Source organism: Pristis pectinata, chromosome 3 (genome assembly GCF_009764475.1).
Source record: "Pristis pectinata isolate sPriPec2 chromosome 3, sPriPec2.1.pri, whole genome shotgun sequence".
NCBI lineage: Eukaryota > Metazoa > Chordata > Chondrichthyes > Rhinopristiformes > Pristidae > Pristis > Pristis pectinata.
In genome coordinates this window covers 90,576,616-90,782,340 of record NC_067407.1, presented here as the reverse complement: position 1 = coordinate 90,782,340, position 205,725 = coordinate 90,576,616, and the positions used below count along the sequence as shown (strand labels likewise).

General features: G+C 40.4%; 2 protein-coding genes across 2 annotated transcripts; both read right to left on the bottom strand.

Annotated features, from left to right (window-relative positions):
- Positions 1 to 4,736: 4,736 nt before the first annotated feature.
- Positions 4,737 to 170,475, bottom strand: LOC127567989 (uncharacterized). Its single transcript, XM_052011233.1, has 11 exons — positions 170,376 to 170,475; positions 164,878 to 165,079; positions 154,508 to 154,609; positions 136,056 to 136,118; positions 115,537 to 115,634; positions 88,277 to 88,514; positions 62,343 to 62,422; positions 55,918 to 56,102; positions 49,508 to 49,608; positions 39,628 to 39,697; positions 4,737 to 5,122 (listed from the first exon to the last, which is right to left on the bottom strand). Exons 2-11 carry the CDS (start codon positions 164,959 to 164,961, stop codon positions 4,737 to 4,739), a joined length of 1,407 nt encoding a protein of 468 aa, XP_051867193.1. The 5' UTR covers positions 164,962 to 165,079; positions 170,376 to 170,475.
- Positions 170,476 to 180,597: 10,122 nt separating this feature from the next.
- Positions 180,598 to 185,909, bottom strand: LOC127568639 (otoraplin-like). Its single transcript, XM_052012618.1, has 4 exons — positions 185,720 to 185,909; positions 183,990 to 184,129; positions 183,778 to 183,891; positions 180,598 to 180,724 (listed from the first exon to the last, which is right to left on the bottom strand). Exons 1-4 carry the CDS (start codon positions 185,838 to 185,840, stop codon positions 180,701 to 180,703), a joined length of 399 nt encoding a protein of 132 aa, XP_051868578.1. The 5' UTR covers positions 185,841 to 185,909; the 3' UTR covers positions 180,598 to 180,700.
- Between the last annotated feature and the right edge of the window lie 19,816 nt (positions 185,910 to 205,725).

The window sequence follows — 205,725 nt, the reverse complement described above, 5'->3', positions numbered from 1 at the left end:
ATACTGGCCATCTGCCCTCTTTCTTTCCAGTCCCAATGAAGGGTCTGGATCTGAAACGTGGACTTTCTATTTCCCTCAGTTGGTGCTGCCTGACCCGCTGAGTTCCTCCAGCATTTTGTGTGTTGCTCCAGATTTCCAGCATCTGCAGTCTCTCTTGTGTCTCCATTTGTTGGATTAAATTGTGCATATTGAGGAGAATATGGTAGTTTAGTGGTTAAATTACCAGATGAATATCCCAACACATGAGTATGAACCTTCCAGTGGTAGCTGGGGAATTTAAATTCAAATGATTAAATCTGGTGAGACTTCTTCTGCATTTTGAAATATATCTACCTGAGTAACCAGAGAGAAACATGGTCTTCTCCTCATTGTAATTGTCAATGTCAATTCCTCAACCAACATTACCAAGATATATTATTTGCTCCACTTTGCTTTCTGTGGAGGGCTTACTGTGCACAATTTAGCTGCCAAGTTTCCCACATTATAATATCAACTTTATTCTTCATTAACTTTGGCTATTTGATTTATCGCATAATCCACAAATTATCATCTCAAACAATACAGCACCCTCTGAGCAACACACTAGAATGTCAAACTTAAGTTTTTTTGGTGCATAAGTCTTGAAAAATAACCTTCTGATGGTAGAGGCAAGAATGCTACCACATGACTCTTGGCTGATAGCACATTTCAAGGAAAGAGGGGGTGGTGGAGCTAGAATGGGGATCACTGAGGCAATAAGGAATCCTTAAACTGATTGGCTGAAGAGATCAGTTATCATTTGCTCTGTTAATACAGGTTCCAAATCATGCATCGAGCATGATGCTTTGTTTTGCCTTCCTAATTACTGCAAGTTCCATATAAAAGCTACCAAAACTCTGTCGATAACAAAAAACTTAATGGATGGTTAACACAATTCATTTGCGATTGACTGTAAAATATGGGCTAGTGGAACAAATATTGAAGACATATTGCAAATTCACTCATAAGTTAAATTAATAAATAGAAGACTAATCAAAGATAAAAATATGTAGAACTTTGATTTCAATACAATTGCTTGTTTTCAAAACAGAAATCAGTGTAATGCCAAACTTCAGGGAAATGTAACGTTCGTTAAATTTTTTGTGACCTCATAACGAAAGCAATTAACAGAAAGTTTCAATCAAACTAGTAGTTCAATGTCCTCAAAAAATTGGCTGGTTCCCCAACTTTAGTGTGTTACTTTCAACTTAAAAGCAGTGAGTATCATTTTTATTCTTTATGGAAATTCAGGTGGATCTGTACTCGAGAGGAGCATTTTAATGAAGCACATTCAATATGCATAAATTATAATTTGGCATCTATGCTTTGGCCATGGTCACAGTTTGTATGCCCATAGAAAATAAATCCAACAATATAAGTAACAAAGAATTTTGCATCTTATTTATTGTTAGCATTATTTTCAGATGAACTGTAGTTAAAAAGTGACTTTTTGCAAAGCAAAAGAAGTTGTACTTGGCTGGAAACATGCATTAGAAATTTGACCTTTAGCGAGAGAAATCTGAATTGCCACAGTCGTGATGCAAATATTAATAGTACACACATTGTGCATAACATATTTTTATTTTCACATGATATTAACTGCCATCAGTTGCACTATTTAAAGAGATTGTTGTCACTCTTTTAGAGGAAATGATTTTTAAAATGCATTTTCATCATCTTTTTTCTACAAACCCATTATAGCAATTCAAAAGTGTTAGAATAAACCTTTATGATAATCTTTGTGAATTTTAAATTCTACATTTATCAAAGGAATGCTGTCAATGATTGCATGACATAGATCATGAGTGCAGATTCATTAACATTTTCTCATCTCCTAATAACCACATGTCACAATGAGTTAGTTCCTGTGATCCAGACTCAGAGTCAATGGTGTTGCAGGGAAATTGTACAAATTCAATCTTCCAGATCTGAGTCTCGCCTCCTTAGATCTGCATTTAGAACCATAAATACACAGAACAATGCACCACAGCCCATCCAATCTTACTGTCTCCACCAACAAACTATATATATTGAGGGCCGTTTTCCAACTCACACATTTCTTCCCTAATTATTCAGCCCACATCTCTGTTGCCTCAGTTCCCAGCTCTGTTACCTGGGAAATAACCTGAGCCATTTTGATCATTATTGCAACATTTATCTATTAAGATAGTTGACCCTAGGTGTAAGTAAATATGTTTGCAAAATGAGAAATTAGTTTTACTTAATAAAGTAAATTACAATTTTTTGACAATCCCTTCAGAGAAATTGAAGTTACTGTTCCCAAAAATTCAGCATATTCAGTTGATGGAATTGGTTTTGTCAAATGTTAATTTTTTTTAACATAATGAAGAAACAACAAAATTTTGCTTTGTCATGTTTCTCAAATTTTCTTGAGAACAACATATATTTTCATTCTCGCATATGCTTTTAGAATGAGAACCAACGTGATAGGCTCCCGATTATTATTCAGTTAATGTTTCTCCTGTCCATCTGTACTAAGAATAACATTTTTTAATAAACAGCGGAGATTATGTTCAAAAATAACAGAATTAATGCAAACTGATATGCACATTAGAAAAAGCATTGGTTTTCTATTGATAATCCTACCATGAAAATTGATTTTGGAAAAATAGAACAAAGAAAAGCTTTTATATCTAATTAAGACCATGGTAAACCATCAAATCAGATTAAAGACCATAAGCAACTAATCCACACAAAATTACCTTACCTGATATGGAGAAAGGTGAAAAACTGAAATGATAAAACAGTAAGTATACTGTGGAATTACAAAACATATATTTATATCCTCAAAGCAGCATTAAATGGTTACAGTCATCTTAGTTAAAAAGACTGGAATTGACCTAACACAAACTATTTACAAAGTAATCATTTTTTTTCAAAAATAGGGCACCTTTAAACTTAGTGTAAGTCTCTAGATGTGGGTATGACAACCCAATGTTACAGACAGTGAAGAAAAAGATAAAAAGCACCTACTAACTTTCATAATAACATTTCTGATATAAATTCTTCAAGATTTAATTGTGTGGCAATATCTGAAACAATTTGAAATGAACTAAAATTGAAATACACTAAAGAGTAATCCTTAAATACACAGTGAGATGGTGTTATCAATTGATATGTAATCTAATTAAACATATAGCATGCAGTCGACCCTCTAACAATCTCCTTGCTGCTTTTCCATCTCGATAAATATAATGACATCAGTAACTCTGCTGCTCATATCTTAACAAGTACAAAGGCTCCTGTTCACCTCTGTGGTCATGATTTTTCCCACCTCTTGGCCTGGCAACTGCTCAGTTTTAAAACTCTGAAACTTGTTTTCAAATTCATCCATGCTCTTCTCCTGCCATATCACTGTAATGTCCTCCAGCTTTATATTCCTACTAGATATTTTTGTTCCTCTGTTTCTGACCTCCTGTGCATGCTTGATTTACCCATCATTAGCAGTCTGGTTTGAGCTACCTAAACTGTGGAATTTATTTCCTAAACCCCTCTAACCTCTCTGGGATTCTGCTTATCCTCTGGATTCCGCTTAATGTCTTTGACAAATCTTTGGTTAAATATTGTGATATCTTTTTATGTGGCTTGATGTCAAATTTTATCAGCTAATCTGTGAAGTGCCATGGGACATTTTACTATATTAAAGATGTTACGTAAATGCAAGTTGGTGTTCTTCATCAGACAATAAACGGTTCTTAACAGAAGTATGTTTCTTTAGTGACTATTCTCCAGACAAATCAAAGGACTTCACCACATAGATGCTATGGCCAAGAAAGCACACCACCACCTCTACTTCCTCAGAAGGCTAAGGAAATTCAGCATATTCCCAATTTTTATAGATGCTCCATAGAAAGCATCCTAACCAGATGCATCACAGCTTGGTATGGCAACTGCTTCACCTAAAACAGCAAGGAATTGCAGAGAGTTGTGGACACAGCTCAATCCATCACAAAAACCAACCTCCCCTCCTGTAACTCTGCCTACATTTCCCGCTGCCTTCGGAAAGCAGATAACATAATCAAATACCCCTCTCACCCTGGTCATTCTCTCTTCTCCTCTCTTCCATTAGGCAGATACAAAAGCTTGAAAACACACACCACCACACTCAAGGACAGCTTCTATCCTGCTGTTTTAAGACTTGAACAGTTCTCTTGTATGATAAAGATGATCTTTTGATCTCTCAATCCACCTCATTGTGGCCCTTGCACCTTTTTTGTCTACCTGCACTGCACTTTCGCTGTAATGGTAACTGTAACACGATATTATGCATTCTGTTACTGCCTTTCCCTTTGTACTACCTCGATGTACTTATGTTTTGGAATGATCTGTATGGATGGCATGCAAAACAACGTTTTTCACTGTATCTCTATACATGTGACAATAATAAATCAATTACCAATTATCAATTACATGTTATCATAGGTTTCTTTCCTGCATTGGCACAATAACATAATCAAATTGAGATTACTGATCATTTGTTTTCAGCAGTTGGCACCCAGATCTACACTAAGGTCAAAAGTTATTTATTTCTGGCACCGACATGCCGTGTATTCACACCTCAAGCTTAAAAACATGTCAAATATTGATCAAAATGCTTTTACATTTCTTGTTGAGGAGAATACTAAGCAGGAAATAAGTTTGATTTTGTAACTCATAGCTCAGCATTTATAATAAAATATTCTGTAAATTCCATGTGCTCAATCAAGAGCTTCATCTGAATTTATTTGCAGGTCTTTCTCACTGCAACATTCAATGCTTTCTTCCACCTTTGGTTTCAAGTTAATGATCACCTCAATTTGTTTCGCGAGTTGTACAGTACTGTCCGTTGCTAGTGATTCTTCATCGTCTTTTTCATCATCAGTATTGGGTATTTCTGAATCCTCCAACTTTGTCAACTCACTCCCTTCTACCTCCAAGTGTTCTGAGTGGTCTTCTTCAAAACTTTCTGGAATGTTGCATTTAGATGAATCAGTCTGTTCATCTTTCATCCTGCCTGGACAATCTCCGTTTCTTTCTGAATGGGGTGAAGTCCTTGCTCCAGAGTTGAAGATAGAACATACTTTTATTGAGTGTGAAGATTTGCCTGACAGACACATCAATGTTGCATTAGTTGTCTTACAGTTAATATAGCAGAAGTTTTGAATAGATTTCAGTGTTAATTCTGTGACCCCTTATTCCTTGTGGGTAACTGGACTCTAAACAGGAGAAATATGCCAATAGGTTGCAGTTCTGTCTTTGCCCATGCATTCCCAACAAGTACAGCTGGGAAGGTGGCACCATTTTCATTTTGGGCGTGACACAGTAACGCAGACAATGAGGCAACAGATTGTCTGAGGTCTTTGTGCTTTTCAGGGACTAGAGTCAGCCATTTCCTCAGGATGGACCTTTAGCCAGTTACAAAGGTGAGACAAAAGGTGTGAATTTATTACTGTGTTCTGATCAAAAGTTCAGAAGATTCGTTGAGATGAACAAGATCAGTCAGCCCATTAAATTTCATCCTGCATGACAATGAACTTATTGTTCATTTACTTTGCCCACCATAACGTTTAGCTGGCTGCTCATGAAAATGAATTCACAGTGCTAAGTGATGATGCTTACACATCAGAAGACAAAGAAATAATGGAAAAGTACATTTATTTTGAACACTGGATTTTTAAAAAATTATTGGAATGCAAATTACAAGGAATGCACGTTGAGTTAGCTGGAACCAGTGGTCTGAGTGGTCACAGGCCCTCTAGTGGTTCAGAGAGGAAGCCCTGCCCCCCAAAATTGTCCTGAAAGCTTTGACAACTGACTGCCAGCAGTAACAGTGAGGGATTTTTAGCATATTTGAAGTATCTCTGATATTTAAAAAGACATTTAAAAACTGTTAGGATTGAAGGTAATTTTACAAACATTATTTTGTTAAAACATAAATAATTAAAAACTAAAGAGATAATTATTAAAAACATAACTTACCTTCCCCTTGAGTCCTAATCTGCAGCCATTGGAATAAATTGGTGTTGCAAATTCTGTGTAAAGTCCTTTGGGTGTCCAGCAGTAAGGTGGGCTGATGGATTCAGCCTTCAGAATATTTGAGTACATCTGAGACTTCCATTTCTAATGTCACCAGCTGGAAGTCCCTGACTCACTGACTGCTGTTTAAATGGTTAAATGCCAATGGTGCCACTGGGAAGCATCAACATCAGCCACCAAATTTGTCCCAAAGGAAATTCTGACAGCTGGCAAGTGAGAATTGAGTAGTTTGGTAAACTGTGCAGACTTATTTTGGTTGACCGTGATGAGAAGAGAAATTATTAATGTGGAGAAAGACCTGAATGGTATTACTGAACAATGAAACTAATCATGCAGAGGAAAAAAAAACTCTTATCCAGTGAGAAGGAAAATCATTTTTTGGGAGCTAATTGGTCACAATGTAGACAGCTGACAAGGTATTTAACTGTAAAAGTGATTCTTGAAATGGATGGCTACTGTTTCCCAGGAATAGTAATAATGAACTCATGGGTTGGAGATTTTCTTTCTGCACTGTCTAATAAAATCATATTCCTATTCTTCTAAACAGGTTTATAATTTTTTTATCCATGACTCACTGTGGAAATCTAGGCTGATGGTTGCCTTGCTGATTGCAAATGAAGAAAATCAGTAAGCTTGACATACATATCTTGAAGTTATTATCAATCAGTCAATCCACATGTAATCAGTTACCACCCACTGCATTCTGATTTGTTGCTATTATTATTTCATAACCAGTTAAATACATGCTGGCTATTCATGTGTGCTATGTTATGTCTTATTATGATTAGTTAGCATGAACAAATTAGTTGCTGCTGCAAGGATCAATTCCCCAGCTAAAACAAGTGGGACCAAATTTATTTTAAGAAAATTAATAGTAAAATGAAAGAATATGTTGCCAGGATAAGCCAGAAGCATTAAGGGATATGGAGCCAAAGAGGGTGGACAGCTTAAAACAAAGATCACCAATGATCTCACTGAATTATGGATCATGCTTGAGGGCTGAATGGTGTATTCTTGATGCAATGTTCCTGTCATAGAATCAGAAGAAGTCCAATCAGCTCATTGTGCTGTGCTTGCTCGTAATAAACAATTCAAGAAGTGTGAAGGGTGAAACTTCCACCCATTGCTTTCATGATCCCATTTGAAATCCTAGATTACTGTTTAAAAAGTCATGCTAGGCACTGTGTATTACACCATTGAAAGTGCAGGTGCCCATCCTGTGGAATCGGAGGTTCATGAAATACTGGCCCTATTGCTCTTGGGTGAGGGGAGGGTCTGCAGTCAAAGCTGAACTTAAGAATATGGTAACTGTGTGGTATTTTGTTAAAATCTTTCCCTCAGTAATTGCATATCAATTCTTTGAGACATCTCTCAACCTCTGTAACTTTCCAGAGCTCCACAATCTTCCAAGATACCTATGCTCCTTCAATCCAGCTCTCTTGGTCATCTCCAAATTTAATTGTTCCACCATAAGCAATCACGCCTTCAGCTAGCAAGGCCATAAACTGAATTTCCTTGCTTAAACTACCCTACCTTTCTATTAAGACATTTCATAAAACTTATTTTACTCTGCAAGGTTCTGGTCACCTGTCCCAATATATCTTTATGTGGCTAATTGTCAAATTTTATTGACTAACAATCCTTAGGAGTGTATTGGGACATTTTGCTATGTTAACATTTCTGAAGGAATAGGAGTTTTTGCTGGTAATGTTCCCTCTGTGAGGAACATGCTGAAAGTTTGGTTGATTATGTTTTACAGAAGTAAGGCTGTTTGCTTTTTTGTGTCCTACAGGATATTGAGTAGGTGTGATGAATGAAGATAAGCGATTATATTCCAACACAAGAAAACAGCATCAATTGTTCATTATTTTGTAATTTCACTGTATGATGAACACAAACACATCTTTTATTCAATAAAAGACTCTGTGGAAACTATGGAAAATAACTAGTAGATTTATGCTTCATGGGCAGCATGGTGGCGTAGCAGTTAGCATAACCCTATTACAGTGCCAGCGATCGGGGTTCAATTCCCGCCATTGTCTGTAAGGTGTTTGTACGTTCTCCCCGTGACTGCGTGGGTTTCCTCTGGGTGCTCTGGTTTCCTCCCACATTCCAAAGACGTGCGGGTTAGTAGGTTAACATGGGTGTAATTGGGTGGTGAGGGCTTGTTGGGCTCAAAGGGCCTGTAACTGCTGTATTAATAAAGTTTTAAAATTTTACAAAAAGCACTTCCCCATTATATATTTTAAAGTTCTAGTTCTTGGTGATGGATTTCTCTAATCATTCCATGAGGGGCTCCTTGGACATTCAAGTTTGAATGCATTTATGTCTGTGAGCCTCTGAGTTGTTTCAAATTCAAATGGGTAGTAAGATCCTCAGTACAATGGGTAACCTCAGCAGGTCTTCTTGCAAGCATAAACACAGAATTTGGAAGAAGCTGGCAAAGCACATGATGAGGAATTGGAAAATCTTGGGCTGATCTATAATGAGGTTGGAATTGCAATACAACTATACAAAGCCCTGATTAGTTTAAATCTGAAGTGTACTGCAAGCAATTCTGGGCACCATACCTCAGAGTAAGATATACTGGCCTTGGAGAATGATATGGATTTACTAGGCTACAAAGATTAAATTAAAAGTCAAGGCTGAACAAGCAATGATTGCATGCCTTGAATTTAGAAGGTTGAGGATGATTTAAGTGAAGTTTTCAAGATATTAGTGGGAATTTATTGGACGGAGAGAAAGAATCTATTTCTACTGGTTGTGTCATCTTGGACTAGGTCCTTTGAGCCTTTCCAGGAGTGGCTTGCAAATAGCTCTCTGTTCAAAGGGTGAGAAAAATTTGGAACTCTCTTCTGCAAATGGTAATTAATGCTAGGTGTGATCAGTACGTTTGAGATGGGGGAAGCAGATGGCAAGTGTTAAATATTAGGAAAATACCAGAACTCATTTGCAGAGTAATGGGGAAGTTAAGTCCAGCTGGCTTTACACAGACCAGCACCTCAACTTTAGGAGTATTTCATATGGTTGCTCAATGAATGAATAAAGGGTCTTCTGCAAAGTTCATTGAGGGACTAAATTCTGTTAATTAAGATTCTTTTGTAGCAGTAATGAGAACTGTTTATGTTTTTATCAAGCCTTATGAAAACTCGTAAACCTTCCACTTTGGAATTTGGAATTCATTACTTAGCCTGTTAGAACACAGCTGCCCAATTCCATGTACCCACGGAAATCCACTTTAACCACTAGCTCCAATCCAAAATGAGCAATGCTTGGTCCTTTTTCCAGAGCTGCTCCCTGTCATTTCTCATAAAGAACTGAGCAGGATCTTGAGCTGGCATTCTAGTATTTAATTGTTCTTCCCATCACTTTATTCACATTGTGCAAGGAGAGCTTGACCTGAATTTCTTGCATCTGTAGCCCTGCAGTTCCACCAAAATTATGGACGACCTGGGGCATATTCAGGAGTCAGTGTGAAAAGAAAGGGGGCTTGGGGTGCTGAGAGCAGTGGCAAGGAGAGGAGGGGGGTGGAAGTCTTGCTGAGCCTGAGTGAGATGCACTAGTCTGACTGACTGACAGTGGAAACCAACATTCTAATTCCAACACCATTATCTGCCGTTGAATAATTTAAAAACTGTCAATAACTTCCAGGTGGATTTATTGTTTTAATTTTAGCAACTATTTCAGTGTTATAAAGGCAAACATTTAATAAACTTCACTTTAAAACATCCACAGGAAAGAAATTACAATTCCAAAAATTGTTTGATATTTTGTACCGCAATAATCACAGGCGGTTTTAACCAACATATAGATTAAATAATTCAAAACTGGTAAATGTAATCTTGAGTTCATAGCATTTGGGACACTTACTTAAAAGAATATATTTAGTCCCAGCCAGGGAACTATGTTAGATCAGGTTATGTATAATAAAATAGATTTAAAAAATGTTGTAGTGAAGGATCTTCTGGTGAAGAGTGAACATAACAGAATTTCATATTCCATCTGAGAGTGACAAACTTGGGTTTGAAACTAAAGTCTTAAACTTAGGTAATATCAATTAAAAACATATGAAGGCAGTGTTGGCTGAAGTGGATTAGGAAAATAGATTGAAAGGTAAGGCAGTAGATAAGCAGAGGCAGAAATAAAAGGAAATAGTTCATAATCCTCAACAAATATATTTTCCACTGAGAAATAAAATACTGGTAAAGATAATCTATCCATGGCTAATTAAAGAATTTAAGGACAGTACCAAATGGAAAGAAAAGACATATAATGTGAAAAACACAGAAAATAAGAAAAAGCACGACTAGGCCACTTAGCCCCATATACCTGCTCATCATTACGTACATTAGATCATGGCTGATATTTTACCACATTGCAACTTTCAATTAACTCCATATTCCTTTTGTTACTTTCTTTAATTGATTTCTTTTAAACATTACTGGTAGACAAGAAGACTACAAGCCAGCAATAACTAAAAAGATAAAGATGGAAAAAAGATATCAAAGGTAAACTCACTGGATCTATATATAAAAAAACAAATATTAAGAGCTTCTGTAATTACTTGGGAAGGAAGAAAGTAGATATAGCAACTGTTGGTCCCCATTGGAGGATGACACTAGGATTTAATAAAGAGAAATAAGGAAATGGCAGAGACTTTGAACAAATATTTTATATTTGGCTTCTTGCCAAAGAAACCACAAACATGCCATAAGAGTAGGAACTAAGAGGGTAAATGGGTGGGAGAAACTTAATACTTGCAATATCACTAATGGAAAAGTACTAGGTAAACTAAAGGAGCCAAAGGCTGACACGTCCCCTAGACCTAATGGTCTGCACCTTAAAATCTGAAAGGAGGTTTACGGCATAGTGAAGTATTGGTTGTGAGCATCCAAAGTTTCCTTGATAATGGAAAATTCACACTTGTTCGGAAAACTGCAAATGGAAGCACACATTCACCATAAGAAGGAGGCAGGGAGTAGAAAAGCAGACCAATTAGCCTAATATCTAAATTGGGAAACGCCTGGGAACCAAAACATATATACCTTTTGCCAATAGTTTAGCTGTGGATTCCTGACAGTTACGTAAGCCTGCATACTGCTGCATCAAAGTTTGGAACACAATGGAGGCCGGATGCCAACACCTCTAACATCCTGCTCCACCACCAGGCTCATCACTGAATAAAGAGGGAAACATAAGTATATTGAGCTAAGAGACTGGATGCACTTTATAGCTCATTCCTCAGCTTTACGCCAGCCATGGCCGGCAATATATAAATATCACAGCTTCATTTATTAGAATGTATTCACTGACCTGTATGGATAGGTACGTAAACGTAAATGGTTTGTTCTTTTTCTTTATTGCAATTAGCATTAATGTCTTTCACTAATTTATATTTGTTAAATGGCTTTTAAATAAATGTATTGTTTAATTTTCAATTATTTTTATTTTTGTATTACTTAAAGTTGTTTCTACATGTCTGACTAGAAGCAGCTGAAAAGCACAAGCTGTCAAATGGTAATCAGAGCATTTGGGAGTGAGGCCTCAGGATCTGCCACCTAAAATCATGACACCACCTGGGCCAACTTTGCTTTGTAGGATGGTAGTGGCAACAAGGCCTCGAGTTCAATCAGACGTGTGGGACTGCATAAGGTTAGTGAAAGAAAAATCATATTGACATTTTTTATTAGAGTCCTTTGAGTAAGGAACTAGCAGGGTGGATGCAAGAGAACCTGTCATGCAGTTTGATTTCTAAAAGGTATTCAATAACATAAAATACATTAAAAGTCATTTTAGCTTTGGGGGGGTTATATGTTAGCATGAGTAGGGAATTAGTTAACTTGCAGAAAAAAATTGGGACAAATGGTTCATTTTTAGGATGGCAAGCTGTAACTGGTGGATTGCCAGAGGGATTAGTACTGGGGCCTCATTTACTTACAATCTACATTAATGGCTCGCATGGAGGGTGAAATGTATTACAGCCACACTTTGTTATGATTGGTGAGAAAGCAAGTTCTGAGAAGAATACGGAGTCTGCAAAAGGATATAGGTGGGTTAAGGGAGGGCAAAAAATTGGCAGATTGAATGTGTGGGATTGGGAGGTTATGCACTTTGGTAAAAAAAATTGAAACACAGAATATTGCTTAAATGGAGAAGGGCCACAGAATGATCCTCCGCATAGAAACGTGGTGTTCCATACATAAAATACAAAAAATTAGTGCTTGTGTGCTGCAAGTAATGAAGAAGAAAATGGAGTGTGGGCCTTTATTGCACAGTGGATGGAGTATAATAGGGAAGTCTTGTGACAACTGTACAGTGTATTGGTAAGACCACACATGGTGTATTGCATCTTGTTTAAGGAGGGATATACTTGCATTCGAGGTAGTTCAGAAAAGGTCCAACCTGGGATGAGGTGATTATCTAATGAGGAAAGGTTGAGTAGATTATAGTAATTGGAGTCTGAAAAGAATGAAAGGAGATTTTATTGAAATGTGAGAGAGTTCAGAGCAAGAGGATGTTTCTCCTCATGTAGGAACTCACTAAGTATGGACCTATTTTCAGAATCAGTGGTTGGCCATTTAAGACAGAGGTGAGGAGGAATTTATTCGCAGAGAGTCATGAACCTTCGAACTTCTCAGTCCTGACAACTGTCTTTGAACTGTTCATGGGCCGGGATGGACTTTTGGACTATCAGAGAGTCAAAGATTATGAAGATGAGGCAGAAAGTAAAGTTTAGGCCAAGATATGATCAGCCATGATCTTATGACTTGACAGAGTTGGTTCAAGGGGTATGTGGCTTAATATTGCTTCTATTTTTTATGCCCTTATGTTCTTAATGTGCAATCATAAAATCAGGCTACCAATAAGATGCAAATGGTTGGTGTTATATATTGTCAACAGTATTATACCAATTAAAAATTGAAGTTTGAGTCCTGAAGTAAATAGTGATGGAGTTCTGGTGCAACAGGCTTATGATACCTGGATAGCATTGACAATGAACTAAAGGCTACTGAACTTGAACAGAAAAAAAGACTAGCATAGATAACAATAAAATGAAATTCTGCAATTACTCTGAAAAAAGTTGATGATAACAGATTAAACAAAACTGAAAGATAAAACCATGGCTGGCTGATGTGTTGAGGCGGGTAAGTACATTAGAGGCTGAGACTATCAGCTTGTGCAGCTGCCGTACAGCATTCTGTGCTCAACAGCTTCCAATGTAGAGAGGGGACATAAAAAACATGACATCGTGAAGAAACTCTAAAAACTTATTCTTACATAGATGGTGCCAAGTACTCTTTTAACTAATGAAAGTTAAGAAGAAATAATAAATATGAATGCATTTAACGAGGAGGATGCGGCAATGCAGCAAGGGTGAGCCAAGATTTTGAAGCTTAAAAGCCTGAAATAGGAAACTCAATTTGACACAAAAGCACAGTTGTTCATGCCAGTTTAGATTAAAATAATGGTCCTGATCGATGCCTGAATCAAGATATTTATGTTCAGAATTCTCAATATGAGAAACAAGGACCATAGTCAATGATACTTGAGGTAAGATAAGGTATCTTTATTAGTCACATGTACATCGAAACACACAGTGAAATGCATCTTTTGCGTAGCGTTCTGGGGGCAGCCCGCAAGTGTCGCCACGCTTGCAGCGCCAACACAGCATGTCCAGAACTTCCTAACCTGTACGTCTCTGGAATGTGGGAGGAAACCAGAGCACCCGGAGGAAACCCACACAGACACGGGGAGAACGTACAAACTCCTTACAGACAGTGGCCGGATTTGAACCCGGGTCGCTGGCGCTGCAAAGCGTTATGCTAACCGCTTCACTACCGTGCCTGCCCACACACTACCGTGCCTGGAGTTCATGAGTTTGGGAGGTGCTGTCAAATAAACATTGGCAAGTTGCTGAAGTAATTGCATTTTGTAGGTGGTACACACACTGTCACCATGGTGCATTAATGACGGAAGGAGTAAATGATTAGGGTTTTAGATGGAGTACAGAACAAATATGCTGCTTTCCTACTTAGGAATCCTGAACTCCTACCTACTTACCCCCTAAAGATAGCAAATGTACAAGTCATTTTCACGTGGCATTCTAGTTAACAGGCACATTCTATGCCCATCTCTTTCTTTTGAGATCTTACAATATGGAAAACATACGGGCACAATTTTTTCATTGATCCTTGTTCTACTTCAATAGCATAGCGGTTAGCGCCAGCGACCCGGGTTCAATTCCCGCCACTGTCTGTAAGGAGGTTGTACGTTCTTCCTGTGTCTGCATGGGTTTCCTCCAGGTGCTTCGGTTTCTTCCCACATTCCAAAGACATACAGGTTAGGAAGTTGTGGGCATGCTATGTTGGTGCCGGAAGCATGGCAACACTTGCGGGCTGCCCCAGAACACTCTACGCAAAAGGTGCATTTCACTGCGTGTTTCAATGTACATGTGACTAATAAAGAGATCTGATCTTATCATATATTTTATTTCAGTTCTCCATCCTCAGCTGCTGACTTCACCTATATTCATTCAATAAATTAGCTGCACATCCAATTAGATTGTAATGCCCATGACAAGAAACTGCTGGGATGGAAGCTCAGATCTGAATGGATTATCCCCTTCAAGAAGCTGGCCATGAAATGAATGGGTCAGGGTCACATGCTGACTTGATGATGGCCCATCAGTAAGTTGCTGTGGCATCCCACTGCAAGCTTCTACCTTGTTCAATAGCTTTGCAGCCCCAAGGGGGTAAATACTCAAACATTCTGAGGTCCTAGCCTCTTCTTCAGGAAAATAAAAAGGGGATAGAGGAGCAGAAGATGGGAATGGATGACGACAGCCACGTAGATGTCTTCTAGCTGAAAAATGATGATGAAGAGGGTAAGATAGGGAATCACTTGTCTCCCATTGAACTCAGCTCCTGCCTAATTGCATTATCAGTTCTTTTCTGTCCTATTTATTGCACTATGAGGAATATAGTTAGAGTTTGTGATGATGCATCACTGGTACATGGAGCACAAGAAGCTGGAATATTAGCTAAAGATGTGCCATCACCTTCCTCTCAAAGGCTAGCATGGCTTCACAGTTGCTGTACTTGTGCTTTGTGAATGTCATACCCACATGAAGGCCTTTCTTGTCATACAGTGAGAAGGTATGACTATCAGTGGGTTTAACAGTTCTTGTTTATGACAACAGGGAACTTCCTTCATCAATACAAATCTCATTGCAGCATGTAGCAGCTTTGCTGGGATCTACAACAAATGATAAACTAAGAAACTGCCTTGCAACCACACATAATGCATTCTGCACCCATATAGAACTTGAAAATGTCATTACCTTTGCTACCACTTTCCACTCTGTTCTCCCCTTCACATCACAAGAGTCCCAGATCTTAAACATTAACTGTTTGTCTTTCCACAGATGATGCCAACACTTGCTGAGTGTTTCCCACGTTTTCAGTTTTTATTTCAGACTTCCAGCATCTGCATTGTTGATTCTCACCTTCATAGACCATTTTTGACTCTTCCCATCTCTTTCTATATCTCACCAGGTGTAGTGTAAAAGGTCATGGCTGTCATGTGACCATGACAACACTGATCCCTCTGGCTGAGATGACACCATTGAGCACGTGGTGTGACAACACTGACCCCTCTGGCTGCGATGACACCATTGAGCACATGGCCGAAAGCGACACCACTGTCAATCAAGGTTTGGCTCCACCCCACTAGGTAAACACCTTTGTCCTTGCTCGACCACTCGGATTGGTCTGTGCGAGCACCTTTGTCCTGGGCACACCTACCATCGGTCCATTTAAACACCTTTGTCCTTGCTGGACCACCCAGCTCCCCAGCAGTATAAAGATGCTGCATGTTTGGTTCTCTTTCTCTCTCACTCTCCGAGGATGTTGAGGTAAGCTGTGCACTACTTCAGGGCAGTTAGTTAAGGACTCCCGAGACCAAAGAGCCAATGTTTGTCCAGAATCAGGGTGTCCAAACATTGTATTGTTTATTCCTTGATCATTTGTACCCAGTTATTGTGTATGTGTGTGTGCACCTCACCCCCTGTTGCGATTTCCCTCCACGTTCACGATGTGTGCATCTGTTCCCATTCATTCTGCCCCCGTGTTTGTCTTTGTTAATAAACCATTTTTAAATTACAAAGACTGTGTCCAGACCTTTATCTTTAAGATACCAAAAGAACCTTTCTCACAACACCAGGTCCTTATCATTACAGGCCTACAGACTCCCAAATCTTGACTCTACTTCCTCCAATCTGCCTCCAGTAAGAACACCATTCTATGCTCCCAGTTCCTCTGTCTCTATCATATTTGCCCTGATGATGAGCCATTCAACAGAGGTGCCTCTAAACTATTTTCCTTCTTCTTAAACGGTGGTTTCTGCTCTACATAGGTGGATAGAACCTTTGACCACCTCGTCTATTTCCTGAACTTCTGCTTTTGCCCCTTTCTTCCAAGACAGAGCAAGAACAGAATTTCCTTCCTTCCCCCAAATCAACTGACTCATTCAATGGATCAATCTTCACAATTTCCTCCAGCTTCACCAAGATTGGATAATACTGATGGAGAAGAAGACTGTGTGAGTTCTGGAAAAGCATCCAATGTCCATAAGCCTTGTTCTCAATGGTATTGCTGAATACCCTGAATCAAGCGCAGATCGAGTCGAATGCTTTGAGAAAAATGTGGAGCAAGTTCACAAGCTCTGAAGATCCCAATGAGAGATATTGCGTCAAGTTTTTACCTACTAGCGTCAGGGCAAATTGTGCGGCAAGTATCGCAAGACAGACTGAAAACAATCATTGCAGAGTTCAAAACTGGGAGACAATCCAGAAGGGGAAGGTCAGAAAAGGTAGCTATGATTCAAAAGGGACAGCAGCAAAGAAGAAAGGTCCAGTATCCACATGGAGTCAGAGATCAGCATAACCCCCAACACACCATCACTGGCACAAACACAAATGGCCAACTGGCCTAGTCCTGTTCTCCATCAACCCGTGATTCCATGTACCTCCTTAAACTGACAGTTATTCCTGCCCCTGCAGAGATGTTCAGGCTTTGTTATATTAGGAAGTGACTTAGGGTGCAGTTGGCTCCAACAACAGGTCATTACAGAGTTCCTCCAGCCCTGAGCACAGCAAGTGGAAGCGCTTTGTTATGGCCAAGGGATAATTCTCAAATGGCAATTATTGATGAGGGTCCACATCTCCTTTTAGTATTCTGCTGCTGTTGTTGATTTGGCAATATTCAAGAAATTAAAAGGTCAGCTTTGTCATCCACAACCCATCTGCTGATATGGCTTTCTTCTCTGAAGAAGTCAAAGTGTGCTGAGATGTAGATGGCAACCTTGCGTTGATGTGTATGAATCTTCACACATTGTCGTAATCTCTATTTTCAGTGAAGGGAAAGCCTTCCTGCAAAGAATACTGGAGGGAGGGGGATTTCTGTCAAAGGCTGCAAAGTTTCCTGGTCATCCTCCACACTGATGGGCCCATGTGTTATTCAAGGAAAGTTTTCCTTAGATAAGCGTAACTGTGTGACTCTTTATGCAGGGGCAGAACAAATGTCCACAGTTAGATCTTGAAGCCACATCAATGTCTGCAGATCTTGAGGGGCCCGAGGCAAAATGCTCGTTTAAAACCATATTTTGCTGTTTAACTTGGTGGCCTGCAATATGTAACAAAAAAAATTATTCCTGAAACCAATCAGAGCCAGGAAATTGAGCATTGTGCTGTGCAAATAGAAATTTTGAAATAGGTAATGGACAGAACTCTTGAATGAGCCTTATTAATGGGATGAAAGGGCAGGTCTATGGGTATATTAAACACTGAACAGTACAGCACAGTATGGGCCCTTTGGCCCACGACGTTGTGCCAACCTATAGAAACCTTATCCCCATTCAAACTATCCCCCCTCCACCTCCCGTAACCCTCTATTTTTCTTTCGTCCATCTGCCTATCTAATAGTCTCTTAAATTACCCTATTGTATCAGCCCCTACCTACGACTACCCCTGGTAGCGCATTCCAGGCATCCACCACTCTGTGTGAAAAACCAACCTCTAACATCTCCCCTGAACTTTCCTTCATGCACCTTAAATGGGTGACCTCTAGTTTAGGGACCACTTCTTCCTCCTTCCTCTTGACTAAACCTTTCACCTCTCATTAACCATGGTTCCTTCACCCTACCATCCTTTCCCCTACCATCCTTTCCTTGTCTCAGTGGGATAAACCTATCTAGAACCCCATGTAAGTGGTCCCTAAACAACCTGGAGGGTAGCCATAGCCACCCTGGGGAAAAGATGCTGGCTGTCCACTCTCTCTATGCCTCTCATAATCTTATATACCTCTATCAAGTCTCCTCTCACCATCCGTCGCTCCAAAGAGAAAAGCCCTAACTCGCTCAACCTCTCCTCATAAGGCATACTCTCCAACCCAGGTAGCATCCTTGTAAATCTTCTCTGCACCCTCTCCAAAGCTTACACATCCTTTCTATAATGTGGTGACCAGAACTGAACACAATATTCCAAGTGTAGTCTAACCAGAGTCTTATAGTGCTGCAACATTACCTCTCGGCACTTGAACTCAATCCCCTGGCTAATGAAGGCCAGCACACCATACGCCTTCTTAACCACCCTATCAACTTGTGCGGCAGCTTTGAGGGATCTATGTACTTGGACCCCAAGATCTCTCTGTTCCTCCAGACTGTTAAGAATCCTGCCATTTACAACATACACTGCTTTTAAGTTTGTTCTTCCAAAGTGTATCACTTCACACTTCTCCAGATTAAACTGCATCTGTCAGTTCTCTGCCCAGCTCTGCATCCTGTCTAAATCCCATTGCAACCTACAACAACCTTCTTCACTATCTACTTCACCACCAACCTTCCTGCCATCTGCAAAATTACCAACCCATCCTTCCACTTCCTCATCCAAGACAGTCATAAAAATCACAAAGAGTAGGGGTCCCAGAACAGATCCCTGCGGAACACCACTAGTCACCGACCTCCAGGTCGAATACTCCTCTTCTACAACCATCCCCTGCCTTCAATGGGCAAGCCAATTTCGAATCCACACAGCCAATTTTACATGGATCCCATACCCCATGACTTTCTGAATGAGTCTACCAAGGGGAATCTTGTCAAACACCTTGCTAAAATCTATATATACCACATCCACCACACTACCTTCATCAATTTGTCTTGTCACTGCCTCAAAAAACTCTATTAGGCTCGTGAGGCATAACTTGCCCCTCAGAAAGCCATGTTGACTATCTATAATAGGACTATGCTTCTCCAAATGCTCATAAATCCTGTCCCTAAGAATCCTCTCCAATAGTTTGCTCACCACTGATGTAAGACTCACTGATATATAATTCCCAGGATTATGCCTTTTACCTTATTTGAACAGTGAACAATGTTTGCCATCCTCCGGTACCACTCCTGTGGTCAGGGAGGACTCAAAGATCATCATTAACACTCCAGCAATCTCTTTCCTCACTTCCCATTGTCACCTGGGGTATATCCTGCTGACCCCGGGACTTATCTATCCTAATGCTTTTTAGTAGCTCCAACACTGCCTCTTTCTTAACCTCGGCATGCTCCAACACATTTGCCTGTTCTACACTAACCTCACATTTGTCCAAGTCCCTCTCCTTGGCAAACATGGAAGCAAAATATTCATTTAGGACCTCCCTTACTTCCTTTGCCTCCAGATACATTTTCCCTCCTTCTGTGCGGTCCTACCCTCACCCTCGTCATCCTCTTGTTCCTCACATACATGTAGAACGCCTTAGGGTTTTCCTTAACCCCACTCACCAAGGCCTTCTCATGTCCCCTTTTAGCTCACCTAAGTCCCTTCTTAAGCTCCTTCCTGGCTACCTTAAAACTCTCAAGAGCCCTGTCTGATTTTTGCTTCCTAAATCTTAAATATGCTTCCTTCTTCCTCTTGACAAAACATTCCACCTCTTGTTAACCATGGTTCCTTCACCCTACCATCCTTTCCTTGTCTCAGCAGGACAAACCTATTTAGAACCCTATGTAAGCGGTCCCTAAACAACCACCACATTTCTGTGGTGCATTTACCAGAGAACATATGTTCCCAGCTTATGCTCTTAAATTCTTGCTTAATACCATCGTAATTTGCCCTCACCCAATTAAATACCTTCCCATAATATCTGCTCCTATCTATGTCCATGGTTATGCTAAAGGTCAGTGAGTTGTGGTCACTATCCCTGAAATGCTCGCCCACCAAGAGATCTTTCACCCGACCAGGTTCATTGCCAAATACCAGATCCAGCATGGCCTCTCCTCTAGTCGGCCTGTCTACATACTGTGTCAGGAATCCTTCCTGTACACACTTAACAAATTCTGCCCTATCTAAACCTTTTGCACTAAGGAGGTGCCAATCAATATTAGGGAAGTTGAGGTCACCCATGACAACAACCCTGTTATTTTTGCACCTTTCCAAAATCTGCCTACTTACTTGTTCCTTAGTGTCCCAACGGTTATTTGGGGGGGCTATAGAATACTCCCAATAGAGTGATCGCTCCCTTCATGTTTCTGACTTCCACTCACACTGACTCAATAGACGATCCTTCTATGATGTCCTCCCTTCCTACAGCTGTGATACTATCCCTGATTAGTAATGCCACCCCCCCACCCCTTCTACCCCCTTTCCTAACCCTTTTGAAATGCCTATACCCTGGAACCTCAAACAGTCACTCCTGCCCTTACAACAGCCAAGTCTCTGTTATGGCGACAACATTGTAATTCCCTGTACTGATCCATGCTCTAAGTTCATCACCCTTATTCTTAATGCTTCTCACATTAAGGTAACCACATTTCAATCAATGTAACTGATTGCATTTATGCCCTATCCCCTGCCTATCCCTCCTCACCTTCTCTGTACACATCGCATCTACTTCTACACCAACTGATCCAGCTTCTAAACTAACACTCCAGTTCCCATCCCCCTGCCAACCTAGTTTAATCCCTCCCAACAGCTCTAACAAACCTGCCCGCAAGGACCTTAGTCCCTGCATGGACATTGGTCCCAAATTCTAGGCATGATATGAAAAAATTGTAATTAATGAGCAGGTGGAAGACTCATACAGATCGAATTGCTCCTTCAATGTTTCATCTCTTAGCTTCAGAGAGTGAATTCACATACTCTAGAACCTCTACGTACACAAAACTCATTACTTTCCCATAGCTGGCAAGCTTCATGACTATTCTACTTTACTTCATATTACCCCAAGGATGTTACCAGTAAAGGGGAGATGTCAGACTTTGTAATCATTTTTCAATATTTTGGTTAAAATTGTTCTCCTTTGACAGCCCTAAACACATTCCAAGTTCATCTCCAGCGTGTGGGATTTATTCTTCTAAGACCGATGCTTCAGGAAATACTTCCAATGTTTAGTAAGTAAGTTTCCAATAAGCCTGGTGAAGATTGTTGGTGATACTGCAACCAAATACGAAATAAAGCTGGGACACTGAAGATGCATAGGGACCAGCAGAGGTCGATAAGCCTACCAACAAAAATAACCTTGTCAATAAAGAAAATTAAAAATAATTAAGCAAGCCTTTTAGTAATCCAAGGAAGCTTTCCTGCTTTCTGGTCTTAATTTAACTATACAAAAGATGAGGCTAGGGGATGCTGGAAATGTAAGGGAGAAGTACATGGCTCTCCACCTCCCCTTTATTTCTATGGAGATCAATTTTTCACATCATCTGCCTTGTTGCATCAGCATTTCTCATCCTTGCTGTGTGCCAGCGTGCGAAGTGTGTTAAGTCCATAAATAATATGTAATTTCAATAATTGAAGCTTGTAAAATCCATGAATTTGGTTGACAACTGCATCTTTTAAATAATGTACGCATTTCTGATTAGTGTTTCAACTCAATATTATAGCTATTGAAGAGATGACATACTATCTGCGTATAATTCACAATGACCTTTCATCGTGTATGGGCTTCAACCAGTCACTATCGGTGTAACCTGGGCTTGCAGGTGTGCTCTCGGTGGTACTATTGTTGCAGAGATGACTCATCTGAATACACATTACAGTAAATTAAATGGCAATAGTCTCCAGCTGTTCCTCTCGGAAAGTGCACTTAAAATGTTAATAAGACAGGTGCCTACCCTTTATTTCTGGGTGGGTGTTCAAGAATGATTAGAAATTGAATGATTTGAGACCTGTGTGAAGCCTATTGCTGGATAAACAGCTAAGAAATATTGCAGTCAGCAGCACTCTCTATTCAACTGAAAAGGAATCCATAAACATTTCTAACTACCATAAATAACAACGTTCCCAAGTAAAATTACTCCACCTGTTTAATCCATTTTCAGTTTGGCTACTCAAATAAATGATGTTGCTTATCCTCAAAGTTCACCCAAGCAGAAAGAAACATCAGACTGATAAAAGACAGAAGCCAGGAACACCCCTTTCAATAATCTTCCACTATTGCTGGATCTAAGGATTTGTATTTTACAACAGATGCATGCAGAGATCTTACTAATAAGCAAAGCTATCTGTACACAATGCGGAGAGCACCATGCAAATAAGTAATAGGAAGGGAGCACAAGACAGGAGTCCTGTGTACCACTCTGGAGGTTGCTATGCAGAGGCAGAATTAGTAGCCACTACCAGACATTCTATGGCTGTGCTTGAGGGAGATGGATATGGAGCCTGGTGGTAGAGTTGCCAGCAATGTATTTCAAAAATAAAGGGCTAAGCTATTGCTACTACTATCTTCCCTACTTCCTTCTCCTCCCATATCCTCCCATTCTCTTCCCCTTTTCCCTTCCTTCCTCATCAACCCCCCTTCTCCCCCTCCCCTCTGGTGACACCTAAATTATTCACTGGGCTTGAATACTTTCAAGAAAATAGGTGCAGGGTGAGGCCATTCAGCTCCTGCAGCCCAGAAGACCTTGATGAAAGGTCTGTAATGTCCAGGGTGAGAAACAGTCCTACTCTTCCTAGCCCATGCTCATTTAAAGTAGGATCCTCCAATCATCCTGTTCTTCTGCTCAAAGGAGAAGATTAGTATGGGGAAGTGGCAGGAAGGAAATAAGATTGGTGAAGGCAAGAAGCAAGTGATCAAATGACTCCTGCTATTTTTACTCCCAGAACCCCCAGTCCTGTTTCCGTCAGGGTCTGGCAGTAAAAAAGTCATTGATCTTATGCCCAAAGAATCAGATAGCCGTTTGTTAGATTCAATAAGGCATGGGCAGAATGGAGTGCGTTATTGATCAGTTTGCAAAGAACAAATTGCACAGTCAGATTTAGCTGGACAATTGTGGAATCCTGTTACTTAAATACCCCCACCTACAGAACACCAAATTGCTCAGTAATTTTAGAATTCTAGCTGAAAGTATTGTATGTGCATGTGTTCCCTGACTTCAGCTTTTTTTTGAGGTAGTGCCCTGATATTAAATCTATACATGTATTTTTTTAATGCTAACACAACAGTGGAATCCTATGAGAATAAATAAATGTAACCTTTACTTAGTTGTTAGGATACTGGTGTAAACTAAGCAACAGCAGAATGAATGCCTGGAATTTACAGATGATCATTTAACTCTTCAAAGAAGTTCTTGTTGCAGTGATTTACTTCCAAAAAATGTACCAAAATATATTACTGTGTCTAAGAAAAAGAAATCTACAAAGATATACATACCACTGAAAACAATTTTCTATATTACTTTAAATTCTTTTGATATACTACAACAATATCCTTTCAATTAGTAAAATCTCAAAGCAAGACTGCTTAATTCTATAAAAGCAAAAGATTTTTTTAATCCATATAGCATCCTCCACAACCTCAGCACACCTCAAATTGCCAATGAAGTATTTCTGAACTGCAGTACCAGGTGTAATATAGGAAGTGTATCAGCCAATTTGCAGACAGCAAACTCCCTCAACCAATAATCTGAAAGTGAGCAGTCATACATTATCCAAGATACCTGTGAGGTCTATGTCATGTTTCTTCAAAACAGTGCCATAGTATCATTTGCATCCATGTGAGAGAACAGAATGTCAGTTTATCATCTCATTTAAAAGACAGCACCTTCAATAGTAATAGACTAGAATAACTGCTTAGATCCTATGCTCCAGTCTCTGGAATTGCGCTTCAGCCAACAACTGTCTGATTCTGATCTGTTGATGTAAATCAAGAATTTGCCCTTCACCAAACGCAGGGTCAATTGGACAGCTGATTGGACAATTGAAAGACCTGATGGGGAAAAGTTGCTGCTTCTCTTGAATCTGTGTCAACCACCCTGATGCACAAATTCTTGTTTTTGAATTGCTTTCTAGGTCACTCGATACTGAGCCAGCCAAGACATAGTAGAATACCTGTTCACCATGTACAACTCATTGGCAGCATTATACTGAAGACTAATTTTCAAACTGAATGTGGAAATCCATCAACAGGATTGGGCAGGCTGGCTGACCAAGTATTAGACTCTACTTTCAGAGCAGGCAAGATCAGGGAGAGTTTGTGCATTTATGTCAAAGTAAAGAGTCCTCTTTAATGGGTTAATTTACATCTTTATATATGTGATTGTGCATGAAAGGTTATACTGATTATATTGAATGACTTTATATCTTAATCAGCCAACACCGGACTAAGTTAGCAGCTGAATCAAAACCCAAGAGTATCTATTGATAGACACTGAAAAAGTAAATGTGCATAAGACCAACACAAGAAGTTTGGTTGGCTCCCCTCTGTGTCCTGTGACCACACTAGTTGGCAGTGGAGGTCAGTAACCATGCAAAGGCATGTGAGGGATGTGATCTTAGATCAGGGTGCAGAGCACACTCACTTGAAAGGGAATTGTAGAAAGCTAATTTTTTTGATTATGTGGGTTTAGTTTAATATTTTTAATTAATTTAACTTAATTGAAGTTTACTTAGCTGATATTTTATTTGAAAGCATTTTAATTGTTCATTTCATTTTTAATAGTTTTTCCAATACTTGCATTGAAAAAATCAGCTTTGACAGATGGCAAAGCTGGAGTGGGGCTTTGCCATCTGTCGAATAGATCTAATGGAGTTTCATGAGCAGGGCTTCCTCTAGTCTACTCATGCCACTGAACAAGTCTCTGTTGCTGCTCACAAACTCACTGCACAGCTCCACAACCATCTGGGCCAGCAGCATTGGCCGACCAGTTCTGGAAAGGATGCGTTCTGGGGTATGGGAAATGCAGGCTCAATTGAAGGCAACAGGCCACACTCAGGAAAATCTCCACATTATGTCCATGAATAGCCTTTGCTCTCTATTCACTTCCTTCTTGTACACTCAGTTTCATAGGGCATCATCCTCCATTCTTATCAGGTGGCAATCAACTTCCTTTGTTGTTTCTTGAAGTAATTCAGGTTTGTCTGAATCCCTGTAGTCTGTTTAATGACAGTGTTTTTTTTTAATCTGGTCTTTTATTGCAATTCCTAGTGCTTTCCCTAGAGTTCTTATTTCAATTGCAACTAGTTTGCTTTTACATTCTGAGGTTAAGGCCCAGGTCTGACATTGGTCGCAAAGTGTAGACTGTTTGCCCAAGGTTCTCCTCGGTGCTAATAGCTTGGTGACATTTAGAGTGTTATCTGGTTTTAATTTTGTGCATCTGATTTGCTGGGCCACCACTGCTTTTCTTCAAAGTGATGCCATGGGATCATATACACCCACCTGAGAAGGCAGATGTGGCCTTCATTTAAAATCTCATCCAAACATCAATACCTCCTATAGTACAGCATGATCTCAGCACTACAATGGAGCAACAGCCAAGGTTATTATGCTTAAATCTCTTCAATATGACTTGAACCTACAACATTCCATTTCAAATGCAAAAGTGCTACAAACTGAGTCACAATCACAAAGGAATGTGCAGGGGAAAAGGGATTCATGGGGAGAATTCCAGACCAGCAAGTGGTGGAGCAGGAGAATAAAGCCTGGATTGTCATGGCTGCCATCAATGATGCCCTGTCATTTGCTCTAATGCAAGGATATTGAGCAGTCATATCATACTGCTGTTCAGTTAGATAAGGGAAAAATGTCTTGATCCAGCAAATCAATGCTCATTTGAAATATCTGCCAGTAAACACATTGACTAAAATTGAAGGTGATTCCATGATAATGTACAAGAATTATTACTGCATTTAGTGCTAGCTAAATCTATGCCTTTATTACCCTTGGACTTAATATTCTGCTGCAAGCCAGCTCCTATTTTTTACCCCCTGTGGTTTCTGGTTTCTTAATTATCTCTGAATTTAATCGCATTGGCAGCTTTGTCTTCAAGGCCCCAACCACTGGGAGTTCCTTGCCATCTCTCCATCTCTCTGCTTCTCCTCCCCCCTTTAAGATGCTCCTCAGTATCAAGTTACTGGTGATTTCTCTTTGCAGCTCCATTCCAAATAATGTTTCAAACTATTTCAGTGAATTGCCTTGGGATGTTTTGAATTATTAAGGGCCCGATATAAAAAATGTTGTTTGATGAAGTTATGCATTCAATTTCTCATTTCCTTAGGCACGGTTTCCATGGATACTCAGTCATGGAGTATATTCAAAACAGAAATTGACAGATCTTTGGATTATTAAGGGAATCAAGGGAAAGATGATCAGTGCAGGAAAGTGGTGCTGAGGTAAAAGATCAGTCATGACTTGACTGAATGGCATAACATGCACAAGGAGCCGAATAGCCTCCTTAGGTTTTTATGGAAGCTCCTGCATAAACAGTAGACTGCATTTTTGTCTCTATTTTGTAGCCTATGTAAGAGTTGAAAGGCATTTATCTTATACCTATAGCAACACAGGAGGCCATTCAGCCCATTGGGTCCATGCCAATTCCCAGTGGAGCAAAATCATTGGTTCCATTCCCTTTCTCCTTTTTTCCCTGTACTCCTGTAAATTATTCTCTCTCTACCGTGCAAACCATTTCTCTTTTGATCTTTTATGCTATTATCCTACATGGGTAATTAACAGTCACTGATGAATGTACCAGCACATCTTAGGGATGTGGGATGAAACTGGAATGTCCAGGGGAAACCTAAGCAGTCACGGGAGAATGCGCAAGCCCCACACCAATACCATCCGAGGTCAGGATTGAACTTGGGTCCCCGGAGCTAAGTGCTGGGCCAAGTCCCAGTCATTTAGACAGAGTTCAGTTTGGGGAATTCCTTCCTGGGATGGAGATGCCTTTTCTCTCATCCTCATGTCTGATTAAGCGCTTTTATCAATTTCAACAGCGAATATCCTTGGTTGACTTTGATCACATTTGTGCCCTACGCAGGAAATAATATAAACTTATCATTGCAACCAAATTACCAAACCCAAGATAGTCTCTTTGCTAATGTCTCTATAAGATGCTTTATTGATCTTGCACTGCTTCAACTTAAGTATTTCTGAAATAACATTTAATATTGTGTTATCCAGTCATTGAGACAAAAGCAATGTGGCTCTTGGAAACAATAAACCATGTCATAATTGGGGCTGTAAGAAATGATATTTGTTTACCCAGGGCATTTAATGTAATAGAGCAGAGAGGAAATTAGCATGATACTATTTCATGAAGGCAGATTACAAATGAAATGAGTAATTGCTGATTGTACAGTTTACTAAATGAAGCATTGTTGTTCCTTCTGTTTACTTTTTAAAAGCATCAACTATTGGTTGTGAGCTTGTACCCACAGTCAGTATATTGGAGGCTGTTGTCCTCACTCTCCACACTGGCACATCTAGTGCAGCACAAATGGAGTGTTGTGCTGCCAGAGGCACTTTCTTTCAGATGGGACATGAAACCGAGGCCACATCTATACTCAGGCAGATGTAAAATATTCCATTACATATTTTTAAAGAAGAGCAGGTGTTATCTCTAGTACTTTGCCAATATTTATCCTTCAATCATTGCCACAAAAACATATTACCTGGTCATTCTTATTTTGTTCTGCATGGGATCTTGCTCTGCATAAAGTGGTTACTATGTTTTCTATGTTTTGTGTTACAATAATGTCCAAGTGTCTAAAGTATGTAAAGTATGTTGGGATGCCCTGATGCTGTGAAAGATGTATATATGCAAGTCTCTTTTTCTGTTTTTACTGACAGGTGATTCACAATGCCATCCTTAGTGGGGATGCTGCACTTCTTCATGGACGCTTTGAGCACATGATTGAATCTTTTCCTCCATCCCTTTGGTAATCTCTACCACAACAGAGCTCAGGAATTTCTTCTCGCAGAGAGTGGTGAATCTCTGGAATTCTCTGTCCCTGAGAGTTGTGGAGGCTAACTCATTAGAAGTATTTCAGGTGGAGAAATTTTTGGAAGATCAGGGAAATGAGGGCTATGGTGATCTGGCACAAAAAGTGTTGAGGCCTGGGGTGGATCATATTAAATGGTGGGGCAGGCTTGAAGGGCTGAATGGCCTACTCCTGCTCCTAATTTCTTGTGTTCTTGTGAATAGGCTGTCTGTTTCTGGAATCATGTGTTAGACAAACAAATGAAATCTTACTTAAAGCAGATGGAGTGTGCAAAGAAGGCAAGACTGACTGTCCATCTTACAGTTCCTCGCCCTACACATCATATTTCCCAACTGATATTGCACTCTACTGAGCCAATAAAAGTGAAAGAGAAGCAAGGTACGTAAGGTATGATCAAATAATGAATAGTCCATTTTGGTAATTTGCCAAATTATATTTTCAGGAATGGGAACTCTCACAATTGGAATTGATGTTCGATGTGGTTTAAGACCACACCCTCTGGTGCTAAGCTCCTGAAACAATAAAAATAGTTTCTAGCTACCCAGCAATTTACAATATTAATTCCACTGCTCATATCCTCCAGCATCGCCACTCACGTATCTTCTATTTGAACCTTTACATTATACTAAGATCTCTCCTTCTGCCCAAAATTTCACCTAACCTGCTTCTGGCTGTGCTCAGGGTCAAGGAGGGCTAGATTCCAATTCAATTGTGGATTCTGGAATGAGTGATGAGCCAATGCAGGGACCACAGACCCTTACATAGCTGGGGTAGGAGGTGCCTGATGGGATGCATGGGTGGGCAGTTTGTGCAATCCTTCCACCACTTGCACAGGGCTTCAATGTGCTCCCAATCTAAGGACTCCTGGTCTTCAATACCATCCTGAACACTCCTAAACTTGGAGTGGTTATGGGCCAGAGATTTGGAGGAATCAGTAGGTATTTTGCACTTCTTCAAGGGAGGACTTGAGCACATCCTTTAATCTTTTCCTCACTCCAACTGGTAGTTTTATCCTGTGACAGAGCTCAGAATACTGTGTTTATTTCAGGACCCTGGCATCAGGCATGCAGTCACCTGGCCTGCTCAATGTAGCTGACTGAGTGTCACTGGGGTCTCAATGCTGTGGATGTTGGTCTGGGAAAGGACACGGACATTGGCTTGATACCCTTACCTGCATTTGGAGGATTTTGTGGAGATGTCATTGGTGGTATCTTTCCAGTGCATTGAGGTGGCTGTGTAGCCATTCCAGAAGAGTATAAGACAGGAATCACTGGTCCTACCCAGTCAACTACAAGTTTTGTGCAGGTCTGAGATCTTGATCCTCAAACAGGCTTTGCCTCAACTGAGCAAAGGCTGACCTGGTGCATTGAAGATGATGGTGATCATTAGTGTCTGCCTCCGCCAAGAGATGACTCACAAGTGTTGTGCAGCAAGAGCAGAAACTAGACTTTTATTTATACATCAATGGACAAAGTTTCAGTTTTGGCCTAAACGGGAAACCAGGATCAAAATTTGCACTGATTTTCCAAAGGATTCAAGTTTCTGCTCAAATTCATTTACCATAGAACCATAGAACAATGCAGCACAATACAGGCCCTTTGGCCCACCATGTTGTGCCAGCCTTTAAACCACACCTAAGACTATCTAACCCCTTCCTCCCACATATCCACCTATTTTAAATTCCTCCATATGCTTATCTAACAATCTCTTGAACTTTACCAACGTACCTGCCTCCACCACCACCCCAGGCAGTGCATTCTATGCACCAACCACTCTCTGGGTAAAAAACCTCCCTCGGATATCTCCCTTGAACTTCCCACCCATTACCTTAAAGCCATGCCCTCTTGTATTCAGCATTGGTGCCCTGGGAAAGAGGTGCTGGCTGTCTATCTATTCCTCTCAATATTTGGTATCCCTCTATCATGTCTCCCCTCATCCTCCTTCTCTCCAAAGAGCAAAGCCCTAGTTCCCTTAGTCTCTCCTCATAATGCATACTCTCTAAACCAGGCAGTATCCTTGTAAATCTCCTCTGCACCCTTTCCAACGCTTCCACATCCTTCCTATAATGAGGCGACCAGAACTGGACACAGTACTCTAAGTGTGGCCTAACCAGAGTTTTGTAGAGCTGCATCATTACCTCGTGGCTCTTAAACTTGATCCCACGACTTATGAAAGCTAACATCCCATAAGCTTCTTAACTACCCTATTCACCTGTGAGGCAACTTTCAGTGATCTATGGATATGAACCCCCAGATCCCTCTGCTCCTCCACACTACCAAGAATCCTGCCATTAACCTTGTACTCCGCCTTGGAGTTTGTCCTTCCAAAGTGTACCACCTCACACTTCTCCAGATTGAACTCCATCTGCCACTTCTCAGCCCAGCTCTGCATCCTATCAATATCCCTCTGCAATCTTAGACAGTCCTTCACACTATCCACAACACCACCGACCTTTGAGTTGTCTGTAAACTTGCTAACCCACCCTTCTACTGCCTCATCCAAGTCATTAATAAGTATTACAAGAAGTAGAGGTCCCAGAACTGATCCTTGTGGGACACCGCTCGTCACAGCCCTCCAATCTGAATGTACTCCCTGCACCACAACCCTCTGCTTTCTACAGGCAAGCCAATTCTGAATCCACACAGCCAAGCCTCCCTGGATTCCATACCCTCTGACCTTCTGAAGAAGCCTACCATGTGGAACCTTGTCAAATGCCTTACTAAAATCCATGTAGACCACATCTACTGCACTACCCTCGTCAATCTGCCTGGTCACCTCCTCGAAGAATCCTATCAGGCTTGTGAGACATGATCTTCCCTTCACAAAGCCATGCTGGCTGTCCCTAATCAGTCCATGATTCTCTAAATACTCATAGATCCTATCTCTAAGAATCCTTTCCAACAGCTTGCCCACCACAGACATAAGGTTCACTGGTTTGTAATTCCCTGGTCTTTCCCTACTATCTTTTTTGAATAAGGGGACAACATTTGCCACCCTCCAATCCTCCAGTACAATTCCCGTGGACAACGAGGACTCAAAAATCCTAGCCAACGGTTCAGCAATCTCCTCTCTTGCCTTGCGGAGCAGCCTGGGGAATATTCCGTCAGGCCCCAGGGACTTATCTGTCCTGATATTTTCTAACAACTCCAGCACATCCTCTCTCTTGATATCTACATGCTCAAGAACACTAACCTTACCAACACTGTCCTCAGCGTCATCAAGGCCCCTCTCCTTGGTGAATACTTAGGAGAAGTATTCATTGAGAACCTCACCCACTTCCACAGCTTCCAGGCACATCTTCCCACCTTTGTCTCTAATCGGCCCTACCTTTACTCTCGTCATCCTTCTGCTCTTCACATAATTGAAAAAAGCCTTGGGATTTTCCTTAACCCTACTCACCAAGGCCTTTTCATGTCCCCTTCTTACTCTCCTCAGCCCCTTCTTAAGTTCCTTCCTTGCTACCCTATATTCCTCATGAGCCCTATCTGATCCTTGCTGCCTACACCTTATGTATGCTGCCTTCTTCCTCCTAACTAGTTGTTCCACCTCTCTTGTCACCCATGGTTCCTTCACCCTGCCATTCTTTCTCTGCCTCACCGGGACAAATTTATCCCTAACGTCCTGCAAGAGATCCCTGAACAACGACCACATCCCCATAGTACATTCCTCTTCAAAAATGTCATCCCAATTTACTCTCGCAAGTTCTAGCCTTATAGCTTCATAATTTGCCCTTCCCCAATTAAATATCTTCCTGTCATCTCTGCTCCTATCCTTGTCCATGACAATGCTAAAGGTTAGGGAGCGGTGGTCACTGTCCCCCAAATGCTCACCCACCAAGAGATCTGTCACCTGACCCGGTTCATCACCTAATACTAGATCTAATATGGCATTCCCTCTAGTCGGCCTGTCAACATACTGTGACAGGAATCTGTCCTGGACACACTTAACAAACTCTGCCCCATCTAAACCTTTGGTACTACGCAGGTGCCAATCAATATTAGGGAAGTTGAAGTCTCCCATGATAACAACCCTGTTATTCTTGCACCTTTCCAAAATCTGCCTCCAAATCTGCTCCTCAGTATCCTTGCTGCTACCTGGGGGCCTACAGAATACTCCCAGTAGAGTAACTGCTCCTTTCTTCTTCCTAACTTCCACCCATACTGACTCTAGAGAGGATCCTTCTACATTATCCACCCTTTCTGCAGCTGTAATAGTGTCCCTGACCAGTAACACCACCCTTCCTCCTCTTCTTCCCCCCCCCCCATCCCTTTTAAAACACTGAAATCCAGGAATATTCAATATCCATTCCTGTCCTGGTGACAGCCACGTCTCTGCAAGAGCCACAATATCATAGTCCCATGTACTTATCCAAGCTCTCAGTTCATCACCCTTATTCCTGATACTTCTTGCATTTAAGTAAATGCACTTTAGCCCATCCACCTTTCTACTTTTATACCCTATACTCTGCTTCTCCTTCCTCAAAGCCTCTCTACAGGTTAGATCTGACTTTTCCCCATTCACTTCTTCCTCTGGCCTACCCCTCTGGTTCCCATCCCCCTCGCAAACTAGGTTAAACCCTCCCGCAACACCCTAGCAAACCTGCCTGCGAGGATATTGGTCCCCCTCGGGTTCAGGTGTTACCCGTCCTCTCTGGACAGGTCCCACCTTCCCCAGAAGTGATCCCAATGATCCAAAAATCTAAAACCTTCCCTCTTGCACCAACTCCTCAGCCACTCATTCATCTGCCATCTCCTCCTATTCTTACCTACACTATCACGTGGCACTGGCAGCAATCCTGAGATTGCTACCCTTGAGGTCCTGTTCTTCAGCCTTCTGCCTAGCTCCCTAAACTCCCTTCTTAGGACCTCATCCCTTTTCCTACCTATGTTGTTGGTACCAACATGTACCATGACTTCTGGCTGTTCTCCCTCCCACTCAAGAATGCTGTGAATCCGATCAGAAACATCCCGGACTCTGGCACCTGGGAGGCAACATACCATCCGGGATTCATGCTCACTTCCACAGAACCTGCTATCTGTTTCCCTGACTATCGAGTCCCCTATCACTATTGCCCTCCTCTTCTCCTCCCTTCCCTTCTGAGCAGCAGGACCAGTCCCAGTGCCAGAGACCTGGCTACTGCTGCTTGATCCCTGTATGTCATCCCCCTCAACAGCATCCAAAGCGGAAAACTTGTTACTGAGGGGAACAGCATCCAAAGCGGAAAACTTGTTACTGAGGGGAACAGCCTCCGGGGTCCTCTGCACTATCTGCCTGTTCCCTTTTTCTTTTTCTCTCCCCTAACAGTCACCCTTCTATCTGCCTCCTGGACCCTAGAAGTACCTGCTTTAAGGGGGGGGTGACTGTCTCCCAATGCACAGCATCTACATAACTCTCTCCCTCCCTGATTCTTCGCAGTATTTGAAGCTGTGACTCCAGCTCATCAATTCTGAGCCGAAGTTCCTCCAGCCTCCAGCACTTACTGCAGAAGTAGTCACTGTGCACCCCAGCAGGGTCCACTAGCTCCCACATCAGGCAGCTGCAGCACATCACCATGTCTTCCATCTGAACCATTCCTTCCCTACCTAGTTTTATTCTACTTAAAATTTATAACAATAACAGTTAAACCTTACCTTTACTTACCAGCTGCTCACCCACCTTGCCCCTAAGCCCGTTGAGCCAAAGTCCAATCACTCTGCTCCCTCTCACTCCGCTGCCCTCTGGATATGGCAGTCTTCTTTTTAAACTGTTCGCGCTCTCCCGACTGACATCACACGCCTGTGCAGTCTCTCCCCGCTATCCCCGAACCGTTAGAAAAAAAACTTATCTCTTCATAAGTCCTCAGCTGATTCCACTCGCTTACCTCTCGCTCCCGATCGAAAACGCTGAAGTGATCACAAATCTAAAATCTTCCACCACCTAGTGCAACTAGACCCAATGTTTTAGAATGTGCTTCACATTTTTCCTTGTGTTAAATTAGGTTCTATTATTTAAGGGTGATCAAAAATTAGCATTTGTAGCGTGATGTCTCTTTCACTACTAATGAGAAAACTCATGTTAGCTCACTGACACTGACTAGATAGACCATGCAAAACCATTTACCAGTTTGATTACTGTACAGTATTCAGTTTCCTAGCAAATTAAACATATAAAAATACCTACTAATGCCTCTGTGGTTAATTTTTTAGAATGTTTTGAAGTCCAACAAATGAACACAATTACCAGAAATTTGCCATGGTGATTAATTCTGTCAGTAATATTGTTCTGTCCAGTCTCCACTTTGTATCAAAATGGTGCAAAAGATCACAGAAACTCGATTTCCATCCAAAATAATATGCACTTGAAGTTCCTTTTTTTTGTCCCTTGGGGTACATTGCAGTGGCACAAAGTATAGAAATTCAGACCTTCTAAGTTTCACCCACCATCATGAAGTGCTTTGAGAGGTTGGTCATGGCACACATCAACTCTAGCCTACCAGACAACCCGGACCCATTGTAAGTCGCCTATTGCCGAAACAGGTCTACAGCGGATGCCATCTCCCTGGCCCAACACTCAGCTCTGGAGCATCTGGACAGTAAAGACACCTACATTAAACTATTGATTATCGACTACAGCTCTGCCTTCAATACAATAATCCCAAGTAAGCTTGTCACCAAACTCTGAGACCTAGGACTTAACACCTCCCTCTGTAACTGGATCCTTGACTTTCTAACAAACAGATCGCAATCAGTGAGGATAGGCAGCAATACCTCCGGCACGATTATTCTCAACACTGGTGCCCCACAAGGCTGCATCCTCAGCCCTCTATTCTACTCCCTATATACTCATGACTGCGTGGTCAGATTCTGCTCTAACTCCATCTATAAATTTGCAGATGATACCACCGTTGTAGGCCGTATCTCAAACAGCGATGAGTCGGAGTACAGGAAGGAGATTGAAAGCTTAGTGGAATGGTGTCATGATAATGACCTTTCCCTCAATGTCAACAAAACAAAAGAGCTGGTCATTGACTTCAGGAAAGGGGGTGGTGTACATGCACCTGTCTACATCAATGGAGCTGAGGTCGAGAGGGTTGAGAGCTTCAAGTTCCTGGGAGTGAACATCACCAACAGCCTGTCCTAGTCAAATCACGTAGAAGCCATGGCCAAGAAAGCTCACCAGCGCCTCTACTTCCTCAGGAGGCTAAAGAAATTTGGTTTGTCCCCTTTGACTCTCACCAACTTTTACAGATGCACCACAGAAAGCATCCTATCTGCATGTATCACGGCTTGGCACGGCAACTGCTCTGCCCAGGACCACAAGAAACTGCAGAGAGTTGTGGACACAGCCCAGCGCATTATGGATACCAGCCTCCCCTCCTTGGACTCTGTCTTTACCTCTCATTGTCTTGGTGAAGCAGCCAGCATAATCAAAGACCCCACCCACCCGGTACATTCTCTCTTCTCTCCTCTTCCATCGGGTAGAAGATACAGGAGCCTGAAGGCACGTACCACCAGACTTAAGGACAGCTTCTACCCCACTGTGATAAGACTATTGAACAGTTCCCTTATACAATGAGATGGACTATGACCTCACGATCTACCTTGTTGTGACCTTGCACTTTATTGCACTGCACTTTCTCTGTAGCTGTGACACTTTACTCTGTACTGTTATTGTTTTTACCTGTACTACATCAATGTACTCTGTACTAACTCAATGTAACTGCACTGTGTAATGAATTGACTTGTACGATCGGTTTGTAAGACAAGCTTTTCACTGTACCTCGGTACAAGTGACAATAATAAACTAATACCAAGGTTTGACTATGTTGTGAAATTACAGTTTTTGTTCATTGATGCTGTTCAATTTGAAAATATGGTGCATTTTGTTGACTTGTTAGTATAATTGCATGCAAGTGTTAAAGAAATTCTGGAGTGGGAAAGAGTTCTGCTGACATGTCAGGTCATGATATAGCCTGGCAATAACAAAATCAGCAATACTATGATTGAGAACAGAATAGGGAAAGAAGTGCTCATTATTCTTGTTGCTGAGGTTACTAACTACTGGCAAAAAAGCTCTTTCAGCCCATTTGCCAAAGGTAAGACAGCGAGACGGGGATAATAACTGGTGGCTCCTGAATTTGATTTTCTACTAATTATGTGAACGTGAGCTGCCTAGAAATGAAAGTGAATGCAGCTGTGGATGAATGTTAAAGTATGATAATGTGAGGTATACAATAATTCAATCATACAAATAAATTGGAGCAAAGCTGCATGACCCCAGCAATAAATATTCTTAATAATATTAATAGAACTTTAAAAACTTGATTTTACTGTTACATAATGGACAAATTGAGTGGTCCTGGTAGATTGGGAAAGGATCAGTAAATTGCTTTTTTCTTTGGGATTGACCTTGGATGCATTATTGGGAAATTCATCTACTTACACCAAAGTACTACTCACAGTTTGCTGAGGAATTCCATTGACACTAGAAATCAATGTCCAACATAGCCCCATGTGCATATAAAATAATTGGGGCGCACACTCAGAAATAAACTTTACAATTGCTATAAACCAGAAGTAGCTGATAACTATCACCACAGTCAATGTAACAGTAATAGGAAGCATTGTTAAATAATGCTTTTATCAGACACATTACACTTGATGCAAGTATAAAATATTACCTGCATGGATCATACCACTATCACCGAAATGTTATTTGAAAATCTGTTCTTTTTTTCAATTTGCTTCTGATTTTCACTTTCACTTACCCTACCAACGCCATCCCCCAATATTGTGCAAGAGAGCACACATGCTGTTCTGACTAATATTGCTTATTGAAACCAAACTTTAAATTATAACAGATAATCCAGTACTCTGTGGAATTTTAACCAAAGACACTAGCTTCCTTCACTTTGAGTGAGCTAGGGCTTTTCTCTTTGGAGAAGAGGAGGATGAGAGGTGACTTGATAGAGGTGCACAAGATAAGAGGCATAGATCGAGTGGACAGTCAGAGACTTTTTCCCAGGGCAACAATGGCTAACACAAGGGGACATCATTTTAAGGTGACTGGAGGAAGATATAAGGGGGATGGCAGGGGTAAATTTTTTTTTACACAGAGAGTGGTGGGTGCGTGGAAAGCACTGCTGGCAGAGGTTGTGGGAGCAGATATATTAGGGACATTTAAGAGGACCTTAGATAGACACATGAATGATAGAGAAATGGGGGGGCTATGTGGTACGGAAGGGTTAGATAGATCTTAGAGCAGGATAAAATGTCGGCACAACATCGTGGGCCGAAGGGCCTGTACTGTGCTGTAATGTTCTATGTTCTGTGAATATATTTCATATGAAGTTGGCTGAGAATTTGCCACATCTACATTCCTTAAATGTTATTCAGTGCTGATTTACCAAATTACTCAAAGGCACTTTGTTATTCAAAGGATGTGAACTTCATCAGGCAGATCAGCATTTATTGTCTGTCTCTAATTACCCCTAATAGGAGACAATTATGAGTCAATCACTTTGACTAGATTGGGTAAATATGGCAGGTTTCCTTCCCTGAAGTTAGTCAGTGAACTGGATGGGTTTTTACGACGGTCTAGTAGTTTCATGGTTACCTTTACTTATTTATAGGAATTTAAATTCCCCAGTCGTTATGGTCAGATTCAAACTCATATCTCTGGTGCAGATCTCCAGCTCCTAGTCCAGTAATAACATTTTCAATATGGGGGCAAAGTACAGTATATACCTTGCCAGTACTAATTCATTACTCTTCACCGTGTTTTTTGCTGCCATATTCAGCGTATTCATATAATAGAGAATCTTACATGCTTTAGTGAAATCATCGCTCGTTCTAAACTCCAGAGGATAGGTTTAACCAGCTCAACCTCACTTCATAAAATAATCCCTTCAACCTGTAGGCCCGCATCCCTCTATACATTTCCGATCCAAGAACCTGTCCACATGCTTTTTAACATTGTAATTATATCTGCCTCAACCACCTCCTTTGGCAACTTGTTCCAGATATTCACCATAAGCTGTGTGAAAAACTCACCCCTCAGATCTCCTTTAAGTTCCTCCCCTCTCAATTTAAACCTGTGTCCTGTAGTTTTAGACTTCCCTGCCCCGGGAAAAAGATTCTAATCCTACCTATGCCCATTACAATTTTATAAACCTCTACAAGGTCACCCCTCAGCCTTCAACATTCCAAGAGGAATAAACCCAGCCTATCCAATTTCTCCTTATAAATACAACCTTGCATTCCAGGCAACATCCTGGTGAATCCCCTCTGCACTCTCTCTATTGCTACCACATCCTTCCTGTTGTGTGGCAACCAGAACTGTAAGTATATTCTATGTGCAGTCTAACCAATATTTTGTCCAGCTGCAACATGACATCCCCATTCTTGTATTCAATACCTCGGTCTATGAAGGCAAGCATACCAAATGCCTTTTTCACTACCCTATCCACCTGTGTCACCACTTTCAGGAAGCTGTGGACTTGCACCCCAAGGTCTCTCTGTAGATCAACACTCCTAAGGTCTCTGCTATTTACTCTTATATATTCCAACAGAACTTGACTTCCCAATGTGCATTACCTTAATCTTTTCTGGATTAAGTTCTGCTCTACTTCACACAACTTTCCAGCTGATCTATGTCCCACTGTATCCTTAGACAACCTTCTTTGCTATGTATGACCCTACCAATTTTCATGTCATTCGCAAACTCACTAATCAGACCACCTACATTCTCATTTATTTATATATTTATAATGGGCCCAGAACAGATCCCTGAAGTACACCACTTGTTACAGACTTCAAGTCATAAAAACACCCATTCGCCATTACCCTCTGCCTCCTATCACCAAGCCAATTTTAGATCCAGTCTGATCCAATCTGCCAACATCCCTCGGATCACTTGTGCCTTAACCTTCTGGACCAGCCTACAATATGGGTCCTTGTCAAAAGCCTTACTGAAGTTCATGTAAACCATGTCTACTGCTCTGACTTCATCAATTTTCTTGGTCACTTCATCAAAAAACTCAATCAGATTTGTGAGATATGATCTCCACTGCACAAAGCCACATTGATTCCTCCTACTCAGTCTCCAGCACTGATATTGTCTGAAACAAAAACAGAAAATGCTAGAACTACTCAGGTCTGAGAATTTCCAGCATTTTCCATTTTTGTTTTAAATTTCCAGCATCTGTATATTTAGTTAATTTTCACTGATATTACCTACCCTAGTGAAAATGATTCACAGAAGGTTCTGCAATTTCTCAAAAAACAATGTAAGCCAAAAAATATATACAGGAGTATGTTACAAATATGTCTTACTTTTGGTTTCATCCAGCCTTCCCAATCCATTTGTTACACGATTGCCATTCACAGGAGTTGCCATGGTAATCTTTAAAACAAAAGACATCAGAATATGCTTGATTTTTATTTGACTTACTGTTTTGCTTCATTAGTTATTGTCATAGAGACACTCATATCCAAAAGAATAAGTTTACAACATAATCAACTTATGGTTGTGAACACTTGTGGGAAACTCATCATGCCTAGTATCAGCCTACAGTTTAATTCAAAGCTGACATTTAGTTACACGATGGAGCAGAATGTGCACAAGTGAATACAATCAATGGCCAATTCTCCGGCACAAATTTAGCTCCAGCAAAGTGAATGTTGGTCATTAAAGGACCAACTCAGAATCAAATACTAATTCAGAAAGTCCCAAAGGATATGTCCAAAATATAAACAACTAAATCTGTTCATATTCTCATTCTGTTGATGAAAGAATGTGCTCAGACTTTCTGAAAAGGATTAAGACCACCCATAGCTCTCTTGAACTCCAATGTTGCTCTCAGGGGAAGTTTGATAGTGGGCTAGAAGTTCTTTAACACAGCACAATGTTTTGTGCATTATCCCAAGTAATTTAATTGGTAATTGGTTTATTATTGGCACATGTACCGAGATACAGCGAAAAGTTTTTGTTTGCATGCTGTCCAGACAGATCATTCCAAGCATAAGTACATGAGGGAGTACAAAAGGGAAAGAAGAACAGAATGCAAAATACAGTGTTACAGTTACAGAGAAAATGCAGTGCAAGTAGACAAATAAAGTGCAAATAAAGGGCCATAACGAGGTAGATGAAGAGATCAAGAGTTCATCTTTATCATATAAGAGGTCCGAACAAGAGTCTCATAACAGCGGGATAGAGGCTGGTGGTACGTGTTCTCAAGCTTTTGTGTCTTCTGCCAGATGGAAGAGGGGAGAAGAGAGAATGACCTGATCATTAAGTGTAATCACATCCATAGTGTGGAACTGATCCAATTTCACAAATCTGATCTGGTCTTCTGTGGTTGCATTATGTATATGCAAAGAGAAATCTGGGCACGTGTAATGACATCAAACAGCACCTATCCCATGCCTCATTTGCACAAAAAAAATCATCTGAACATTTGAAGAACTCACATGGTAATAGACATTTACACTGAAGCAGGCCATAACTCAAAAGGCGAGGTCTCTTTTTGTGTCCATTAACAGGGACCATGTGCAAATGTCTGTTGCTGGAGAGTATGAGGTATAGATTTTCTGGCAGAGGGTTTCTGTAACCCCAACCCCTACCATTCAATGTTTATGTTATCAGGGCCCATGATCAAATGTCTGACACACTTCCAGATCCTCAGCCTATCACATGCCTGTCATTCTACACCAACTGATTGTGAATTCAATACCAACCATTCAAATGCAATCAAATGTGTCACGTCTTTTCTTCTGGAATCTCTTCCTACAATCTCCCTTCTCTCAATGCTGAGCCTGCCCTTTCCCCTGATACCCCTAAATACCCACCCCCAACACCACTACCAACCGCATGCATTCAGGTCTAACCCTCCCCAGCCTCCTCTGGTTCTCCGTATAGTGTTTTGGGCCTCATGCGCAAGACAAAACTGGTGCCAAGAATCTTGCACTGGCATGGGCCACCCATGCACTGCCTTTTTGACATATCTACTGAGGCAACAAAGAATTTCCAGGACAATCTTCTTTTAACAATACGATACTTGAATAACTTTTAATTTCACATTCCATCCACAGTTATATATTAATACACAATTTAATGTATATATTGTTTAATAAAACAAAAATAGCTTACATTTATATAACACTTCTAACATTGTAAAACATTCAAGTCACTTCTTAGTAGCATTATCAAATGAATTAGATGTACATTTGACCAAAGGTCTGACCAAAAGAAGCAGATTTTAAGGAGATTCTTCAAGGAGGAAAGAAATAGAGAGGTTAACAAAGGAATTCCTGAGTTTTGGCATTGGCACCTGGATGCACAATTGCATTGCTGGAATGCGTAAGTTTGGTGCTAATTAGGAGGTCAGAATTGAGGAACGGCAGTTCTACCGGAGAGTTGTAGAACTAAAGATTGAGAGTTCTAAATCAAGGTTTAATTTAAGAGGGAGCTAATGTGGGTCAGGGAGCACAAATATGGGGCTTAGTGAGTTAGGGTATGGGCAGCAGAGTTCGGGATGGTCTCACTTTCTAAATGGTAAAATAATAAGGGAAATCATTCATAAAAACAGCAGCATCTGGCATATTCTTCATACTTATAACGCAGTAGGAAGTACTTCGATGGTCTATATCTGCTGGGAGTTAGCAAGTTTAAATGCTATTGTAATAATCATATTGTGACCAATCTTAGCTACTCAATATGGGCTATCACTATCAAAGGGAAAGGTTAGCAAGAAGGAATTCAGTACTGCTGATTCTTACTATGGAACACCTTCCCTGGAACTACTACATGCATGACAAATATCTCAACATTGGTTGTGCCCTTGCACATCTTCCATCCTCTGTAACAATGAATAGTCATTGAATAGTTTCTACACTGAAATTGATTGATAAGGTCCCAGGGGAATGTTTCAGGAATTAATCAGCAGCATTACTGATAGCATTTTCAAAATTAATCCATAATATAGCTCCCAAAAATTGATCTGGCATCAACTGTGGAAGAAACTGTTTGCTGTGGCAGAAATGTTGAAACCAAGGGACAGAGATATAACATAATTGATAAAAGAACCAAATGAAACGTGAGAAATGTTGTTTTATGTATCTGGTTGTGATTTGGAATACACTTTTTTAAAAGGACAACAGGAGTAGATTCAAAGGTAAATTTTGAAGGAGAATTTTTATCAGCGTTCTGGGGAAAGCATAGTGGAGTAAGACAAATTGGACAAAGAAGCAAATGCAGGTATGATGGGCTGAATGACCTTCTCTGTGCTGTAACATGCTGCGATTTCTATGATCTTAACTCTTTAGTAAAATTATATCACAACCTTGGAGATTTTGTTTATCACAATACATCACAAGTCTACCCTGCCTGTGTCCTTCAATTACAAACATTATTTTTAAAAGCAGTAATTTCTTCAGCCTGAGGAAAACAAATGCACAGGTTAACAAGCATGAATTCTGCAGGTGGCAATGATCATTTATTCACATTTGACAATTGACAGTAATTTCTATGCAACTGTAGGTTGCATCAACCCAAGGGAACAATTAAAGCAGTTGCACAGATTTCACACTGACAACTGTGGTCTGAAGAAAAATGCCTTAATGTCTCTTCCTATTATTACAACAATGACTTCCACAGCACCTCATTGACTATAAAGCCTCTATAGATATGCCAGTCTTTTTTTCTTTTCTGAATCTCATGCCAGACGACATTGTCAGTGGTAGCTCTCCTCTGCATTGTTCCTGTCCATTTTAATGTCTCCACCAATACTCTTCTCCAAAAACTCATCCTACACACCCTTTGTCCTTGCAAACTAAGTCCCCAACTTTCTTTTGGTCTTCAGATATTTGGGGCAATTTTTTTTGACCAACAGCAGTTAAATAAACTATTTTTTTTAAAGAAACATAACTATTTTGTGTAATTACATGGCAGTGATACTAACATTTATGTTGGTGAAAATTTTACAGACTTTAGTTAATGCTGGAATTACCATTGGATCCAGAGAAAGTCATTAGAAGAAACCAGCAAAAGAGGCCGCTGCACTTGGCTGCATTCATAGAATCCCAAGAGGTACAGACAATGTTAGCTGGGAGGGAGTCACGACTTGCCTATCATGATCTCTAGGCCTTACAGTCTCTATGTCATAAGTTAACGTGGTAATAAAAGGAAGGACATTTGGGTATTATCCTTCAGTTCTTCAATGTCAGTATGAAATTTATATGTAACTGTTTTCTTGGGAAGATGTAGGAATTGCAGAAGACATGCTATGTATAGAATTTTGAAAAGCTTTTGCTCATGTACTACAGGGGAGAATAGTAGAGGTGATTAAATGGCAGGGAATTAGAGAGACTCTGCTAAATGGGATTAAAAATTAGATGGTAGAGAAAGGAGATCATGAGTTCAAGGCAACTTTGAACAACTGGGCAGAGTTGATGGAGTCTCACAGGATTCAGTTCTGGGGATAGATGCCCACAGTTTGATCAGTAATTTGGGTAGAGTGATGCATTTTGATGATAATACCTAAATAGGAGGAATTTTATTTTAAGACCATAGGATGCCACAAAGAGATATTGAGAAGATTGGGAAATGGGTGAAAAAGTAATAAATGAAATTCATTATCAGTATGTTGTGAGGTTTAATATTTTGTTAGTAAAAATAATCACAATAATTGAAACCTGAATGGAAGTAGGCTTGGTGCCACTGACAGAGCAGAAATATTTTGGGGAATGGGTTTAGAATACTAAAACCCCCAGTTAACAAAGTGCATTAAATATAATTGAATTTTCAGCTTTAACTGAAGAACTACTGGGCTAAAATATCACTACATTCTTCTGCCCCACTGCAATCTTCTCTTCCCACTGCATCCTTCTGACCAACTTCAGCATTTGACTCGACTCTACTTCAGCCTTCAGAACCACTGCAACCTTCGCCACCCCATCCTCTGTAGGCTTCTCCCCAACCATATTCTTCTGCCCTATTACATTCTTCAGTCTACTTCACTCTACTTCAGTCTTCAGCTGCACTGCATTCCTCTGACCCACCATGGCCTTTTGCTCCACTACATTCTTCTGCTCAACTACATTTTTCAGCTCCTGCTGCATTCCACTGACTCACTTCAGTCTTCATCCCCATTTGCCACTGTGCTCTTCTGCCTCACTGAAGCCTTGTCCCCACTGTATTCTTCGGTCCCTACTTTGGCCTGCTATGCCCAATGTGGTTTTTGCCCTACTGCTTTTTTCTGTCCCACTGTGGACCCGTGATGCAGTGTGATCTTCTACCACACTGCAGCCCCCAGCCTCACTAACTCTCGTTGACTCCCATTTGTCTTCTTCTCTGACCTTGACCTTTGCACCAGCTTGGCTTCTGGCCTTGTCTCAGTCCCAGCTTGCTCAATGAGTTATGCCTCGGCTTTCTGCCACTCCCTTCTCATCGTCCTCTTCTAGCACAATCACACTGGTTTGTGCTCTGTAGGATTAAGGATGGGAAACTGATGCCAGTTTTGGATTCTGTACGTAAGTGACTGCACCTTCCACGGTGTTACTTTCACACTATAGGAGAACACATACAGAGACGTTTCAACGCAGAGTATTGCCTGCCTGTGATTTCAGGAAGGAGAATTCACTATCATCATGTCTAGTTTCTGCTATTTACCCCTTCATTGCTGGTGGAGATTGCTTGCAGAGTTCATATTCTTCTCTACCCTACTCCTCTCGCCTCCACCTGGCTCCTCCTCAACAATGGTTCAGTAACCACTCTACCCCCTAACCTTGCTTGAGGAGAATGGAATGCCTCATCCTGTTTTGCTCTGTGCTGCACCACAGCTCCATAATTTGTTAAAACTGCTGAAAATGCCAGGTCTAAGCATGTGTAATTTGCATATTTGAAAGAGGGTAGAGCATATTACATGATGGGATTTTAGGCCAATTTAGGTCATTCAGCTATTTTCTTTTTCTGTAGCCTTCACAGATGTTTCATAAGGACCCTCATTAGGTTAGAATATGTCGATGAAGATTTCTGTTTCATTATATATATGTCAATCAAGTATTTTGATTTTTAATTAATATCTAGGACAACAAATAGGATGGTTAATGTGGGCATTTTATTTCTTGAGATATTTATGGAGACTGATATTTCAATGACCTTTGTTTCATCTTTTTATCAGCCTATTTTTGGGATTAAAGCTGTTGGAAGCACACAGCACACTGAGATCATCTAATTTATTAAAAACAGACAGGGTGTGCAGAAACAATCTCCCACACTGTTGCAAACCAGGAGTTAAGACTACGCACTTTCAGGTGACGGGGACTGGAAATCCAGGCATAATTCTGTCTCCATTTTAACATTGTACTTTCTATCCTTATATATAAATAATGTTTTGTTTCATTTAAATCTAATTAAATGGCACAACTTTTGGCAGTGATGTTGAATTGGAGCAGATCCTTTGTAGCACAAAGGAGTTGAGAGCTAGAGTGCCAAGAATGATACAGCGCCAGCAATGACAGGATGGTGTAATTACACATTTACTGTGATGCTTTTGATGATAAACGTGTTAACACCAGAATTTCTAAGGGGAAAAATGTGATACAAGAGAATAACAAAAATGCAAAACCCATACCAATGATGCAGGGTTTCAGGTATGTGAACAGACTGGAGAATCTGGAATTGTTTTTATAGAACATAGATGAGGAGGGTGATGTTGACAGAGGTTTTTAAAATTTTGATGGGTTTTTATAATGCATTAGAAACAGAAGCAGATATACAGTATAAACCTTTGAGTACTTTGTGAGTAAGTGGGGAAAAACTGCTTTGATGACCAAAGTTCACAGATTGAGAGGAAACCAGATGGGAAGGTGAGGAGGATTTTTCTTTAAACATGATTTGTTACGATCTGGAACACGCAGCCTGAAAAGTTGATGGATCAGGCTCAATAATAACTTTCAAAAGAGAATTGGAAAAATATTTGTAAGGAAAAAAAAATACAGGACTATGGGTAAAAGTTAAGGGAGTAGAAATAATTGAATAGACAGGATAGGCACGATGGGTTGATTGGTCTGCTTTGAGTTTTTTATTCTATGGTTCTGTGGACAGTCTCCAGATTTTGTAGATTGGAAAGTATGATTAAAAAAATCTAAGCTATAATATCTTTCTTTAAAATGTAATAAAACAACACATAATGGTGTATTGTTTTATACAACATACAACATAATGGTGTATGAAATATTGACAGTTTAATACAATTAAGCAGGATTTAATTACGGTAACCTACTGTCGATATTCAATGTTCTATGCACTCAAAATACCACAGTAATATCAAAACTTATGCATTGTTTTATATAAACAATCTCTTTGGGCTATTAATGAATTCTATTTACATTTGGAAGCACTTAATGTATGATAATATGTCATTAAGAACCGAAGTCTAGAATATTGCTGAAAATTCATGAACTAATACTTGCCAATAACCTTTTTTGTATTTTGTCAGCTTTCTGCTTGTTGCTATTAAATGAACTAATGTCCCTGTTAAAATAGTGACTGGAATGCTATGCAGACAAATGAAGTATTTGGACATTAACACCATTAACAATATATTGTCTCAGATAAATAAGAGCTGAAGGCATTTATTTATGTAATTTTATTTTATGGACGACTTCCATTGTTTGTGTACTTAATCATACTTATCATACTTAAAAATGGTAAAGTGTAAAAGGCGAGATGGTAAATTTCAAAGAATTCTGAAGGAAATTATACCATTAGCTGTGCCTCAGGGATCTCTATTCAGGTGCAGGAATTGTTCCTTGCACCCTCTCAATGCCCATTACTTTCAGAGAAGCAAATTTTTTCCCACATTGTGATTTTATATAGAACCAAAATGAAATAAACAGAACATTTTTATCCAAGAGATCTACCCAACAGTACATTGATCTTTTGAGTTTTTATTCAATGGAATGCTTTCCAAAAACAACAAAAACAAGCCTTCAATTTGCCCTCGCTGGTAGCAGTAGAATCTATTTCATAATAATTCCACTACTTGAACAAATCAAACCAATTTCTTTGACAAGTTTATTTGATTGCCAATTCAGAATCTGACATATATGATGTGAAATTTGTTGTTTTGCAGCAGTGGTACAGTGCAAAGACATAAAATTACTATAAATCACAAAAATAAATAAATAATATGGGGGGGGAAAAGGAATAACAAGGTAGTATTCATGGGTTCATGTACTGTTCAGAACCCTGATGGTGGAGGGGAAGAAGCTGTTTCTGAATCATTGAGTGTGGGTTTTCAGGTTCCTGGATCTCCTCCCCAATGGTAGTAATGAGAAGAGGGTATGTCCAGTTTAAAAGTTCTATAATAAATACATTCATTACACTAAACTTTCAGCAAATTGCTTATGTTTCTCCTCTAGCTTCTGTTCTCATTGGGTATGTCATGTTTCCTTGGCAACAGCAATTCTGATGCTTAAGCTTTTTTTGCATATGTAACTGGTAGAATAGATACGGGACAACCAGTGGATGTGGAGTTCTTGGATTTTCATAAGACTTTTGTCAAAGTCCTAGATAAAAGGATAGTATGCAAATTTAAAGCATATGGTAATTGAGGTAATTTCATATTTCTCATGATGTTGAATATATTGGCATGGATTGAATATGGGTTGAGAAATAGGGAACAGAGAGTGGGAATAAATGCATCTTTCTCATGGTGGCAGAAAGTAATGATTGGTGTACTGCAGAGATCTGTACGTGGGCCTCAACTATTCACAATATGCAACAAGGATTTAGATGAACGAGCCAAATGTAATATTTCAAGTTTGCTGAAGACAATACACTAGGTGAAATTGGGAACTGTGAGTAGGATGCAATGAAGGTGACTGAAAGAGATTGAGCAAGCGGGCAAAAACGTAGCAGAAGCAATACAATGTGGGCAAATGTGAAGTTATCTACTTTCAAGGGAAATCAACAAAGGCAACATATTATTTAAGCGGTGTTAGTCTGAGAAGTGTTGATTTGTAAAGAGACTTGGGTGTCCTTGTCCATTGTCGCTGAAAGTAAGTATGCAGGTGAAGCAAGCAGTTAAGGCAGCAAATGTTATGTTGGCTTTCATAGCAAGAGGATTCAAGTGTGGGGAGCAAGGGTGTCTTGCTATAGTTATGTAAGGTCTTTGGTGATTGCTTGAAGCTTTGGATTCATAACCTAAGAAAGAACATCCAAATATACTTGTCAAAGATGGCATGCAGTGAAGGTGTACCAGACTGATTTCTAGACTGGTGGGACTGCTGTATGAAGAGAGATTAGGTCAACACGATCTGCCAGTAAAAGGCTGGGTATTCTGCAGTGAGTGACTCACCTCCCAGTATCCCAAGCCCTTCCACCATGCACAAGGCACAAGTCAGGAGTATGGTGGGAGTAACTCTCCACTTGCCTGGATAACTGCAACTCCAATGATACTCAAGGAGCTCAACAAAGGACAAAGCAGCCAGCTTAATTGGTGCCCCAAACACTCATTCCCCCAACTATGGATACACAATGGTTGCAATGTGTACCGTCGAAAGAATGCTTTGAACTTGCTCACCTAGGATACTCCAACGCCACCACCCAAACCTGTAACCTCTACCACCAAGAACAAGGGCGGCATGCATATGGGAACATACCAATCTGCACTTCTCCCTCTGAGGCACACACTACCCTAATTTGTTAATACTTTGCCAATCTTCATCATTGCTGGGTCCATATCTGAAACTCTCTACCCAATAACACTGTAAAAGTATCTTAACCAGAAGGACTGTAACAGTTCAATAAAACAGCTTGCCACCAATCTTTCAAGGGCAGTTAAGGGAGGGTAATAAATGTTGGCCTTACCAGATCCTGAAAATGAATATATGTATTAAAAAATGCTTAATAAAGTAGGAGTTGGATTCTTCAATCTATTATTAACCTTACCCTCATGAACCTTCTGTCTGAAATTTGTAACAGAGCTATTGCCCAAAATTTTAAGGTTTGATTAAATTAAATTCTGTTCAGTATGTATCACCTCATTTTTTTAAAATTTGGCAATCAGCATGTCAACATCATTGGCAAGACCAACGTTTAATGCTTAAAAACTAACTGACCTTGTGAAGCTGGTGTTGAGCAACAACCACTAAAAAATAATGATTAATCTCCTAGTAGAGCATGTTGTATGATGGTGTATTTTCCTACCGGTTTGCTGGTGTCATTGCCATCTATCCTCTGTTTTAGATCCAAAGTCTTAGAAATTAGATCATTTCCCAAAGTTGTGTTGAGCCTGGGCATCTTATATCCTAAAACAAATTTGAAACAAAGTTAGAATAATCAAACCAGTCAGACTACCTGTCAACTATGAATCATTTAAAAGTTATTCACAGAATTATGCTATTGTGGAAGTTAAATATAATTTTGTTGAATTTAAAAGTTGCAGTCATATAATTTCACACCTCTGCCTTGCATGCCCTTGAATTAAATCCTTCAAATTTTCAGGGAATGCACTTTTTCTCTTAATTTTCCTTGGCTAAACTGGGGAATTTTAGAACTCCAGATCTCTCAAATTAACTAATTACATGTAATCAACTGCTTCCTCAAATACCAATGAGTTGGAGTACAGGAAGGAGCTAGAGAGCTTAGTAACATGGCGTCATGACAACAATGTTTCCCTCAATGTCAGCAAAACAAAAGAGCTGGTCATTGACTTCAGGAAGGGAGGTGGTGCACATGCTCCTGTCGACATCAACGGTGCTGAGGTTAAGAGCTTCAAGTTCCTGGGAGTGAACATTACCAATAGCCTGTCCTGGTCCAACCACGTAGACGCTATGGCCAAGAAAGCTCACCAGTGCCCCCGCTTCCCCAAGAGGCTAAAGAAATTTGGCATGTCCCTGTCGACCTTCACCAATTTTTATCAATGCACCATAGAAAGCATCCTATCTGGATGTATCACGGCTCGGTATGGCAACTGCACTGCCCAGGACCACAAGGAACTGCAGAGAGTTGTGGACACAGCTCAGCACATCACGGAAATCAGCCTCCCCTCCATGGACTCTGTCTATACTTCTCGCTGCCTCGGCAAAGCAGCTAGCATAATCAACAACCCCACCCACCCTGGACATTCTCTCTTCTCCCCTCTCCCATTGGACAGAAGATACAAAAGCCTGAAAGTACTCAAGGCAGCTTCTATCCCGCTATTATAAGACTATTGAATGGTTCCCTAGTATGATAAGATGGATTCTTGACCTCACAATCTACCTTGTTATGACCTTGCACCTTATTGTCTACTTGCACTGCACTCTCTCTGTAGCTGTTACACTTTATTCTGCATTCTGTTATTGTTTTACCTTGTAGTACCTCAATGCGCTGTGTAATGAATTGATCTGTATGAATGGTATGCAAGACAAGTTTTTCACTGTACCTCTATACATGTGACAATAATAAACCAATTTCAATTCCTTTAGGAAATTATTCAAGTTCCTGTCCAATAAAAGTACTGATAAAATTAAATGTCTGCAGTCATGGCAAAACCATGGATTTAGTAACAGGACCCTGACAAGGATGCAATTGTGTCAAGTATTTAACAGACTACACTACAATAATTTTGCTTAAGTGCACCATGTTTGAATAAAGGATTTATCATTTAGTGCAACTACGGTTCCCAACGTACTAGCAGAAATCTTCAGAATGAAAAGGCATATTTTGGGGCTAGAAGAACACGGTCATGACATTTTCATACAGGAGGGCACCTATGACTACTGTATTTTACCCTCAGTGTACACTTTATGTTAAAACTCATACATTTTATTTCTATCTTTTCTGAAGCAGTCTACAATCAATATGCAATATCTCTACTTTTTAAAACAAATTCTTCCTTTAAGTCATGTTCCCAATCTATTCATACTCGAGATTTTCAAAGCAGTATCAACCTGTCCTATGTCCTGCATATAATTGAAGTTGTTCTGGATAACATTTTTAAAACTTAATTTTATGTTTTATTATTGCCTCTGAATCAGAAGATTATGGGTTCAAATCCCATTAGAGAGAGGCTGACACTCTCAGAGCAGCACCAAGCAAGTCCTGCATTGTCAAGTATGGCATCTTTTGAATGAAATGTTAATCTGAGGCTCTGGCTTCTCTCGAGGTGATAGTACAAAATATTGTGGTACTTAATAAATGCAAATTATTTCATACTCTGTTTGTGGAACTGGTAACCTGTCAGTCAGTATTAGTCGTCAGATTATGTTTCTGGATATTGGAGTTTCATCAATCTATTCATTTATTAAAATTAGAGACTTTTTAAATAGGAAATCAATCTCAAGGCACTTTATTGTTAAACTCTTCCTCAGTGACAGAAGTATAATGTAAATGGAAACTATAGTTAGCAATTGTTACATTAATCTAGGTTGACACTTCATTGTAGCATGAAAGGAAGGGTTGCCTTTCAAATTTAATCAAAGCTCTGGCTGCCTTGTTCTGTCACATGTGAAAGACCTCACACCACAATTGGAAGTACACTGAGTTGTCATGGTATCCTGGCCAAGATTCCCTGCTCAGTCAACACCACCAAGATCCCCCGATATAATATCTCATTTATTATTTGCAGAAATATGCCATGCACAAATTGAGTCCCTGCATTTTCCAAAAAATAATAATACTGGCAATTCAAATACAGCAGAGGGTTTGATCATCATTTTCCAAACCTGCCTGCAGACATGATGCCGGTGGGCTGCCAATGTGCTACCATTTCTAAAAGGGAAGGGATAGATTGCAATTACACGTTGGTCAGTTTAACCTTGGTAGTGAGAAAATTATTTGAAAATTTTTAAGGTAGAGAAAGGCATGGACTAAATAAAGACAGGTAAGATAAATGTGTTCTTGGAAAGTCATCTCTGATTAATTTGACTGACTTTTTGAGGAGGTTGTGTTATTATGTGAAGTTATAATGAAGAACTACAGTTCCCAGTAGGCAATGCAAGTGGTCACATGGGGAAACAGGAAGTGGCTGTAAAAAGAGAGGGAAAGCAAGCAGTCTGTTGTTGATTAATAAAATGTTCAGATGTTAAACCCATGTGAATTTTGTCTCTTGATGAAGAACAAACATAACAGAGGTAACAAAGAGCATCTGATGTCCTCTGCATGGATTGTTGGAAGGGTTTTGACAAGGTCATAGACATGGCAACTTGTTCGTAAGGTAAAAGACCATGGATCCAAAAGAAAGCAGCACATAGGATCAAAAATCTGCTCAATGACAGAAAACTAAAGGATCATTGTGGATTATTGTGACTGGAAGGCTGTCTGTATTGGAGTTCTGCAATGAGAGCTAAGTCCCTTGCTTTTTGTGGTATATATCAATGATTTAAGCTTAATTGTAAGGGACAGTTTTAGGACGTTTGCTGAGGATATAAAAAATGGCCATGTAGTTTAAAGTGTGGAAGACAGCTATACATTGTAGAAAGATTTCAAAGGGATTGTCAGGTGAGCAAATGGAATTAAGTCCAGTTATATATAAATTAATGAGATTGAGGAGAACAAGCAAACTCATGGGATAAATAATAAATGGTAAAATACAAGTATTGAGGAGCAGAGGAAACCTATGAGTGCACACAAATCCCTGAAGGTAGGACGAAAGGTAGATAAAATGGTTATGAAGGCACACAGACACTGACTTTTATTTGCAAGGCATTGAATGTAAGAGAAGTGAAGCCATGTTAAAACTGTATAAAACACCAGTAAAGTTACCTGTTTAGTTTTGGTGACAACTTTTCAAAATATGCTATTGTACAGAGAAAGTACAGAGGACAATAATAAGAATGCTGACAGGAAAGGAGAATTCTATCTATCTGCATAGGCTAGGCCATAGAGGCAGAGAATTTATTTTAACACACCAGGTAAATGATGGCTCTCCAACTATGCAGCACTCACTCAATTATGCACTGGAGTGTCAGCTTCAATTTACAGTATGTCCTCTGGAGTGGACTTGGACCTACAACTCTATGACTGCCATTGAACCATAATTGATACGGGTGGGATTTAGTTTAATATCATGTCATTAGGCTTTTTAAATTATTTTTACTTATAAATGGGCTTACAGATATGCACTCTGGTCAGAAATAATGGAATGATTGTTACTAATTTCAAGAATGTTTTATGGTTTAAAGCATCTGGGTGCATTTTAGCCAACTGTGCTATTTTGTTTCCACTGAAAGAGCAGGATGTGAGATTCGTGCTTGTTGACTTCGTTTTGTAGTTTCTTTATGAAAAAACAATCAAAACTGCTTTGACGTACAGAAATGGACCTAAGAGGTAAATACAGTATAGAGCTGATAAACATGGCTCTATGACTCCAAGAAACTATGAGATTGTTTGCAGGATTGATCTCATATCAAGTGGTCTGATTCACAAGAACAGATGTCATACCACAATGAACCAGCAAGTGGTTTCAAGGTCCCACTCCAGAGTTGAACACAAAGATGTAGGACAACATCACTATGCCATAGCAAGTGGTGCTACACTGTCGGAATACTGTATGTTAAAATGAGGCTCTGACTGCCCTGTCAGGTGGACATAAATGATCCCATGGCAATGTTTTGAAGAAAAGCGGGTGAATTATTCCCAGAATTCTGGTCACTGGCACTTTCTGTTTGTGAGAGTTTGCAGTGAACAAATTGGCAGCTGCATTTCTTATATTACAACAGTGATTACACTCCACACCAATACTTCAAAAGCAAACTACTGCACCTGCTCGAAATCCAGATTGTAAATACTAAATTCTGCAAATACTCAAAAGATTAGACTGCATCTGTGAAAACAGATAACTAGCCCAAGAGCTGAGAAATATGTGGAAGATTATGCCATCCCACTGGACTCCATAGGGATTCCACTGAAGCAGCACAGGGGCAGCTGGCTTTGTAGTTGGCAAGGGGACAATGCTATGGCTGATTTTTGCTGCTGTCAGTGCTGAAAACCGAGACTTTTGCAGAAATATCTGGGTAAGTTTGATGCTAGCACTGGTGGTGGAGCAAGAAGATCTGCCCTATTACATGTGTCAAAGACAATAAAAATTTGAACAGCATGCGTTAAGTTTGGTTCAGATTCAAATGTTCCTACATGAGAAAATATATTCAGCCTCTTCCTTCCCATCACCAGGAATTATTGCATCAAGTTGAGGTAATTTCTCTCCTATATAGCTCGTGATCACTGCTGATGCCAATGTACATATCACACTCCAGCTGAGTTAAATTTACGAAAATCTATATACTCTTTGAAAGGCATGAAAACAAACACAGGCAAAAGGCCAAAATTCATCCTTGACCTTTATAATTCAGTAGTCATGCATCACCAGCTGCCTTATTTCTTGTGACATTTCTGAACTCCCTTCATCTCCACATAAAATTACTTTTAACTGTACCTATCCTGTTTCATCCATGGTCCTTTTGTAATCAGAACTGATCCATCTTCATTTAAAAAAGTGATGGCTGATATAACATTAATTGTTTTGCCAACATGACACATTCCACCTGTATACTTTTCCACAGAGTTCACCTTGTGCTCAAGTTGGTCTGACTTATAATAGTAACAGCAAATAGATTCATTCATGAGGACAGCCTCAAAATAGCAAAAAAAATGTATTGGAATATTTATATTATGGGAAAATTGCCTCGATGTTCACACAGGCAGCTCAGAATAATAGAGCTTTGAGAGATGCTAAACGCCAGCTAAATGATTCAAAGAACCCATAGGGATCCCATTCTGTACTCATTGACTTGCACTGATTCTCAGTCCAGCAACATCACGATAAAGTCTCATCCTCATTTGCAATATATCAATGGCCTCACCAGCTCACCCCTACCACCTCTATCTCTGTATCCTCCATGAAGATCTATGCATTTGCTCTTCCAATTCTGGTACTTTTTTTGAACATCTGATAGCCAGGGTGTCTAGCCGCTGGCCTGAAGATATGAAATTTTCTCCTATAGCCTCTCTATCTCTCTATTTCTATCTCCTTCTTTACCTAAAATCTACCACCCTGACTAACCTTTTGATCACCCGTCCTAATATTTCCTTATATGGTTGAGAATCAAACATTATTCTGGTAAGTACTCCTGGGAAGGTCCTTCAGAAGATTTACAACATTAAAACCACTAAATAAATGCATGCAGTCTTGGACTCCATTTTCCACTTTCTAAGAAAAAAAATCAAATTTTTATTCTTAGCACTTCTGTGCTCCTCTGCATGCAAGGTGATCGGCAAATGAAACAATGCACGATTATCATAACAGACTAGCAGAAAACAAAATGGTCTGAAAAATCTATTGTGCTATGCCTGTCTAGACTCAAGGATCACATACATTGTTTTTCCCTGGCTCCATCCTTGCCAAATGTTTTGGGATCTGTTGAAGAGCACTTGATTTAAGTGCTGCCAGAAGGTGGCTGTGCTTTCACCACAGAGACTTGAGATCTTTTAGCCATCATTCATTCATTCAAAGTATCCCCACTTCATATGAGTATGAAGCATAAGAATACATGATATTAAACAGTTCTCCTAAAATCATAGTCCAGTACATCACCACTTTGAACTTGAAGATTACAGTATAATATCTAGGAATTTACCCCACTGGCCTGCCAAGTGGACTCTTCCAAGAGAAGTGGACATCCGTGGAAGAAGCAATGGACTCCCACTGACGTATGATGATGGTAGAAGTGTTTTGTCCTCTGTAGTGTTCTGTGAGCAGGTTTTTGCAGTTCTGCTGCTCTGCTCTGTCCTTGTAAACACCTGAGAACTCTGAAGACACCTGCTGATTTGGAAATGCATTAGGATTAGGCGAGCAGTTCCACAAACATCTGAACAGCAGGTTGGTGCAGCTTGCTGCATATAATCTCCACTAAAAGTTGGGGTAGAGATCTGGCTCAGGTCATTCAGAATCAGTGCTGCTCAAGCCAATGGCTAAGGTGCCCAAAACTGGGCCTTAAGTTGGGAAAGCTACAGTTGCACTGAATCAAAGGTGAACTTGCCGCTTCCACCCATCATTTGTCATCAACTGCTGCAAAGTGAGAACAGAAGAGGAGGCAGCAGAAGGAGAGGAGACAGCAGTTGTAGGGAGGGTGAAGGCACATAGGCTGTACCTGAGACTGCACTAGGTCTCTGTCAAAATCACAGGGCCTCCTCTGCTTGTCAAGAACAATCTAATCACTGCCCAACACTTTCAAGCATTAGGGGAACGTGCAAACACAAATTAAAATAAAGTTATGAAAGTTAAGTTTAGCCAAAACACTGGTGATTAAATCATTGTTGTGCACTTTTGGAAAACCAGAATAATTTCCTTCAACAGTTTTGGATTTCTATACCACTTTCATAATCTTTAGTCCTTCCAAAGAGCTGTGCAGCCAATATAGAACTTCTGGTTTGTCACTGGTATATTATAGGAAATGTGGCAACCAATTTGTCTACAGCAAGCTCCCATTAATGGACAACCCCAAATTTTATCATGTTCTTTTTCCTTATGACATAGAAGGAAGCCATTAAACCCATCAAATCTATGCCAGTCCTCAATGTAATTCCATCAATCCCCCTTATTTACTTCCCTGTAATCTATTCTCTCTAACCTACCCATCAACTCTTTTCTAATTTTCCTACTGACCACCTACACTAATTTGCAAAAGCCAATCATCCTACCAACTAAATTGTCCTTGAGATTCCCCTGAGGAAACCCATGTGGTTATAGGGAGAATGTGCAAACTTCACAACAGCTGACGGTGTATGTGGCACCAGAATGGTCACTTATGGGCATCACATATGAAAAAAAGGCATTAGAACAGATGCATAACGAAACAAGAGCAGTGTTCATTAAACATGAGGAAATGTTAGAGAAATTTAATCTCTTGCCGTTAAGCAAGAAGCTCAACAGGAGACCTTGCTAAGCACTGGACAGCACGGAGAAAGCGAATTTGGAATATGATTTGAAGGTCATTCATTTAATTCAAAAAAACTAAGTTTAAAATGGATTTTGGAGGAATAAAATCATTTCTCTAAAGGGAAATAAGATGTTTGAAATGATCTAATAGAAAAGGCAACGCAATAATAAAGATTAGAGGATTTTGAGATGTGAACAGTCATTGGTTTGTCTGTTTTGAAATACTGGAGATTAACAGAAATGAACTTTTCTCAAATTTGGCTTTTAAATAGGACAATATATTAAACCTCTATCCTTACATTAAGCCTCCATCCTTTGGTTAAAGACACGTCTTCCGAAGGAAAAAGCTTCTCACTATCCTATCTGTGCCCCCTATAACTCTGTACCTCAGTCAGGTCCCCCGTCGGCCATATTCGCCCCAAAATAAAAACAAAGCCAGTCTATCCAGTCTCTTCTCATAGGTAAAACACTCCAATCCAGTTAATCATATCCTTCCTATAGTATGACAACCAGAACTGCACACAGGACTCTTTGTGTGGTCTTACCAATGCTTTGTAAAGTTGTACCATAATCTCGTTACTCTTGTATTCCACGCACTTGTGTGTCCTGTTGGCATTCTGAAGCTTACTATTACCTGTGCTGCTGCCTTGGTCCCTCTATTCCTCAGTACTTCCTAGGGTCCTAGCATAGTTTGTATTCTAGAGTCATACAGCATGGAAGGAGGTCATTCAGTCCACCACATCCATGCTGACCAGTGGGCGCCCATCCATATTAATCCTATCTTCCAGCACTTGGCCTGTAGCCTTCTATGCATCAACAATTCAAGTGCTCATCTGGATACTTATTAACTGCTGTCAGTGACACTTGCCTCTACTCCTTTCAGGCAGCGTAATCCATGTACTCACCACTCTCTGGATGAAAATGTTACCCCTCAGATCCGCACTAAATCTCTTACTCTTCAGAGTAAATCTATGTCCTCTGGTTTTACCTGTCTCCCATATGGGGAAAAGTTTCCTGCAGTGTGCCATATCCAAACCCCTCAATCGTATTCCCTCTTAATAATAAACCAATTTATCAATTTACCAATTTTAACCTCCTCCACTCCAGGGAAAACAGACCTAGCCTCTCCGGTCTCTCCTCATAAATGACGCATTTCATCCCAGGCAACATTCTGGTGAATCTCCTCTCCGCTCTTTCCAGCACTATCATATTGTTCTGATAGTGTGGTGACTTGAACTGCATACAGTAGTTGTCTGAGGTCTGACCAATGTTTTATGAAGTTGGAGCATAACCTCACGGCTCTTGTGCTCAATGGCCCAATTTATGTAGGCCAGCATCCCATAAACTTTCTTAACGACATTATCTCCCTGCACTGCCACCTTCAAGGATATTTGGACTTTACACCAAGGTTCCTCTTTTCTTGAATACTCCCTTGGACCCTACATTTATGGTGTAGGTCCTAGCCTCATTAGCACTCCACATTTATCTGGATTAAACTCCATCTGCCTTTTCTCAGCCCATCTCACCAACACATCAATTTCATCCAGTAAGCCTAAGTCTACGCTCCACTCTATCAACAACTCCACTAATCTTTATAACATTTGATAAGGATTTTATAAGGTCCCTCGTGGTAGGTTGATTCAGAAGATAAAGATGCATGGGATCCAGAGTGAATTGCAAGTTTGTATTTAGAACTGGCTTGTCCATAGAAGACAGTGAGCAGGGGTGAAAGGCTGTTATTCTGGTTGGGAGTCCATGACCAGTGGTGTTCTGCGAGGTTTGGTGCTGGACCTCTGTTGTTTGTGATATATATCAATGATTTGGATTAAAATATAGATGGATGGATTAGCAAGTTTGTGGATGACACCAAGATTGGTGGAGTTGTGGATGGTATAAAAGGACTATCAAAGAATACAGCGGGATATGGATCAGTTATAGATATGGGCAGAGAAGTGGCAGATGGAATTTAATCCAGGCAAGTGTGAGGTGTTACACTTTGGGAGATCAAATGAAAGGAGAAAATATACAGTAAGTGATAGGCCCCTTAATGGCATTGAATTACAGAGGGATCTTGGGGTTCGTCCATAATCCACTGAAAGTGGCTACACGTGGATAAGGTGGTAAAGAAGGCATATGAAGTGCTTGCCTTCATTGGTGGGGGTGTTGAATATAAGAAGACATGCAGCAGCTCTACAGAACTTCAGTCAGACCTCACTTGGAGTATTGTGTGCAGTTCTGGTCGCCCCATTATAGGAAGGATATGTACACTGTGGAAAGGGTACAGAAGAGGTTAACCAGGATGTTGAGGGTATGAACCATAAGGAAAGGTTGGAAAAAGTCGGGTTGTTCTCCCTGGAGCATCAGAGGCTGAGGGGAGATCTGATAGAGGTTTTTAAAATTATGAGAGGCATAGATATGGTAGACGGTCAGAATCTTTTCCCCAGCATAGAAATGTCAAATACCAGTGGACATGCTTTTAAGGTTTGAGGGGGAAAATTTAAATGTGATGTGAGGGGCAAGTTTTTTTTATGCAGAGAGTGGTAGGTACCTGGAATGTGTTATCTGGGATAGTAGTGGAAGTAAGCAGTTTGGTAGAGTTTAAGAGGCTTTTAGATAGACACATGAATAAGAAGGAAATAGAGGGATATGGATGATACACAGGAAAAGAACATTTAGTATAGGTTGGTAATAAGATCAGCACAACATCATGGGCCGAATGGCCTGTCCAGTGCTGTTCTATGTTCTATCTGAAATCTTATTGATCATACCTTTTAGATCCACATCCAACTCATTTATTTTAGAAACAATAAGAGTCCCAGCACCAATCCCTGTGGGACACGACAAGTTATAGCTACCTAATCACTAAAATAACTCTCTATCATTAGCTTCAGTCTCCTATTGCCAAGCCAATTTTGGATCCAATTTAGCAACTTGCCCTGGATCCCATGAGCCCTAATCTTTTGGACCAGTCTCTCATGTGAGACCTTGTCAAAAGCCTTATCGAAGTCTATATAAACCATATCTACTGCACTGCCCCCATCAACAGAGTTTGTTACTTCTTCAAAAAATTCATACAGATTGGTCAGACAGGATATCCCCTTAACAAACCAATGCTGGCTGCCTCTGATTAGTCCCTGCCTTTCCAAGTGATCATTAATCCTGTCCTTCAGAGATTTTTTTTCCCAGTAACTTCCCCACTATTGACATTAGGTTCATGTCAGTAATTACCAGGCTTTTCCCTGTTGCCCCTCTTGAATTCTTGAAAAAGGAGAACAAATTTGCTGTTCTCCAGTCATCTGGCACCTCACTTATGGCCAGCAAAGATTTATTTTGTTTTTAGAAAAGGAACAGGCCAAGCTCTAAATGATCAGCAATACATTCACTGAAGCATACGAGTTGATGGGCCTTGTATTCAACTGCCACAGATCAAGCGCCTTCTACCAACCTCCCTGACAGCATCACACTATGCTCTGATGTGGAAAGTGGACTATTCCTCAGCAAAGTCAGGCAAAATCATCATTTCCTTCAACTGAATGAGAATAAGGATATTTGAGATCAAGATCTCAGACCTGACACAAAAGTCATCATGTACACAAGAGCAGTAATCACTGCCTTTTAATATGCTTCTGAGAACTGTACAACTTACAGAGGTACTTCAAAGCACGAGCTAAATAACACCAATGCTGTCTCTGCAAAATTCTCTAAGTTCATTGGAGGACAGGCAGACCAATGTCAGCATCCTCTCCCAGACTAACATCCAAAGTACTGCCATAGTTGGCTTAGTAGGGCATAATGTTTGCATGCCCAAAACTCTCAAAACAAACACTCTAAATGAATGACTCCCACAAATCACCAGCCCATGACAGCTCAATGTGGAGAAGGAGCATCTGGGATGGTGTTATGAACTTAGAGGCCCATTGTAAGTGGTAGGAGAGGTGGAGCATTTTCATAAACCACCCACTCATCTGTCCCGTCAATCACTTCCTGCCCCCCTGTGACTCCCACATTGACCTCAGCAGCCACCTCAAAACCCACAGAACTGGAGTGGCAGTAAGTTATCCTTGATCCCCAAGAGCTGTCCAAGTAGAAAAAGAAGAGATGGGATTAGTTTAGAATGGCATCATGGTCAGTGCAGACATAGTGGGCCAAAGGCCCATTCCTGTGCTGTACTGTTGTACGTTCTGTGAATGTGATATTGGATGATGAGGTGTGTAATTAAATGTACATTTACTATAGAAAAATAGGATATATTAAAATAAGGTAACTAAAATCAGAGGACAAAACCCAATATAGAGAAGAGATGGCAAAGGCAGTACTACATATATTTCATAATTCATTAGAAAAGATGCACTGTCAGAGGACTGGCAGATCATTAATGTCATACCTATATTTAAGAAAGGATAAAGGACACATTCAGTCAGACATAATAAATGTGAGATAGTACATTTTGTAATTGGAAGGTGTGAGTCAAAGTCAGGTAAAGGATCAGATGAATACTGGAGTACAAATATGCCAATCACCAAAAGTCATAATTACTGCCCAACAACTTTGATCTTAAAAAAAACAAATTTTATGTGTGGATTAACATTCACCGTCATATAAGTATTCTAAAAATATGTAAATTTTAAAGTAATATATTAATTTTATTTTTAAAGTTTAAGATATTTCAGCTTCCATTTTACATTCATGTTCCTTATTTCATTCACTGTAAGGTGTTTAAAAAGTAATTAATAATTATCATTCTTATTTTCTGGCTTACTGTCCATGAGGATTCTTCAAAGTGATTGGCAGCTAAATTAGTTTGATGGCATCACAGCTGCTGGACACCAAAGATTCCCTAGACTGACGTTAAACAGCAACCGACAGCTGGAAAGGAAAAAATCCATCCCACAGAGATTGCTGGATCTTTGCTGAATCCTCTTAAGTCAGTACTGAGTGGTGTTGCTTTGATGGTGACTAAAAAGTTTGAGTTTTTCAGAAACAGAGCACACAGAACTCACATCCTACTGGGGACAGTTCTAAACAGAATAATGGCAAAAACAACTACATGAAATCCTGGGAATTAACAATTCTATCAGTCATGCAGAAAAATATCATTTGGTTTAAAAAAAACTATGTTCTTACTTCATTGCCAGATGCTGAGCCTTACTGCTTCTTAGTTGCCTGATGGGACTCCTTCTCACAGATTGGATAGGCTTTGCACTCTGCAATGCAAACAGACTTGCTGTGAAAAGCAAAAGCAATCATAGTGATGAAACCTCTGTGCAGCAGGAGGCCAGAACTCTCAAGCAATACATTTAAGTGAAAATCAACATTACTTCTTACTGGTGCATTGAGAGGGAGGATTTGCTTTTATAGTGATCAGCAGCACATAGATACCTGGCTGTTCTGTTCCTGCAGAGTGCTGTGAATATTCAATCTAATGAATCAGGAATGGTGTTTTTACAGTATTGCCATGCTAATGTACAGTTATTAGGAATCATTACTTTCTCTCACATCCACCCCATTTCAATGGAAAATTTAAGGGCACAATCCACAGCAGGCAGAAGATAATGATCCTGGAATGGAAAGTGCAGAATTTATCTTCATCTGGTTCTTGGAGAAGAAAAAGCTGTAGGTGCTGGAAATCTCAAATAAAAACAGAAAATGTTCAAGATGCTCATCAGCCTATGCAGTATCTGTTGATAGAGAAACAGAGCTAACATTTCAAGCTGATGACCTTTCATCAATTCTCTCCCTACAGATGCTGCCAGATTTACCAAATATCTCCAGCATTTCCTGTTCTGATCTTGTACAGTTCGTGTCCAGCACGGAGACAGTGAAGGCTAATGTCACTTCATGACTTACTCTATTCTCTACTGATTCTCAATGGGCATCAATATATAATTCAACAGTTTCACTAACTACTTGTCAAACTATCAAGGTATATCAAATTCAGTGAAAAAACTGGAGCTCAGTGATGACATCTCATTTGTAAAATAAAATTGATCTTTACTCACCATGATCACTCTTAGAAACCTACACCTCATTAAACTATTGACACATTGAACACATTATAGTTCACCTCATCCTCTACCAACTGACAGAAATGATATGCTTTCAAAGACAAAGACTTCTCCATGCTAATTCTTCCTGAAATCTAACTTATTAAATTGTCTTTTGAGCTTGTGGTACTCAGCACAACATAACTCAATTTGCAGCACAGATGTAATTCAGAAAAACTGAATTATCCTTATAATTTTATGGGAAAAAAACAGATGAATGATTACCCTTTTACATAATCTATCAGCATTTCCTCTTTCTTCTACTGCAATCCTGTTACCGTTACCTGAAGAGTATTTAGGGTAGTATACTGTCTCTTCAAACTTAGTCAGGAATAATGGGCTTTCGACTGAGATTTTCATGGACGTCAGCTTGGTAGGACAACACTAACAGCAACCAGCATTTACCTGGTGTCTTTACTGTTGCAACACCTCTCAAGATCCTTCATAAGACCTTCATCAAGCAAAATTTGGCATCCACCCATATTTGGAGATCCAAGAACAGATGACCAACAGCTCAGTCAATGAGTTAGGTTTCATGAAGTGTTTTAAAGGAGGTAGGAAAGATGGAAAGAGATACCAATGTTTGGACTAGGAATTCCAGAGATTGGGCAGTTGAAGGCATGGACACAAATGGCAGAGTGATTAAAGTTGAGGGCTGGCCAACTGGCTAGAATTGAAAGAGCCCAGAGATATTGAAGGGTGGCAGGATTGGTGGGGTACTGTTGTATCAAGGACGCAAGTGTGGCCTATCTGTGAATCCATGTCTAAGTCGCTCCATTGAACCCTAATGAAAATACTATTAGGGGTGAAGTATTCAGGCAAGGAGATACTCTCATGGGTATTTATTTGACGTCCAGTACATCCCCAACTTTTGCACTACAGTATAACCTGTTATACTGTGCATGCACACTATAGCTAGCTGGCAGTTCTATACAGAACTACATTCTGGATCATTATGTCCTGCTATGTGTTCTGATTACAGAGTACTACTGAAAATCGGGCCCATATCTTGCAGGAATTTGCTAGCTCAAGGCTATTGGTTATGATAGATAGGAGGTAGATAGAGGGGGGGGGGGGGATGCAAAGAAAAGTCTTTTCACCAGCGTGATTATAATCAGAACCTCGCTGCCTGTAAAGGTGTCAGAAACAAAATAAATCAGGGCTTTTAAAAAGGAACAACAAAGGCATTGGAGGCAAAATGTTTTGCAAGGTTATGCGGAAAGAGCATAGGTACAGGACTGGATTGTTCTACAAAGACCTAACACAGACTCGATGGGCTGAATGACCTCTGGAACAATTCCATGATTATATGAATGTTAGGAATTCAATTAAGCCTATGCTCCTTATCCCATTTAATTATAAGATATACAACAGTGACTTCAACAATTGTTCCCATACCCATAATCTGCATCACCTAGAAGGACAAGGGCAGCAGTTATGGAAATTACATCACCTCAGTTCCTCTCCAAGTCACAAACCATCCTGTATTGGGCATTCCTCATTGGTCACTGAGCTCCTTATCTTACAACACTCTGGACCCATGGATACAGTAGATTAAAGGGACATCTCACAATGTGTCCATATTTTCCTGCTCTTCTTAACTCAATTATTATTTGCCTTTCAATTCACTAAGTATTTGATTTGATAACATTTTAGTAAGGGAAGTGTGGCATCTGGTCCTCCATGAATGAAGGACAGACTATCTCTGACACCAATAGGTTCTCAGGATTAGGGAAAAAACAGACATTGACCAAGAAGTAAAGAAAATGAATCAATCATATCAGGCCAAGAAACAGAAAACAAGAAAGACAGGGAAAGAGAAAAAAAAATGGACTAAAAGTGAGAAAAATAAGAGATGGGAAAAGTAACAAAAATATAACATTCTATTTTTTGAATCTCTAAAAACAATTTACCACCTGCAGAAAAGGGAATCAACCATCAGTTTAAATTATTCCCTTTCTGGGTTGAGGAATTAATTCATGTGGCATTAACAATTTTTCCTTTCATATTGTGGTGAGTTTAATGTACATTTGATGTGCAAATTAAGCAAGTTCTTAAAAATAATGAGAAGATTGAAGGCGACATGTGGCTTCTGTGGGGTAAACAGCAGAATGGAAGAAATCCACCAGCAAAGGCTGGTTATTCACAACTCAATGACAGATCTTTTCCCCTCTGATGCTGGTCACTTTGTTTTGTTGTAATGACTTCTCTGTTTTACCTTAACAGTTTCAACAGTTAAAGTTTATGTACTAATATTTTCAACATTCATTGTTTAGCATTTTATGCCAACAGCACATAGTTCCTGTAACTACTAGAATTAAAAAGAACTAGATCATTTCTAACGGCAGGTCTCATGATGAGTTGGTGATGAAACTGGCCTACTGTATCCCTTCAGGATGGGCACTGCAGGGAAATAGTTAAATGCTGACACAATCTATTCAAGTAATAATTCAGCTAGATTGCCTTTGATAAACCAAATGAGACAACTTTACAATCCACTTTGGAACCTTATGATAGCAGTAACACAATTGCTTCTGTTTATTGGATGTATATCTACCATCTATTGAGTCATCTCTGACTACAATAAAACTTGTGATTTGCTCACTCATGGAAAAGTCATCAGTATCCCGTTCTTTCTCTGCAATCTTCTCTAGTCCATAACCTACTGAGATCTCTTTGTTCCTCTAATGATGCTCCCTGAATTATCCCCAGATTTAATCATTCCTTTATCGCCATTTCTGCCTTCAGCTGTCTGCACCCTGACTCTGGAATTCTGCATTTATATCTCTCTACCACTCTTTCCTCTTCAAGTTGCTCAAGTTCCTCTTCAACTTATCTGTGTTCCAAGGTATTGGTCTAATGTTTCTTTGTGGCTTGGTATCAAATTTTCTTTGCAAGTGCAGCATCTTATAACTCTCTGCTATGTTAAGGATACTCCATAAACTGGCTGTTGCCCTTAGAGTTCATAAAGACCTACATTTTAGTTATACCTACTACTGTCAACTTTTGCAAGGTTTGCTGGATATTGGTTTTGGCTAATGATGCAGTTGATAATGGATTTGCAGAATCCTTTGCAAATTCGTGGCAGCTTAGAAGTGTTATTTTGAAAAAACTGAATTGTAGCTTTCTACCTATGGGAAACACAGGGTTCAAAACTCAACCAGACATGAAGATATGCTGTAAAAGGATGCTGTGCTGTTAGTGTTATGCATCTATCACACATAAAGATTTGAATGCTTAGGTGATTCTTATTACAATATTTTATATCAACTCAAGGTAATGATAAGTAGCTTCAGAAGTCCTGCATATCTGCTGAAACTAACCAAAGCGTATTCACGTTTTAAAGAGGAGATGACTACTGAATCCAACTACTCCTGGAACTCATTGTCAAGCCTGGAGAGTTCTCACTACACTCAAGACAGCATCACAATTCACTGTTGCTGAACACAAGGTTCTGATGGAAAATGCAGACACACAAGAGACAACGTGCATACTTAGAGGACCAGGAAACCAAGCGGAAAAATTAGGAGACATAAGGAGGAAGTTTCCAAAGAGATCAATGCACACAGTGATGTCCCGAGGACCTACTGCAAGATATTCAATGACTATGTGCATCTATTCAAGGTCAGTAGAAATAGCAACACATCTCATCTGCCAACATAAACACCACTGCACTCACACGCTTGACTCTGATGAACAGTTACATGCATATCTCACACTATACATACACTTCCACTATTTAACTTTTGCAGGTATGTGATATACATGGAGAGAATACACTTATTAACAACTTTCCCTCTCTCTTGCACGGCAAGATTGCTTGTAAAAACTGCTGATGCTGCAGCACCCTCATGAGACTCTACTAATTGGAGAAGAAGGAGGTGGCAAATATGGACATAACCTCCACAGAACCACTGGCTGCTAATGGTTTGGAGATCACTGAGGATGACAATGTACTCATGTTTAATCCATCTTCTCACATCCTGCTTCCCATTCATCCCATAATCTCTTAACAGCATGCAGATGGTATAAACATGCCTCCCTTAACTGCCACTTCTCCCCTCCATGACCATCCCCTAATACCCATGACATATGCTGTGGACAATCCCCTGCAATGGAGCCTTCCCATTTGGTGGCGAAGGAAGGCATCATGTCAGAGTGTCTGACATCTGCAATTATCAGCTTTGAATCTGTCACTTCACAGGTAGTTAAGAAAAGGGAGGCAGGAGATATGAGTAATCTACAGCTGGGTGGGGACAGGGCTGTTCATGATTCAGTGCCCCAGAGGGCAAGGCTGCATGCCTGCTCTGCTTTGGATTCACAGGAGGACTATGGTGGGACAAAGACCAGAGAGCATGCCCGCTGAGATATGTGGCACAACGTCTGGCCTATCTAAAAAAGTTGCAAGAGATATCTGGGAGCATGGGGAAACAACGTTGCTGCCTCGCTCACACCTTTGTGCAGAGGTGGAGCCCATCCTCCCTGGCATGGAAGTGGTGGCTAGCTCCACGTCAACACTTGCAAAACCAATCATGCTTCCACATGCTGACCAAGATCTCAGCCTCCAATGCAGTACAGACAGAAGCCACTTATTGTGTGAATGCTGGACTAGAAACTCTCATTTCCCACTGGGGCTCTGAAATCCACAGTTACAAGGGGTTCTGAGGGTATCACAGCATTCCAGGGATCCATCCTCCAGCAGCTTACTCTGCCACTTAATTCCTGGCCTGGGGAGTGCCATGGATTCACGAAGTGTGAATGTGCCATCTCTTAAGATAACACCGTTCATTACCCCATTGTTTTCACCCTGTCAGCAACCATCAGCCAGCTACAGGCGACGAGATGGTGCAATCTGAAGTCAGACCATCTATGTCCAGAGCTGCCCAAGGTCCCCTTCAGTATCGTCCACTCCAGTGCAGCAACCATCCAACAGAGCTTGTCTGCAGCTACCATGGAGCCTTGTGTAGAAGTAGCAAGGCAGGCAAATCCATGTGAAAGTAGACACTAAGAGTTGCTCTTGTATGAAAAGATTGGACGTGTCCAGTTAGCTGGCTCTTGCTTTTATGATCTGTATAAAAGTGCGTATTAGGTGACAACAGAGTGTGTGACTTGTTTTGTGGATAATTGCAGGAACCTACTCTCCCCACCAGCAGAGCTTCATCTAAGCATCCTGATGGTACTTTCCACTAATTTTCACATGGTTCCCTGGATGCACCTCCCAGCTTGACAAAGAAAACACAATGGAGTGAGAGAGGTGAAAGGCTCTGTCCTCAAGAGCCATCCATTAATCCAGCACAATGACTGAAATGTCATGAGCACATGAGGCTGCCTTAGAATTAGAATATAACAATTTAAGAAATAGGACCAGGAGTAGGCCATCTGGCCCGCCGAGCCTGTTCCGCCATTCAATAAGATCATGGCTGATCGCAACGTGGACTCAGATCCACCTACCTGCCTTTTCCCCATAACCCTTAATTTCCCTACTATGCAAAATCTATCTAACTATGTCTTAAATATATTTAATGAGGTAGCCTCTACTCTTCCTTGGGCAGAGAATTCCACGGATTCACTACTCTCTGGGGAAAGCAGTTTCTCCTCATCTCCATCCTAAATCTATTCCCCTAGTTCTAGTCTCACATACCCATGGAAACAACCTTCCTGCCTCTATCTTATGTATCCTTTTCATAATTTTATATGTTTCTATAAGATCCACTCTCATTCTTCTGAATTCCAGCGAGTATAGTCCCAGAGGACTCAATCTCTCCTCATAGGCTAACTCCCTCATCTCCAGAGTCAACGTGGTGAACCTCCTCTGCACCACCTCCAAAGCCAGTATATCTTTCCTCAAGGAGACCAGAATTGCATGCAGTACTCCATGTGCGGCCTCACCAGTACCCTGTACAGTTGCAGCATAACCTCCCTGCTCTTAAATTCAATCCCTCTAGCAATGAACGCCAACATTCCATTTGCCTTCTTGATAAACAGTTGCACCTGAAACCAACCTTTAGCAATTCATGCACAAGCACTTCCAAGTCCCTCTGCACAACAGCATGCTGCAATCTTTCACCATTTCAATAATAATCTGATTTTCTGTTTTTCCTTCAAAAGTGGATGATCTCGCATTTACCAGCATTGTACTCCATCTGCCAGACCATTGCCCACTCACTTAACCTGTCTATATCTCTCTGCAGACTCTCCACTTCCTCTGCACAATTTGCTTTTCCACTCAATTTACTGTCATCAGCAAACTTAGAGACACTACACTTGGTCCCCGCTTCCAAATTGTTAAAGTATGTAGTGAACAGTTGCGGGCCCAGCACTGACCCCTGTGGCACCCTGCTCACCACTGAGTGCCAACCAGAGAGACACCCATTTATCCCAGCTCTCTGCCTTCCATTGGTTAACCAATCCTCTATCCATGCTGATACATTACCCCCAACTCCATGCGGCCTTATCTTATGGATAAGTCTTTTATGCGGCACCTTATAAACGCCTTCTAGAAATCTAAGTGTGCAACATCCATCTGTTCCCCTCTATCCACTGTGCTCATTATATTCTCAAAGAACTCCAGTAAGTTTGTCAAACAGGACCTGCCCTTCCTGAATCCATGCTGTGTCTGCCTGATGGAACCATTTCTATCCAGATATCTCGCTATTTCTTCCTCAATGATAGCTTCGAGCATTTTCCCGACTACAGACATTAAGCTAACTGGCCTTAAATTACTTGCCTTTTGCCTACACCTTTTTTTTAAACAGTGGCGTGACATTCACTGTCTTCCAATCCGCTGAGACCTCCCTAGAGTCCAGGGAATTTTGGGAAATTATCACAAATGCCTCCACTATAACTTCTGCCATTTCTTTCAGTACCCTGGGATGCATCCCATCAGGACCAGGGGACTTGTCTACCTTTAGGTCCACTAGTTTGCTCATCACTACCTCTTTAGTGACAGCGACTGTATTGAGGTCCTCACCTCCCATCACATCCATAACATCTCTCTAGCACGTTAGACGTGTCCTCCACCATGAAGACCGACGCAAAATATTTGTTCAAGGCCTCAGCCGTTTCCACATTACCCGATATTAATTCCCCCTTCTCATCTTCCAAGGGACCCACATTCACTTTAGCCACCCTTTTCCACTTTATATAATTATAAAAACTTTTACTATCTGTTTTTATATTTTGTGCTGGTTTACTTTCATAATCTATCTTCCCTTTCCTTATTACTTGCTTAGTGGTTCTTTGTTGCTTTTTAAAATTTTCCCAATCTGCCAGTTTCCCACTACTCCTGGCAACTTTGTATGCATGAGCTATTAGCTTGATACCTTCTTTCTGGTATCTTCTTGATACCAAGGCTGGCTCTCTCCACCCTTACTGTCCTTGCTCTTAACTGGAATATACCTCTGTTCAGCACTGTGAAAAATCTCTTTGAAAGTCTTCCACTGTTCCTCAACTGTCCCACCACATAGCCTGTGTTTCCATTCTATACTGGCCAACTCCTCCCTCATCCCATTGTAGTCTCCCTTGTTCAGGCATAATACACTGGTTTTAGACTGAACTATTGTACCCTCCATTTGTATGAAAAATTCAGTCATACTACGATCACTCTTTCCAAGGGGATCCCAATCTACAACATTGTTAATTTTACCTGTCTCATTGCACAGGATCAGATCTAAGATAGCATTTTCCCTTGTAGGTTCACTAACATGCTGTTCAAGAAAGCTATCACGGATGCATTCTGTGAAATCCTCCTCAAGACTGCCTCGACCAACTTGATTCACCCAATCTATGTGGAAGTTAAAATCCCTCATGACAACTGCTGTTCCATTCTAACATGCATCAAATACTTCTTGGTTTATTGCCACTGCCACTGTAATGTTATTACTCAGTGGCCTATAGAAAACTCCCACCAGTGTTTTTACCCCTTACTATTCCTAATCTCTACCCAGAAGGACTCAACATTCTGCTCCTTAGACCTTACATCATCTCTCACTATCGCCCTGATCTCATTGTTAATTAAGAGTGCTACCCCACCTCCCTTACCTTCCTGCCTATCCTTCTGTATTACCTGATATCCTTGGATATTTAATTCCCGCTCATCTCCACCCTGCAACCACGTTTCTGTAATGACCATTAAATCATACCCCTTTGTACTGATTTGTGGCACAAGTTCACTGGCTTTGTTTTGAATACTATGGGAATTCAGACAAGTGCCCTTACACTATTTGTCCTTTTAGAATCTAGTAAACTTTGCGTCCTTTGCATTTGACTTTTCTGTACTCCACTCTTTTCTAACTTTTGCTCAGGTCTCTGCTTTGCTCCCCTCTGTCTTTCTGCATGGATTCCCATCCCCCTGCCATATTAGTTTTAAACCCTCCCCAAAAGCACTAGCAAACAATCCCCTGAGGACATTGATCCCCGTCCTGCTCAGGTGTAGATCGACTGGTTTGTACTGATCCCACCTCCCCTAGAACCGGTTCCAATGCCCCAGGAATCTGAAACCCTCCCTCCTTCAACACTGCTCAAGCCACATATTCATCCTAACTATGCTGCTATTCCTACTCTGACTATCACATGGCATAGGTAGTAATCCTGGGATTATTACCTTTGAGGTCCTACTTTTTAATCTATATCCTAGCTCCCGAGACTTGGCTTGTAGGACCTCATCCTGCTTTTTTCCTATATAGTGGGTATTTCCTATATAGTTGGCATCATGACAACTGGCTGTTCATGTTCCCCTTCCAGAATGCCCTGCAGCCGCTCCGAGACATCCCTGACCCTTGCACCTGGGAGGCAACACACCAACCAGGAGTCCTGTTTGCGGCCACAGAAGCTCCTGTCTATTCCCCTTACCATGGAATACCCTATCACTATAGCTCTGCCACTCTTCTGTCTGCCCTCCTGTGCAGCAGAGCCACTCATTGTGCCATGATCCTAGCTACTGCTTCCTTCCCCTGATGAGCCATCAACCCCAACAGTATCCAAAGCAGTATATCTGTTTTTGAGGGAGATGACTGCAGGGGACACCTGCACTACCTTCCTGATACTGCTCTGCCTTATGGTCACCCATTCCCTACCTTTCCCTAGGCCTTCAAACTGCGGTGTGACCAACTCCCTAAACGTGCAATCCACGACATTCTCAGCATCACGGTTGCTCCAAAGTGAATCCATGCACAACTCCAGTTTCGTCATGTGGTCTGTCAGGAGCTGCAGCTGGACACACTTCCTGCACGCGTAGTCATCAGGGACACTGGCAGCCTCTGAGTTCCCACATTATGCAGGAGGAGCATGACACAGGTCTGAGCTCACCTGCCATGACTAAAAACCTTTGAAGGAAAAGAAAGAGACAGAAAAAAAGAATAAGAACCTATCCTCACTTTACCTTAGTATTGCTCACCCTCCTCATTGAAGCCTGGTATTTACCAAAACCCACACTTAGACAACCAGCAGCAATTTGATTAGACAGCAGACCCTCTCAAAATGGCTGGCTAGAATCTTTCTACCCCTTCTCCTTCAAAGCCCTTTCCTTTGTTCCTGCTCCAGGTATTTGTAGCAGGTAAAGCCAGTCTTAGAACATAGCACTGTACAACAGAGGACAGGCCATTCAGCCCATAATGTTGTGCCGACCTTGATGCCAATTTATACTAAATGTCCTCCTCCTGTGTATCATCCATATCCCTCCATCCCCTTCAAGTTAAGTTCATGCGTCTATCTAAAAGCCTCTTAAACTCCACCAAACTGCCTGCTTCCACTACTACCCCTGGTAACCTAGTCGAGACACCTACCACTCTCTGCATAAAAAAACTCACTCACATCACCTTTAAACTTTCCCCCTCTAAGCTTAAAAGCATGTCCGCTGGTTTTTAACATTTCAATCTTGGGAAAAAATTCTGACGGTCTACCCTATCTATGCCTCTCAATTTTAAAAACCTCTATCAGGTCTCCCCTCAGCCTTTGATGCTCTAGGGAGAACAACCCAAGTTTTTCCAACCTTTCCTTATAGCTCATACCCTCTAATCCAGGCAGCATCCTGGCCAAGCTCTTCTGCACCCTTTTCACAGTGTTCATATCCTTCCTATATCAAAGATAACGTCCACTGCCTTACCCTCATCAAGCACCTTTGTCACCTCCTCAAAAAACTCAACTAAGTTTGTTATTGCACTGCACTTTCTCTGTAGCTGTGACACTTTACTCTGTACTGTTATTGTTTTTACTTGTACTACATCAATGCACTCCATACTGACACAATGTAACTGCACTGTGTAATGAATTGACCTGTACGATCGGTTTGTAAGACAAGCTTTTCGCTGTACCTCGGTACAAGTGACAATAATAAACCAATACATGACCTGCCCCACACAAAGCCATGCTGACTGTCCCTAAGCAGACCATGCCTTTCCAAATGTGCCTAAGTCCTATCCCTCAGTATCTTCTCCAATAGCTTCTCTACCACTGACATGAGGCTCACTGGCCTATAATTGTCTGGATTATCCCTATTTTCCTTCTTGAATAAAGGCACAACATTTGCTACTCTCCAGTCCTCCAGAACCTCGCCTGTTGCTAGTGAGGACACAAAGATCCTTGTCAAAGCCCCAGCAATCTCTTGACATTTCACGGCCTCTTTTGGCCTTCCTAATCACCTGCCTGAGCACTTTCCTGCTATATTTATATTCCACAAGGGTCCAGTCTGATTTTAGCTTCCTAAACCTTAGTTTGCTTCTTTTATCTTCCTGACTAAATTTAGGACCTCTCAGGTCATCCTTACCTTCCCATCCTTGTCCTTACTCCTTACAGGAACACGCCAATCCTGAGCTCTGCTCAGCTGGTCTTTAAACAACCTGACAGCAGCTGCTCCCAATCAACGCCCCTTAGCTCCTGTCTTATCCTGTCGCAATTCGCCCTCCCTTAGTACCTTCCTGCAAGATCCAATTTTATCCTTACTCATAACTATCTTAAAACATAATGAGTTGCAGTCACTATTCCCAAAATGTTCACCCACTATCAGGTCTGTCACCTGGCCTGTCTCATTTCCCAAAACTAGGTCCAGTATGTTCTCTCCTCTGGTTGGACTCTCCAGATACTCTTGGATGCAATGAAGAAATCCCACCCCATCTAAGCTTCTTGTATTAAGGAAGTTCCAATCAATACTGGGGAAGTTAAAGTACCCCATTATGAAAACCCTGTTGTTTATGCACCTTTCCATAATCTATCAACATATCTGTTCCTCCACCTCTCGGTAGCTATTTGGGGGCCTATAGTATAAACCTATCACCATAATTGCACCTATCCTATTATTGAGCTCCACCCAAATTGCCTCTGTGGATGAGCCCTCCAGTATGTCTTCTCTGAGTACTGCTTTAATGTTCTCCCTTATCAGTAGTGCAACCCTTCCACCTCTTTTATTCCCCTCTCTATCACATCTAAAACGACGAAACCAAGGAACATTGAGCTGCTAGTCCTGTCCCTCATGCATTCAGGTCTTTGTAATGGCAACATTGTAATCCCATGTACTGATCCAGGCCCTGAGTTCATCCTCCTTAACCCATAATGTTCCTAGCATTGAAATAAACACATTTTAATTCATCAGTCCCACCATGTTTATTAGTCTGTCCCTTGCTGTCCTTGCACTCTATACTTACACCAAATTACTCCAGAACTTCCAACTCCATCCCTTTCAATTCAAGAGCACTCCTTCTTAATTCCTGGTAAACCTACAAGCAATTGATGACCTCTTAAGTAGTTCAGCTGCAGGCTCAGCCCTGCTCCTCAAGCTGATTTCCTATGGGTGGTTCACACGGAATGATAATTGCATATTCATAAATACACTTTACAAGGGAGGCAACAATTGTGTGTAGATTGATGACACTTTGTACATTCTGATAGTTTTATGCAGATGCATATTACATGCACAGATGCCTGCAAATGCCCTATTATGAGCCATACACACATTAAGGTCAATTTTATGTTATGTTTCATTTGCATTTTTCAATGCATCTTGTGGAATTAGGTACTATGGCTTACTCTTTAACTGTTAAATAAATGCAACATTTGGATATGAATATTTTTACTACTTGTACTGTGGGTCCATTTGTAACCTTAGCAGATATCCACTTTTGAACAAAGCACAATCAAGTCTCCATTTACCACAGATTAAATCACTTACATGCCACTATAACATTTTGGAACAAGCTAGTGGTGAATGAGGAGGCTTCTGTAAGAAAGGAGTTATCACCTATGAACCAGAGTTCAGTTAGTGCGAGGATGTCAAAGCAATCCTCCACAATGTTAATTAAAAATAATTATCAGCTCTTCTGATTTCATTTGACATTTTAATATTCCTCTTTCCATTTCTGTCATTTTTATGCACGCAGCTTCCTAAAATGAGTTTATTGGGAATCAAATCAATTTATTTGATATGACAGCACTTTGGCAATACTTGGTCTGCTGTGGCCATAGGATCAAACTGATTTTAGAAATCTGTATGCATACAAAGAATGAGGATTAGAAAGAATTAGAACAGGAGGATTTTACTTCTAGCCACGAGTGGATGTAAAAGTTAATTACCAGTTTTTCTAACTGCTTGACTTTGACAATCACAAATGGATGGTGAAACGAGCTTTTATGTAATGAATCGATTTGAAAGCTCATATCATGCCACTAATGCAAAATAAAATGTTCGTATTGATCTTATTGGTTCTTATCCATTTCTGACAATACTACAATGAAGAGTAAAATCAATGTGAAACAATTATTGTAGCAGCAGTATAAAGAGCTGTGGTTGCTGTTAAGTCATTTCTGTAGCAGTTAGTGTCCATGTATGAGGTTAACTTGTCTCCTGTAAGTAAAGACATAAATGCTGGAGATACGATGGTATGAGCACCTACCACATCTCTATTCCTCTCACTGTTTTATGAGGAAAGCTAATTAATTTATTTGAACATTAAATAGTGGAGAAGACTACGCAGCACAAGTTCATTTAACTTTCTAATGTTCATAATATTAACAGTTCTTGCAGAAACAGCAGAAAGCAATATCTGAAGATGCATTCTTCTTCCTGCAGGAAAACATGGAGGTTGAATAAACAGGTAGAAGATTAAGTGTGATGTCAGACAGACAACCCATAAATGTGCATTCTCAGAGAAAGTCATGATTGTCCAATGAAGACTTAGATTCAGAAGTCAATAGTCCCATAACATTTATACAAAATGTTGGCTAAGTCATAATGAGAGAACCGTGTGCAGTTTTGGACATCTTATTCATGCCACACAAGCCCCAATGATCACCACAACAAGAAAGTGCCTAACTTTGCCATTCAATAGCATTACTATCTCTGAGTGTTCCACTATCAACACTGAGGGTCACCAACGCTGGTCAACATAATTGAATCTTCCACATAGACTCTGTTTCTACAAGAGCGATTTGGAGGCTGGGTATGCTCTGGCAAGTGACTCACCTTCTGACTCCCCTATGCCTTCTCATCACTGTCAAGGTACATCAGGACTGTGATGGAATCCTCCTCACCTGCCTAGATGAGTGCAACCTGATCAACACCATACAGGAAAAGCAATCTGCCTGAATGTGACCTCATTCAGTATATTAAACATTTACTCTCTCCACAACTTAAGGCTGCAAAATATGCTTTCTACAAAATGCACAGCAGCAATTCATCTGAACTTCTTCAACAGCATCTCCCAAACCTCCAACTACTGCCTGCTATAAGGGCAAGGCAGCAGTTGTACAACAATGCCACCGCCTATACATTTCCCTAAAAGTCATACACAATACTGAAATGAAAACATGGGTCATCAATCTTTTATCATTGCTGGGTGAAAATCCTGGAACTCCATACCCAACAGCATTGTGAGACAACCTTCACCAGAAGGATTACAGTGCTTCGAGGTGGCAAGGATCGCCATCTTTTCAAAGACACTCAGCGATGTGCAGTAAATGCAAACATTCTAAAATGTTTTGCATCCAATAAAGTATTTTTGAATTCTAGTCACTAATGTGACAGTTAATTATTGCATATCAAGCTCCCACAAAGAGCAACGTGGTCATGGGCAGATGTTGAGGGATAAATATTGGCTAGGGCACCAGGAATATCTCCCATGCTCTGCATTGAAAATGGTATTTTATACAATCACCGAGGTTAAGTTTAGTGCCTTATCTCCAACAGTATAGCACTTCCATAGTATTGCAACCAATTTTTTGTACTGACCTCTGGAGTTGGTCTTGAACCCACAGTCTTCTGACTACCACCCACTAAGCCATTGCTTCAGCAATTGAAAAGAGACTTACCTCTGTTAGTTTAAATATACTACTGTCATAATGCATTCACTTTAAGGGAGCACACAGTACCAGGATTAGTAGATGGAAGAATGTGGAGGGGGTATGTTTAAAAGAAGGGCAAGACTGACAACTCAACATTCCAGGGCATAGAATTGTCAATGTAACTTGGAGTGGTATGGGGCGGTGGGCCAGGGAGAGGTGAACAAGGAGGTGGCATTGCAATATTGATTAAGGAGTTCATTACTGCAGTAATGATGGAGGATATCCTTAAGGCTCTTCAGAAACAAAAAGGGGTGATCACTTTGCTGGGAGTGTACTATTGGCTTCCTAACAGTCAAGGGACTTAGAGGAGCAGATATGTAAGCAAATCACAGAGGGAGGGTTATAGTTAGTAGGGGTTTCAACCTCCCCATTATTAACTGTGATCACCTTAGTGTGAAAGATATAGATGGCATGTAATTTTAAAGTGGATCTAGAATATCTTTCTGAATCAGTATCTTTTTAATTTCAAAAGTAAACTTTTTTCATAATAACTATATGTACAAAGGAAAAGGCAGTGCTAAAACAAAACCTTAACATTTATGGTTGTTATATTCAGTAGTGAAAACTTTAAAGAAAAAAAACACAAACAAACATAGCACCATTGCCACTTATTTAGCACCCCGAGGTGATACCCCTTTCATTGTTTGAGGGGCTTCTCCACCCAACTCTGCCCCTCCATGTACTGTAGAGGAAGAGGCCTAGACTGTGGTCCTTCCCCACAGAGCCTTAGCATTGGCTGCACCCAGCTTCAGTGCATCCCTCAGCACGTACTCCTGCAGCCTGGAATGTGCCAGTCGGCAGCATTCCCTAATGGACATCTCACTGTGCTAGAAGACCAACAAGTTTCGAGCAGACCAAAGGACATCTTTCACCAAGTTGACGACCTTCCAGCAGCACTTGATGTCTGTCTCGGTGTGTGTCCCCAGGAATAGCCTGTAGATCAGAGAGTCCTCTGTTACGCAATTGCTGGGGATGAACTGGGACACCGACCCTTGCATCCGTCTCCACACCCTCTTAGCAAATCCACAGTCTGCAAAGAGTTGAGTGACCATTTCTTCCCCACCACAACTGTCCCGAGGGCAGCATACATTGGGGATGATGTTTCATCTGTAGAGGAAAGCTCTGATTAGGAGGGCACCTCTCACTGCCAGCCAAGTGAGGCCTTTGTGCTTGTTGGTCAGATCTGGCAATGAGGCAATCTGCCAGATGGTTTGGACCCATTTGCTCAGGGAATAATCCACAGAATCCACAGTGTCCCTGTCCTGCAGTATCTGCAGTACATTCTGCACTGACCGCTGTCTGATAGATTTTACCAAAGTGTTTACTTGGGAGAACTCTTCACAAAGGACAGGCAGTGTGGCAACGTCCAGCTGACTGGAGCATTGCACAGTCGAGGGGCCAGGCCTATCTTCCACAACACCGGGGACAGGTAGAACCTCAGCACGTAGTGACACTTAGTGCCCACGTACTTTGGGTCCACACACCAACTGATACAGCCACACACGAAGGTGGTTATCAGGATGAGGGCAACGTTAGGTACAGTTTTGCCCCCATTCTCAGGGACTAGTGCATCATGACCCATCGGACTCACTCCATCTTAGACCCACAGATAAACTGAAAGACACCCCAGGTGATTGCCAAGGCAGAGGAGCGAGGAACAGGTCACACCTGCGCCATACAGCAGCCCTAAGAGCATATCACACCTGATGATCAAGTTCTTCCCAGTTATTGACAGAGAACGGCATTTCCACAAAACCAATTTTTGTTTGACCTACCCAGTCCGTTCCAGCCAATTCTTGTTACACGCCTCAGCCCCTCTGAACCAGATCCCCAGCACCTTCATGTAGTCAGGCCTGACGGTGAAGGGGAGATTAGATCGTTCGGGCCAGCTTCCATAGAGCATGGCCTTGCTCTTTCTGCGGTTGACCCTGGCCCTGGATACCAACTCGAACTGGTCGCAGATGCTGATCAGTCTGTGAACTGACCATGGAACCGAGCAGAAGACTGCGACATCATCCAAGTAGAAGGAGGTTTTGACTTGCATGCCTCCACTGCCTGGCAATGTTACCCCTCATGCTCTCGACCTTCCTGATGGATTCGGCAAAGGATTCTATACAGCAGACAAACAAGACGGGAGAACGGACAACCCCGCCTGACTTCTTACTTGATGGGGAAACTATTTGTCTCCCACCCATTGATTTGGACTGCACTACAGATATCTGTGTAGAGCTGTTGGATCCAATTTCTGATTCCCTCCCCAAACCCCATTTTGGAGAGCACATGCATCATGTACATGTGGGATATCCTGTCAAAGGCCTTCTCCTGGTCCAAGCTGACCAGGCAGGCGTCCACCCTTCTGTCCTGCACAATAGCAATGGAATCCCTGAGCAGCATAAGGCTGTCAGAGATTTTCCTGCCAGGTACAGCAGAGGTTTGGTCTGAGTGGATCACCTGTCCCAGAGCAGACTTGACCCAGTTGGCGATGGCCTTGGACAGGATCTTATTGTCCACATTCAACAGTCTGAATTTATTCAACAATAGACTGGATTTATTTTGCTTAGAGCAGAGAAGGCCGAGTGGCACCTGAATGATGTATGCAAGATTATGGGGGGCATAGACAGAATAGGTAGTAAGAAACTTCCTTCCATTCCAGGGGTGTCAAAAACCAGAGGTTCAGATTTAAGGTAAGGGGTAAGAGGTTTCAAGGAAATCCGAGGAAGAATTTTTTCACAATCTGGAATGCACTGCCTGAATAAGTTGGTATTTTTCCGATGTTTAACACGTATCTAGATGAGACTTTAAATCACCAAGGCATGAAAGGCTACGGACCAAGTACTGAAAAATGGGGTATGTAGGGATAAGTGGTATGGACATGGTGAGGAGCTAAAGGACCTGTTTGTGTGCTATATGACTCTGTGATCCAGGCTTCCTTGTTCAGTCCTACAACTTGACACCACAGAGCCAATCTCAAGTAGTCACAGAGTATGGATATATAGAGGCTCATTCAACCGCACTGAGCAAATACAAAAGGTGCATTTGAGGCGACTCCACCCATCCAGACAAAGAGACAGCAATGTAAGTGGATGAGGGACGAGGTCCATAATCCTATTTCAGCCAAGAAAGCAAATATGGGAAACTGAAGGACGTTTCTGCTGAATGGAGCTTAAGAGACCGCAGATGCTGGAATAATGAACAAAAAAAAGCTGCTGGAGGAACTCAGTGTTTCAAGTAATTTCGGTGGAGGCATGGTCAATGTTTTGGGTTGGGACCCTGCATCATGATGAGAGTGTAGAGAGATAATAGCCAGTATAAAGAGGTAAGAGGGACAGGTAACAGAGACTAGTAGAACCTTGTGAGGTGGGGGATCATGGGCAGATGGAGCCAGGTGGGAGAGGGGTAGGGGAAGGTAGAGGCAGAGACTGGAGAGTGATAAGTGGAACCAGATAAGGGAGAAATAATAGGTAGATGGAGCCAGGTGGGTGGGAAGGGGAAGGTGGAGACATAGGCTGGAAGGTTATGTGAAATGAGATAAAGGAGGGATGATGGGCAGTTGAAGCCAGATGGGGGACGGGGAATAGGAAGGGTAGGCCAAGAGAGAAAACCCAAGTGGACAGGTGCATGGGTGATGGGCACATGGAACCAGGTGGGGGAGGGTGACAAGTCTAAGTAACTGGAGGGCTGGGGAGTTCCTGCTGAACACCTGTTCAAGAGTAGGTCTCAATCAGCAGAATTTTATTGACAAGCACCCTATTCACTAACACATGAAACGTGTTAAAGAGGTTATAGATCCTTAAACTACATTCCCCACAACCCTATTCTCCTCAAACCCTGATGAAGGGTCTCGGCCTGAAACGTCAACTGCTTACTTCCCTCCATGGATGCTGCCTGACCTGCTGAGTTCCTCCAGCACTTTTTGTGTATTGCTCCAGATTCCAGCATCTGCAGAATTTCTTGTCTCCTCAAACCCTGCCAGAAGACATTCAGCGAGTAAAATTCACTTTCACTGACAACCTGAGGCACAAAAAATGAGATAAAAAAGGTCCTGTAATATAAAAGAATGACATGTTGTTTTATAGCCTCCTTCGTGACCTCTGAGGATACCAAGAATGTGGTCAACTGTTGTAATGTTAGAAATGTGGCAAAGTTACAGCAAGCTACCACAAGTTACAACATGATAAAAGACAAGATAATCTGATCATTCTTCAGCGATATTAGCTATGGGATAACTGTTGGGGAAGGCACAGGACTCAGCTCCCTTGTTTGTTTTCAAAATATTGCCATGCGATTTATTACATCCATCTGAAAGCGAGGACAGGGCCCTCGACTAACATCTCAACTGACAGGCTGCACCTTTGATAGTGCAGTACTTCCTCAGTCTTGCAGTGATGGGTCAGTATAGACATTTAATGAGTGGGTTTGGAGTGGATATTGAACACACAACCTTCTGACTATCATTGCTACCTATATAATTCTGAATATCATTGCAACATTATGTAGCATGGAGTTTACCTGACTTCTACCAGGTATTACTATTTTTTTTCAGACAATCAAATCAGTGAACAATCTGCCATTGTGGTGAGGATACAGGCAGCCCCCAGACTACAGCAGGGTTCTGTTCCTGAGAACTGTTTGTAACCCAAACTGCTTGCAAGTCTGAAAGGAAACAACAACAGTGTGTAGGAGAGGATCACGGAAACAGCTGTGACAGGAAGAGCTTGTGTCACTGACTCAGTGAGTGAGTGAGTCCACTCAACGCTCCCAGCTCTGTATGGCTCGACCCAGCCTTTGATTGGTAAATTGATTTATTATTGTCACAAGTACCGAGGTACAGTGAAAAACTTTGTTTTGCATGCCATCCTTACAGACCATTTCATCACATCAGTACATTGAGGTAGTACAATGGAAAAGCAATAACAGAATGCAGAATAAAGTGTTACAGTTACAAAGAAAGTGCAGTGCAGGCAGACAACAAGGTGCAAGGCCATGCCGAGGTAGATTGTGAGGTCAACAGTCCATCTTATTATACAAGGGGACCATTCAATAGTCTTATAACAGCAGGATAGAAGCTGTCCTTGAGCCTGGCGGTATGTGCCTTCAGGCTTTTGTATCTTCTGCCCGGTGGGAGGGGGGAGATGAAAGAATGTCTGGGTGGGTGGGGTCTTTGATTATGCTGGCTGCATAATCAAAGATAGACAAAGTTAGTGGAGGGGAGGCTGGTTTTCATGATGTGCTGAGCCGTGTCCATAACTCTCTGCAGTTTCTTGTAGTCTTGAGCCATACCAAGCCGTGGTGCATCCAGATAGGATGCTTTCTATGGTGCATCTATAAAAATTAGTGAGGGTCATTGGGTACATGTTGAATTTCAATAGCCTCCTGAGGAAGTAGAGGCGCTGGTGCACTTTCTTGGTCATGGCTTCTACATGGTGGGACCAGGACAGGCTATTGGTGATATTCAATCCTAGGAACTTGAAGCTCTCAACCCTCTCAACCTCAGCACCGCTGATGTAAACAGGAGTGTGTGCACCGTCCCCCTTCCTGAAGTCAATGACCAGCTCTTTTGTTTTGCTGACATTGAGGGAAAGGTTGTTGTCATGACACCATGTCACTAGGCTCTCTATCTCCTTCAATTCATTGTTATTTGAGATTCAGCCCAGTATGGTGGTGTCATCTGCAAACTTGTAGATGGCGTTAGAGCAGAATCTGGCTAGGCAGTTGTGAGTGTATAGGTAGCAGAGTAGGGGGCTGAGGATTCAGCCTTGCGGGGCACTAGTGTTGAGTTTAATCGTCGCAGAGGTGCTGCCTATCCTTACTGATTGCAGTCTGTTGGTCAGGAAGTCAAGGATCCAGTTGTAAAGAGAGGTGTTGAGACCCAGGTCTAGGAGTTTGGAGATGAGTTTGCTTGGGATTATAGTATTGAAGCAGAGCTGTAGTCAATAAATAGGAGTCTGACATAGGTGCCTTTACTATTCAGATGCTCCAGGAATGAGTGTAGGGCCAGGGAGATGGTGTCCGCAGTGGACCTGTTCTGACGGTAGGTGAATTGCAGTGGGTCGAGGATGTTTGGGAGGGTGGAGTTGATGTGTGCCATTGTTGCGGCTTGTTAGGTGAGGCGGATGGGGGTTGGGAGAGGAGTCACGCGGAAATGCCCTGTTCCGTCCCCACCCAGCATAAGTTGACTGCAGCCTCGCAGCAGCCAGCAAATCTATCCTGCCAGTCTCCCAAATGACCGTTCATATTTCTAGCCTGTCCATAAGTGGGATATTCACAACCTGAGAAGGACCTGTACTAATGGTGATATGCTAATAGATAAAATATTCTCACTGGCTTTGTACAAATCCCATTAATGATTGTTAAACATGCAATACACTTTGTGTTTTACATTCTGCATCAAAAGTCTTAACACTGAATGCATTGTGAAACAACAGTGTACAGTGTTTTTGAGTAACGTAATACAAAAAAAATTGCCGTGTCACATTAATTTCTTGAAACATTACATTATAGTACCATGAGATCTTCATGTCATGCTGCCACAGAATTAGCCCTTTAATCTGCAAACTTCTCTCATCTGCTGATAGCATGTGATTTTACCATAAATGAGCAATGGGTCATCAAAGGTTTTAAAAATAGAAATGATGATCTTGTTTGTGTATTGTATAATATCAGCAGATGGATACCAGTATGGTAAAAACCTAGAAAAAAGATTGAGATGAGATCTGTGTGGATCTTTAAGTCTCTATATTGGAGTGCATCTTGTCACTGACAGATAGTTCCTTGAGAACAATCAGCAGTGCATGGATCAGCTCATTCCTGACATCTATGCCTGTACAATGCAACAAAGAGGTTTGGATAACTCTGGAGCTCAGATGCTGGCACTCCGCCCTTAGACTTATCGCTGATTCCAGGAGTGGTTCCAGGTCGAAATGACCTTTGAGGCCAGACATATTTGGTATCAAGCCCTGCAGCTTTACGCCAGGCATGGCAGATGTAACCAACACAGCCTCATTCACTTGAATGGGGCTGTTGACCTGGATGAGCCTTTTCTTTATTTTAAATAATATTCATATTTTAATGAATTTATGTGATATAAATGTGTTTCAAATAAATGTATTTTTCCTTACTTTTAAGATTATTTAAATCTATTACAACTGATTATTTAGAAACAGTTGAAAAGGCAGGGTGGTCCAGGAGGCAGGGTCTCAAGTTCTGTCACCTGAGGCTTAGTCATCACTCAGAGGTCATGCTGGGTGAACTCATGTTGCAGGCCATGTCGAGTATGAGCTGGCCCAATGTCTTTTTCTAAGGAGAACATGTGAAAGGAAGGCAGTTCAGAAATGAATAAGACAAGAGATAATAAGTGTTTGAAATAAACAATGACGCTCTGCAATATTGGTACTGATAATATGGGTACTGAAGCGAGATGCTCAGGATCTTGGTTCTATGGAGGACCATACAGCTTAGGAAGTGGTCAAGGTGGGTACAAATGCAACATTTAAAAGGTATTTGGATAGGTACATAGAGGGGAGGGGCTTGGAGGGTTTTGGACCAAATATGGGCAACGGAGACTCGCAGGGAGGATGCTGTGGTCAGCATGGACCAATTGGGCAAAAGGGCCTGTTTCCATGCCGTATTACTCTATGACTTTATAACTGTATGAAACATACTGTGAAAAAGATACCCAAGTAAAGAAGAGTATTTGAAAGTCTCACCAAATGATCCAAAAGTTCAGTCCCCAAGCCCAGATCTTACAGTGCTCATTTGAAACCTCGTTCCTTTGGACTCTTTAGCCATAAACCAAGAACCATAAGAAAATACAAGATGAACATCAATGGCCAGGACACCAGGGGCAACAACATTGCTCTTTGTTGAAGAAATGGCATTCAACCTTAGATAAGAACTATCAGATATATTGAAGAATCATGGAGATATCAAGAATGAGGACCTGAAGGAACAAAGTATTAGCCAAAAATATAAAATGAGGGAACTTGGTGAGCTTCAAAGCTGATAAATCTCAGGGACATAATGATTTATATCCAAGAGGTGGCTTTCAAGATATTGTATGTTTTGTTTAACATCCAAAGTTCCACAGATTCTGAAATTGTTTCTGTGGATTGAAAGGCGGCAAATGTGACCCCCTACTCCCCTAACTCCCAACTATTTAAGAAAGAAGGAAAAGAGAAAGAGGGAAAAACTTAACTAGTTGGAATTGTGAGTCTGGAAGAGAATATAAAAAGACTTCAAGGTGATGTGGACAAGTTGAGTGAATGGATAAGTATATGACAGATGGAATAAAATGTGAAAAAATGAGGTTATTTACATAGGTCCACACAACAGAAAAGTGGAGTATTTAGTAAATGGTGAGAGAATAGGTTGTGTTGATGTTCAAAGGGTCTTAGGTGTGCTTGTACACAAGATATTGAAAGCTTACATGCAGGTGCAGCAAGGGATTATTGCAATGGTATAATGCCTTGATGAGCCTGCACTTGGAGTACTGTGCACAGTTCTGGTCTCCTCACCTCAGAAAGGTTGTACTTGCCATAGTGGAATACAGCTAAGATTCACCAGACTGGATCCAGGAATGGCAAGTTTGCTGAATAATGAGAGATTGAGTAGACTGGGACTATATTCTCTAGAGTTTAGAAGAATAAGAGATCTTATCAAAGCATACAAAGTTCTTAAGGTATGTGACAGGCTAAATGAAGACAAGATCTTCTCCCTAGCTGAGGAGTCTAGGACTAGGGGGCACAGTTGCAGAACAAGGCGTATGCCATTTAGGACTGAAATGAGGAGAGATTTCTTCATTTAGAGAGTGGTGAACCTCTGGAATTCTCTACGTTTTTATGCTCCAGGGACAGACATGGCCTTGGTTTAACATCTCAAATAAAAGGCAGTATCCCTGGAGTAATGCGTTGAGGAGTCTAGGACTAGGGGGCACAGTTGCAGAACAAGGCGTATGCCATTTAGGACTGAAATGAGGAGAGATTTCTTCATTTAGAGAGTAGTGAACCTCTGGAATTCTCTAAGTTTTTATGCTCCAGGGACAGACATGGCCTTGGTTTAACATCTCAAATAAAAGGCAGTATCCCTGGAGTAATGCGTTGAAGTGTAATCCAGAATCATTGTGCGCTGGGGAGACTGAGAGAAGCTGCAAGAAAAGAACACACAAGAACACAAGAAAATAGGAGCAGAAGTAGGCCACCAGCCCCCTCAAGCCTGCCCTGCCATTTGATATCATCATGGCTGATCTATGCTGGCCTCAACTCCTCTTCTGTATCAGTTCCTCGATCTTTCAAATATTTATCTGTCCCAATATTAACTATATCTAATAATCTGGCCTCCACCACTATCAAGGACAGAGAGATTCATACCCTCTGAGAGGGGCATAGCATTGATGAGCCTTTCAGCAACAAGTTGAGGCAGCAGTAAATTCAAGAGTGGGACTTGAACCCACCACATTCGAACTTAGATGCTATTCCACTATTGGCTCAGCCATGGCTTATTGTGAGGAACACACTTGCTCTGGATTTCAGTGAAAAGAAGTTGGAAACTCCCAACAAGCAGAATTTATGTTTATATATCACTTCTAACACAGCAGAATATTCCAAGGGGAATCTGCAAGAATATTCATAGACTCATGCAGCACGGAAACAAGCCCTTTGTCCCTTTAAGTGCATGCTGACCATCAAACCCCTATTTACACTAATCCCTTTTTATTCTCCTCACATTCCCATCAACTCCCCCAGATTCTATCACACACCTACACGGTAGGGGCAATTTACAGTAGTCAATTAACCTACCAACCTGCACATCTTTGAGTTGTGGGAAGAAACTGGAGCATCAGAGGAAACTCACTTGGTCACATGGAGAATGTATGAACACCACACAACAGCACCAGAGGTCAGGATTGAACCCAGGTCATTGGAGCTGTGAGACAGCAGCTCTACCAATTACACCATTGGGTTGCCCAAACAAATTCTCAAACAAAATTTTACACTGAGCCACTAAAGAAATTTTTAGTCAAGTGAACAAAATATATGGGTAATAGGTAGTTTTAAAGAACATCTTAAAGGAAGGGACTGAGGTAGAAAAGGGGAGGAAATTCTAGACCTTAGGTTCTTGGCAGCTGAAGGCATAGCTGCCAATGGTAAAGTTGCAAGAGCAAAATTAGATGTTCCAACGACATCCCTAATTTCTTTGCCCAACAGAATTCCTCTAATCTCAGATTTTGAAATAAAAATTGAACTAGAATCAATTGTCATGTGCAATTCCAAAGATCTAACATCCTACTAATATGGAAACTCTCTTAAGTGGCTTGGCCTCAATTTTTAGGCTATATCCCCTTATCTTAGATTTCCCAAACAACAGAAATGGTTCCTAACTAACAGTTACCCATAATAATGAAAAACTTCAATAAATCTCCCTTAATCTTTTAAACTGTGGTAACAGAGAATTGCTTAGAAATGTACCCTTGGTCCAATAATAAACAGCTTTCACAGTTACTTCGGAATTATGCTCTGCCTCCAGAGTTCATTCCATTGAAGTCAATGGAGTGAACTTTGCAGGCAGAGTACAATGAACTGATGCAACCAGCTAGGGCCACTGCCTGCGGATATAACTCTAGAAAATGGAAATTTATGATAATGTATTTAACATATTATTTCACTTAGACTGCAGTTGCTAAATGCTTACCTCCGATATTTCCTTCTGGCAAGGTTTGATCCTAGTCAGTTCCTGTTTTTGTAAGGTTGTCCTGCAGTGGTCATTGCTTCTGCCAGAATTAGTGACAACAGATAATTCTTGGATGCATGGCTGGCAGGTACTATTGAGAAGCTTTCCTCGACTACTTAGGAGTCTAGGGCTTATGTTTCTTTTGCTCAAATTGACACTGTTGTTTTCTCTTGGAATTCCAAAATCCTTCAAGACTTTTCTGTAATAAAATGAGAGCTGTTTTAACTTAAACTAATTTCAATATAAATAACAAAGTATTTATGTTAGCATGTTTTCAGTTTATAAAGGTATTGTGGTCCAGGTAACTAAATATCAAATTACTACTTTCTTTGCAGTACTCCATTTGCTAATTATTGCTTTATATTTGTTATATTGCAAATACCAAAGCATTGGTCTGAAATCAATAAATCCTCTAACACTATGGTCATTCACTGTTATACTACAGGCCTTGCTCCACTCCATGACAGAAACTTCCCTGCCACAAGAAGTTCTGCTCATTTTGTTGACATGCACTTTCAGAGTACTATACTCAATTGTTTTTAATATTGTAACAGAGGGTTGCTTTGAGATTCAATCTTGGTCTAGAATCATAATGTATAGGCACTATGCAAATGTTAGTGCATTATACTCTGCCTCCAAAATTATTTTCATTGAAATCAATGGAATGAATTTCAGAGGCAAGGTACAACACACTGATACAATCAAATAACACTGCTGACTGGGAACAAATTTCTGGTCAGACTTAGTTTCCCCTGATGAGAAAGAAGTTTAGGTAGTTCAATAGATGTTGGAGTTACAAAACACTTGACACGAAGCCAGTGATGAAGACAGACCTGCTGCAGACAGACTCATGGGTCTTGGATTATTCTGCTTGTTGAAATTCCAAATTGTATAGCCAGTTTTCAATCAGCTTCTGAAATATGTCCCTCAATAAATTCACAGTTTTTGTAGGTTTTAATTATAACTGGAATTAGTTGGGTAACTGAATCATGTGTTTTTTTTAAATTCATTTTCAAGATCTGGGCATCACTGAAGAGACCAACATTAACTATCATTCCCTAATTGCCCTTTTGCCCTCGAGAAGGTGGTGATGAGCTGCCTTCTTGAACTGCTGTAATCCTTCTGCTGAAGATACTTCCTCAGTGTTGTTGAGGAGGAAATTCCAGTATTTAGACCAAATGGCACTGGAATTAGTGATGTCATGCAGCATGGAAACAGGCTATTCAGTCCACCACATCCATGTTGACCAGTGGGCACCCATCTATATTAATCCCATCTTCCAGCACTTGTCCTATAGACTTCTATGTCTAGGCAATTCAAGTGCTCGTGCAGACACTTCCTAAATGCTATCAGCAAATCTGCTCCCACCATTTTCTCAGGCAGTGTATTCCAGGTACTCACGACTCTCTGGGTGAAAATAGTCCCTGTCAGATCCCCTCTAAATCTCTTACCCCTTATCATACATTTATGTCCTCTAATATGGGGAAAGTTTTCCTGCAGACTACTCTATCAAAACCCCTGGTAATTTTATATACCGCAATTACAGTATGTCCCCTCTTAACCTCCTCCTCTCCAGCGAGGACAGACTTAGGCTCTCCAGTCTCTTCTCATAACTAAAACACTTCATCCGAGGCAACGTCCTGGTGAATCTCCTCTGCACCCTCTGGAGCGTTATCACATCCTTTCTCTAGTATGGCGACCAGAACTGCACACAGAAATCCAGCTGAAGTCTACCAATTCTGACCAATGTTTTATAAAGTTGGAGTATAAACTCCCTGTTTATGAATTCAAAAACAGCCAACATCCCATATGCCTTATTAACTATGTTATCTACCTACACTGCCACCTTCAAGAACCTTTAGACCTGTACACCAAGGTTCCTCTGTTCATCAATACTCCACAGGACACTCCATTGGGTATGTCCTAGCTTTACTAGTAATCCCAAAACATCACCTCACCTTTATCAGGATTAAACTCCATCTGCCATTACTCAGCCCATTTTAACAAGTTATCATCAATATCACCTCGTAGCCTACAACTACCCTCCACACTTTCAACAACTTCACTAATCTTGTATTTCCAGGTGTGTGATTTAGAGATGAACCTGCTGATGGTGTTATTCCCATGTACCTACTGCCCTTGTCCTTCTTGGGAAAATTTACAAATTTGGTAGGTGCTGTTGAAGTATCTTAGATACATTTAATTTTGTAAATGGTTCACACTGCAGCCACGGTCAATAGCTAATGTAGGGAATGAATGTTCAGAGCAATAGACGGTGTGCCAATCAAACAAGATGTTTTGTTCTGTGTCAACTATTTCAAACAATATTTTACTTTTTTTAAATAGATCCTTTGTTCACCAGATGATTGGGCAGTTTGCAGCTTTGAATCAATGAATTTGAATTCAGAGGTCATGGCTTCAAGTCCTACTACAGAGAATTAATCTACCCTAGCAATCCAGTAGAGAGCTGAGGAAATGCTAACCAATTAAAGGTGGAGCCTCACAGATGAGGTATTAAACCATGGCACTGCCTCCTTTCAAGTGGCCAAAAAGATCCCACGGCACAATTTTAATGATCCCTGGCATCCTTGCCAACTTCTTCTTAGGCGGTCCCTTGGGGTTGAGGATGACTGCTTCCACTCCGGTTTTGTGGGTGCTGAGATGGCCGGTGAGGCCAACGAGCTTCCTGAAGACATTTTCCAGTGTCTTCTTGTGGACCTTTCTTGTTGGTGGGAGGTTATACAGCAGGTCATGGTTGGAATAAGACCTTTGCATTGTTAAGTGTGAGGCCTATTCTCTCGTTCTCGTTTGCCAACATTTATTCTTTAACCATCATCATTTGAAGCAATTCAAAAGCAAAATATTGCAGATAGTGGAAATCTGAAATAAAAAAACCAGAAATACTAGAAATACTCAGCAAAACAGAGTTAACTTGTCAGATCCAGTGATCTGAAATGTTCATTCTGTTTCTCTCACCACATTTGTTGCCTGATTGGCAGTGGTTTTGGTACTTTCTGTTTTTATTTAATTAAGCAGCAAGATCGTTTGGTCATTAATCTCATTTCTCTCTGCGTGCAGATTGGTGGCCTGTTTTCCAAATCAACATGAAACCATCTTTCAAAAGACAAATTATTTAATCAGCCTTTTTAAAACTTATGTGGTTCTCCAGGTCGTAAAAGGTGATAAAAATACAAGACTTTTCCCGATCTCTCAGTCTATTTTCCTTGAGTCATAAACTAGGCGAAAATAATTCCATGTGGGCTGATACAATCAAGGCTGGCATTTATTTTGCTCACGTAATATGGCTGCAGCTGTGCTATTCATGTAAATGAAGGAGAATGAAGGAGGCACCAGCTGGCCTCCCCCCTTACAAAGTATAGGAGAGCTCACAACCGTCATTCAAAGGTACATTAAGCATTTTCCATTTTCAGTAAACTCATTTGTCATTCTAATGAACACTCAGAAGCAACTTTCCATAGCTTATTTCTTCAGTGTGATAAATGGTGCTGCCAACTCACCGTTTCAAAAACTGACAAGGATTGAATTTCAAAAATACTCTCATAGGATACAGCCCATGGATTTAATGTAGCCCACTAGTCAAGAGAAAATCAAATCCAGTAATAGATTGTAAAAGGATAGTAAGAAAGACTTAGTAAGGTTGATGGAGACAAGACACTTTCACATTTTTAGGAGAGCTTAAAACTATGGAGTTATAAAGCAAAGAAATAGCCCACTAAGTCCACACCAACCATCAAGCACCCATTTACGCTCATCCTATTTTCCCACATTGCCATCAACTCCCCCAGATTCTACCACTCATCTACACTTAAAGGCAAATTAAGTGGTCAATTAAACACCAACTTGCATCTTTAACATGTGGGAGGAAACCAGAGCAACCAGAGGAAACCCAGAAGGTCACAGGGAGAAACTCCATACGAACAGCACCAGAGATCAGGGTCAAACCTAGGTTGCTGGATCTATGAAGCAGTAGCTTTACTTGCCATGCCACCATGCCACCCTTAACTATGGACAATAAACTTAGGTGAGTAAGCAATAAATCTATTCGGGAATTCAGGAGAAACTGTTCTACCTAGAGAGTGGTAAAAATATGATATGAATCACCATGTGGAGTAGCTGAGGTGAATAATGTGTAGATTTGAAGGGAAGCTGGATAATCTCAAGAGAAAACACACTGAAGGTAACGTTAAGAGATGTAGCGCCATCTGGCGCCATCTTAAACACAACAATAATAAGCATCAACCTTTTCCAGATCAGCGGATGTTGGTTGCCAAGATGGAAGATAATCATGCTGCAGGCTTGGGGACAGGTCAGAAATAGTTTTATAACACGACTTTCTAAGAATGGTCAGGAGATGCTGCCAAGGTTACCACATTGCAGTCACGCGAGAGGCCCAGAAATACTCTTATAACTTCACCAAGGACCCACAGAAGGTGACAAATAGTACGTCATTTAATGAAAGAAGTTATTGGAGATGGCATAACACAACACATAATAGGAGCAGGCATAGGCCATAAGCCCCCTCAAAGCTTTCCTGTTATTCAGCGAGATCATGGTTGATCTGATCTTTGGTGTCAACTCCATTTGCCCTACTACCCTTGATTCCCTTGTGGAGATTATGCTGAAAGGGTGAGATGAAGGGATGGGAAGAATTTGTATGGAGAGTAAACAGAAATAGGAATAAAGAGCCAAGTGGCCTGTTTCTGTGCTCTAATTTTTTTGTATGTGAATCCATGAACAACACGATTGAAAAGGTTGTGAATTGATACCGGTACTGTGAATGCTTATCCAAATGAGAGCAGATCCAGGCTAAGTGTCAGGAATTGGCATTAGCAAAGCAGCTGAATGGCCTATTACTGCCTCAATTTCTTACACAAGTTCTTATGTTCTTAATTTATTCTGACACTCCATCATTATTGTCCATCCCACGTGCAGCAGTGAGGGCTGACCTGTTGTGAGGGCAAACAAAGACAGTGAAGGACATAAGTGAAGCCTGAAGCCTAAGGGTAGATCAACCTACCCAAGTGCAGTAAAGGGAGCAGATCCATGGGAACCTGTGTTTGTGCCGGAGGTTTGAAATAAAATAAAGTGTAACATTAGAGGTCAGCAGGAAGCTGATTGATGAGTATCAGAATTCGTATATTTTGGCTTTTAAAGTTAGGACTGTGGGTTAATTTAAGAAATTGGGAAAAGAGAACAGTTAAGATTATTTGGACTTTTAATAATAAGGTATTAAATAAAGATTATAATATTTATTTAATTAAACAAACCAGCAAAGCAGCCTGTGGTAAGAAAGTGTTCATCTGCGTGGCTGGGTTTTTAAATTATTATTCAAGTAACTAGAGGCATTGCAGGGCTCCTCACTCTCATCCTGTGCCCCTGTGGGATATCCAGGATGCTTTGTGTAAAAAGTGTCACTTACTGGAAAAATACAAGATCCAGATTTTGAGCCTTCAACTGCAACTGGTGTCATTGCAGTGCATCTGCAAAGGTTACTGTTACTTACATTTCAAGTTACAGCAGGTTATCAATCTACATCTTAAATGTCTGTAGGCAGAGAGGGATTGGGTGATTAGGCTAATCAGCAAAGTACTGCAAGAACCGTCGAGTGCTTCACATCTTCTTTAGGTTTTCACCTCTGATTACAGGAAAAATTGATGGCTGCAAAGGAGAATACAGGCCGATCCTAATGATTGACAGTACTGGTGACTGAGCTGAAGAAGATGTGGATAAAAAGGACAGGAGAGCTACATAATAGAGGTTACAACATGTTTAGTGGGGCAGGTAGATACTTCTGTAGCCACTGACATGATGTTCTGTTGACTCCCAGGTGCCAGGGTCAAAGACGTCACTAAACATTTGCTGAATCCTCTGAGGGTGAGGTGTAAATTGCCACACATCACTACCAATGACGTGTGTAAAAAGAAGTATTTTGGACTTCTTGTACACAAATCACTGAAAGCAGCAGGATAGGGAGATAAGTATTTAAGAAAGTAAAGGGCATACTTGACTTTACTGGCTGAGGCATGGAATACAAGAAGTGGGAGCTCATGCAAGAACTGTATATAACAGTAGCTCGGCCACAGCCAGAATATTGTTTTATGTTGTGATCACCACACAATGTGATAGCACTAGGTAGGGTGTAGAAAACACTTAAAAGGATGACGCCAAGGCTGAACAATATCAATTAGATGAAAAGAGTGGACAGACAATGGTTGTTTGAGGATGGAAGAGGTGTTTAATTGAGGTGTATGGAGTTAACTGAGATCTAAGTGGGTGAATTCCCCTTAGCAGAAAGATCACTTTCTGCTCGCTTTCTCCAAGGTCCCATTACGAGGACATCATATCAAGGTAGAATATCCAACAGCTCAGATCAATTTCCCTTAGCAGAAAGATCAATAACTTGAAGATATACAAGTGGATTAGAGTATATCTGAGGAAAATTATTTTACCTAGAGATTAATAAGGGTCCAAAATAGTAAGAGTCTAAAACATACTGCCTGAAAGGATGGTGGAGACAGAAACTCTCATCATGTTTCAGAAGGACCTACTTAAACTTTTGAAGATCCATAACCTAAAAGGCAATGGATTGAGAACTGGGTGTTGGGGTTAACCTAAATAGCTCCATTTTGGCAAGCATGGACATCATGAACTTTCTATGCCATCAATTTCTGTGTCTATGATAACCCAAATCACAATAGCACATGAATATTGGGGCTATTGTACAAATGAAATTTTGAGCGTGACAGACAATGTAAACCCAGTTCATGGATATGCAAGACATTTATTTACATAGGTTAAATATCCACAATAATCATTTTAAACCTCTACTTACTTAAGAAGTGTAAACAAATGAAAACAATCTGCTTCAGAATAAGGCAGTAGGCTTTAAATAGACTACTTAAAACCATGCAACACCTTTCCATGTTCAATTTATCATTTTCTCTAATTTTATAAACCTGCACCTGTTGCTCACTTCAGTCAATAAAAATTACTCCTATGTTTGTATTCAGAGTTCTAATGTCGTTATTAAAGCATGAGTCGTTGTCATGCTTGTTGAAGCTAGTCTAATGGCAAACAACAAGCTGTTTCAATCTTGTACTATAGAACCCCACAAATTGTCAGGTCAGCCTTTAACTCTTTGTTCAACACATGCTGGATTCATACGTGGTTAGTGAACTCCTAGCTCACACAAAAACACACAATTAAAATGCAAACTCCTCAATATCTCTACATATTTAGATATCACCTTTGAGAAGACAATGGTTTTCCACAGGTCTGATTCTTTATAGTACTCTGTACTCCTCTACATCTCCTGTATTTTAGTAAAAAATACACTATATGTAACAATTCTATCTGGATTTCAAGGGATAATAAATCCAATTAGGGAATATCAATCTCACTGGCAATAAGTGCAACCCATTAATTTCTTTGTGCTCGTGTGATGCAAAGAAGTCACATCATTCAGCATCTCCATTCAGTTGCACCAAATCTCCCGGATAACTTAGGTAGCAGGTGAAGCGGCATATGCTCTGGCACAATTGTTCTTAAATCATGGTGAGTATCTTGGACCCAGAAAATAAGATTTGCAGCCTCTGTAAAGCTTTCAGACTTAATTCGGGAATTAGAGAATGGGGTGGCTGAACAAATTCATTAGATCAACCTCACTGCATTTACTCCACCGAGACTATTGCATCACTTTCTGCTAGAATCACAACTTGCACAGCCTTTCTGTTCATGTCCAGCCCAAGAAGCTCCCACCTATTCTGCCATCTTTTTAAGCAGATGGCCAAAATCCAGCAGGAGCCATCCAATGGGAGAAGAAGACACAAAGGAAGTGGACACAGTGAACCAGAGTCCATTGCGAGCAATGGTTCAAGGAGGAGAATGGACAGCAGGCCACGCCAACATTCTGATTTTGTCTCTTCAACCTCATCCTCAGCCCCCATTCTGAATTTAACACCCATGATGATAGTCCTGATGAAAGGTCAACAACCTGAAATGCTAACTTTTATTTTCTTTCTGTAAATGCTGCCTGACTTGCAGAATATTTCTAGTGGTTTCTTTTTTTTTTATTTTACACCTATGGAAGTGCTCGCTTTCTCCAGGGTCCCATTCCAAGGACATCCATTCAAGGTAGAATGTCCAACAGCTCAAATCTGCATCTCTGCTCTCCATTGTGCTGCTCAATGGAGCACATTGTACAGCATGGCCATCTGAAAGTAACAGCACTGTCAAACCTTGTTTCAAGATCAAGGGTAACAACATTTTACATTGATTAAGAATTACCTGTAAAAGCCAACAGGCTGCATTGTTGTTCAACACACTCCACCGGCTCCAAAAGCTAATGAAATTTCTCTCAGTTCATGCTAATGTGTCCATTAACATTAATGTGCGGCAGTTTTCTGCATTAGCATTCATGGACTGGACCACATCAATAAACTTCAGTACACAAATCTGGTATTAATTATTTTTTTCTTATTAAGCATAGTTAAAAATGCACCACATAATTTGCTCAGGCCACTCTAAGGAAACGTCCATTGAGTGGAAAGAGTTGGCAAAGCTTTACCTTAGAACAAAGTGGGAGACACTGAGAAAATGAAACAACATCTGTTTCAAGTCAGCGAAGCCACAGAGATAGTTAGCTGGTTGCATTTTGCTGGGTGTGTTGGAAGATGAAGAGAGGGAGGAGGAGGAAGATGGGAAGTAGTAGTAGTAGTAGTAAAGATCCAAGGAGATTCAACACTATTGTAGATAAACCACCTGTATCCATCACCACATACAACAGCATACCTGCTGCTGTTGAAAGTGCTTGCACAACCTTCCATTCAGCAAGCTTATACTTCAACAAGTCACCAATGAGCTGTTACCCATGATATACTAAGGAGAGTTAAGTATAAAGCAGACTATACTTACATCAGGATCCACTCCATTGTGCATGAAGAGAAATTTTTCCTCAGGCAGTACCCACAAAGCCCATAAATCTGATGGAAGTCTAAAGAAAGGCCATCAGCCTGAAATGTTAATTCTGTTTTGCTTCTCCACAGTTCCAGAAACAGATGGTTATTCTGTTTTAAAATAAACTCTCATTGTGGGAATCATCTTGTAATGGTGATGCTCCTCCAGACTTTGAAAATATTCAGTGTCTAGGTAACCCTTAGCACCTAAGTAACAGCTCTGTTGGGATTTGTGTGCCACTGCTACTAATGCTTTTCCAAGGCAGTTCTGATCTTCTCTTTGGCTTCTATGCCAGCTCTCAGAGTACGTCCATCAACTCATTTCCCCAATTTATTCTCCTGCAATTTATTCTTCTTATATACCCACCAAATCCTCCCGATTCTTCATCCACCTACTTTCACAAGGGGTAATTTACAACAGCCAATTAATCTACCACCCAACATAACTTTGGGGTGCCCTCTTTAAGGATTCATCATCATTCAAAAGGTACTGATATGTCTTGCTTTGCTCCTCTAGATGGACAAACAATTGGAAGAAATTAAAGAAGATGAGTAACCACAACAACTGGTAAAAGCATTAACTGGGTCTGTTACAAGGCAACAAATGAGAGATATGCTCCTAGGGGGATGCATAAAGCTTAAAGCAACAATTTAAGTGTAGATTGCACTGCCCAGACTGGCTGTTGCTGATTGCTTTGGAGATTGTAACTTTCCTCTGCAGCACTGTCCCTCAGAAAGTGCTGCAAATGAACACGATCAACACTTAGAAGACACAAGAGACTACAGGTGCTGAGATCTGGAGCAAAAAACAAACTGCTGGAGAAACTCAGTAAGTTGGGCAGCATCTGTCGAGGCAAAGGTATAGTCGATGTTTCGGGTCATGACTCCACATCGGGTCTGTCAACACTTACCTACAGGAAAAAGTAATAAGAGGTGAGTGACTCCTCATTAGCCAACATTCACTTGCTCCACCATCTTGCCCAATTGCTGCTTTGATACCCCCAGAATCTGGAAGAAAAGTCCTCCAAGGTCTCAACAAAAATGTAAAGAATTAGTACATGGAATCCAGTTGTGAGATCCATGCTCCAATGTTGCATTTACTTCCAGGTTAAGAGCAGAGTGCTAGTGCACTTGGTCCAGCATCTCGTAGAACTCCTATTATAGAACTCCCAGCATATTAACAAAATATACTTCAAAACTGAAAGATTTTAAAAGAATTAAAAACTTCCTTTCACACCTTCAAAGAAAATACCCTTAAACACTTTGCTACCAATGAAACACTTTTTGAAGTCCAATAGCTGTCATAGTGTAGAAAGCACAGCAGTCAATTTGCAAACAGCTAGGTCCCACAGATAACAATACAATAGTAACCATATCAGTTTTCCTGCTGTGTTGACTGGAGGATAAAATTATCTTGGACAACAGGTTTTATCACCACCACTCTTCAAAATAGTGTCATGTGATAATTTATATCCATCTTGAGAGACAGATGGATGTAAATGGCAGGGATCTTGACAGTGGCAGGGATCTTGCTTAAAATCTCTTCCAAAAAGTGACACATTTACAATGCCCTTCTTCAGTGGCAAATCAGCCTGGATTTCATACCCTGGCAGTGGGATTCAAATCCCTCTGTAGTGGGATTGGAACCCCAAACTTCGGATTCAGAAGTAAGGGAGGCACCTTCTGAGTAGTTCAGGTTATAATTATGCAAAGGAGTGAGTTTACACACTGCATTGCTCCTCTGAAAACTGGAGAACAACCAGCAAACCTGGAACCTAATTTTGTTGGCCAGGCAGTGTTAGCAATGGAGTTTTGAAATTTTCAATCTTGTGTGTTATCCTCAGAGTCTAAACTAGTCTTCCATTCTTGCTTAAATGCATAAAGCTGAGCTGAATTACCCAAAGTCTTTTCAAAGCAGTTTCTTTACCAAAATAGAGTAAAGCTGCATAGCATTTTAGAGTAATGCTTTTATCTTTCAACTAAAGGTACTATAATTGTTTGGAATATGACAGATGTAAATTTGTCCTCATTCAACACAACATTTCTTCTTTGGAACACTGTGCAAGATCAAAGACTACTGTTGCAGGTTTCAAAGGACAGTGTCAGGCTTTTCAAAAGAACAGCGCAGTGAGTGCCAGGTAATTGAAAAGAATAATTCTCCTGATACAAATACAATATTGTTACTGTGTTGTGGAAACAAAAAAAGTCCATATCCATTTTCCAGCCATCTGTCCCTGTCACATTACTGTTAATTACACAGAATCTACCACGCAGATAAAGGCCACTCAGCCTACCTGGTCCATGCTCACGTTCAGGTTCCATGTGAGCCTCCTCATCCTACCCAACCAGCACATCCACCTATGTTTTTCTCACTTCATCTTCCCCTTAAATGCACCAATAAATGAAAGGCCTGCATTTATATTGTACCTTATGCAACATCCCAGGGCTTTACAGCTAATAAAGTAGTCACTGTTATAATGCAGTCACTGTTGTAATATAGGAATCATGGCAGCCAATTTGCACACAACAAGCTCTCACAGTCATTTGACAATGATCAGATAACCTATATAAGCAGTTGTTTAATGGGTAACTATTTGTCAGGACATACGTGATAACTCCAACTTTCTTTTCAAAAAGTTGCTACAGGATTTTTTTTTAATACACCATGAGGAAAGACATGGCCTTGGGTTTAACATTTCATCTGAAAGGTAGCACCTCCAACAAAGGAACAACTGCAGAATTCAGAAGGTTGTGAGCCGAGACTTTCATACTCAAGTCTCTACACTGTGCCTTGGAGTCACAGTTCTCTGACTCAGAGTTGAAAATGCTGTGCATAGCAGATAAACAATAATGTTCTGAACCAATGATCATCTCTTTTGTTAACACAAAAAAACAGTAACTGCTACAAATAAATACACTTAGACAATTAGAAATCAGTACCATATTGAAAGGATCATTCCATTGCCCTTGACTGAATCCCTCCTACTATGATTACATAAGCAAGTTGTCATGGCTACACAGTCAATGCAATGCAAGGAGACCATATGCTGAGATGGAACAATGTCAGCTATAAAAATGGGAAATCTCGTGCGTCAATGTAACAGATGATGATTCTACCAGTTTCCACAGTAGTGGGAAATCTGTATATTTCCTCTCAGCCATCATAGGCCACTGCTGTCTTGTGACCCTTTTTAATCAGGTTCTGACACATTTGCAATGACAACAGGATATAGAAGCGGGTGTAGCCATTTAGCTCCTCAAGCTTGTTACATCATTTAATGAGAGCATTGCAAATCTAAGTTCAGACTCCAAAAACTCACCTTTTCTCAATATCCCTCCAAATCAATGATTTATGAAAATCTACTAACCTTAGAAATAAAGTAACAGCTAACCTTGCATTGATTGTCAATGGTGGAAGAGAGTTCTAAATTTCTAATAACTTGTGCTCATTTAAATCTTTCCTAAATATATCCTTAAAAAGCCTGGCTCTAATTTTTAGGCTATAGCCTCCAATGCTAGACTCACCTATGAGTAGAAATCTATCCTATCAGTTATTATTATGTTGAACACTTCAATCAAATCTTAACCTTCTAAATTCCAGGTAATGCACCCCTAATTTGTCTGGGATTAATGCTCAATGCATTGATGAGCAGACTTTCTAGATTTTGTAGTGACAAGGTCAGCTCATTCACATGAATCACTGACAATTCAGGTGAGTCTACTGCAAAGAAGAAAATGATAGTTCTTCCCAGTATCCCAGACTAACACTGAAAGGACATTATTTAAAAGCACAATGGTTTGGATTTTACGATGTAAGTCTTTCATACCTCATTGTTCTTTTGAAGTAAATTAGACAGCAACTTCCAGTCACCATACACAGGCAAAAAGCAGAGAAATCCAGAAGTTGATTTCCAAGTTAGCATGCTCCTTCAGAAGCTTTGCTACACCAGTACCTTGACAAGAGACTCAACATCGAAAGGCCTGCAGAACAAGTAGTTCTGATACTTCCCACTAAATATGCCAGAAAAAGAGGGGGTTTGTCACTGAAGATTAAGTGATTCTTTTTAATTACTGAATATACAAGTCTGCATTACTGCCAAACATTGTGCATGACACTAGAAATATTATAAGGACAGAGCACACTCCTCCAGATCCCTTCAGATTTTAGCTATTTTTGGAGATTAAAACTATATAAAATATAACTTTGGTTTTATTTTTCCTTTCTAAACAATAAAATAAAATATGTTTTAATTGTTTCTTTCTATTAAATCTCTCATCCTTAGTCTTACGTTTTTCCTCTCTTTGTTTTGCTTTCTTAGCATTGAATGAAATGTTCTGACTGACACTTCCTGGCGGAGCTCCATGCATCACAATAAGAATTCTTCAATCCAATTGGTTGAAGAATCATTCTGCGGCTCGCTTTGTTACACAACTCTCGGATCCCAGCGCAGCCCAATTTCAGCTCTCCAAATGCTACGAACCCCAGTGTAAGAACCCAAGAAGAGTAAGTGGGCAAGTGTAAAAGTAATAGCTGGCAAGCACATTGCTTAATCACTTTTGGCAAAATCTTATCAGTTCATGTGATGCTGGTAGAAACTTCTTGGTTGCAAATTGGTTGTTATGATTCCTATATCCCAAAAGTGGTTACACTTCAAAAAGAACTGCCTTGATTTGAAATGACAGAGCAACTCATTCTGGCCAGAAGCAGGTTAAAAACATTTTTGTGTTAAAACAACTGACCTTGTAGACTCAAACAAAAGGCAAAGGAAGCTATAAAAAGCATCTTTGTCTTATTTACAGCACAGTAAAGTACAGCAAAGCTATTAATTCCTGAAGAGACATATCTCGAATGACAGCCTGGCCAGATGAGCTTCTGATGTGATGTGCAGTACCTTAACAGATGATCAGACTTTCCCTCAAGATTAATAAATTTGCAGGTTGGAGCTCATCCAACTTTTGTTTGGATATTTTATCATGGAATCAGCAAAACAGATCTGAATCATAATGTATCAAATGCCTAAACTAATTTGAGTTTTCTTTCATCTTTCAGCACTGCTTGGTCTTACTGTGAAGGTTACAGGTTCAAATCCCTCTGCAAAGGCTTACACACAAAATTTCTATTTAATAGCACAGTAATGAGGAAGTGCTGCACTATTAGAAGTGCTATCTTTTGGATGTAACATCAAATCAAGCCCTGCCAAACGTGCATAAACAATCCCACAGCACAATTTTGAACAAGGCCAGGATAGTCATCCCCAAAGTCCTACCCAAAAATTATTCCTCAATCAATATCACTAATAAATGCAGATTATCTGATGATCATGTTGGAGGGGGAAACCTGCTGTGCACCAATTGGCTACTGTGTTTCCTGCACTACGGTGATCACACATCAAAAACTACTCACTGGTGTTACGGACTCAGTGAAAGTCCCTTTAAGATAGAGAGTGTGTGTGTATGTGTGTGTGGGGCATGCTTACGTCAATAGAAGATAAAGGACGTAATGACGTTGTTGAAGAAGTCAGAAGAAGAAGAAGGAGAGAGAGAGAGAAGGGAGAGAGACACCAGCCTGCTTGTTTTCTCTATCGATGGATGAGAAACAATAACTGTGTTTGCCACTGAAATCCATGTATGGAAGTTGGAAGTAATCCGGTGGAGTTCACTTTGTTGCTGACCTGTAGAAGGAAACAGGTATTTGTGTGTGGACGACCACGGTTCGGATGCTTTTCGGGGTGAGGAAGTCACTACCGAGTAAACACTGGAGTGTCGTTTGGGTTCCATCGTGGAACATTTGGATTTCGTATGTACTCTCTCTATGTTTTTCTACATCTACATCTTATCTTCAGACAACGGTGGTTGTTGAAGAAGCCCTTGCTCATGTTTCACCTTATGGCTTGCGGAACTGAACTTTAAGAACCATTCAGGAACTGGGAGTTTTGGACTTTGTCACACACACACACGACGAGTTTAGTTTTGGGGTTAACGTTCAAGGTTTAACATTTTTGAATTCTAACATACTAACATTTTTACTTTTATTTTACGTATTATCATAAGTAGTGATTAATAAAATAGTTTTTAACACTAAATCATGCTCAGTGTGTTTCTTTTGTTGCTGGTTCGTGACACTGGATGTGAAATATTTAGGATGTTCTAAGATCACAAAAGATGGATTATAAAATTTTTCATGATGAAAAGCGCGATGATGCTGGAGGAACTCAGCAGGCCAGGCAGCATCCATGGAGAAAAGCAGGCGGTCAACATTTCAGGTCAGGACCCTTCTTCAGGACTGAAGATAGGAAAAGGGGAAGCCCGATAGATAGGAGGGAAAAGCAGAGCAGTGATAGGTGGACAAAGGAGGGGAGGCAGGGTGGACACAGGTGATGAGAGGTAGATGCAGGTGAGAGATAATGACAGGCAGGTGCGGAGGAGGAGGGGAGAGCAGATCCACCAGGGGATGGGTTAAAGCTAAAGGTAAGAAGAGAGAGGAAAAAAAAGTAGAAAAAAGAGGCTAGGAAAGAGAGGAAGAGAAGAAGCATGGTGGTGGTTGGGGGGGACGGGGGTTGTAGGGTTGTGGGGAAGGGAGGTGGGGATTACCTAAAGTGGGAGAATTCAATGTTCATGCCATTAGGCTGCAAGGTTCCAAGACGGAAAATGAGGTGCTCAGTGATAGCGTGGGAGGGGGAATTGAAGTGACTGGCAACGGGGAGATGCAGATCGCGGTTACGGATAGACGTCCATAATTTCTCATTCTTGAATTTTCAGTCTTAAATTTTTCATTCTTTGCAGCAGATTTGTCTCAGGAATTACAAAGTTTGTGGTCTACCTCTTTTTGAAAGTTCCAAAACTTACTAAAATTTTCAAAGAACTGTAGAATTAGCAAGGTAAGCATACTGTTCATAGTACTTGAACTGCCTTAATGTAATTTAATGCTACTTGATTACTTATCAGTACAGAATAAAGACAAACAAGTAAACCTAGATTGTAGTCTGTATAAAGGAGATCTTAAAAGGCAGTTGCAATTTTAATGTTTTTTTAAGAATCTTTCTTTAAAAAATAAATTCTGCATTTCTTTTGCTTTTTAATCTATTTTTAAAAACAGATTTCTTCTGGTAGGTTTTTTTGTTGATTATTTTTTGGGATGTAGATGTCACTGGCAAGGCCAGCAATTATTGCCCATCTCTAATTGAGAAGGTAATCATGAGCCACCCTCTTCAACTGCTGCAATTTTTCTGGCGAAGATACTCCCTCAGTGCTGTTTGATAGGGAATTCCAAAACCCAGTGACAAAGAAAAAAATGATGAGTGGCATTGGGGGAACATCAAAGCATCAAAGTTCCTATGTGCATGACGCTCTTGCGTTGAAAGCATCCACATGAGGCGCTGCCTCAAGAAAGCGGTATCCACCATCAAGGATTTCTACCATCCAGGTCATGCCCCCTTTTGCTGCTACCATCAGGCAGGAGGTACAGAAGCCTGAAGTCCCACACCACCAAATTCAGGAACAGCTGCTTTCCTACAAACATCCTAGCTCAGCAATGGAGCTCTACAGACCACCTCTTGCATTACCCTGGACTTGTCTCTGATTGTGGGGTTTTTTTTGCACTAATGTCTTGTTTTTCAGTATTTTTTTCACTGTCTTATAAAATTTATGTACAATTTATGATGTGTGTTATCTGAATCTACATGCTTGTGATGTTGCTGCAAGCAAGTTCTTCATTCTTCACAGCCCTTATGTATATTACAATAAACTCGATTATATTTGACTTGACTTGTCTATATTGCCAATGGAGGTCATGATTTGGGAGATGCTGTCCAATGGAGCACGGTGAGTAACTGCAGTGGATTTTATAGCGGTAAACACTGCAGTCATAATGCACTGGCGGTGGAGGGAATGAATGTTTATGATGATGGATGGATCACCAGTCGAGCTGTGCGGGATGATGCTGAACTTTGTGAAAGTTGTTGGAGCTGCCCTCATCCAGACAGGTTGCCAGAATTATAGTATGGAGATCTCAGAGGTTGTTTTGGACCAGAGAAGGTTACAGAGATAAAGATGGACAGAGCAATGGAGAAATTGGAAAAGGGGGAGATTTTTTAAATCATTAATATATCATAAAAGTACTCATATTTCCTAATCTCCAAAGTCTGGCATCGGTGACTCATACAAGTTTTAATCAGGCACACATTTTACAAGCAAATAATGTACTTAGATCCGGGTTCAAGATTTTGCTGGATATTTTTCATTGCATGTTGGTGAACTTCCCAGAATTCTATAAGAACCTTTCCCTCAATGTCAACAAAACAAAAGAGCTGTTCATTGACTTCAGGAAAGGGGGCGGTGTACATGCACCTGTCTACATCAATGGTGCTGAGGTCGAGAGGGTTGAGAGCTTCAAGTTCCTGGGTGTGAACATCACCAACAGCCTGACCTGGTCAAATCACGTAGATGCCACAGCCAAGAAAGCTCACCAGCACCTCTTCTTCCTCAGGAGGCTAAAGAAATTTGGTTTGTCCCCTTTGACTCTCACCAACTTTTACTGATGTACCATAGAAAGCATCCTATCTGGATGTATCACGGCTTGGTACAGCAACTGCTCTGCCCAGGACCGCAAGAAGCTGCAGAGAGTTGTGGACACAGCCCAGCGCATCACGGATACCAGCTTCCCCTCCTTGGACTCTGTCTTTACCTCTCATTGTCTTGGTGTAGCAGACAGCATAATCAAAGACCCCACCCACCCGGGACATTCTCTTTTCTCTCCTCTTCCATGGGGTAGAAGATACAGGTGCCTGAAGGCACGTACCACCAGACTTAAGGACAGCTTCTACCCCACTGTGATAAGACTTTTGAACGGTTCCCTTATACGATGAGATGGACTATGACCTGACGATCTACCTTGTTGTGACCTTGCACCTTATTGCACTGTACTTTCTCTGTAGCTGTGACACTTTACTTATACTGTTACTGTTTTTACCTGTACTACATCAATGCACTTTGTACTAACTCAATGTACCTGCACTGTGTAATGAATTGACCTGCATGATCGATTTGGAAGACAGCTTTTCACTGTATCTCAGTACAAGTGACAATAATAAACCAATCCAAGAACAAAGATCAGACAGATTTACATCAGAATGAACATACATGAAATTTCTTATATTGCACCAATATTAGTTACAGGCATTCCTAAAACTACTAGACAGGTTCATATGCAATTGTACTTTCCCAATACAGCAAATCTTCAATACAGCAAAGCACTTAGGATGCATAGCCGTGACTTGTTTTTGCCTGTGTGATATTTCACTTTCTTTCCGAAAAGTTTGAAACTTGCAAGCACATGAACTACTAGTTTTGATCTTAATCTATCAATGAGAAAAGGCAGAAGCAATCTTGAAAATAAATGAATAATGGTATCTTAAGTAAATGAATAATGGTACCTTAATGGTAGCTGGTCAAATGCTCCACACAGTTGAAGAAGGTGGGCTTTTAAGCATTTGAGAGCTACATGTGCAGGCACTTAGGAGCAGCAAACACTGTGAAGGTTCCTGTTAATGCCCAGTATTTATTCAGCTTTAGTTTATGCTGTATAGGCATAGCCGACATAACCTGGCCACATGCAACTTAGAGCTAATGTTCAGGCATCATTTACTGCCCTGAAGTATCAAACTTTCACGAGTACTTTGGTATAAACATCAAATCCACCAAGCATCAAGAAGGTAAAAGACTCCACACCAGATTAGTGAAATGTCCTTGTGCCACTACAAATGTAAAAACTGTGTGAATATCCTTCAGACCTGTGTTCATTCATAGCTGCAATATTTGACTCTATGTTTCCTGAGTAAAAATCATCAATGACAGCAGATATGTTGCATTATTCTGTCTTTGCACAAATAGCCTTTCAGATCTCAGTCTGTGAGAAATGACTGTTGATAGTGGTTTTGGCTGGCTGCAGAAATTCCTCTCTATCTTACTTCTGCTACATAATGGCATTCCAGGTTGAGATCTTAACTAATGGGTCCACAATAGACTCATCTCAGTGCAGACTGGTGTCAAGTGAGGCTACGTCGTTCCAGTACGTTTCTCAATCTTTCTTGCCATCATGCTGCATTTCACCTCCAACGAGCTTCCCTCTGGTGTGGAGCTAAACTGTAGGATAGGTGTGAAACAGTTCAAACTCATGTTGTCTCCATCCAGAACCAGGGTTCCTCAAACCTCACTCATCAAGTCGCAGTAGGCAGACGGCACGCACATGCACCTATTAAGTGGCCAAGCTCCAAGTCAGCATTGACTCATTCACTGGAGGATTTGAGGGAATGATTAACATCTGCAAAATAAAGATCTTCTACTAAGATAACCCCACTGAACAACACTGATCTGCCGGACAGTAAAGATCCATGATGAAGTAAAGGTGAACCACTTCCTATTACCTCAGGAGCCATCTCTCAATGAAGGCACACACAGATGATGAAATTCACTGTCACCCTCAGTGCACCTCCTGTATGATTCTAGGACATAGACTACCTCCTGTAAACACCTCAAAGCACTTAATAAATATCACCAACCCTGGCTACAAAATCCTCTAAATTCACTAACATGATAAGAAACCTATGTCAAATCTCCGGCCCCATTCCACTCATGATGGACTTTCATGATGGCACTAAGAACTTCGAGTGCATTCATCAGAAGCACACAGAAGCCTAGCATAAATGGCAGAAGCTCATCAGCTCACTAAGTAGCACATTGTGTACCCCATCAGGCACCTTCTATCCCACCTGTGGCCGAGTCTGGGTGCCACATTGGCCCCATCAGCTATTTCAGACCCTACGGAACTGGACTGGAAGCAGGTCAACCTCAATTCCCAGGGTCTGGGGAAGACGAAGCTGCATAATGCTGTCCTTCCTCAAATAGCTTTCCAGATCCTAGGCTTGAGAAATAACTGTCAATAATGGATGGGCATAAACAATGACAACACTGTGGAAAATGGTTTTACAGGTACTTAGTGCTCATTTTCCTTCCTGTGTTCAATGTACTTTAAGACATGGTATTTGTTATATCTTATGCTTCACAATTAAAACTGCTTTATTGCATTTCATGCCAGGCATTAAAGGAACACAGAAATATAAGCTGCAAAATGCATGACCATTAAACTTTCCCCAAATTTCAGTCCCCCCTTTCTCCCTTCACGTCTACCAATGCTATTAATTATCAACTCAAAACATTCACAACAATATCACTTTGCCCATTACTGTGGAAACAGAGAGCCACAAAACAGAAAATGGTTTTGGTATCCCAGACCACGAGTAGCAGATGTCACATCAATTACAGACTGCAGCATTGTTTCAAGGTTAAAAGGGAAACATGAAATCACAGGCTAAAAGCATTTCACTTTGAGCTGTTTGCTCCATGTTTACAGATCCCTAATTCACTGCAAAAGTGATTCCATACTAAAATAGACCTCATCAAGAGGGAAAAGTCTCTGAACTAGTGCATTTCTAAATGCATGCTGAGGATTAATGTTCAGCTACTGAGAGTGCATCATGATCCCTCATTCTAATTTGTATGTCTAACAGGGCTATAATCATTTCTTTCTGCTCTTCCAAAATATTGTGACAGCTTCACAAATGGCAATTGATGCTGAATCTACCAATAATTTATAAAGCCGAGTCTGATTGATTTGTGTTAGCCAAAGGTAGTGAGAGATATAGAGCAAAGGTGACTACAAAAAGTCAGATCTCAGATCAAGCAGAATCACACTGAATGGGAAGGAGATAGTCTTGAGGGGCTAAATGGCCTTTTCCTGCTCTATGCTTTAATGTAGTGAGCTCAACAGCTGGCTACCTTGCCACAAACTCTTTCAGAGCACATCACTAGATAATACACTCATTACCCATGAAGATGATTTTTAATGCCATTTCCTACTCATGCAAGGCACCAATTGGTGCATTATGGGTCCCTCCATTACACAAGATCTTTACATCTTGAGTACATATCGATTAGGATAATGCCCCATTTCCAAAGTTACAACAATGACTGCTCATCATTGGCTGTAAGGCACTTTAGGATATTCTTTGGTCATGAAAGTTGCAATATAAATATAACCTTTCTTTCTATCATGCAAAGGTAGATAATTTAAATTTCTTTGTCTGATCACTAGTCAAACGTTCTATATGGATAATGGTTTTGCCAGATATTAGTTCTGGCTGATTTGAACCATGAAGTGGTACATTGGACAACAAAACATTGTTTCTCAACAAGAGGCACCAGTTCACTGGCTGAAGTCTGTGCAACAGCTGACAGTCATCTGATTCTTCTATACGCCAGTCTTAGTTATTGGCTATTTTCTTCCTAACGTCATTCTTGAATCTTTAAATTGTATTTCCAGAAGGTTACAAAGCCCCTTGGGTAGATTATGTGCATATGAAATGGAGATTTAACCTGGTGTACACATCAGCTGCTTCAGCCTGCTGCTTTAATTTACATAAAGGTCGGAAGTTTAAGAAGGCTAAGGCACAAAATGTTAAAACTTAGGCAGTGTCTCCTCCTGCCCAATCATTCAGCTGCTAAAGTCACAGTATCAACTTTTAGTTACTAAATCAGAGGAAAGGCCTTAATTAAAGCAAAGTAGGAGCATAATATATTGATTCTTTTTCAGGGTCACTTACATTACATTTGCCCAGAAATTCATTCCTGGTTGATAGCACTAACTGAACGATAAAGAAGTAACTGTGTGATGTACCCTGCCTTCGAAATTCAGTAGCATGGACTGGGGATGAATTTCCAGGCAATTGATTTGACGACATCACTATTGTACAAAGAAATTACCTTTTATGTGGGATGAAAGCACAAAATGGGAGGTTCCCACAGGCTGCTGTTCTTTTACATTGGGAATACAGCAGATGCATGAACTGGTAATCAAGGAAAACACAATATGCTTGAAGTACAGATTTATATCTATCATCCACCATGCACAAAAAAAGGCACAAATCCACAAACTCAGCACGGAACCTTGTCAAAAAGAACCATGTGTTAAGCATTCTCATTTTTCATTCAGTCCGTCAAGTCATTACTGGCTCTCAGAGCAACCCATGAATTCCATTCCCCTACTTATTTTCCTGAAACCTATTCTCTCTCACATGCCAATCAACTCCCCCTCCCTCCCCCACCCCCCACCACCCACTCTCCTACATTCATCTAGACAAGGGACAATTTATTGTAGCCAATTAACCTACCAACCAGCACATCTTTGGGATGTGAGAGGAAACCAGAGCACTGGGAGAATCCCACGCAGTCACATGGAGAACATGCAGACTCCACACAGACAGCACCAGTGTATAACAATACATAACAGACCTCCAAGGTATCACCTTCATTTTACAACTGCATGTCACGAAGTATTTTGAACACTTATGTAACACAGTGTGTTTTTTAACTTACATTTTTTTTGCAGTTGAAGTCTGGAAGCATTATTGGTTTAGCTAATAACAAAAGCAATCAAGACATTGTGAACACAGACACTTGCTGAATGCAGTGCCAAGAGCTCCAAGCAGATTATTTGCAGCAACTGCCCAGCCACATATTAGTGATTTGAATATGCCCATCAATATCCTTTAAGGAAAATGTTCATGAATTTCTTGTTTCCATGCATTGTGCTAATTTCTCCTATTTGAAATGAGCACCAAAGACCAGCCAGTCTCTCACACATTGGAAACTGAAACACAAGGGCAGTGAGGTTAATTTGATTTACGAACATGTGCTTATAAGCTTTGGGGATTGCTTTCAAAACTCCCTTCACAATTGATTTACTGGAAGAGGAGGAAGTAGAACAAATAAGGATGGGCAAGGATGTCAGATGGTGCCAGAAGCAAGTTGGCTGGTCACACTAATATGCAAGCAACAAGTACAAGCCAAGATATAACCAGATCTGTGGGATCAAGTTCAGTGCATCGTTTATATAAAACTGTAGCATCTGTTCCAGTCTCCACCAATTGAATAGCAGTTGCAGTCAAGGTGATTGTGGACCTCATTCTGCATGCATCTATTTGCTTCTAGACCAGCACTGGGGCATCCATAGTCCAAGGACATATTGCAAAGGCAACTGATGCACAATCACTCCCTCAATTTCCTTTCTGCGTAGAACATGCTTGCCGGTCACAAATGGTGGTCAACAATTAAATATCTAACAGGAAAATACTCCCATTATCATGATTCAGTGACAGTGGAGCCCAGCATGTGAGTGCTAAAGATAAAGCTGAAGCACTGACAATAATCTGCCACTTCTCAACCCATTCCACCATTATATCAATATCACCCTACAGTCCAAGACTACCCTCCACACTATCAACAACTCCACCAATCTCCGTGTCATCTGTGAAATTACTGATCATGCCTCCTACATCCATATTATTCATCGATATTACAAACAGCAAGGGTCCCAGCACTGATCCATGTGGAACACCATTAGTCACAGGTATTCAATCATCCAAGTATTATAAATTTTTCAGAGAAACAGCTGAATGGAAAGGAACTGAAGAGAATGGGCCCAGAAGAGTGGAAATGGAGCACAGGAACCAGGGCCCTGGTGAGAGGAAATGAAGTGCGGGAACACAGGCCCCATTGAGTGGGTGGGGAGAGCAGCAGACATTGCCTGGTGAGTCGGATGCCTAACCATCGGGGTTTTTGAATCATCATATAGATTATCGGAGTCAGTCTACCACCACATTTGCCTACCATCAATCATTTGAAAAGTGATAGTGGGTGCCATTGACAGTGCTATCAAGTGCTATTTACTCCTCAATAATTTGCTCATCGATGTATAGTTTGGGTTTTGCCAGGACCACTTGGCTCTGGATCTCATTATAGCTTTCATCCTAATGTGGACCAAAGACTTAACTCCAGAGGTGAGATGAGAGTGACAGTCCTTGACATCAAGTCTTCATTTGTCCAAGTGTGACAACAAGAAGTCCTGGTAAAACTGAAAGCAATGAGAATCAAGGGAAAACTTTCCACTGGCTAGTACAGCACAAAGGAAAATAGTTGTGTTTGTTGAATGGTGATTATCTCTCCCCCAGATCATCGCTGCAGGGGTTCTTCTGGGCATCTTCAACCATCTCAGTAATGAGCTTCCCACAGGCATAAAATAACAAGTGGGAATACTTAATCATTCCCTTCACAATTCCTCAGGTAATGAGATAGTCTGTCTCTTCGTGTAGCAAGTACTAGATAACATTCCAGCAAGGATTGAAAAATGGCAAGTTAACTTCAAGCCACCCAAGTACCAGGCAACAAATGTCTCCAATAAAAGAGTTTAACCGTCTCCCTTTGACATTCAGTGGCATCACCATCATTGAGAGAACACCATCAACATCTTGGGGTTGGGATGAGGGGAGGGACGTGACCACTGTCCAGCACCTCAACTGAACTAGCCAGTAAATACTAAGGCTACAAGGACAGGTCAGTTGCTGGATATCCTATGGGGAATGACTCATCTGATTCTCCAAGGCTTTCCAGCATCTGTAAGGCACACATCAGACGCATAATTTAATACTTCTCATTTACCTGGAAAACCTTGTTCTAAATTACTATGCTTGGCTGTCCATCTGGTTAACAGGCAAACAGTTGGCAGTTTAACCATTGGAGGGCTGTAGCATTTACCAGCAACAATATTTCTCTTCCAGCAAAAAGGCACCTTAAGTAAGCCGCACATGTTGAACAATTATATGTAAACTGTCAACAACTATTTAGTATAGAGCATTCCAGCATATATGGGATGCAAAGCAGAATGCACTGAGCATATCAAGCGATCACAACTGAACTCCACATTGTTGCCAGGGACAATTACCATTCTTGGTACAAAGGATCATTACCAGCATAAGTAAGGGCACTGGTTCAGAATCATAAATGACTAAATAATGCTGTCATCACAAGGATGACAGTATGAATAGCTTAGAATGGTCTGATAAAATAAATGGCCTAATACCGCCATTAAAATGGTAATTTCATGGAAATAGGTCAAGCAATAATGGTTGTTGTGCTGCTCAGCATGATTTCCAGATTGAATTCCTTGATTTATGCAATAGCAATGAAAAATTTAAAAATACAAGTGAGGACTGCCATTTGGCCCTGTGCACATTAAATGAACTGTTGATAAATGATCTGTTTCTCTGCTGGCATTCAGCCATTCCCAACTCCAGTCACATGGTCCAGAGATGAAAAGATGAAATTTAGGAAACTTTCCCTGATGCAGAGGATCATTACTGTCGGGTATCTTGTGATGAAATCATTAAGTGTGTATTCCTGCATTTTCATTAGCCTCTGACAAATAGCAAACTAAAAGCAGAAAAAGAAACAGAGAAAACTGTAAATACTCCGCAGATATGTGAGCCAAAAACAATCTCCACATTTCAAGTTAATGACCTTTCTTTGGAACTTCAACAACCCAAAACGCTAATTCTATTTCTCCTGATGTTATGGGGATCTCCTGCATTCTCTGTTTATAGTCCAGATTTCCAGTATCCAGAGTACTTGGCTTTCTGATGTAAAACTGGACACCCCTCAGTTCACGTTTGAAAGCTAAAAGGGACTGAATTTCATAAGAAATTCAGCAGAAATCCCATATAGTTTATCTTCCTCTTTGAGAAAAAAAAATGATAGAAGGAAACCATTTGGCCCATTTTGCCTATCCCTGTTGAAGAAGAGATACACAAGCATAATCCTGATTTCCAATACTAGTTCCCTAGCCATGCAGGATGCAGCTCTTCAAGTACCCATCCAGGTACTTTTTGAATGGTTACTGCCTCTACCACTTGTTCTGGCACTGAGTTCCTTAGCCCTCCCACCATATGGATGAGAAAGATTTTGCTCATTTACTTTAAAGTTATTACTTTAAATCTATGCCTCTACAATGGGAAATAGAGCCTTCCTATTTACTCTGTCTAGGCTCCTCATAATTTTATGCACCTCAAATAAGTCTCCCCTCAGCCTCCTCTGTTACAAAGAAAAAAACTCTAGCAATCCAATCTTTCCACGTAGCTTACCTAATCTTTCCATGTAGCTACAATTTTAATTCCCAGAGAAATCCTCATACATCTCCACTGCACCCTTTCCAGTGCAATGTACTATTACGTGGTGACCAGAAGTATATGCAGTATTCACAACAGAGATAAGCCATTCCTCCCATCTGTTCCATGCAGTGTTAAGGGTGCACATGAGCTTCCTCCCACCCTTCTTTATCTAGTTCCATTAGCATAGCTTTCTTCTCCTTGCCCTCATGTGTGTTTTGCTATCTTCTGTTCAAATACACTTATACTATGCACATCAGCTGCTCATTTGGTATCAAGTTCCACATTTGTACCAATCCTTGGACATGAAAGTACTCACCCTGTCCTGCCCTTATACATCATTCACAAGTAAATAATACCAAGGGAGCACAGCAGCGGTGGCCACACCCTTTGGTGGAATTCCACTCCACTGGCTCAATTGGAAACAGATGCATCAGTGGAGATTGTTACAGTGGAATGAGGTGTACTGACTTCACGAAGATAGATGTAGGCCTTATCAATGGGGTCCAGGTCAAAGATGAGACCAAGACTTTCCATAAGGGGAATTTACAAATAAAATTACTTTTACAGATAGCTCCCTTGCTCTCCCAACCTAGCTGCGGATTCATGCTACGGATAATGATTATGCCACATGCAACACTCCTACAATAGGCCTGTGGATACTGGTTGCCCTTGGCAGAATGCCAAAATATTGGTTGCACACTTGTTAATGAGGGCCTTGTTTCAATGGGCTCAGTGAAATGACAGCACAAAAAGCACAAAATCAGTTCTGTACGTAGGTTCCCGATTTGCAATTTATAACCTTCATGACTTGTCCATTATCAAATATACAAGCTAATCATATTAATTGAATACCAAGAGAAAATAGTTCAGATTCTGGAAGCCAGAAATATAAATGGCAAATGCTGGACATTTAAATTCTAACCAATTTCAAAATAAGAAGCAATATCTGTGGAGAGAGAATCATAGTTAAGGTTTCAGGTCGATAAATTTCCATTCCAACAAAATAAGGGACCCTCTCTATTTCTCTCTCTACAGATGCTGCCTGAACTGCTGAGTCCATAGAGCTTAATCTTCTTACATTTTTTTCAAGCTAAACAATGCACAGCCTCTCTTTTAAAACATTTTCCTTGAAAAGTAGCTATTTCTAACAACATTATTTTTCTATATATGAACTGAAATGTCACAACCATACCTTGCTAACTTGCTCAGTTCCTCGGCGCTTAACACAGTGGATCGATTGTGGTGCTGATGGTGTAATTCTACTTCTGGACTGACAGACTTTACCTTTGCCTTAAAAGATGATAGAAATCCTCATTACATATCTCACCACATAAAATGGTCAGTTCAAAATCAACCTGAGATTCCGGCCCACAAACTCACACTTTCAAAACTCCACCCCCCACCCTCAGCCCCCTGACTATATCTGAAAATTCATTTTGTCAGTAAATCTTTTTCCAGTTCAAGTTATTGGTATTGGTTTATTATTGTCACTTCTACTGAGGTACAGTGAAAAACTTGTCTTGCATACTGTTCATACAGATCAATTCATTACACAGTGCATTGAGCTAGTACAGGGTAAAAACAATAACAGAATACAGAGTAAAGTGTCACAGCCACAGGGAAGGGCATTGCAGGTAGACAATAAGGTGCAAGGTCATAACAAGGTAGATTTTGAGGTCAAGAATCCATCTCATCATGTAAGGGAACCATTCAATAGTTTTATCACAGTGGGATAGAAGCTGTCCTTGAGTCAGGTGGTATGTCCCTCAGGCTCCTGTATCTTCTGCCTGATGGGAGAGGGGAGAAGAGAGAATGACCCGGGTGGGTGGGGTCTTTGATTATGCTGGCTGTTTCACCAAGGCAATGAGAGGTATAGATAGAGTCCATGGAGGGGAGGCTGGTTTCCATGATGTGCTGGGCTATGTCCACAACCCTCCACAGTTTCTTGCGATCATGGGCAGAGCAGTTGCCATACCATGCCGTAATGCATCTAGATAGGATGCTTTCTATGGTGCATTGATAAAAGTTGGTGAGTGTCAAAGGGGATATGCCACATTTCTTTAGCCTCCTGACAAAGTAGAGGCTCTGGTGAGCTTTCTTGGTGTGGTGTCTATGTGGTTGGACCAGGTCAGGCTATTGGTGATGTTCACTCCCAGGAACTTGAAGCTTTCAACCCTCTCGACCTCAGCACCATTGATGTAGACAGGTGCATGTACACCGCCCCCTTTTCTGAAGTCAATGACCAGCTCTTTTGTTTTGCTGACATTGAGGGAATGGTTGTTGTCATGACACCATGTAACTAAGCTCTCTATCTCCTTCCTGTACTCCGACTCATCATTATTTGAGATACGGCCCACTACTGTGGTATCATCTGCAAACTTGTAGATGGAGTTAGAGTAGAATCTGGCCACTCAGTCATGAGTATAGAGGGAGTAGAGTAGAGGGCTGAGGACACAGCCTTGTGGGGTACCAGTCTGAGAATAATCGGAGGTGTTGCTGCCTATCCTCACTGATTGTGATCTGTTGGTCAGAAAGTCAGGGATCCAGTTGCAGAGGGAGGTGTTGAGTCCCAGGCCTCATAGTTTGGTAATGAGTTTGCTTGGAATTATAGTATTGAAGGCGGAACTGTGCTCATCTGAAATATTAGCTCTGTTTCTTTGTATACAAATGCTGCCTGACAGGTTCTGATTTTATTTTGGATTTCCACCAATTCTGGTAATTTACTTGTGAATCTAATTCCGTTTGTGGTGAAAAGAAACAGCAGCATTTCCATCACGCCTTTCAAAGCTTCTGTACATCCCAAATTTTCTTTACAACCAGTAAAGTCTTTTTGAAGTGTAAACATTGCTGAATGTTGGAAACACAGCGGCTAGTTTGCGCACAGCGCACTCCCACTTAAAGCAATTAGGAAATTATCAAATATTCCACTTATAGTGCTGTTGAATGAAGGCTAAATATTTGCCACAAGACCGGGGATAAATCTTTTGCTCTCCTCCTGAGTTTAACAGAGTGACATAAGGGATGGGCTGCCAAACACTAACTTCACAAATTGCCTTTTTATTAGGTTTTTAAGTTTGTTTGCCAGAGTTTCCTATGTACAGCACATGATATACACAGAGCATAATATCCTGGTGTAGACTGAGGATTGGTTAATGTATAGAAAAAAACAAACAGGAAATATTTTTGAAACTGGGGATTGATGCTGAAATCCCAGGTGTTCGCAATCCAGTTCAAAGACTGGATGAAAGAACCAAATATATTATATCCAATTTCCTCCCACTTCTTCCTTCTGTGATACAATTGCTCCGACGATGAGATGTTCCACACAAGTGCCTCTGAAATGTTTTCCTTTTTCCGGAAATGTTCCTTCCCCTCCACCATTGTGGACAGAATCCTTGACCACATCCTATCGATTTCCTATGCCCCTGCTGTCATCCTATCTCCTCCCAGACAAAGCAAAAATAGACTTTCACTGGTTCTCACCTTCCACCACACCAGCCTTCACATTTCCACAGATTGTCCCTTGCAATTTCCACTAGCTCCAACAAGATTCCACCACCAGACATATATTCCCCTCCCCTTGCAGAATTTCAAAAGAATTGTTCTTTTCCCATCCCTCTCCACCTTCTCTGCTACTGAAAATTAACTTGTTTTCTTTCTTTCCCGGTTCAGTCAAAGAGACTCGACCCCAAAATATTAACTGTTTCTAATATCCACAGTTGATGCCTGACTGAGTGAGAGTTTCCTGCATTTTCTGGTTTTATTTCAGACTTCTGGCATCTGCAGATTTTTTGTTTCCTTAGTACATTATACCAAGTTTGCTAATGACACAAATTTAGGTGTCAATGGGGGCAGAGATGCTTCAAGAAGTTATACACAGGCTTAGTGATTAGCAAAGGTTATGGCAGATAGAATCTACTGTGGGAAAAATATGAGGTCATCCAATATAGTAGAAAAAATCTAAAAAGTGGTGAGAGATTGAAAAATGTTGTTGTTCAGAGGGTCATGGGTATCCTTATACATGAATCACTGAAAGGTAATGTGCAAATACAGGAAGCAATTAGGAAGGCAAAGGTATGTTGGCCTTTAATGCAAGAGGATTTGAGTACAAGAGAAAATATATCTAATAGATCTACCTGGAGGAACTCAGTGAGTCAAGCAGCATCTGCGGAGGCAAAGGAATAGTCGATGTTTCGGGTGTGACCCTGCATCAGGACAGAGAGTGTAAAGGAGAGATGGCCAGCCTAGAGAGATGAGGGGTAGGGCTGAGGCAGGAGCTTCCAAGTAATAGGCAGATCCAGGTGAGGAGGGATTGATGGGCAAATGGAGCAAGGTTGGGGAAGGGAAGGATGGAGATCGCGACAAAGGCTAGGAGGTGATGTGGAGACAGGGCTGCAGATTTTGGAATTTGGTAAGAAAGGAGGGTGATGAGTGAAAGCAGATAAGGGAAGGATGGCAGGCAGATGGGAACATTAGGGGGAAGGAACAGGAGACTCAGTGGGTTGATTGTGTAGGTGATAGCCAGATGGAACCAGGTGAGGGAAAAGGAAAGAAACTGGGTAGCAGGGGATGAAGGGGGGTGGAGTTGGAAAGGACAGGGTGTGAGAGGGCCTGGGTGGATCAGAATAGAAAGGAACAGAGGGGGTGCGGATTACCTGAAAATAGAGAGCTCAATGTTTATGCCATTGGATTGTAGACTATCCAGGCGGAATACTGGGTGCTGTTTCTCTCTGTTTGGCCTCACCCTGGCAGTGGAGGAGCCCGAGGACAGACGGGTTACAGATCATGATGGCCATTGCTCCAGCAGCTCATTTTATCTTTTGCAGTGGCCATCTTGAGCTATCAGTTGCAAGCCATTTTAACCCAAGGAATTGGGTTGAGTCCCACTCTATATATTATTCTCTGTGGAAGCTTAGAAACTGGAGGAAACAGGACAGCACAGTGAGGCAGCTAATACAGTGAATAGTAGAATTTGGGTGGAGTTGATGAGAATATGGGGAGAATGAAGATGGGATTAATATAGGATTAGTGCAAATGGGTAGTTGATGCTATATGTCTCTATGAATCTATAACCTTTCATTCTCTTGAGTCTGTTTCGTCATTCAGTAAGATAATGGATGACCTGAATCCTAACTTAATCTACCCAATTTGGTCCCATATCCTTTTAATACTTTTAGACTGGGTAGAACACGAAAGAAAGCTGTAACGCCCTATTTACAAAATATGCATTATTCAAAGCATAACTATATATGGTTTAAAACTCCATGTTACATTGCAGCAACATCACCAGACCCAGTCTGTAACTGAACACCAGCTTAGCTAAACATTTCATACATAGTAAGAGGAAAAGAACACAACATATTAATCTGGGAAGTGCTCACGTATCTCCTAGCAAGACTATTAATTTTATCTCCTTTGATTGTATTTTGCCCATATCCTTTATAAACATTTCCTTTTTCAAATAATGTGGGTTCTTCTTCCACTAGATTATTTGTATTCTTAATGAAACCCTGCCATTTAATGATTAATTAAACTAGAGGTTTTAAGGAAATAGGCAATAGAAGCAGAGGTATGATGAGCAGATTTATATATATGAGAGAGAGGGAGAGAGAGAGGGAGAGAGAAAGGGGGGAAGAGAGAGAGGGGAGAGAGAGGGGGGAGAGAGGGGGGAGAGAGAGAGGGAGAGAGAGAGGGGGAGAGGGAGTGAAGGAGAGAGGGAATGAGGGACAGGGAGTGAGGGACAGGGAGTGAGGGAGAGGGAGAAGGAGTGAGGGACAGGGAATGAGGGAGAGGGAGAAGGAGTGAGTCACAGGGAGTGAGGGACAGGGAGTGAGGGACAGGGAGTGAGGGACAGGGAGTGAGGGACAGGGAGTGAGGGCGAGAGATTAACTGGAATCTGGAATTTAACTGCCTGAAAACATAGTGGAAGTAAGTTCAATAATTACTTTCAGAAGAAAATTGGATTGACATCTTAAGAGGAGACATTTACAAGGCTAAGGGGAAGAAAGGGAATAAACATCTGTGCTCCCTTTCTATAAGCAAGAAAAGGATGGGTGATAGCTTTCAAACTTACATATTATACAAGATTATACTTTTAGTTCTAGGAGTATTTGGGAGAGAAATTTAGAAACAACCCCCAAAGTAGAAAAAAAATCTTTACAGTCACAAAGTCAGATTTTATTTTGTGAAACGGATTCTGTCATTTCCATTATATCAATGGCTAATGAAAGATTGTCAATTAGTTAGAATGTCTGCCTACTGAAATAAGGCCGTCTCAAGTGCATTTGTTAATTAACTCATCAGGAGAGAGTGGATCACACCGATACATGTTTCAAGTACAGCTATGTTACCAAAATGAAAAGTAAGTTATGCCAAATGTTTAAAAATCTATATTATGTCTCAGCTGGAGTATTGTGTCCCATTCTTGCCATCACACCTTATGAAGCATATCAAGACCTAGGTGTGGATACAACAGATTTACAAGAATGATATCAGGGAATGGGGATTTCAATTACACAAAGAGACTGGAGAAACAAGATTAAAGGGAGACTTAATAATAGTGTTCAACATCTTAAAGGGCACTGGTAGAATAAATGAACCATTACCAGTGGCAGATTTCTAGTTACGAGAGGTCACTGACTGACAGAAGAAAAGGTGAGGTGAATTTTTTATGCAGCAAGTTGCAAGGATCTGAAGCACACAGCCTGAAAGGGCACTGGAAGCAAAATCAATAGTAACTTTCAAAAGGGAATTGAATAAAACTTGAAATGGAAAATATTGCAGAGCTATGGTAAACAATAGGGGAGTGGGATTAATAGAAATGCTCTTTTCAGGCAGGCAAAGTGGACTGAATGACCTCCTTCTACGCTGTTTCATTCTATGATTCTATGATTATATGATGGCACTTTAAAGTTCAGCACTACATTTGCTACTTGAATACAACCTCTTGCACTTGAATGAAGTTTCAGTATGCGGAAAGGATGCAGTTTAATATTATGGACAGTAATCAAATTGTGGCTCTGGATAGTTACTGTATGTCATGAGCATAGGAACTTCATAGTTCTACACTGGAGCATCAGGCAGCATATCAACTACCAAAAGGTAAACCACTTTGCAACAATCATACAAGTGATTCATGTATGGCAAAAATCAGAAGCACAATGTTGACCTCCACTCAGCTGCTAATAACTTGTTAATTTAGATTTGCAACTCATAAATCCTTACTTATGGCCAACAACAGTTGTTATGACTAACTAAGCACTGAGGCTTTTCGATATGTCTTATAAATTATAAGTAACAAGTCAAATGGATGATGGCTGACTGCCAAAATTCCCCATGTGGAAAGCTTTCAATCTTGATCAGTTCTCAAGTGAAAGAAAGTAGTATAGCTAAACTGAGCTAATCATTTCATATATAGCAAGAGGAAAAGCACACACCATGCTATTCTGGGAAATGCTCACATATCTCCAAGCAAGACTATCAATTAGTCTCCTTTCACTGTATTTTCCCCATATCCTTTATAAACATTTCCTTTTTCAAATATTGTAGGTTCTTCTTCCACTAGATTATTTCTATCAGTTCTGGTCAGTTTGTGTTCAGTTCTGGTCACCTCATTATAGAAAGGATGTGGAAGCTTTAGAGAGGGTGCAGAGGAGATTTACCAGGATGTTGCCTGGATTGGAGAGCATGTCTTACGAGGATAGGTTAAGCGACCTAGGGCTTTTCTCTTTGGAGAGGAGGAGGATGAGATGTGACTTGATAGAGGTGTACAAGATGATAAGAGGCATAGATCGAGTGGACAGTCAGAGACTTTTTCCCAGTGCGACAATGGCTAACACGAGGGAACAGAATTTTAAGGTGATTGGAGGAAGGTATAAGGGGGATGTCAGGGGTAAGTTTTTTTTACACAGAGAGTGGCAGATACGTGGATTGCACTGCCAGCAGAGGTTGTGGGGGCAGATACATTAGGGACATTTAAGAGACTCTTAGATAGACACATGAATGATAGAAAAATAGGGGGCTATGTGGGAGGGAAGGGTTAGATAGATCTTAGAGCAGGATAAAATGTCGGTACAACATTGTGGGCTGAAGGGCCTGTACTGTGCTGTAGTGTTCTGTGTTCTATTCTTAATGAAGCCCTGGCATTTAACGGTGTATCAAACCGGGGGTTTTAGGGAAATGGTCAAATAGAAGCAGAGATATGATGAGGAGATATTTTTATATATAGTAAATAGTTACAATCTGAAATTTAACTGCCTGAAGGTATAGTGAAAGTAAATACAATAATAATTTTCAAAATAAAATTGGATTAATATCTTAAGAGGAGACATTTACAAGACCAAGGGGAAGAAAGGGAATTGACGTCCGTACTCCTTTTCTATAAGCAAGACAATGATGGGTGATAGCTTTCAAGTTTATATATTATACAAGATTATATCTCCTGACAAATAGGTCACTAATTGGTACTAACTGGCTTAACCTTGATTCAAACAGGAGGATAACAATCACCCAATGCTTTATCTCATTGTAAACTTGAACAATAATAAGATGGAATGCATAAAGGACACATCGGTTTCCATGAAAACAAACCAACATTGACAACAGAATCACCATGCCTTCCTGATTCTAGGGAGGTAAAATTGGCATGAGGGTAATCATGCATTCTTTTACCAGCACACGATTAGGAAAACAAAAAGTTATTGTTCATGTTAAGGTTTCTTTGAAGTTAAAAATATAAGAAATAGGTAAAGGAATAGGCCATTTAGCCCTTCAAGCCTGCTCCACCATTCAATATGAAAATAGTTGATTTTCTATCTCAATGCCATTTTCCTGCATTATCCCATTTCCCTTGATTCCTTTGATATCTAAAAATCTACTGATCTCCGTTTAGAGTGAACTCAATGGCAGAACCTCCACTATCATCTGAAGTAAAAGATTCCAAACATCCACAATCCTCTGAATGAAGACATTTCTTCTCATCTCAGTGCTAAATGGCCTACCCCTTATTCTGAGAATGTGACCACTGGTTCCAGATCCCCCAGTCTGGGGAAACATCCTCCTCGCATGTTAAGTCCTAGAACAATTTTGTAGGTTTCAATTGGATTTCCTCTCAACCTTATGACAATCCCAGTGATGGCAGACCAGCCATCACTGGGACCAATCTAGTGGGTCTTCACTGTACTCCCTATATGGCAAGAATATCCTTTTGTTTAGATAAGGAGATCAAAACTGTACACAGTATTCCCAGGTGCACTCATCAAGGCTCGATACAATTACAGAAGGACCTATTTACTCCTGCGCTCAAAACCTCATAAAAGACCAACATACTATTTGCCCTCCAAATTGCTCACAGTGTTCGCATCTTGGCTTTCAGTAACATGTACAAAACACATAGGTCCCTCTGAACATCAACTTACCCAATCTCTCACCATTGAAAAAAACTCTACTTTTATGCTTTATGCACCATTACCTGAGGATGACCTGTAAATTACACTTGCCATGATCTTCCCCACTTTCCCAACTTATCCATATCCCCTTTGACGTCTCTTTAGATCTTCCTCCTTTTTTACAATCCCACCCAGTTTTGTATAATCAGTAAACTTGGAAATATGACATCTCAGCCAATTGTTGATATAGATTGTCAATAGTGGGACCCAAGCACAGAACCTGTAGTACCCTAAAGGTCACAGCCTGCCAATCTGAGAAAGATCCATTTATTCCCATTGTGTGCTCTCTATCCAATAACCAATACAATCCGTCACTATATTAACTCCGATTCCATGTGCTCTAACCTATGAGCTTATCAAAAGCCTTCTGAAAATCCAAATTCACTATATCCATTGGTTTTTCCTCATCTATTCTACAAGTCACATCCTCAAAAACTTTCCTTCCATAAATCCATGTCGACTCTGCTCAATCCCATCATTCTTTTCAAGGTGTTCCATTATTACATCATACTTTATACATTCCAGCAGTTTCCCTACCACTGATGTTAAGCTAACAGGTCAGTAGTTCCCCTTTATCGCACTATATTGTTTCTTAAATAGCAGAGTCGTATTTGTTGCCCTCCAATCTACTGGAACAATTTCAGAATGTATAGAATTTTCTTAGACAATAACCAGAATATTCATTATCACTATAGCTATTTTCGAAGCTCTGAGGGATAGAATATTGGATCCTTGAGTCTAATTGACTGTAGTCTCACCGATTTCTTTAGCACGTTTTTTATTCATTCTTATTTACTTCATTTCTTGCTAGACCCTTAGTCCTCTGCTACTTCTGGTGGGTTTTATTGCGTCTTCTTTTGTGAAGATAGATACAAAGTAGTTGTTAATTCCTCTGCCATTTCCTTATTTCCCCATTATAAATTCTCCTGTCTCTGTCTGTAAGGGACTCGCATTTGCTCTCATTGGACTTTTCACTTTCATCTAGTTATAGAAGTTAACTGTCCATTCTTGCCAGTTTACTCTCATATTCTGTCTTGTCTTTATTATTTTCTGGGTGTTCCTTTTTTGAGTTCCAATCGTCAAGTCTACTGCTATTTCTAGCAATTTTATCAATACCTTCTCTTCACTTCATAGTTTCTTTCATTTCTCCCATCAATCACAGATGCACCATATTTTCTTAATCTTGTTTGGTTTTTTGCGCCAGAAAGGGGTATATTTTTTATTCATTCTTATTTCAGTTCTTGCTAGACCGTTAGTTCTTTGTAATTTCTGGTGGGGTTTATTGTGTCTTCTTTTGTGAAGATAAATAAATTATACATTATTTATAAATTACACATTATTTCTTTAAAGGAAACTACTGCCTGTCCACCATCATACTCTTCAACGTATTTTCCTAATCAACCACAGCCAACTTCCTTTCATACCACCACAGTTTTTTTGTTTAGATTTAAGGCCCTTGTTTTGGATTGAACTACAGTACTTCAAACTCTGTGTAAAATTCTAACATGTTTTAGTTGCTCTTCCCTGAAGGTCTCTACAGCAAAGTCATTAATTAACCTGTATCTATTGCACAAAACAAGATCTAAAATAGCCTTTTCCCTAGCTGGTTCCATAACATATTGGTGGAATCATATCGTCTTACAGCATAAAAATAGGCCCTTCAGCCCACCATTTTCATGCCTACCATCAAGTACCCTTCTATGCTAATCCCATTGCCTGGCACTTGGTCCATAGCCTTCTATGCCTTGGCAATTCAAATGCTCATTCAGATACTGTTTAGATGTTGTGAGAACTTCTATATCCACCAGCCCTCAGGCAGTGCATTCCAAATTCCAACTAACCTCTGGATGAAAAGAAATTATTCTCAGATCCTCTCTAAGCTGTTTACCCTTACTCTAAATCTATGACACCTCCACTCTGGAGAATATTTTGCTACTCTCTACCTTATGTATGCACCTCAAATTTATGTATACCTCTATCAGGTCTTCCCCATGAGCTTCTTGCACTTTTAAGGTAAACAAATCTAGCTTATCCATTCTATCCTCATAAATTAAATGCTCCATCCCAGACAATATCCTGATGAATCTCCTTTTCACCCTCACCAGTGCAATCACAACTTTCCTATAATGTGGTGCCCAGAACTGCAGACAGTACTACAGCTGTGGCCTAACTAATGAGTTAACCTTGCTTCTCTCATATTCTATGCCCTGGCTAATGAAGGAAAGTATCCTGTATGTTTTTACTATCACATTAACTACCTGTGCTGCCACTTTTAGGATCCTTGCACTTGTATACTGAGGTTCCTGTTCCTCACTGAGGCCTGACTATTCATTATGTTTTGCTACCCTTAGTAGTCTTCCCAAACTTTGTCAACTTGCACTTATCAGGATTAAATTCCTTTGCCCACTTTACAACAGATCCATATCATCCTGTAGCCTGAGATTATCTTCCTATCAACACCACCACTAATGTTCATGTCATCTGTGAATTTACTAACTCTACATTCAAATCCACATTGTTAATCTATATAATAAACAGTAAGGGCGCCAGCACCAATTGCTGTGGTACACCACTACCCACAGGCTCCCAGTCACAAAAGCAATGCTCCATCATCATGCTCTGCCTCCTATTATGAAGCCAATTAGGGATCTAGTTTGGCAACTTGCCCTGGATCCCATGGGCTCTAATCTTTGGACCAATTTCCCATGTGGGAACTTGTCAAAGGCCTTAGTTAAATACATATAGACTACACCAATCGCACTGGCCATAACAATAATACTATTACCTCTTAAAAAATCACCCAAATCGGTCATACGAGATCGCCCTTAATAAAGCCATGCTGGCTATCTTTGATTAATCCCTGCCCCTCCAAGTGTAGACTGATCTGAAATATTATTTAGCATAAATACCATGAAATTATCCTCTAGCTTACTACCACTTATTTGATTTGTCCAGTTGATAAGTGAATTAAAGTCTCCCATGATTACTGTATTCTAACATTTCTAACATTTTTCCAACAATAGCTGTTAGACTAATCAGTCAAAAGTTCCCCATTTTTACTGACCCCTGCTTCTGAATAGGGGTGTCATCTTAACACTTTTCCAAAGCCTAAAGGTTTTTGAAAGTTTATAACTAATGCATTCACTATTTCAGTAGCCTTTTCTTTAAGGACCCTAAAATGCAAGCCCTACAGGCCAGGGATATTATCAGCCTTTAGCCTCATTCGTTTGTGTAATACCAATTCTCCAGTAATGGTGATGGTATTTAATTGCTCCCCAGCCTCTTTCAGTATTAATGATATGTTTGTAGTAAAAATTCTCAGTATTTTTAATATTTAATATGAGAAAAGTATATTTAATAATGAGAAAACCAAAAGGGTTAACATCTCAGGTCAGTGACCATTCATCAGATTTCAAGGTTACTCTGGACACGCTCACCAGATAGAATCATTTCTCTACATCTTCCTATCAACTCTTTGAATCATCTTAGACATGTCTAGTACATCATCCCTTAATCTTCTACACACAGAGGAAGATTATTCTTATTTTGCAACCACACTATATCTTAGCCGAAGTATTACATGCATTACCCTCTACATTTCCCACTGCTCCAGGTAAAGGGTGCATAAGAGGGACAAATAGAATGGATTGCTATGAAATTGAGTTCACACTGTGTTTTCAGTTAAAGCTAAATTAAAGCATCAGGATCCGGAATGCCGACAGCAGCTGAGAGACTGTTGCAAGGGTGCAGTGGCCTCAGAAACAGGGGCATGAGAGATTTCAGCATGGCAAGAAAGAGGGGCAAGAGGGATTGACTTTAGGGCAGTCATGTAGGGGATCGAGGCAGACTGTGATCGGGGTTCAATGATGGATGGGAGACAGTAGTAATAGCGGAGTGTGGCGGGGGAATAGTGGTTGTGGACTGTGGTCTGAGCTGTGGCAAGGGAGACAATGGCAGGGGTAGAGTGCAGGGGAGACAATGGTAATGGCAGAGAGTAATGGGGGCCTGTGGCAATGGACAATGGATGACTACCACTGGGTGTGGAGGACATTAGCTAGTGGCAACCTGGAGATAATGGGATGTGAACAGTATCATGGAGTGACAGTGTGGGGTCAACAGCATGGGAAACAGTAGTGTGCACACAGCAGCATGGGGTATAATGAAGTGTTTTTAAATATTCTTTTTAAAAAATCATCCTTTTGCTCCAGATATATCTACTATTTTTAACACTTCTTCATTATGGAGCTCTTACAATAACAACCCAAGTCACACAAACCAAAATAAGGATTGCAGGTAAATATAGCTTTAGGATGGATGAATTGAGCCCCAAAGTACAAACACAGGGAGCAAACATTCAGCTCTGTTAATGTGTTTGAGCAAGTTTAAACACTTAAGGTCACATTGATCACACTCAACCTATGATGTGTACACAAACCAAACCACAAAAATGAGCTAATTAGAGAGACCATTTGACAAACCCAGCTGATGTAACCTATTAGGCTGGATAGCTTTTCTGGGAAACAGCCAGAGTGTACTTTACAAATATCAGCTATTTTGTAAATGCTGTGAAAAGGAATGTTTGCCGAATACAAAGAAAATGAGCACACCACCGGGGCACTATTTGCTGACGGCTTTGTTATTTTGAAGCAATGGTTTTAAACTGACAGAAGCTGTTTTGTATTCATTTATGGTACATTGGCATCACTGGCAAGGTGAGATTTTACTACACATCCCTAATTGCCTTACAGGAAGACACATTAAGCCACTTTCTTGAACTGCTCCATCCTTGGGGTTGAAAGTACTCCACAGGGCTATTGAGAAGGGAGCATCATGCTTTTGAACAATGATGAAGGAAAAGAGTGATCTGGCAACATAATTTCAAGACAGGATGGTGTGCGACTGGTCGAGAAACTGGAGATGGTAGTGCACCTACACCTACTGCCTTTGTCCTTCAAGGTGGTAAAGATCAGAGGTGCTGTTGAAAAAGCCTCAGCAAATTACTCAGTGCATCTTATCGATATTAAGCACAGCAGCCAGAGTAAGACAAGTAGTCAATGGTGTGCCAATTAAGCTAGTTGTGTTGTCCTGGATGGCATCAAGCTTTTCTGGTGCTGTTGGAGCTATACTCATTGAGGAAAGTAGACAGTATTCCATCACGCTCCTAGCTTGTAATGTGTAGATGGGGAAAGTGTTTGAGAAGTCAGAAGGTGAGTCACTTGCTGGAGAATTTCCAGGCTCTGGCCTACTCTTTAAGCCATGTATTTAAATGTGTGATCCTATTGAGTTTCTGGTTACCACTGGCTCCAGGGTCATAGATGGTAGCAATGGTCATGCTCGGATAAATACTTATTTGAATGTGGTTTCTCTGGTCAGGTTGTGCTGTTATTTTAAGAATCATGAGACAGTAATAATAATTAATTTGATCATACCTTAGTGCTAGATTGATAGATTTTTGTACATTGCTGCTTTAAGACATTTCTACTGAATTAATAATACACAACTTCACTGATGTCTGTGGTACCGGGACAACTTGAAAGCCTAAATGGCATATCTTGTAAGTTCTACCATCTTCCCAGGGCATCAACACTGGCCTGAGGAATCCCCTCCTAAGAAGAGGTAAAGTGCATGGAGCAGGAGGACAGGAGAGACTGGAGGGAATGGATATTTGCAAAAGAGGATTAGCAATATGGGACACTTGTAGAAAGGAATAAGCAACAGGAAAGGCTGAATGAACAGAGATGAGCAAGAGGAAGCACTGGATGGAGTGGACGGGCAACTGGGGACATGCCACCAGACTCTTGTTCTTTCTGCGCAGCAAGTTGTCTCTGATAATTGAAGAAAGCAGCGACCAGATACCTGTGTTTGGCGAGGCAGATTTTGGCTCACCTAGGGATCTGGTTGCCGAAGCAATAATGGAGCAGTTTGAGTGCCAACAGATGATCACACAACTGTCTACCCAGCACTCTGGGTGGTTTCCTAGCTCTTCAGAACATTGATACCCCTTCTCAAACAGGCACCAGATCACCTGGCACGATGACTTCTCAAGTGACTCACCCATGCCCAACAGCCAGCGAGCCCAGCTGTTCTCTTGAATGACAGTGGGTTGCAGTCTCAAGCCAGCTCCTCTAGGGCAAGAGCTTGTGGGTCTTCAAGGCCACCTGTTCACCACTGGAACATAATAAACCCACATAGAAGTTGCAAAAAGCAAATTTCATGAGGATGTTTTGTATAAAGACTGATTGTTTATTTCCTTGTTTAAATTCACAAAGCCTTGTTATAATTTTCTGTTAAAATGCGACCACAAACAAAAAGCACTTTTTCTTTGCAGTTGCATCTTTTATCAGTCGGGTGTAAATGTCTATATAGTGGCAGTTGCTGGCATACTTGCTTTGCCTCACCTAGAAAGATTGATACAAGGATGCATGCAGGTGATGATGCTCTAAGCTGTTCCTCAATTGACTGAGGCCTTCCCACTGAGAATTACAGCTGAGTGGCAATTGCTCTTGTCATTGTGCGAGTTGTATATTCATGCTATTGGTTACATGCTGGTCTGCCAGTGATTGCCTCTGAGCCCCAATGCCAGATTAATTCCATATTCCTGATGTTTCATTCCCTTGCTGTTTTGCACTCACTCTGATAATCAGAGCCATTTCTGAGGCAGAACTCTTATTGAAGGCAGTAAAAATATGAGGGAAGTTGCTCGCAGGGATATAAAATCTCCAATGTGACCCTTCTGTTGTGGACTGTTGTCTTGATAGGGAATTAAATGGACATGTTTGTATGAGCAAACAGCAGTGTTAACTGATGTATTGTGCAGGGCAAAGATACAGCACATCAATCTGGTCATTTTCTGACTATTGTGTGAAACAAAGTGCTTCCAACAATTACAATCAGCAATTTCATGCATTTACATCCACCCCCACTGAGTGGCTAGAAACGTTAACCTCTTAAAGTATCTCCATAACTTTTGAATGCCAGTCAAAATACATTGCTCTGAACAATGCTCTCAGCTGCCGTGGCAACTCTGGTTCTTACCAGAGAACTATGTTGACCAGCATTACAAAGAGCTCAAATGTTGGAAGAATAATTACACATGCAGAGAGGCCAGAGACAAGGGGAAAGTGTCTTGTTTCCCAAAGACCCTATTTAAAAGGCTGCTGCCTATAGATTGTGAATCAAATCAATTCAAGAAGTGGGTAATTTGTCCCTTCATTTCTGAGTACTGAGCAGTGTGTATGGATCAGGAGGAAGAGAGAGATTTGCACTCATATAAAGTGATTTGTTGGCTGTATGTTGAAGAACTGCATTATTAATATGGATTGTCACCTAGTCTAGAACTCTATCTACACAGAATCATCATGTGAATTGTCTCTCTGTAAGGGAGTCCTTCTGTGTGAAGGCATCACACAGGGCTGAGTAGCCAGGGAAATGAAGGTAGTCCTTGTTCTCCAGGATCCATTGCTCCAGGCAGTGGTGGCCACCATAGGTCCGGCAGCTCACTCCACACAAGGACAGATGTGTCATACCTGCTGCCGGATACATTGCATTGCCCATGAGGAACAGCTTCTGATAACCCATCACTAAGTATGCTTTCAGTGAGTGGAAGCCTCTTCTGTTAGTGTGAGGCTTTTATATGCATGAGAGCAATTAAAGGCTGTTTGCACTCGTAAGATGTCAACAGGCCTTGCAGATACTAATGAGAAGTGACACCTTTCTAGCTAAAACAGAAGTAGAAATGCTGTTGAATGAAAATCAATGAATAGCAGATGCTGGAAATCTGAAATATAGTTTTCAAACTAATTTGTTCTTCTCTCTTTCCCAGTTCTAATGCAAGGTCCTGGACCTGAAACATTAACCGTTTCTTTTTCCAGATGCTGCCCAATCTGCTGAGTGTTTCCAACATTTTCTGTAAATAAAGTCATCCCTCTATGAGTAAAGTGACTGTACAGCCTCTGTGATGCAACATTGAGCAGCAAATTGGAAGGCATGGCAGTGATCTTCTGCACATGCTCAAAATATACCCTGTAGCGAGGTAATTGACAGTCAAGGCAAGCTTGACCCCACTGGAGAGGGCAGTCCTGGAATAACAGCATGGTACAAATTTTTCTCAGAGGACATCACATATCTCCATCATAATTACTTTTGAAAATATGAACCTGTGAAGACACTCCTCGGATAGGAAATGGTGTAATTTACACTCTCCGGGAAAAGACTCTTCTTTGGTGTGCCTCTAGGGCCAGGTCTAACCTAACCTGTACGACCAGTCACATTAATTCCTCAGTAACAGATTGCATTACACCCATTGCACTACACCCATTGCACATGTACTTCAGGTGTTAAGTGCAGTAGAAGTCACTCACTGTGAATTTCAGTTGGGTCAATGAGCATTGGATGGAGTTTCAGTAACCTAACCTGATTTCTGACAGAGACCAGTCCAATGCCCAGATGTCAGCATTACAGAAGCTGCTATACAGTTGCTTGATGATACAGTTGAACTGAGTGAACCTTGAATGTGGTAAGTAGCAGTCTGGAAAAAGTTGTGCAGGGATGACTTCATTACCTGTACAAATCACGCAATTTTTTTTCTGTGCAAGGGTGTTATGTGTTCATGAATACAAGGCCATCAAATTTACTTTGAGTGCTGGGCTTATGAGGCAGACTGGCAAACCCTCGTCATGAGAACACCAGGGAAAGACCATGAATGCAATCACATCCAAACAGGAGAGTACAATGGGTCACACGTCCATGTCATTGTCTGTGCAATGTAGCTATATTTCATTAATTCTCAAACAAGAGAAAAGTGCCCTCTACTGTAACTCACCAATATCCCTGTGCATGATGTGCATAAATGTGGAAGTTTTCCACTTCCAGGCATAGATAATCATTTCTTATTGAGACTGTCAAAGTAGTACTAAATTCTGGGTTGTTTCATCCTTTATATATTTCAAACACTGCATTCAACCTGGATGACAACAAATGATATGACACTGCTTTATCATTATTGGCCAAGACAAATTCCATCAAAGTAGTAGACTCAGCCCAATGCATCATGGGCACATTCCTCCCCACTATCACTAGTATCTACATGAGGTACTGCCTCAAGAATGCAACATCATCAAAGATCCCTATCATCTGGCATGCCATCTACTCACAGCTACCATTGAGCAGGAGGTACAGAAGCCTGAAGTCCCACACCACCAGGTTCAAGAACAGCTACCTCCCTTCAACCATTCAGTTCTTGAACCAACCTGCACAACCCTAATCACTACCTCAGTATAGCAACTGACCACCTTGATCACTTTGCATTATAATAGACTTTGTTTATTTTTTGTTCTAATTGTGTTCTTTCTTGCAAAAATTGTGTATAATTTATATTTTTCTTGTGAATGCTGCTTAAATGATGCTATGTGCCTGTGATGCTACTGCAAGTAAGTTTTTCATTGCACCTGTGCATACATGTACTTGTGCGTATGATAATAAACTCGACTTCGATTATGTATAAAACACTACCCTCTCCGAATTACTACTGCATACTTGGCTTGATAGAGTGATAGAATTTTCAGACACTCATCAAATGGAATCAAGGCAGTAGAACATTACATCTCATTCCTGCAATTGCTATGGAAACTGCCATTTTGCCAGAGGGAAAGGGTGTTCTTGGAATAGTTAGCTCAGAAAATGCGCCACTAGTTTAGCTATTTAAGTTTGATACCAATACCCTTCAATGCAACCTTGCACTGTGAATATCCTGACTAGATTCAGCAAGCAGCAATCCAGGACACCAACACATAAGTACTTATTTATGTATGTAGGCAGGGCGATCAGCAGTCCTTCCCCAAACTCCCATCACATAATCTGGGCCACAATCATAATGGATTATTATCCACCCCTTCTGCCACTGCAACAACTCCACAGTGAACACGTCACTTTTGCAGGCCTCCATTGTAGAATAAGTACTTCTATGTAAACACAATAGTTAATCAGGTAGCTAAGGGTTTAAACCTTGTCTAATTCTGTCTGTCCTTGGAGTATTGTAAATTAAGGGTGGGAATTCATTAATTGTTTTCTTATCTTAGTCATGGGGAGGCTTGGGAGTTTAGATACTGTTGGTGCTACTTGGATGAGATAACGGAACGGATGATTGGATTGGATTGGTTTACTTTTGTCACATGTGCCAAGATATGTGAAAAGATTTTGTTTTGTGTGCCATCCAAACAGATCATCTCATACATAATTACATTGAGGTAGTAAAAAGAAAAACAGAACGCAGAATATAGTGTTGCAGTTACAGAGAAAGTGCAGTGCACATAGCCAAATAAGGTGCAAGGGCCACAACAAGGTAGACTGGGAGATCAAGAGTTCACCTTTTAGTGTATGATTGTGTCTTGGTTCAATGTAATCATTGGTTCATTATTGTTTAATGAACATAATTTCTTTATTTTAGACTTATTTATGCTATCCTCTTGTTTCTTTCACACCTGTAATAAACAGGAACCAATTACTCTCTAACTGCAAACTAATTGGATCCAAAGTTCAAGATTTTCCGTATCCATCAGGATACCGACAATGTCGTCAGCACTGCGTGACATAGGCCCAGCCCCACTGGATTCAAATATTCAACTTCTGGCAGTGTGGCCTCCTCCCTGAGGAAGTTAGCAAAACGCAATGAAGTTCAGAAGTCAGAACCACCTTGTGAGTGAACCATAACAGCAGATCCTGGGCATTGACTTTCTACAAAGTTCATGGGCAATCCCAACTCTGCACAAACCATTGGCGATGTCAGATGCACCAATGAAAAACTTTAAAATTCCCCAGCATCTATAAATAGTAATTCAGCAGAGGTTGTAAGACATACTCGAGGCCCAATTCACAAATATAGAGGAGACATCACAGCAATACGTTTCACTACCTGGTGCATTAATCCGCCTTAACGGATTGCATCTAAGTTGCGATAGGCCAAAGTAAGAACAGAGACTCAGTTTAATGTAATTCAGGTATATGCCCTATATATATACCTTCACCGGTGCCAACTGGGCAGATAATCTGCTTAAATTGCAAGCTGCAACACAAGGTGTTTGTTTTCCATCTGCTGCCCAACATGCTTATTAAAACTTGGCTCTCAAAAAGTCACGATTAAAATCCGGCCACGAACCCAAAATCCACACAGAGGGAAAAATCTGCCCAGAGATTTGCATTCTTCATGACGGGCAAAAAAATAATCTGAGATGGAAAGTGCACGATGATGTACTGTAAATCTTCAAGTGGCATTGTAAGGGTCCCATATAATCTCATCATAGGCGAGTTTGCTATCACAAACTGTAAATGCACCATGGCTTTGTTGCCAGAATAATTACAGTGTGGGAAGCTGAGTCACACTGAGCAGCAGTGACTCATGCAAGGATTTATTCTGGGTAGTACTGAGATTACACGTGGTCCAGAGGGAATTGCATTCTGCATTTAGTATATGATTGCAGAACGTCATTATGACTGTTAAGAATTATTTTAACAGCTAGAATTATGGATAATTAAGTGAATCTCATGAGAAAATTGAGCACTTGGGTGAAGCAGAATAGAGCAATAAAAATATTTTTTTTTGCTTCTATTGTTCCAACTCTACAGCAGATATTTCTTTAACTAATGAATTTTGTGTTGTGGCACAAATATTATTAAAACAATGCTTCAGGTTCTATTAGCCACGTTGGATACCACTGAGGAGGAGGGGGGGAATGTCTTCTCAGGGGAAAGAAGCAATCGCTAAGTTTGTGGCACCACTGATATGGAGAGAATGTTTCCACTTGTAGCAAACATCTTAACTAGAGACCACTAATATAAGATAGTCAACATGAAATCAAACAGGAATTCAGAAGAAATTTTGTCACAGAGTGGTAAGAAGGTAAGGTAAGAATAATAAAAAATAATACACTCACAGGATGTGGTCGAAACAAATTATATAAATGCACGTAAGGGCAGGCTGGCAAGTATACAAGATAAAGATAATAGAGTTACATTGATGGATTTACACAAGCAAAGACAGGGTGTGGTCTGAGTGAAGCATTAATGCTGGCCTGGACCAGACACGGTTGAATGGCCTTTTTAAGCAATGCTATCCTGTGCAATTATTCAGCATTATATTTTGCTTTGCGTAATGTTGGCTACTTATATTATTCTCTAACTAACCGTGAGCAATTAGGTACATTTACAGGATTTGTTTCTATTCAGTTTAATCCCCAGGTACAGCAAAATAGGAATAAAGGAGTAAATTCACCTTGACCGTAGCACCTTTGAAACCTTGCATGGGCTCGATCACTCGCAGCATTTCAATTTTTCTCTGAGAAGAAGAAAAAAACAAAAAAAGCAATCAAAACTCTAAATATTTGTGAGATATGCCAGTCACAAGTACATTTATAGATGGGATTAGAATTTGGTTTAATCTCATGTTATTGAAATTCTTGACATCCTTTACTGAATGAAAACGTTAATAGTTGCTCATTGTCAGGACCCACTTTTGATGACCATTAATTGCTGTAAAATACAAGTGGTTAGAAATTCTGTCAGCACACTTGAAAACTAATGTTCCTGGAATAGAAATGACTGCAGTGGTTTCCAGCTCACCCCTGATGAAATCCATCTGGGCATCTCCTGGTGTGAGCCATATTTGTGCAGTTTCGCTCTTTCTGCACATGTACAATAATGGCATCTTTCACGTGTGAGGCTCATGTAGAGTGGTGGTGCACAGCTTATTATGGGGAAGGCTTCATAAATCACTTCTGAAGGCCATTCACATGAAATATGCTTTATTTCAATCTGATATTTTAGTCACATTCCTACAAATTGGACTACAACCTTTCTTTTGCTGCACTAAACTTATGCTGCATATAACACCAGTATCAAACAAAATAAAATGTTAAAATTGACCAGAAATATGATAAAAAGTGATATGGCAATTTATACCATGAATCATGCCGCAACATAGAACTTGAAGTCCCTGACAGGAGCTGAATGAAAATTTCCAAACTGTCTTTGCCATGCTACTCTCTGGGAAGGGTGTCATACCTTGAAGTACCCACCCGATGGCAGCCACAGAGCAGTTACAGTGAGGCTGCCATGAAAGTGAGGGAAAATGCACAGTAAAGGAAAATTGCATGGGAGGGAGGCAATGGCAATCTTCCATGTGCACAGGGATCTTCCACACGATCGTCTGGCTTGATCAAGACCTGTGCTCCATGTGAACCCAAGCAAAGGATAATCGAAAGGACAGATGTAGCAGCTTGAAGCTCTGAAGATTTGATTTTATAATTAAGACTGTAATCAGTGCTGGAACAACCAGTGATAAGGTTTCAAATATCCCAGGCAATGAAAACTGAAGCTGGCAGATGCTGTGTTTAAGACATGAATGCCAGAACGGAGATAACTGATGCCTCATTAATAATTTCAACACAATGCCCTACATTTTCTGTGAGTATTTAACAAAAGTTATAAGTTATATCTAAAGGCTCCAATTTATATCAGCAAGGGAGGAAATATCTGGTGCATGAGCTTTGACATCCTTGGTGCATGACTGATACTTGGAAAATGCTTGGTGCGCTCAGGTGAATTGTGCACAGAAGTGCTAGGCCCAATTTCCCTTGGGCTTAATTTCATCCAGCACGATCTAACCTGGGTAAAACCACTTATATGTGTGACAAAAAATGGTGTTCATGAATCCTGTTTCTAGCATAGAAATTCTAAGTTCATTACAGAATAATTTATGTTCTGATTGGTATTAAACAACAGTGATTTTCTTATTTGCGCAGTGTCTTTAATATTTGACACTATAATTTACTTGAAATCATTTAAGAGCCAATAACCAGTCCAATAAACTCAATTAACAGTCTGGGTTTTCGATCCTATAAAGATCTTACTATGGAATTTATTATAGCCACTATTTCACAAATCAAACAATTGCTTGATAAGTATACTTATTAGGTTGGCATTGTTTACTTTCATTTTTTAAAAAAATCACTTCATTTTCTTTGGATAGGCATATGGACGAATGTGAGATAGAGGGATATGCGGGAGGAAAGGGTTAGATAGTGTGAGGGTGGTTTGATGGATGGCACAACATGGTGGGCCAAAGGGCCTGTTTTGTGCTGTATGGTTCTATGGTTCTTCTCCTCAGCTTACGTTATATTTAGCCTCTTATATCAATGTTTATGCTTTACTAAATAATCATGCAACTCATCATTTGAGAGAGGATTTACTTCCTTTCATGTAAATCCACATCACATATTTATGATTATAAATTGAGGGAAAAATCTGGTATTCACCAGTTCCCAGAAAATCCTAAAACTACAAATGAAAAATTATTTATCTTATTTCTTATTATCAAGGAAGTATTAAATTTGTATGTAGTACAGGTGGAAAGCCTTTTTTTTAAATGAACCAATATTTTTTTTATCTTACTGTGAATTAAGTTGAAGATTTTATGCTAGCTTTTCTGAAGTTGAATACATATTAAAGCTCTGGAACAATATAGTATGTGAAAAGAACTTTAGCTCCCAATCTCCACTACATTAATATAGTTTAAAAACAAAACGTTGATGCTGGAACTTTAAAATATAAATAGAAGATATTGGGAATTCTCAGCATCACCTCAACTTCTCATACCCAGCTCTGGCCCAGCCTTACCCAATTCCCTTCTGTGCTCTGAATTGGCGCCACATGAAGGAAAAGCCTCTCCTTGTGTAAGGTTGATTCAGGTCTGCCCGAGGCTTCAGATCTGAATTTTCAAGTGGCAGGTCCGTGATCAAATCAATTGTTAGTTCACTACACAGTGAATGACTATTGTGGTTCAGTGGATGTAGAATGTCTAAGTCTCGTAAAATGATTTAAATTGGCAGTTTCAAGTTCATGGTAAGAAAGAATGAAAACATAATTGGAATCTGTTGTTTTGAAGCAAATTCATCCTTCCTGGAGAACACTTGATATCTTTGCTGTTTATTCAGATTTTACCTGGGAAAATAGGTACAAGTACCTCAAGCTTTTCTTCAGAAATCATAGAGAAATTCAATTTTGAAAAGGATAGCAAGATCCAACTCCATAAGGGTTTGAGTACAGCACACAGGATGTCTTACTACAATTTTACGGAGCCTTGGTGAGACCATTCTTACATATTGTAGGTAGTTTTCATCTTCTTATCTGAGGGAGGAAGGAAGGAAGGAAGTTGTTGCCATGGAAAGAGTACAGCAAAGGTTTACGAGACCAATTCCAGGACTGATATCAGACTAATGTGTGAATAGAGGTTGGACAATTCAGCTGATATTTACTTACTGAAATGTAAATAATCCTGATGGGACTGGGCAGAGCAATTGGAATTGGTTTATCATTGTCACTTGTACTGAGGTACAGTGAAAAACTTGTCTTGCATACTGTTCATACAGATCAATTCATTACACAGGGCATTAAGATAGTATAAGGTAAAACAATACAGAATGCAGAGTAAAGTGTCACAGCTACATAGAAAGTGTAGTGCAGGTAGACAATAAGGTACAAGGGCATAACAAGGTAGATTATGAGGTCAAGAGTCCACCTTATCATACTAGGGAACCGTTCAATAGTCTTATAACAGCAGGATAGAAGCTGTCCTCGAGCCTGGTGGTGCATGCATTCAGGCTTGTATCTTCTGCATAATGTGAGAGGGGAGAAGAGAGAATGTCCCAGGTGGGTGGGGCCTTTGATTATGCTGGCTGCTTTACCAAGGCAGCGAGAAGTATAGACATAGTCCATGGAGGGGAGGTTGGTTTCCTTGATGTGCTGAGCTGTGTCCACAACTTACCTGCAGCTTCTTGCAGTCCCAGGCAGTGCAGTTGCCATACCAAGACATGATGCATCCAGATAGGATACTTTCTATGGTGTATCAGTAAAAGTTCAAAGGGGACATTCCAAATTTCTTTAGCCTCCTGAGGAAGTAGAAGCACTGGTGAGCTTTCTTGGCCATGGCATCTACGTGGTTGGACCACGACAGACTATTGGTGATGTTCACTCCTAGGAACTTGAAGCTCTCAACCCTCTTGACCTCAGCACCATTGATGTAGACATGCGCATATGCACTGCCCTGCCACCCCCCTTCCTAAAGTCAATGACCAGCTCCTTTGTTTTGCTGACATTGAGGGAAAGGTTGTTGTCATGACACCATGTCACTAAGCTCTCTATTTCCTTCCTGTACTCCGACTCATCATTATTTGAGATATAGCCCACTACAGTGGTATCATTTGCAAACTTGTAGATGGAGCTGAAGCAGAATCTGGCCACACAGTTGTGAGTGTATAGGAAATAGAGGAGGAGACTGAGGATACAGCCTTGAGATACAGAAAGCTTGTTTATGATGGTGGGGAATGACACAGGGTAAGCCATTTAGGACTGATACGAGGAGAAATTTACTCACCCAAAGAGTGGTGAACCTGTGGAATTCTGTAACAATGTAAAGCAACGGAGGTGTGATGTAGCTCTCGTGGCTAAGGAGGTCAAAGGATATGGGGAGAAAGAATGAACAGGGAAATGAATTTAGATGACCAGCCAGAATTATACTGAATGGCAGAGCTGGCTTTGAGGGCCAAATGGCCTACTCCCACTCCTATTTTCTGTGTTCCTATTTTGGTGAGGGACAAAGAATGCAGAGTGCTGGTCTTTTAATAGCACAGTTCCAGGAGAAATCAAGTTAGAAAAGCTTGGCTTTCTGTCAGTAAATATGGACAGTCATGTTTCAAGGCATTTGTGGGTAAAAATCTCATGTTGCACTACTGTTGATAGCTTTTGGGAAAGGTAAAACACCAGGGAGAGTGAAAGTCCAGCTGTAAAATGACAGGACAGGCAGTTAGACATGGAGAAATGTGTGCAACTTTGCTCTACGCTGTAATAACAAAATTTTCAACAGTATAAAACAGTATTTTTGGAGTTGTGCGAGTAAGTTCTGAGCCCTTCACCTCCTTACCCATGGAAGGACATTCTTGTCTTAAAGGTTGTGGACCCATGTTATGTAGATTGATTCCTGGGATAAGGGGTTGTCCCAGCAGAAGTAAATGAATAGAACTTGCCTGCATAATTAACTCCATTAAAACAAGTGTTACGAGCCAGGTTGCTGCTTGGTGAATGTCCCTTTAAGGCACCTGGACAGTAGTGTAGTAGTGTGTGTGTGGTGTTATCTAAGGACTAAAAGACTAACAGGAGTGTACTGGTTATGAGGGGGAGGGGGAGGGGGAGGGATACTGACTGCTGGTCTCTGTATCTATGGATGAAGAACAATAGCTGTGCCTGTCACTATACAATCCATGTATGGATTTTTGGAGTAAATCAGTGGAATCCATTTTGTCGCTAACCTGTACTGGAAAGCAGGTATTTCTTTGGGCGGCCACAGCATTTGCCACACACACATTTCGAGTTTATTTTTGGGGTCAATGTTTAATACCTAATGTTTTTACTGTTCTTCTTATTATAAGTAGTTATTAATAAATAGATTCTAACACTTATACATGGCTCTTCGTGTTTCTATTTTTGCTGGTACGTAACACAAGTAAAATCCTAAGAGGGCTTGAAAAGATAGACAGTGAAAGGCTGTTATTCAGGCTGTAACACCTAGAACTAGGAGTAAATAGTCTCAGTTAAAGGATCAGCCATTTATGACTGAGAGGAGGAAAAACTTCTTCATTCAGTGGGCTGTGTATCTTTGGAATTCCAGAATGTTTTTCCCTGAGCCTAATCAAGACCGTATTAAATAGAAAATGTTGTGTGGAAGCACAGAATGAAACTAGGAAGCAGTAAAAAGGATGATTGAGATGAATCCAACTTGAATAATTTCTAATGTCAATTTAAAAAGCACACTTCCAATTATGAATATCTTCAAAAATTAATTACATCTGCATCTTTGCCCTACAACTAATCTACATATATAGACATACAACTGATTAACATAACTGCTGCCACACAAATCAACAGCAGCTATAGTCACACAACAAAGTAGAAACTTGTGTACAGCACTAATTCCATGAAGTATTTTTTCCAGAAATAACAACCAGCCAGAGAAATTGACCTGGAATGTTAGAGATTTTAAGCTAAATGGTGTCCGTTGTGATTCCTAAAAGTCTTCTTCTTTGTTTCATTTGCCAAAAAAATTAAAACAGGGTTGAAGTGATTTGAACTGAATGCAAGAAGCAGATGTGCGACATCAAAGACCAGCAATTCACCATGGCTGGGGGCAGTCCACTATATTAAACATGGGGAATAACCCAACTATTTTCTGCATCCATATGGTAAGTGACATTTGAACGGACTGCCTTGTGTTGAGAGTTAATTTAGCATTTCTGCTTTTCTGCATTCAGTAAATTGAATCTCAAACCACACAATCAAATGACCACAAACCCTGGCAACCATTCAACAAGCTTTGAATTATTTCTTACTGTAGAATCAATGACTGATGCCAAAACAACAGGGCCATTCAACCCAGCATGCCAGTGCAGTTCATTGGTAAAGCTATCCAATTAGTTTCACTGTTTTCATTCTTTCCCCATAATAATGTCAATATTTTCCCTTTAAGTAGTTATTCAACCTTTTGTTTTGGATGGCACACTGTTGTTCCTGGCAGTCACTGCTTGAAAGCATGATGAAAGTAAATTCAGTAGCAATTTTCATATTTTTTGTTTCCTTATATCTCCCCAAGTTGGCTTAAATCTGTGTCCTTTAAGCCACAGTGTTTCATTGCTTCTGAATAAGATAGTGATAGGCTATCTCTTACCTGCATTTACCTATCACCACCTTGTGCCCACCCTGCCTCCCCTATCTTGTCCACCTATCACTGCTCTGTTCCCCCACCTCCCCCCCCCCATATATCGGGCTTCCCCTTTTCCTATCTTCAGTCCTGAAGAAGGATCCTGACCCGAAACAGTGACCGTCTGCTTTTCTCCAAGGATGCTGTCTGACTTGCCGAGTTCCTCCAGCATCTTGTTGGTTTTTCATCCAGATTCCAGCATCTGCAGTCCTTTGTTTCTCTGCCGCTAAAACAGATTATGTTGTCAACGGCACATCTCTCTTAATGGGATCATACTTGGCTTGGTGTTTCCTAGATTACCAGCAATTAATGTTTCAGGTCAATGGCCTTTCATCAGAAGTCATCAATATCAAACATTAACTCTCTTCTCAGATGCTGCCTCGCCTGCTGAGTATTTCCATAGGAAAAATGTGTGAACTGAAGTTTCAGTGAGTATTTTTTTGACAAATTCGATCGGATGACATAAACACTTGAGCAATGCCATTTAGAAGTACATGCTGGATGGGAGTAGACTATGGGGGCAGGGGGTGAAGCATCTGGTTCTGTGGTTATTGTTTAACATGCCTGACTCAAAACCAGAAGAGGAAACATTGGAGGCGGGTTGTGTCAGGCTTGTTGGTTTTGAAATTTTATCTCTCCCAGAGGGCACTTACCTGTTCAATTTTTCTACACACCTGATCTTCGAGTTCCCACTAACTACTGGGGGGGGGTCTATAATACAGCCCCACTGGAGTAACCCTTCCCTTCTTGTTTCTAAGTTCTACCCATATGGCCTCACTGGACGATCCCTCAAGAATGTCATCTCCAAGTACTGCTGTTATGTCCTCCCTTATCAAAAAGGCAACACTCCCTCCTCACTTACCTGTACCTCTGTCATGCCTGTAGCATCTGTATCCTGGAATATTGAGCTGCCAGTCCTCCCCTTCTCTCAGCCAGTTCTGACGGAAAATGGAAGGAGTTATGGGGTGAAGATGGGATTGTGGATGGGAGAATGAGGAGAGGTCAAAGGCTGGGAGGGAGTGTTGAATGTCAGAGATTGCAGGGGGAGCGGGGGAAGACAGATTTTGCAAGGTTTGTCTTATGAGCCGGTCAAAGTGAGCGGCACCCTATCTGATCAGGTAAATGCCCTCTGGGAGAGTTAAAATTTCAAAATCGACAAGCCTGACACAATCCACCTCCAATGTTTCCTCTTCTGGTTTTGATCTGAGGCATGTTAAATGATAACCACAGAACCAGATGCTTGGGAAACACAGCAGGTCAGGAGGAGCGCAGCTGTTGCTCACTTCCACCAGCTCATAAGACAAACCTTTTAAAATCTATCTTCCCTCCCCCTGCAATCTCTGACATTCAACACTCCGTCCCAGCCTTTGACCTCTCCTCATTCTCCCATCCACAATCCCATCTTCACTGCATAACTCCCTCCACTTTGCCTCAGAACCGGCTGAGAGAAGGGGAGGACTGGCAGCTCAATATTCCAGGGTACAGATGCTACAGGCATGACAGAGGTACAGGTAAGTGAGGAGGGAGCATTGCCTTTTTGATAAGGGAGGATGTAACAGCAGTACTTAGAGATGACATTCTTGGGGGATCATCCAGTGAGGTCATATGGGTAGAACTTAGAAACAAGGGAAGGGTCAATCCAGTAAGGCTGTATTATAGATTCCTCTACACCCCCCCCCCCCCCAATAGTTAGTGGAAACTCAAAGATCAGGTGTGCAGAAAAATTGCTCATAGTTGTAAGAATAATGGGGTTGCATGAGTGGGAGATTTTAATTTCCCTAGTATTGACTGGACTACCCAGAGTGTTAAGGGCCTAGACGGGGTGGAATTTGTGAAATGTGTTCAGGAAAGTTTCCTGGGTCAATATATAGAAGACCAAACTCAGGAGGATGCAATACTGGACCTCCTCTTAGGGAACAAGGTAGGGCAAGTAATGGAAGTGGCAATCAGGGAGCACTTTGGCTTTAGTGACCATAATTCTATTAGTTTTAAGACAGTGATGGAAAAGGATAGGACAGGTCCACCGATTAGGGTCCTAAACTGGAGCAGGGCTCATTTTGGGGGAATTAGGCAGGATCTAGCAGAGATCAATTGTGTGAGCCTGTTTGAAGGGAAAGGAACGAAAAGTAAGTGGGAGGCTTTTAAGAATGTGTCCATCACATCAAGAGCACAGGTGCAGCATGTTCCTGTTAGGGTGAAGGGTAAACCTGACAAGTTTAGGGAACTTTGGCTGACAAGGGATATTGAGGCTCTGGTCAAGAGAAAGAAGGAAGCATACATTGGGTTTAGGAGGTCAGGGACGAGTGAATCCCTTGATGACTATAAAAAGATTAAGAATACTCTTCAGAGGGAAATCAGGAGAGAAAAGAGAGGGCATGAGATGGATCTAGCAGGTAAGGTTAAGGACAATCCCAAGAGGTTCTATAGCTATATAAAGAGTAAAAGGGTAGCTAGGGAGAGAGTAGGTCCCCTTAGAGATCAACAGGGCCGCCTATGTCTCAAGCCGCAGAAGGTGGGTGGGATTTTTAACAAATATTTCTCCTCAGTGTTTACTGAAGAGAAAATCATGATTGCTCAAGAGACAAAGGAAACTAGAGGAGACATTTTGGAGGAAATTCATATTACCAGGGTGGAAGTATATGCAGCCTTACAGCGCATTAAGTGGTTAAATCTCCAGGGACTGACCAAGTGCATCCTCAAACTTTGTGGGAGGCTAGAGAAGAAATTGCGGAGGCCCTTGCAGAGATATTTGCTTCATCGTTCACCACTGGTGAAGTTCCCAAAGACTGGAAGGAGGCTAATGTTGTTCCATTGTTTAAGTAGGATAGCAAGGACAAGCCAGGGAACTACAGACCAGTCAGCCTGACATCAGCTGTGGGGAAGTTACTGGAGGGAATTCTGAGGGACAGAATCTACCAGCATTTGGATAGACAGTCTCATTAGGAGGAGTCTGCATGGCTTTGTGCGTGGAAAGTCATGCCTGACAAACTTTTCAGAGTTTTTTTTTGAAGAGGTAACCGAAAAGGTAGATGAGAGTAGGGCAATGGATGTTGTCTATTTGGACTTTAGCAAGGCCTTTGACAAGGTCCTGCATCGTAGGCTGGTCTGGAAGGTTAGGTCCCATGGAATCCAAGGAGAGATAGTTAGGTGGATTCAAACTTGGCTCAGAGGTAGCAAGCAGAGGGTGACGGTTGAAGGTTGTTTCTCCAAATGGAGGCTGGTGACTAGTGGTGTGCTGCAGGGGTCAGTATTGAGACCCTTGTTATTTATATAAATGATTTGGATGCAGATGCACAAGGCTTGATCAGTAAGTTTGCGGATGACACAAAATTAGGTGTTGTTGATAGTGAAGAAGGTTATCGTAGATTACAGGGGGACCTTGGTCAGTTAGGGAAGTAGGTTGAGGAGTGGCAAATGGATTTCAGTACAGGTAAGTGTGAGGTGATGCATTTTGGAAAGTCAAACCAGCGTAGGACTTATACTATGAATGGGACGGCACCAGGGAGTGTAATGGAACAGAGAGACCTAGGAGTACAAGTGCATAGTTCATTGAAAGTGGTGTCACAGGTAGACAGGGTGGTGAAAAAGGCATCTAGCACACTGGCGTTCATCAGTCAGAGCACTGAGTATAGGAGTTGTGACATTATGTTGCAGTTGTATACGTTGTTGGCGAGGCCACGCTTGGAATACAGTGTACAGTTTTGCTCACCCTGTTATAGGAAAGACATGGTTAAACTGGAAAGATTGCAGAAAACATTTACAAGAATGTTGCCAGGGCTAGGGGGCCTGAGTTATAGGGAGAGATTGGCTAGGCGAGGTCTTTATTTCTTGGAATGTTGGAGAATGAGGGGCAACCTTACAGAAACGTTTAAAATTATGAGAGGCATAGATAAGGTGGATAGTAACAGTCTTTTTACCAGGGTAGGGGAGTTCAAAACTCGGGGGCATAGACTTAGGGTGAGAGGGGAAAGATTTAAAAGGGATCTGTGGGGCAACTTCATCACACAGTGGGTGGTGATTGTATGGAATGAGCTGCCAGAGAAAGTGGTTAAGGCAGGTCCAATAGTATCACTTAAGAAGCTCTTGGATAGGTACATGGAGGGGTGGGGCTTAGAGGGATATGGTCCAAATGCAGGAAATTGGGACTAGCTGGGTGGGCACAGTGGTTGGCATGAACACGCGGAGCCGAAGGGCCTGTTTCTGTGCTGTATTGCGCTATGACTCTAGAACTCTGAACCTACTAGCACAATATCCTTCTTCCAAAATGGCCAGCCACTGGCTGAGAAATAGGAAATAAAAATATTTTGATGAGATGAGCCATTAGTTTCAGCAGGACCTTGGCATTCCCTGGTTTCCCAATCATGGATAGTCCACCCTGCTCCCTCACTCCCTGCCTGTAAACATTAGGAACATTGGATTTGTGCTAATTATGATCGCAGTGACTAAATAGCATTAATAAAAATGTTCCAAGATTCATGTAGTTTAACAAATCTCTGTCTCTCTCTGGTGGCATTAATTGATTACTGCAATCAAACAGAGATTGAAAGTAAACTTGGTGTGCACAAATTCTGCAAGTGTTATTTGGAGGGCAAGTAAAAAAATGTTTGCAAAATTCCTGGATTTCCCATTGTATATCCTTCAAATATCATGTTATCTGATCTTCCTCATGCCCTTCTCCTTCAACATCTTCATAAAGTAAATCTAAATTCTGTTCATTCATCTCATTGCTGTTCATGAGAAATTATTCTTTGCAAAATACCTGTCACTTATCTAATTATAAATCTAATTATAAATCAAGGTTTATGAAGCACTTCATGAAATTACCAAGGCATGTTAAAGTCCTATACAATTTCCTTGCTTTCAAAGTTAGGAAGAAATCCTCACACAAGGACAAATTTTAGTTGTTGATTTTCTTTTATGTTTTTCAAGCTGTCACTGCCTCATCTTCAGATCCTATGTCCACTCGAGTTCAGCCTCACATCCTCCACCCTCCCAGTGGAGCACATATCCCTGTTTACTCTACTTATCATTACCCTCCATTTCAAAGATTCACAGAGACAACAGCACAAGTCACAGCTCCAACCATGGCATGCAGATGAATTACATGATACAGCCTGGATCCCAAACCATCACCCTGTATCCCGTCTCCAACCCCAATGTCCCACAGGTTCTCCTCCATCCATGTATATCCTAGCACTGCACAGATGGCCTCTCCTTGCCCATATCTGTTGACCATCCCACTGTTTTGCTCCCAAGATGCAAACAGAGCCTGCATAAAATGCAAAAGATAAAGACCCAGTAATGCAATGAAGGAGCAAGCATGTGACAGCTGGGGAACTGAATTATCGTGCATGACAGAGAAAGAAGCACAGAAATAATTAGCAAAGAATTTCCCTTCAGAGTCAGAGGTGAGGAGTAAAAGGAATTGGAATAATGGTCAGTTGGGGGGGTGGGGGTAAACAGCTGTGAGGATTGAGGAAGGGGGAATACATTGGGCTGGACACCACTAATCTCCAATGGTTAACAAAACCTTGCAGTATCAGAGGTGAGCACCGGAGCGACAGTAAGAAGCTTCGATCAAAGTGCTCAATTTCCTTACACAGTGAGGGATATCCTTGGCAACATCCAGTTTGATTGAAGGCATCGCTGCTCTATCTGATTCAAAAATTTTGGGCCTGGTAAGTATGAGGCAAGCCCTTTAAGCAAAGCTGGAGAAGGGCTTCATGATCTGATTAAGGACTCATTTGGTGTTCAACCCCATCCAATTTGGAAACCAAAGTGAAATGAAAATCATACAAGTGGCAGCGACCATGCATGGCACACAGACCGATGTTACTGCACTTATGCGACAGTCCCTATGCAAATTACCATCATACAGACACAGGACCAAGACAAAAGCTCACTTTCTTCATAAAAAGTATCCAATCACAATGTGTTATTCAACTGAGTCCAGGCCCATCTGTCCTGTCTGAATATGATGATAGTTATAGGAAATGCTCATAGTTTTTTCCAGAGTCATGGTCATTGCACAGCACAGGAATGGGCCCTTCGGCCCAACTCATCCATGCTGACTGTGATACCTATCTACACTAATATCGTCTGCCCACGTTAGGCTCTTATCCCTCTATTCCTTTCCTATCCAAGTACTTGTCCAAACATCTTTTAAACGTTGTAATTGTATCTACCTCTACCACTTCCTCTGGCAGCTCGTTCCCTATAATAACCACCTGTGTATGAAAATCTTGCCCCTCAGATCTCCTTTAAATTTCTCCCCTCTCACCTTGAACCGATGCCCTCTAGTTTTAGACTTCGCCAGCGTAGGAAAAAGTCTCTGACTATCTATTGTATTTATGCCCCTCATAACTTAATAAACCTCTATAAGGCTCTATAACCTCTATGTATTGAGCAGATGAATTGGGGAAGTATTTAATTGGGGGAGGGCTAATTGTGATGGTATTAGGCAGGAACTTGGGAGCGTAAATTGGAAACAGATGTTCTCAGGGAAATGCACAGCAGAAATGTGGAGGTTGTTTAGGGACCATTTGTATGGGGTTCTGGATAGGTTTGTCCCACTGACAGGGAAAGGATGATAGGGTGAAGGAACCATGGTTGACAAGAGAGTTGGAAGGTTTAGTCAAGATGAAAAAGAAGGCATACTTAAGGTTTAGGAAGCAAAAGTCAGGCAGGCTCTCAAATTATAAGGTAGCCTGGAAGGAGCTTAAGAAGGGACTCGGGAGAGCTAGAAGGGGACATAAGGCGGCCTTGGCAAGAAGGATTAAGAAACATCCCAAGGCATTCCACACGTACATGAAGAACAGAAGGATGACTAGGGTGAGGGTAGGACCGCTCAGGGATAAAGAGGGAAACATGTGCCTGGAGTCAGAGTAGGGGAGGTCCTGAATGAATACTTTACTTCAGTTTTCACCAGGGAGGGGGACTTAGATGAATATGAGGTCAGTGTAGAACAGGCTAATGTGCTGGAGCATGTTGAGGTTAAGAAAGAGGCAGCGTTGAGAAACATTAGGATAGATAAGTCCCAAGGGCTGGATGGGAATATACCCCAGGTTACTACGGGAAGTGAGGGAAGAGATTGTTGGGGCATTGACAATGATCTTTGTGTCCTCTCTGGCCACAGGAGTGGTACCAGAAGATTGGAGGATGACAAATGTTGTTCCATTGTTCAAGAAAGGTAATAGGGATAATCCTGGGAACTAAAGAAGACAGCTAGTCTTATGTCAGTGGTGGGCAAACTATTGGAGAGGATTCTTAGGGACAGGATTTACATGCATTTGGAGAGGCATAATCTTATTTGGGATAGTCAGCATGGCTTTGTTAGGGGCACGTCATGCCTTAAGGGCCTAACTGAGTTTATCAAGGAGGTGACAAAACTAATTGATGAAGTTAGAGCGGTGGATGTGGTGTACATGGATTTTAGTAAGGTGTTTAACAACGTTTCCCATGATAGGCTCGTCCAGAAAGTCATGAGGCATAGGATCCATGGAAATTTGGCTGCGTGAATTTGGAATTGGCTTGCCCACACAAGGCAGAGGGTGGTAGTAGATGGAGCGTATTCTGCCTGGAGATCGGTGACCAGTGGTGTTCCGCAGAGATCTGTTCCGAGACCTCACTCGGTGATTTTTATAAATTACTTGGATGAGGAAGTGAAAGGATGGGTTAGTAAATTTGCAGATGACACAAAGGTTGGTGGTGTTGTGGATAGTGTAGAAGGTTGCTGTAGGTTGTAGGATATAAACAGGATGCAGAGCTGGTGGAGAAGTGGCAGATGGAGTTCAATCCCGAGAAGAGTGAAATGATACACTTTGGAAGATTGAAGGCAGAGTACATGGTTAATGGCAGGATTCTTAGCAGTGTGGAGGAACAGAGGGATCTTGGAGTCCAAGTCCATAGATCCCTCAGTTACCAAGCAAGTTGACAGGGTGGTTAAGAAAGCGTATGGTATACTGGCCTTCATTAGTTGGGGGATTGAGTTCAAGAGCCGCAAGGTAGTGTTGCAGCTCTATAAAACTCTGGTTAGACCACACTTGGAGTATTGTGTTCAGTTCTGGTCGCCTTATTATAGGAAGGGTGTGGAAGTTTTAGAGAGGGTGCAGAGGAGATTTACCAAGATGATGCCTGGACTAGAGAACATGTCTTATGAGGAAAGGCTGAGCAAGCTAGGGCTTTTCTCTTTGGAGCATAGGAGGACGAGAAGCGACTTGACAGAGGGGTATAAGATTATGAGGGGCATAGATAGAGTGGACAGCCAGCACCTTTTTCCCAGGACGGCAATGGCCAATACCAGAGGACATCCATTTAATGTGAGTGGAGGAAAGTTCAGGGGAAATGTCAGAGGTAGGTTTTTTTTTATATATACACAGAGAGCGGTGGGTGCCTGGAATGCACTGCCGGGGCTGGTGGTAAAGGCTGATACATTAGCGATATTTAAGAGACTCTTAGATAGGAACATGGATGTAAGAAAAATGGAGGGTTATGGGCTGTGTAAGAGGGAAGGGTTAGATTGATCGTGGAGTAGGTTTATATAGGCCAGCACAACATCATGGGCCAAAGGGCCCATATTTTGCTGTACTGTTCTATGTTCTAAGCCACCAATCAGCCTTCTACATTCCAGTGAAGATAAACCCAGCCTATCCAATCTCTCCTTATAATTAAGTCCTCCATTCAAGGCAACATCCTGGTGAATCTCTTCTGCTATTACATCCTTCCAGTAGTGTACCAACCAGAATTGTACACAATACTCCTAGTGCAGCCTGACCAATGTTTTGTTCAGCTGCAATATGACACCTCAATGCCTTGGCCTATGAAGGCAAGCATGCCGAATGCCTTATTCACTACCCTATCCACCCATGTTGCTATTTTCAGAGACCTGTGAACTTGTACCCCATGATCCATCTCTACATCAACATTCCTGAGATCCCTGCTATTTACTGTATATGTCCTGTTAATATTTGATGTCCCAAAATGCATTACCTCACACTTGTCTGCATTAACTTCCATCAGCCACTAGTCCACCCAACTTTCCAAATGATCTTTGTCTCTCTGTAGCCCTTCACAACTTTCTTCACCATCTACTACTCCACCACGTTTTGCATCATCAGCAAACTTACTAATCAGTCCACCTACATTCTTATCCAAGTTATTTATATCTATGACAAACAACAATGGTCCTGGCACCCATCTCTGGGGTACACTACTGATTACAGACTTCCAGTCAGAAAATCTCCCCTCAACCACAACACTGCTTCCTATCATCAAGCTAAATTTGAATCCAATTTGCCAACACACCTAGAATCCCAATTGCCCTAACCTTCTGGATCAGCCTACCATGTAGAATTTTGTCAAAAGCCTTGCTAAAGTCCATGTAAACAACATCTACCAGCTTGCCTTCATCAATTTTCCAAATTATCTCCTTAAAAAACTTAAATCAGTTTGTCATTAGGATTTCTCCTGCACAAAACCATATTGACTCCTCCCAATAAGTCCTTGCCTTTCCAAGTGAACATAAATCCTGTCCCTTAGAATTTTTTCAAATAATTTTCCAACTACTGATGCAAGGCTCACTAGCTTATACTTTCCTGGCTTATCTATACTGCTCCTTTTGAATAAGGGAACATCAGCTATCCTCTAGTCTTCTGGAACCTCACTCTTGGCTAATGAAGATGTAAAAGTCTTTGTCAGAGTGCCAGCAATCTCCTCCCTTGCTTCCCATAGCATACTGGGATATATCCCACCAGGCTCTGGGGATTTATCCACCTTAATGTCCAGCCAATTTCTCTAACACCCTCCTTCTTGACACAGATATGTTCCAGAATATCAATATACCCCTTCCATAACTCTCCATCCTCAACATCCTTCTCCCTGGTAAGTACCAATGAGAAGTATTCATTTAGGTTCCTGCTCATATCCCCTGGCTCCTGAAGGGACCTACTCTTTTCCTACCTACCCTCTTGCTTTTAATATACTTATAAAAGGTTTCAGGACTCTCCTTAGTCCTGCTTGCCAAGGCAATTTCATGTTCTCTTTTTGCCCTCCTGATTTCTTTAAGTTCTCTTCTACAATCCCCAATAAACCTCAAAGGACTCACTCGAAACCAAATGCCCATACCTGACATTTGCTTCCTTCTTATTTCTGAAGAAACCATCCCTTGTTAACCAAGGTTCCCTAATCTTACCAACTTTGCTTCTTATTCTAACAGGAACACGTTGACTCTCAGCTCTTACTATCTCACCTTTAAATGCCTCCTACCTACTGGATGTTGTTTTTCCCTCTAGCAGCTGCTCCCAATCTACTTTCACCAGGTCCTACCTTACACAGTTGAAATCAGCCCTCCCCCAAATTAAGACTTTAATTCTAGGACAAACATTAGGTTTTTCCATGTCTACTTAGAATTTACCAAACTATGGTCACTGTTTCCAAAGGGTTCCTCTATAGACACTTCCACCACTCGCCCATCCTCATTTCTTAAGGTTGAGTACAGCCCCTTCCTGAGTAGGACTCTCAACGCATGCTATAAAAACCCTTCTTGAATGTATTTTACAAATTCCACCCCAACTAAGCTCCTTACACTCAGGCAATCCCAGTCGATATTGGGAAAGCTAAAAATCCCCCACTACCACAACCCTATTGTTTTTTTTTCCCTACTGTGATTTGCCTACATTTCTGTTCCTGTGGACTATTGGGAGGCCCATAGTATAACCCCAAAGTGAATGGCCCTTTCCTATTTCTAAGTTCTATCCACATGGCCTCATAGGCTGATCCTCCCTGAGTACTGCCATAATGGTCTCCCTGATTACCAACACAACACCCTTTTGTATCCCCCTCCATTACACCTAAAACTTCTATACCCTACAACACTGAGCTGCCAGTCCTGCCCTTCCATCATCCATGTTTCCATGACTGTAACAATACCATAGTCCTTGGTGCTGATCCATGCTCTCAGCTCATCTGTCTTGCCTGCAAGGCTCCTTATATATGCAAAGGGTGACGACTTGGTGTAGTATCCTATTATTAAAGGATTTAAGTTCTTTTAACTCATAAGTGGGCTTGGGGATTTGTGAAGAAGTTGGCATCTGATATCTTACAGGAACTCCCTGCTTTCTGGAATTTGTCTCTGCAATAGGACATTATGCTAAATAGAGTCAGTGAAAAAAGTGCTTGACTAGAAACCAATAAAAAAAATTTTCAAAAAGTGAAAATTTTTCATCCATGAAAAAATTTGTAATAATTTCTTTATGTATGTTGACAAAATACATGAGGCATGACATGTGTGTGTGACTGGATGTGTTCAAACAATTTAATCATCAAAACCATATACCAAGGGTCAGATCTGAATTATCTCAGAGTGACAAGGATTGTAAAGGCCAATAGATTTCAGTTAGTTTCAATTAATTTACATTAAAGGCAAAATAAAGCATAGTGACCAATCTATACTGGAGTGTTTCAAGGGAGTTCTCATGCACCAGGAGGCAATTGCCATGCAGAATATAAATGTGGAAACGAATGACTCATTATTGCATAATATTTTATTACAGGAAGGTCTGATCTCACAAGTAATTTATTGTATTGATACAAATTGTTTTGAAGTTAAATACTATCTTGTCTTTATTTCCATGACAGCTTGCAGCTGAATGCAAGTAAGGAAATACATTTCACCTCATGACGCTAATGAAGCATGGGAACATAATGCAAAAACTGTGTCTCCAAAACAAGGCAAAAATATTCCACTTCCATCACTAACTATCATTGTGATGGGTGCAAAGGCCTGATGCAAATTCTGCCTGCTATGTCTCAGTGGTAACCCTGAGTTTGATGGCTCTCTGCCTGTCCTGTCTGCCCCATCTTGCACCAGCCCACCCAAAATATGCCCAGGGCTAAACTTTAGCCGTTAGGTTAGTACTTACAAAGCGTTGATATTCCACTGAGGTTTTGGCTCGGCAAAGGCTTAGCCTACGAAAGAGAGGTGGTATGGCAGCAATGTGATTGAACCGGGGAGGTGACCCTTTCTGAAACACAGAATTGGCCAATGTTTTATAAGTATTGTTGAACACTGGTAATCATTTCAATATTTTTCAGCTCAGAAAGACATAACAGTTTAATTCAGAATGCAAGATATTATAAATCCAAGCAGATCCAAAGACAGGTACATAGTATTCCCAAGGAATCTGTCACATTTCCAGTCTAATTTAGACACAGTAGTTTGTTTAATAAAACCCAGAAGTCTTACACCCAATTTACAGTTGCAAAACATCAGCTGAATATCACCCACACGCAAGATTTAGAGTGGAAAAAGACTGATTAGTACATCAGATGTCGACTCCTGGGAAGAGTCACCCTTTTGTTTCCATCCAATTTCAATATTTTTCTCATTCAAGTATTTAACCAATTCTCTTTTAAAAGCTATCATTGACTGAATTTCAGCTATTCTTTCTGGTAGGTCATTCTGTTTTTCAAATACTTCTACGTTTAAATAAAAATTCTGCCATCTTGTCCTTCTATTGGTCTTAGCATTATTCACTTACCGGTAGACCAGCTGTAACTCAAAGAAAATATTTCAGAGGAAGATAATTAAATGCATCAAAGTTGTGATAAACTAAAGCCTCTCAATCTCAAATTTGGTTAAGATTACTACAGGATCTTCACCACATCTTTATCATGATTCCTAAACTACAATTTTCATGACTAAGATCAGTGGCCCAGAGTAAAATTAGGGTGGAATGGGAAACGAAAGTGAGATGGCTTAGGTACTGGCAGAGTTCCATTGCATCTCTGCTCATGATTCATACACCAGAATTTCTATTGGTAATCAAGAATAGCATTCAACTCATCCATCCACATGCACGTGACCTTGGAAAGAGTACAGGAGATTTATTACAATGATTCCTAAACTCACATTCCAGCTGTTGGTTTATTGCCTCACAAGTACTCCATTTGAAGTGCTCATCCATGAAAGTTTCTGTCTTTGCTATGCTTTCAGGCAATGAGTTCCAGACCCTCGCCATCAGCCAAGTGAAATAGTTTCTCATCTCCTCTCTAACCCTTCTGACATTTATGTTAAATTCACACCCTCTTATTACTCTCCACATACTGGAAAATAGGTCCTTCCTATCCATCCTGCCACAGGCCTTTGTAATTCTAAAAACATCAATTTAATCTCTCTTCAGTCTCTTCTCTAACAATCCCAGCCTAGCTAATCTTTCCTCATTGCTGAAATGCTAAAATCCTGGAAATATCTTTGTAAATTTTCTTTCTACCCTCTCTGGTACAATCACATTCTTCGTAAGTTAATAAATGCTATAGGGAACTCAAGGATTCTGGTGTAAGGGCAGGAAGTTGAGTTCGGTACAAGATCAGATCAATAGTAATCATAATGAATGGTAGTGCAGACTTGAGGAGCCATGTGGTTTTCTCCTTCTTACGTTCTCATACTGCCCATGTCAAACATTCTCTAGGATGGAGTAAGCTGGCAAGGTAGAAGGAAAAATAATTAAGTGCGATAGGGAAAATAAATGTACTATCAGCGTGTATCTCTTTGTATCCTGTGCATTCTAGACTCTGCTCCCACCTTATGAGATCTTTACCCAACACCTGCCCTCTTCCATTGCTCAAACCCAGCCAATCGCCTGAGAAAACTCATTTCTCACCATTCCTGAATAACACTTGCATTTGGTCCAAGAACAAAGCCATAGACTGGATGATATGTTGAAGCACTAATCTGGATGATATGTTTGAAATCAACACATAAGGTAGTGAAACAGGAAAGGCATCACAGTCTGTAAAATATTATGACTTCTGATGTTTGTATTTTTTTTCTGTTAAAAATGATTCTGAGCACACCAGCACTGCTGAAATATGTCCACATTTAGGGCAAAAATTCATCCGAAAGTGTGCAGAGAAAGTTGACACTGGTAAGGCAGCTGCTGGCATTACTCCTGCCTTGTCTCAGCTCGAAAGGTTACTTATAGAGTGATTCCAGTGGATCAACATTAAGGTACCCATGGAATGAGTATCTCAGCACCTAACGCTGTAAAAAATTCATCCCTGTTTGTTTTAGCACACTCCGTCAACTTTGTAAGGTTTTCGAAAAGACCACTAAGAGTTCTGAAGTTGCTTGATGTCAGCAGAGTGTCCCTTTAAGTAGACATTAAAGCAACAAAGGAGCACTATGCACTCCTAGTTGTATTGTTAGAGTTCAACAAATGTGGTGATTTGTACTATTAAGCTCTAATTTACATCAGTGTGGAGAAAACATGCAGTGTGTGACTTGTGATGTCATTAGAGGCATGACCAACATCAGGAAAACATCAGCCATGCGAAGGTGAATTGCTTAAGGAAATACCCAGGCCACTTTTCCAATGGGTGTGATTTCCTCTAGGAATGAGTGCTAGTGTGATCTGCACTGGCTAAAATCAGTTCCATCCATGCATTGCACATGAAAAACAGGTGGCAGTAGATCCAATTTCTTGGCTCACATTTATTTCCCTACATTTCTCCTCCAAAAAACGTATGAAGTGTTTGGCAAAGAGTTAGGCATCCATTTAGACATGTCCAAGCTAATACACATGTGCTTCTGTCATACATTGAATGGAAAGCAATGTGCAATAGATAGAGGCCTTTAAGAGGTTCACTAGCCTTGTGAATTACATAATTATTCCCACATGAATGCAGAAATAGCAATATTATTGTGGTGTAAATGGATGACAAAAACAAGATTGTGGAAACATAAATGTTTTCATAATTTTGCAAATCCACCTGTGTTTTAATACTAGATTCAAGCCACATGTGCTAGCTCTATTGCTTCAGGGCAAGTATCGACATGTTCTTTGCTTCTACTCTTTGACAAATGGCCACACAGAACAGCTCAAGGGGCGGGATGGAGGAGTTAATAGCTGCACAATTGGAGAGAATGAATGCAAGGTGAACGATCTTAAGTCACCGAGCAAGCAAAATCATCCAGTTCAACAAGGATTCAGTCTAATGATTGGGTGTTTTATTTGCTTTTGAACAACTTTCTCTGGTACAGGGCTGCTCTCAGAGTTTAATGTGCTGATTACCAATCCAAAAAGATCAGTTATTTTTTGGCTGAAATTTGGCACTCATAAATGGAATGTAGCTGCTGGTCCATTCACATTATGGAGCAGATTGTGTAAATAAGTAACAGTGTGGAAACAATGCCCACTTTGACTAATGCATAAACATGATGGCAGCATCTGGCAGGGAAGAGTTGCTCTTGAATTGTGAATTGCCATGGCTTGATGAATGATTTCCACTATTCTCCATTACCCTTGCAAATTGCCCTTGCTCACTTAATATCCCCATTAAGTTGTTGCCTTTGCACATAGATTGCCCCTTAAACTAGTTACAATGAGTTGTACAGTAGTAAATGGTCCAAGTTCCCTTCTAAAAAATGACAAATATTTGGATTAAAAAAAACAACTTTCATGAACATGAAACATTTCAAATCATTTTACAGCTAAGTGTGAATTTTTAAAGTATTGCCATTCTTTAAATGCAGCAATCATTTCCACTCAGTCAGCTCCCTCAAACAGAAATGTGACAAGTGACCAGACTTCCTTTTAGTTGTGATGCTGTTTGAAAATCAGATAGGGTCCCTGGTTTAACATCTCATCTGAAACATGGCATCTCTAACAATACAACATTCCCTCAATATTGCATTAGAGCTTCAGATATTTGCATTCAAGTTCCTGGAGTGAGAATTTAAAATACAACAGTACTACCTACTGAGCCATATCTGGCAATGTGATGATTGTCAATGAACTTTACACCGTATTTAACAGTATACTGAAACTCATAAAACGTTGATAGGTTAAAGGCATACATTTAAACTTCCTGTACTCTCAACCATCAAATCAAATGACATTAGGCCATAAAAGCCCTAATGCTACTACTGTCAATGAAGACGAGAGCTGATAGAAGTCATTTGTTTCATCAACTGAAAACTGACGACCTGAATAGGATGAAGACTCAGGGGCTTAAAAGTCACAAAATATCTGTATATGAAGTCCATAAGCTTCTGAAGAAGACAGACAAAACTGTCACATACCAGCAACAACAGGAACACAATGAACCATGTTTAAATGTTAGAATCTATTGATTAATAACTACTTGTAATATTATGAGAAATTAAAACATTAGATATCAGACATTGACCCCAAAATAAATCTGAAGTGTGTGTGTGTGGCAAGTTCCCAAACCCCCAAGTTTAGAAACAGTTCTCAAAGTTTTATAATGGCAAACTAGTTCAGTTCAGCAAGTCATGAAGTAGAAGAATGAGCAAAGGCTTCTGAAAACCATGTTAGAATGCAGAGAAAATGGAGTTTACGAAACCCACAAGTTCCACAATGGAACAATGCGACATCTCAATCGCCAAAGAACTCTGTTGCTTTTAGTCAGAGATATCCACTTCGATCAATACGTGACCGCCCACAGATATACCCGATTCCTGGTACAGGTTAACGACAAAGTGGACTCCACTTATTGTTCATGCATTGTATGGTGACAACCACAACGATTATGATTCACTCATAGATCCAGAGACTGGCAGTCAGTGCTCCCAACACACTCTCTCTCTCTCCCCCCCTCCAACCCCCCCCCCGCCCCCATCTGTACAGTTGCCAGTTATAGTATTTTTTTTCACTCGCAGTATTCAGATAAAGCCACACACATCTACACTACCATCCAGGTGCCTTAAAGGGACACTCACCAAGTAGCAACCTGGCTCGTAACAAAACTGAATCAAATCTGTGTTCTGCAAAGGAATGGGACTACCACTAGGAAATCTCAGGACTGTTCCTGCAGCATTTCATTATACACCAAATTAGCCCGCTTTTGTCCTTGATAGGGAATCATAGGTCAAGCTGTACAGAACAAGTTCAGGATATGGTTGCTTCAAAACATGTCATAAAAGATCCATTCAGATAACTTGAAAATCAAAAAAATTCTGCAGATGCTGGAAATCTAAAATGAAAACAGAAAATAACTCAGCAGGCCAGGTTTCATCTGCGGGAAGAGAAACAGAGTTAACATTTTTGGTTGAAAACCCTTCAGCAAGAGAGACAGACAGAACTCCCATCATGGAGCAGACCAGGAACTTATTCAGAAAATTCTTCAGGGTCTTCGACCTGAAAAGTTAACTCTATTTTCCATGGAAGCAGCCTGGCCTGCTGAGTATGTCCAGCATTTTGTGTTATCTCAGGTAACTTGTGTAAATGCAGCATCCACTAACCACCACAGTTTCTACTTAAACTGCAAAGTTTGCAAATGCCCAGAGGAGGTTAATGGAATATACAGTTTGAGAGATTACACTGGGCAGTGAATCATAGAAATGTAATTTTATGCCGGATCAAAGAAGAAGAAAAAGAAAATGATCATTTAAAATTCTTGATTCTCATCCCTCCAGGGAGGGAGTTGTATTTACAAATTTTTTTAAAAGTTATTCTAAACGTTAATTTTTCAATTTTCCCTTTTTCTTTTTTCCCTCTCCCCCTCGCTTCATCAGATCTGATTCTCCTGTCTTTATTTCTCCCTCTGTACCTAATTTGAAATTGAATTCACCCTTCTTCCATTCATTTCAATCATTAAAACTCATTGGTTAAGGGGACAGACATATTCACTGAAGGCACAGTATTGCTATATCACCTGCCCAGAAATTTAAAGGGATTAAGTTTGGCAGTATACACTTCATCATACTGTTGCCATAGTCTTTTCCACCAGTTGCATTTCCTTTAACCCTTCTTTGCCCTGCCAATATCAACAAGGTGCAAGGTATAATATTATAAATTTTAAAAAACCAAGTGGCCAAATTGTACCAAAATATTTATGGATTCTCTCATATTATTCCTGTTACAATTCAAGAATCATTATTCCAACTGCTGCAGTGCTGCTTCTTTTTTTTAAAAGAAATACGCATGTCAAACTGTCCTACTATGTGCTTCCTACTGGAAATCCCAAATATCTAAATGCACAGCTGGAGTAGCATGTCCAATTCAGAGCGTCACACTTGGAAATGATGCTGAGGAGATTTGCTGGGATGGTATCAGGATGTAGGATTTTATGTGCAAGCCATTATTTAGTTGGTGGCACTCCTGTCTCTGTGTCAGAATGTTTTGGAGTTTAAGCCCTGAACTGAATACAAAGTTTCCAATGCAGTTCTGAGGTAGATGATAAACCGAGGTCCTGATTGCCCTTTCAGTGATGTAAAAGATTCCATGGCTCAACTTTGAAGAAGAGCATGGAGATCTCCCTGGAGCCCTGTACATTATATATTTCTCATTTAGCATCAATAATAATCAGACAATATGGGCATTAATACAATGCTATTTGTGGGTACTTAGAGTGTGTAATTGGCTGTCATATTTCCTGCATCACAGCATTGACTATACTTAAAAAGTATCTATTCGGCCGTAAGTTGCTTCAGGACATCCTGAGGTTCTGAAAGGTACTGAAGAAATGCAAGAGTTTCACTGCCCACCCCACCCCCAACTTCTCTACTCCTCTTCCTTACTACTTTCTCCTCAACCCAACAGTCTTCCTCTCTCTCACCTCTTACTTTCCCCCATTATATCTTCCCCTGTTCACTTCCTCCTCTTTCTTTCCTTACACCTCCTTGCTTGACCACACACCATCCCAACTCTCCTCCCCCATCAGCCACCATATGTAAGAGGGTAATCAGAACCCAGCAATTTAGACAGGATTTTCCCCTTATAACTGCCGGTGCAGAAATTTTTTTATCCATCTGTAAAAATAAGGACAGAATGCATGTCTTGAAATTGTAGACTGTCCTTTATTCCAGAATCACCTCAAAATTACATTCAGTCTTGATACTATGCAAAATAACTAGTGAATTGAGTTTAACAAAATTCCTGAGACTTCCATATCTGTTCCCTCTTGTAACTACTTAGTAGAAGAATACAAGAATATAGAAGGAGTAGGCTACCTGGCCCCTCAAGCCTGCCCCACTATTCAATATGATCATTGCTAATCAGCCTCAGGCTTCAATTCTTCCTCAGCTTGTTCCACATAGCTTTCAATTCCCCAATCTTTCAAATACCCCCAGTGATCTAGCCTCCACAACCTTTCAAGGTAGAGAATTGCAGAGCATCACCTCCCTCTGAAAGAAGAAATTCCTCTGCCTCTCAGATTTAAATGACTGCTCCTTTATCTCATCACTGCATCCCATTGTTTGAGACTGTCCCAGCTGTTTTTAGGTCAACCTCGCATCCCAGGAATTAGCTGAGTGAATCTCTACTGGACTACCTCCAACGCTTGTATATCCTTTCTTAAGCAAGACTAAAACTGTACACAGCACTCCAGATGTGGCCTCATCAATACCCTGTACAACTGTAACAATACTTTATTTCTAAACTCCAACCCCCTTGTGTTAAAGCTCAATATTGCCACTTGCCTTCCTGACTACTTACTGCACAACCCTCCCTGCCATCGAGGACATCTTCAAGGGGTGGTCCCTCAAGAAGGCGGCATCCAGCACTGAGGACCCTCACCATCCGGGATATGCCCTCTTCACATTACTACTATCAGGGAGGAGGTACAGAAGCCTGAAGACCCACATTCAATGTTTCAGGAACAGCTTCTTCCCCTCCGCCATCAGATTTCTGAATGGTCCATGAACACTACCTCGTTATTCCTCTTTTGCTTATTTTTGTAACTTACTGTAATTTTTATGTTTTTATGTCTTGCACTGTACTGCTGCTGCAAAACAACAAATTTCACGACATATGTCTGTGATAATAAACCTGATTCTGAGTCTGACCTGCATGGTAAATTCTCATGGTTCTTACACAAGACTTCCTACACCCCTCTGTACGCCACTCATTTGCAGTCTCTCTCCATTTATGGAATAGTCTGCCTTTTAATTCCATCTACTGAAGTTCATGACCTCACACGTTCCTACATTAAACTCCATTTGCCAAATTTTTCACCCACTCACTCAACCTACCTAATATCCTGCTGTGGATGACAAATATCCTCACCACAGCATGCCACTAAACCTATTTTCATGTCATCAGCAAACTTGAATACCTACACTCTGCCTACTTCTCCAAGCCATTAATATAGAGAGTAAGTAATTGATGGCTGAGAACTGATCCTTGGCACACACACTAAATATGTTCTTTCACTGAAAAAGGCGCATTTATTCTCTCAAACTATGTTAACACACTTAACCCAGTACAGTAAGGTCTTGTTTGCCAGCCTTTTATGGGGCACCTTATTGAATACTTCTGGAAAACCAAATGCACTACACCTGAAGGTTTTCCTCTATCAATTTGGCTTGTTGCATCCTCGAAGAATTCTAGCAAATTTGTGAATTGTTATTTCCTTTTAATAAAATCAAGTTAAATTGGTTTGATTACATAAAGCTTCTCTAAATGACTACCTATTTCTTCCTCGTTTATAGACCCTTTCATCTTGCCAACAACAGATGTATAATTGGCCCATAGTTTCCACTTTTTGGCTCCTTCCCTTTTTAAACAAGAGAGTCACATTGGTGGTTTTCCAATCCACTAGTACCTCCCAAAACTTAGTAAGTTTTGAAAAACTTGAACCAATGGCTCCACAGTCTCTGCAGCCACTTACTTTAAACCCTTTGGATGCCAGCCATTAAGTCTTGGTGACTTCTGTCTTTAGTCCATTAGTTTTTTTCCAAGACCTTGTCTTTCATAAAACATAGAACATAGAACAGTCCAGCACTGGAACTGGCCCTTCGGCCTACAACGTTGTGTTGAACTATTTAAGCTAATGACACCCAATCACTTCTGCCCGCACATGGTCCATATCCATCTATTCTGCATATTCATGCACCCATCTAAGAGCCTATTAAATGCCTCTATCATATCTGCCTCCACCACCACCCTATACTGGGATTGTTACAAGCTCTTCCATATTCAAACTAGTCCATCTGTTATATTTGGGATAATTGCAGCCTTCACCATGGTAAAACTAGTGGAAATAATTGGTTTAAAATTACCTGCCATTACTTTCTTGTTATTAATTCCCCAATCTCACTCTCAGGGAGTTCCACACATACCTTAACTAACCTCTTCCTTTTCATATGTCCATAGAAACTCTTGCTGTTTGTTTTGCTATTACTTGCCAGTTTTCTCTCATAATCAAAATCCTCCCTCCTCATTAGCTTTTAAGTCTCTTGAGGCTGGTTGTTGAAAAATTCCCAGTCTTCTGATCTGCAACTAGCTTTTGCCACTCAGTATGCTCTGTTTTTTGATTTAATATTTTCCTTTACCTCCTTTGTTAACCACAGAGGGTTCATCTTTCTCTTTGAGTTCCTCTTTCTAATTGAAAGATACATACTAATATTCGTGTCAATTTGTAATGTCTAGAGAGAGTGTCCAATCCTTATTTTATTAATTTTAATAGTTAATATTAACATTTGCCATTTCCTCACTAATGAATGAGTCACCTGTCATCAACTAGATTTATGCCATGTTTACGTTCCTTGTTAGCTTCATTATTTCTGACCTTTATGTTCATATAAGTCCTATTCTTCTGCTTCCATGGACTGTCAACCATCACACCCACCACTGTCTGCCCTCTTTCCATCTTCCTTTCCTTCTCCCTAGTGTCCATTTATTACTATATCCAGCATTGCCAGCATTCCCAGCCTCTCCTCATATTTATCATCAACTCTCTCTGCACCCCTTCTAACTATATTTCTTAAGCCTGCTTGACATAAAACCTTGAATGTTATCTAATGCATTTCACACAAACCCCCTTCTACAACATCATTTTATTCTTGGTCTTTTTAACAAAGACCCCACCACTGTATGGCCCATCACAATCCACCCAGTTTCACGATATCTTTAACTTTTCACTCCATCTGTAGTCTGAAATACAAATTTCAACCAAGATTTCAATGAAAAAGACTTGCAGTTACATAGCAACTGTCATCATCTCATGATGTCCAAAGGTCTCTACAATCAATGAAATAATTTGAAGTATAGTCACTATTATAACGTGGAAAATGTAGCAACAAATGTGTGCTTAGCAACCTCCCATAAATAGCATTAGCAGACCTTTGGCAAATCGATAGGTTCAAGGGGCAAGGTAATCGCAAAACAAGTTTGGGACAAGTCTCAAGGAACAAAATGAAAGCATGTCACAAAGGAAACTTAATCCTTTGTGTAATTACAGTCATTAATTTCAGCCTGTATTAAAACAGCAAAATATTTACCTCACACATACTTCATTACATAGTTAATCACCAGTAAACAAAACATACCATTCCGAGGTATATTCCAGTCATGTTCCCAGAAGTGGAATTTCGGTGCTTATTCTGCATGTTGGAACTCCAGTATCCTCGCATGCAAAGAGTATAAAGGTATGTTTTCAGGCAGAAGTGAAATGTTCCTTATCCATTTTGCAAACACTTAGTTTGTGTGCCAATAAACGGTTCTCACAGATAAAGAAGAAACAGCAGGTGACTGTCAATAAAATAGAAAATGAAGATGATTTATGGAATTAATGTTATTGTTCATAACTCTGGAAAAAATAAAGAAAATTATTACTATACATCAGAGCAGGAAACTTACTTCTATTATAGAGTCATAGAGCAATACTGCACAGATACAGGCCCTTTGGCCCAACAAGTCCATGCTGACCACGGTGTCCACCCAGCTAGTCCCAATTTCCTGTGTTCAGGCCATATCCCTCTGATCCCCGCACCTCCATACACCTATCCAATTGCTTCTTCAATGATACTATTGGACCTGCCTCAACCATTTGCTCTGGCAGCTTGTTCCATATAATCACCACCCTCTGCATGAAAAAAGTTGCCCCTCAAGTCACTTTTAAATCTTTCCCTTCTCACCCTAAATCTATGCCCCCTAGTCTTGGACTCTTCTACCCTGGGGAAAAGACTATTACTATCCATCTTATCTATGCCTCTTATAACTTTAAACATTTCTATAAGGTCACCCCTTATTCTCCTACATTCCAAGGAACAAAGACCTAGCCTGGCCAACCTCTCCCTATAACTCAGGCCCTTAAGTCCTGGCAACATCCTCGTAAATGTTTTCTGCAATCTTTTCAGTTTGAACATGTCTTTCCTATAACAGAGTAACAAAACTGTACACAATACTCCAAATATGGCTTCACCAACGACTTATACAACTGCAACATAATGTCACAACTCCTATACTCAATGCCCTGACTGATGAATGCCAGTGTGCTAAATGCCTTTTTCACCACCCTGTCTACCTGTGACACCACCTTCAATGAACTATGCACTAGTACTCCTAGGTTGCTCTGTTCCATTACACTCCCTAGTGCCCTACCATTCATAGTACAAGTCCTATGCTGGTTTGACTTTCCAAAATGCATCACCTCACACTTATCTATATTGAAATCCATTTGCCACTCCTCGGCCCACTTCTCTAAGTGACCAAGACCCCAAGTAATCTACGATAACTTTCTTCACTGTCAACAATACCTCCTAACTTCATGTCATCCACAAACTTACTGATCAAGCCTTGAGCATTTGCATCCAAATCATTTATACAAGCTATGAATTGTCAACAACAACCCCTGTGGTACACCACTAGTCACCAGCCTCCATTCCAAGAAACAACCTTCAACCACCACCCTCTGCTTCCTACTTCCAAGGCAATTTTGAATCAACCAAACTCTCTCTCGCTGGATTCCATGGGACCTAAATTTCCAGACCAGCCTACCATGCAGGACTTTGTCAAAGACCTTGCTAAAGTCCAAAACACAGCACGTGGACATCACTGGTGAAGCAAGAATTCCAAGTACATGCTAATTGCTCCTGAGATAACAATGATGAGCCAATGTCTTAAACCATTCATAGCTACTTGGTATAACTAGTGGTTTGTTAAACCATTTAAAGACAGTTAAAATCAACCACCTTGATATGTGCCTGGATTGAGAAACAGACCATATCACAGCCAGAATCACAGATTTACTTCTCCGAAGGGACAGTAGGTTACAAGATGTTTTTTTGTTAAATGACAAGCCCATAATTGCATCACCATTAATACTGATAGTAGCCTTCAGAATGATCGTAAAGCATCATGGAATTGTTGCAGCACAAAAGAGACCATTTAGCTAACTTAGTCTTTGCCAGCTTGTTACAGAGCAATCCCTTCAGGCCCATTTCCCTACTCTTTCTCTCCAGCTCTGCAATTATTTTTCTTCAAGTTCCTATCCAATTCCACTTTGAAAGCCCTAATTGATTCTGCTTCCACCACACCAATCAGATTACAACCAGTTTCTCTATAAAGAAACATTTTCCTCATTTCTTTTGTAGTTCTTTCTTTGCCCGTTTAAATATGTGTCACCAGCCGATCAAACATCTGCTGGTGGAAACAACTTCTTAAACCTGCCATGACCTTGCAATGCCTCCATCAAAGCTCTTCTTAATCTTACTTGCTTCAAGGGGAACAGCCCCAGTTTCTCCAATCTAATCTGTACCAGATGGATATGATAAGCTGACTTGCCTCCTTCCATGTCGTAAGTTTTCTATGATTCAATGAATTGTGTGATCCCTTATCCCCGCAATCATTCCAGTGAAGCTTTTCTGCACTCTCTCCAAGGCTTTCACATCCTTCTTATTAAGTTGTATTATTTGGAGTTTAGAAGAATGAGGGGTGATCTTACTGAACCATACAAGATACCAAGGGGGCATGTCAGGGTAGAAGTTGAGATGCTTCCATGATAGAGAGAGTCTCAAACTAAGTGACATAGTTACAAGATAAGGGGGTGGTCATTAAAGTTGAGGTACATAGGAATTCTTGCAGAAGGTGGTGAATCTCTGGAACTCTCTACCCCAGAGGGTTGTGGAGGGTAGATCATTGGAAGCATTTAAAGACGAGGTAGATATATTTTTGAAATATCTGGGAACTGAGGGCTATGGTGAACTGGCACAGAGAGGAGATGAGGTATGGGTAGAATGGTAGAAGGCTTAAGGGGCTGAATGGCCTCCTTCTACTATTTTCCCCAAAGCACCCCTACCCTACAACCTCTTACACCAGCTACAGTACATACCCAGTCAGGCCTGGTCATCTGTACCTCTGAAGCTCATCCTGAACGAGACTACTTGGTAACACATTTTCAATGGAGAAATGAACATAGGTTGTTCTTTGCCACTTTAAGGCCTCAGGCACAAAGTGATATTTGCAACAGGAGCAGGATTAGGAGCCAAGAGCTGGGGAGGGGGGTGGGTGGGGGTTGCTAACTTTTCCAAGCCAATGCCTTTAAAGTGGTATAATATCCCACAATGCGCTACAGGAATGTCAGAAAATAAAATTTGATACAAGGAAATTTGATACTTGATGGAAGTTTATACAATTATGACAGGCACAAATAGACAGCCAGTATCTTTTTCCCCAGGGATGAAACGTCTAATACCAGAGAGCAATAAAATTAAAGGTGAGAGGGGGAGAGTTCAGAGGAGATGTGCAGGGCAAGTATTTTTTTATACACACACACACACACACACACACACACACACACACACACACACACAGAATGGTGGGTGCCAGGAATGAGCCGCCAGGTGTGGTAGTGGAAGCAGATACGATAGAGGCATTTAAGAGACTGTTAGATAGGCACGTGAATATACAGAGAATGGAGGGATATAGACTATGTGCATACAGAAGGGATGAGGTGTCATTAGCTTAATTAGTTTGGCACAACATTGTGGGCCAAAGGTCCTGTTCCTGTGCTGTATTGTTCTATGTTCAATGAAATATTATGAGTTATTAAGAGTTGGGTTTTAAGATGCATTGTGAAAGAGAACTGGAAGATAGAACAGCAGGAAGATTAGACCACAAACTACTGATGCTAGTGTCACCAATAGCAGGTAAAAAAATTGGGGATATACAACCACTACAACTGGAAGTACAGAAATTTTGGAGATTTACAGGGCTCAAGATTACATAAAGAGGAGGCAATCATTAGACATTCAAAATACAGAAAAGAAATTAGAAAAAAATAAAGGAAATCTAGATTAGGAGTCAAATTAGGTCAATGATCACAGAGTTTATGGATGAGCCGAATTTAAAAGTGAGGAAGAATACTGGTAGCAGAGCTTTGAATGAGTTTAAATATATGGGGGATAGCAAATGGCTGACAGCACTATTTTCAGCCAATAAAGAGATGATTGGCTATTTTACCCAGCTGTAAGTGACAATGGATTAATTTGCAATAATCAAAAGCACGGATGATGGTTTCAGCAGTAGAAAAGCTGAAGTAGGTGTAGGAATATCGATGAGGAATTATGGAGACTGAAGTAAACAGTGAGCTAACATTGTAAGCTAGGCCGTCAATTTAAAATAAAAAGGCCCATGGGAATCAAGGCAGATGCAGTGAAATTAAGTTGGGATGTAGAGACCAGTAGTTTCAAAAGGTGCTAGCAGGAGAAGAAATGATCGAATCAGTACAGCTACCAAATCAATACTGACTAGCCCACAAATCTGCAGTGATCCACTATAAACTGCAGTGACTCAGACCACAAAGTCCAAATCACGGTGTCTCTTCTGGCCAATCGATCAAATCTATGCCCAGGCTGGGAGAGTGATTGAAATCTTCAGGTAAAATTTTTGAGTGTAAAGTATTTAAAATGCTAAATATAGACAAATACAAGTAATACATGAAGTTATGATGATATTAGGGAAGATTTTTCTGAATTACTTCACTTAAACTTTTATTAAGGTAAAATGTAAGAGAGAGAAAACAATTTGAGTGATTTATGGAAGGTTGGTGGCCAGGCTGTATCATCATCAGATCATGTGCTTTGACCAAAGTGCCCATTGACACCACCATGTCTGGCAATAAATTGGAGGTGGAGCTGGACAGGCGAGAAACAGTAATTACAGCAGGTCTCACAACAAAATCTATTTTACAATTGTTTAATGTGAGAGTTTGCATTGTTATAGTGTGCTGTTTAAACAGCCCATGGGGCAGTTTAAACAGCACACTATAACAGTGTACAGAAGCTACTTGAAAATAGATCAATAAACTATATTATAACCAAACCATGGCTATATCTTCTCATAAAAGTCGGGTGATTCTTCCTGCTACATGCAGTGAGTGAAGCAGATGCACCTACGTAAAAATCAATCCGCGTCACATACAGAGAAACACAATCAGCTCCATTCCGGCTGAGAAAAGTGTTTTTGTGATGTGCAATCTTTTCCCGTTGATTTGAAAATAGGCAGCGTTTAGGTATAGCAGACTATAACGCTCCTTTAATGCCAAGAAGGCTTTGGAATGAGTTTTCTAATGACATGCATCACGAATTGAATAACCATAAACAAATAAATGTAACTAAACGTGCAGTTCTGTTTAGCACCTGCAACGTACGAAATCTTCTTGTTGTGAAAGAAAACATTGTTAACAGTAGCGCAGCTGTGAATATGGGGAGAAACACTGAAGAAATTTTCCCTTTAAACAATCTGCAGCTGAGAACTTAAAAAAAGAAACACATAATAGTCCTCAGCAGATGTAGGGTCACTTGAAAATAGTTGTGGTAGTATAAACAGAATTCATATTAAAAAAAGTGAATTTTGTTAACCACCAAAAAAATCGTCTGAAATCTCAAAATCTCCCACGAAAAAGTATCATGTTTCCCCCACCCGCAAACAAGTATGAAGTCCCTCAGCAGAGTATCAAATCCAGATAGGGAAAAGGTAGGGAGCCAAGATGAACGACGATGAACCCCAATGAGATTAGAAACAAACATGTAAATGTGCTACTTACTTTCCCAACTGCAAATTGCCATTTCTAGTCGACTGATAAAACTTGAACGGAGAGCCCGAAAGCCAGGGCTCTGAATTTGTGGTGAGGTTTTGTGTTCCTGTTTCCCTTCGGCGACGATAACGCTACAGTGGTTAAAACAAAACAAGCGTAGTAAGGAGCCTGGCAACCAGCTGCTTTTCCATAGATTACCCTCCCCTACTTAGACGCCTTGTCATGCATGTCTGCCGGCATATCCATAGTCATGGTGACTTTGAAAGAGAAGTCTTGGAAGAGATACTGATCAACATCTTTTTTTCAATGCGGACCACTGTTAATGCAATATAAAAATAAACATCACCGGAATTTTTACCCAATAAACGGTGACCAAAGTAAAAATCCATTTGGGTCCCTTCAAAAACAAAGTCTGTGAACCTAATTTAGTAATTAAAATGTTATTTTCCCCAAATCTTTCCTTACTCCTACAAATGTTCAGGATTGTGGACACTAATGCGGATAGCTCCCTCGAAGGGACGGCACAGGCACAACGGCCTCCTTCGATGCTTTTTCTCTGTGATCGAATGATAGTTTCTTCACAGGGGTAAAAGGCATTAGTTTGGGAACGAACAAGATGAAGATAGCAAATATGCAGTATCTCCATTAGGAACCTGCAATACCGACATATCAAACTTGCAGAGTGGATGAGTAGATGTGTAGCAATTAGCTAAAATGAAGCAACAAGTCCCTCTCGTGGCACAAAGTGACTTACAATGGATTTCCTGAATAGTGACAGAACTGAAAGCATTTTATAACAATAGTTAGCCTCATGGGTTCGCCACTAACTCGTTTCACAGCAAATGCATAATGTTTTCCAGGAACTAATTAAACTTACTAGTACAATAATGTTTTATGCATTAAAAAAGACACTAACATTGTTTTCCTACAGGAGGCTTAAGTTCTGAGATCATTTCATATGCGGAGAACTAACAGAATCATTTGAAGATTGAACTGAATTGAAACTCTTTGCTTGATTTACACATTTACAACATCCAAAACATTGTATGAAGAACATTTGCAAGATTATATATATTCACAGAAAACATCAGTGCTTGCTCATTTGAAACACTCTCAAACACAAGACTGATGATGTTGAGTTATTTTGGAGGCTTTGAAGGTGAAAGGAACAGTGTACAATGGCAGTCACTGGGAATGAAATTTTATACAAGTCGGAACATATTGCAGTGCCTCAAGTTTTGATACCTGCATTTTTATTAAAATGAACATAATGCCATCACATTCAAATGGACAACATTTTAGCCTACGAGAAACAGAGCTCCGTGAATTCGTCAATGGCTTGCCCCCATTTTATTGACACCTAAGCAAACAATATAACCTATCAGTACAGAACATAAGATCAGGCTAGATTTTTATGCTGCTGTCCCAATTGAAATTTGAATCCATAAACGTCTGATTCAATGGCAAGAGTGCTAGCAATTAAGGCATGACTAGGCTGCTTTGTCTATAGAGGTTAAGATTACAGTCACTCTCAATGTCCTAGCCTCAAGATCATGCCAGGCTGCTGATTTGGAAATGTTGGTAATTAAGGGAACTAGGCCTTCTTGCACTCAGGCCACTGAAAGCTGGTTCAGCAGGCAATTAGGAAGGCAACTGGCTTTGATCACAGGAGTAAGGATGCCTTACTACAATTACATAGGGTCTTGGTGATACAACACTGGAATACTGCATACAATTTTGGTCACCTTTCCCAAGAAAGGGCACGCTTACTACAGAGAAATTCGCAAGAATCACCAGGTTTCTGGGGTAGCAGGTCTGTACTGTAACATGAGGAGAAATTGACTAGACTCGGCTTCTATTCTCTACAGATTGTAAGAATGAGAGGTAACGAAATAAAATTCTTAAGGGTTGCTGCAGGGAAGATGTTTCCTTGGCTGAGGAGTCAAGTACAAGGGGCCACTGTCTCAACATAATGACTCATATAGGACGGATGTGAAGAGAAAGTTATTCATTCAGAGCAACCAGTCCACATCAGCATTAATGCTTCACTCAAACCTTCCTATGCCTTTCCTAAATCTAGCAGCTGAGCCCCCTATTATCTTCTCCATCAAACGTTTGTCTGCCTCCCCTCACTATTCCCTGGGTAACAAGTTCCACATTCTCACTACTATTTTTGGGTAATGAAATCCATTAGGGAATCAGGAAGAAACTTCATCACTCAAAAATCTTATGCTGATGACCTTCAGTTATGCTCTTCCCATCTTCTCTATACCCACTCAATAAAAAACTTTCATCATTTCAAAGAAGTCTGTTAAGCCTTTCCCTTCATCTCGCCTTTCTCCAGAGAAAAGAGACTAAGTCTGTTCATCCTTCCTTGATAAATATATCCTCACGGTTCTAGCGTCCTTTGTACCCTCTATACGCTTTTCATAATATGGTAACCAGGACTGTACAAGACAGTACTCTACGTACCAAATCTTTACTGAACCTATTCAAAGTTCGATACAGATATAGCATAACCTCACTACTTCTTCAGTTTAATCCCTCTAGAAATAAACCCTGGTGCTTTTTTTATGGCTTTTCTAATCCATGGCTCAGCCTTTAATGAATTGTGTATTTCTTTTCTGAGATCCCCTTGTTCATCTACAACACCTAAACATGTACCTCGTTGGATGCAACTTTTATATCCTTCCTACTAAAACATACTACCTTGCACTAATCTAAATTGAACATTATTTTCCAGTTGTTTGCCTATTCTGGAAATTTAATTTTGTCCTCCTGTAATTTATTACAGTTCTGTTCAGTATTTGGTAGGAAGAATATGAAGGCTACAGCCAATGAGCCCCAATTTGATATCAACTACAAATTAAGAAATTTTGTGCCTCTCTTGACACTTTACTGTAGCGTTTTCTGAGAAGGATTTCAGACCTTGCAAGTGTATTCCCCATTGCAGACACACAGCAACAACACATGCTGGCATTGCCATGCAAGAGAGAGACACTGAAGGGAGGAAGGAAAGAGTTATCACAATCACTCACATGGACATATAAGTCCTGGTCAATCACTCACATGGACATATAAGTCCTGGTCAATGAGATACATACTAGGATGAAAATCCTGTGTGCCAGGGGGCATTGAGACCTGTCAGACTCAATGTTGTGAATGAGTAGACTGATTGGGAGGATCTCAAAAGTAAAGGACTCTGAACACAGTCTGGCAGGAAAGGATTTTATTTGCAAAAGACAAACAAGGGAAAATGGTAACAGGAATAACACACACACACACACACACACACACACACTGTTTACAGCGAGCGTGGGAAAATCGCAACAGGGGTAAAATACACACACACACGCACACCAGACTGGGAACATACAACCAAGGAAAAACAATACGATACCCGCCACCCCTTGACTCAGTGCAGGCATGGCTCTATGCTACTAGGGATACTAACTAAGATGCTCCCAACCCTTCTAACAGTGCACACCTTACCAACGATTTCTCCAGTGCTGTTCCACCGGTTCTCGGCCTGGGACAAAGCAGGGTGATCCCTTGGGGCAGGAAAAAGAGGCTGAGCCAAGCACGTGGCACTCTTTATAGTGCTGGAGGGCTAGGGGGTCCAGCCCAGGTAATTTAAAAAGACCAAGGGCCAGGTGTGCACTGATGGGCAGGGCAGGGCAGGGCCAAACCTTGATTGGCAGTAGTGTGTCTTCTGACCAGGTAGGGGCAGTGTTGTCACGTGACAGCCACGACCCTCCACAATACACTCGTCACTGGCAGGAGTGGTCACAATTTACTCCTGCAGGACTGAGAATTCACACACAAAGAACCAATGCTGAATTTTCTACTCACAGGATATGTCAAGGTGATCTACCCACAACTATTTACACCTGCAGAGAGGAGATCCTCACTGAAAATGTATTTGTGGAGAGGTCTGAGTCTTTAAGTAAGGTGCCACTCATTAGGAAATGCAGAGGTATTGTTGTAAGCCTTTGGAATACTTAATGCAGAGACTGTTTATTTATGTGTTATATTAAATGTAGGTGGAACTGCAAAAACTTTATGCACCATTTTTCTCTCCTGGCTGATAACTGAAGTATTATTTCACTCTTAAGAGTTTGGAATGTGGAGAGGGTTATTCAGGTTGCAATGGGGAATTTTATTTTGCAGGCGCCTTATGAAAATCATCCTTCTCCTGTGAAGTCCCCTCTTTCCTGTACAGCCATTGACTGCTTCCTCTGCTCACTGAAAGATGACATCCATGCACAAGATATCCCAAGTAATCTTCTGCTCCTGCTGCCCTTCAGGGTCTGCCTCAACATTGTGAACACCAGATACAAGACACAAGACTGGAAGAAGTGGAAGTGAATCTTTGTTTCATCTGGAAGGACTGTTTGTGTCCCTGGATGAGGAGAAAAAATGAGGTAAAAGAACAGGGGTTACACACATAGATGCATGGGAAAATACTGTGACAAGGGGAATGGTTTGTGGAGATGGAATAGTGGACCAAGGAGTCTTAAAGGGAACCACGACTTTGGAATGCTGAAAGGCAGGTGTAGGGGAATATGTGTCTAGTGGTGGAATTATACTGAAGTGGTGGAAATTAGGAAGGATAATTTGTTGCATGTGGAGGCTGGTAGGGTAGAAGGTGAGGACTGGGAAACTCTGTTCTTGCTCTGATTGGGAGGTGAGGGGTTCAAAGGTGTAAGATGCATTCAAGGGTTCTGTCAACTATAGTAGTGGAGAAGCCACCTTTAATGATAAAGGAAGACCACTCTTATTATCTGAGAGGATACAATGGAGATGGAGAGAATAATCCAGGTCTGACAATGCAGCTGAAGGTCTTCCCAGAAAAGGTCACATGGCTCAGTGATGATAGTCTTGGAAAATATGAGACTGCATATACATTGTTCATCAGAAATGTTAAGGTATAATGCAGTCTCCCTGAAGGTATTGTGGGGCTAGGCTTTTCATGGTGGGATATCTTTGCCTCCTGCTCTGAGTTCCCAACCCACTTTGAGTGTCTAGCCATGGCCACAGCAATGCAAACTCTGCGGATCTTAAGGCTGTCAGAGCAGCTTGAAGTCATTTCTGAAACCCGCTCAGAAAGTCTTGCAATGCCAGTAGCATGTCCTTTTAAGTAGAGAAATGAGCTACTAAACTAACCCAATGTGCTCTTAGTTATAATAACACTTTTCCACAGTATTAGTAATGCGGAGCACCCTGCTTGAATTTATGTTGGTACAAGCAGGAAGGTATATTATGTGAATGATGACATCATTTGGAACATGGCTGACACTTGCAAGAAATCAGGCATGTTAATGTGAATAGTACACAGAAGTGCAGTCAAAATTCCCATCAGATGTGAATTCACCTGGAAATGATCTCAAGTACTATGTACTCCAGGCAAAATCAAAATTGGGTTTTGCGGCACTAATATATGGATGTCCACTTTCTACGACAATGTATGTTCTTGTCTAGAGCTTCAAGGCATGTCTCACTAATCTGCCTCTGATGGAAAACGGTTTCAACAGATACATGAGATTAAAAATGATTAAGAATGATACAAACATGTTTGGCCAATCTTTTTAAATTAACCTTGAACAGCAACTTAACTGTCACTAGGTGGTGCTCACATAACACCATAAAATGTAACTGATTTAATTAGTTTCAACATCATAAACAAAAAATTGAAAATATTATAAAAAAATAAGTGAGTAAACAATTAGTCAGTGTAATGAAACACTATATTTTTGTAATATCAACTCACTGACCTGCCTAAAATTTGGCAGGAACTGCTTGTAGCAAGCCAATGGAAGCCAAATAAAAACAGAAAATGCTGGAACACTCAGCAGGTCAGGCTAATTGCAAACAAAGAAACGTGAAGGGGTGCAAAATACAGGGCTCTTGGTCATGACTAGCAGGTCAGACTGTACTAATGGAGAGGGAAAAACAGAGTCAATATCACTTACAGCAGAAATGGCCGGTTCTGATTCAGATAGAGAAAGCGAGTTACCCGAGGTAGAATTCACAATTGAGTCTTGAAGGCTGTAACATCCCAGATGGAAGACGGATTGTTTTACTCAAGCTTATTACTGTGCAGCAGCCACAGACAGTTTGGTCAGAGTGAGAGTGGGATGGAGAATTAAGGACTCTGCCAATTAGCATAGCATGACCTGCTCGGCATGTCCTTTAGCCTTGATTTTCATACCTTTACATGTTTCTTTGTTTATATTTTTCCTCTCCTAACAGCCCTCATCTCATAGCTTTTGTTGCATTTCATCTCTCTCTCACTGCCCCCAATAACCTATCGCCGGAAAAAGCCCACAACTTATCCCCATGGCAAACCTGGCCTCACCCTATCACAGATACTCTGTTTATATTATCTATCCCTCCCCCCATTTTCTCTCTAACATAAAACAAATGTGTTTTTTCTCTTGCAACACACACACAAAATCTATGGAGGGAAGTAAACAATCGACGCTTCGGGTCGAGACCCTTCATTAGGACTGGAAAGGAAGAGGGCAGAAGCCAGAATAAGAAGGCGGGGGGAGGGGGAGGAGCATAAGCTGGCAGGTGATAGGTGAGTCCAGGTGAGAGGGAGAAAGTAGGTGGGTGGGGAAGGGGGAATGAAAGGAAATGACGTTAGCTGAGAGGTGATAGATGATCCTAGTTGTTCTGGCAGACAGAGCGAAGGTGCTTGACTAAGCGGTCACCCAATCTGTGTCGGGTCTCACCAATGCAGAGGAGGCCGCATCGGGAGCACTGAATGCAATAAATGACACCCTCAGATTCACAGGTGAAGCGCTGCCTCACCTGGAAGGACTGTCTGGGGTCCTGAATGGTGGTGAGGGAGGGAGTGTAGGTAACACTTTGCACTGTTACAGGTTTGTTCTCTTCCCCAGTTCTGAGGAAGGGCCTTCAACTTGAAGTGTTGTCTCTGTTTCTCTTTCCACCAATGTCACCTGACCTGCTGAGTGTTTTCAGCTTTTTCTGTTTTTATTTCAGATGTCCAACATCTGCATATTCTTTTAGTTTAATTCACTGATGAAAGCAGGATTTGGAATCGGAGGTTATCAGGTGTTCACCAGGAGAGGGGCCCAGTGGAATAGGATAAGGGTGTCCCAAGTTTTTTTTTAATGGGGCTTGGAGAAGCATTTCGACTTCTCTTGAAATAATAAAATAAAATGAGTATCATGAACTTCCCTTTATGGGTCTGGGTCCTCCTCCCATCAGGTAAGTTTATCAAAGTGGAGTTGGCTTCAAGTGGTAGGGGGATGCTTTATTTCGGCCATTACAGAATAGGAATAGTGTGGGTGGGAGAGGGTGGTTTTAGAGGTGGATGTTGAGCCCTCCATTATACTATATGGAGGAGTGGGCAATCATGGAATTGGAGGGTCAGATCCTAGGAAGATCAAAGGGTTGAGCCTTGTGGGATTGGAGGGTTGGGGCCTTTAGATGACTGGACGCTTGGGGGACTGTATGTCAGGGCTATTGAACAATCAGGTGGTCAGAGCCAAGGGTGATCAGATGGTCAACTTTATCAGGGCATCATGGGGTCAGGTCTGGGGGGGGGGGGGGAATCAGAGATATTGGGGATGATATCAGCAGTGGAAAGTTATTGATACCCGTGAAGATCGAGGGAGCCAAAGGATAATAGGTAAGTAACGATACTTAACTTAGTGGGGTCCCAGTTCGGTGCAGCACTATTCAACCCTAGCTGTTACGGGAATGGCTGATGATTGTCACTCCTAACTGCAACATGGACTAATTTCCAGGCAGTTCTTCAGGAGGAACATTGCACAGGGAATGGCATCACTTGATCCATATCGGATGAGGAGCTCACGTCAGACACGCAAGTGAGATTTCTGTTGGGAAGTCCCCATTTTCATTTCTGAAGTGACAGCAAACAACCCAGGAATTCTCCTTATCACATTTCACTCTGGGCAAAGTGCATTCTCATTATGCAGCCTTATTATTGTTATGCAGCATTCTCATTATTACGTTCCCAGGCTATTCTGTTTACAAACTCAAGAGTGTTGGTTGGTTGGTCATGTCATTTTCAAAGTATACAAGGATCCAGAAATGAAATGATCCATGAAGTTCTGTGGTATTCTGAATATTTACTGAAATCCTGTATTTACTGAAGCCAGAGATAACTATTTTCCTTTTTTTCAGGGACTCTATCAATTCCATTCAACAGTAAAACCTGTAAATTAGAGCCTAGAGCTATTGTGCTAGCTAACCATTAGAGGGCACATCTGAGTGAAAACCAACAGGAGATGCTTCATTTAACATGGTGTGATTTTTGGACAAAAAATAACAAATTCCACTACAGACTATGATGTGACAATGGAGGAATCTAGGTAAAGATACTTTCCAGTTTAACATCTCAGCGCCCATGCAAAGGCAAACCTATTGGATGGCAGGTAACATTGCCACTGTGGTATACTGCTGCTGCTTGCAACAACAGTAAATAAACTATTTTAACCTCAAGTTTTTCTGTGAAAGTTTAGCTAATTTGATCAGCTGTGCCAAAGAATGTTCTTTTCTCAACTGACTTCACTATTGGAGAACTAACATTAGGTAGGTAGGAAGGAAGTTAGTTTATTTTTGCAATCAGCCAAAATTCCAGTTTCTCTCCAGCATAAATTCTCCGGGCAGTCTGTGTTCCAGAGTGAAGCACTGTACTTCTATTATTTTGTTCCAACCTACTTAAAATGTTATTCTTAATACATATGTGTCACATGTAAAACCAGGCTTGAAAAAGTGATGCACCTAATATGAGACCATGGGAATGAACTCAATACAGTAGAATTCAATTCCGAAGCCCAAGATACTTTTTAAAAAGGCAACTATTGAAAATCAATTAAACAAAATGAACAGTATTGCTTGATCTGCATGTTACCTTTTTGCTGCAATCAACACATTATACACTTACTGCACTCAAAGCATGACAACTTTGAAGAAGCTTTCCTCCTCACTATGATGGGACTTATATGAATCTACCTCCTGCCAGCTTCTACCCCACTCCCCTTTATACTGCTATATACTGGCAATCTTTCCTGTTCCCTCTCAGTCCTGATGCAGGGTCTCAACCTGAAACTTTGATTTACACCTTTTGCTTCCACAGATGCCGATTGACCTGCTGAGTTCTTCCAGCTCTCTGATTTTGTACTAGGTGATGCCATAGGTTAAAACTGAGTATAGATATTGTTCATTTAAAGGAATTTGTTTCATAGATGAAAAGTTCCATTATATGATTGCATAATTTCTACTGAAGTACTAATATCACATTAGAAAATCACTTCAGGAGAACAATGGATACCTCCCATTTGCTGGAAGATCCCAATACATAGTTAAAGCTGGTGGCCTGAGGCATGACCAAAGGTGGGTCTCACTTACACAAAGGAAACGTGCAAATGGTGCAAATTGGGCATCCTAATGCACATCACAGGTTAGAACCTCATTTGGCTGGATGCTGCTGGAACTCAACCTGCACTTCAAATTCATCTCTGGTCGCTATTTTTCCACAGAACCATTGGCTGGTTGTTGGCACAATTTAGGCTGTCACTTTTCTCACAATTCCGCAGTTGTCAGCAACTGTTTCCATTCACGTGCAATGATTGTCAGATGTTAATGACGGATGGAGATTAGTAACCATTGTATATATTAGCAAACAGCAGCCATCTGTTCCCTGCAAGTCTTGTCATGATAAAGCTGACCCTTTCCCTTCCCACAGAGATGTACACACATGGATACATGCATACACAGACACATACATATATACATACAAGTGGATTAAGTGAAGTAAATATGCTTTAATTTTGTTTGCATATGTTTTTGCATTACAGCAGACCTTTGAAACACTAGAGATTGCCTCAATATAAAGGATAATCTGATTGACAAACAATGTGAAACAACCACACATAGATCCAAGAAAACTGATAACATTCAGGTTGTAAGGAAACTTTCCCAAGTGTAATATTTTATCCATTCATTGTTCCTGTACAGACATTTAAGCATTAATTACATTACATATTATTCAAATATTTGATAAAAACATTGAATGAGATGTTTTATAACCAGTTAATGGAAAAAATAAATGTATTACTGGTGGTTTGTTAAACAAGTAAATAAAATCACAGAAAGGCCAGAAAAGGTTGGCTTTATAATCTTCCCTACTAGACTTCAGCCTTTGGTCTAATAAATTTCTTGAAAAAGTAAGAACTAATGCTTTTAGCAGCAAGAAACTGAACAGACCTTCTCAGTTAAATCGAATTTGTTCTGCATTTTTTCTTTGATTGCACAGTTTGATGAGTAGGTCATTAGCATTAGTCACAGTAGAAGTCGATAGCCTGATGGAAAGTTAAAATAAGAATGCATCAGATTCTAAAACCAATTATAGATGACACACTTAACCATAGTCATTATAATACATCAATCAGTGATGAAGAAAAATGCAGGGTCATTATACAGTGAAAAATCAATGCATTTCCTACATGAGTCCAAATAGCTTTAATATATAAGTATGTTGTAATGAAGTTTTTGTTAAAGACTGCACAGAAGAAATATGATCAGCAATTTTTACAGTTATACTGAACAGTTTAGAAATAGGTTATCATGTAGTAAGGGCCTGGCATGTTACATATTTTTGTAATTATACAAGGTCCGTTTCTGATTAATAGCATGTCTACTGCAGATCTTGTAGCATCTATTGAAAAAGCATTACATTTTAAGCATAGAGAGCAAACCTAATTGTAAAGACTCAGGAGAATTAAATTCAATTTAGCATATTTTTAAAAAATCCACACAACTGAAGGAAATCTGTAACATTTAAAAGAAGAGACATTAATAATGTTTATTACAATTGTTATTTTATAGCCTTTTTGTTAACTATTTTTAATTAAATTTCCTTTATCAAAATAATCCAATTTGCAGTCCTCTCAGTTATTTGCTTATATACTTTCACAGGCAATAAATCCATATTCATTGCATGAAATGTCTTTCACTTATTTCATTGCCTACCTAACATATAACTTTAGATTATACTGCAAAGAGGCAAAATATTGAATAAACCAAAAAAAATGCTATAAATTTAAATTTAATCAACAGGAAGACAGGTGTATATAAATTACTATGGTCATACAAAACTAGTAGCCACAATCACCTTTTCAAATCCTGTTCCCAAATTCCAAAAACTAAGCCATTAGCAAATTTTAAAAGGTTGCTTGGACCAATAGTGGTAGTACTTCAGCACCAATGCAACAGAATTCACAGATTTTTACAGGGGAACACTGGCACAAGTATAGGCTATTCAATCTCTTCGGACTGTTTTGCCATTAAAAGTTACCGCACTGCATAAGAGTGCATGAATTTGGGGGTAATATATTGGCAATGAATAGGGGAATGTATAACAAACAGAAAACAGAAAGACATTCTAAATTAATGACTTGGATGAAAAGCCTGTGCGTGCTGGAGCAAAATTTAGTGAAGATACAAAAATAAGTGGGTTTGCAAATTGCGAGGACACAATGGAGGATATAAATAGGTTAAGTGAATCGGCAGGAACATGGCAGATGGAGTATAGTATGGAAAAATGTGAGGTTATCCACTTTGGAAGAAAGAATGTGAAAGCATATTATTATTGAAATGGAGTGAAAGTGCAATTATTGGAATACAATGAGATCTAGGGTTCATTGTACGCAGAAGTTACTTCGAAAGTACAGCAAGTACTTAGGAAGGCTAATGGAATGTCATACTTTATTGCAGGGGGAATGGAATATGAAAGTAGGGAAATTCAGATCCAACTTTACCGGCATTGTGAGACTACATCTGGAGTACTGCTTACAGTTTGATTTTCATGTTTAAGGAATGATATGCCTGCATTGTAGCTAATGCAGAGGAGGTACACAAGTAGACGTATGAAGAGAGCTTCAACAGGTTGGGCCTATGCTCACTCGAGTTTAGAAGAATTAAAATTTAGCTTATTGAAACATTTAAATTCCAAGGGGGATTGATGGAATGGATGCTGAGAGTTTCCCCTGTTGTGCATGTCTGGAACTAGGGACATTTTAGACAGATAGTAAGAAAAAATTCTTCTCTCTTTTGGTTGTGAATCCTTGGAATTCTCCACTTTAGAGAGCTGAGGAGGAAGAGACTTTGAATGTATTCAAGGCAGAGATTGACAGACATTTGAAATACAGGGAAGTTAAGGTGTATGGGGAAAGAGATGCTGAAGCCAAAATCAGATCAGCCATAACCTTACTGAAGGACAGCAGAGTCAAGGGGTTGATTGACCTACTCCTGCCCCTGTTTCTTATACCCACAGGTTTAGTGAAGTCATAGCTGATCTATATCTGAACTCTCATAGGCCACCTTGGCTTCATATCCTTTAACATTCATTAGAAATCTGCCCATATATACATTAAAACTCAACGAAAATTGGCTAATCTAAACCCAGCATAAGACAGAGGTCTTATAATTTGTTTGATACCTAACCTAAAACAAGCCCAACAAATATAGTTCAATCTATATTAATGGCTTTACTTTAACGTTACCAAATTCAGCACATGGTGGGAGGAATGGGCAAGAGTATATGGGGTGGATTGGAAACACACATCTTAATCTGAATGGGTAAGTGAGGAAGGTCATTGAGCCTAAGAGTATGCAAAAAGGATATAATCAAATTAAGTGAACGGGTGAAAGAGTAGGAGTACAATATGGAATAATGTAATGTTACTACACAGAGAGATCTGTATGTCTTAGTTTATGAAATGAAGGAAGTTTTAACATGCAGATTCAGCAAACAATCAGAATGTAATTGGTACGTTGATGTTTATTGCAAAGGGATTGAAGCACAGGGCAAAGGAGTCTTTCTCCAATTTTATGACACTTCGGCGGCATAACATTTGCGATCACCACATGTAATTTTAGTCTCATAAACTATGATAACCTTGTGGAAGTGTAGCTCAGATTCACTAAGTTAACTAGATGGTTGAGGGGTTGTCCAATGAGGAGAAATTGAGTAACATTGTCCTAAACTTACTGGAGCTTAGCGGTGACCTCAATGAAATATATAGGTTTCTGAAAGTAATTGCTAGTTGTAGAATTAGGGTGCATTGTCTTGCAACAAAAAAGTCAGCTGTTTTAGATATGAGAGATTCCTTAGAGGATTCAGGTTCTTTAGAATTCTTTACTCCAGAGTGCTGTCGATTCTCAGTTGTTGCATGCATTCAAAACTGAGATTCTTAGATTTTTGGACATCAGAGAAATCAAGTGATAAGAGTGGAAAAGTAGATGAGGCACAGTATCACCTGTGATTGGCTAGCAGAGCAGGCTTGAGACCTACGGGTATTTCAATTTCTGTGAACTTACTTTTAAAGTTATTTTTATTAAATAAAGTACTCACAGTGGTGGGAAGTTCCATTGTTGTGTTCTGGAATATGTGCTGCTCAGTGATTAAAGTGCTGGGGAAATAACCTACTATACCCATTTGATCCATATACTGATGATCACCGTAAATCTGCAATAGGGGAGCAAATATCACAATGTGATACATAAAGAGTCAATATTTTTATCACTGAATTGTTTTAATTCCTTAGGTATACTAGATTTACTTACACTACCAGACCAGAACTCTCCACTTTGACCTTCTCGTACCAGTTTGGAGTACACGTATATCAACTGTCCTTCCTTAAGGTATAGAAACCTGCAGTCTGGTGCATTGTAATCATCAACCACCTGGCCAATTGAGATAACATCTGAAAGACAAACCACTTTTTTTACTTGACCTCGTCTCCAGAGGATGCAAAGGATATTCTGATACTTTTTCTTCACCGCAGCATAAAATGAAAGCAATGATAGCCTGTGAAGCTTACGTTCTCCTAAAAAGTAGTAATGTGCTGGCTGTCAGCCATGTCTCAGTTGCTAGAAATCTAACCTCTGAGTCAGAGGGTTGTGGATTCAAGTCCCTCGCCGGCAACTTGAGCACAAAAAAAATCTAAGCTTACATTCCAGGACAGTACTGGGGGAATACTGAACTGTCAGTAGCGGAGTAGAAAGATGTCTTTGTTTTTTGCACCATATAGGAGTGGTGTACTCAAAATCCAAAATTCAATTCCATTGACTTCAATAGAACTGAGGATCAGAAACAGAGGAGTGCACAGCAGCTACTGATGCATTTGGTAGCAACAAATGAGAGTGAATTTCTGCATCAATGATTTTAAAATGAGATGTTAAACCAATATCCCACCGGCTTTCTTATATGGACATAAAAGATTCCATGGGCCTACTTTGAAGAGGAACAAGAGGAACTATCCCCAGTCTGTCAGTCAATATTTGATCGCCAAACGACATCAGTAAAACAGATTATCTAATCACTATAACATTTCTGTTAGTGGGACCTTGCTGTAAATAAATTGGCTATGTCCTTTTATTCACTTTAAATGTGACTGCATTTCAAGAGTTTTGAAAAGTGCTTTGGGACGTTCTGAAATTATGACAGACCCTATAAATACAAGTCTTTCTCTCTATTATTAATACCTTAGTGGCTACCAGCACATCAAGAATTGATATTTGAGAATCTGAATTTGGTCTGCTTTGCCCTTTTTTTAAAAAATGTCATTATGGCATTGTCAAAATGGAAAATTGCAGCAGCAGATCAGTGAAGCTTGACTTCTCAATTTTCAAATACTGGTAGTGAGACCTGAACAAGCCCCACATCTGCACAGTGCAAGCTCCGTTAAGCTCAGATTTCTTTTTAAAGGGCAGACCTTGCTCTTCTTGGGTGGCAAGAATCTTAAATTAGAAATGATTTCTCATTTACTATTCTGTCAGGAAACATTTGCTATAATTGATCACCTCTGGCGCAGACTGTCGATCACTTTGAAGTGAAATGAATATCTGAAAGCAGCCCCCTTTCGTGCTTTGTAGAAAATAACTTTACAGAGACACTTGATGCAAAACAACAACAATTATAGATAATGTGGCAAATGTCAGGATCGCACTGAAATGCTTTGAGACTTGCCCCTTTAGGTGAGCTTGATCTATCATGTTAATAGCAACAGAAAGAAAATTGCTTGATTTGCATAGGTAAGTATCCTTATTTTGCTAAAGGAGCAATGTTAACAGTGACTGAGAATGCATATATTATAAGACAATGAATAGCAATTTATATTCCAGGGCAATAGAAGCCAAGTTTAAATGTGGAAAATAACTGCAAAAAAATATTTAAAGTGTGTGTGCATATTATTAATAGCTGCTGAATATAGAATGTATTAGCAATAACAATGAGCATACATAAAGAGAGATTTCTAGGTTTCCAGTCTCAAAAATGAAAAGAATCTACTTACAGCTACATTCCTCATCAGCACAGATCTTTTTGTTTGCAAGTTTGTCCATGTAATCTGCTCTTACAACTTGTGCCAATCCAATTAACAAAAGTGAGAATAGACAGCGGGCAACACATGCCATTTTAATTTTGCAATTTGTAAGGTTTTTGCTTTCTCTTAGTGCTTTCAGATCGTTTGAATCAAATCTCTCCTTGCCAAAAAACTTTGCTTTCCCCCTGGAAGCAGAAACCAAACATCTGCATAAACATTTGCCACCAATGACATTTCCTCCAGCAAAATAATCAGACTTGTGTCATCAATGATGTAGACTGGGGGCGGGGGATGGTGCAGGATTGTTGAGAAGGGATGCAGAAAGGAAATACAGGCTGTATTACTTATCCAAACAGCTTTCCTACCTTGCAGTAAATACTTACATAAGTAAATGTGGGAGTACTAATTGCTTGGAAAAACAGAAGTGTTTCAGTGCTGCATACTTAGATCCATTTAAAACAAGTACAGTATTTTAAATGAAGTATTTTTGGATGCTGTGATCATAGGTTCCATGGACTGTTTTGAATAAAACTGCAGAATGCAAGAGGACAAATAAGCTTCTCCTTACACAAGTCAGAAAGTTACATTTAAGTGTTTAATCACAATGTATTTATATGGGCTAATTTTTACTCTGTCAGTTAAATTCAGCCTGTTACTGAAAGCCATCAATCTATTGGTTGGGTGTAGCTCTGGAATAGAACGCTCATCTGATCCTTTATTTGTGGTTGTTGTTATATAAATGCCTTGATGGTGTTGGCTGGATATTCCTTCATGGGAACCATCATCACAAGCCCTACCTTGCTCTCCCTTAGCATCAAGAATTATTTGCAGCATTCAGGAGCAGGAAGCTAAGTAATCAGGACGAGACAGGAAAGTGGGCAAGGCGATCAGCCATGATTGTACTGAAAGGCACAGTAGACTGTAGGCTCATATGATCTACTTCTGTATTTTTTTAAATAAATCCCACCCTCCCCCACCCCCCACCCCACCACCATTCAGAGTCTCCCTGATCAAATCAGGAAAATAAGGAGAAAGTTCATAATTCAGAGGATGGTTAGAATGTGAAACTCTCTGACAGAAAATGTTTGACACAATTGGCTAGATACTTCAAAAAGGAAATAAGTACAGTACATGAGAGAAAACAGAATAGAAAAAATAAGTTGAAAGGCTAAGGTGAGGCCTATGCCATGGGTGAGAATTCATGGAGTACAAACATCAGTACTGACTTGATGGACTAACTTGCCTGTTCCATGTTACACATTCCATTGGAACTATAGCAGTCCTTGTGTCTTTCAAGCTAAGTAACTCAGTGTAGTCTAAGGATCCTATATTACTAAGATACTCCATGAAGAAGGTCATCAAGCTAGTTAAAAGAATTGAACTGCCAATTACGTATTCCTGCTTCAGGCAATGTTAGCAAGCTTCTCATATTAACTTAAGACATAAAAGGAGGCTATTTGATCTATCAAGTCCATGTCAGATCACAAAACAATCCCGTCAATCCCAATCCCCTATTTAGTTCCCTGTACTCTATTCATTTGCACATGCCCATTAGCTCCCCTATGATTCTCCTACTGTCCACATACTCTAGGTGTAATTTACATTACCCAATTCACCTACCAATCAATGCATCTTTGAGATGTGGGAGAAAACCAGAGCATCCAGGGTAAACTCTCTCAGTCATAGGGAGGGCATGCCAACTCTGCACAGGTAGCACTGGAATTCGGCTTGCTCGACCTATGAGGCAGCAACAACACTGTTGCACTACTGTGCTGCCTTCTCCTTCCAGTTACTTGAATGATCCTCCCTCCATCAGTGTGGGGGTTTGTTGTTTGGGAAAACAATAAAGAGGTAAGAGTGTTTATTGTCAGAGTCTCTGAGAATATTTTTCTTTTCCTCACATGTGACAAATGAAGGATTGCTGTGTGTTTTTATTATTCATTCACAGAAAGTGGGAATTTCTGGAAAAACCAACATTTGTCACCCATTCCAAAGTGGCCTTGAACATAGTGACTCGCTTGAGTATTTCAAATTGCAGTAAAGAGTCAATGCTCTGGAATCACACAGAGAAGGCAAGGTAAGGCTATAACTTTTATGACAATCATTACCACTGTTGCTGATACCAGCCTTTCTAACTCCAGAATTATTTAACTAATTAATTAACGGTGATGTTCAAGGTTAGCTCATGATCATTGATATCAAAATTATAAAGTTCTTTATATGTTTGATTTTGCATCTTGTGCAACTGAGCAATATTTTTAAAGTTCTTCTGGCATAGGCCTCACACCTTAGCCTTTCAACATAATATTCTATTCTCTTTTCTCTCATGTACTTATTTCCTTTTGAAAGTATCCAGCCATATGAGAAAGAGAGAGATAGAGACTGATTGTTGTTGTTACTTCCTCCTACTGTGATGCCTAACGAATGGAGCTTCTATCTCCATGGTGAAAAAGACAACTTTCAGTGCCTCCCTTCCTTCCAGAAGATGTAAATGGCATTATCTGAAAGCTAGGCTGTTCTATAACTTTGGACATTCATCCTTGACATAGAAATGATGAGAATCCACCAAGACCTGTTCACTCATCACCCATTTGCTTTCTGATTCGTATTGACTCCCAGTTCAGCAACACCTTTATTTTAAAGTTGTGCCCAAATCCCTCAATGGCCTTGCCCTCTCCCAATCTAGAATCATAGAGTCATAGAGCACTACAGCACAGAAACAGGCTCTTTGGCCCATATAGGCCACGCCAACCTGGTTTTCTGCCTAGTCCCATGTACTTGCACCCAACCATAGCCCTCCATACCTCTCTTCCATGCACCTATCCAATCTTCTCTTAAATGTTACAATTGAACCCGCATCCACCACTTCTGCTGGCAGTTCATTCCACACTTGCACCACCCTCTGAGTGAAGTAGTTTCCCCCTCAGATTCCCCTTATATATTTCACCTTTCACCCTAAACATACGTCCTCTAGTTCTAGTCTCACCCAACCTTTGGGGATAAAGCCTGCATGCACTCACCCTATCAGCCTTTGTCAGATCCAGTTATTTTCGAATCCGCAGGTTCTTTCAGGAGTCCAGGAATGACTTGAAAACAACTTGGTGCTTCACAAAGTTTTACTGGAAAAGTTTAAAACAAAGAAACAGTCACAGAGCACATGGCGCTAACTTTACTACTAGGAGATGAGCCGAGATAAAAGGAACTAAAAAAGATGAGTTAGGGCCGGGGGGTAAGAGAGCAAGAGAGTGATAGAGGCAAGAGAGAGAGATAAGCAAAGAGAGTGATTAACAAAAACGACACCTTTTATACCTGAGATAAGAGGTACTCCTTAGCTAACAATAGTCCAATCAGAAAACCTATTAGATACCTGTGGCAAAAACAACCAGTGAGAAAACACGTATTCACCCGATGGACAAACCAATAAGCTAGGAAGCGGCCATTCCTTGTGCAGCCACTTGAGGTGTATTAAACACTATATGTTAAAAAAAACTACTTAAAACAGTCGAATCCAACACCCCATACCTGTCTGCATTAAGTTCCATCTGCCATTTTTTAGCCAATTTTTCCCAGCTGGTCCAGATCACTTTGCAAGCTTTGATAGCCTTCCTCGCTGTCCCCAAGCCCCCAATCTTGGTGTCATCTGCACATTTACTGATCCAGTTTACCACATTATCATCTAACCCATTAATATAAATGAAAAACAACAACGGGCCCAACACCGATCCCTGTGGCACACCACTAGTCACAGGCCTCAAATCAGAGAGATAACCATCTCCTACCACTCTCTGTCTTCTCTCGCTAAGCCAACTCTGCATCCTCCTCAATCCATACAGCTATTCCATTCTGCTTTTCCCATTGTCTTCTTGTGAATCCCCTTTATCTTTCCAGTGTATAGGCCATAAACTCAGGAATTTCCTTCCCAATTCTCACTACATTCCTCCTAAAATCCTGTCTCTTTAACCTAGCTGCTGGTGACGTTTTCTAATATCTCCTATGTGTTAATTTTTCTTTGGTAATGCTTCTCAATGCACATTGGGTGTTTAACTGTGTTAAAGCTGCTACAAAAATGCCATTGCTCTAGTGTGTGTATTGATCATCCTGTAATGTCTTTGGGACATTGCCAATCAAAGCATAAAATTGCAATTCCAAAGAACCTTGCACTATTTAGATTAGTTGAGCTTTTGCGCATCACATTTGTGGCATCAAGTCTGCAGTCATGATTTGCTTTGGGAACTAGATTTTAAATATACATCGACCTTCTGACAAGCGTTACAGCTCTGTTTCCAGAAATGGGTGCGAGGATTCAGGCAAAGAAGCAAGAACAACAAGAGCAACAGCTTGTATTAACAAACCACCTTTAACCTAGAAAAATGCCCTAAGGTACTCCACAGGAAGGTTAAGTCCCACTTCAGAGACTGGAACAGAAAAACCCAGACTGATACTTCCTTACAACATTGAGAGAGTACTACGATCTCAGAGATCCTGTGGATAAGGCATAAAACTGATGTTCTGTCTGTCCTCTCTAATGAGTGTAAGAGATCCCAATCCACTATTTTCAAGAACAGTGGAGAAGCTTTCCCTCATATCCTGACCATTGTACATCAATGAGTCACCAATGTTGGTATTTTTATCACATTAATATTTATAGATGCTTGCTCTGTACAAGTTGGCTGCTGATTTCCCTACATATTTGTTCCCTACTTTACAAAATCACAATGTTGTTTACATGCCCAATATCAAACTCCTGAAATAGACACTTCATTCTGAGATCTGTCACAGGAAGAGATTCCCAGACAGAGGATAAAAATATCAAGGATGTGCACAACACCTACCTAGAAAAAAATGCAATATCCCCACTGACTTTTGGGAATCTCTGGCCCATGACTGCTCAAAGTGGTGAAGGAGCATTTGCAATGGTATTGAGCACCTTGAATCAGTGCGTCAATGGCACCTAGAAGCCCTAACTGTTAGCCGCACAGCACTCACAAAATACCCACCTGCCTGCCCTGTTGTGCACCTACTGCCCCTTCTGTGTTGCAGTTCACAGTTTCCACAATAGCCTTATCTGTCACCCTAGAACTCAGAAAACCAAAATGGAAGCAAGTTATCCTCGATCTCAAGGGAATGTCTGAGGAGAAGATGAAGAAAACAACAATGCCTTCACGTCAAGCATATTTCATTGGTTGTAAAGGATTTTGAGACAACCAGAAGCCATGAAAGCTGTGTTATAATTCAAACCTTTCTTCCCTGCCTGCGTCTGTATTACTTTCAGGTTGCTTTCTCTGGCATCAGATTGCCCTTGGTATTTGCTGCGAAGCAACTACCATGACTACCTTTTCTTCATAATTATAATCCTAATTGCTATTGTTGTTTAGGTATCCATCCAACTTTTACATTAAAGGTGTGACTTGACATATTTCCTGGTGTTGACAGAAGTCTACTTCACAACACTTCTCTCCAGGGTAATAAATTCTGTTCATTTCCACAAGTAAATGCTTCTCCATTTCCTAATGTTATCAAAAAAGTCAAGAAATGCGAAATATAGAAATAATTCCCTTCCCTGTATTCCCATTTCTTTTGTTAGTCTTGTTAGTTCTTTGAATCTCACTTCATAATACAGATTCCAAAATCTGGTAATTGCTCCTTCAGTCCTTTTCAAAAGTCTCTATGACACAATATGCAATTTTGAGAGTAAGACCAACCAAAGTTACATATTTCTGGTGAATAATGTAAGATAACAGGAAGCTCTTTGCTCATAAAAAAATTTGCAAAGAAGTTTTACTTAAATCTCCAAAAAAGAGCCCCCAAGATGTGTATAATCAAATCATTACAATTGTAAAAAAAAACATTGGCCAGGATATTAGATCTGCTGGATCTCCAACTGGCAAGAGATTTTTATGAACTTCCAAAAATGGAAACTAATAGCACATGAATTATCATTAAAAATGTTGAAGAAGTAACAAAGCAGGTTGATGAGGATAGTGTGTTTGATGTTGCGCATATGGAGTTTCAAATGGCAAGTGTCATATAATAAACTTGGAAAATAAAATCAAATGCTCATATATTTATTTGGACTGTGGAAGTGTGGGTCAGAAAGAAGAGAGTAATGGTAAACAGTTATTTTTCAGACTGTAGGAAAGTATACAGTGGCACCCACTCTCCCCAGAGTCAGTATTAGGACAACTATCCTTTTGGATATACCTGGAAATGCATATATAGGGCCAAATTACTGAGTTTGCAGATGATGTGAAATTTGATAATACAGTGAGAAATAAGAAGGGTAGTAACAGACTTCAGGAGGACATAAACATATTGATGAAGTATCAAATGCCAGATGAAATTTAATGCAGACAAGTATAGAGTGGTGAATTTTAGAAAGAATTTAAAAAGACAAAATGGAGCAGGCAAATAAAAAGGCAAAGTAGAGTTTTGACTGAGATGCAGGAGCAGAGTGACCTGAAGGTGTTCATATACAGTATAAAGCTTTTATGGTAGCAGGACAAGTCCAGGAGGCTTTAAAGACAGCCATAAAATATACTTTGTTATAAATAGAGTATAAAAGCAATGTAAATACTTCAAAGGAAAAATAAAGTACTATGGGAAAAGATCAAGGGACTGGAAGTAATTAGTCAGCTCTACAAAGGAACCAGCACAGACAAATATGTTACCAATTAGCTGGATTGATCGGTGGATGCCTGAGCGGGTGAATAACAGGCATTCCTATGCTCTGCATGTTTGAGATCAATACTAATTTTATTTTAACAACCAACTAGTAGAATTGCAAAGGTGACTGCAAGAAGACTAAGACCAAGGGGATAGGGAAGAAAGAATGGGTGCTTGCATCTGAGTCCTTGAGGTGGTAGGATAATTTAGAAAAGCTGTTGATCAAGCATATGGGATCCTTGGCTTTAAAAAAACTTGGAAACTTGATCACTAAGTGCTGTTCATTTCAGTGCTATGCAATTAAAATGGACATTTTCTAGAGTGAAATTCAATAATAACCATTTCCACGTTGTTTTGGGTCATGTTGGAAATTCAACTGGACAATCCTCTTTTTCCATTTCTGGGCACCACATGTGAAGGCTTTGCAGAGAGTACAGGAGAGATCAGTTAAAATTCATCCAGACAGAAGAGTTTTCAGTAAAAGGAAACATTGGAAAAACTGGGATTGTTCTCCTTAGAGCAGAGAAGGCCAAGAAATCTCTTAAAGGGGTTTAAAATTATGAAGGGTTTAGATAAAGTAAATAATGGAAAACATTGGTTCCAGTGGCTTCAGATTTAAGGTATTTGACAAAAGAACCTAAGAGGCATGAGTAAAAACACATTTATGCAAAGCATAGTTAGGATGCATCCTCTGGTAGTGGAGCAAGATCAATGACTTATCCTTCAAAAAGAAACTGGAGTGGAAAGAAATTGCTGAGGTACAGACGAATAAAGTGGTTCTAAACTGGGTCACTCCAAGAAAGAGGTAACATTGATGTGATGTTATAGTACAGAAGAATTAGGATTATCCACTACATAGGCATGAGCAGAATATGCATTGGGCAATACTTTACGCAGAGATAGCAATTCCATAAGACCATAAGACATAGGAGCAGAATTAGGCCATTCGGCTCATTGAGTCTGCTCCGCCATTCGATCATGGCTGATTTATTTTTCCCTCTCAACACCATTCTGCTGCCTTCTTCCCATAACCTCTGATGTCCTTACTAATCAAGAACGTATCAACCTCTGCTTTAAATATACCCAATGACTTGGCCTCCACAGCCATCTGTGGCAATGAATTCCACAAATTCACCAACCTCTGGCTAAAGAAATTCCTCCTTATCTCTGTTCTAAAGGGACATCCTTCTATTCTGAGGTTGTGCTCTCTGGTCCTAGACTCTCCCACTACTGGAAACATCTTCTCCACGTCCACTCTATCCAGGCCTTTCAATATTCCCCCTCATCCTTCTAAACTCCAGCGAGCATAGGGCCAGAGCCGGCAAACACTCCTCACACATTAACCCTTTCATTGCTGGGATCATTCTTGTAAACCTCCTCTGGACCCTCTCCAATGCCAGCACATCCTTCCTTAGAAATGGGGCCCAAAACTGCTCACAATACTCCAAATGTGGTCTGACCAATGCCTTATAAAGCCTCAGCAATACATCCTTGCTTTTATGTTCTAGACCTCTTGAAATGGATGCTAACATTGCATTTGCCTTCCTTACTGCCAATTCGACCTGCAAGTTAACCTTTAGGGAATCCTGCACTAGGACTCCCAAATCCTTTTGCACCACCGATTTCTGAATTCTATCCCCATTCAGAAAATAGTCTATGCCTTCATTCCTTCTACGAAAGAGCATGGCCATACACTTCCCTACACTGTATTCCATCAGCCACTCCCTTGCCCATTCTCCCAACCTGTCCAAGTCCTTCTGCAGACTCCCTGCTTCCTCAACACTACCTGCCCCTCCACCTATCTTTGTATCATCTACAAACTTGGCCACAAGGCCATTGATTCCATCATCCAGATCACTAACATATAATGTGAAAAGTAGCAGACCCAACACCGACCCCTGAGGAGCACCACTAGTCACCGGCAGCCAATCAGAAAAGGCCTCCTTTATTCCCACCCCTTGCCTTCTGCCAGTCAGCCAATCTTCTAGCCATGCTAGTACCTTTCCTGTAATAGCATGGGGTCCTATCTTGTTTAGCAACCTCATGTGCAGCACCTTGTCAAAGGCCTTCTGAAAGTCTAAGTAAACAAATTCCACTGACACTCCTTTGTCTACCCTGCCTGTTACTTCCTCAAATACTTCCAACAGATTTGTCAGGCAAGATCTCACCTTAAGGAAACTGTGCTGACTTTGGCCTATTTTATCATGCGCTTCCAAGTACCCTGAAATCTCATCCTTAATAATGGACTCTAACATCTTAGCAACCACTGAAGTCAGGCTAACTGGCCTATAATTTCCTGTCTTTTGCCTCCCTCCCTTATTAAAGAGTGGAGTGACATTTGTGATTTTCCAGTCCTCTGGAACCATTCCTGAAGCTAGTGATTCTTGAAAGATCACTACTAATGCCTCCACAATCTCTTTAGCTACCTCCTTCAGAACCCTGGGGTGTAGTCCATCTGGTCCAGGTGACCTATCTACCTTCAGAACTTTCAGCTTCCCAAACACCTTCTTCTTAGTGATAGCAACTACACTCACTTCTGCCCCCTGACTCTCTTGAATTTCTGGCATGTTGCTGGTGTCCTCCACAATGAAGACTGATGTAAAATACTTATTCAGTTCATCTGCCATTTCTTTGTTCCCTGTTACTACCTCTCCAGCGTAATTTTCCAGAGGTCCGATGTCCATTCTTGCCTTTCTTTTACTCTTTATATCTGAAAAAGCTTTTGGTACCCTGTTTTATATTATTGGCTAGATTACCTTCATATGTCATCTTTTTTTCCCCCTTACTGCTTTTTCACCCCAGCGTTTTTTACAGGTCGCATGGTGCAAGGGGATTGCAATGAGAATACTGTCATAAGGGTCACCTCAGCACTGAACATTCTTTTATTTCATCTTCAAGCTCATTTCAGAATACCATGAAAGACATCATCTATATCTGTCGATCAGTAATCCACAGGTGTATTAAATGGATAACTGATATGTTGGATGCCAAAACAACTAACTACATTCACTTTTCCCATGAGCAAACGAATGGGTTCCACAACCATTCATTCTTCTTTGGGAAGGCTTCCAGCCAAAATGCATACCTTTATAAGATCAAATCCTGGGAGGGACTACTATATATAATGGGCACAAAATTAAAACTCTTCCTTTCTGTGCAAGTTATGATATATATGCAACTAATATAGTCAAGAAAGATGTTAAATGTTATCCTTGCCTGCGCTGACATCTCAGATGGCCCATGCAGTAGGAACTGTGCCAAAAGCTAATTACTATCCAAAAAAATCCTAATTGCCATCTAAGCATCCATTCATTCTTTGTTGCAGCTATTTGACAATAATCTAAAAGCCAGCAATTTTGTCAGAGGGTAATCTTATTGCTACAATACCACAGAATTTGTATGTTTTTATTCCTGACAGAAAGTGATTATAAGATTACTAAAGTCATCTGAAAATATCCAACATTAAAATATTTATGCATTCTGGATACCCTAATATTGGATCATGAGTTTCTGTGAGCTGTTAGAGCTTTCTTTTTGGTTAAATGCAATAAATTAATGTTTTAAACAGAATATCTTTACACATAAAATATACATCTGCTATATGACATGTTTTAGATACAAAGGTTGAACATAAACATGAGAAATTCTGAATTCATCGGCTTTTCAACCAACACAAAACACTTATTTCAAATAGCAATCAGGTAAAGACAGGAGGGAGTACACTATCACGTTGCTAAACTATAAAATGTGATACCTCTAAGCCATGAAGATGTGGAAGTAATAAATGAGCAGCTCCACAATATGCTACGCAACCAAAAACATGTAAGTCATTAGATAATGATTGGTTGTAAATGACCAGCTGTTCAGGCCAGAAATTAACTTTGGATGTTGAAATACTATATTAATATTCCACAACAAACTCCAGGTGGTTTGTTACTACCTTGATAAAATTCATACAGCTATTAGAAAGTTTTCAATAAGACAAACTATTCACTTCTGCAGAGTAGTTCTCTATGAATTTTAACGTGGCCACCTGACCCTAGCAGATTGTCTGCACAAGGTGCAAATGGGTCAGGTTCTACAATGGTAAACTATGACAAATGCAGAAATGGTGAGAAACATCTCCATTGTGAGATGAGATATTTTTATTAGTCACATGTACACCAAAACACACAGTGAAACATATCTTTTGCGTAGAGTGTTCTGGGGGCAGCCCACAAGTGTTGCCACGTTTCCGGCGCCAACATAGCATGCCCACAACTTCCTAACCCGTACGCCTTTTGGATTTTGGGAGGAAACTAGAGCACCCAGAGGAAACCCACGCAGACACGGGGAGAATGTACAAACTCCTTACAGACAGAGGCTGGAATTGAACCCGTGTCGCTGGCACTGTAATAGTGTTATGCTAACTGCTACACTACTGTGCCTGCTTCTACCAATCAGCTGATAATCCAAATCAATCTTGGTTTTAAGAAATGCAGGTTACTTCATGTGGCATTTTTGCCCTGCTGCTTCACGGTTCCAGGCACTGAGTTCCATTCTGACCTTGGGTGCTGCATGTGAAAAACTTGTGTCTTCTCCCTGTGAGTGCATGGGTTTCTGGCGGATGGTCCGGTTTCCCCTGATATCCCAAAACAGACAGGCTGGTAAGATAATTGGCTGCTGTAAGTTGTCCCATAGTGTAGATAAGTGACAAAAGAAATCAAAGGGAAGTTTAAGGGCATGTGATAAGAGAATACATTTTACCAAAAAATATACTTTATTCAGATTATTACACATTGCATTAATTTATTGTACCAAGCAATTCAATACATACTGTCACAATATGTAAACGGTACTGAAGTTTCGTCCCCAAAAGTTCCTTCAGTGAAATGCTTAAGAGGCTGTTACCTAAGGCTCAACCACACATTGAGGAAAATGAGAAGGGGAATGGGACCAAAGGGATTGCTCTGCTGGAAGCTGGTATGAACTGAATGCTCATTTTCTGTGTTGTGGTGAGCAGTTTAACAACACTTCAAGATAAACTGAGTTATGGCTAATTTGGCGTGTAAATTTTCAATTTATGCATAAGAGAACATGATAATTGTTTACTTTTGAACATGTTCATTGTCCTAAATCAACATTACTGTATTAACTGCCAATCTGACCACTTTCAATTATTTTAATGTAATTGTTTTAGAAACCTGTTTCTCACACTAACTAATTTCTGCATAAAAGTTAACTTAATTATTGCGTTCAAAGTAAGTTTTCATCAACAATTCACCTTATAGCAAACACTTGCATATAGTTACAATGAAAGGCCACTGACCTGAAATAGTAAATCCTTTTCTCTTTCCACCATCTGGATATTTCCAGCATTTTCTGTTTTTATTTCAGATTTATAGCTTCCACTGTATCTTGTATTATGCTGGTTTCCCAAACCATCCTTTCTTTTCTCTTCTGTGTGGTGTTGAAGAGTAACATGCCATACTCTACTCTCCCTTAATTTTTTTTTACCAGAATCTCAAAACTGGCAATTCTGTAACATGTGTTTTCATGCATGAAACATGCCAATGTTGAGTGAATTGAAGGGTCTAATGCATTGTGCACATTGCAACTGTCAATGCCTACCTTGCAAACTATATGGTAGGCATTGCTCTGTGAACTCTCTGATGGTAGAGGATTAGGGAGGACGGAAGTGGTGAGAGGACATTGTGGAGTCTAGAAAGAATCTGAAGAGAAACTCAGAGGGGTAGGATAAAGATCACAGGAGTTGATATTTGGGGAATGCAATGACTGGAGGAGATGTGTGCTGGGGTGGAGATGATGAGAAGATCAGGGATTAAAGGAAGGAGATTGAAGTAAAATGATAAGGTGTAGATGGGTAGAAGATTGTAGGAGAAATTGCTAAGTGGAAGATCTGACAGGTTATGGGGTACTGTAAGCAAAACAAAAGGGGAGTGGTGCTGGAGTCAATCCTTAAGGATTTTAAGAAAAAAACCTCATGGAATCACCTTCAGAGGAAAATAACCCATCCTGGAACAATCTTCACTGATGGGCAACAAATTGACCTTGGCAGCAAAGCCCAGGTCATGAAAAGTATAGAAATAAATAATTGTTGTGAAACCCCTTTTTGTTCACTGGTGTCCTTCAGGGTAGGAAATGTCCAACCTTACCACATCTGGTCTATATGTGACTCCACATCCACCTGTGTTATTGACTCTTAAACTGCTTTCTTGTTTCATTTGAAATTGGAACAATAAATTCTGGCCTTGCCTCTGGCCTCTTGAATGAATAAATGTAATATACCCATCCCATTAGCTTGGAAACTAAAAAGTGCATGATTAAAATAAAGAAACTATGCATAAATTAGAACATTTAAATAATCCCCAAAAGGTTTCTTGTTTACTTATGTGCCCAAGGAAACAGCCATTTAAATCTATTTTACTGAGTAAACTACTAATTCATTTCAAGTCCCAGCAACTAATAAAAAAAGATGAGCTTAAGAAAATGGATTGTGATATTACTCAAACAAGGAAATGCAGAAATAGTCTTTGTATTTTAATTGTTTTATCCTGTAGTTAATATCATTTTATATACGTTTCTGTATATCCTTCTGGTAAATATTTGCTTATGCATTCCGATGGCTGAATCTAACAAAATTATGTTGTTATGCTCACTGGAATAAAACTGAAAGAGAAAAATGTACCTCTCAATGCTACATTTCACCACTCAAAACAAATTCTGGTGGAATTGCTTCACCACATTTGCATTCCAAATAATTAAGACTCTGTTATACTGTGTCATATATATTTCTCAAAGCTGCCAAGTACAAACGTAATAAACATGCAAGATACCCTCTTAAACAATAATTTCTATTCATTGCTCGTCAGTCTTAAATTATGTTTGTATGTAATTTCTGATGTGAATAAAGGTTTTTTTTCTGGATATTTAGACGCCTGAAAGTTATTAAATCTTAGAAGTTTAAATTGTACCTCTTAAATTACAAACATCCTTTGGAATTATTCCAATATATGGCGCCAATTTTGATTCAAAATTGAAAAAAATACAGGTTTGGATTTTCCTGAGAAATTTTGGCAGCCAAAAGTAACTGTCACATTTCCAAATATGGAAGTCTCAAACTTCTTAAAGATTTTCATCAGTAGCTTCCAGACTGTGGTTCAATGTTGGACTTCCAGGAGTCGAATAGCAGTGCACAAACTTTCTTATTTCCCAGTAATTACTTGGGAAATCTGCCCTGTAAACATGCACCAGGTCAAGCAAAACACCAGCTTTCAATGACTCCATTCATCCCAGTAGAAAGGGAGAGAGCTAAGGGTTATACTTCTTGAATTATTTTTTAATGTAAATGTATTTAATAATTTTTAATTTTTGGACTTTATGTTTTTTAGTGGTATGCTTAACTTTTAACAGTTTTTGAATGTCTGTGAATGTCAGGGACATAATATCTGCCAAAACCAAGCCACTTATTTCTTTTTCAGTACAAGCTGTTTGACAGCCTTGACATGCAGTTCGGCTTGGGAGTGTAGCTTGGCCAGTGGTCACTGATCAACCACAGCCAGCTTCAGGGACCAATCTGCCACTGAAGATTCCTTTCAGGTAAGTGTAGACTTATTAGATGAGGGAGTAATAGGTGTAGGTGACTCATCACCACCACAAAATTCTGGGACATTAAAGGACTTGAATTTGAAGAAGGTCTCAGAAAAAAGAAGTATTTTGTGAAGTTTAAAATATCTATGGACAATTTCAAAAGCTATACCTGAGCCATCTTTGATATAAAGTGACAAAATCATTCCAACCAAACTCAGCTACACCCAATTCCACTTCAACGTGGTCCTCCCAATTAAAAATATATTAAAATGATGCATACCCTTCACTTCAGTAAATTATTCCATTCAGTCGGGATTACATTCTTATCCATCTCTTGAAAAGTTCAATTCATGGGAATTATAGCAGTCACAAGAAAAAAATCTGTCATCATCTTTGAATAAAAGACTCTTTATCAGCTATTTATATTATTAATAAGAAGTAAGAAACAAAAGGTCAAAATTATCAATGGCTCAGTTTTGGCAGATACTGTCTTTGAGGTTAAATTTATAGCACTGGCATCCCCCATTCACCCAGACCACCACCCCCCTACCCCCACCCCTCCACCCCAAACTAACAGAATTTAGCTTTTTTGTGAAAAGTTGAATTCTTGAAGTTGTCATCAAAGCTTGCAGCATTTTCAAGAATGTTCTTTAATGCTGGAGTGGTGGAACATGAAGATACCAGCAATTCACTGATATCAACTTGAAATCCATCTGACAATCTTTGCAAGTTAGATCTGCTGCAGGAACAGAAGTTCATTCCTGCAAAGGACAATTTAAGTTTTAGTTCATTTTCATTTTTTGAGTGCTTTTAAGCATACTTAAGTGTTATGGTAATGCATCCAAATTCCAAATGCACTCAGAAACATTCAAATTTTGACAACTTTGACAGCTGGAAAAGCCGGGGGGCATGGATGCCAACTGTCAATGATTTATTTCTGGCATTTAGTATGTGGGTCTTGCACTGACTATCCCAATGCATAACGCTCTGACACCTAAACCTCGCCATTAAGGCAAGGTTGGGAATGCTAATTGAAGCTGGGGATCTGCGTGAGTTAAGTGCGGACATTTCTGAAGATCAAATCTGGGTTGAATTTAGGGGAAGAATAAAATTGAGAATCAGAATATATCAAAATATTTGTTTCAGAAGCACATCAATAGAAAAGAGATGTGCTAACATATTGAAATCAGTGTATTTATTTCTAATTCGAATTTCCAGCATTGAGAGGCATCTTCAATTTTAAATGAGAAAGATGTTCTCAATGGAAGTAGAGCTATTCAGTCAGTGAAATAATAATCCCAACAATTGTATGGTGACTCATTCAATGCAGAAACATCTTCAATAATCTTAAATCCTTGACAAAATAAATATATAACTATGATTTTAACTCAGTGGAGGGTATGTTGGCGAGAAATGTGGGAGTTGTGAAGGGATTGAAATCCTCATGAATCTCATGATATGACCTGGAAATTTTAACTCAAGGATATTTCCATTTAGGGGGCTTAGACAAAGCCCAAAATTCAGCACGCAGATAATTACTAGGGACCCAAGGAATATTCACTGGCATAAGGTCATTGGTGGTTTGCTTTATGGAAAGACCCAAGGATTTTTTGTACTGAAAGAGCCAACAGGGAATTGGGTTGCATTGAAGTTGAGATTTACAATGAATATAATAAAGCAACAACCACAAAAATAGATTGATCTTTAATTCAAATCATTCATGTGCAAAATGGTTATCCTGCCTAATTTACACAAAAAAAAACACAGCATGATGTTTTAGAAAATCATCACCAAGACTAGGTTATCTACACATTTTGATCTAGCATTAAATTTGCTTTAATGTGTTGAGAAATTGTGGAGCCTGCAAGTCTGCACAAGTCCAAGGAAGGATGAATTATTGAATAATAAAGGTCATTTGGCCCATTAAACTTATGCTAGCTTTTGTGAAGAGCAATCCATTCTTTACCTATATCTCAACAATTTATTCTTCTTCAGACATTTATCCAATTCCCTTTTGGAGAATACTGTTGAATGACCCAACCAAGGAGTGCATTACATATCTTAAAGTTCTTCCTTGATCACCTTAAAATTGTGCCTTAAGGTCAATGATGTTTCAACTAGCAGAAATAATGTCTCTTTATTTCATTTAAACCATTTATGATTTTGAATACTTCAAACAAATTCCCTCTTAGCCCTATCTGCTTTAAGGGAAATAAGGCCAATTTCTCCAGCCTGTCCACATGATCCCTCATCACTGGTACAAATTTGTAAATCCCTTCTTACCCTTTCCAAAGCCTTCACATCCTTTCTAATGTGTGATGCCTAGAACAGACACAATGTTCAGCAAGTATTGGTTGTTCATTTGTATTTTTCACCCTCAGGAGATAAGGCATTGCAGGCAAAGTGATCATATTATTTTCAATTCCATGTGCGTAGTTGGCATTAGAGTGAAAACTATTTGTCAAAATCAGACTATCTTCCTCTCTCAAAATTGACTTCCAAACCATTTCCCCTTCCAAGGTACTGTTCCGTCATATAATTTGGTGCCATCTACAAATGTAATTACCTCATGGTCTATGTACAGCTTGAGATTATGATGAACACAATAAGCAGGTTTGCCACACAAACTCCTAGGCAACCCATTAGTGGCCGGACCTAATTGCAACGTCACCCCAGTTAGAACCATCCTTTGTTTCTAGCCTTGCAGCCAATTTAGATTTACCTTGACATATTACCCTTCCTGACACTGATACATTTAACACCTTATGAGGTGCTGTATCAGAAGCTTTGTATAAATAGAAGTAACATAAATCAGAACTTCCTGATACATTTCAAATAGAATCTGGATGTCAAACAGCTGTTTATGAAATATCTTCCATCAACTCATAGGCATGCTGGGTTGTGATTGATAATAGTGAAATTTCTTGTAACCTTTATAAAGGACATAGTTTTAAAATGAACTCAATGTTATGGGGCCACACATCATTTGTAATGAGTCAATTGTTGAAATTAACAATCAAGGTGACACCCCTGCTCTCCCATTTCCTTTGGTATCCTTGAATAAATTAAATCTGGTTCATGTACTTTTGTTTCCTTAAGCTATTTTATTTTAACTTATCCCATTTATTTAGAGATTCAAAAGTGTCTGTACTTCAGTTTTGGCAATAGTGCAATCAAACCTGACTGGTCTCAATAACAGCTGAATTAAATCTTGTATTGTCTGAAGTAACAGTCTTTGTGATAGGAATCAAACTTTTACATTGTAGGATGAGTATTTATCCTTGGTTGGAAAGTTTGGAGTCTCCTCCATATCAGCAACAAAATGATTCATATCTGGTGCGCTTAAGTGAAACTCTTATTATCACTATGTCCGTTTCCATTTATCAGCTAATCAAAGCTCTTCCTCGCCTGGATTTGCAACTGGATGTTGACATCAGGATTGTGCTATTCATTTTTTTTTGTGATTGGTATAGACCTGAAATAGCAACCTGATTGCTATACCATGGGGCATCTATTTACAAATCTCTTTCCTGATTTCAGATTATCATTCATTTGCATTATTTGTCCTGAAACAAACAGCATGCACCACCTTTAGTACATATCCCAGAACCAACTTTGTCCTCATCTGAAACTTTTCCTTTCCACAAAAGTTGTTCTTATAGTGTCTGAATTCACCTTGCATTCTCTAATTATATCTCAGAATCTTAACAGAATTAAGTTGAAGACAAAACCCATTTTTAGTAAAAATGAAAGTAGCTGTGTTGAGTTTTTGTAACTACCAAGAATTTTACTGTTAAAGCTTTTGAAGGTGAAATAATGAATTGCTTTTTGAAATAACCAAATATTGAGTAGCAAATGTTCATTAACATCCAGAATATCCAATCTAATTGAAATCAGATACATATAAAGCCTCCTCTTATTAGGTTACATTATATTTCTTCCAATCAGGATTTCTCAGAAAAATTTAATTGAGTTCCTGTAAAGCAAATTTATGACTTACTAATGAAGACAAAATCACTATTGCTACATGTAGAGGACTGCCTTTAACATATTAAATCAAAATGATATATCACAGAGGTTTAGAGGGAATTTGTGAATAGGTTTGAGCAAAATATGTGCCTGAAGGAAAGTGCAATCTGTTAATTAACCATGATGTATAAGTGAAGTGAAACAGAGAGATGAGAGAGGAGTATATTGAATTTCACAAGATGGTGGAACAGAGGGTGAAGGATTGATAAAGACAGAGTAACAATGAGGGTGACTCAGTGGCACAGCTAATACAGCCACTGTCTCACTGTAAATTGTCACCATTCTGTAGGTGAGTGGTTGAATCTGCGGGGGAGGGGAGCCAAACAAAGTCGTATTTATTACCATATGCACAAGTAATTTGTGTAAATGGGTGGTTGATGGTCTGCGTGGACTTGGCGGGTGAAAGGATATATTTCAATGCTGTAGTTCTCTGTGACTCTATGTATCATGGAACTGGTTCTTGGAAACATCAGGGGCCATGGGATGAGGCATTGTCCGCTTACTATCCTGAGAAGCAAGTGTTGGATCTGAAGATTATATTGTCCAGTAGGTTCTTCAGAAGTCACAAATGAGGCACAAATCTTATGGTTACAGCCATTTTATTAGATGTTCATCACAGTACAGGTCAGACAGAGTCAGCCTGTACAACAAGGTAAGTAACAAGAGGTAACAAAGGAACTTGAGCACATGCTTTCCTTTCATACTGCAAACTAGTTTAAGCTGGTTAGATAAAGGAGTTTTTTCCTGATAGGAACAGTTCAGTGAACAAGGACAGTCTTGATTTAAGCTGCCATTACATTTCAGTCTTACAGACAAAGAAACTGCAGAAGTACAGAACCAACTATACTACAAATTACTGAAAATCTAATGAAAATTTACAGATAAACAGGTGATCATACAAACATAGAAGCAAGCACAAAGAAAGTTAAACTATAAGAAAAATAACAATTTAAATAGCAATTTAGACCCTAATCCAACACAAGGAAGAAACTAGCTACCATTTGCTGTCAAAACTGAGAGATAAAACCCTTGAAAATAAGCATGGATTCAAAATGGTACCAGGTCAACTGGCCCTGGTAGACATGACACACTTGTGGTCCCTACCAGTAGTCAACTGATCAATCAGAGAACTAGACAGGAGGATCAACCTATCAGTTCTGATCATGCAGGATGCAGTTCCAAAATGGGGCATAAGAAAGGAAACCCCCCCCCCCCCCACACTAATAAATAGTCATCTCAGGAACAAAGTAATTTGATGAAATACTTGACAGCTGGAATGGGGAGGACTGATTATCCACTCTGGTCTGACTCTTGGACAATTCAAGAACCAGGTAGCACAACCCACACGTATAGGTGAATATAATGCTTGTTGATGTCCAGAGTAAACTTTCAGATGTGGAGTAGGAATGGCTAACAAATATAAAACATTAAATTATTTTTTACATCTCCTAGCACCATTTCACTATTATGTGAGGGGAATTTATTATCCAAGGAAAGGGAACACTGCTTGAAGGAAACAGACATATAGGAACAGGAGTACATCACACTGGCCACTTTTAAGCCTGTTTCACCAATCAGATTGTGGCTGATCTGTGTAGCCATTGTTGTAATAGTGGAAATAGAGTAGCACTTTACACACAAGTTTCAAAAATAGCAACGTGATGATGTTTCACTGAGGTTGATGGAGGGATCAA

What these genes read in the sequence shown, in the direction of transcription:
- LOC127567989 (XM_052011233.1), bottom strand. Translation starts at nt 164,961, where the DNA reads ATGCGAGGATACTGGAGTTCCAACATGCAGAATAAGCACCGAAATTCC. An exon ending in GAACTGAGCAAGTTAGCAAG is followed by an intron (nt 88,515 to 115,536) that starts GTATGGTTGTGA and finishes ATTTTATTACAG; the next exon opens with AAAAGTCTTGAAGGATTTTG. An exon ending in GCTCAGCATCTGGCAATGAA is followed by an intron (nt 56,103 to 62,342) that starts GTAAGAACATAG and finishes TTTCCAAATCAG; the next exon opens with CAGGTGTCTTCAGAGTTCTC.
- LOC127568639 (XM_052012618.1), bottom strand. Translation starts at nt 185,840, where the DNA reads ATGGCATGTGTTGCCCGCTGTCTATTCTCACTTTTGTTAATTGGATTG. An exon ending in TGCTGATGAGGAATGTAGCT is followed by an intron (nt 184,130 to 185,719) that starts GTAAGTAGATTC and finishes TTTGTCTTTCAG; the next exon opens with ATGTTATCTCAATTGGCCAG. An exon ending in GAGAGTTCTGGTCTGGTAGT is followed by an intron (nt 183,892 to 183,989) that starts GTAAGTAAATCT and finishes CCCCTATTGCAG; the next exon opens with ATTTACGGTGATCATCAGTA.